Source organism: Desmodus rotundus, chromosome 1, assembly GCF_022682495.2.
Source record: "Desmodus rotundus isolate HL8 chromosome 1, HLdesRot8A.1, whole genome shotgun sequence".
NCBI lineage: Eukaryota > Metazoa > Chordata > Mammalia > Chiroptera > Phyllostomidae > Desmodus > Desmodus rotundus.
The window spans coordinates 82,887,988-83,176,345 of NC_071387.1; the positions used below are offsets into that span (position 1 = coordinate 82,887,988).

The 288,358-nt window shown below is 40.8% G+C and overlaps 1 protein-coding gene and 1 pseudogene across 2 annotated transcripts; both read right to left on the minus strand.

The window, feature by feature from the left end:
- Positions 1-3,122: 3,122 nt before the first annotated feature.
- Positions 3,123-230,440, minus strand: SHC3 (SHC adaptor protein 3). 2 transcript variants are annotated; one of them, XM_024563359.3, is made up of 12 exons: positions 230,218-230,440; positions 189,323-189,393; positions 127,322-127,385; positions 116,665-116,784; positions 113,425-113,478; positions 108,156-108,207; positions 100,704-100,830; positions 77,707-77,857; positions 76,661-76,748; positions 55,833-55,991; positions 53,286-53,581; positions 3,123-3,519 (listed from the first exon to the last, which is right to left on the minus strand). In XM_024563359.3, exons 1-12 carry the CDS (start codon positions 230,293-230,295, stop codon positions 3,391-3,393), a joined length of 1,389 nt encoding a protein of 462 aa, XP_024419127.1. In that variant the 5' UTR covers positions 230,296-230,440; the 3' UTR covers positions 3,123-3,390. The 2 variants fall into 2 exon arrangements, with proteins under 2 accessions (XP_024419127.1, XP_024419126.2); XM_024563358.3 differs by having other exon boundaries at positions 229,840-230,440.
- Positions 80,951-82,687, minus strand: LOC112307261 (elongation factor 1-alpha 1 pseudogene; annotated as a pseudogene).
- Positions 230,441-288,358: the final 57,918 nt, after the last annotated feature.

The window sequence follows — 288,358 nt, forward strand, 5'->3', positions numbered from 1 at the left end:
CAGGCCTGCCCTTCCTTTACATGCTTTTTCCTCCACACATGGCTTGTCACTTTTTGTCCTCATTGGAAATTACCGGTGGCGACTATCTCCACCAGGAAACCCTCAAGACACCATACGTTTCCCAATTGGGTCTTTGTCCATTTACCCCAACATCAAAATGGCCTTAAACCGAATTGTTGCTCAAATGAAACATGAGTCAAGACTCAGTGCAAACCAGTTGTTTGGCCTCTCAAGTAAAAAATGGCCAGAAGTGGTAGCTTAGGCACAGGATACAGACTGGCAGTCATCTTGATGCATTGTTTATCATCCTGCTCACTGAGCTGTTCAGGGTCTCCTTGGTAGTCAAGCATCAAAGTTGATATAAACCAGAGATGAGTGGCCTTATAGGAGGCCCCACAGGCTCTCGGTAGGACCAGAATGCAATTTGAAGCACAGGTAATTCATAAAGGATGGAACAGGTGGGAGGCGAGGTGGGTAGGGGGTTCCAGGGCCATTCCACAAGCTGGGACATTTTAGGACTGCTGGACCTGCCTTGTGCTCCCAGCAGACACAGAGGCCTGGGTTGAGTCTCAGGGGTCTCATGAGAGAGGTAGCAGGCTTGGAGCGTTCTGTGGGTCCAGGGTGGCTCTGCACAGCCACAACATACGTGCCCTAGGCGTCAGGAGTGCTGGAACACGTGCCCAGTGCTGCTCTGCCTGCCTTTGCCCAGGCAGGGACACAGTTGGAGAAACTGCTGGAGGAACGACCCATTCTGGACAGGGAGGAGGCCCCATCACATCTGCTTCCAAGCCCTGAGCTCCAAGCTCAGCAGAGCTGGAGAGATGAGGAATGAGCAGAATAGCTCTGCTATCCAACAACCGTGAGGCCTTTAACAAGTTGGAGCCTCAGTTTCCCTGTCTGTGAGTGAGGCTCACATTTATGTCCATCACATGTGCCTGAAGGAATAGATGAGCTGACTCATGAAAGCTCTAACAAGCTTTACAAATGGAGCAAGCAAAGATGGAAAAACCATGGCCATCTGCCACATCTCAAATCTGCTCCCCAGTGGCTCTGTTCATTGTAAGCAACCTTATAATCTGAGCTTTAAAATGTGTATTTTGAGTTCATATTAAAACAAACTTTGGTCCCCAAGTACTTTTAATTTTCTAAATTGATTCTCATGCAAAAAACTCGCCACATATATGTGTGTACACACACACACACATGCACACACATATTGCTGATCGGTGAGATAAACGCTGACTTCAGAGCAGAGAGCCACTTAAACTGCAGGCTTCCAAGAGGAAAAGCAAAACAGGTCAAGTGTTCAGGTCCTCATGGTTTGCAACTCCCCCTGTCTACTGGCTCTTGCACTGTCACTCTAGCACTGCAGCCTTGCAAGTGGGGCATGCAAGATTGTAGAAAAGAAAGCTATTTTGTCTGTTTTTACATGTGTGCATCCTACACACAGAGAAGGCTCATGCTTCCTCACAGAGGTCAGATGAGTATAAGCATCCATAGGCCTCTAGGAAGGGAGCACAAGGCCATTCTCGCCATCACCCCAAAGTCTGTGTTGTCACAGGGCAGGAGGCAGGGCCAGCTGCTGTTCCCATTCAGACCCCATGTTCTAGATAACTTGGAGCAGGGCATCTGCACTGCACCTGGAACCATTCCAGGAAGCAGCAGAATGGCCTAGATTAGTTCCAGTCCACTATGGAACACTCTAGAAGACTGTCACCTTGAATTCACTGGAGCCACTGTCACCTTGAATTCACTGGAACCTCAAAGAGCAAAATCTCCAAAGAAGGCTATATACTCAGCCTTGACCTTGCTCTGACCCATCCTTCCCATCAGCTATATCTCACCCTCCCATCCTGGCCACAAATCTCCAAAAATGGAAATGGGGTTCACACACAGGAATTTTACAGAATTAGTACTCTTCAGAATTGTTTAAATCTACCCTTAACTCCTAATTCCTGAAGCACCAAAGTTATTACTATTCAAGTCCAACTGTGTAGGGAGCATCTCTGTGCCACATTGATTGAGGAGGTGGGAGCGCTCTGGAATGTCGCTGGGACAGGGGCCAGCATGGCAGCACCAGTGAGAAGGTGCCAGCACACAAGTGAATCCTTCTATCTTTTAAAATACATTTGTTCAGTCACATGGTGGTCTCATCCCAGGTATATTTTAAAGGTCATAAACATTGTCAACTTCCCAACACCAAAAGATCCAGCAGGAAATCGCAGTGTTTTATCTCAAAGAAAGGAGCCAACACTCAGCACTGCATGGGGCACACACCTTTACATGGAACAACTGGGAAACCTGTTGTAGAGATAATCAGTCACCTTACCCACCAATCACTCCAGAAGAAGATTTTCAAATTCTCACAAGTGCCCAGCTTCAGGCAAGCATGGGCCCAGGAGAAACAACTGGCTGATGCTAGTGTCTCCAGGACAGAACTGTGAGCATGTGTGTGCCCTGTTTGGCACAGCTCGTACACATGCTCTTTTCTCTACTGAATATAAGAAGGTGAGGGGCAACTTTACCAATAGCTACTGAAGCAGCCTTGAATCAACTGGTCAACCAGAAAGACATACAAATCAATGCTTTGCCAAACCACCTCATTTTGAGGCTTATTTTCACTAATCTTCATTAGTGAGGCTTGTTTTATACCATATTTGTCAGTAAAATGCATTCCCAAGAAACCCTGGACAACCAAAGTCAAAGGGGACAGCATTCCTAGACTCAGCATGACTCAAAACAGCTGATGTGACACCTGCTCCTTAAAGTAGCTATAGGAGCCTTCTGGTACTGGATGCCCTCATACACTTAGGTGTGATGCAGACAGCCCAGGAGGCATTTTGGAGGAGGAGGGACAGCCATTAGAACCAGCACAACACTGCTTTGCATGCAGACCTAGACCTCTTTGGGTAGTATCTCGTCTGATTCTATTACAACCCTGTGTCAATTACCAACTCTCCTGCTTGCTTCTACTCCCTATTTTGTGCTTATTAGGTGAACTTCAGATAAAACCTTCTTAGTGGACTTTCCCAGTGGAATGGGTCAGTTGAATTAAGTTTTTGCCCAGACAACTACAGCCAAACATTTGTTCATTAAAAACATACAGCACAGAACATTAGTCTTACCTCTTTCTTAGTCTTAAAAAGTAGAAATATAGAGGGATCATTTGTACAGGATGTATAGGTATGTACACCTTTACTATGCACATCAGAAGAAATCAGAACAAGTTTACGAACCCTGCACTTTTCAGATACTTTCCTCCTAGGGCTTTGGAATAAGGCTCTGAGCCTATGAGCAGCTGCCTGAGTTCCTATTGCCTGATATACATCTACCAGAAAGAACTGAGTCCTCCTGACCATGGTGCAGTGTCAAGACAGGGCTTCTGGCTGGTCATGGGTTCTTCTCCACGGGCTGATGGAGGCATAGCTCACTCCCGGAGGAGACAATGGGCAGGTTGTTATCCAGATGGTGATTGATGAGGTGGCTGATGCTGTCAAAGATCTTGTCCTTTGTCCGGATCTGTGAAGGGTATGGAGGGAAAGTTAGTATCACCCACAGGCAGAAATAAAAGAACGCACCTTGCTTGGTGTCAGGCAGATCACCTGAACTGAAGCGTCATTTCTCAGGGGTCTCGGGGCACCCCACACTCTCAGAGATGGTGTCTGCAAAATCCTTAGTCACTGATGTTGGACAGTCTATTCAGTCTGTTCATCTGTCCACTCCTTTGGGACTGAGCCACAGCCTCCCCCACCTTCCACAACCAGGTGCCATGGTGAGCTCCCCTGATCCCTACCAGCCTTCTCTTCCCTGCTTTCCTCCTGATCTCATAGGGTCCATCGCAGAAACCCCGGTCTAGCTGTCCTGTACCGCTCACTGAGATCTGCAGGCTCCCATGCCTTCCCACCTTCAGGCTTTTACATGGCTGTCCCTGAGGGCCACCACCACACACACATACACACACACTGAGCTGGCATACCCCAGATACAGACCACACTTGAAGAAGGCAGTATGAAGCCTGGCCAAGAACAATCTCCCAGCAAACTCTGAACACAGACACCTGGGCCTACTTCTATGAGAGCGAGTTGGAGATGAGGCAAGGAGCATGTGCCTGGCTACACCCAGGCCTTTAGATGGCCCTCATAGTGGGTCTGGAATGCCTGGGTGCCCCAACCTCTCTCTCTACCTTATTGCTGGGAGCCCATCTCTCCATTGTAGCAACCAGCTGTCTCTCACCCCTCCCTCAGGGACTCAAGTGATAGGTTTATTCTTCTATTGACCTACTTGTCCTAATATTTTCCTTTCCCTAAACTCTTAATCTCTCCCTCCTTCCCTAAGGTAGCCACTCTTGTCTCTTCCCCTCATAATCTCACCAATGGGGCATTTCTCCCTGGGCCTTCAGCCCCAGATCTCACTTCTACCCCAAATCTATGCTTCAGGTATACATACCAGAAACCCCTGCCCAAGCCATCTGCTGTAGGCTCTACCAATTCGTGGCCAAAGGCAATAGCAAAAACTTTGAAATTAGGATGTCTTCCTCTCCTAGGATCCAATTCTGAGGCTGGCTCCCTCCCCACCCATCTCTATAAGCACCAGAGGGAAGAGACCTCCCAGGCCTGGCTCTTCGGCATTAAGCCTTGTTAAAGATGTAGTGTCACTGACACATTCAGAAAGGAACTTTTTTTGTAGGACTTTCTGGCATCTTTCCACTGAGGTTGTTTAATCTTCCTGGAGCTCCTTGGAATTTCCGGCCCAGAAACACCATCTTAGTGATGTAGGCAGGCAAGCCCTTCCTTGTAAGCTGGGAGCATCCAGCTCAACTTGAGACTACTATTGTCAGTGTGTTGACTTGACATCGACTCCTTATTTTCACTTCTTAACAATTAACACTAATGTAAGTCTGGGGTAGCAGGGGTAGATTAAGGAGGATTTATGACAGGAAAGTGTCTGGGACAGCAGTCTCAATGTAGGCTCATGTCTAAGGAGCTTTGGTAAACTCCACCCAGACCAACTCTATCAGGAACTTGAGGTGGGGCCCAGGCACCAACACGTTTTATGTTACATCTACGATTCCAACATGCTACCCAAGCTGAGAACCATTAGTCAGTGTTTTTGGAGCATTTGGACTAGCTAACAGAAACACACATGAAAACAGGCCCACAAAAGAGGTAAGTTATAAAATTACTGCCTAAAGAAATAGGTCAGTTCACTTTTTTCCCTATAAACACTCAGTGAAACCCGGGTCTGGCTCCTGCCCAGAGAACTTGCCACCCACAGAGCTCTCCGTGTATACTCACCTGCTATGTGCCAGAAATGCCAATGGCTGATTAAAATCACTCAGTAGCCCAGACAAACCTAGAGTAAACTTCTCCAGGTATCTGGAAGGATTTGCTGTGGCTATGATAGACAGAATGTTACCCCAAACAACTGTGTGAGGCTCTATATTGCAAAGAGAAAACTAACATAAAGATAAAACCCTTTGTTTTGTCAGGCTATAGGAGACTTGACTAAAATATGCATATATTGGAAAAGAAGAAAGGTTTGAAGGTAATCTAAGCTTCCACCCTAGGAAACTAGAAAAAGAAGAGAAAATCAAGTCCAACGTAAATAGAGGAAATAAATAATAAAAGTTAGAACAGAGCCTTCCCTGGTGTGGTTCAGTTGGTTGCAGCATCATCTCATGGACTGAGAGGTCATAGGTTCAATTCCTGGTTGGGACACATGCCTGGGTTGTGGGTTCAATCGCCAGTCAGGGTAGGTAGGAGAAAGCAACCAATTAATGTTTCTCTTGTACATGATTCTCTTTCTCTCTCTCTCTCTCTCTCTCTCTCTCTCTCTCTCTCCCCCCCACTCTCCCTCTGTCTCTCAAAGCAATGAAAAAATGTCCTCAGATGAGGATTAAAGACAAATTTTTTAAGTTAGAACAGAAATCAATAAAATTTAAATGAGAAATCAATAGAAAAAAAACAATGATACATAAAGCCAGTTTGTTGAAAAAATGAAATCAATAAGCCTTTAACCAGGCAAACTAAGAAAAAGAAACCAAGAACACAGATGGCTAATATCAGAAATTAAAAAATGACCATCACTACAGGTCTAGTGGACATTAAAAGGATTATAAAAATATAAATAAATCTGTGCCCTCAAATTTGGAAACTCTGATAAAATAGACCAATTCCTTGAAAGACACAATCTGCCAAACTCTTAGAACAGTAAATAGACAATCTCTATTTAAAAAACTGAATCAATATTAATAATCTTCTACAACAGAAACACCAGAGCCAGATGGGTTCACTGGTGGACTCTACCAAATATTTAAAGAAGAAATTGTACCAAGTCTCTAACAATTTCATTTAGAAGATAGAAGCAGAAGAAATACTCATTCTGTAGAGTTAATATTAACCTAAAATCAAAAACAGACATAAACAATACAAAAAAATATAAAACTACAAGGTAATATCTCTTATGAACATAGATGACTTCAACAATGTATACACGGCATAGCCAAATGAGATTTATTCTGAGTATGCAAGAGTGGTTCAACATCTGAAAATCAATTCAACTACTGTAATCCATCACATCAACAGGCTAAAGACAAAATAACATATGATCATATCAATAGATACCAAAAAAACACATTTGATAAAATTCATTAGTAATTCATGATAAAAAACTGTCAATAAACTAAGAATAGAGGGTAACTTCCTCCAGTTAATAAAGAATATCTACAAAAATTCTACCACTAACATCCTACTTGATGAGAAATGTGATGCTTTCCCACCAAGATCAGAAACAAGGTAAGGATACGCCATCTTACTACTTGTTTTCAACGTCACAGCAGAAGTCCTAGCTAATGCAGTGAAACAAGAAAAAGAAGTAAGAGCTATGCTGACTGGGAAGAAAGAAAGAAAACTGTCTTTGTTCACAGATGATAGGATTGTCTACAAACAAAATAAAAAAGAATTGACAAAAAAACCCTCCTAGAACTAATAAGCAATTGTGGTCAAGTGCAGGATACAAGATTAATATACAAAAGTCAATTGTTTTCTTATATCCAATGAACAAGTAGAATTTGACATTGAAAACATAATGCTATTTATATGAGCACTGTAAAAATGAAATACTTAGGTATAAATCTAACAAAATATATGCACAATTATATGAGGAAAACAAAATTCTGATGAAAAAATAAAAGAATAAGCAGGGAGGTAGTTCACGTTCAAGGATAGGAAGACTCAATATTGTCAAGATGTCAGTTCTTCTAAATTTGACCTGTAGATTCAATGCAATCTCAATCAAAATCCTAGCAACTTTTTTTTGTGTATATTGACAACATGATTCTAAATTTTATATGGAGAGGTAAACCCAAAATAGCCAATTCAATATTAAAGAAGAACAAAATTGGATGACTGACACTACTTGCCTTTAAGACTTAATACAGCTGATAAAGCATACTAAAGTTGATTACTTTATTAAGTTACTTTATTGGCAAAAGAATAAAAAAACAGATGAATAGAACAAAATTGACAGCCCAGAAATAGGCCACCATAAATATTGTCAACTGATCTTTGATAAAGGAGCAAAGACAATACAATGAAGCCAAGATTATCTTTTCTTGGTGCTAGAACAACTGTACATAACATATAAAAAATGAATCTAGACACTGACCTTACACCTTCCAGGAAAATTAATTCAAAATGGATGATAGACCTAAATGTAAAATGCAGAACTATAAAAGTCTTAAAAGATAATTATAGAAAAAAACCTAGATGACTATGGATTTAGTCATGACTTTTGGTGATGACTTTTTAGATATGACATCAAGGACATAATTCATAAAAGAAATAATAGGCTGAACTTCATAAAATTAAAAACCACTGCTCTGCAAATGACACTGTCAACAGAATGAAAAGAAGAGCTATAGACTGGGAGAAAATATTTGCAAAAGACATATCTGATAAAGAACTGTTTTCCAAAATATACAAAGACTCTTAAAACCAACAATAAGAAAACAACCAGTTTGACAAATGGGCCCAAAATCTTAACAGACAACTCAGCAAAGAAGATATGAGGATGACAAATAAACACATGAAAAGATGCTCCACATAATGTCATCAGGGAAATGTAAACTAAAACAATGAGAAACCACTACATACTAATTAGAATAGCCAAACTCCAGAACACCAACAAATGCTGATCTGGACTTGGAGCAACAGAATCTCTCATTCATTGCTAGTGAAAAGCAAAATGGTTCAGCCACTTTAGAAGATATAGTTTGATGTTTTTTTTACAAAACTGAACTTATAATCTTATCATATGCTATAGCAATTGCACTCCTTGGTATTTACCCAAAGGAACTGAAAACTTATCCACATAAAAACCTGCATGTGAATGTTTATATCAACTGTAGTCATAATTGCCAAAATTTGGAAGCAATTAAGGCTTCCTTCACTAGATGAATGGTAGATAAACTGGTAAATACATCCAGACAATAAAATACTATTAACGCTAAAAAGCAATGAGCTATGAAGCTACGAAAAGGATGGAGGAACCTTAAATGGATATTACTAATTCAAAGAAGGCAATCTGAAAAGTCTATGTACTATATGATTCTAACTATATACCTGGAAAAGGTAAAACTATGGAGACAGTAAAAGATCAGTGGTTTCAAGGGTGAGGGGAATCACTAGGCAGAGCATAAAGGATGATTTTTAGGGCAGTAAAACTATTTTGTACAATACAATAACAGTGGCTACATGCCATTATGCATTTTTCCAAACCCACAGAATGTTCAACACCAAGAGCAAACCCTAATGTAAACCATGGACTCTGGGTGATGATGTGTCAGCGTAGGTTCATCAGTTTTAACAGATGGATCACTCTGGTGGGATGTTGATAATGAGGGAAACTGTGCAGGAGTGGAGGCAGGTGGTATGTGGGAAATCTCTGTGCCTTCTCTCTCAGTTTTGCTGTGAATGTAAAACTTCTCTAAAAAATAAAGTCTATTTTTTTAAAGAGGAGACTAAGTATTCAAGTTGATAGTGTGGGGTGGGATAAGCCTTTCTGGGAAGCAGCGGGGGAGACAAAGTTTCACAAAGGAGAGAGGGCAAGACTTTAAACAAGGCCACTTTAGGATTCCCGGAATTGTTTATGGTAAAAAAACTTCCATTTTGGTTTGATTTCTAGAAACTATTATTCCTAAAATTGTGTTACCTTTTCAAGGCAGGGATCCCCAAGGTCCTACTGCAGCTTAATGAAAGTATACTTCTCCCCCAGTCAGGGACAGAAATGTATGCTCAGCTCCTCCATAAGTTGAATGGTCAGAGGCATCATCCTACCCATCCCACAGAGTGTCCACAATGGGAGATGCAGGGATAGGGGCAGGAGGCAGTGGGTCTACCTCAGGACCTCAGTTTTTGAAGTAGAATGTCCAGATTTGAGGTATGGGAACACAACAGAGACCAAGTGAAGTCTCTGAGTTCCTCACACCACCACCATATTTATTCTGCACATTTCCTCCATCAAGGTTGAATAATTAGAGCATGGACATTTGTCAGAAGGGGTGCTGGGAGCCTGGTGTCCAGTCTGTACTTTCTACTCTGGTAAGCATTGGGAGTGCACAGCAGTGGAAGAAGGAAGTGGTGCACATGAGCATTTCAATGACGTCTGAGGTTTGGGGTAGTGCAAGGAGCTGCTTATTATCCAGGGGGTCAGAGGAGAGGACAGCCGAGTGGCAGGCATGGTCAGCCAACACACAAATCATGTCACATGTGAGCCTCAATTCCCTCCCAGATATGGGGCAGTTGGGCCAGTCCATTGGAACTCCAGCAGGGATGGGTTTGTAACCTTTTGTTCAGTTGGGAAATGTAACAAACACAACAAATCCACCTCCAAGATGACTTTTAGGAGCTCTGTACCTGGATAGAACAGAACATAGTGTCTCCAAGTGTAGTATTCTCAGCCCAGGAAACCCACTCTGGGACCTGCTAGTTGACCACCACAGGCTCAGGCTCACATCTATGAAGTCTCCAGGATAAGTCACTGCTCTGAAAACTGAAGAAAGTCCTAATTCACCTGCTAAAGGAGGAGGCTGGGACCAATGCACTCAATACATCCCCAAAGCTGTCTGCCATTAGTGACCTCCATGACTAGCAGCCAGCCCAGGGAGCACACATTCATCCAGCAAAGCTAACTTGATACCTTTGTAAAAATCCATCAGCACAGAGAAAACCAAGAAGAGAAGCAAAGAGTGCTGTGAGCAGTGGCTCTCCCTCAGGCCTGGCTGGGCCTCTAGGCCCAGTGGAGGCTGGATTCTTGCCTGTCTTGAGCTCTTACAGGTGAGATGCCGCCATCCCCTGGCTAGGGTGAACGTGTATGCCTCTAGCACCCTTTGTGGCCAGGAGAACATGGCAGTGGTGGCAGGAAATTTAAAATAAGAGCTGGAAGGTTCCTTCAGGATTATCTGGTGTTGCCCTCCCCAAACTTCTTAGCCATGGAACAACCTTGTCACTAAAGCACCAAAATGTACATCCCAGGAATGAGGCAGAAAGAGGCAGTCCCCAAGCACACCACAGTCCCCACCTTGCTCAAGCGGCTATGAGAAGCTGGGCTGAGAGACTATCCTCACTTGATGGCAAGGTGACATGTGGCCCTTTCCAAAGGGTCACACTGGAATGCACCACACCATCAGACAGAAATGTTTCCTGATTAAAACTCTGGCTCTGCTGGAACAGGTTGCATGCACAGAGCTGCTGTCCTTAGTCTACTGTGCCAGCATTGGCGGGATCCATAAGGAGACTTCCATCCCCAAAGGCTCATGCCTCAGTACAGCCTAATATAAGTGGGATGCAGCCCACTGTAGTCATATTGCCTGGCCTCTTCCAGATTTGAAATTAAGGCAAGATCAAGGTCCTTCCTTGGCACAAATGCCACAGTTCTAGGCCCATGTCAGCCCCCAGAATGCAATGCCAAGAGTCAGTCTTAGGATCTTGTGCCCCAATTGTTTACATTCTTCTAATTAATGCCTTACTGCATATGAGCATTTATTTTCCATCCAAATAGTTAAACTGAACTTGAATCCCTATACAGCTAGGGTCCTGGATGGACTCTTCTCTTCTTGTTAGCCTATGTTTTCTGACTAGTCACATCCAGAGTGAGGAGGACACTAATGTGGCTCCCTGGCTCCTATTCCATCTGGGTACTCAAGGCCAGAGGTGACCATGGCTGAACTGGTGGCATAATCTCTATTGAACTGTATATTGTACTGACACATTGCCAATGATGGAGACCAGGGGGTCATCTAGCAGTGTGGGCAGAACTTGGTCTCCTTCTCCTCAGCTGGGACCTCTGCCCCCACCCCAAGTCCCACAGAATCTTCATTCCTAGCTGAAGCTAGCCAAGAACCTCAAGCACCTGGAACCTGCTAGAAATGCAGTTCCCAGGCCCCACTCCAGATGTGCTGAGTCAGAACCTTGGGGTAGAGAAGGGGTGTGCTTGTGCTTCTACAAATCACCAGGATGGTCTGAGGTCACTCAAGTTGAGAACTAAGGTCCAGTGAACTCATCCTTCTAAAAATGAGAGTGGATAAGTTAGGTAACTAGTCAAGTTAACATAGCAACTAGCATTAGAGACTAGCACTAGATTCGAACCCAAGACCCATGAATTTTTGGCCAGTGGTGTTTCTCATCCACAGCAGAATCTTCTGAATCTGTCCTGCTTTGCACAGCCACTTAAACACTAAAGTGAATCATAGAAGAGCCTGGATGAATACATTTTGAAACATTAATTTTCATCTGAATTTCTGAAAATTGGATAAGAATAGACAGCAAAAGGAAAACTAAACAAGAAGGATTTTGACCTCCCACATGTCACTTGGGATTTCTGGAAGTTGTGGCAGAGAGCAGACAAAGTGAGATTGTTCAGCCTCATTGGTACAACTGAAAAACTCAGAATACACTTTGCATTTATTACTTATTTTGATTTCCCATCACTTTTGAGATGTTTCTCAGGCTCCCTAGTATTCTTGACTCCTAATAAGACCAGCCACTTTGGATGCCTGGAGCAATATTTCTTCCCACTGAGCTTGTAACCTACAAAAGATCAAGAATCAGACCAGTCATACTACAACCAACTGTATTATGAAACAAAAGTGACTTCAAAATATGTTTTTTGGATAGCTAGAGATGAAATATTTCATGCTCCTGAACCTGTTCTGAGGAAGGCACTTGAGGAACCATTCTAATGAAAACTAAGTAAAAACCAAGAAAGAACATGATACATTATATATAACAGGCTGAAACTTATCTGGAGTGCAACTGAAATATGTTTCTGGAGTGATGTGTTTGTTCTAGAAATCTATTAGACATTATGACTGTCTATAGGTGTGTTCCAAAAATAGATGGAAGAGCTAGATAATAGTAACAATATGGTGAGGAGAGCATAGGTGTCTTCTCTCAAGAAGAAGGCAATTGGAAACTTTGAGATTAACATTAAAACAATGTATAAAATAGTATGTATATAATGTAATGTTGGGACTGAATAGAAATGTAATATATGTATAACAAATTTGCTTATAACAGCACCAAGGAGGTGGGAAAGAGCCAAGCTGCACTGGACTGAGGAAATAATTTCAAAGGGCAAAGTAATCATTATAACAGTGTATGGTTGGATTTATAACATTAATATATGTAGTATATATAACAACAATGCCATACAAAGGGAGGGAGGAGAAATAGAGTTATATAGGTATAACATTTCTACATATTATAGGAAGTAAGATAGTACAAATCTACAGTTGATTCTAGTAAATTCAGATGTAAATGTCAAACCTTAGGGCAACAACTAAAAATAATGTCAACAAATATAGTGAAAAAGTTATTCAAGAAACTAAAATATCTATTTAATGCAGAAGAAAGCAGTAAAGAAGGAATAGAGGAACAAAAAGCACACAAGTCACACAGAAAACAAATAGAAAATGGCAAATGTAAGTCCAACTATATCAGTATAACATCAAATGTAAATAAATTAAATAATTCAATCAAAAGACAGAGATTGTTAGAGTAGATAAATCATGATCTACCTGTATGTTGTCTATAGAAGATACACTTTAGATTCAAAGATACAGGTAAATTGAAAGTAAAGAATGGCAAAAGATATATCATAGAAACAGCAACAAGAAAGCTATACAAATACCAGGAAATAGACTTCAAAACTAAAAAAAAAGTTACGAGATAAAGAGGGACATTTCATATAGATAAAAAGAAGTTAATTCATTAATATTAATGACATAATAATTATAAACACAAAATATGACAAGAGAGCACCAAAATACACTAAGCAAAACTGACAAATATCAAGGGAGAAATAGACAAATTCAACACAACAATAACAGTTACAGAATTAGATATCCCACTTTTAATAGTAGATAGAGCAACTAGACAGAAGATCAGTAAGGAAATAGAAGACTTGATCAACACCACAAAACTAACAAACGTTTATAAAACACGGCACTCAATAACATCAGGATATACATTCTTCTCAAGTGCACATTGATCATTCACCAAGATAGAGCATATGCTACTCATAAAACAAATAAAATAAATTTAAAATGATAGAACTAATACAAATTATTTTCTCTAACCAAAATGGAATGAAATTGAGAATCAACAGTAGGAAAAACATTTCACAAATACATGGAAATTAAACAAAAAACTACATAACCATTGGGTCAAAAAAGAATTTAGCAGAAAACTTAGAAAAACTTTAAAAGGAATGAAAATTAAGACAAAACAGACCAAACTTATAGGATGCAGCTAAAGCCGAGAAATTTATAGCTGTAAATGCTTATATTAAGAAAAAAAGAGGGAGAAAAGCCTTATAACCAAGGACAAACAGAAGAAGCCACATCACCACATCATGATGAGTAGAGAGTGCATCGATGTCATGAGAGGGCTGGCTGGGCTCCCACTGGTGGCAGCTGAGGTGCTGGATGAATATATCAGCAAATGGAGGGTACCCCTTGAGAAGCATGGGAGAAGCTGCCCAGCCTACAGGACCAGACCAGGAAAGGAACACAGATAACAAACAGCTGTGAGATGCAGCAGGGTTTCTGACCAACAGGGAGAGACAGCTGGAGATGCAGAGAGCCTCTTAAAGGACCAAGGTACAAAATTCTGTCTGCAGCCACTTACCCTGGGCTCTGGTAGAGAGAGAGCAGAGTGGACTAGAAGATGCATGAGGAGAGTCTAAGGTTGGTGGCTCTGGGAAGAGAATTAAAGGAACAGCCACCAGGATCTCATGCTGAGTCATTCCTCATACTGCAGAAGCCATCTTCCTCAGGCAGAGTACTTGCCTCCAAGTGGCATCAGCATGAGGGTAAGCAGTAGACCTGCCTACAAGCATCACTCTGCCCCACCCTGTAGAACTTAAACCAGGCTGCTGAGTACAGCTTGAGGCTTTATCAGTGATTAGTGTAACAAATAAGCCAGAGCTCTGGAAGCTCTGGGAGTTCTGGGAGTTCTGAGACTTTAGCTGACCCTCCCCCAGGCCTGGCACTGACCAAAGCTGGCCTTCATGTGCAGCCTGGTTTTTTCTACACACAAACAGGCCCTGCATAGGGAGCCACATGCTGTGGATCACTGATAGCTCCAAACAGGTTGCTCAAGGCGAGTCACAAGCAGCATCTGACAAAGGTCTACACCAGAGTCTTTGGAGCACTACCTAATACCTAGAAACAAATGCAAAGAAACAGCCAAAGTGGGAAGACAAAGAAACAGACTCCAAAGAAAGAACAAGAGAATTTTCAATAAAAACAACTAGATGAAATGGAGGCAAGCAATTTATCAGATAGAGTTTAGAGTAATGATTATAGGGATACTCAACAAAATGAAAAAGAAATATAGAAACCATAAAAAAGAACCAGTCAGAAATAAAGAATGCAATATGCAAAATAAATGATACACTGGAAGGAATAAACAGTAGGTTAGATGAAGCAGGGCATTGAATCAGTGACTTGAAAGACAAGGTAGAAAAAACACACAAGCAGAATAGCAGAAAAGAAAAACTAATTAAAAATAAATAAGGAGAGCTTAACATTTTGGACAACATGAAGCATAACAACATCCACATCAAGGGAATACCAGAAGAAGAGAGTGAGCGAGGGATCAAGAACCTATTTGAAGAAATAATGACTGAAAACTTCCCTAATGAGGTGAAGAAAAAAGACACACAAGTCCAAGCAGTTGAAAGTCCCAAACAAGTTGGATCCAAAGAGGCCTACACCAAGACACATAATTAAAATGGGGTGGCTTAAAGAAAAGGAAATAATCCTAAAAGACACAAGAGAAAAGCACATAGTTACATACAAAGGAGCACCAATTACACTGTCATCTGATTACTCAACAGAAATATTTCAGGCCACAAGGGAGTGGCACAAAATATTCAAGGTGATGAAAAGCAAGGACCAACAACCAATGCTACTTTATCCAGCAAGGCTATCATTTAATATTGAAGGAGAAATAAGGAGATTCCCAGACAAAAACAAACAAACAAACAAACAAACAACAGCTAAAGGAGTTTGTTAACACCAAACCAGTACTGCAGTGAATGTTAAAGAGCTTGCTTTAAGAAGAGGAAGAGAAAGAGAAAGAAAAAAAAAACAGGAAAATAGTCTAACAATAAAATGGCATTAAATACGTATCTATAAATAATCACCTTAAATGTAAATTAGTTTAAATGCTCCAACCAAAAGACATAGGGTAGCTGAATGGATAAGAAAACAAAACCCATATATAGGATGCCTTCAAAAGACCCACCTGAGATTTAAAGATACACACAGACTCAAAGTAAAGGGATAGAAAAGATAATTCATTCAAAAGGAAAGGAAAAAAAAGCTGGAGCAGCAATACTTATAGCCAACAAAATAGACCTTAAAACAAAGGTGATAGTAAGAGACAAAGAAGGACACTACATAATGATAAAGGGGACAATCCAACAAAAGGATATAACTCCAGTAAACATTTTTGGACCCAACATAGGAGCACCTAAATATGTGAAGCAAATCTTGATGGACAAAAAGGGGGAAATCAACAGAAATACAGTCACAGTCAGGAACTTTAACACCTCATTAACTTCAATGGATAGATCTTCCAGACCAAAAAAACAAACAACAAAAACAACAACAAAAACCCCAAGAAGGAGACAAACACTTTAAATGACACATAGATCAAATGGATATGATTAATATCAAAAAGGGCATTTCACCCCAAAGCAGCAAAACATACATACATTTCAAATGCATATGAAATGTGTTCTAGAATAGACCACATATTAGGAGACAAAACAAGTCTCAATAAATTTAAGAAGACTGAAATCATATCAAGCATATCCTCTGACCACAATGCTATGAAACTAGAAATCAATCACAAGAAGAAAATTGAAAAACACACAAAGACATGGAAGCTAAATGACATGTTATTAAACTATGAATAGATTAACAATGAGATCAAGGAAGAAATCAAAAGATACCTTGAAACAAATGAAAATAAGGACACAACAATCCAAAATCTGTGGAATACTGGGACACAAAATAATCCTAAGAAGGAAATACATAGCATTACAGGCCTATCTCAAAGAACAAGAACAAGCTCAAATAAACAATCTAACTTTACACGTAAAGAAACTTGAAAAAGAACAATATACAAAGCCCAAAGTGAGGGGGAGAAATGAAATAATAAAGTTCAAAGCGGAAAAAAACAAAAAAAGAGTCTAAAAAATGATATGAAAGATTAATGAATCCAAGAGCTGGTTCTTGGAAAAGATAAAAAAGACAACAAATCTTTAACCAGATTCATCAAGAAAAAAAGAAAGAGGACCCAAATAAATAAAATCAGAAATGAAAGAGGAGAAATAACAACCAACATCAAAGAAACACAAAGGATGATAAAATATTATGCCAACTATATGCCAACAAACTGGACTAGCTGGACAAAATGGATAAATTCCTAGAAACATACAATTTTCCAAAACTAAATCAAAAAGAATCAGAGAATCTGAATAAACAGTTTACACCTAGTGAGACTGAAGCAGTAATTTTTAAAAAATGCCCCCAAAACAAAGCCCTGGATGGAATGGCTTCACAGGTGAATTTTACAAACTTTCTGAGAAGAACTAAACCTTATCCTTCAAAAACTAATTCAGAAAATTCAGGAGTACAGAAGTCTCTCAAACTCATTTTATGAGGCTAGCATTATCCTAATTCTAAAACTAGATAAAGACACTACAAAAAAAATTATAAGCCAATATCCCTGATAAACATAGATGCTAAAATCCTTGACAAAATATTAGCAAACAAAGTACAACAATGCTTCAAAATGATAATACACCATAATCAATTCAGATACATTCCAGAAATGCACAGTTGGTATAACATTTGCAAATAAATAAATATGCTTCATCACATAAAAAAATGAATAAAAAAACCCACATGATCATATCAATAGATGCTGAAAAAGCATTTGATAAAATCCAGCATTAATTTATGATAAAAACTCTCAGCACAGTGGGATTGGAGGGAACATACCTAACCATAACAAAGGCCATATATGACACTCCCTGCCATCACCATAATAAATGGGCAAAAAACTACAACCATCATCCTTAAAATCAAGAACAAAACAAGGTTGTCCACTTTCACCTCTCTTATTCAACACAGTACTGGAAGTTCTAGCCACAGCAATCAGACAAGAAGAAATAAGGCATCCAAATTGGAAAGGAAGAAGTAAAACTGTCTTTATATGCAGATGACATGATACTGTACATAGAGAACTGTAAAGATTCCACCAAGAAAATACTAGAATTGATAAATGAATTCAGCAGAGTAGCAGGATACAAAATTAATATCCAGAGCGATTTTGTATGCCAATACTGAACTAACAGAAGAGAAAATTCAGAAAATAATTCCATTCCCATTTGCTTCCAATAAAACACCTAGTAATAAACCTAATCAAGGATGTAAAAGATCTATACTCAGAAAAGGATGACACCAAAGAAAGAATTTAAGAAGATACAAATACATATAAGCGCATTCCATTGTTCATATACAGAAAGGATTAACATCATTAAAATGTCCACACTGGATCAAAAAACTATGGTACATTTACATGATGGAATACTACACAGTAGAAAGAAAGAAGGAGCTCCTACCCTTTGCAACAGCATGGATGGATCTGGAGAGCATTATGCTAAGTGAAATAAGTCAAGTGGTGAAAGACAAATACCATATGATCTCACCTGTAAGTGGAACCTAATCAACAAAACAAGCAAGCAAGCAAGCAAAATACAAGCAGAAACATGGAAATAAAGAACAAACTGACAGTGACCAGAGGTTAGGTGGGAGGGGATAATGGGGGAAAAGAGGGAAAGGTTTTCAGGAACTTGTATAAAGGACACATGGACAAAACCAAAAGGAGTAGGATCAAGGGTAGGAAGTGGGGATGGCTGGGGCATGCGGGAGTGGTGGAGGATAAACAGAGACAACTGTACTTGAACAACAATTTTAAAAATGTGAAAAAAAGAAAAAAATGTTCACACTACCCAAGGCAATCTATATATTCAACCCAATTCCTATCAAGATTCCAATGACATATTTCACAGAATTAGAACAAATATTTCAAAAATTTATATGGAACTGCACACAGCGCTGCATAGCAACAGCCGTCCTAAAGAAAGAAGAACAAAGATGGAAGAATCATGCTATCTAATATCAAACTACACTACAAGGCCATAGTAATCAAAATATCATGGTACTGGCATAAAAACAGATACATAGATCAATGGAACAGAATAGAGAGACCAGAAATAAACCCAAAATTTTATAGACAATTAATATGCAACAGAGGAAACAAGCACATACAATGGGCTAGAGATAGTTTATTCAATAAATGGTGATGGGAAAATTAGACAGGTACATGCAGAAAAATGAAATTAGACCACATTCTTACACCACACACAAGATTAAATTCAAAATGAATTAAAGACTTAAATGTTAGATCCAAAACTATAAAAATCCTAGAAGAAAACATAGGCAGAAAAACCTCGGACATTGCTTGTAGCAACATTTTATCGAATATATCTCTCCAGGCAGGGGAAACAAAAGAAAAAATAAACAAATAGGGCTACATCAAACTAAACCATTTTTGCACTGCAAAGGAAATCATCAAGAAAATAAAGAGACAACCCACATATTGGGAGAACATATTCACTGATATATCAGATAGGGGGTTGATAATCAAACTTTATAAAGAACTTGCAAAATTCAACACCAAAAAACATACAACCCAATTAAAAAATGGGCAAAGGACCTGAATAGACATTTCACCAAAGAGGACAACAGATGTTTAACAGACATATGAAAGGATGTTTAGCATCAGAAATCATCAGATAAATGCAAATTAAAACTACAATGGGATATCATCTCATACCTGTTGGAATGGCTATCCTCAATAAATCAACAAACAAGTGCTGGCAAGGATGTGGAGAAAGGATAACTCTTTCACACTGTTGGTAAGAATGCAGATTGGTGCAGCCACTGCAGAAAGTAGTAAGGAGAGACCTCAAAAAATTAAAAATGTATCTGCCTTTTAACCCAGTGATCCCACTTATGGGAATATATCCAAAGGAACACAAAACACTAATTCAAAAGAACATAAGCACCCTTATGCTCAGTGCAGCATTATATACAATTGCCAATATATGGAAGCAGCCCACATGTCCATCAGTAGATGAGTGGCTAAAACAACTACGGTACATTTACACAATGGAATTCTACACAGCAGAAAGAAAGAAGGAGTTCCTACCCTTCGTGACAGCATGGATGAAACTGGAGAGCATTATTCTAAGTGAAATAAGCCAGGCAGTGAAAGACAAATACCACATGATCTCACCTAGAAGTGTAACCTAATCAACAAAACAAATAAGCAAGCAAAAATATAACCAGAAACAATGAAACAAAGAACAAACTGACCGTAACCAGAGGGAAGGGGGAAGAGATAATGGGGGAAAATATGAGGTCCATCAAGGAACTTGTATAAAGGACACATGGACAAAGACAGAGGGAGTAAGTTCGAGGGTGGGAGGTGGGGATGGTTGGGGCTGAGGACTGTGGTGGGGTGAAAATGGAGACAACTGTACTTGAACAACAATAAAAATAAAAAAAATAATAATAAAATAAAATAATAATGATAACAAAAAAGAAAAAACAAAGATTCTAAATCAATAACTTAAACTCCCACATTAAGACACTGAAAAAAGAAGAGCAAAATAAATCTAAAATAAGCAGCAGAAAAAAAAATCACAAAGATTAGGTCAGAGATAAAACAGAGAATGGAAAAACAATAGGAAAAAAACAATGAAACCAGAGGCTGATTCTTTGAAAAGATCAACGAAATTGACAAACCTTTAACTGTACTGAGCAAAACCACAGTCGAAAGAGGGGAATGGTAACTATCCATAAAGAAAAGTCCAGGGCCAAATGACTTTACTGCTGAATTTTACCAAATATTTACAAAATTACACAAAGTGTTCAGAAACTTCCAGAAAGACAGAAGATGAGGGAATGCTTCCAAATTTTTTGATGCTTTCCATGAGGCCAGTATTACCCTAATACCAAAGCCAGACAAAGAAACCACAAAAAAAGAAAACTAATTAATAATAAAATTAATTAATAAAGGAAAACTAGATTAATATCTCATGAATGTGATGAAAAAATTCTCAACCAAAAATACTAGCAAAATAAATCTATCAACACAGAAAAAGAATTATACATCATGAGCAAGCAGAAATTTTCCCAGGAATGCAAGGTAGGTACAATATCTGAAAAATTAAGTAATGTAAACAACGTGTCAATAGAATTAAAAAATTATCTCACTAGGTGCATAAAAAGCATTTGACAAAATCCAATGTGTTTTCATGTTAAAAAATGTATGCAGAAAATTAGGAGTAGAAGAAAATTTTCTTAACCTTATAAAGGATGTCCATGAAAACCCACAGTTAATGTCATACTTAATAATGAGAAACTGGATTCTTTCCATTAGAATCAGTAAGAAGATAAAGATGTCAGCTCTTGCCACTTCTATTCCACAGTGTACTAGGTGTTCTAGGCGGGCAATTAGTTAATAGAAAGAAATAAAAGACAACCAAATTTGAAAGGAAATGTAAAAATTAGTCTATTCACAGATAACATAATTGATATATAGAAAACCCTAAGGAACCCACTAAAAATATTATAACTAATAAATTAGTTCAGCAAATTTGTAAGATACAAGAACAATATTCAAAACTTTATTGTATTTATCTACACTTGCAATGAACGCCGTGAGAATAAAATGGAGAAAATAATTTCATTCACAAGAACATCCAAAAAATAAAATATTTAGAAATAAATTTAACAAGAGAAGTATAAAATCTATACTCTAAAAACTATAAAACATTGTTGAAATAAATTAAAGAAGAAGGTCTAAATAAGTAGTAAAGCAACACATGTTTATGAATCAGTGGGCATAAAGGACCCTGTCTTACAAATATTGGGGATTTGTGTTCTAATCACTGATTGCTACTCCTGATCACAGAGCTGAAAAGATGCAGTGGCTATTATTGCACTTTCCCCAATTGTTCCATGACCAACAAGTGACTTCAAAGAGATTGAAGAAGTTGTCTTTCCTTTTCCTCCATTTAATTAATTTCTACTTCCTCCTTTGTTGGACAGACAGTAAAGACTAGGACATCCAAAGTAACTGCATATATGGGGAAAATTACAAAATCACTGTGCAGCCCTAGGGAAATATGCAGACTCATAAAATCCTTGAAAAACCTTAAAATTATACCCCAGGCTAATCTACAGCACCGACCTAGCCTATAGCAATCAAGAAAAATGAAACAAAAAGAAAACACAGAGAAATGAGGGAGAATCTGATTTCCCAAAGTCATATTAGATATTAGATTCAAATATTCAGTTTTCAACAACAACAAAAAAATCACAAAGCATACAAAGAAACAGAAAGCATACAAAGAAACAGAAAAGTATGTCTTAATCAAAGGAAAAAATAAACCAGCAGAAACAGTCTCTGAAAAGGACCTAGTAGCATATCTAATACACAAAGATCTTAAAACAACTGTCTTACAGATACTCAAAGAACTGTAAATGTGAAATCAAGAAAATGATGTATGAACAAAATGGAAACATCAATAAAACCTACTAAATAAAAACCAAAAAGAAATCCTGGATTTAAAAATATAAAAACTGAAATGAAAAAATTCAATAGAGCAATTCAAAGGCATGAATAAGTAGACTGGATAAATAACCAGGGAGCTTGAAGATGGGACAATTGAAATTATTGAGCCTGAGGAATAGAAAGAAAAATGATTGAAGAAGAGTGAAAGAGCCTAAAGGATCTGTGGGATGCTATTAAATAGAACAACATATACATTGTGAGAGTCCTAGAGGGAGAAAAGAATGAGAAAGAGGAAGAGAGAATATGTGAAAAAATAATTAGAGAAATTTTCCAAATTTTATGAAGGACCCGAATATAAATATCCAAGAAGCTCAATGAACTTCAAGAAGGATGAACACAAAGATACCTGCACCAAGACACATTATAATCAAACTGTTAAAAAATAAAGACAGAGAATCTTGAAAGCAGCAAAAAAAAAAAAAAAAAAAAGAAGTAACTTATCACATACAAGAGATCCAAAATAAGATTATCAGCAGATTTCTTGTGAGAAACTTTGGAGTCTAGATGGCAGTGGTTTGATTAAAAAGGTAAGAGGAAACAGACTTCTGGCCAAGATGGAGGCATAGGTAGACACACTGTGCCTCCTCCCACAACCAAAAGAAGCACAACAAATTTAAAAACAAAAAACAACCAGAACTGCCAGAAAATCGAACTTTATGGAAGTCCAACAACCAAGGAGTTAAAGAAACATTCATCCAGAACATTAGGAGGGGTGGAGACAGGCAGCTGGCTGGAGAGGACATGTAGCAAGGTGACACTGGAGGACCTGTGCAGGAGAAGCTGCAGCTGGCAGACCAGGTGGTCCCACATTCATGTACAAATAATCCAAGAAGGAAAACTGGGGAGTGAGGCAGACTGTGCAACCCAGTGTTCCAACATGGGGAAATAAAATCTCAAAACCTCTGATGAAAAAACCTGAGGGGGGTGTGGTGGTGGGAGAAACCCCCAGCCTCACAGGAGAGTTCACTGGAGAGACCCAGAGATTCCTACACATACACAAATACACCTACCTGGGAATCAGCACCAAAAGGTCCCAACTTGCTTGTGGGTAGCAGAGGAAGTGACTGATAGCTGGTTGAGAGGCAAGCAAGTGGCATTGTTCCCTCTTGGATCCCTCCCCCACTTGTAGTTCCACAAAGCAGATACATGGATTGCCCAACCTTGGCAAATACCTAAGGCTCTGTCCCTTACTATGTAACAGGCACACCAAGACAAAAAAAAAAGGCCAAAATGAAAGAACAGATCAAAACTACAGAAAAATACAACTAAGTGATAAAGAGATATACAACCTATCCCACGCAAAGTTCAAAACACTGGTAATCGGGTTGCTCACAGAAATGGTTGAGTATGGTCACAAAATAGAGGAAGATGTGAAGGCTGTGAAAAGTGAAATAAAGGAAAATGTACAGGGAACCAACAGTGAAGGGAAGGAAACTGGGACTCAAATCAATGGTTTGGAACAGAAGGAAGAAATAAACATTCAACCAGAACAGAATGAAGAAACAAGAATTCAAAAAAAATGAGAAGAGGCTTAGGAACCTCCAGGACAACTTTAAACGTTTCAACATCTGATTCATAGGGCTGTCAGGAGAACAAGGGCAAGAAATTGAAAACTTATTTGAAACAACAGTGAAGAAGAACTTCCCCAATCTGGCAAAGGAAATAGACTTCCAGGAAGTCCAAGAAGCTCAGAGAGTGCCAAAGAAGTTGGACCCAAGGAAGCACACACCAAGGCACATCTTAATTACATTACCCAAGATTGAAGATAAGGAGAGAATCTTAAAAGTAGCAAGAGAAAAGGAGACAGTTACCTACAAAGGAGTTGCCATAAGACTATCAGCTGATTTCTCAAAAGAAACCTTATAGGCAAGAAGGGGCTGGAAAGCAGTATTTGAAGTCATGAAAAGCAAGGACCTACATCCAAGATTACTGTATCCAGCAAAGCTATCATTCAAAATGGAAGGGCAGATAAAGTGCTTCTCAGATAAGGTCAAGTTAAAGGAGTTCATCACCACCAAACCCTTATTATAGGAAATGTTAAAGGGACTTATCTAAGAAATCAAAAAAGACCAAAATCTCAGAAAAATGAAATGACAACAAATTCACAACTACCAACAACTGAACCTAAAAAAAGAACAAAAACAAAAGCTAAGCAAACAACTAGAACAGAAACAGAATCACAGAAATGTAGATCACATGGTAGGTTATCAGTGGGGAGGGGGAGGGAAAGGGGGAATGTGGGTTGGGGAGGTACAGGGAATAAGAAGCCTAATTGGTAGGCATAAAGTAGATAGAGGGAAGTTAAGAATAGTATAGGAAATAGAGAAGCCAAAGAACTTATATGTACAACCCATGGGCAAGAACTAAAGTAGGGAAATGCTGGGGGGGGGGGCATCCAGGGCTGAGGGGGGATAAAGGGGAGAAAAAATTGGGACAGCTGTAATAATGTAATCAATAAAATGTACTTAAAAAATCCCAATTATTGCTCTGGCTAGTGTGGCTCAGTGGATTGAGCGCTGGCCTGTTAACCAAAAGTTACTGGTTTGATTCCTGTTCATGCCTGGGATGTGGGCCAGGTCCCCATTTGGGAGCGAGTGACAGACAACCTATTGATGTATCTCTCAAACATCTATATTTCTCTCACTCTCTCCATCCCTTCCTCTCTCTGTAAAAATAAATAAATAAAATATGTTTTAATCCCATGATTTTTTTGCAGAAATTTTAAAAATCCATCCTAAATGTCATATGGAATCACAAGGACCTGAATAGCCAAAGCAATCTTGAAAAGAAAAAGTTGGAGGACTCACACTTCCTGATTTTATAACTCACTAAAAAACAACAGTAATCAAAACACTGTACCAGTGATCTAAAGATAGGCATATAGGCCAGTGGAATACAGAGTCCTGAAATAAACCCTTGTATAATTAGTGAAATTATTTTTGTGTAGGGTGCCAAGATCATTTAGTAGGAAAAGGACAGTCCTTTCAACAAGTGGTGTTAAGGAAATTTGATATTCACATGCAGAAAAATGAATTTGCACCCTTAACTAATGCCATATACAAAAACTGATTCAAGATGGACCAAAGACACAAACACAAAACCTAAAACAATTAGAAGAAAACACAAAGCAAAAGCTTCAAGATGCTGAATTTGCAATGATTTTATGGCTATGACACCAAATGCATTCACAACAAAAGAAAAAATAAACAAATTGGACTGTAAATTTGTAAAATTGTAAAATTTTGTGCATCAAAAGACACTATCAACAGAGAAAAAAGGCAAACCACAGAATGGGAGAAAATATTTGTACATCATGTATTTAAAGAGGGATTGACATCCAGAACATAAAGAGTACTCCTTAAACTCAACAATAAAAAACATACAATCTAATCCAAAATGGGCAAAGAACTTGAACTGATATTTCTCCATGGAAGATATACAAATTACCAATAAGTGTATAAAAAGATGCTTAATGTGCTGTAGCTGGTGTAGCTCAGTTGATTGAGTGCCGGCCTGTGAGCCAAAGTATCACTGGTTCGATTCCCAGTTAGGGCACATACCTGGGTTTTGGGCCAGGTCCCCAGTAGGGGATACACGAGAGGCAACCACACATTGATGTTTCTTTCGCTCTCTTTTTCCCTCCTTTTCCCTCTGTCTAAAAATAAATAAATAAAATCTTTATTTAAAAAAGATGCTTTATGTCACTGTCATTAGGGAAATGCAAATGAAAACTACAATAAGATACTACCTCAAACCCATTAGGATAGCTATTACTAAAAAAAAGAAAGAAAGAAAATAACAAGTGTTGAGGATATGGTAGAAATTGGAAACTTTCTGTGCTGTTAATGAGAATGTAAAATAGTACAGCCACTGTGGAAAATAGTGTGATGGTTTCTCAAAAAGATTAAAAATGAATTATGGTCCAGCAATTTCACTTCTAAATTTATACCTGAAAAATTGAAAACAGCTCTCAAAGAGTTATTTGTACACTCATGTTTATGGCAGCATTTTTTTACAATAGCTAAAATATGGAAGCAATGCATGGCCATCACCTGATGAATAAATAAATAAAATGTGGTACATATATATAATGGAATATTATTCAGCTTTAAAAGGAAAGAAATTCTAACACATGCTACAACATGGATTAAACTTGAGGACATTATGCTAAATGAAATAAGCCAGTCACAAATACTGTATGATTCCACGTTTATGAAGTATTCAGGGTGGTCAAATTTGTAGAGACAAAGTAAAATGTCAATGCTTGGGCCTGGGAATAGGAGGGTGGGAGTTGTTGTTTGATGAGGACAGAATTTCAGTTTTTCAAGACAAAAAGAATTCTGGAGATAGATGTTTGCAAACTATATGAACATACTCAATATCACTGAACTGTACACTTAAAACTGGTTAAGATGGTAAATCTTGTTAGATGTATTTTACTGAAATAAAAGCAAATTGAAAAGAAAGAAGAAAAAAGAAAAGAAAGGAAAAACTAGGGAAAAAAGGATCTGAATAGACATTTCTCCGCAGAAGTTACATAAATAGCCAATAAACCTATGAAAAGATGCTTGAAATCATTAATCACCAGGGGAGTGTAAATCGAAATCACAATGGTATACCACTTTATACCCACAAGGATGGCTGGAATCAAAACATCAGATAATAACAAGGATGGTGAAGATGTAGAGAAATTGGAGCCCTCATCTACTGCTGGCTGAAATATATAATGATACAACTGCTTTGAAAACTATCTGACAGTTCCTGAAATGCTAAATTACAGAGTTACCCTATGATTCAACAATTCTACTCCTAAGTATATATCCAAGAGAAATGAAAGCATGTGTCCACACAGAAATTTTACATGATGTTTACAGCAGCATTGTCTATAGCAACCAAATATCCATCAACAGACTAATCATAAATAAAAGGTGGTCTGTCCATAATTGGAATAGTATTCAGTCATAAAAAGGAGTGAAGTACTGATACAAGCTACAACAGGATTGAAATATAAGCTACAACAGGATGAACCTTGAAAACCTTATGCTAGGTGAAAGAAGCTAGTCAAAAAAGTCTGTATGTATCCGCTTATATTCATAACAAAGTCCAAAAAGGAAAAACCTACAGAGACAGAAAATAGGTAAGTGATTCCTAACGAGTTGGGGATGAGAGGATAAGAAGTTGATAGCTAAATGTGGCAGAATTTCTTTTCTAGGTGACAAAAATGTTTCCAAAGTGACTGTGGTGATGGATGCACATATCTGTGAATACACAAAAACCCACTGAATTGTACCCTTCAGTGGGTATGTATGTACATTATATCCCAATAAAGCTGTTTTTTAACATCTCTATGTCTACCAGTTTATAGAAAATATATAGGGCAGGGAACAAGTTAAACAATGCCACAAGAAAGCAACAACCCAAATCATAATATGGGATATTCTACAGAAATTAATGATGTAGGGGGCTGAGGGAAAGCTGAAATGGATGTCTTAATTAAGAGACATAACAAACAGCACCGTGTGGGCAGTGTTTGAATTCTGATCCCAACAAATGTACTATAAAGAAAACATCTTTGAGATAATTAGAAATATTTGAATGTTAAGTAATTGTTTTTAGTGTTGTTGGATGTAACAATGATGTTGTATTGTTTTTTAAATAATATCTTTGTTGGTAGAGATGCATGCTAAAGCATCCACAGGAGCAATGACAGGAGGCCTGGAATATGCTACAATAAGTCCTCAATGTTGTCGAAAGTTCTGCAACTTTAAGCAAAACAATGTGTAACAAAACCAATTTGACTACAAGTTAATTGATATAAGCAAGCGTTAAGTCCCTGTGGCATCTCATCAACATTAAAAAGGAACAAGAGTGAACGAACAGTGTTACTGGAGGAACTGTTGCACTTTGAACAGCTCCCCCTCCCCTCCTTTCCTGAATGAACAATCAGTGCAAAAGTCAAGAAAGACCAGTGTCTGTGCAGTGTGGGGTCAGGCAGCCCAAATAGGACCCTGGAGTGCAGGCAGAGGGAGGAGAATGCCTGCAAAGAAAAGGCTGGGCAGCCAGCACGATGTCAGAGCTGAGGAGGGGAGAGCACATATGGGAGAGGGTAGGGTGGCACAGCTGTCACAATGAACAGGGAGAGGAGGACCCATATGGGGAATGGTTGGAGCCCAGGCTGGGTGAGGATGGTTTCCATGGAGGGGAAGGACAGCAGCCATGATGGGTGATGCATTATATACCAGGCATTATCAAATAGGTAAAAATATCAAGGATGATCAAAGTAGAGTTCCTCATTGTTAGAGAAGAGAAATATATATGTGGAAAAGAAAACCTTAAAAAGAACCCTGTGATATCAGAGTAGAACTGGAAGAATTGCCATGAACTCATGGTGTTTAATACAGACAGATAGATACAGAAATGGATGTGGAAATAAGTGTCTGTGTGCATATGTGTGCGTGTGGGTACAGACTTGTATTTGTGTGTACTACTTGTATCTGGTGGCAGTGAGCACACATGGTGCCCAGATCTTGCTCTCCCCATGAAGATACCCTGGCCAGGGCTCCTTTGGAGAAGTGGCTGATTGTATGAGCAGACCAGAGGCCATAAGGCTGTTGTGTTGTTTTGTCTCAGAAGGAAGAAAATGTTGAAAGAACAATGATGACAGGTCAAAAGGACACAAAAGCATCTTGAAGAAATCTAAAATAAATATAGTAACTGATTATAACCCATTGAATAAAGCAGGAAACCACGAATCACTGATAACAATGAAAAAGTGGATAGCTCAAAAGTTGAATTGGGAAAAGGGAAATTATGTAGTTTCAAAGTACCTCCCTCAGCAAATATTTATTAATCACCAGGGAAAGGAGAAAGTCTGCAGTGGAGAAGACTGCCCCACACCACTTACGCAAGCGGCCAAGTGAACACTCCGGGACAGCAGGCCGTGCTGACACATGCGGCAGTATTTCTGCAACGCGTAGCCACCGCGCAGGACTGGAACCCAGTAATGAGCAAACATCGGACACAACTAAACTGAGAACTGTTCCATGCCGAAGACTAAAAAGACATAAAAACTAAATGCACAGTGTGATTCTGAACTGGACTCTTTTGCAATAAAGAACATTCTTACACCAACTGGTGAAACATGAGAAAGCTCTTGAGGATGAGGAGGTGGTGATTCTGATGGATGTCCTGGGGTCCTGCAGAAGAATGTCCCTGTTTGCAGGAAATTCACTCAAGTATCCAGGGGTGATGGGGCATCTGAGCAAGTTACTCTCCAATGATTCCAAAGGAGAAAGTTCTTTGAACTATACATTCAAAGAATGTACCAGAACATTGACGGGGTGGAATGCAAGTGAATCAAGATTGAAACTGTACCAGTAATTTTTGCAGCCAATAGGTACATGAGAGTTCATTACATTTTTGTCTCAAGTTTTTTGCATTTCAAAAAAGAATAAAAGTGTTGCTGACAGAAGAGAATGGAGGAAGAAGGGAGAGACACTAGACGACTGGGGGCTGCCCACCCCACAGGGCAGGGGCAAAAGCTGAGCAGGGTTCTGACACCCCTGTAGCAAGAGAGGTTTGATGTATTGAAAGACACAAAACAATCACTAGAAAAACTTTTAAAAATTGTCAAAAGTTGAGAGAAGTTGAGCTAAATCTTTATTTTCAGAAGGAACATCAAGAAAGGATATGAAATCACTGATGAGCAGTTCAAGCACTTTAGACAGAACTTGGAAAAGAAACTGTTGGCCATGCTTTTCTCAGAACTGGGAATGTGGTGAGAAGTAGAGGGGGGGTGTACTGTTTTTCATTAAAAGCCTTTCTGTAGTACCTTATTTGTTTATATTGAGAGGGTGTTACATTGATAAGTTAAAAGACATGTTGCTGAGATAGCCTTACCCATCAGGCATGCACATGCTCTCTTCTGTCTCAGGCCATTCTTGCCAGCCATTGAGAGCCAGCCAGCATGCTTTCTCCGGCCCCCTCTTCTTTCCCTGGGGCCCCCTTGTTGACAAGGCAGGCCCAGGTATGGACACCGCCTGGCACCTGAGTCAGCCAAAGACCACAGGGGCCTGACACACACGGTCTTGGGTGAGTGGTGACTGAAGCTCTGCTGGGTTAAATCAGGAGAGTTCCCACTTTCAGAGCCTAGACTGAATGATACAAAGGGAATTGCAAAATAACACCAGGGGCTTTGTTTAAGTGGAGGGATCAAGTAACTTTTTGTTTTCTTAATTACTCTCAGAGTAAAATAAAACCTGGTGACAATCGTGGGTGCCTGATGGTTGCTGCTGTTTTGTGATGTCATGAATGCACAGTCCCAGTGTGTGCTCTCAGCTGTGCCTGAGGCCACATTTCTGAAGCCCATGTAACACCAACTAACTGGCATGGCCACAGCTTATTCACATGCAAGCACATGCCCACCTCACTTTCTTGGCCCTTCAAGGCCAAAGGAATAAATCAATGATCAGTGACTCAGGGAATAATTTTAGACACAAGAGGGCCGACTAAATGATCCTAAGCTATTGAAAAGAAAAAATAAAGCACTCCAGCCTCCATCTCTGAGACTGTTTCTACACACCTGGTCCCTAGCTTCTTTTCAACTGCTACCTCAGGGTCAGTAGCTTCAGCACCTTGCAGAGCTCAGAAGTCTGCCACAATCACCCTTGTTGCCTACAACTCAAGCAGCCCCAGACACCCGCATCTTGAAAAATCAGTGCACGGTGAGAAGGCACATAGGTTCATCGCTGGAATAAATTTAGATGCAGAGCTGTTTTGCATCCTTCTCTGAGTAATCCGCTCTGCCAAGTTTACCTCTTTATAGTCAGAGACCAACAAATTACCATGAAAATCAGATGAATAAATATTGAAGAGAATGTGTTCATCGTCTATTTTGGTGTCCTCACAGCAAGGAAGCAACATTATATTTTTAATTAAGTTTTCCATTTCAATTTTTTTTTAGCTAAAGCTATCCACCAGAAAACCAATTAAACTAGATCACCAGAGCCAGCAAAAAGCCCCCAAAAAGAACACTTATTAGTAGATGTGGCTTACAAATCTTCTCAACCATGATACAAATTTCTCTTCCAAAATTAAAGTTATAATGATGGAACAGCATGGGGTTTGGTTGGCTTGGACATTTGGTTTAAACACATCATCACAATTCATTTATTTTTTATCTTCTACATTATCTTGATACTGCTTTGTGAGTGTATAATATATTAGTAGTAGTAGATACCTTTTTATAGCATACTTTTCCCTCTAATGACTGAGTGAACAAAAAATTAATAACTTTTGGTCTATAAAATGGTATAATTTAGCTAAATTTTAACTTTTCATTTTTAAAAAATACCTAAAATTTTCAACTGAAGTATTTCTATTCTCATTGAATTGGTTAAGTATTTTCTCTCCTGTTTTCTTTGGATAAAAACAACTGAATTAACAGACAGCCTGTGCAAATGGAAAGAGTTCTGGACTCATTCTGTTCAGAAAAAAACTGATTTGTGATTCTATATCTGCCAACAGCACATGACCCTTAGCATCCCATGTTACCTTCTTGGGCTCTCAATTCCTAAAAAAGCCTGAGGTTAATGTATGCATTCACTTATCTAATGCTAGTTGAACACCTACTATGTGCCAGGCTCTGTTCTAGGTGCTACAGGATGCCACAGTGAGCAAGACTTCTACCCTCATGAAGATTATAGTCAGAGTTGGGAGCTCGTGGTAAATAATAAACAAATTAGCAGATAAATGGGTGCTTGGGTGTGATAAGTGCTTTACAGTAAAAATAAATCAGGGTAAAGAAATAGGAAATATCCAGGGGATCCTATTTGAGATAAAATGGTGAGGGAAGGGTTCTCTTATTTGGAGTAAATCTAGCTCATTGTAGAAGATGAATATAACCCTGACACCCAAACATCAGAAACATCAGAATAGTCTATTAATCTGTGTAATGCCCCAAATTAATAGACTTAAGAAAAAAAACAGTACTATCTCAAATGATGCTGATGAAGCATTTGATAAAGTTCAATGCCTGCATATAATAAAAGTAATTAGGTAATCAATATGCATCAATTCCACAAGAGCAGAGATTGTTCTCTTAATTGGTTCACAAACCTATCCCAGGTGACAAAAGCAATCCCTGGCTTTAGTAGTCATTTGGTACATATTGGTGAATGAATGAACAAAGGAAGCAATGAAGGAAGGAAAGAAGAAAGGAAGAAAGGGAGGGTGAGAGGGTGGGAGGGAAGTTCTTTAGGCTGACAAGAGCAGTCTACCCAAGGCATATATCATCCTTAATGGAACAAAACCTCAAACCTTCCCTTTCAGGCTGGGAACAAGAAAGGGGCGCCCTCTCCTGGCCAATGCTCAAAGGTGATCAGCACAGCAAGGTCACGGTAAACACTCCAGGAGGGAGATTGGAAGGCAGGGAACAAAACTTCCAGTGTTTGCAATAGCCTGACCCCTGTTACAGTAAAACTCCTGCAACCAAATACTCTCCATGCAGCAATAACTGTTGAGAAAAAGTAACCAAAAATAACACTACTTACAACAGGAACTAAAACTAGATACTCTAGGAAGTAGCCTAACACAAGAAACAGAACAACTTTCAGGAGAGAATTTTAAAATTCTAACAAAATACATTTTTTTAAATTTTTATTGTTATTCAGTTACAGTTGTATGCCTTTTCTCCTCATCCTTCCACCCCACCCCAGCTGAACCCACCTCCCTCCCCCACCTCCCCCTCCCCCTTGATTTTGTCCATGTGTCCTTTATAGTAGTTCCTGTAATCCCCTCTTCCCACTGTCCCCACCCCACTCCTCCCTGGCTATTGTTAGATTGTTCTTAACTTCAATGTCTCTGGTTATAACAAAATACATTTTAAAAATAAAATAAGTGAAGATTTATGTCAGGTTCATGGATGTAATGACTTAATATTACAAAATGTTAGCTCTCCCCAAGTTAATCTTTTTTTTAATTTTAAGTTATATTTTATGGTTTATGTTACTACAGTTTTCCAAAATTTTCCACCTTTGCCCTCCTCCACCCAGGTCACTTCACCCCCTCAGGCAATCCCCATAACTTGTCCATGTCCATGGTTCATGCATATATGCTTTTTGACTAACCCCTTCACCTTATTTTAGCCAGTATCCACCTCCCCTCTCCTCTCTTACAGCTGTCAGTCTGTTCCGTATTCCTATGCCTGTGACTATATTTTGCTCAGTAGTTAATTTTGTTAATTAGATTCCCCCATATAAGTGAGATTATATGGTATTTGTCTTTCACTGAGTGGCTTATTTCATTTAGCATAATAATCTCCAAATCCATCCATGCTGTCTCAAAAGGTAAGAGTTCCTTTTTACTGCGGTGTAGTATTCCATTGGGTAAATGTACCACAGCTTTCTTATCCAATCATCTACTCATTGGTACTGAGGCTCTATCCAGCAAATGGCTATTGTAAATAACACTGCTGTGAACATTGAGGTGCATATATTCTTTTGAATTTATGTTTCAGGATTCTTAAGATATATCCCCAGAAGTGGAATTGCTAGGTCAAAGACAGTTCCATTTTTAAAGTTTTGAGGAAATTACATACTGTTTTCCACAGTGGCTGCACCAATCTGCATTCCCACCAACAGTGCACTAGGATTCCCTTTTCTCCACATTCTCTCCAACACTTGTTTGGTGATTTATTGATGATAGCCATTTTGGTAGGTGTGAGGTTTATCTCATTTTGGTTTTAACTTGCCTCTCTCTGATGATTAGTGATGCTGAGCATTTTTTCATATGTCTATGGGTCATCTGTATGTCCTCCTTGGAGAAGTGTCTATTCAGCTTCTTTGCCCAGTTTTTAATTGGATTGTTTGTCTTCCTGGTGTTGAGTCAAATGAGTTTTTTAAATATATTTTGGACATTAAATCCTTATCGGATATAACATGGCAAATACGTTCTCCCATACAGTGGGTCCCCTTTTCACTTTGATGTTGGTTTCTTTAGCTGTGCAGAAGTTTTTTAGTTTGATGTAGTCCCATGTGTTTATATTTTCCTTTATTTTCCTTGCCCTTGGAAATATATCAGCAAAAATAGTATTACACATGATATTGTAAATTTTACTGCCTATGTTTTCCTCTAGGACTTTTATGGTATCACTAATTGCATTTACGTTTTTCATCCATTATGAGTTTATTATTGTGTATGGTGTAAGTTAGTGGTCTAGTTTCTTTCTCTCTCTCTCTTTTTTTTTTTTTTTGCATGTACCAGTCCAGTTTGCCCAGCACCATTTATTGAAGAGGCTGTCTTACTATATTGTATGTATATGCTCTTGACTCCTTTCTCAAACATTAATTGACCACTAATGTATGGGTTTATTTCTGGACGCTCTGCTCTATTCCATTGATCTATGTATTTGTTCTTATGCCAGTAACAGGCTGTTTTGATTACAGTGGACTTATAGTACAGTTTGATATCAAGTATTGTGACTTATAGTACAGTTTGATATCAAGTATTGTGATATTTTGCCCTTCTTTTTCAAGATTTCTGAGACTATTCAGGGTCCTTTTTGGCTCCATATAAATTTTTGGAATTTTTGTTCTATATCTGTGAAATATGCCATTGGTATTTTAATAAGAATTTCATTGAATCTATAATTGTTTTGGGTAATATGGACATTTTAATTATGTTAGTTCTTCCAATCCATGAACACAGTATATATTTCTGCTTAATTGTATCTTCCTCAATTTCTTTCTTCAGTGTCCTATATTTTCCAAGTAGAGATTTTTTGCCTAATTGGTTAAATGTTTTCTACGTACCTTATTTTTGTTGTTGTTGCAACAGTAAGTGGGATTGTTTTCTTAGTTTCTCTTTCTGACAGTTCATTATTGGTGTATAAAATGCCATCAAATTCTGAGCATGGATTTTGTATCCTGCTACTTTGTGGAGTTCATTTATTAGGTCTAGTAGTTTTTTGGTGGAGTCTATAGGGTTTTCTATGTACAATATCATGTTGTCTGTGAACAATGAAATTTCTCCTTCCTCCTTCCCAGTTTGGATGCCTTTTATTTCTTCTTCTTGTCTGAGCACTGTGGCTAGAACTTTCAGTACTATGTTGAATAAGAATAGTGAAAGCGGATCTCTGTCTTGTTCCTGATCTTAAGGGAAATACCTAGTATTTGTTCATTGAGTATGATTTTGGCTGTATGTTTTTCACATATACCCTTTGCTATGTTGAGGTATCATCCTTCTATTCCCACTTTGCTGAGAGCTTTTATCATAAATGAGTGCTGAATCTTATAAAATGCCTTTTCTGCATCTATTGATATGATCATGTGATTTTTATCTTTGACTCTGTTTATCAGATGTATCACACTTATTTTTTTAGTGACATGTAAGTATGTATTTATAAGATGCAGTTTATCTTACGTACCTGTATATAAATAAATTTATCATTGAGAATCATTTATATAACCTTCTATGAAAATTGAGTCCATGTTGAAATATCAAAGTCATACATATAAAATAGAAATAACTATCTATATGAAGCTCTTTCTGCATGTAGATATTTCATAGAGAGAACACCCACATATTGATACTCTAACATTTAAAACAATTTGATATCCTCTAATGAAATGCTCGAATCCAATATTCTGAAAAAACTCTGAGATTACATACGAATACGAAGAGGAGAAGCTCATGCAATAGAGGAGGGGACAGACGGGAGGACAACATGACTGACAGCAGAGGCTCAGTCAGATGACATGAGTCGTTGCAATCCAATTACTAAGTGCTAAGTGCTGGCGGAACTGAAGCTGGGAACCAGTTCCCAGGGACTCCAGGATTCTGCAATCCTCGCCTGGAGTCAACCTAGGAAGCGAGTTTTGGTGGCACCTTTTCGGTACCAGATAGAGGAGCAATATCACCATTGTGTTCTAAGGGAAGACAGAGAGGAAACTGCTCTGAGGAACTTAGAAACAGAGTTGCCTTTGCTTTCAAACCTGTTTTTTGGGTTTTGGCTTTTTTTCAGTTTTCTTTTTTTTTATCTCTTTTAAAATCATTTTTATTGTTATTCTATTATAGTTGTTCCAATTTTCCCCACTTTGTGCTCCTCTGCCCATCTCACCTCCCACTCCCACAGTCAATTCGCACACTATTGTCCATGTCCATGGGTCATTCATACATGTTCTTTATTCCCTTCCCATTCTTTCTGCCATTATCCCCTTTCCCTTGCCATCTGTTTACTTTCAGTCTGTTCCATGTTTCCATGTCTGCTGTTCTATTCTGTTTGTTAGTTTATTGTCCATTAGATTCCTCTTATAGGTGAGATCATATGGTATTTGTCTTTCACTGCCTGGCTTATTTCACTTAGATAGTATTCTTCAGTTCCATCCATGCTGTCACAAAAAGTAAGAGATCCTTTTTTCTTTCTGCTGCATAGTATTCCATTATGTAAATGTACCATAGTTTTTTGTTCCCCTCATTTACTGATGGGCACTTAAGATATTTCTAGCACTTGGCTATTGTAAATAATGCTACTATGAACATTGGGGTGCATAGGTTGTTTTGAATTGATAACTCAGGATTCTTTTTTTTTCCAGCTGTAGATGTTGCTGTTTTATTTTTATTTTTATTTTTATTTTTCAATTGCAGTTGGGATTCAATATTATATTAGTTTCAGGTGTACAGCATAGTGGACATTTATATAACTTACGAAGTGATTCACTTGATAAGTCTAGTACCCACCTGACACCATGTAGAGTTATCACAATATTATTGATTATGTTTCCTATGCTATACTTTCTTTTTTTAAATTTATTTATTTATTTTTATTCAGTTACAATTTTCTGCATTTTCTCCCCATCCCTCCACCCCACCCCAGCCAGTCCCACCTCTGGCTACGACATCTGTCACCCCATTGATCGCCAGGGTTGATTCAGGTGATCTGGCTGGCTAGGCGGGTGTCCCCTTCCTCCCTCACCAATCCATGTGCATCCCTCCCAAAGCTGCACACTCGGTCGAAGAGGACGACCTTCCCAACTAGTGGAGAGGACTGGCCTTTGGTCAAGGGTATACGAGTAGCTGCGCTCCCCTGCTAGAACCTCCAAACCAGCTCTCAAGGTCCATTTGTATCACACTTATTGATTTACCAATATTGTATCTCACATCCCCAGAATAAATCACACTTGATCATAGAATATGACTTTTTTATCGTATTCCTGGATCCAGTTTGGTAATATTTTGTTAAGGACTTTAGCATCTGGGTTCATCACAGATATTGGCCAGTGACTTTCTTTTTTTTTAGTGTCTTTGTCTGGTTTTGGAATTAGGATGATGCTGGCCTTATAAAAAATGGTTGGAAGTATTCCCTCTTCTAGAATTTTTGGTACAACTTTAGAAAGATAGGACTTACTTCCTTTTTGGTTGATTAGTAAAATTCACTTGTGAAGCCATCTGCTCCAGGACATTGCTGGGAATTTTTTCATTGCTGCTTCAATTTCATTAGTAGTTACTGGTCAATTCAGGTTTTCTGCTTCTTCCTTACTCAGTTTTAGAAGATCTTATGATTCTATAAGTTTATCTATTTCACCTATGTTGTCCAATTTATTGGCATATACTTGTTCACAGTCATTTCATAAAATGCTTTGTATTTCTATGACATCAGTTGATACTTCTCCTCTTTCATTTCTCATTTTGCTGACTTGGGTTCTCTTTATTCTTGATCAGTGTGATAAATGTTTTCATTTTTGTTTATTTTTTCAAAGAAACAGCTCCTGGATTTATTGATTTTTTCAATTGTGTTTTAGTCTCTATGTCATTTATTTCCACTCTGATCCTATTTTCATCTCTCTACTCACTGTGGGCTTTGTTTGTTGTTTTTCTAGTTCTTTTAAGTATAAGGTTAGATTTTATTTGATACTTTTCTTATTTCTTGAGGTAACCCTGTAATTATTTTTGAAAATATATTTTATTGATTATGCTATAAAGGTTGTCCCATTTACCTCCCCTTTATTCCCCTCTGACATGCCCAAAATCCATACCCCCTTAGTTCATGTCCATGGGTCATACATGTAAGTTCTTTGGCTTCTACATTTCTTATACTATTCTTAACCTCCCCCTGTCTATTTTGTACCTACCATTTATGCTTCTTATTCCCTATACCTTTTCCCCCATTTACCCCTCCCCACTGATTACCCTGCATGTGATCTCCATTTCTGTGATTCTATTCCTGTTCTAGTTGTTTGCTTAGTTTGTTTTTGTTTATATTTTTTTAGATTCAGTTGTTGATAGTTGTGAGTTTGTTGTCATTTTACTGTTTGGATTTTTGATCTACTTCTTTTTTCTTAGATAAGTCCCATTAACATTTCATATAATACGGGCTTGGTGATGATGAACTCCTTTAACTTGACCTTATCTGGGAAGCACTTCATCTGCCCTTCCATTCTAAATGATAGCTTTGCTGGATAGAGTAATCTTGGATATAGGTCCTTGCCTTTCATGACTTGGAATATTTCTTTCCAGCCCCTTGTTGGCTGGAAAGGTTTCTTTTGAGAAATCAGCTGATAGTCTTATAGGAACTCCTTTGTAGGTAACTGTGTCCTTTTCTCTTGCTGCTTTTAAGATTATCTCCTTATCTTAATCTTGGCTAATATAATTATGATGTGCCTTGGTGTGTTCTTCCTTGGGTCCAACATCTTTGGGACTCTCTGAGCTTCCTGGACTTCCTGGAAGTCTATTTCTTTTGCCAGATTGGGGAAGTTCTCCATTATTTGTTCAAATAAGTTTTCAATTTCTTGCTCTTGTTCTTCTCCTTCTGGCACCCCTATGATTTGGATGTTGGAATGTTTAAAGCTTTCCCAGAGGCTCCTAAGCTTCTCCTCATTTTTTAAAAAATTCCTGTCTCTTCATTCTGTTCTGGTTGAATGCTTTTTTTCTTCTTTCTGGTCCAAATCATTGGTTAGAGTCCTGGTTTTCTTCCCTTCACTGTTGGTTCCCTTTATTTCACTTTCCATAGCCTTCAGTTCTTTCTCTATTTTGCAACCATACTCAACCATTTCTGTGAGCATCCTGATTACCAGTGTTTTGAACTCTGAATGTGATAGGTTGGCTATCTCTTCATCACTCAGTTGTATTATTTCTGGAGCTTTGATCTGCTCTTTCATTTGGGCCATTTTTTTTGTCTTGGTGTGCCTGTTACCTAGTAAGGGACAGAGCCTTAGGTATTCACCAAGGTGGGGCAGCCCATGTAAATGTGGGGGAGGGATCCCAGAGGGAACAATGCCACTTGCTTGGCTCTGGACCGGCTTTCAGTCACTTCCTCTGCTACCCACAAGCAAATTGGGACCTTTGGTGCTGATTCCCAGGTGGATGGGTTTGTGTACATTCTAGGACCCTGTGGGTCTCTCCAGTGAATACTCCTATGAGGCAGGGAGTTTCTCCCGCTGCTGCAACCCCCACAGGTTTTTTCAGTCAGAGGTTTTGAAGCTTTATTTCCCCACACGGGACCCCTGGGTTGCATGGTCTGTCTCGGTCCCCATTTGTTCTTCCTGGTTTATCTGCATGCAATTGTGGGATCTCCTGGTCTGCCAGCCACCACCTGGCCTGGTCCACCAGCCATAGCCTCACCTGCAGAGGTCCTCCAGCTGCTGCCTTGCTATTTGCCCTCTCCACCTCAGCTGCCCATCTGCACCCTTCCTAGCAGTCTGGATGAATGTTTCTTTAAATCCTTGGTTGCTGGCCTTCCATACAGCTTGATTTTCTGGCAGTTCTGGTTGTTGTTTTTTTTTTTAATATATTTTTTTGTCCTTCTTTTGGTTATGCCTCCATCTTGGCCAGAAGTCCCATAAGCCTATAATTCTATTAACTTCCTTCTTGGGGTTGCTTTTGCTCTGATACAAGAATTTTTTGTGGCTGACAAAAGAAAACAAAACAAAACATGCAAAACAACAACAACAGAAAAAAATGACAAAAGGGAAAAGAGTTAGAAAACAGAAAAGAGTAGTAAAATAAAACAAAGCAGGGGGGCCCAAGATAGTGGAGAAGTCAGTAGAAGATGTACAAACCTCCACCAGTACCAATATGGAATCACAATTAAATTGTAGAGAAATCATCCTGAATAATCAACTAACTGGAGAGAAGCCTTATAACCAAATACAGACAGGAGAAACCCCTTCCCCACAATGAAACTGTTAGGGAGTGCAGAGTAGGCACAGAAGGGCAGGCTGGCTCCCACAGGCTATAGCTGAAGTCCTGGAGTGATATTTCAGAAGCCAGGGGCTTTCCCCTGAGAAATGTGGGGTCTAAGCCACAAGGTGGGCTTCCTAGCCTATAGCACCAGAGCCAAGAAAGGAACCTAGATAACATACAGATGTGAAAAGCAGTGGTGTTTGTTTCTGTCTAACAGAGAGGGAGGGCTGGAGATGCATGGGGGGGCAGTGCTCTTAAAGGGTCAATGCACAAAATTCCACTTACAGCTACTTTCCCTGGGCTCAGGTAGAGGGAGGGCAGAGTGGCCTAGAGATGCATGAGGAGAGTCTGGGGTTGGTGGCTCTGGGGAGAGAACTGAAGGAATGGCCACCAGGATCCCTGTGCTGAGTCATTCCCCATACTGTGGAAGCCATATTTCTCAAGCAAAGCACACTCCTCCAAGTGGCATCAACCAGAGGAGTAGCAATGGTCTCATCCACAGGAATCATTCTGCCAGACCCTTTGGAGCTTAAGCCAGGCTGATGAATACAGCTTGAGGTTATATCAGTGACAAAGTTTATCAATTAAGGCAGATCTCTGGGAGCTCTGAGATGTTACGTGACACTCTCCTGGGCCTTTGCTGATGAGAGCTAACCTTGGTATGCATCCTGGTTCTTTCTGCACACACTCAGAGCCAGCACAAAGAGACACAAGCTTTGGGTCACTAATAGCTTAAAACAGCTGCCAGGGCCAGTCATAGGCATTGTTTGACATAGGTGTGCACCAGATTAGGAGTCTTTGCAGATCTACCTAATACATAGAAAGAAACACAAAGAAGCAGCCAAAATGGGCAAAGAAACAGACTCCAAATGAAAGAACAAGGGAATTTTCCAGAAGAACTAGATGAAATGGAGGCAAGCAATTTATCAGATAGAGTTTAGAGTAATGATTATAATGATACTCAACAGCATGAAAAAAGACATAGAAAGCATAAAAAAGGACCAATCACAAATAAAGATTGAAATATCTGAAATAAATAATACAATGAGTGGAAAAAAACAGGAGGTTAGATGAAGCAGAATATTGAATCAGTGATTTGGAAGACACAGTACAGAAAAATACCCAAGTAGAGCAGCAAAAAGAAAAGAGAATTTAAAAAATGAAGACAGCCTAAGAAACATTTGGAACAACATGAAGCATAACATCATCCACATCATGGAAATACCAGGAGAACAGAGCAACACAGATTGAGAACCTATTTGAAGAAATAATGAATGAAAACTTCCCTAATCAGGTGAAGGAAAAAATACACATATCCAGGATGCTCAGAGAGTCCCAAACAAGTTGTACCCAGAGAGGCCTACACCAAGACACATCATAATTGAAATGGCAAGTTTTAAAGACAAAAAGATAATCCTAAAAGCCACAAGGGAAAAGTAGGTAGTTACATACAAGGGTATATCAATTACACTGTCATCTGATTTCTCAACAGAGACATTTCAGACCATAGGGAGTGGCATGAAATATTCAAGGTGATGAAAAGTGAGGATTTACAACCAATGTTATGTTACCCAGCAAGGATATCATTTAAAGCTGGAGGAAAAATAAGTTGCTTCCCAGAGGAGAAATAAATTGCTTCCTAGAAATAAGAAAAATCTAAATGAGTTTGTTAACACCAAATCAGTACTGCAACAAATGTTAAAGGATTTGATTTTAACAAATGTTAAAAGACAGAAGAAGGAAAAAGGAGAAGAAGAAAGGGGGGGAGGAGAAGGAGGAGGAGGAGGAGGAAGAGGAGTAGGAGAAGGAGGAGGAGGAGGAGAAGAAGGAGGAGGAGGAGGAGAAGAAGAAGAAGAAGAAGAAGAAGAAGAAGAAGAAGAAGAAGAAGAAGAAGAAGAAGAAGAAGAAGAAGAAGAAGAAGAAGAAGAAGAAGAAGAAGAAGAAGAAGAAGGAGGAGGAGGAGGAGGAGGAGGAGGAGGAGGAGGAGTGGGAGGAGGAGGAGGGGGAGGAGGAGGGGGAGGAGGAGGAGGAGAGGGAGAGTGAGAGGAAGAAGAAGAAGGAGGAGGAGGTGGAAAAGGAGGAGGAGGAGGAGGAGGAAAAACAACAGAGGACAATAGTCTAACAATAAAATGGCACTAAATATATATATCTATCATTATTCATCTTAACTGTAAATGGCTTAAATGCTCTAACCAAAAGACATAGGGTAGTTGAATGGATAAGAAAACAAAACCCATATATATGCTGTCTCCAAGAAACCCACCTCAGATCAAAAGATATACACAAAGTAAAGGGATGGTAAAAGGTATTCCATACAAATGGAAAGAAAAAGAAAACTGGGGTGGTGATATTTATATCTGACAAAATAGATTTTAAAATCAAGGTGATAATAAGAGACAAAGAAGGACAATACATAATGATATAGGGAACAATCTTACAAGAGGGTATAACCCTAGAAAATATTTACACACCCAACACAGGAGCACCTGAATATGTGAGGCAAATTTTGATGGGCATAAAGGGAGAAATTGACAGGAATACAGTCATAGTCGGGGAATTGAACATGCCATTGACTTCAATTTATAGATCTTCCAGCCAGAAAATCAGCAAGGAGACAGGGTCTTAAATGACACACTAGCTCAAATGGATTTAATTTATACCTTCAGAGCATTTCACCCTGAAGTGACAGAATATACATACTTTTCAGTGCACATGGAACATTTTCTAGGGTGGACTACATGTTAGGACACAAAGCAAGACTCAATAAATTTAGGAAGATTGAAATAATATCAAGCATCTTCTCTGACCACAATGCTATGAAACTAGAAATCAACCACAAGAAAAACACTGAAAAACACAAAGACATGAAAGTAAAATAACATGTTATTAAACAGTGAATGAGTCAACAAGAAGATCAAGGAATAAATCAAAAGACACCTTTAAAAATGAAAAAGAGAACACAATACAAAATCTGTGGGACTCGGAAAGCAATCATAAGAGGGAAAGTCATAGCATTAAATAGAGACCTATCACACACACACACAAAAACAAGAAGATGAAAAAGCTCAAATAAACAATCTAACTTTACATTTAAAGGAACTTAAAAAAACAACAACAAACAAAGCCAAAAGTGAGTAAAAGGAAGGAAATAAAAAAGGTCAGAGCAGAAATAAATGAAATAGCATCTACAAAAAATGATACAAACAATCAGTGAATCCAAGTGCTGGTTCTTGGAAAAGACAAACAAGAATGACAAACCTCTAACCAGACTCATCAAGAAGAAAAGAGAAAGGAGACAATAAATAAAATCAGAAATGAAAAGAACAAATAACAACAGACTCCAAAGAATTACAAAGGATTGTAAGACATTATTATGAACACATATATGTCAACAAACTGGACAACCTGGAAGAAATGGATAAATTTCTAGAAACATACAATCTTCCAAAACTAAATCAGAAATAATGAGAGAATCTGAATAGACAGATTATACCTAGTGTAATTGAAGCAGTAATCAAAAAACGCCCAATAAACAAAAGCCCTGGACAGAATGGCTTCACAGGTGAATGTTATCGAGAATTACAAGGAGAACTAACACCTCTCCTTCTCAAAGTATTTCAAAGAATTCAAGAGGAAGGAAGGCTTCCAAGCTCATTTTACAAGGCCAGCATTATCCTAATTCCAAAACCAGATAAAGATACTACAAAAAAATAAAATTATAGGCTAATATCCCTGCTAAAATCCTCAACAAAATATTAGTAAACAGAATACAGCAATGCATCAATAAGATCATACAACATTATCAAGTGGGATTTAGTCCAAAATGTAAGGTTGGTGCAACATTGACAAATCAATAAATGTGATTCACCACATAAACAAAATGGAGGGTAAAAACTATGTGTTCATACTAATACATACTGAAAAAGCATTTGATAAAATCCAGCACTCATTTATGATAAAAACCCTCAGCAAAGTGGGATTAGAGAATATACTTAAACATAAAAAAGGCTATATATGACAAAACCACTGCCAGCATCTTACTCAATGGGCAAAAACTTCATTACCCTTAAGATTGGGCACAAGACAGGAATGTCTGCTTTCAACTTTCTTATTCAACATAGTACTGGAATTCTTAGCTACAGCAATCAGACAAGAAGAAATAAAAGACATCCAAATTGGGAAGGCAGAAGTAAAACTGTCTTTATTTGCAGATGGCATGATATTGTACATAGAGAACCTCAAAGACTCCACCAAGAAAGTAGTAGAACTGGTAAATGAATTCAGCAAAGTAGCAGGATACAAAATTTATACCAGAAGCCAGTAGTATTTTTATATGCCAATAATGAACAAAAAGAAAATTAAGAAAACAATCCCATTTCCAATTGCTTCAAAAGGAATAAAATGCTTAGGAATAAACCTAGCCAAGGATGTAAAATACCGGTACTTGGAAAATTATAAGACACTGAAGAATGCAATTGAAGAAGATATGAATAAATGGAAGAACATACCATGTTCATGAATAGGAAGGATTAACATCATTAAAATGTCCATAACACCCAAAGGAATCTTTAAATTCAATGCAATTCCTATCAAGATTCCAATGACGTATTTCACAGAACTAGAACAAATATTTAAAAAATTTATATGGAACCACAAAAGGCCCTGCACTACAACAGTGATCCTGGGAAACAAAACAAAGTTGGAGGAATCATGATACCTAATATGAAACTGTAGCATAAAGCAAGAGGAATCACAACAGCATGAAAATATCATGAAAACAGACACATAGATCAATGGAACAGAATAGAGAGCCCAGAAATAAACCCAAAACTTCACAGACAATTAATATTCAACAGAGGAAGCAAGCACATACAATGGGCCAAAGATAGTTTATTCAATAAATGGTGCTGGGAAAATAGGACAGATACCTGTGGAAAAATGAAACTAGACCACCTTTTTACACCACACACAAGATTAAATTCAAAATGGATTAAAGACTTAAATATTAGATCCAAAACCATAAAAATCCTAGAAGAAAATATAGGCAGCAAAATCTCGGACACTGCTCATAGCAATATTTTATTGAATATATCTCCCCAGGCAAAGGAAACAAATGAAAAAATAAAGATAAGGAGAGAATCTTAAAAGCAGCAAAAGAAAAGGACACAGTTACCTACAAAGGAGTTCCTATAAGACTATCAGCTGATTTCTCAAAAGAAACCTTGCAGGCAACAAGGGGCTGGAAAGAAATATTCCAAGTCATGAAAGGCAAGGACCTACATCCAAGATTACTCTATCCAACAAAGCTATCATTTAGAATGGAAGGGCAGACGAAGTGCTTCCCAGATAAGGTCAAGTTAAAGAAGTTCATTACCACAAAGCCCTTATTCTAAGAAATGTTAAAGGGACTTATCTAAGAAAAAGAAGAAAATAAAAAAATCCAAACAGTAAAATGACAGCAAACTCCCACTATCAACAACCGAACCTAAAAAAAAAACCAAAAACCAACTAAGCAAATTACTAGAACAGGAACAGATTCACAGAAATAAAGATCACATGGAGGGTTATCAGTGGGAAGGGGGAAAGGTGAGAATGAGGGAAAAGGTACAGGGAATAAGAAGCATAAATGGTAGGTACAAAATAGGAGAGGTTAAGAATCGAAGCCGAAGAACTTATATTTATGACCCATGGACATAAACTAAAGTAGGGGAATGATAGTGGAGGTGGTACATGGCAGAGGGGAATAAAGGGGAGAAAAAAATGGGACAACTGTAATAGTATAATCAATAAAATATTTTTTAAAGGAAAAAATTTAAAAAATGGAACTACATCAAACTAAAAAGTTTTTGCACAGCAAAGGAAAACATCAACAAAATAAAAAGACAACCCTCAGAATGGGAGAATATATTCATTGATACATCTGATAAAAGGTTAATATCCAAAAATTTTAAAGAACTTACAAAACTGAACACCAAAAATACATAAACCCAATTACAAAGTGGGCAAATGACTTTAATAGACACTTCTCCAAAGAGGGCATACAGATGTCCAATAGACATATGAAAAGTTGCTCAACATCTTAACCATTAGAAAGATGCAAATTAAAACCACGATGAAATATCATCTCACATATGTCAGAATGGTTATCCTCAATAAATCAACAAACAACAAGTGCTGGCAAGGATGTTGAGGAAAGAGAATCCTTTTGCAATGTTGATGAGAATACCGATTGGTGCAGCCACCGTGGAAAGTAATATGGAGTTTCCTCAACAAATTAAAAATGGATCTGCTTTTTGAACCAGTGATCCCTCTTCTGGGAATATACCCAAAGGAACCTAAAACAACAATTTGAAAGAATACAAGCACCCCTGTGTTCATTGCAGCATTATTTATAATGGCCAAGACATGGAAACAGTCCAAATGTTCATCAGTAGATGAGTGGATAAAACAACTATGAGACATATACACAATGGAATACTACTTGGCCATAAAAAAGAAGGAATGTCACCCTTTGTGACAGTATGGATCAAACTGGAGAACATTATGTTAAGTGAAATAAGCCAGTCACAAAAATTGCATGTGATTTCACTCATATGTGGAATCTAATGAACAAAGTGAACTAACAAGCAAAATAGAGACAAACTCATAGATAGCAGCAGGATGACAGCTAAGGATGTGGAGGTTAGAGTGTGGAAGGATTAGGCAAAAAGGAGAAAGAACTCATGGACATGGTCAACAGTGTGGTGATTACAGGGGGGGTGTGGGGTATAAGGGGACTAAATGGTAATGGAAAAAATACAATAAAAATAAAATGCTAAAAAAAGAAAGAAAGAAAAAAGATTAGGAGAGGAAAGAAGGGAAATAATGATAAGAATACTCAATAGAAAGAGAATCCCCCCCAAAAAAGAACAAAGAAATGGGAAGAATAAAAAATAAGAAAAAATAGAGAACCAAGATGGCGGCGTAGGTAGACACACTGCGCCTCCTCGCACAACCAGAACTGACAGAAAATCGAACGGCAAGGAAGCCTGACACCAAGGAAATAAAAAATAAACATTCATCCAGACCGGTAGGAGGGGCGGAGAAGGGCACCAGGGTGGAGAGGACTCTCCTAGCTGTGGCGGACCGAGACTGGCGGAGTGTGGGATGACCGGGGCAGGCAGTCTGAGCACTAGCAGACCCTGCAGCCACACATTCCTGCAGATAAACTGAGAGGGCTCAACTGGGAGTGGCGGAGAGCAGGGCAGGCAGAGTGCGGGTAGCACACTGCAGCCCCACATTCGAACATAGATAAACCGGACGAACGGCGGGGGAGCGAAGCAGACCGCAAAACCCAGGGCTACAGCTCGGGAAAATAAAGCCTCAAACCTGGGATTGAAAACGCCCGTGGGGGTTAGGGCAGCAGCAGGAGAGACTCCCAGCCTCATGGGAGAGGTCCTTGGAGAGACCCACAGGGGCCTAGAGTGTGCACAAGCCCACCCACTCGGGAACCAGCACCAGAGGGGCCCAGTTTGATTGTGGGTATTGGAGTGAAAGATTGAAATCCGGAGGAGAGTGAAGCGGGCGCCATTGCTCCCTCTGGGCCCCTCCCCCATGTACAGCATCACAGCACAGCAACCAGCGTTACCCCGCCCTGGTGAACACCTAAGGCTCCGCCCCTTAAAGTAACAGACGCGCCAAGACAAAAAAAAGAAAAAAAAAATGGCCCAAATGACAGAACACTTCAAAGCTCCAGAAAATATACAACTAAGTGAGGAAGAGATAGCCAACCTATCAGATGCACAGTTCAAAACACTGCTTATCAAGATGCTCACAGAATTGGCTGAATCTATTCGAAAACCAGATGAAAAAATGAAGCTTATGCTAAGAGAAACAAAGGAAAATGTACAGGGAACCAATAGTGATGCGAAGGAAACTGGGACTCAAATCAACGGTGTGGACCAGAAGGAAGAAAGCAACATCCAACCAGAAAAGAATGAAGAAACAAGAATTCAGAAAAATGAGGAGAGGCTTAGGAACCTCCAGGACACCTTGAAACGTTCCAACATCCAAATTATAGGGGTGCCAGGAGAAGAGGAAGAACAAAAAGTTGAAAACTTATTTGAACAAATAATGAAGGAGAACTTCCCTAATCTGGCAAAGGAAACAGACTTCCAGGAAGTCCAGGAAGCTCAGAGAGTCCCAAAGAAGCTGGACCCAAGGAGGAACACACCAAGGCACATCATAATTACATTACCCAAGATTAAACGCAAGGACCTACATCCAAGATTACTGTATCCAGCAAAGCTATCATTTAGAATGGAAGGGAAGATCAAGTGCTTCTCAGATAAGGTCAAGTTAAAGACGTTCATCATCACCAAGACCTTATTATATGAAATGTTAAAGGGATTTACCTAAGAAAAAGAAGATCAAAAATAGGAACAGTAAAAATGACAGCAAACTCACAGTTATTAACGACCACACCTAAAACCAAAACAAAAGAAAACTAAGCAAACAACTAGAACAGAAACAGAACCACAGAAATGGAAATCACATGGAGGGTTGTCAATAGGGGAGTGGGAGGGGGAGAGGGGGGAAAGGTACAGAGAATAAGTAGCATAAATGGTAGGTAGAAAATAGACAGGGGGAGGGTAAGAATAGTATAGGAAATGTAGAAGCCAAAGAACTTATATGTATGACCCATGGACATGAACTATAGGGGGGGAATGTGGGAGGGCAGGATGGAGTGGAGTGGGGGGGGGGAAATGGGACAACTGTAATAGCATAATCAATAAATATATTTTTAAAAAATAAGAAAAAATAGAGTGTGAAAAGGAAAGAGTAAAATATGAGATGTGAAAGAAAAAGTAGAGAGAAAATTTTGAAGAAAAGAAAAAATAATGAAAAAGAACAAAATGGAATTCATCTCAGTAGAGTTTAGTGCCTGCCTGCTGGGATCTCCCTTTGGATATCCTCTGATATTGTCTGAAGCTGGTGTAAGACAATGTCAGATGCTGTCCACATCTGATCCCCAGAAGCCTGGGCAAAGCTGCAAGTGATCCACAGCTTGTGGGTGTCTCCACCAGGCTTGGCTGTACATGAAAGGGGCCAAGCTATATCCCAAGGCACAAGGCCCAGAGGTGGGTCAGCAAACATCCTAAGGTACCACAAGATCTGCTTCTACCTGCCTCTACCTGTTGACTGACTGTCAGATTTAGTCACTGAAAGAGTTGTTTCCTGAAAGGGCTTCTGGCAAAATTGGGACCCCTGAATCCTCCATAAGGGGACAGGGTGCTGTTTAGACTTCAAGGAAGATGGTGGGCATGTTCTGCTGTCCCAGAGTCTCACATCTCAGTATATCCTGGATTATTTCCCTGAATTTGACAGGGTAGAGCCCTTAGTAGGCAGACAAATAGGGTCTCTGGAGTCCAGAGGTTGGGTCTGCTAGAAATCAGGGGTATGTTTCTATCAGGTATTTTTATCCACTCTCCTGTGAGGGGGAAGCACCAGTCCAGTTCTCAGGAAAGTGTAGGAAATAGTGTAGGAAAGTGTAGGAAAGTCATGCCCCAAATCCAGTCCCTGATACCCCCAGAGTCTGCCTATGTTGCTGTCTCCTCAGCAAGGATTAAGATTCAGGGTGGTGGAAAACAGATGCAGGGTGGGGAGAGAAAGATTCCACAGGATGTGATGAGTGAAATTATAAAGGTTGGGGTAATTGTTTTTCCCCAGGTTTATTCCCCTGGGAGGGGCTTGCTCTTCTCAAGAAAAATGGCTACTGCAATACAGGGGCATTACCCCACACAGGGATTCCGGCAGCTGCTCCCCCACATTTCTCACTAATGCCTCCTACTCCAGACTCTCAGACTGCTCCAATCCACAACGCCCTCCTTTCCCCAGAGCCCAGGGTGAGTGGCTGCTAATGAGAAATTTGTGCTTTGGACCCTTTAAAAAAATGCAGCTTTGTCTCCACAGGGCTCCATCTTTCCCCAGCGGATAGATAGCCTGCCGCCCTTCACTGCTGAATTCTACACTGGTGGATGATCCCGGCTCTGGTGCTCTGTGCTGAGGAGCCTAGTCTGGGATCCAGGCTTCAGTCTTTTCAGGGAAAGCTCTCATAGCTGCACTATCCCTTTGTACCCTTGGCCTGCTGACTGTTGGATTGGGGCCATCCCCACCCTTCCTGCCTGTTGTGAGGTGGTTTCTGCCCCTCCTCTTCAGTAGTTTTCAGTTTGTAACTCTGGGTGACTGTTCCTCTATTTAGTTTTATTTCCAATTTTGTTCTGGGAGGAGGTGAGAGAAAGATCCTCCTACAACATTTCCACCTTGCAACCTCCTCCCAAATTAATCTACAAATTCAATGCAAATCCTATCAAAACCCCAACCTGTTCTCTCTCTCTCTCTTTTACTTACTTGATAAAGTAAATCTAAAATGAGAACAAAAAAGAATAAGGGTCAGAAAATAGGTAACACAACTTACAACAAGAAGAATCAAGATGAAGGATTCATATTACCAGAGATTAAGATAGTTTCAAAGCCATAATGACTAACACAGTATGGTATTTGTACAAGGAATAATAAACCATGAGATTAATGGAACAGAATTATCAGTGCAGAAACAGACCCATGACACAGGGAAAGGGAACTTAGTATGTAATAGAAGGAGCAACAGTACTACAGAAAAAGATGAATTACTTGGTAAATAATGATAAAAAATTGGATCACTACATGGAGACTTTTTTTTAATGTTGGACCCATATCTTAAATTATCTTCAAAAGTAACTGCAGTTGCAAATGTGAAAGATAAAACTATAAAGCTCATAGGAGAAAATGTAGAAGAATATAGTATATCTGTGATTTGCAGGTGAGAAAATCTTTTAAAATTCAAAACATAAATTGTAATGGAAAAAATTGATGGATTTGGCTACATTCCAAAGAAATACTTCTATTTGATGAAAACCAAAGCAGGGTAGGATCAAGGGTGGGAAGTGGTGATGGCTGGGGTCGGGGGAGAGGTGGAAGGAAAATAGAGACAACTGTACTTGAACAATTAAAAAGTGTGGAAAAAAAATAAATCAATCTTCACAAACTGGAGAGAAAAAAGAGTGTTTCAGACAAAATTATCCAATAGGTGGAAAACTGAAAGGGTACATATAGAAATTCTATGACTGAGAAACTTAACAAAAAAAGGCCCATAAGAATATTAAAACAGAAATATGGAGAAAAGATGGGAACATAAGTGTACAGGAGAAACCTATGGATGAAGTGTATTCAAAGAACTGCATGGCATACAAGGAGACACCACTTCAATCCCTAGTCCCACTAGATGAGCAACACCGAAGGGGTGACTTCAAGGAAGAGGAGGATGTGATGCTCCACTGATGTTCATGTAGGTAGTCCAGCCTTTCTGGAAGCAAATTTAACCCATGGTGAAATTAAATGCATTTATATCCTGTGACCACAAACTCTCCATTCCAAGAATGTGCCCCAGGGACACTGTCCTGGGTACAGGGGAATGGGCACAAGGGCTTGTGGTGTCTCCAGTGCCTCAGGTCTTCACAGAGAGTTTAGGAAGTTATGTGTGGACCATGTACAAGGAGCCCAGGCCACCTACCCAAGGTATTTTTCATTGTATAGAAGTCATGACCGACAGACCTCAGAAACATGTGCCCAGGGGAAAAAGAAAGAGATGAAATGGGATTTGTGGAACAATATCATTTTGGCAAATTTTTTAAATGTACAAACACAAAATATATACTTTCCCCACTGTGCACATATTTTTAAAAAATCCACACAATGAAAGAGGGTAAATTGGAAAGCTCTACATTTACATTCACAGGGGTAGTTGCCAGGTGGTGGGGGAAGAGGAGGTGTGAGGTGATGTCTAGAGAGCTAAGGTGTGTGAGCAACTTAATCTAGACTCCTGAGGTAACAAATCATCTCAGGCAATACCACCCCTCCCCAGAAACACACAGGTAAATTACGTTCACCACATGCAGTTGAAAACTAAGTCTTCATCTCTACCTATCAATCAAAAAATGCAATGCTCTTAATCACTATTTAAATAACTCCAATGGCTTCTTTGTTTTCACCGGATAAAAGATTTAAAACAACAATCCTGGAATTTACTCAATGGTTAGGTTAAGTAATTATTATTAAACTTATCTATCTTAGATTGTGCCATATGCCAAGGAGAAGTCAGATATATTTATTGACTAAACGATGGGATATTTAGTTAAAGTAAGAGAATCATTGAGACACAGCTGTGCTGTTGAGCTTGCTGTCATGAGGCATCACTTCTGTGGGTGGGCACAACACTAATGAGCAGGGATTACATACTGCTTCATTCCATTTACAACCTGCAAGGAAAAGCCTGGGATTCAACTTTCTAAAATATTTGAAAGAAGTATTAAAAGCTCAGGAGCCTTGTGTACCTCCTTGTCCACTATGAATGTATTTGGGAGGAAAACTTGATCAGTTTCTGTTTATTTTAAAGAAGAATTTGAGTCAAGGAACATGTATAAAAGACCCATGGACAAGGACAAGGGGTGGAGGGAGGATTGAACATGGGAGGGGAGGTGAGTGGGACAGGGGAGAGTAATGGGGGATAAAGAGGGATGACTATAATTGAACGACAATTAAAAAAGAAGAACTAAGGCTCTCAGCCTGTGCCCTGGTGATTTTCCAAGTTTTATAAATTGCAGGGGCCATGACTGTGAGCTCTGGGAGCCCAGCTCTGGTCTGAAAGCATTAATCCACTGTGCCTGGGGCTCACAGTTCTGAATGATTGACTATCAGGACATCACAGGCACCTGAGGGAAGAGGATAGAAAGCAGTCACCATGCTCACCGTGCCTTCCGGGTCCACGAGCAGAAGATGCTTGGCCTGGCCATCGTGCATTCCAGTGAGAACAAAGGAGCCAGGGTTGGTGGTACTCTTCCTGACCAGGAAGTCTCCATCTCGCTTCAGCAGCCCCTCTGCCTCCTTCCTGCTCATCTCACCTTGGTACCAAGGCTCAGCCTTCAGCTCTTCAAGCATTGCAGCATCCAGGGCTCTGGGTGAGACAGGGCTGATGCACTCCACAGAGGCAGCTTTGCTCAGCACTGGTCCCATGGACTGGTTCTTAAGAGCATCCTCAAAAGGTTCTGCCATCAGCATTTGCCAGCAACAGGTAGACCCAGGAAGAACAAATGATAAACAATACAATGTGAGTGATGGAAATGCAAAGGCAACTCTACCAGAAGAAGGAACTAGAGACAAATGACAGACTGACAATATAATGAGACTCATCATAACAAGCATTTGAAAGCACAGCCCAAATCTTGTCATGAGTCCTTCTGATAAATCTGCTTTCCCAAGGCAGCTGAGTGCTGTGCCTTTGCCAAAGATTTGAGCACACCCTTTGTCTAGCTGGTTAGAATGACTTCAGTTTTGTATGCCTCCAGGGGCCATGCATATTACACAACATCAACTTTCTTTGGAACATTGGCTAGCTTCTTTAACAAATACACTCTCTTCTGAATAAAAACCTGCCAAACTAAAGGATATACACAAAGGAAAAGACAAGTTGCAAGATTTTGATTTTGTGCAAAAGCTAAACACAACCCATCAAATATTTACTTCAAAATCTTTGTATCGGGTGGATTTTTAAAAGAAAATAAAATTGATGTTTATTGATTCCCCCTGTGTGACTTGCCCCAGACAGGGAGCCTTACCTCCCCCTGACCTTCACTTGTTTCCCTGTGGAAAAAGTTCTTGTGTGCATGGGTGAGTTTGAGCTGACTTCAGGCTCTCCAGAACATGCCTTTCTCTACAGGGTACGGTCAATGGTAGGACTTCTGCTCCAACATCAACAAATGTCAGAGGCAAATAAGTCAACAGGCACATCTAATAAACCTCAGTGTTTGATTTTCAAATAAGTAATTGTACAAAAGCACTTTGAAAAGATACGGAGTGCTATACAAATATGTGGTATTATAATGATTATTTCGGGCCACACTACCAACCCAGTACAATGCAAGGACCACAAGAACAAGAATAGCATTCTCTTGGGCACAATTATATCCCTGAAGTCCTACATTATTCCTGGGAAAGAGTTGCTACTCTATAAATATTCATCAAGTGCTATAAAATAAGAGCTATTTTTAGTAGAGGATGGGCAGAAGCAAGGTGAATAAAATCAAAACCATGTCGTTTTGACTGTTTTTAAATCATTTATATAGTTGAAGTGAAAAAGAAGTTAAAACTATTGATTACAATTTTATTTCATTTGTTTATCCTATCTTTTTCCTAATTACCTGGAGTAGTTGGCAATTTTTATTATACTCTTTCTGCACCATCATCATCATCCCCACCATCATCACCATCATACCATCATCACCACCATCATTATTTGGCTCTAATGGTTCAAAATAAACAAACAAAGTGCTGCCTTTATTTTTTCATACTTTTCCATAGATACTAGCTTCCTAGGGCCCTTTTGTCCTTTTATCTCCTCTTCTTTAATTTGAGGAGTAGGAGTAGAAATCGATGGACGAAAAGATGTTGGCTCCAGTTCTCAATTTCCCTATCTCAAACCCCAGGCCAATCTAACTCTCCTGAGGCTTTGGGGCCAGGACTCACTGATAAATTGAATAAATTAAACAGGAAAACTGTTTGACCACTAAACTGCAGTTGTGAGACATCATTAAAACTGGAGCAGAGGCTCAGAGAGCCACCACTGATTACTACCTGATAACACATAGTGGTTATTTCAGCTCCGTGACAATAGGGACTTTGCTTTGTTTCCCTGTATATCCCCAGTGAGTAGAATGGTATTTGACACATGTTAGGTGTTCAATGGAATAGGGGAAGATATCTGTAGTTGTAGAGAAAGAGAAACAATAAGAGAACAATAAGAGGGAATGCAAGAATGTGTGTGCATACAAGAGGGGTGTGCTGCCATTTCTTGGTTCTATGTTGGTCTTGCTCAATAGACTGAGAGCTCTGTGAGGACAGTGGCCATACCATTTCACCTTGGTATCCTTAGCAACTGAGAGAGAACTTGGTACACAACAGCCAATTAATATATTTAAGTGAATAAATAAATGAGTGTATTTATTTATGTATATTGTTTGTATCAATACATGTGAAGATCTTTAAGAGGTAAGTCAATGCCAAAAAAGGGGGAAATTGCTTTGTCTCTAGACAACAGAGAGGGATGTAATCTCAAAGCAGAGGTTGACCAAAGTTCAAAGCCTTAAAAAGTCCAAAACAACCCATAAAAGTGCTGCTAGTCATCATTGTTAATCAAAACCCAGCTAATAGAAAATTCAGTAATTGCACAGATTTCCAATAAAAAGCAGTGTAGAAAGCAACCTCAAAAGAAAAGAAAACTAAAGGTGAATGGAAACCCACTCATGTCAAAGAGGTCCTTCCTGGGGCTGCTCTCTGCGCTGCTTCCTACAGCCGGTCCAGCCTGCAGAGGGAAATGCTGGGTATTCACGTAGGCAGGGGCTTCTCCCATAGGGGCCACGTGTGCTTTCCCTTCTGGCATGCTGTAGGTGTCCATGGACCCTGCAACAAAAAAATGAGCCCTCTTTCTTTTGCTAATGGTAATGCTGTTGATGCATTTATAGTTAAGCCACTGAGTTTCACAGAGAAGGTCCTTCAAGCTAACTATAAGAAAATTCTTCTTGTAGCTCTTCATAGCTTAAATCTCCTCTTCTGAGCCCCTCACATGCACTGTTGTGATCTGGCTAGGACATTTTCTACACTTCATGTGAAAATGGGAGCTGTTAGCCCATGACAGTGGATACCCATGATGGTTAGTGCTTTACTGAGACTCTGCCTCATGCTGGCCAGGTGAGGGGAGCAGGCCATACCTTGGTCTGCCCATCCTTTTTACAAAGGCACCAAATCAAACAACTGAACAGAAGAGTGACAAGTCTGATTTTAATTGTCCTTTTTTTCTTTTTACATGTAAGTGAATGCTTTGTAAATTAATTTCATTCTAGTATTACAGTGCAGGTGCTGTGACCCCAATTTAGAATGTTAGTACCTAATGAACTGAGACACCTTTCATACAAAACAGAGCCAGATTTGCAGCCCCACCTCTAGGCAGGGGGTCCAGCATGGGCATGACTGAGCCCTCCCTGCAAGGCAGGACCACTGTGGTACTTCCTACCTGGACCAAGACTGTGTCCAAGCTAGGCCAGCAGTCCCTGCTGTTGTTGCCAGAGGAGAATGAATGGTATTGCCTGAGCACACCTGCTTGGGTCACTATCTAATTCTTTCTACAGGATCCCTGTATCTAACACATACATATTCTCAAGATGGCTTTTTGGTATTCCCAACTCCGGAGAAGGTCACTTTTTACACCCTATGGGTAGTGAGTGTTGAAGCCGACTCAATTCAGCTGGCAAGAGTCAGCTCAGAGCTTTTTAAGAAGCTTTCTGCAGAGCCTGTGTTGGACTTTTGGTGGCACATCACTGTCTGCTTATACACGTGAGAATGCAAGTGTTCAGTTAAAATTCCTCCAGGGTGAGCATCTCCAGCAAAGTCGTGAACTGTCTCTATTCCTATTCCTACATGTGACTTCCATGTTCCACAGGCTGTTCCTGGGTTACATATCCTGGGTTAAGCAGTGGCTAGCTGCAGTTCACACATGTGTATGTATTGCAAACAAATCAGTATGTGAAAAGAATTTTACAAACTAATTTTTTTAAAGAGGAAATGAAAAGCCCAATGAATAACTTTCCTGATGACTTTCCCATTCACACGATGGCAGATGAGGAGCTGGGACAGGTGGACACACACACCATGGTGGCCTTGAGAGTTCATTTTACTTAGGGGGAATATCTGCCAGCAAATTGACATGGAATATTCTTATTTGTTAAATGGAAAAAGATATTTATTGCTTTCAAAAGAGAACTTGAAATGTATTAGGAGTAATGAGTCTCTCTCTCTGTTTGGTGGGGCTCAGTGGATTGAATGCCAGCCTGCAAACTGAAAGGTCACCAGTTCGATTCCCACTCAAGGCACATGCTTGTGTTGTGGGCCAGGTCCCCAGTTGAGGGGGCGCAAGAAACAACCAATCAATGTATCTCCCTCACATCAATGTTTCTCTCTCCCTCTTTCTCCCTTCCTTACCCTCACTTTAAAGGTAAATTAATAAAATCTTTTTTAAAAAAGAGTAATGAGTCTCAATAACTTATGTAAAGCTTATTTTTGCCCTGATGAATCTCTCATGTTATCTGTCCTCAATCTGGCCAAAGTAACTAATATACAAGAAGACACCTCATTTTTAAACAAGCCTAACTTATTTTTCAATAAAGTAAATATGTCTCCTTATATGTCTAAGTACAGATATGTTATATAAACACATTTTAAATGTCTATGGAACAAAGATAAAAACATAGTATAAAATTATGACAAAATTATGGCTTTGATTTGCTATTTCAATCCCATTCTGATGTAGAGCCATGTGGTAGCTTCTGCTAGATGTTATGTTTAATTGACCAGGTCATCATGAGTGGGTTATCTTTCAGTTGGGGAAGGAACCATGTAAAATACTCTCACAAGGAGGGAATTTTAAAAATTCATTGCATAGTGATAATGGGATCAATTTAACAAGAGTACATAATCCTTGTAAACATTTATGCACCCAACACAAAAGCACCTAAATACATACAGCAAATCTTGATGGACATAGAGGAAGAGATCAACCATAATACAGTCCTAGTAAGGGATTTTAACCCCACTGACATCAATAGATTTTCCAGACATAAAGTCAATAAGGAAAAGCAGCCTGAAATGACACATTAAAGCAAATGAATTTAAATAGTTTTAGAGGATTTCATCCCATTTTTCTCAAGTTCAAGTAAAACATTTCCAAGGATAGATCACATGTTAGGCCACAAACCAGTTCTCAGTAAATTTAAGAAGATTGAAATCCTATCAAAAATCTTCTCTGACCATGATGGTATGAAATCAGAAACCAAGTACAAAAAAAAAAAAAAAGAAAAGCACACAAACACACAAAAACTAAATAACATGTTACTAAACAATGAATGTGTTAACAATGACAACAGGAGAAAATCAAAAGTTACCTGAAGACAAATAAAAATGAAAATACAATGACCCAAAATCTATGGGATGCAGCAAAAGCCATCCTAAGAGGGAAATTCATACCAATACAGGCCAAAATCAAAAAACAAAACAAAAAAATCTCAAATAAACAATCTAATCTTGCACCTAAAGGACTAGAAGAACAACAACAAAGCTCAAAGTGAGTTAAGAAGAAGTGAAATAATTAAGATCAGATTGGAAATAAACAAAATAGGGTCTAAAAAATAATACAAAAATTCTTTGAAACCAAGAGCTGGTTCTTTGGAAAAATAAACAAGATTGATGAAGCTATAACCAGACTCATAAATGGAAAGAGAGGACCCAAATAAATAAAATCATAAATGAAAAAGGAGAAGTGACAATGGATGACACAGAAATATAAAGGATTATAAGAAGATTATAAGCCAATAAATTTGACAATCTGAAAGAAATGGATCAATTCCTAAGAAACATACAATTTTCCAAGACAAAATCAAGAAGAAACAGAAAATATGAACAAACTGATTACTACCAACAAAATGAAAGCAGTAATCAAAAAACTCCTAACAAACAAAAGTCCTGCACCAACGATTGACAGGTGAATTTTACCAAATATTTAAAGATGAATTAACACCTAATCTTACAAACTATTCCAAAAAATTCAAGAGGAAGAAAAGATCCCAAGTTCATTTTATGAAACCATCATTATCCTGATTCTAAAACCAGACAAAGACATTACAAAAGAAGAAATTATAGGCCACATCCTTAATGAACGCAGATGCAAATCCTCAACAAAATATTAGTAAACTGAATTCAGCAATACAAAAAATAAGAACAAGTGGGCTTTATTCCTGGGATGCAATGTTTGGTTCAATATCTGCAAGTCAATTAAAGTAATACACCACATAAGCAAAATGAGGAATGAAAATCATATGATCATATCAATACATGCAGAAAAAGCATTTGACAAAATCCATCATCCATTTATGACAAAAACACTCAGCAAAGTGGTAATAGAGGTAACATACCTCAGTATAATAAAGGCCATATATGACAAGCCCACAACTAACATCATACTCAACAAGGAAAAACTAAACATGCTTTCCTTAAGATCAGGAACAAGGCAGGTGTATCTACTTTCACCACTTTTATTCAACATAGTATTATAAGTCCTAGCCACAGCAATCAGGCAAGAAGAAGAAATGAAAGGCATCCAAATTGGAAAGGAGGAAGTAAAACTCTCATTATTTTCAGATGACATGTTACTACATATAGAGAACCCTAAAGATTCCACCAAAAAACTATTAGAACTGATAACTAAATCCAGTAATGTAGCAGGATACAAAATCAATATTCAGAAATAAGTTGCATTTTTGCATACCAATAATTAGCTATCAGAAAGAGAAACTAAGAAAACAATCATACTTATAATTGCATCAAAAAATAAAATGTCTAAGGCCCTGGCTAGTGTGGCTCAGTGGATTGAGTATGGGCCTGAGAAGCAAAAGGTTGCCAGTTCAATTCCTGGTCAGGGCACATGCCTGGGCTGTGGACTTGATCCCCGGTGGGGGGATGCATGAGAGGCAACCACACATGTTTCTCTCCCTCTCTTTCTCCCTCCCTTCTCCTCTCTCTAAAAATAAATAAATAAAAATCTTTAAAAAAATAAAATGCCTAGGTATAACTTTAACCAAAAAAGTAAAAAACCTGTAGTTGAAAACTGTAAGACACTGGAGAAAAAATTTGAACAACATACAAATAAATGGAAGCATGTGCCATGCTCATGGATGGAATGAATGAACATTTTAACAATGTCCATAGTGCCCAAAGCAATCTATAGATTCAATGAAATCCCTGTCAAAATAACAATGGCAAAAAAATACCAATGGCATTTTTCACAGAAGTAGAATCAAAAATCCTAGAATGTATATGGAACCACAAAAGACCCCAAATACCCACAGCAATCTTAAGAAAGAAAAACAAAGTTAGGGGTATCATGCTAATATCAAACTATACTAGAAGGCAATAGTAATCAAAACAGTGTGATAACTTGCATAAAAATAGGCATATAGATAAGTGAAACAAAGTAGAAAGCCCAAAAATAAACCCACAACTAATGAACTAAAATATATATGACAAAGAAGGAAAGAAGATACAATGGGTTAAAGACACTCTATTCAATAAATGGTCTTGGGAAAAGTGGATAGATACATGCAAAAAAAAATGAAACTAAACCACTAGATCACTTTCCAACACCATATATAATAACAAACTCAAAATGAATTAAATATAAAAATGTAAGGCTCAAACCATAGAGCTCCTAAAAGAAAACATAGGCAGTAAACTCTCTGGCATTGCTCTTAGTAGTATATTTAATAATATATGTCTTCAGGCATGGGAAACAAAAGAAAAAACAAAACCAATGGGACAAGTTTTTGCACAGCAAAGGAATCCATGAACAAAATGAAAAGATAGCCTATTGAATGAGAGAAGATATTTGCCGGATACGTCTGAAAAGGAGTTAATATCCAATATTTATAAAGAACTCATGCAACTCAACATGAAAAACACAAACAGTCCAATTAAAACTGGGCAGAGGACACTGGCCAGGTAGCTCAGTTGGTTAGAGCATTGTACAGATATCCCAAACTTGTGGATTTGATCCCTCATCACACTACATACAAGCATCAACCAATGAATGCAAGGAGAGGTGGAACAACAAATTTATCTCTCTCTCTCTCTCTCTCTCTCTCTTTCTTTCTCCCTTCCTCTCTCTCTCAAATCAATAATTTTAAAAAAATGTAATCACCCTTAAAACAATGGGTGTAGGACCTAAGTAGATGCTTCTCCAAAGAGGACATACAGATGGCCAATAGATGTATGAAAAAATGCTAAACATCACTAATAATCAGAAATTTAAACCACAATAAGGACTTCTGGCCAAGATGGAGGTACAGGTAGATACACTTTGCCTCCTTGCACAGCCAAAAGGACAACAAATTTAAAAATAAAAAATAACCAGGACTGCCACAATTTGAACAGTATAGAAGTCCAACAACCAAGGAGTTAAAGAAGAAACATTCATTCAGACTGGTAGGAGAGGTGTGACAGGCAGCCAGGGTGGAGAGGAAAAGCAGCAAGGCAGCGGCTGGAGGACTGAGTGGAAGAAGCGGTGGCTGGCCAACTGGGCAGCCCCATATTTGCATGTAAATAAATTGGGAGGAAAAACTGGGGAATGAGACCGAGCAACCCAGGGTTCCAGCATGGGGGAAAAAAAAGCCTCAAAACCCCTGGCTATGAAAACCTGTGAGGGTTGCAGCAACAGGAGAAACTTCCAGTATCACAGGAGAGTTTCTTGGAGAGAATGACAGGGTCCTAGAATGTACACAAATACACTCATCTGGAAATGAGCACCAGAAGGGCCCAATTTGCTTGTGGATTTCGGGGGAAGTGACTGAAAGCAGCATTGCCTTCTCTCTGACCCCTCCCCCACATGCAGCATCACAATGTAGCAACATGCTTTGCCCTGCTCCAGCAAATACCTAACTCCCTGCCCCTTATAACATAACAGCAGCGCCAAGATAAAGAAACATGGCCCAAATGAAAGAACAGATCAAAACTCCAAAAATAGAACTAAGCAATGAAGAGATAACCAACCTATCAGATGCAGAGTTCAAAACACTAGTAATCAGAATGCTCATAGAAATGGTTGTGTACAGTCACAAAAAAAGAGGAAAAAGTGAAGGCTATGCAAAGTGAAATAAAGAAAAATAGAGAGAGAGCCAACAGCAAAGGGAAGGAAATCAGGACTCAAATCACTGATTTGGAGTGGAAGGAAGAAATAAACATTCAACTGGAACAGAATGAAGAAACAAGAATTTTCTTTTTCAAACAAAAAAGAAAATGAGGAGAGACTTAGGAACCTACAAGATGACTTTAAATTTTCCAATATCCAAATCATAGAGGGACCAGGAGAAGAACAAGAGCAAGAAATTGAAAATTTACTTGAACAAATAATGAAGGAGAACTTTCCTAATCTGGCAAAGGAAATAGACTTTCAGGAAGTCCAGGAAGCTCAGAGAGTCACAAAAAATTTGCACCCAAGGAAGCACACACCAAGGCACATCATAATTACATTATCCAAGATTAAAGTTGAGGAGAGAATCTTAAAAGCAGCAAGAGAAAAGGAGACAGTTATCTACAAAGGAGTTCCCATTAGACTATCTGCTGATTTTCTGAAAGGAAATCCAGGCAAGAAGGGACTGGAAGGAAATATTCAAAGTCATGAAAGGCAAGGACCTACATCCAAGATTGCTCTATCCAGCAAAGCTTTCATTTAGAATGGAAAGGCAGATAAAGTGCTCCCAGATAGGGTCAAGTTAAAGGAGCTCATCATCACCAAGCCCTTATTCTAAGAAATGTTAAAGAGAGTTATCTAAGAAAAAGAAGATCAAAACTATGAACAGTAAAATGACAACAATCTCACAACTATCAACAACTGAACCTAAAAAACAAAACAAACTAAGCAAACAACTAGAACAGGAACAGAATCACAGAATTGGAGATACATGGAGAGTTATCAGCAGGGAGGGGGATTGGGGAAAATGGGGGGAAAGTTACAGGGAATGAGAAGCATAACTGGTAGGTACAAAATAGACAGGGGGAGGATAAGAATAGTATGGGAAATGGAGAAGCCAAATAACTTATATGTAGGAACCATGGATATGAACTAGGGGTGTGTGCGGGGGGGCGGGGGTGGAATGCTGGTGGAAGGGAGGGTATAGGACAGAGAGGAATAAAGGGGAGAAAAAACTGCACAACTGTAATAGCATAATCAATAAAATATACTCTAAAAACAAAATCACAATAAAATATCTCCTCATACCTGTCAGAACAACTATCATCAATAAATCAAGAAACAAGTGTTGGTGAGGATATGGAGAAAAGGGAACCTTCATGCACTATTGGTGGGATTGCAAATTGGTTCAGCCACTACAGAAAACAGTATGGAGGTTCTTCAAAAATCAAAAACAAAACTACCCTATGACCCACCAATTCTATTTCTGGGTATTTATCAAAAGAAATCTGAAACACTAATTCAAAAATACACATGCACCCCTATGTTCGTTGCAGTGTCATTTATAATAGCCAAGATATGAAAGCAACTCAAGTGCCCATCAATAGACCAGTGGATAAAAAAGTTTGTTTGCCAGAGAGGATGGGAGTTGGGAAGCTTGGGTGAAAGACACAAAGAGATTAAGAAGAACAAATTGGTACAAAAATAGTCAAAAGGATGTTAACGTACACCACAAAAAGTATAGTGAATAATATTGTATTAACTTTGTATCAAAGTCATGAAAGGCAAGGACCTACATCCAAGATTACTCTACCCAGCAAAGCTATCATTTAGAATGGAAGGGCAGATAAAGTGCTTGTATCAAAGGGATCACTTTGTAAATTATATAACTGTCCAACCACTATTTAGTATGCCTGAAACTAATATAAAATAATACTGAATGTCAGCTATAACTAAAAATATAACTAAAAAAAATTATTGTCATTTACTCCTAGCCCAGATGGCTACAATAAGGGAAAAGCTTTAACATTACATCAATAAATAGTTAAATTTACATACATAGAATCATAAATTGGATCTGAATTCATGTGTTATTCCCTCTCCTTCAGACCCTATAGAGTTAGTAGCCAGAGCCCTAGAGCTATTGAAGGAATTATGGAAGTGTTTGAGGAGGGAAAATGTTAAACTCTTGAAAAACCTTGAGTATACACAAAATACACACATATGTGTGTTTAGAACTGCCTATAGATTCTTAGGATATAATCCCAACAGTGGTTTTGCTGGATCAAAAGGCAGTTTCATTTGTAGTATTTTGAGGAAATTCCATGCTGTTTTCCACAAACAGTCTGCATTCCTACAAACAGTCCACTAGGGTTCCCTTTTTTCTACAATCTCTAAAACACTTGTTTGTTGACTTGTTTATAATGGCCATCTGCACAGCTATGAAGTGGTATCTCATTGTGGTTTTAATTTGCATCTCTCTGAGGGCTAGTTATGCTGAGCATCCTTTCATATATCTTTGGGCCCTCTGCATGTCCTCCTTGGAAAAGTGTCTATTCAAGTCCCTTGCACATTTTTTTATTTTTATTTTTTTATTGTTGTTCAAGTACAGTTGTCTCCATTTTCTCCCACCATTCCCCACCCCCACCCCAGCCATACCCACCTCCCACCCTCGATCCTACCCACCTTTGGCTTTGTCCATGTGTCCTTTACACATGTTCCTTGACAACCCTTCCCTCTAATCCCCTGAATATCTCCTCCCACCTACCCTCTGGTTACTATCAGTTTGTTCTTAGTTTCAATGTCTCTGGTTATATTTTGCTTGCTTGTTTGTTTTGTTGATTAGGTTCCACTTATAGGTGAGATCATATGGATTTGTCTTGCCCATTTTTTATTTGGGTTATTTGTCTTGAGTGGAGTCGTGTGAGTTCTTCATATATTTTGGAGAATAAACCCTTGTCCAAGGTATCACTTGCAAATATGTTTCCCCATAGAGTTGGTTCTTTTCATTTCAATGCTGTTATCTTTAGGCATGCAGAAGCTTTATATTTTAGTGATATCCCATTTGGTTATTCTTTCCTTTATATCCCTTGCTCTCGGGGACATATTGGTGAAATAACTGCTGAGTGGGGTATCTGAGATTTTCCTGCCTATGTTCTCCTCTAGGACTTTTATGGTGCCACAACTTATGTTTAACTCAAAAGAACCTATGCACCCCAATATTCATAGCAGCACAATTTACAATAGCCAAGTGCTGGAAGCAACCTAAGTGCCCATCAGTAAATGAGTGGATCAAAAAACAGGTATATTTACACAATGGGATACAACACAGCAGAAAGAAAGAAGGAATTCCTACCCTTTGCAACAGCATGGATGGGATTGGAAAGCATTATGCTAAGTGAAATAAGCCAGGCAGTGAAAGAGAAATACCATATGATCTTACCTGTAAGTGGAACCTAATCAACAAAGCAAACAAACAAGCAAAATACAACCAGAGACATTGAAATGGAGAACAGACTGACAGTATCCAGAGAGGAGAGGGGAGAGGGACAACAGGGGATAATAGAGGAAAGGCCATCAAAGAACATGTGTGAAGGACACACAGACAAAGCCAAAGGGGGTAGATTCGAGGCTGAGAGGTGGGGATGGGTGGGGTGAAGTGGCATGGTGAAGTGAAAATGGAGACAACTGTACTTGAACAATACAAAAACAATAAAAAAATAAAACACATCATACCAAAAAAAAACTGTCTATAGAATCAAGACATATATTAGCAGTTAGTTATTAGTCATGTCTGAATGATTATTAATGTGGTTGTAGTTGCATGCTCATTGACTTGATAAGATGTGGACATGTCCTCTAAATGTACCTAGAGTCCATGAAGGGTGTATCCCTGATGCCATCTCTGTTTACGTTAGGTGTCACTCTGCTCCTCTTGATGTTGACACTGGAGAGGGGGTTATGGGGGGGACACCAGGAAAGGAAAGCTACAACTAGGACTTATGAGGAACCAATGGGGCTAAGCTCTGCTAGAGAGCTTAGGGACAGCCTGAAACATACTTCATAGTCTTCCAACCAACTCCCAGTTGAAATGGTAGACGTGCCATTGGAGAGGTCAGGTCCTCAGGCCTCCTGCCATGAAGAAAGTCTCCAGAGCACTTAAGAACAGTAAGTACTGAAGGACATGAATTTGACCTGGTGCCAGGGGAGGCATCCACTGATATATGGCATCCTCACAGCCTTTACTTTATATATTTCTTTTTTTCTTTCTCTGGTTTTATTGAGACATTATCTACATACATATACACATGTTGACTTACATATAACATGTAAGTTTAAGATGTACAATGTGATGATGTCATGCTTGTATATATTGTTTTTGCATAAAATTTATTATTTATTTTAATATATTTTATTGATTACTGGTATTACAGTTGTCCTATTTTTTCTCCCCTTTATTCCCTTCCACCTAGTACCACTCCTACCACCAGCATTCCCCCACCTTAGTTCATGTCCATGTGTCATACATATGAGTTCTTTGGTTTCTGCATTTCCCATACTATTCTTAACCTCCCCTGTCTATTTTGTACCTACCACTTATGCTTCTTATTCCCTATACATTTCCCTCCAACTCTCCCCTACCACTCCCCACTAATAACCTCCATGCAACCTCTATTTCTGTAAATCTGTTCCTGTACTAGTTCTTTCCTTAGTTCATTTTTGTTTTTGATTTTGTTTTTATGGGTTTGGTTGTTGATAGTTTTGAATTTGTTGTCATTTTACTGTTCATAATTTTGATCTTCTTTTTCTTAGATATCCCTTTAATATTTCATATAATAAGAGCTTGGTGATAATGAACTCCTTTAACTTGACCTTATCTGGGAAGTACTTTATCTGCCCTTCCATTCTAAATGAGAGCTTTACTGGATAGAATAATATTGGATGTAGGTCCTTGCCTTTCATGACTTTGAATACTTCTTTCCAGCCCCTTCTTGCATGCAAAGTTTCTTTTCAGAAAATCAGCAGATAGTCTAATGGGAAATCCTTTGTAGGTAACTGTCTCCTTTTCTCTTGCTGCTTTTAAGATTCCTCCTCTTTACATCATAACCTCACCTCCCACAAGCTCACAGCTTTCTAGATCCAACTCACAATCCTCCCCCCTTCCTCCCCCACAACAACAGACTTATTTTCTTTCCACCCTGTCTAAAAAATGGCTATGTGAGTGAATTATCATAGTTAACACTATACATATCCAAAGGATCGCCTATCTCTTCTCTAAGGGCTAGTGCTTAAAATATCATAGAATACACTCCTGCTCTCTTAAACCATTTCACTTTCCCCCTTCAACCTATTGCAAAAAAAAGAATAGGTAGAAGCTATGAACACCAGGATACTGCAGGGAAGAGGAAACCCACCAACAAAGGAACCACCAACAGATAAGAATGGAAGAAGGTGAAGGAGGGAGTGGAAGCCACACTAACTCAACCCAGGACCTATCTGGTAAACAACTAAACAGTGGAAAAATTACTCAGAACTAACAACTGAACAAGAGCAAGACAAAAGCCTCAAAACTTTGTAACACAGAAGAACCAACTCCAAGACAACCTGCCCACACCTGCACAACAGAAAACAAGAGGTGGTGGACTGAGTGACCCTCAGATAACCAGCTGGTGAGAAGGACTCATCAAAGAAAGACACAACAACAACCAAAAACCAAAGACATACACAGAGCCAACATAAATCACAGCCCAAGATCAGTGACCTTGGGAGATCAAAGAGACTATACCACTGAATGTCACAGGTATTCTACAACAGGAGTATATAACATAAATCCAAGGGGTCAAAACAGATAAACTTAAGAAGCAGAGGCTAACAAGAAGAGTCTCACAAACAATGCGAAGACAGTGAAACAATCCCCAAATGAAAGTAAAGGAGGAAGTCTCAGAAACAATGTCAAATGAAAAAGAGGCAAGTCAACTATCACATATGGAGTTCAAAGCATTGGTTATAAGAAAGCTTAATGAGCTCACAGAGAATTACCCAAAAAACTACAGGGAAACTACAATGAACTCACTGCAAACTACATCAAAATGAAAAAGGAAATAGAAACTATCTACAAGGGCCAAGAGGAAATGAAGAATACAAGTTATGAACTGAAGAACACAGTAGAAGGAATCAAAAGCAGGCTCAATGAAGCAGAGGAGATCATCAAACAGGAGGACAGGGTAGAAAACAAGACCCAGAATGAGCAAAAAAGGAAAAGAGACTTGGAAAGAATGAAAAGGATTTAAGGAAATGCAGGACAACGTGAAATGTAATACTATCCGTATAATAGGGATACCAGAAGGAGAAGAAGAGCAAGGGATAGAAAGCCTGTTTGAAAAAGTAATGATGGAAAATTTCCCTAATCTGATGAGAGATAAAGTCATATAAATCCAGGAAACACAGAGAGTACCAAGCAAGAGGAACCCAAAGAGGCCCACTGCAAGACACATCCTATATTAAAATGGCAAAATTCCAAGACAAAGAGAGGATCTTAAAGGCAGCAAGGGAGAAACAGGAAGTAACATACAAGGGAGCTCTCATAAGGTTAGCAGCTGACTTCTCAATGGAAATGCCCCAAGCAAGAAGAGAATGGCAAAAAATATTCCAAGTAGTGAGAACCAGAGATCTGCAACCAAGGCTACATTACCCAGCAAGGCTCTCAATCAACATAGAAAGCCAAATAAGGAGCTCCCCAGACAAAAGAAATCTAAAAGGATACACCTCCATCAAACCAGCTCTGCAAGAGATGCTACAGGGACTGTTTTAAGGAAACGAAGGAAAAGAGAGAGAGAAAGGAACACGGGTACAAAAAATTCACAATGAATAAGTACCTATCATATAAATGAAAAATGGATTAAATGCTCCAATCAAAAGACATAGAATAGCTGAATGGATAAAAAAGCATGACCCAAACATATGTTACCTACAAGAGACGCACCTCAGGACAAAAGACCTACACAGAGCAGGGGTAGTTGGAGAACCAAGATGGCGGCATAGGTAGACACACTGCACCTCCTGGCACAACCAGAACTGACAGAAAATCGAACAGCAAGGGGGTCCGACACCAAGGAAATACAAAATAAACATTCATCCAGACCAGTAGGAGGGGCGGAGACGGGCACCAGGCTGGAGAGGACTCTCGTGGCTGTGGCGGGACTGAGACTGACACAGTGTAGGATGAACTGCGCAGGCAGTCTGACCACTAGCAGACCCTGTGGCTGCACATTCATGCACTGATAAACCCAGAGGGCCGGACTCAGACTGGCGGAGATCGGGGCAGGCTGAGTGCGGGTAGCACCCCGTGGCCTCACATTCATGCATAGATAAACTGGGCGAACAGCGGGAAGCGAAGCAGACCACACAACCCAGGGCTCCAGCTCGGGGAAATAAAAACTCAAACCTCTGATTGAAAACGCCCGTGGGGGTTGGGGCAGCAGCAGGAGAGACTCCCAGCCTCACGGGAGAGGTCTTCGGGGAGACCCACAGGGCCTAGAGCGTGCACAGGCCCAACCACTCAGGAACCAGCACCAGAGTGGCCCAGTTTGATGGTGGGTATCTGAGTGAAATATTGAAATCCGGAGGAGAGTGAAGCGGGCGCCATTGCTCCCTCTTGGCCCCTCCCCCACATACAGCTTCACAGCCCAGCACCCAGTGTTACCCTGCCCTGGTGAACACCTAAGTCTCCCCCTCTTAACGTAACAGACTTGCCAAGACAAAAAAAAAAAAAAATGGCCCAAGTGACAGAACACTTCAAAGCTCCAGAAAATATACAACTAAGCGAGGAAGAGATAACCAACCTATCAGATGCACAGTTCAAAACACTGCTTATCAAGATGCTCACAGAATTGGTTGAATCTATTCAAAAACCAGATGAAAAAATGAAGCCTATGCTAAGAGAAACAAAGGAAAATGTACAGGGAACCAATAGTGATGAGAAGGAAACTGGGACTCAAATCAATGGTGTGGACCAGAGGAAAAAAGTAACATCCAACCAGAAAAGAATGAAGAAACAAGAACTTGGAAAAATGAGGAGAGGCTTAGGAACCTCCAGGACATCTCGCAACATTCCAACATCCAAATTAGAGGGGTGGCAGAAGGAGAAGAGGAAGAACAAAAAATTGAAAACTTATTTGAACAAGTAATGAAGGAGAACTTCCCTAATCTGGCAGAGGAAATAGACTTCCAGGAAGTCCAGGAAGCTCAGAGAGTCCCAAAGAAGCTGGACCCAAGGAGGAACATGCCAAAGCACATCATCATTACATTACCCAAGATTAAACGCAAGGACCTACATCCAAGATTACTGTATCCAGCAAAGCTATCATTTAGAATGGAAGGGAAGATAAAGTGCTTCTCAGATAAGATCAAGTTAAAGAAGTTCATCATCACCAAGCCCTTATTATATGAAATGTTAAAGGGAGTTACCTAAGAAAAAGAAGATCAAAAATAGGAACAGTAAAAATGACAGCAAACTCACAGTTATTAACGACCACACCTAAAACAAAAACAAGAGCAAACTAGGCAAACAACTAAAACAGGAACAGAACCATAGAGATGGAGATCACATGGAGGGTTGTCAATAGGGGAGTGGGAGGGGGAGAGAGGGGGAAAGGTACAGAGAATAAGTAGCATAGATGATAGGTGGAAAATAGACAGGGGGAGGGTAAAAATAGTGTAGGAAATGTAGAAGCCAAAGAACTTGTAAGTATGACCCATGGACATGAACTATAGGAGGGAATGTGGGAGGGAGGGGGTGGGCAGGATGGAGTGGAGTGGGGGGGGGAATGGGACAACTGTAATAGCATAATCAATAAATATATTTTAAAAATAAAAATAAATAAATAAATAAAAACAAAAAACAAAACAAAACAAAACAAAAGCAGGGGTACAATACTCATATCAGACAAAACAGTATTCAAAAAAAGGGCCATAAAGAGAGACCCAGAAGGTCACTTCATAATACTCAAAAGGAGAATCCACCAAGAAGACATAAACATTGTAAATATATATGCACCCAACATAGGAGCACCCAAATACATAAAGAAAATCTTAGAGGAATTCAAGAAAGATATTGACAACAACACAATTATAATACGGGATTTTAACACCCCACAGTCAAAGATGGACAGATATTCCAAACAAAATATCAACAAAGATATTGTGGCATTGAAGAATGCCCTAGATGAAATGAGCTTAACAGGTATACATAGAACCTTTCACCCCAAAGAAGCAAAATACAAATTGTTTTCAAATTCACTTGGATCATTTTCAAAGATAGACCATATGATGGGACACAAAACAAGCCTCAACAATTTCAAGAAAATGAACTCATATTAAGCATTTTCTGTGACCACAGGGGACTGAAACTAGAAACAAACCTCAAAGAAAAAAAAACCCAAAACAATAAAAAACATGGAGATTGAATAGCATGCTATTAAACAATGAATGGGTGAAGAATGAGACTAGGGAAGAAATCAAAAATTTCTGAAAACAAACTAAAATGAAATCGAACAACTCAAAACCGATGGGACACAGCAAAGGCAGTCCTGAGAGGGAAGTTCATAGTGATACAGGCCTACCTAAAAAGAATAGAAACATTCCAAATAAACAACCTAACCTGCAACTACAAGAACTCGAGGGACAACAACAAAGACAACCCAGAGCAAGCAGAAGGAAGGAAATAACCAAGATCAGAACAGAATTAAATGACATAGAGACTAAAAGCACAATTCTAAGGAACAATGAATCCAGGAGCTACTTCTCTGAAAAGATAAATAAAATCAACAAGCCTTTAAGCAGGCTCATCAAGAAAAAAAGAGAGAGGATCCAAATAAACAGAATTAGAAATGAAAGAGGAGAGATTACAACTGATACCACAGAAATACAGAAGATTGTCAGAAATTACTACAAAGAACTATATGCCAAGAAATGTGAAAACTTAGATGAAATGGACAAATTCCTAGAAAAATACAACCTTCCAAAACTCGATGAAGAAGAAGGAGAAAGCCTAAACACACCAATAACACCTGATGAAATTGAAATAGTAGTCAAAAAGCTTCAGACACACAAAAGCCCTAGACCAGATAGTTTCATGGAAGAATTTTAGAGAGCATTTAAGGGGGAGCTAACCCCTATACTCCACAGATTATTTCAAAAAACTCAAGAAGATGGAAGACTGCAAAATTCTTTTTATGGAGTCAACATCATCCTAATGCCAAATCAGATAAAGACATAACAAAGAAAGAAAACTTCAGGCCAATATTGCTGATGAACATAGATGCTAAAATCCTCAACAAAACATTGGCAAACCGCATCGAGTAATACATCAAAAAGAACATACACCATGACCGAGTGGGATTCATCCCAGGGATGCAAGGATGGTACAATATTCGCAAATCAATAAACATAATCCATCACAAAGTATAGCAAAGACAAAAATCACATGATCATATCAATACATGTGGGGAAAGCCTTTGATAAGGTACAGCACCCATTTCTGATAAAAACACTCAGCAAAGTGGGAATTGAGGGAGCCTTCCTGATCATAATAAAGGCCATGTATGAGAGACCTACAGCAAACATCATACTCAATGGACAAAAACTTAGAGCTTTCCCACTAAGATCAGGAACAAGACAAGGATGCCCTCTCTCACCACTCCTATTCAACATAGTATTGGAAGTCCTAGCCACAGCAATCAGACAAAAAAAAAAAAAGAAATAAAAGGCATCCAAATGGGAAAAGAGGACACAAAACTATCATTGTTTACATGCTAGTAAACATTCTAGTGTACATGGAAAATCCTATAGACTCCACCAAAAAACTACTCGACCTAATAAATGAATTTTGCAAAACAGCCGGATACAAAGTCAATACTCAGAAATCAAAGGCATTCTTGTAGACCAACAATGAAACTGCAGAAACAGAAGTCAGGAAAAAAATCCCATTTGATATAGCAACAAGAAAAATAAAGTACCTAGGAATAAACCTAACCACGGAGGTAAAAGACCTGTACTCAGAAAACTACACAACACTGAGGAAAGAAATTAAGGAAGACACAAACAAATGGAAGCATGTACCATGCTCATGGATTGGAAGAATTCACATCATCAAAATGGCCATACTACCCAAAGCAATTTATAGATTCAGTGCAATCCCTGTTAGAGTACCCATGACATATTTCACAGATATAGAACAAACATTTCAGAAATTTATATGGAACCATAAACGATCCCGAATAGCTGCGGCAATTTTGAGAAAGAAGAACAAAGCAGGAGGGATCACAATACCTGATATCAAACCGCACTACAAGGCCACTATAATCATAACAGCCTGGTACTGGCACAAAAACAGGCACATAGACCAATGGAACAGCACAGAGAGCCCAGAAATAAACCCAAGTCTCTATGGTCAATTAATATTTGAAAATGAGGCAGGAGCATAAAATGGACCAAAATAGCCTCTTCAACAGATGGTCTTGGGAGATCTGGAAAGGTACCTGCAAAAAAGTGGAACTTGATCACCAACTTACACCATACACAAAAATAAATTCAAGGTGGACAAAAGACTTAAATATAAATTGTAACACCATAAACATCTTAGAGGAAAACATTGGCAGGAAAATCTCAGACATTCCATGCAGCAACATCCTCACAGACACGTCCCCTAAAGCAAAGGGCATAAAGGAAAGAATAAACAAATGGGACCTCATCAAAATAAAAAGCTTCTGCATGGCTAAAGAAAACAGCGTTAAAATGAAAAGAGAACCAACAGTATGGCAAAATATATTTGCCAATGATACCTCAGACAAGGGATCTGATCTTCAAAATATATAGTGCACTCACATGACTCCACTCCAGGAAGACAAACAACCCAATTAAAAAATGGGCAAAGGACTTGAATAGACACTTCTCCAAGGAAGATATACAGAGGGCCCAGAGACATATGAAAAGATGCTCAGCATCACTAGCCATCAGAGAGATGCAAGTTATAACCACAATGAGGTACAATCTCACACCAGTCAGAGTGGCCAACATAAACAAATCAACAAAAAAATGTTGGAGAGAACACAGAGAAAAGGGAACCCTAGTACACTGTTGGTGGGAATGCAGACTGGTGTGGCCACTGTGGAAAACAGTATGGAATTTCCTCAGAAAACTAAAATTGGAACTGCCTTTTGTCCCAGCAATTCCACTGCTGGGATCATACCCTAAGAGCCCTGAAACACCAATCCAAAAAAACCTATGCACCCCAATGTTCATAGCAGCACAATTTACAATAGCCAAGTAGTGGAAGCAACCTACATGAACATCAGCAAATGAGTGGGTCAAAAAACTATGGTATATTTACACAATGGAATTCTACGCAGCAGAGGGAAAGAAGGAGCTTATACCCTTTGTGACAGAATGGATGGAACTGGAGAGCATATGCTAAGTGAAATAATACAGACGGTGAGGGACAAATACCATATGATCTCACCTTTAACTGGAACATAATCAATAGAAGAAAAAAGCAAACAAAATATAACCAGAGACATTGAAGTTAAGAACAATCTAATAAAAGCCAGAGGGGATGGGGGAAGGGACTGTGGGGAGAAGGGTTTTTAAGAATCACTATGAAGGACAGATAGACATAACACAGGGGGAGGGTGGAAGAAGGGGAGGGTGGAAGAAGGGGAGGGAGGTGCGTTTGGCTGGGGTGGGGTAGAGGGGTGGGGAGAAAATGCAGGCAACTGTAACTGAACAACAATAAAATAATTTTTTAAAAATTCCCTCCTTATCTTCAACCTTGGGTGATGTAATTATGATGTGCCTTGGTGTGCGCTTCCTTGGATCCAACTTCTTTGGGACTCTCTGAGCTTCCTGGACTTCCTGGAAGTCTATTTCCTTTATCAGATTGGGGAAAATCTCCTTCATTATTTGCTCAAATAAGTTTTCCATTTCTTGTTTTTCCTCTTCTCCTTCTGGCACCCCTAAGATTCAGATTTTGGAATGTTTCAAGTTTTCCTGGAGGTTACTAAGCCTCTCCTCATGTTTTTGAACTCTTTTTCTTCATTCTTTTCTGATTGAATGTTTATTTCTTTTTTCTGCTCCAAGTTGTTGATTTTAGTCCCAGTTTCCTTCCCTTCACTGTTGGTTCCCTGTATATTTTTCTTCATTTCACTTTTCATAGTCTTCACTTTTTCCTCTATTTTATGACCATACTCAAGCATTTCTGTGAGCATCCTGATTACCAGTGTTTTGAGCTCTGCACCTGATATGTTGGCTATCTCTTAATCCCTTAGTTGTATTTTTTCTGGAGTTTTGATCTGTTCTTTCGTTTTGGCCATATTTTTTTTGTCTTGGCAGGCCTGTTACTTAGTAAGGGGCAGAGCTTTAAGTATTCACCATGGTGGGCAACCCACTTTGCTGCGTTGTGGCACTGTATATAGGAGAGAGGTCTGAGAGGGGATAATGCCACTTGCTCAGTTCTCAACTGTCTTTCCGTCACTTCCTCCACTACCCACAAGCAAATTAGGCCCTTTTGGTTCTGATTTCTGGTGGGAGATTTGTGTATGTTCTAGGACCCTGTGTGTCTCTCCAATGAACTCTCCTGTGAGGTTAGGATTTTCTCCTGTCACCCCAGTCCCCACTGTTGTTTTCAGTCAGAGGATTTGAGGCTTTATTTCCCCCAGCTGGAACCCTGGGTTACATGGTCTGTCTTGCTCCCCAGTTGTTTCTCCCAGTTTGTGGGCACACAAATGTGGGACTGCCCACTCTGCTAGCTACCTCCTTGCCCAGTCCTCCAGCTGCTGCCTTGCCTCAAGTCCTCTCCACCCTGACTGCCCATGTCCTCCCCTCCTACTGGTCTGGAGAAATGTTTCTTCTTTAACTCTTTGGTTGTCAGACTTCCATACAGTTCAATTTTCTGGCAGTTATGGGTTTTTTTTTTTTTAATTTGTTGTTGTCCTTTTGGTTGTGCAAGGATGCAAAGTGTATCTACCTACACCTCCATCTTGGCCAGAAGTCTCCCTTATTTTATATAGTTCTATGAGCTGGTCAAGAATCTGTAGTCCCATCCTCATTAGATTTTTCCAGTGGGTTTTTCTGCCAATTTCTCAGTATGTGAACTACACTGAGAAGACATTACTTTTGTTTGGGTATTTTTTTAACATGAATGTTCAAACCAATTCATCTGTAATGCCCACAAATTAGAAATAAATATCAATCAACATGTAAACATGGTGTAGGATACACATACAATGAAATACTAGTCATCAATAAAAAGAAAAAAAACTATTGATACATACAGCAATGAAGTGAATCTAAAAATAATTTTGCTAAGTGAAAAGAAGTCAAATAAAAAAGAATGCATCATGAATAATTATATGTATATAAAACTCTAGAAAATGCAAACTAATCTATATAAGGATATAAAGCAAATCATTGATCTCTAAAGGATGGAGAAGGGGCAAGGAGGACCAGAAAACAGCACATGACTTTTGTATTTTTTGTTTCTCACCCTTGTTACCTTGCCTCTCACCTTGCCTGACAGGTGCTTGCTGCCACTCTTCACCAAATGGGTCTCCTAAGTGTCTTCCCTGGTAATAAGTTTGCTCTTTTCCTGAAAACTATGAATACAAAGAGAAAAAGTTATTCTCTTCTTGTTTCCTCATTTCCAAAAGCTATAATATAGTAGAAGGGACATCAGTCAGTGGTTAAGTGATTACATCCCTGATTACATGCAGTTTTCCCTCCATGCCTCACAGTTGGCATTGAGATTTAAGAAATAAGTTTGTATGAGCATAAGAAAGAGACTACATCTCAACAAAACTGTTCATCCCCACCCTTATTTTCATTCTTCCAACACCCCCCCAAGTGTGAGCATGAATTGAGCTCTTCTGTCCACAGCTGCATCACTCAACTTGCCCTAAAATAAGTTTCAGTTAGTGTCTACGTGTCAGAACACACTGCTGAACCAACACACCTGGGCAAGTTCACCCAGTCTATTCCCTCTCAGTGTCAAAGCTACTGACAATTCATTTCAATGTTATTTTGACACTATAATTAGTGTTATTATTACTCATATAAGGTGACATTAAACTCTCTATTACAAAGTAGAGAAGCCATAACTCTAGAAAACAATTGCCTTACTAGAATTGCCCTACTAGAATTTTGAGTTGGAGGGAAAATGGCTAACATAAAAAAAATCATAAAATTCTGATCATTTTAAAGGTCTATGTCAACTATCTTTTCAGAGAAACCAAAATACCTGGGCTTTTTTAAAAGTCTTGAACTCTGTCTTCTCCTCGTTAAGATTGTAGTATAATGAAACTTGTCCTGGGATGGAGAACTAACACTAGACTACTATCTCAAGAATCACAATATACTTTGAAGGTATTTGACTAACACCTGGTGATGTTAAAACAAAAGCCTCCCTTATTTGTCTGCTTTGTGAAACCCATGCAGGAAAAGTTTATGAGTTATTCTGTCAAGTGGACAGAACACCAACCTGAAAATAAAGTTGAGAAAAATGAACGTAATAAAGTTCAGTTATCAAGCTTCCAAAGGAAAAGGTATAAAAATTACCTGCGCTGTGTCAGGGGCATGGGGTCTGGCTTTCAGTCGAGAATCAACAAACCCCCCTGAAGGAGGAGTCTTCTTTGGAATGCTGTTGTAGTATGGGTGATCTGAGCCATCACCCTCCTCCTCAGTCCATGGCTCATCCAGACTCTGCATTCTGTTAAAAGAGAATTTTCAAAAGCTTAAGCTGAAACTTGAGCTTGTGGTTAAAATCAATTAATCTAATGTTAATACCTGTCACCCCAGAAAAGTAAGTTTACCCATTGCCCCCTCAATCATGTAGGCCTCAGTCATACATGAAAAGCACATGAGTGGTTTAGACAAATATCTCTGCCTTATTTATAGTTCTACACTTTGGAAAATACCAGTCATATTTGAAAGAGAAAAAAATCCTTTTTAAAAGTACATTTTATTTAAGAAAGAAAATTTCATGTATAAAGATAACCAGATACTGAAGGCACAGACACACATTTTAATAAATTATGAAATTTACCCAAAGCAAAAATCAACTAAAAATATGAAGATTTCATGACATCAGGGAAAATGGCAGAGTAAGGACCTCTGAAATTTTTTTCATTTGTAAAAGAAGAATAAAAGTGGTAAAAAAAAAAAAAATCAGGATCAACTACTTAAAACCCTGGAAAATAGCCGGAGGCTTTCAACAACCTAGGGAGTGTATTTTTTCTTTCTTTCTTTCTTTTTTTAAATATATTTATTGATTATGCTATTACAGTTGTCCCATTTCCCCCCCCCACTCCACTCCATCCTGCCCACCCCCCTCCCTCCCACATTCCCCCCCTATAGTTCATGTCCATGGGTCATACTTATAAGTTCTTTGGCTTCTACATTTCCTACACTATTTTTACCCTCCCCCTGTCTATTTTCCACCTATCATCTATGCTACTTATTCTCTGTACCTTCCCCCCCTCCCCCTCCCACTCCCTTAATGACAACCCTCATGTTCTAGTTGTTTGCCTAGTTTGCTCTCGTTTTTGTTTTATGTGTGGCCGTTAATAACTGTGAGTTTGCTGTCATTTTTACTGTTCCTATTTTTTATCTTCTTTTTCTTAGATAAATCCCTTTAACATTTCCTATAATTTTGGCTTGGTGATGATGAACTTCTTTAACTTGACCTTATCTGAGAAGCACTTTATCTTCCCTTCCATTCTAAGTGATAGCTTTGCTGGATACAGTAATCTTGGATGTAGGTCCTTGCGTTTAATCTTGGGTAATGAAATTATGATGTGCCTTGGTGTGTTCCTCCTTGGGTCCAGCTTCTTTGGGACTCTCTGAGCTTCCTGGACTTCCTGGAAGTCTATTTCCTTTGCCAGATTAGGGAAGTTCTCCTTCATTATTTGTTCAAATAAGTTTTCAATTTTTTGTTCTTCCTCTTCTCCTTCTGCCACCCCTATAATTCGGATGTTGGAACGTTTCAAGAAGTCCTGGAGGTTCCTAAGCCTCTCCTCATTTTTCCAAGTTCTTGTTTCTTCATTCTTTTCTGGTTGGATGTTTGTTTCTTCCTTCTGGTCCATACCATTGATTTGAGTCCCAGTTTCCTTCTCATCACTATTGGTTCCCTGTACATTTTCCTTTGTTTCTCTTAGCATATGCTTTATTTTTTCATCTGTTTTTCGAATAGATTCAACCAAGTCTGTGAGCATATTGATAATCAGTGCTTTGAACTGTGCATCCGATAGGTTGGCTATCTCTTCCTCGCTTAGTTGTATTTTTTCTGGAGCTTTGAAGTGTTCTGTCATTTGGGCCTTTTTTTTTTTTTTTTGTCTTTGTCTGTTACTTTAAGGGGCGGAGTCGTAGGTGTTCACCAGGGCGGGGTAATGCTGGTTGCTGTGCTGTGATGCTGTATGTGGGGGAGGGGTCCAATAGGGAGTAATGGCACTTGCTCCACTCTCTGTGGGTTTTCAGTCACTCCCTCCTCTACCCACAATCAAATTGGGCCTTTCTGGTGCTGCTTCCCAAGTGGGTGGGTTTGTGTACATTCTAGGCCCCTGTGGGTCTCTCCAACAACCTCTCCTGTGAGGCTGGGAGTCTCTCCTGCTGCCGCCCCAACCCCCAGGGGCGTTTTCAATCAGAGGTTTGAGGCTTTATTTCCCTGAGCTGGAGCCCTGGGTTACGTGGTCTGCTTTGCTGCCCGCCGTTTGTCCGGTTTATCTGTGGGCGAATGTGGTGCCGCAGGGTACTACCCGCCACTCTGCCTGCCCCACTCTCCGCCACTCTGAGTCCGGCCCTCTGGGTTTATCTGTGCAAATGTGGGACCGCAGGGTCTGCTAGTGGTCAGACTGCCTGCGCAGTTCGTCCTACACTCTGCCAGTCTCAGTCCCGCCACAGCCACGCGAGTCCTCTCCACCCCGGTGCCCCTCTCCGCCCCTCCTACCAGTCTGGATGAATGTTTATTTTCTATTTCCTTGGTGTTGGTCCCCCTTGCTGTTCGATTCTCTGTCAGTTCTGGTTGTGCGAGGAGGTGCAGTGTGTCTACCTACGCCGCCATCTTGGTTCTCTGGGAGTGTATTTTTTAAAGCAAACAAAAAACAGCTTTATGAACAGTGGCTTTGTGGCATTTTAACTTTCCCTATTCCTATGTCCATCATAGTTTTGAAAACAAACAGCCCACAGTCACAGTAAAAACCAGTAGCCTGATAGCCATGGGAGAGGGAAAAAGAGCTCTGAGTCTCCTTCACAGCCTCATTTCCAGAGAACAGTCATTATATTAACTGCCCAGTCATTCCTTAGAAGTGGTAACTCCTAAGACTGTCTTTATTTGACCTGATTCAGGGGAAAATGTCTCCTCCCCTGGGTCATTTGTCAAAAACAATTAGAGGCAATTGTTTAACAACATGGTTTCTTGGGGCAGTAGATAACATTGCGGGCAAAGAGTAGGCTAATCAAAAGCTTAAAAGGAAAAGCTAGAAAATGGGATGTTCATAGGGATTTTGATAAACCTCAGCATATTTCCAGGAATCTAGAAGGCTATGTGTTCATAGCCTTCTCATAGGGCTCTGTTCATGGTCAAGGATGAATCCCTGCTCAGAAAAGATGTAAAAAGTCCCTAGTTTCAAACACTGGCTAGCCTGAAGCTATGCACAAGTAGGAAGTGAAAGCTAAGGCAGAATTACCAAGTGCCTGGCTGAGTGTTAAAGGGTTTCCCCACACACAAACAGAGCCCCTCAGCAAAGGCTAGTTCCAAGAATTTAAGGAAATATCTTTCTAATAATTAGCTTTCTTTTTATTTTTCTCATTAAACTTTGTTTTAATGGGTCTCAAAATTGTGTGACAGATTTTGGTCAAGTTGTTTCCATAAAAAAGTACTGATTTTAAAAACTAATAACTTAAAAACTGCCACACACAAAAAAACCCCAAATGGTCCACAAAACATTCTCCTTTCCTTCTGAAGGTTTTACGATGCATTGTAATCATTAACCAGTCCTTTACTATTAAACTTATGTGCCCAATTGAGACAAACAGTTCTGAGACCGTTCTTCCACCACTGATTAAGACTGGGGTGGCAGGTGTTGGGGATAATATTCGCTTAGCCTTCTGAGCTTTCTGGGCAGACTTGGTGACTTTGCCAGCTCCAGCTGCCTTCTTGTCCACTGCTTTGATGACACCAACAGCAACTGTCTGTCTCATGTCACGAACAGCAGAGCGACCCAGAGGAGGATAGTCAGAGAAGCTCTCAACACGCATGGGCTTGCCAGGAACCATATCAACAATGGCAGCATCACCAGATTTCAAAAACTTTGGGCCATCTTCCAGCTTTCTCCCAGAGCGACAATCAATCTTCTTCAGCTCAGCAAATTTGCAAGCAATATGAGCTGTGTGACAATTCAGAATATGTGCATACCCAGCACTGATTTGGCCTGGATGGTTGAGGATAATCACCTGAGCTGTGAAGCCAGCAGCTTCTATTGGTGGGTCATTTTTGCTGTCACCAGCCACATTGCCACGATGAACATCTTTGACAGACACGTTCTTGACATTGAAGCCCACATTGTCCCCAGGAAGAGCTTCACTCAGAGCTTCATGGTGCATTTCAACAGACTTTACTTCAGTTGTAACATTGACTGGAGCAAAGGTGACCACCATGCCAGGTGTGAGAACACCAGTTTCCACTCGGCCCACAGGGACAGTACCAATGCCACCAATTTTGTAGACATCCTAGAGAGGCAGACTCAGGGGCTTGTCAGTTGGCCGAGTTGGTGGCAGGATGCAATCCAGAGCTTCCGGCAGCGTGATTCCACTGGCATTGCCATCTTTACAGGTGATTTTCCATCCCTTGAACCAGGGCATGTTAGCACATGGCTCCAGCATGTTGTCACCATTCCAACCAGAAATTGGCACAAATGCTACTGTGTCAGGGTTGTAGCCAATTTTCTTAATGTAGGTGCTGACTTTTTTAACAATTTCCTCGTATCTCTTCTGGCTGTAGGGCGGCTCAGTGGAATCCATTTTGTTAACACCAACAATCAGCTGTTTCACACCCAGTGTATAAGCCAGAAGGGCATGCTCATGGGTCTGCCCATTCTTGGAGATACCTGCTTCTAACTCACCAACACCAGCAGCAACAATCAGACAGCACAGTCAGCCTGAGATGTCCCTGTAATCATGTTCTAGATAAAGTCTCTGTGTCCTGGGGCATCAATGATGGTCACATAATACTTGCTGGTTTTGAATTTCCACAGGGAGATATAAATGGTGATACCTCTCTCACATTCAGCTTTCAGTTTATCCAAGACCCAGGCATACTTGAAGGAGCCCTTCCCCATCTCAGCAGCCTCCTTCTCAAATTTTTCGATGGTTCTTTTGTCGATCCCACCACATTTGTAGATCAGATGGCCAGTAGTGGTAGACTTGCCAGAATCTACGTGTCCAATAACCACAATGTTGATGTGAGTCTTTTCCTTTCCCATTTTGGCTTTGATGTAGTGGTGGTTTTCTTGACACCTGTGTTCTGGCAGCAAACCCATTGTGAAAAAGCTAATAATTAGCTTTCTAATAATTAAACTGAGCAGAGTTAGTGGCCATATTTGACAAAGGATACAGACTTTATGGATTTAGTTTAGAAAAGTTATTAAAACAAACAACCACAAAAAATAGCAACAACAGTAAATCCTGAAGAAGGGAGAAATCTGATTTCCAGAGTTGCCATATTGTATTATTTAAAATCTCCAGTTTCTACAAAAAGAAAATAAAATTATGAGACATGCAAAAAAAAAGAAAGAAAAGAAAAAAGCAATCAATAGAAACTGTCCCTGAGGAAACTCAGATTTTAAACAAAGGATCCTCAATAATATTAACAGCTGACTTCTTATCACAAACAATGAAGGACAGAAAGTAGTGGTATGACATATTCAGGTACTGAAAGAAGATGGTATAATAAGCACTCTATATCCAGTAAAACTATCCTTCCAAAATGAGACATAAGACATAAGACATTTCCAGATAAATGAAAACTGAAAAAAAATCATCACTAGCAAATCTTTCCTGCAATTAATATTAAAGAAAGTGCTTTACCCTAAAATGAAAGAACACTACATGGTAATATATATCAACATGAAGAAATAGAGAACAAAGGTGCAAAATTAAATTTCCAGAAATGTCTTCAAACTTTATTATATAGAAACATATACAGGACTTCATGCCTTAAGTATATTCACAGAGAGTCTTGGTGATTCAGTTAACTCCAGCCACCCACTTTTGTACATATTATTTTAATAACATTTATTTGACTTTATATAAAATTTCAAAAGTACAAGAAATCATAATAATTAATATAAAAGATATCTATGCATCTACCACTGAGATTAAATGGTGTGAACATTTTCTATATTTGCTTCCTTTCAAAAAAGAAGTAAAATTTGCCAAACTTCGGATGGATAGATATGTGAAATTAACAGTAAAATGTTAATGGTAGAATCTAGGTGATGAGTATAAAGGTTTTTACTGTTAAAGTTATTTTGTATGTTGGAATCTTTTCATTATAAAATGTTAGGGAGGAAATAGTACTTGACAAATACAGTTAAAGCCCACTCTATTCCCACCTCATCCTTGGATATCCTAGGGTTGGTATGTAATATTCCTGCACGTTTTTATATGCATGCATTTATCTATCAATTGTGTATACAATTGTTTGTGTGTTTTAAAATTCACAAAAATAGTTCATATTCTTTTTCACTCTATTTAAAATTTTTGAGATTTTTTTGTAGTAATGTACATATACTGATATATTCTTTGTAATGACTATATCTCATTTTATATACAATTTAAAAATTTGTTCACTCATTTTCCTGCAAGGGCCATCTGGGTCTCTGCCACTTTCTAACTAACTCTTCTTGCACGTAGCTCACTGAGTTTGTGGTAGCTTCTGTCAATGAGGAAAAAGTAGGGCCTTCAAAGGAACCAACAAAATGAAAGCCTTAAAAGAACTTAACCAGCAGAAGAGGGAAAAAAATTAAAGTCTCTTTCAAGAAAGGTGAAGACTTCAGAGAGGTGACAAAAATCTTCACAATAATGAAGACAAAGGCAGAACTAACTCCATGACTAAGACACAAAAGGTAGCTGTAGAAGTTGGAAGACAAACATGCAAAGTAAATTTACAAGAAATATAATAAAGCTTGATTAACAGTGAACATAGCAGGGTAGTGGGTTTCTATTATGAAGGTTCAGTCAAGGACAGAGTATTGAAAGATCACTATGCCCCATATTACTTTTTTTAATGTTTTTTGTAATACAAGACATGGTAGGCAGAGTGACCCTCAGTCACCCAGCTGGAGGGAATGACCCACCAAATAACAACCCAACAACAATTAAAACCCAATTACACCCACAGAGCCAACATAAACTGCATAAAGGGCATTCCAAGAGCATCAAGTTCAGGAGATCAAGGAGACTGAACCACTGAATCTCACAGGTCTCCTATCATAGAAGTTCATACCACAAACTCAGGGAGTCAAAACAGATCAATTTAAGAAGCAGAGGCAAATAAGAAGAGTCTCACAAATAATGGGAAGACAAAGAACCAATGCCTGAACGAAAAGAAAGGAGGAATCCTCAGAAAGAATGCTAACTGAAATAGAGGCAAGTCAACTATCAGATATTGAGTTCAAAACAATGGTTATAAGGAAGCTCAATGAGCTCAGTGAGAATTACCAAAAACTACAAGAAGCGACAAGGAACTTACTGTGAATTAAACCAGCATGAAAAAAGACATAGAAACCATCAACAAGAGCCAAGAATAGGGTTCCAGCCAAGATGGAGAAATAGGTAGACACCCTTCACTTCCTTGCACAACCAAAAAGAGGATAACACCAATCTAAAATCAATAAAAAACAAAAAGTACCAGAAAATCAAACTGCTTGGAACTCTGAAACCAAAAAACAGTCAACCAGACCAACCATACCAGTAAGGCAGGCAAGTCTACAGACCCCACAGGCAGAGAAGGCTGACAGAAACCATGGCAAGGCACCTGACCACATGGGTAGGGCTGGCTGAATGGGAAACTGAGACTCAGAGCTGACTGTGGACTACGGCAATGGTTGCCATGGTGGGAGGAACTCCCAACCTCACATGAGGGTTCATTGGAAAGTGGGCTAGAGCCAAGAAAGCAAGCTTCACTGTTCCCTTTCTGGCCCCTCCCCACAGACAGTGCCACAGCACAGCAAGGAGGGTTGCCGTGCCCTGGTGAATAAATAAGGCCCCACCCCCTTACAACTTAGCAGGTACACTCAGACAAAGAAATATGGCCCAAAGGAAAGAACAGAGCAAAATTCCAGAAAGAGAGCTAAGTATTGAGGAGATAGACGACCTATCTGACGGAGAGCTCAAAGTCCTGGTAATCAAAATGCTCACACAACTGATTGAACTTGGTTGCAAAATGAAAGAGCTAATGAAAGATATACAAAGTGAAATACAGCAAAATATTTAGGGAACCAACAGAGACAGGAAGGAAACCAGGACTCAAATCAACAATTTGGACCAAAAGGAAGAAATAATCATCCAACCAGAAGAGAATGAAGAAACAAGAATTCAAAAAAATGAAGAGAAGCTTAGGAACCTCTGGGACAACTTTAAACATTCCAATATCCAAATTATAGGACTGCCAGAAGGAGAAGGACAAGAGCAAGAAATTGAAAACTTATTTAAACAAAAAATGAAGGGAAACTTCCCCAATCTAGCAAAGGAAATAGACTTCCAGGAAGTCCAAGTAGCTCAGAGAGTCCCAAAGAAGTTGGACCCAAAGAAGAACACACCAAGGCACATCATCATTGAGTTACCCAATATTACAGATAAAGAGAGAATCTTAAAAGCAGCAAGAGAAAAGGAGACAGTTACCTACAAAGGAGTGCCCATAAGACTGTCCGCTGATTTCTCAAAAAAAACCTTGCAGGCAAGAAGGGGCTAGCAAGAAGTATTCAAAGTCATGAAAAGCAAGGACCTACATCCAATATTACTCTATCCAGTAAAGCTGTCATTTAGAATGGAAAGGCAGATAAAGTGCTTCCCAGATAAGGTCAAGTTAAAGGAGTTCATCATCACCAAGCCCTTATTACATGAAATGTTAAAGGAATTTGTTCAAGAAAAAGAAAATCAAAACTATGAACAATAAAATGACAAACTCACAACTATCAACAACCAAAACTAAAAAACAAAACAAACTAAGCCAACAACTAGAACAGGAACAGAATCAGAGAAATGGACATCACATGGAGGGTTTTCAGTGGGGAGGGGAGGAGAGGGATGGAAGGAGAAGGTACAGGGAATAAGAAGCATAATTAGTATGCATAAAATAGATGGGGGAGGTCAAAAATGGTATAGGAAACAGAGAATTCAAAGAACTTATATGTACAACCCATGACCATGAACTAAAGGGGGGGTGGAATTCTGGACAGTTGGGGGATGCAAGGTGGAGGGGAGAGAAAGGGAGGAAATTAGGAAAACTGTAATAGCATAATCAATAAAATATACTTAAAAGAAAAGCTAAGAGTAAATGAAGAATACAATTTACGAACTGAAGAACACAGTAGAAGGAATCAAAAGCAGGCTAGATGAAGCAGGGGATTGGATCAGTGTGCTAGAGGTCAAGGTAGAAAAAAATTCCCATAAAAAGCAAAAAAGGAAAAAAGACTCAAAAAGATCAAAGAGGGGTTAAGGGAAATGCAGAACAACATAAATATAATAATATCCATATAATAGGGATACCAGAAGGAGAAGAAGAGGAGCAAGAGGTAGAAAACTTGTTTGAAAAAGTAATGATGGAAAACTTCCCTAATTTGATGAGAGAAAAAGTCACACAAATTCAGGAAGCAGACAGGGTCCCAATCAAGAGAAACCCAAAGGCGCCCAGTCCAACACACATCATAATTAAAATGGCAAAATTCAAAGACAAAGAGAGAAACTTAAAGGCAGCAAGGGAGAAACAGGAAGTAACATACAAGAGAGCTCCAGTAAGGCTAGAACCTGACATCTCAATGGAAATACTACAAGACAGAAGGGAATGGCAAGTAATATTCTAAGTAATGAAAAGCAAAGGCCTGCAACCAAGAATATTCTGTCCACCAAGGCTCTCAATTAAAATGGAAGGCAAAATAAGGAGTTTCTCAGACAAAACAAGGCTGAAAGAATGCACCTTCACCAAACCTGCACTGCAAGATATGCTAAAGAGACTGCTTAAAGAAAAGGAAGAAAAAGAGTGAGAAAGAGGAATAGAGGTACAAAGGGAATAAAATGGCAATGAATAAGTACTTATCAATAATAACTTTAAATGGAAATGGACTAAATGCTCCAATCAAAAGACATAGAGTAGCTGAAGAGGTAAGAAAACACTACTGTACAGGTGCTGCTTACAAGAGACTTACCCCAGAACAAAAGACATATACAGACTGAAACTGAAGGGTTGGAAAAAAAATATTCCAAGCAAATGGATAGGAATAAAAGCCAGGGTAGCAGTACTTATATCACACAAAATAGACTTCAAAACAAAAGCCATAAAAAGAGACACTTTGTAATATTCAACTGAAAAAAATCAAAAAGACATAAACATATACATATATGCACCGAACATAGGAGCACGTAAATATATAAGGAAAGTCTTGGAGGATTTCAAGGAAGATATAGACAACAACAAACTTATACTAGGGGATTTCAATATGCCAGAGTCAAAAAAATGGATATATTTTCCAAACTAAATATCAATAATGTACTGCGGCATTGAACAATGGTCTACATCAAATAGACTTAACAGATATATATAGAACCTTTCATCCAAAAGAAACAACATACACATTCTTTTCAAATACATGTGAAATATTTTCAAAGATAGATGACATGATCATACACAAAACAAGCTCAATAAATTCAAGAAAATTGAAATCATATCAAGCATTTTCTCTGACTACAAGAGACTGAAACTAGAAATCAACCTTAAGGAAAAAAACTCAAACACACTCAAATTCATGGAGATTAAATAGCATGCTATTAAACAATGAATGACTTAAGAATGAAATCAAGGAAGAAATCAAAAACTTTCTGGAAACATGAAAACAGTCAAAACTGTGTCCCATAAGTTTTGGAAACAGTCCAAAACTTATGGGACACAGTGAAGGCAGTACTGAGAGGGAAGTTCATAGCAATACAGGCCTACCTAAACAAGATAGAAATATTTCAAAAAAATAATAATAACTTAACTCTGCATCTACAAGAACTGAAGGAACAACTACAAGTAAAGCCCAGTGGCTAGAAGGAAGGATATAACCAAGGTCAGAGCAGAATTAAATAACATAGAGACTAACAGCACAATTCCAAGGATCAATATATCCAGGAGATGGTTCTTTGAAAAGATAAACAAAATCGACAAGCCTTTAAGCAGACTTATCAAGAAAAAAAGAGGGGATCAGGGAAGATGGCGGCAACATACGTGGGAGCGGAGTCCACTTCCCCTCAACGCCAGGGAAATACCTAGCTGATCTGAGGAGCAGAGCGAACAGCCAACAGTATTCCAGCATATATGAAGATCAGAGACCAGAGATAGAGGACATTGAAAGATCTGATGGTAAGAAGAGTGCTTAAGGACAATAAGGTTAGCAGAAGCGCCAGCCCAGGCGCAGGGGCTGCTGCAGGAGTCTTGGGAGAGGGCAAGGCTGAGCTGTGAGCAGCCAGGTGCTTGATTGGACCAGGGGGGGCTTGAATAGGAGGAATTTCTCAAAAAGAAAAAGAAAATAGAGACACTCAGGGGCTAGTTAGAGAACTCTTGGCAGCAGCCTGGGCCCCTGGCGCCCCTCCCCCCTCCGCCCCTGGACTGCAAGCTCAGGATAAGCAGCCCGGGAGCCCCGGCGCTCACCTGAGGCCCGGTTGCACGCACGCAGATTAGCAAACTGGGGGCACACACATGAAACCCTGGAGGGGCGCCCACAACTGAAACCTCCCAGAGCATCTGGAGCAGAGGCTAGCTGCTCCACCCACAGGCCCAAAACCTCCGACCAAGTGCCGCGCGTGATTCAGTCCCAGGGCGGCCCCGCCCGCCCGAGAGACTCAAGCCCAGGGTGGCTGGATCGGCCCCCCAAGCACAAAGTGGCTGGATCGGCTGGCTGCGCGCTCTCCAAGCACAAAGCCACTTGCGAGCTTTCCAAGCCCAAGCTGCTGCATCCCCTGCTTGCGCCTCCCAAGAACAAAGCTGCTGGATTGGCTGATCAATGGCCTGATTGACTGCCAGGGACCACACCTACAACGCCTACCTAACACCTGCGCACAGAGCCCTGCAGGGCCTACTAGCTCTCTAGGACAAAGGCAGAACACCCAGCAGAGGGGAGCTGCAGGGCTAGGGGAGTCTGCAGGCTGAACAACAGCTAGGAGTGTGGCCCAGGAAGGGAGAAAAGTAAAACCAATCCTTCCAACCACCCCCTCCCGTTGCACAGACAGGACGACCAGCAGAACTAACCTGACCGGTTTAAAGCCAGCAGAAGATTTTTTTTTTTCCTTTCCTCCTTTCCCCCTGAATTCCTTCTTCCTCTCTCTCTTTTTTTTTTCATTCCTTCTTCCTCCCAAGCTTTACCATTTTTATGTCTTCTTCCTGCCTTCTTTTATCTATTTCTATGTTTTAATTTTTGTTAAAATTCCTTCTTATCTTGCCTCCGATCTTTCTTTATTCCTTCTTCCCTCCTTCCTTCCTTTCCTCCTTTTGTATTTCCTTTTTCCCTCCTTCCCTTCTTTTTTTTTTCTTTCTTCCCCCCTTTCTCTTTTTCCCACAGGTGAGACAACAAAACCTGGAGTGCTGAAAAGACTAGAGTTAGACCGCGTTAAACCCATAAACGTCAACTCAAGACCAGTGAGCACAAGAGATTAAGTAGACAGCACCACCAAATCCCATTGGCATTCTACCATACAAGTTCATACCATAAACCCAGGGAGTCAGAATAGAGCAATTTAAGAAGCAGAGGCCAACAAGAAGAGTCTCACAAACAATGGGAAGACAAAGAAAATATTCCCAAATGAAAGGAAAGGAGGAAGTCTCAGAAAGAATGCTAACTGAAAAAGAGGCAAGTCAACTATCAGATACTGAGTTCAAAGCAATGGTCATCAGGAAGCTCACTGAGCTCTCTGAGCTCAAAGAGAACTACCAGAAACTACAAGGAAACTACAATGAACTCACTGCAAACTATATCAACATGAAAAAGGAAATAGAAACTATCAACAAGAGCCAAGAGGAAATAAAGAATACAATTTCTGAATTGAAAAACGCAGTAGAAGGAATAAAAAGCAGACTTGATGAAGCAGAGGATCGGATCAGCAAGCTGGAGGACAAAGTAGAAAAAAACACCCAGAAAGAGCAAGAAAAGGAAAAGAGGCTCAGAAAGAATGAAGAGGCAGTAAGGGAAATGCAGGACAACATGAAACGTAACAATATCTGTATAATAGGAATACCAAGAGGAAAGAAGAAGAGCAAGGGATAGAAAACCTGTTTGAAAAAGTAATGATGGAAAATTTCCCTAATCTGATGAGAGAAAAAGTCACCCAAATCCAGGAATCACAGAGAGTCCCAAGCAAGAGGAACCCAAAGAGACCCACTGCAAGACACATCATAATTACAATGGCAAATTTCCAAGACAAAGAGAGGATCTTAAAGGCAGCAAGGGAGAAAAAGGAAGTAACATACAAGGGAGCCCCAATAAGGTTAGCAACTAACTTCTCAATGGAAACGCTCCAAGCCAGAAGAGAATGGCAAAAAATATTCCAAGTAATGAGAACCAGAGGCCTGCAACCAAGACTACTTTACCCAGCAAGGCTCTCAATCAAGATAGAAGGCCAAATAAAGAGATTCCCAGACAAAAGAAGTCTACAAGAATACACCTCCACCAAACCAGCTCTGCAAGAGATGCTAAAGGGACTGCCTTAAGGAAAGGAAGGAAAAGAGAAAGTCAGAGGAACACAGGTAGGAAAAAATGGCAATGAATAACTACCTATCGATAATAACCTTAAACATAAATGGATTAAATGCTCCAATCACAAGACATAGAATAGCTGAATGGATAAGAAAACATGACCCACACATATGCTGCCTACAAGAGACCCATCTCAGGACAAAAGACTTACACAGACTGAAAGTGAAGGGCTAGAAACAAATTTTCCAAGCAAACGGACAAGCAAAAAAAGCAGGGGTAGCAATACTCATATCAGACAAAATAGACTTCCAAAGAAGGGCCATAAAGAGAGACCCAGAAAGTCACTTCATAATACTCAAAGGAAGAATCCACCAAGAAGACATAAACATTGTAAATATATATGCACCCAACATAGGAGCACCCAAATACATAAAGAAAATCTTGGAGGATTTCAAGAAAGATATTGACAGCAACACAATTATAGTAGGAAACTTTAACACCCCACTATCAAAAATGGACAGGTCTTCCAAACAAAATATCAACAAAGATATTGTGTCACTTAACAATACCCTAGAGGAAATGGACTTAACTGATATAGAGATTTTCATCCCAAAGAAGCAAAATACACATTCTTTTCAAGTGTCCATGGAACTTTTTCAAAGATAGACCACATGATAGGACACAAAGCAAGCCTCAACAAATTCAAGAAAATTGAAATCATATCAAGCATTTTCTCTGACCACAAGGGTCTGAAACTAGAAACCAACCCCAAAGGAAAAAACCCAAAACACTCAAAATCATGGAGACTAAATAGCATGCTATTAAACAATGAATGGGTCAAGAACGAGATTAGGGAAGAAATCAAAAACTTCCTGGAAACAAATGAAAACGAACTCACAACAACCCAAAACCTATGGGACACAGCAAAGGCAGTCCTGAGAGGGAAGTTCATAGCAATACAGGCCTACCTTAAGAAGATAGAAACAGTTCAAACAAACAACCTAACCCTACGCCTACAAGAACTCAAGGAACAACAACAAAGACAGCCCAGAGCAAGCAGAAGGAAGGAAATAACCAAGATCAGAGCAGAACTAAATGACATAGAGACTAAAAGCACAATTCTAAGGATCAATGAAACCAGGAGCTGGTTCTTTGAAAAGATAAACAAAATCGACAAGCCTTTAAGTAGGCTCATCAAGAAGAAAAGAGAGAGGATCCAAATTACAACTGATACCACAGAAATACAAAGGATTTTAAGAAATTACTATGAAGAACTGTATGCTAAGAAATTTGAAAACCTAGATGAAATGGACACATTTCTAGAAAAATATAATCTTCCAAAAGTGAATGAAGAAGAAGCAGAAAACCTGAACAGACCAATAACAGCAGACGAAATTGAAGCAGTCATCAAAAAACTCCCATCACACAAAAGCCCTGGACCAGATGGTTTCACAGGAGAGTTCTACAAAGCATTTAAGGAAGAGCTAACCCCTATCCTTCACAGACTATTCGAAAAAATCCAAACGGATGGAAGACTCCCAAACTCTTTTTATGAAGCCAACATCATCCTAATCCCAAAACCCGATAAAGACACAACGAAGAAAGAAAACTTCAGGCCAATATCACTGATGAACATAGACGCTAAAATTCTCAACAAGATATTAGCAAAACGCATTCAGCAATACATTAAAGAGATCATCCACCATAACCAAGTGGGATTCATCCAAGGGATGCAAGGATGGTACAATATTCTCAAATCAATAAACATAATACATCACATCAGTAACTGCAAAGACAAAAATCACATGATCATATCAATAGATGCGGAAAAAGTATTTGATAAGATACAGCACCCATCTCGGATAAAAACACTCAGCAAAGTGGGAATAAAGGGACCATTCCTCAACATAATAAAGGCCATATATGAGAGACCTACAGCCAACATCACACTCAATGGACAAAAAATTAGAGCTTTCCCACTAAGATCAGGAACAAGACAAGGATGCCCTCTCTCACCACTCCTATTCAACATAGTATTGGAAGTCCTAGCCACAGCAATCAGACAAGAAAAAGCAATAAAAGGCATCCAAATTGGAAAGGAGGAAATGAAACTGTCACTGTTTGCAGACGACATGATAGTGTACATGGAAAACCCTATAGACTCCACCAAAAAACTACTCGACCTAATAAATGAATTTGGCAAAACAGCTGTATACAGAGTCAATACCCAGAAATCAAAGGCATTCCTGTACACCAACAACGAAACTGCAGAAACAGAAATCAGGAAAAAAATCCCATTCGATATAGCAACAAGAAAAATAAAGTACCTAGGAATAAACCTAACCAAGGAGGTAAAAGACCTATACTCAGAAAACTACACAACACTGAAGAAAGAAATTAAGGAAGACACAAACAAATGGAAGCATGTACCATGCTCATGAGTTGGAAGAATTAACATCATCAAAATGGCCATACTACCCAAAGCAATTTATAGACTCAATGCAATCCCTATTAGAGTACCCATGACATATTTCACAGATATAGAACAAACATTTCAGAAATTCATATGGAACCATAAACGACCCCGAATAGCTGCAGCAATTTTGAGAAAGAAGAACAAAGCAGGAGGGATCACAATACCTGATATCAAACTGTATTACAAGGCCACTGTCATCAAAACAGCCTGGTACTGACATAAAAACAGTCACAAAGACCAATGGAACAGAACAGAGAGCCCAGAAATAAACCCAAGTCTTTATGGTCAATTAATATTTGACAAATGAGGCAGGAGCATAAAATGGAGCAAAAACAGTCTCTTCAACAGATGGTGTTGGGAGATCTGGACAGCTACGTGCAAAAAAATGAAACTCGATCACCAACTTACGCCATACACAAAAATAAACTCAAGATGAATAAAAGACTTAAATATAAGTCATAATACCATAAAAGTCCTTGAGGAAAACATTGGCAGAAAAATCTCAGACATTCCATGCAGCAACATCCTCACAGACACATCCCCTAAAGCAAGGGACATAAAGGAAAGAATAAACAAATGGGACCTCATCAAAATAAAAAGCTTCTGCATGGCTAAAGAAAACAGCACCAAATTACAAAGAGAACCAACAGTATGGGAAAACATATTTGCCAATGATACCTCAGACAAGGGCCTGATCTCCAAAATATATAAAGAACTCACATGACTCCACTCCAGGAAGACAAACAACCCAATTAAAAAATGGGCAAAGGACTTGAATAGACACTTCTCCAAGGAAGACATACAGAGGGCCCAGAGACATATGAAAAGATGCTCAGCATCACTAGCCATCAGAGAGATGCGAATTAAAACCACTATGAGGTATCATCTCACACCAGTCAGAATGGCCAACATAAAGAAATCCACAAACAAATGTTGGAGAGGATGCGGAGAAAAGGGAACCCTAGTGCACTGTTGATGGGAATGCAGACTGGTGAGGCCACTGTGGAAAACAGTATGGAATTTCCTCAGAAAACTAAAAATGGAACTGCCCTTTGACCCAACAATTCCGCTGCTGGGATTATACCCTAAGAACACTGAAACACCAATCCAAAAGAACCTGTGCACCCCAATGTTCATAGCAGCACAATTTACAATAGCCAAGTATTGGAAGCAACCTAAGTGCCCATCAGCAAACGAGTGGATCCAAAAACTATGGTATATTTACACAATGGAATTCTACGCAGCAGAGAGAAAGAAGGAGCTTATACCCTTTGCAACAGCATGGATGAAACTGGAGAGCATTATGTTAAGTGAAATAAGCCAGGCGGTGAGGGACAAATACCATATGATCTCACCTTTAACTGGAACATAATCAAGAGAAGAAAAAAGCAAACAAAATATAACCAGAGACATTGAAGTTAAGAACAATCTAACAATCGCCAGGGGTGAGTGGGGTGGGGACAGTGGGAAGAGGGGATTACAGGAACTACTATAAAGGACACATGGACAAAACCAAGGGGGAGGGTGGAGGTGGGGGAGGGAGGTGGGTTCACCTGGGGTGGGGTGGAGGGATGGGGAGAGAAGGCATACAACTGTAATTGAATAACAATAAAAATTAAAAAAAGAAAAAAGAGAGAGGACCCAAATGAACACAATCAGAAATGAAAGAGGAGAGATTACAACTGATAGCACAGAAATACAAAGGATTGTAAGAAATTACTACAAACAAGTATACGCCAAGAAATTTGAAAACCTGGGTGAAATGGACAAATTTCTAGAAAAATATAATCTTCCAAAACTGAATGAAGAAGAAGCAAGCAGAAAGCCTGAACAGACTGATAAAAGCTGGTGATATCAGGCAATAATCAAAACACTCCTGGCAAATAGAAGTCCTGGAATGGAAGGTTTCACAGGAGAATCTTACAAAACATTAAAAGAAGACCTAACACCTTTCCTTCACAGAATATTTTTAAAAACCCAAGAAGAGGGAAGACTCCAAATCTCTTTCTATGAAGCCAGCATCATCCTAATCCCAAAACCAGATATAGATAAAACAAAGAAAGAAAAGCACAAGCCAATATCCCTGATGAAAATCAACAAATGTAATACATCACATAAACAAAAGCAAAGAAAAAATCACATGTACATAACAATAGATATGGAAAAAGACTTTGATAAGGTATAGCACCCATTTATGATAAAAACACTCAACAAAGTGGGATTAGAGGGAGCATACCTCAACATAAAAAAGATCATATATCAGAAACCTACAGCCAACATCATACTCAATGGGCAAAAACTAAAAGTTTCCCACTAAGATCAGGAAGAGAGAAGGATGTCTGCTTTCACCACTTCTATTCAACATAGTATTGGAAGTCCTAGCCACAGCAATCAGATAAGAAAAATATACAAAAGGCATCAAAATTGGAAAGGAGGAAGCAAAACAGTCATTGTTTGCAGATGACATGATAGTGTACAGAGTAAATCCTATAGACTTCACCAAAAAATACCCAACCTAATAAATGAATTTGGCAAAACAGCTGGATACAAAGTCAATATTCAGAAATTGAATGCATTTTTGTACACCAACAATGAAATATCAGAAACAGAAATCAGGAAAAAATCCCATTTCATATAGCAACAAGAAAAATAAAGTATCTAGGAATAAACATAACCAAGGAGGTAAAAGATCTGTAATCAGAAAATTACACACACTGAAGAAAGAAATTAAGGAAGCACAAATAACTAGAAGCATATACCATGTTCATGGATTGGAAGAATTAACATCATCAAAAAATCCATACTACCCAAAGCAATTTATGGGTTCAACACAATCCTTATTAAAACACCAATGACATATTTCACAGATATGGAACAAACATTTGAAAAATTTACATGGAACTGTAAACAATGCTGAATAGCCACAGCAATTTTGAGAAAGATGAACAAGGTAGGAGGGACCCCAATACCTGATATCAAACTGTATTACAAGGCCAAAGTAATCAAAACATTCTGGTGCTAGCAAAAGAATAGACACATAGATCAATGGACCAGAATACAGAGCCCAGAAATAAACCCAAGTCTCTATGGTCAATTAATATTTGACAAAGGGAGCAGAAGTATAAAATGGAGTAAAAATAGCCTCTTTAAAAAATAGTGTTTGGATGTCTGGACAGCTACATGCAAAAAAATGAAACTCGACCACCAACTTACACCATACACAAAAATAAACTAAATATACATAAAAGACTTAAATATAAGTTGTGACATTATAAAAGTCCTAGAGTAGAACATAGGCAGGAAAAACTCAGATATTCCATGCAGCAATATTTTCACTAATATGTCCCCTACAGCAAGGCACATGAAGGAAAGAATAAACAATATGACCACATCAAAATGAAAAGCTTCTGCACAGTTTAAAAAAATCAGCAAAATGAAAAGGGAACCAATCATATGGGAAAATATATTTGCAAATGTTACCTCAAACCAGAGTTTGATCTCCAAAATACATAGAATTCACATGACTTCACTCCAGAAAGACAAACAATCCAATTAAAAAATAGGCAAAAGACCTGAACAGACACTTCCCCAAGGAGGACATACAGAGGACCCAGAGACATAAGAAAAGACACTCAGCATCACTAGTCATCAGAGAAATGCAAATTAAAACCACAATGAAATACCACTTCTCATCTGTCAGAATGGCCATCATAAACAAATCAACAAACAACAAATGCTGGCGAGGCTGTGGAGAAAATGGAACTCTAGTACATTGTTGGTGGGAATGCAGACGGGTGCAGCCACTGTGGAAAACAGTATGGAATTTCCTCAGAAAACTAAAAATGGAATTGCCTTTTGATCCAGTAATTGCACTGCTGGGATTATACCTTAGGAATCCTTAAACACCAATTCAAAAGAACCTATGCCTGCAATGTTCATAGCAGCAGAATTTATAATAGCCAAGTGCTGAAAGCAACCTAAGCACACATCAGTAAACGAGTGGATGAAAAAACTATGGTACAGAGGACTTCTGGCCAAGATGGAGGTATAGGTAGATGCACTTTGCCTCCTCACACAACCAAAAGTACGACAATATCATATTTAAAAGTAAAAAAAAAATAACCAGAACTGCCAGAAAATCAAACAATATGGAAATCTGACAACCAAGGAGTTAAAGAAGAAACATTCATCCAAACTGGTAGGAGGGGTGGAGACAAGCAACCAGAATGGAGTGGACTCATGGAAAGGTGGCACATGGCAGGCTGCGAAGTCCCACACATGTGTGTGGATAAACCAGGAGGAACTACTGCGGAGTCAGACAGACTGCAAAACCCAGGGTTCCAGCATGGGGAAATAAAGCCTCAAAACCTCTGACTAAAAGCACCCTGTGGGGGTTGAGGTGTAGGGAGAAACTTCCAGCCTCACAGGACAGTTAATTGAAGAGACCATAGGGTCATGAAATGTACACCAGCCCACCTTCCCAGGAATCAGCACCAGAAGGGCCCCATTTCCTTGCGGGTGGCAGAGAAAGTGACTGAAAGCCAGCTGAGAGCTAAGCAAGTGACATTGTTCCCTCTCAGACCCCTCTCCTACATACAGCACCACAATGCAATAATGTGGATAAGCCCACCCTGGTGAGAACCTAAGTCTCTGCCTCTTAGTATGTAACGGGTTCACCAAGACAGAAAAATTATGGAAAAAATTAAAGAGCAGATCAAAGCTCCAGAAAAAAACAATTAAGCAATGAAGAGATTGTCAACCTATCAGATGCACAGTTCAAAACACTGGTAATCAGGATACTCACAGAAATGGTTCAGTGTGGTCACAAAATAGTGGAAAATGTGAAGGCTATGAAAAGTGAAATAAAGGAAAACGTACAGGGAACCAACAATGATGGGAAGGAAATGGGGACTCAAATCAACGATTTGGATCAGAAGGAAAAAATAAACAGACAACCAGAACAGAATGAAGAAAAAGAATTCAAAAAAATGAGGAGAGACTTAGGAACCTCCAAGACATCTTGAAACATTCCAACATCTGAATCACAGGGGTGCCCGAAGGAGAAGAGGAACAACAAGAAATGGAAAACTTATTTGAACAAATAATGAAGGAGAATGTCCCCAATCTGATAAAGGAAATAGACTTCCAGGAAGTCCAGGAAGCTCAGAGAGTCCCAAAGGAGTTGGATCCAAGGAAGCACACACCAAGCCACATCATAATTACATCACCCAAGATTAAAGATAAGGAGAGAATCTTAAAAGCAGCAAGAGAAAAGGAGACAGTTATCTACAAAGGAGTTCTCATTAGACTATCTGCTGATTTTCTCAAAAGAAACCTTGCAGGCAACAAGGGGCTAGAAAGAAGTATTCCAAGTCATGAAAGGCAAGGACCTACATCCAATATTACTCTATCCAGCAAAGCTATCATTTAGAATGGAAGGGCAGACAAAGCGCTTCCCAGATAAGGTCAAGTTAAAGGAGTTCATCATCACCAAGCCCTTATTATATGAAATGTTAAAGGGACTTATCTAAGAAAAAAGAAGTAGATCAAAAATACAAACAGTAAAATGACAACAAACTCACAACCATCAACAACCAAACCCATAAAAACAAAAAACAAAAACAAAAATGAACTAAGGAAAGAAATAGAACAGGAACACATTCACAGAAATAGAGGTTGCATGGAGGTTATTAGTGGGGAGTGGCAGGGGAGAGTTGGAGGGAAATGTATAGGGAATAAGAAGCATAAGTGGTAGGTACAAAATAGACAGGGGAGGTTAAGAATAGTATGGGAAATGGAGAAGCCAAAGAACTCATATGTATGACCCATGGACATGAACTAAGGTGGGGGAATGCTGATGGTAGGAGGGGTACTGGGTGGAAGGGAATAAAGGGGAGAAAAAATGGGACAACTATAATAGTATAATCAATAAAATACATTAATAAAAATAAAGTAATTATTTAAAAAAATTATAGTACATTTACACAATGGAATACTATGTAGCAGAAAGGAAGAAGGAGCTCCTACCCTTTGCAACAGCATGGATGGATCTGGAGAGCATTGTGCCAAGGAAAATAAGCCAGGCAGTGGTAGATTAATACCTTATGATCTCACCTATATCTGGAAGCTAATCAACAAACCAAACATGCAAACAAAATATAACCAGAGACATTGAAATAAAAAACAAACTGACAGTAACCAGAGGGGAGGTAGGAGAGGATAATAGGCGGAAAAGGGAGAAGGGTCATGAAGGCACATGTATAAAGGACACATGGACAAAGCTAAAGCAGGTAGGATGGAGGGTGGGAGGTGGGGATGGCTGGGGTGTGAGGGGTTGGTGGTGGGGAGAAATGGAGACAACTCTACTTGAACAACAATAAAAAAAGAAAAAATGCTTTATGCTACATGAAATATAATATAATAATTAATAATAATATAATATATATAATACAATGTAATAATGTCCTAAGGAAATTTGATGGTAAATCCTGAACACTTTTTATACTAAATTACCTCAAAATTCCTGTTCACATTCACTATTTTATTTAACACTTAAAATAGCAGTACTGCCAAGGCACTATTATTCATATTTTGCAAAGAAAATTGCTAAGACTTAAATTGGTTAAAAATCTTGACCAGGGCCACATTGGCCATTGAGTCACCAAGCTACAAAGGCCACAAAAGCAGGACTGACATTCATCACTCCAAGCATGGGCTTCACAGAGAAGCCTCTGAGGCAGGGAGTTGGTCAACCACAATGACAAGGACAATGGGATGTGCGGAACCTGTGGTGATGCCTGCCAGTCTAAGGAGGCAACATATGGAAACATCACAGGGTTGCACAGGAAACAGAAAAAATAAACATATTTCAGTGCTTTTCTGTAACCTTGGCTACTGTCACTATAGTTTCAAGAAAAAATGTTTTTCTAAACATTCAGAGCATTGCCCATATGTCAGCTTCCATCTGCCAATTTCCTCAGCCACAGCCGAGCACCACCAGGTGTCTCTGAGCCCAGGAAGCCCGAACAGGACATGCCTCAGGGAGGCAGTTTAGTGGCTTTCTCCTTTTGAGTGTTTTTTTTTTAGGAGAAAAGGTGATAAAATGCAAAAAGGCCGCTGCAAACAGTAGCACTACTCACCGGTCATGAAGAGCGGGAATCTTGGAAGGACACTGCAAATACTGCTTAAATCGGAGCTCAAAAGCTTGTCCAATGGAGCCAATGACGTCCTGGGCCAGCCCATCACAGCATTCCAGAATGTGACAAGCTGTGGGAGCCAGAGACCCAGGCCCATTAGAGACAAACACTGGAGTTGCCCAGGCTCCTGAACAAAAGTCCTCCTGAGGGTGAAAACCCCCGGTGAGAAGAGGGGGACAAAGAAGTACGTGTGTCCTTCATAATATGTCCTGGAGGCCCTACCTGCAACTTAATCCCAGTGTCCCCACTGGATGTATTCCTTAATAGCTTATTGTCTAAAATTAAAAATGAATTCCATTGTAGCAGCTACCCACCATCCCTCAAGGACACACTCCCATGACCAAGCTGCAGCACAATCCATGCAAAACCTTCAGATAAAAGAGGGTCAAGTGGGGAAAGGCACAGAGAAGGCCCTGCTTCTGCTCCTCAAGATAGTGACTGTCCCTGGCACCCCCCCTCCCAGAGGAACCTCAGCCTCTCACCTGTCTCCATGACCAGCATGTCATGGTCTTGTTACTAATGGGACAGAAGCATTCTCCCTGGAGAAAAGAGCAGATGTGGGTGTCCCACTACACCTTTCTCTTTCCAACAGTTAAGATGTAATTGTATTCAGGGAGTGTTCCTCCAGGAGCATGGTGGACACCAGCAATTGAAGAAGGGTCATCTCTACAAAGGTAGTTGTTCCCAGGCACCAGAGACACTAAACTGTCCTCTGGCTGCAGGAAAACCCAGCACACATGAGACAGAGGACTCCTTAAGATGGAAAATTGCCCAGGAAGGGACAGAAGCATCACTGCTTTTGAAGTTTGGTGACTTTCAGCAAAATGCTGGCTTCTCTACACACAAAGCTCACAGGGACAGCAGGTGTCACCATGTCCTCAGCTTCTACACTGTCCCCCAGGCTGGAGGGGATTGCACCCCTGAGGACACTGCCAGGGAAAAAGTGGGACAGCACTGCACTGTGGACCACCATGCAGTCCTTGTCTATAGTAGGCATGTCCAAGGGATTGATCCCAAGATTTCCGAGCTGTATTCTTGTCTTTGACCATTCATATTAGTTTTTCAGTACCAACACAGGTAGGCACAAAGCAAGCCCATATGAAACAGGTATTAGAGTTGCTGGGTTATTGGTTAACTGATAGGAATGGACATGTCTTTCCAGCTGAAAGGGAAGGAGGAGTCAAGACTGGTGTGAGAAAAAGACATCTGGCTCCCCCACAGCCCGTATTTCCAGCCAAACACCTCCACGTCCAGCATTGGCAGCAGCCACAGGAGTTGGCTGGCCAGTACTTTAAAGATCCAGAATAAAGACTGGGAAGGGGTCAAGAAATGCACCTTATTTTTCTTCTGAGGGGAAAAGCAGTGCCCTAACCTATAAGATAATGTGTGAAGAATCAGGTTTCAGCAGAGGGGGCCACACAATGAATCCATGGGGCCCTGCATCTTCCACACACCAGACAGCATCAGGCCTGGAGAGTGTCTTCTTCAAGTCAGTTCCACAGAGGTTCACAAGCTGCAGAGCTCCAGGTAGGAAACCCACACTGGGTGAGGGCTGAGGTCTGCCAGTCTAAGATGCCCAAGTTGGCAGAACCACTCCAGGCTCTGCTACCTGGTTCATCCTCAATGGACTGAGAAAACAGCGTCTATAGGCTGGGTGTGAGGCTCCTTTTGTAAAATGCCTTCTATGTGTTCCAAAAACTCACTCCAAATCCAAAACTAACCCTGGGCTGCCAATCTTGCTGGGCCTGTTATTTTCTCTGAGTATTGCAATAGTCTTCAGCCAAAAGCCACCTCTTCTAACCTGGACTGCATGACTTGGTGTGTGCCAGAAATGAAGAAGCCCTAACCCAAGTGAACATCAGGGTTGCTTGTTTCATTCCCACAAGGAAAGAACAGAGCTAGAGTCATCATTCATGAGTGAGAAGACTAGATGAGAAACATGTACAGAGGCAAGACTCAAAATTACATTGTAAAACCTAAACATGGCCCAAAATAAACACAGGAACAACTGACCTTTTCATAGTAGTAGAAGGTGAGTTGGAGAAGAAGGCCCCGAGGCAGGTGCTGGCTTGATGTTCAAGGAAGAGCCAGCAGTCCATGGAGCCAGAGCAGGAGGAAATGGTGGGGGATGGGACAGATTAGAGCAGGATTGAGCTCACTGGGGTCCTATGGGTATGGTGATGAGACTAGCAGATGTTTTGTGGAGGAAGGAAAGACTAAGATCTGTGGCTTGTCAAGTGTGAGGGCTGTGAGACTTCTGAGTGCAGAGGTGCACCAGTCTGGCTCTCAGCCAGACACATGGGTGGAACAAGAACATTCAGAGTCTTTGGCACAGGATGTTTAAATCCCAGGGCCTGCTTGTAATGTACAACCACTGTTGACAGTAGCCAAGTGTGGAGCTACCTAAATGCCCACTCATAGCAAAACTAACTTCTCACCCAATGTTAGTGGCTGGAAATTAACCTACCAGTTAAGGAAGGAAGGAAGGGAGGGAAGAAGGGAGGGAGGGAGATAGTAAGGGAGGGAAAGGAAAAGAGGAAGGAAGGAAGGAAGGAAGGAAGGAAGGAAGGAAGGAAGGAAGGAAGGAGAAGAAAGAAAGGAAGAAAAAGAAAGAAAGAAAGAAAGAAAGAAAGAAGAAAGAAAGAAAGAAAGAAAGAAAGAAAGAAAGAAAGAAAGAAAGAAAGAAAGAAAGAAAGAGAAAAGAAAAAGAAACTATCACTTTCGCCCACTGTGCAGATGAGGGTTTTTTTACAGAGGAAAGAAAGAGGAGGTTCTGTGTTGTTTACCCTCACTGAATTCATACCATTTAAGGCCTTTTCTGGAGTCACCCACTGGGGCCTACAACTGTGCAAGGCCAGAGCAACCCTAAGTTTTTTTGTTGCAAAAACCCTGTGCTATTAGCAAAGCCTGGAGTAGGCAAGTATGACCACAAGATGCATCATTCCCACATGCAGGATTTCTGCTCAAGCCTGTTCACCAAGTTGCCCATTCCTGGGGAAATCTTGGAGGAAGAGCAGCAGAATGTGTTAGAAGCTATTCAGGCTGAACGCACAGGCTTCTTTCTCATTAGGTTAGCACCAACTATGTATAGGATATGACTTCCCACAGCCAGATCAGGTTGTTCCACAGGGTACCTGAAGAAGGATGTTATTGCAATTATAAATTATATAATGTTCATGCCTCTTGTGACGGCTATATGTCTAATTAGAGCATGATTTTTTTCTTAGCTGCTTTTGTGACTCAAACAGTGCAATCTGAGCTGTTCTTTTATATATATAAAATACAGGGAATGAAGGTCATTAGATAGTAAATGAAAGTTCCAGTGTAAAAAAAATGATGTGTTAGGATCCAGCAAAACCTAATTTGTTGAGAGTTTTATCTTTCATATATCAATAGTTTCCTGCCAGGTCTATTGGTCCTGCCCTTTCACTATAATGTGCCAACCTGATGAAAGTTCACTCAGTTGTGTCTCTTGTCTTCTCAAAATGTTGTTGGAAGTTTCCATACAACTTAATGACTTGGGTCAGAGATCCTTTGCCCTCCCACCAAGTTAACTATATACATCATGGGTTCCTACACCAAATAGATAAATATATATTGTTACTATAAATACTTATAAACAGGCAAAAACATATCGGCAGGAGTCATTATGGAAAAGACAAATGATAACAGTGAGGAAATTTCACCCAACTCTGTAGGATTTTGACAGAAGACTTTCTGGGACCCAGATGTGTCTTGACACCTGCCCATCATGAGAGCTGTGCCTGCAGCCAAGGAAACACCCCAGCACATCAACTTCATGAGATGTTAGATATTTAAGAGCCCAAAGAAGAACATTTATTCCCAGAGTTTCTTGCTAATCTGACTTCTGAATGGCAGAGGCCATTATTAATTAAACACACTTCCTGGGCCAGGGGAGAAAGAAGAACAGAAGCAGCTGGGGGAAGCAGTTCCACCAGCTCCTTACTAGAATGGAATAATTGTGGGGTGGACACAAATGAGGTGATGCAAACCATGCTCTGTGAGAAGGTTCATGGCTGGAACCGTGACTCCCCTCCCTACACACACAGCCTGTGTGGGGGGAACAGAGCTATGGTGCATTAGGAAAGTCTGAAAATTCCCATTGGAGACTGGGTCTGGTTCCCCTCCCTTGAATCTGAGCAGGCTGTCACTTCTTTGACAGTACACTATGGAAGAAGTGAACCTGTCCTTGGCCTTTCAGAGTGCTGGAAGCTGCCACTTTGGTATCATGGAGCCCAGAAGTACCATGTGAGAGGTCCTAATGCCCTGACAGAGGGGGCCCTCGGACTCCCAGGAAAGGGGGAAGGACCCTGATGGCTTGGCCTTCCAGTCACCCTTACCAAGGTATGAGGCATGACAGTGAAGTAAACTTGGACCCTCTAGACCAGGCCGACCAAAGGCCATCCAGTGACCCCCATTGGTGGTACTTGGAATCAAAAATTGGCCAGTTGAGCCCTGCCTGGATTCCTGACACTTAATCATATCAGAAACCACTAAACTTTGAGTAGTTTGCTGCAGGAGATGGATAATTGGAAGGCAGGAATGTACATCACCCAAAATATCTGAAAGGGCCCCTGTGCCGGTGGCACCCCCAGAGCACCAGCACCAGTGCAAATGTCAGCATTTGTCTTACAATAGCACCACATGCCAAAGGTAGAACACTGTGGCAATCACAGGGCATGTGCAGTGGATTCTGATTTCCATAAGTTTGAAAAGGCACTATGGGTGAAGGTACTCCTGGTCATGGCTCAAAGCAAGACAGCAGCCTGTACACTTCCATGGCTCTAAGTCAGACTGCACTGGACTGAGCTCTTTCAGGCTTAGATCCTTATTTCCCAGCTGTGGCTGTAAGTGGGGATCACCTGCAGAGCTTTTAAAAATTGTCCATACCTGGGCCATACTCTCTGAGGACTGAGCACTGAGATTTTTAAAAGCTTCCCTAACTGAAGTATAGTTCAGCAGTCCCTAACCTTTTTGGCACCAGGGACCAGTTTCATAGAAGACAATTTTTCCATGGACTGGGAGAGGCGGAGAGGAGGATGGTTTCAGGATATTAAGCACATTATGTCCAAGCTCACTGCCTGCTGTGCAGCCAGGTACCTATCAGGCCTGGACCAGTATTGGTCCTAAGCCCAAAGGTTGGGGACCCCTGGTGTAGTTCATGTTGAGAACCACTGACCTAGGAGCCATGAAAAATGTCAAAAAAGTATCTAGGATTGCTTGAAGTTAATTTGGAACAAACAAAAATAGAGGAAGAACTTCAACAACAACTGTTAACCCTGGGCTGAAACCGGGGGAATTCTGTGCCTGGAGAGGCACAGACTTCCACCTACACCCTCTCCTAACTTGATGGGATCTTAGGATGATTGAAGGAGTTGTCTTAAGGGGTTAAATTGTATCCCCAACAAAAGATATGTTGCAGCCTTACATCAGAATGTGACCATATTTGGAAATAGGGTCATAGACATAACTAGTAAAGGTGAAGTCAGGTTGAATCGGAGGATCTAATCCAATGTAACTGGTGTCTTTATAAAACATCTGAATGAAAATAGAGGTACACTCATGGCACAAAGCCATGTGAAGATTGAGGATTGCAGTGATGCACCCATAAGCCCAGGATGCACACAGTCAGAAGCTGCAAGAAGCAGGAAGGATTCTCCCTTATAGGCTTTAGAGTGAGTGTGGCCCTGTTGCCAACCTGACCTCAGATTTCTGGCCTCCAGAACAATGAGACAATGATTCCTGTTGTTTTAAGGCACCTAGTTTGTGGTGTTTGTACAATAGCCCCAGCAAACTGATAATACAGCCTCTAACTAGAAGAATGAGCTTGTGTTGAACTGTCATAGTCTGGCTTCTCAACCAAGACAAGTACTAGTTATCTGCAGATATTACATAAAAGTTGTTTCATGTTCAAGAAGTGGTTGACTACAGCGTGTTAGCAAGGGGTGTTAGGGACAGTCCTCAACTCATCAAGACCACCATGTCCCCTTCCCATCCACTCTAAAAACTTTGTGATTATCCCACCTCTGGTTTAGGAGTGATGATGTGACAATTACAGTATATTAACCACATTAGAACGTCTCATCTATGAGGTCCCCCACCCCCTAGACACCCCAATGACAGCTTAGAGGGGAGCTCCAGCACATCTGGAGGAGAATAACACTAACATTCTTTGTAAGATCTTATCTTCATCCCCAAGACAGAAAAGGCATCCCCACCAAAGCATGGCTTACAAACCACAGCTAGAAAAGGTCCCAGTGGAAAATCACCTTCACACACTTACATGGGAATGCAAATTTTTACATCCAGTCTGCACAGTAATTTGCAAGTTCCATTGATGCATCAATTGTCTAACACTGTTTCTCTGCAAATGCTTCTTTGGGGGTCACATAATATTGTGGGGGAGAACATAAGGGGCCAGATCTCAGTAAAGCCACATCATGAATAAGGTAACCTGATCTCTCTAGGCTGTCAAAAATTTCCAACATGGGGCTTAGGGGGGACAAAATAGGATGCTAAGATCTTGTTTGTATTGAAATTTAAAAAGAAGAAAACATATATGTAAGTATATAAATTTAAGAAGTTAAGCAAACTAGAAAAACTTAACAGTTGATACCTGGGGTGAAAGGTGGGAAAAGTAGAAGAACCAGTGGGTAGCAGATGGGAGTGTTGTTTTGTATTGTTTGAAACCCCACTGGCGATCTTAGTCAATGAGTTCCGAATTGCAGTTGTGTGGTATGCCAGTGACTGCCTGGTGTTCAAGGGCAGCACACCCTTAGTCACTCACCTAGGCTTGTTAGCATCTGGTGAGTGGGACTTTGGTTTTGTAAGTTATTTAAAAAATGAGGTGGTGGTATGCAGGGAGAGTCTAGGAGTAAAGGGTCCATGAGGATGGAAACTACTTGAATACCACAACCCCCCCGCCCAGTCTGCGTGGCTTTGAGGGGCATAAGGGGACAACACCTAAGCTTAGACACTGGCCTCCAGGGCTGTGCAGGGCAGGGTGAGGCTTCTCAGGGAGAGTTAGTTAGCAGTGCGCACAAAGGAGCTAGAGCCCATCAAGAGGCCAGATGATTTGTAGTTTTCTGTGTGTAACAGAGCCACTTTCAGAGTATGAGTGGGAGGTGCACTGAGCAGGGCAGGTGTTCCAAGCAGTAGCTGGCTGGATACAGGTATGCGTTTGGCACTCACAGACCCAGCCAGGTATGCTGTCACACTTAACTGCTGGCAAACCTCAGTGATGATGAACAATGAGATACAACATGGGCTCATTTTGGCGAAAGGAGCTGAGCTGAGAGAGACATCTGTATTAACATCCAGTGTCAAGTCTGACTGTATTCGAGTAAGAGATTACAAAGGTCAAGCATTGCTTACCTCTGCGATTAACAGGGTCCTTAGCTACATATGCAACATAGTCTGTTGTGTCCTGTCAAAAAAAAATGAGATGTTCACATCACTAATCACAAGTGAGAGACATTCAGTGCACAAAGTAGCTCAGGAATGAAATGCTGCCCAATAACAGGCCCATGAGGCAACATTTCTCAAACTGTACTGAGGGAAGAAATCCCTAGAGATCTTTTGAAATGCAGATTCTGACTGGGGTGGCACAGGTGGAGGTTTGCCAGGGCTGGGCCCTGAGCTCTTCGTCCACAGCCAGCTTGCACACAGCAGTGCTGCTGCTTCTCCAGCCCACACTTTGAGCAGCAAAAATGTGAAGGGCACCTGTTCTCAGCAAGTTGGATCACTGAGGAGCTTTAAAAACACTGAGTCCCACCTCCTAGGTTATCTGATTTAATTGGGTTGGATGTAAGACCTTGGACTCAGGGATGTTTGAAAGCTCCCAGATGATTCCAGCATGAACCAAGGCTGAGCAGCACTCCTGTCAGCTCTGGAACTGACAGTGGTCCTCAGACTTGAGCTGGCCTCAGAATCCCCTGCAGGGCTTAAAATACAAACTAAGTCCCAATTCCCATTCTATGGGTCTGAGGTGAGGCCATAAAATGTGAACTTTTGACAAGTTCCCAGGTGATGCTGCTGCTGATGGTCTTCAGGGCCATTTTGAGAACCATTGGTCTAGAAAAAACTGAGCAGTGGATGTTCAAAGATGGGTTGCACACACTCCCTCATGGGTGGATGAGATACAATGGTTCCTTTCTTCTTGTATATAAGTAGTGATTTTAACACTTTTAAGATGTTTCAAAAATATGGGCTCGATTTAGAAGTCTCATCCCTGCACATGAAATGTGAGCCTTCTTGCCTGCCTCCTCATCTAATCAGGGCATAAAGGACACCACAGCCTCAGAAGCAGGCCAAGGTAACCACATGGATTTGTTTCTAGACAGTTAAAGGAACTGAAAATTCTCTTGATTCGAGAAAGCAGAAAAGACGTCTCTGCAAAGTTGATATTTTCAACATTCAAAAAAGTCTCAAGGGGGTGGTGGGCAACTGGGAAAGGTCTGTCCCATTGTTGCAGATAGTTTCCAAATGTTATTGCTTCAAAGGGCTGCAAGGTTATTGATTAGCTCCTGTGTTTTCAGCACCAGAAATATTCTCTGTCAAGAGTTCTTCATTGTTAGGTCCTATGGGCAGATGACGCCTTCTCTCTCTATAGCGCTCCCAGAATACCCTCCAATGAGAGAGAGGTGAAGGGTGGGAGTATGTGGGTAGGTGTACAATGGTCACTGAGCACACACTGCTGGGTGATGGGGGGTGAAGGTACTTTCTGTACACCATTGCCCCTAGAGCTCCCAATGACACAGTCGGACTAAGCAGGAGAAGGAGGCTCCTCCAGCAATCTTCGCATAATGGCCTGCTATGCCAGGGTCACTCTCCAGTGTGCAGCCCAGCTAATCTGTTTGTTCTTCTCACTCAGCCACTGCCCATTAGTAGATTCAGAGAATGACCTGGGAGAGGGAGTAGGAGACAGTCAAGCCCATCCACCTTGGCTTCCAGTCATTTCCATCAAGGAAGATCTGGTAAGACTCTGAAGCTATTGGCAAAAGTAAGAACTGTAGCTCGTAATCAGAGACCCTCATCCGGGATTCAGGAGATGTTCATGTCAAAAGTTTACTTAGGTAGTGCTAGTGTTTCTCACTGAGATCCATGGAACCTAGGGTTGGGCAGGTGTATTCCCCAGCATTTGAAATGTCACCAGAATTTCCTTTTAATTTTGTATTTTCATTTCCATGATAATCTTAAAAATTAATACAAGAATATTCAGGATCATCTGAATGGCCACCATTTTATTGTGTTTTGTACACAGTTTCAGTGCCAAGATTTTTAGTTGGGTTTCCAACATTATGGGTACCAGGTTTTTAAAAAGTTAGACAGAAAATAACTGTCATCTAATCAGAAAAGACTACATGTCTTGGCCCCACCTGAAGCAAATTAATGTCACATTTATATGCAACGATGTACAACTGTTTGCTTGAATAGAAGAAATTAGTGCTAGAAATGAGTCATCTGGCACCCATGAAAGACATTGACCTCAAAAGATTCTGAATGCACCATGGTGGCCAGTTCTAGTGTCACACTGAGAGCTGAGATTTCATTTCAGCAAAACTATCCATCAGAATAAATTAACGTTACCTTCAACACTATTGGCTTTACTGTGTTTATCGATAAACTTCTAAGTTTGATTGGGGTTTACAGTTCAATAAAAAGTATAACATAGATGTCTACACTTTATTTTTGAACATAGTTGGGTAACAAAATTAATTTGAGTCAACACGTGCGATACAAAATAAAATTCTTCTTTTTAAATTTTTATTCCAATCTGAGAAACACTGCTCAAAAGATGTGATGTGTTCCTGTGACTGTGATGGTCAGTGGTCAAACCAGGACTTAGCTCTTCTGATGCCAATGTTAATTTTTTTTTGTCATACTGGGGGAGTGTATTGCTGTTCAAAAAAATTTGTTCTTGACATCACACAGCGAGCAAATGAAGTTCCAAAGATGGGGCTATGAAGCTCTCATTCTGTATTTACTCATTTCTGTTCTCACTCTCCAAGACTTACTGAGCCTATTATTCTGGCATTCTTTTGGTGGTCTTTTAACACTGAAAATATTAGTAGATTATAATTAATATGTGCCCTTTTTCTTGGAGAGATTAACATTGTTTTCTAATCCATCTTATTTGACATTTCAAAATACCACTTTCCTATGTGGTAAACTGAGGCACAGAGCACTTAGTAGATATACACTTGGCAGAAGAACAATGAATAGAACCTAGAATTGTTGGTTTTATTTAAAACACCCACCAGGTATAATAATTACAAACCAAGTCATTATGGGAAGTCATGGACAATATGATATGCACTTGGATTGCTTATAGTGGAAATGGAAAGTAACCAGGCTTCTAACAGTAACATTTTCTATGTCACAAAAAATCAGAATGAATATAAAATGTTTTCGATTACTTTAAGGGTCTCTGAATGCTTCTGCTTTTAAATGAGGAAGTGATAGGGAAAACTGAAATTGTTCACTGACCTGTGTGCATCCTGGAGAACCGAATAATTTTAACACAGGACAACGTATTTGGCTTCCCATTTGCTAGATCTCTGCATCTCCACTCATGATATCATCATGAAGATGAAGCTTGAGACAAGATCCTAAAAGGAGCTATCATTGCAGGTATGCAATGTTTCTGCTTTTTATTTTTCAAACTGGGTCACCTTCCAAATTTAGGAAACTATCGTTCCAAGCATCACATTGGGAAAACAAGTAGATAGCCGCTGCAAGTTAATTACAGGAGATACAGAAATAGGTAAAGGCGTAAGTACAGGAATGTGTATAGGTGCAGTGTGGGCACAGAATAGGAGTACATGCACGTCTAGATATAATCCTCAAGAATGCACCTATGATGGGTTTGATTATGGAAGACTTCCACTTTCCAAATATACAATTCAATGAGGTCTTTCATTTTACAGTGAAACATAAAAAAAAAAAAAAAAGGACTAGAAAAATGAAAGGAAGGGGAGGGGATGGGAGGGGAGGGAAGGGGAGGAGAAGGGAAGGGAAAAAGAAGAAGAAACTATCATAAGCGCTTTGACAACAAAACCCTAAGTATGAAAAAGAGCCAAAGTCCATTAAGTGAGATGGTTAAATGGTGGTCTGATCATCCTTTGACTATTAAGCAGAAGTTTAAAGGCAAAGAACCATCTGCAGGGTAGACAAATTCCTTCTCTTGACAGAACCCTTGGCTCAAGGGTCTCAGGTAGGGAGACACACGGCCTCTTCCTGCAGCCAAGCTCTCTGGGCAGCAGCAATGCAGGGATAATGTATGGCGTAATGTGTGTGCTGATGCCCCTCTGAGGACTATAGCAGCTGGGGGTGGGGAGGAGGGGGTGCTGGCTCTCCTGTAGCTAAAACACTCTGTGCTGTAATTGCACTGCCCTTTGGAAATGTAGAGATTGGAGCCAGCAGTGAAAATTGCTCCCTTGATTTGGCTTTCTATGTGCCAACAGCAGTTCTACAATCAGGTTACCCAGGCAGAAGGAGCCTGGGCGGAAAAGTCTATAAGATAGCCTGGGCGTGGGAAAACTTCCCCCTCCTCCCAGGCTAGAAATAGTCAAGGTCCCTGCCTTGAAATAAGGAGTAATATGTCCACTGATCACTTAGGTGACCTTTGACCAGTAAATTTTTATTTGCAATCTAAGCATTGCCTACTGATAATTTGGCAAAATAATACAAAACAATAATTATAACAAAAATACCACTATAAGCCACCATTCTTGCATTATAAAAAATATTTAACAACAAAAAGATATCTTCCCAGAATATAGAACAATTTTCTTAATTGAGTAAATTTAGCTCCAAGAAAAAGTCACTCTGTTGTCCTAATTTTTATATGTTTCCCTGGACTGGTAAGAACTTTACCCAGACCAGTGAAAAATAACATGATAACATTTTGGGGGGTGCTTTTCTCCCTTTCACTGCTGGGAGGAGCTGCATATGTTTTCTCCCCCGTGGCCTCTGCTCCTCCATCCTTGTGACTGATTTCCTGCCTGGGTTTCCTCAAAGGGCAGGACTGGCCACTGTGCACAGCAGTAAGTGTGCTCTCCTGACACTGAACATGAACGCTGACATCACAGCATCACATTCCTGACCAAATGTGGGGAGCCAATCCCCTTGTTATTGTACCTTCTTCAGAAAATAAGTGATGCAAAAACAGAACGTTCTCATTCTGTTCTATCTCTTTCTGTCTCTGCACCTCCTTCCCTGTCTACTAAACAAACCATTAAAGGACTACTGCGTTAAATTTGGAGAGAAGAATCCCAATTTCAAATATTTATGAATACACCAGACTAAGTAAATTCACAGCACTCGAGTAGATGTAAAATATAAAAACTGAAGACCTTAGTGGAGGTCCAACAGAAAAACGGAACAAAGCAGAGCAGACAGTCAGGAGACACTAGGAAACACCAGGAAGCTCATTACCTCTTAAGGAAGCCAATGCTTTAAGGATTGTTGGCAGCTCTTGGCTAATGAAATAATTTAAAAAGCTTATGAAATCAGGAGGGGGGAATAGTTGGCATTACAGTAAGCTTTCTTGATCATATCCTAAGAGACACACCTTGGAATCAGGGCCCCTTCTCATCAATTCCCAACAAGATCAAAAGAAAACTATGTCGAGGGCACTTACCGGGTCCCCCCCGGAGGCGAAGGAGATGGACTGCATGTGGTGATTCGCTATAATCTGCCAGGCCCAAAACAAGAAATGAGATGTGTCATTATTACCTTCCCATGTCTTGGTAAACCAACTGTTTGTTGACAGGCAATATGAATCAACAAGGTTCCTCAAAAATTGGTAAAATTGGTACCCAATAAAAATAACTATAAAAGTAATAACAACAGATAACCTTTAATGAATTTCACAGCATGTCAGCTGCTCATCTAGCAGCTTTGCCAGAATTATCTTATTTAAACTCCATAATAGCTCTGTGGTGTGGAAGCTGCTGTAATCCTATTTCTTAGACACAGAGCCTGAGGCCCAGGGGGACCAAGTGGCTTGCTCAAAGTTCTACAGCTACAATGGGCAGAGCTATGACTCAACACAGAGGGTCTTAACGACCATGCCTCTTTGAAAAGGAAAATATCTCACCCACACACCAAAACATTTTAACTGTGTAGTGTCTGTTTCCAAAGACATATGGGGACACCCCATACCTGGAGTGGATGGAAGTGAGGCCGTCCCCCACTTCGGGGCATTTGCATCATGTGCTCATATGTTGTAAAGCCTACATCCAAGACCGAAATCAGTGCCATCAGGCACTCTTGTAATTTATCTATTCAAAAACTAGTGAGAACACGCCAAGTTCATTTTTAAGTGGGAAATTTCCATTAGCATTATAAACTGCAGGACATAGTGGAATTTAGCAGATGCTGGAAATTAGAAGCTGACCTAAACTTAAAAAGCTACATAAGACTTCCAAGCCACTTTTATCTTTTGAAAGACAATGTAATAACACTGAAGTAAATTTCTGAGGGTGGGAACAGTACTCTTGTCTCTCTCCCAACATAACCAGGTTTATTTTTGTTCAACCCCCTCAGGCCCTCACTGATGGACAGTCAGAATTTACAGAGCTGTAATCCTACCATCCAAGGGATTTTTCTATCCGTGCTCCTGTAAAACCCAAAGCAAAACTATAATGAATTGTAAAATAAAATAAGATATTTTAAATGCCTACTTCAGTTTTGGGGGCATGTAAACCTACTCAGGATCCAGAAAAACCTGAGCATATAGTACTTATGTTTGGGGGAGTGTCAAAAATTATACACAGATTCTTGACTGCATAGGGACAGCACCTCCAGCCCTGGTGTTGTTCAAAGGTCAACTGTAAATGAATGAAAACAATGACAGCTCTGTAGCCTGTGCCCACATCCAGATGGATCAAACTAACAGTTGCCCTTTGCAGCTCTCTGGAGTCCTGCTACTAGGTTGGGGTGGAGGGCTCCTGGGGAAGCAATGAGGACACAGTAGTCCCCCAAAGAGGAAAAACTATGACTTCTGAAATTAAGTTTTACTTATTTATTTTTTTGCTTATTTTACTATTGGTTACAGAGCAGCTCTAAACCAGGGTTTGGAAATTGAGGTAGACACTAAGATTTAGGAGGAAAATGAAAAACACATTGGGTCAACATGATGCAGAACCATCACTGTGTATGTATGTGATCCCTCTGGCTAAGAGAGTTGAAAAGGAGAGCTAATTAACTGAAAGCACACATCTTTGCTCTGAGAATGTTTCCTCTTTTTCTTGAGACCTCTGCAGAGGGGATCAGGCACAGCCTTTCTGCTGTCTGCATTGGGAGGGGAATGTACACTTGGCTTGTTCTTCTTAGCTTGCCACAGCCAGGCCCTCAATTCAGCCAGACAGGAGAGCCTGAGGGCTGTGAGCTTTGGCTCCCTTCCTCAGGCTGTGTTCATGATGTCCAAGTTGGCACCCCCAGGACTCACTCCCACAACCTATTCCAAGAGCAGGACAATGAGAACTGGACACACCCAGCCAGCCTCATCCCAGGATGGAGAGGACCAACCAGGTGGCCTAATCCTTTCTGTTGTTTCTGAATTTGCTTCTCTTTATTTTGAGATGGGGAATTAGGTAAAAGGGAAATTAGGAGATAAGATGCCACAGAATTGAGGACCAGAGTTTTAGGATTCCTAGAAACAAAAGGTGCAATAGCCACATAGAATAAGAATAGGTGTGAGCAGATGCTGAATGGTGAGCAGAGCTGAGGGGACCCACCTCTGTTAGCCATCACAGGTGCTCAGCCTTGGGGAAGGTCCAGAGAGAGTCTGAGCCTGTTAAAGTTACTTAATCCACCACTTAAATTACAGGTTAACCCATCCCTTAGAAGTGCCAATGAGGAAAGACAAAGGATCATCCATTACTTGAGGGGGGACAAAGGAATGGAGTGAGAAGCAGTATTCAGTATGGTGACACATTGCCAGTCAGGGAGTGTTCATCCATAGGTCTGTGGATTGCCCACTCTTTACAGTGTGGATACATCTGATTTCTAGCTCACCCTGCCAGCAATGGAGGCCCAAGCTCAGCAGAACAGGTGAAGGCACTCATGGTTTAAGCATTTTCACCTGTTGGTCTACAAGGCAGCCATTCATATAAACACTTGAGCCATGGTATTAAACAATTGCCTCTAATTGTTTTTTGATAAATATCCCTGAAATGAGGCATTTTTCCCTTGGCAAGCTCTGAATCAGGTCAAAAAAGACAGCCTTGAGAGTAAGGTCTTCCAGGAAATTACCAAATAGGTCATATAATGACATATAACCATTTTTCTAGCTGAAGGAACTAACAGCCAGAGAAATGTAAGATAGATACTTCTTCAGAGAAACCCAACAAACAGAATTAGCCTTAATAAACATCACTGCTGTGCTGCCTATGTCAGCAATAAACTCCTTCGATGCTGGGAAGCCATGGACCTGCCACACCATATGAACCCTATGGAGCTATAAAACGTGAGAGGCTCCAAAATAGTGACCCACTAGGAAAAAAACACTGTCAATCACCACAACATGCCATTCATTTCAAAGGTAATAAAATGTGCTGTACTACTGATGGAATATGGTATGAAAGAAAACAAAATAGGGGCAAGGACATTAAGAGGATACTTTTGACATTGTAAGTAAATCGATGATTTCATACACTATCCTTACAAAAAGGTAATTTATAAAAGAATTAAAGACAGTCAATTCAATCTATCATCCTGTTGGTGACCCTCCAAAGTAGCCACTCAACTTTTGCAGGCTCATGAAGGTGTTACACAAGTGTATGACACACGGCCCTAGGAAAGATGAAGAGGGAAGCCTGTGAAACACCCACTGCAGGGCTTCTGAGTGGGGCAAGGTGCCTGAGAGCCTACAGACCTGTTTTGAGTCCGGCGTCCGCAGGTTCAGGCTGGCGGTGGATACAGTCAGGGAGATGTTCATCCCCGCAAACTGGAGGTTGCTCTTGCCCAAGATGCTTGACAGCATTTTGCTTGGAGGCTGTGAAATCAAGCAGCATTATTTTCACTTTTGAGTCACACTGTTGGGGCCTCTACGTTGTTCCTATCTGCTACACCCCCAAACCTCCACCTTCCCACTGTCATTGGGCACATGAAAATTGTGCTTCAAATAAGCTGGAAGGGGGGAATCTGATACTAACACAAACATTCTAGGATGTGCAGTATGGGAATTGTAAACCACCCACTATGCACACACTGAGATGAGGGAAAGGCAGAGCTGTCAGTGTCCCAGGAAGCTCATGCAGGGATACATCTCAGGGCATGACTCACTGGCATGGGGACAGGGCCACACAGGTCAGGGACTGCAGTTTTGCAGATTCAGAATGTAGTTTCATCCCACCAAGAGTCATACTAGTCAGAGCCAGACTAAATTGGTCTAGCTCAGGAGCTATGAGCAATACCATTTGAGTGTGAGAATGCTCATTGCTGAAGGAATGGAACACAAATGCTTTGGCTGGCACATTCTCTGGGTCAGAGTTCACATGGATAGTCCAATTAGAATACAGCAGCTCTGGAGCCAACACAGAATGGGTAGAGTGAGCTTGGCTCTAACTGGTACATCCATCAGCCCATACGAAATGTGCTTGGCACAGGGACCAACAGACTGCATTCTCCAGCCAACCACCTTCTCCCTGGGTCCCTGCATGGGTACTGCCAACCCTTGTCTCGGTCCACTGCTGACCCTCCAACCTTTCTGTTTGGATTAAAACATGCCCTCTTTGATATGCCAATCAACCGCAGTTCTTAATCAGACAGGCAGTTTGTGAGTCTCCTGCCAGAGCTATTCAAAGACAGAACTTCCTGGGCCCTGATCAAGTATACCTGGGGTGGAGCCTAGAAGTCAGCATCGTTTCCACATCCTGCACCCAGAGAACCAAGATGGTAACCCAAGACTTGCTGGTAGGGTACCACCTGGCTCTGAAAGAGGAGGATCTCTTTCTCTGTTCTCAGACACCCTCTAGTTCCCATATTCAAGATTCTGGAGGTCTCCTTGGTTCTCTATGTGCCCTGTGTGATGACAGGAACTCAGGCCGGCCCATCTGAGCCTTCACCCAATGTTCTCTGCCTGAAACTCAGTTGCCCTTTGGGTCACAAATGTCCCCAAGCTATGAAGAGAGAAATGACTCACAGCCCTGGGACAGTAGAGGCAAGCACACAGCCTGTTCCAAAACCTCAGCCTCAGGACAGATTCAAAGATACTCAAAGGGACACTCTCCATCATTCAGTCCAAGCACAGAAAAGTCCTGATGGTGGGTATTTAGTTACATATTTACTAGACACTTAAGGAAAGAGTTTTTATGAGCTTCCTCTTAATCCAATTTTTCCTTTTCTTTCTGTTCCAAACACCTCAAGATTAAATGGTTGAGTACAGAGATTTAACACATAGCCTCTGGTGCCAAGAGGTCTCGGCTGGAGCTTGCCTCCACCACCTCCTTGCAACCAGTGCTCTCCTCTCTGTGCCTGAGGGTATTTTTTTTTGTGTTTTTTTTCATTTTTATTGTAATTCAATTACACTTGTATGCCTTTTCTCCCCATCCCTCCACCCCACCCCAGGTGAACCCTCCTATCTCCCCCACTTCCCACCTCCCCCTTGATTTTGTCCATGTGTCCTTTATAGTAGTTCCTGTAATCCCCTCTCCTCACAGTCCCCTCCCCACTCCCCCATGACTATTGTCAGGTAGTTTTTGACTTCAATGTCTCTGGTTATATTTTGTTTGCTTTTTCTATTGTTGATTATGTTCCAGTTAAAGGTGAGATCATATGGTATTTGTCCCTCACCACCTGGCTTATTTCACTTAGCATAATGCTCTCCATTTCCATCCATGCTGTTGCAAAGGATATAAGCTCCTTTCCCTCTACTGCGTAGAATTCCCCTGTGTAAATATACCATAGTTTGGGGATCCACTCATTTGCTGATGGGCACTTAGGTTGCGTCCAGTACTTGGCCATTGTAAATTGTGCTGGTATGAACAGGGGGGTGGACAGGTTCTTTTGGATTGGTGTTTCAGGGTTCTTAGGGTATAATTCCAGCAGCGGAATTGCTGGGTCAAAGGGCACTTCCATTTTTAGTTTTCTGAGGAAATTCCATATTGTTTTCCACACTGGCCTCACCAGTCTGCATTCCCATCAACAGTGCACTAGGGTTCCCTTTTCTCTGCATCCTCTCCAACATTTGTTTGTGGATTGGTTTATGTTGGCCACTCTGACTGGTGTGAGATGATACCTCATTGTGGTTTTAATTTGCATCTCTCTGATGGCTAGTGATGCTGAGCATCTTTTCATATGTCTCTGGGCCCTCTGCATGTCCTCTTTGGAGAAGTGTCCAAGTCCTTTGTCCATTTTTTAATTGGGTTGTTTGTCTTCCTGGAGTGGAGTCATGTGAGTTCTTTATATATTTTGGAGATCAAGCCCTTGTCTGAGGTGTCATTGACAAATATGTTTTCCCATACTGTTGGTTCTCTTTGTATTTTAATGCTGTTTTCTTTAGCCATGCAGAAGCTTTTTATTTTGATGAGGTCCCATTTGTTTATTCTTTCCTTTATGTCCCTTGCATTAGGGGACGTGTCGGTGAGGATGTTGCTGCGTGGAATGTCTGAGATTTTTCTGCCAATGTTTTCCTCGAGGACTTTTATGGTGTTACAACTTATATTTAAGTCTTTTATCCATCTTGAGTTTATTTTTGTGTATGGCGTAAGTTGGTGATCAAGTTTCATTTTTTTGCACATAGCTGTCCAGAACTCCCAACACCATTTGTTGAAGAGGCTGTTTTTGCTCCATTTTATGCTCCTGCCTCCTTTGTCAAATATTACTTCACCATAAAGACTTGGTTTTATTTCTGGGCTCTCTGTTCTGTTCCATTGGTCTTTGTGCCTGTTTTTATGTCAGTACCAGGCTGTTTTGATGACAGTGGCCTTGTAATACAGTTTGATATCAGGTATTGTGATCCCTCCTGCTTTGTTCTTCTTTCTCAAAATTGCTGCAGCTATTCGGGGAGGTTTGTGGTTCCATATGAATTTCTGAAATGTTTGTTCTATATCTGTGAAATACATCATGGGTACGTTAATAGGGATTGCATTGAAACTATAAATTGCTTTGGGTAGTATGGCCATTTTGATGATGTTAATTCTTCCAATCCATGAACATGGTACATGCTTCCATTTGTTTGTATCTTCCTTAATTTCTTTCTTCAATGTTGTGTAGTTTTCTGAGTACAGGTCTTTTACCTCCTTGGTTAGGTTTATTCCTAGGTACTTTATTTTTCTTGTTGCTATATCAAATGGGATTATTTTCCTGATTTCTGTTTCTGCAGTTGTGTTGTTGGTATACAGGAATGCCTTTGATTTCTGAGTATTGACTTTGCATCCAGCTGTTTTGCCAAATTCATTTATTAGGTCGAGTAGTTTTTTGGTGGAGTCTATAGGATTTTCCATGTACACTAGCATGTCATCTGCAAACATTGACAGTTTCATTTCCTCTTTTCCAATTTGGATGCCTTTTATTGCTTTTTCTTGTCTGATTGCTGTGGCTAGGACTTCCAATACTATGTTGAATAGGAGTGGTGAGAGAGGGCATCCTTGTCTTGTTCCTGATCTTAGTGGGAGAGCTCTAAGTTTTTGTCCATTGAGTATGGTGTTTGCTGTAGGTCTCTCATACATGGCCTTTATTATGTTCAGGAATGCTCCCTCAATTCCCACTTTGCTAAGTGTTTTTATCAGAAATGGGTGCTATCTCTTATCAGATGCTTTTTCTCCATCTATTGATATGATCATGTGATTTTTGTCTTTGCTGTGGTTTATGTGATGTATTATGTTTATTGATTTATGAATATTGTACCATCCTTGCATCCCTGGGATGAATCCCACTTAGTCATGGTGTATGATTTTTTTAATATATTGCTCGATGCGGTTTGCCAATATTGTGCTGAGAATAGGAGAGCATTATGTTAAGTGAAACAAGTCAGACGGTGAGGGACAAATACCATATGATCTCACCTTTAACTGGAACATAATAAATAGAAAAAAAAAGGAAACAAAATATAACCACAGACATTGAGTTTAAGAACAATCTCACAATGGACAGGGGGGAGTGGGGAGGGGACAGTGAGAACAGGGGATTACAGGAACTACTATAAAGGACACAAGGACAAAATCAAGGGGGAGGGTGGACGTGGGGGAGGGAGGGGGATTTGGCTGGGGTGGGGTGCAGGGATGCGGAGAAAAAAAGGCACACAACTGTAATTGAATAACAATAAAAAATTAAAAAATAAAAAAAAAATTTAAAAGCATCTATGTTCATCAGTGATATTGGCCTTAAGTTTTCTTTCTTCCTTGTGTCTTTATCTGGTTTGGCGATTAGGATGATGCTGGCTTCATAAAAAGGGTTTGGGAGTCTTCCATCGGTTTGGATTTTTTCAAATGGTCTGTGAAGGATAGACGTTAGCTCTTCCTTAAATGCTTTGTAGAATTCTCCTGTGAAACCATCTGGTGCAGCGCTTTTGTGTGTTGGGAGTTTTTTGATGACTGCTTCAATTTCGTCTGCTGTTATTGGTCTGTTCAGGTTTTCTGCTTCTTCTTCATTCAGTTTTGGAAGATCATATTTTTCTAGAAATTTGTCTATTTCACATAGGTTTCAAATTTCTTGGCATACACTTCTTCATAGTAATTTCTTACAGTCCTTTGTATTTGTGTTATCAGTTGTAATCTCTCCTCTTTCATTTCTAATTCTGTTTATTTGGATCCTCTCTCTTTTTTTCTTGATGAGCCTACTTAAAGACTTGTCGATTTTGTTTATCTTTTCAAAGAACTAGCTCCTGGATTCATTGATCCTTTGAATTGTCCTTTTAGTCTCTATGTCATTTAATTCGGCTCTGATCTTCGTTATTTCCTTCCTTCTACTTGCTCTGGGCTGTCTTTGCTGTTCTTCCTTGAGTTCTTGTAGGCATAGTGTTAGGTCGTTTGTTTGAAATGTTTCTATCTTATTAAGGTCGGCCTCTATTGCTATGAACTTCCCTGTCAGGACTGCCTTTGCTGTGTCCCATAGGTTTTGAGTTGTTGTGAGTTCGTTTTCATTTGTTTCCAGAAAGTTTTTGATTTCTTCCCTAATCTCGTCCTTGACCCATTCATTGTTTAATAGCATCCTATTCAGTCTCTATGATTTTGAGTATTTTGGGTTTTTCCTTTGTGGTTGGTTTCTAGTTTCAGTCCCTTGTGTTCAGAGAAAATGCTTGATAAGATTTCAACTTTCTTGAATTTGTTGAGACTTGCTTTGTGTCCTATTATGTGGTCTATCTTTGAAAATGTTCCATGTGCACTTGAAAAGAATGTGTATTTTGCTTCTTTGGGATGAAAAGCTCTATATATATCAGTTAATTCCATTTCCTCCAGGGTATTGTAAAGTGACACAATATCCTTGTTGATATTTTGTTTGGAAAATCTGTCCATTTTTTATAGTGGTGTGTTAAAGTCCCCTACTAAAATTGAGTTGTTGTCAATATCTTTCTTGAAGTCCTCTAAGATTTTCTTTTTTTATTTCGGTTATCCTTTGTTGGGTACATATATATTTACAATGTTGATGTCTTCTTGGTGGATCCTCCCTTTGAGTATTATGAAGTGACCTTCTGGGTCTCTCTTTATGGCCCTTCTTTGGAAGTCTATTTTGTCTGATATGAGTATTGCTACCCCTGCTTTTCTTTCATGTCCATTTGCTTGGAAAATTTGTTCCCAGCCCTTCAGTTTCAGTCGGTGTAGGTCTTTTGTCCTGAGGTGGGTCTCTTGTAGGCAGCATACGTGTGGGTCATGTTTTCTTTTATTTTTGATATATTTATTGATTATGCTATTACAGTTGTCCCATTTGCACCCCTTCACTCAACTCCATCCTGCCCACCCCCTCCCTCCCAAATTCCCCCCCTATAGTTCATGTCCATGGGTCATACTTATAAGTTCTTTGGCTTCTGCATTTCCTACACTATTCTTACCCTCCCCCTGTATATATTCCACCTATCAATTGTGCTATTTAGTCTCTGTACCTTTCCCCCCTCTCTCCATCTCCCAGTTGCTTATTGATAACCCTCCATGTGATCTCCATTTCTGTGGTTCTGTTTCTGTTCTAATTGTTTGCTTAGTTTGCTTTTGTTTTTGTTTTAGGTGTGATTGTTAATGACTGTGAGTTTGCTGTCATTTTTACTGTTCATATTTTTTATCTTCTTTTTCTTAGATAAATCCCTTTAAAATTTCATATAACAATGGCTTGGTGATGATGAACTCCTTTAACTTGACCTTATCTGACAAGCACTTTATCTTCCCTTCCATTCTAAATGATAGCTTTGCTGGAGAGAGTAATCTTGGGTGTAGGTCCTTGCCTTTCATGCCTTGGAATACTTCTTGCCAGTCCCTTCTTGCCTGTAAGGTCTCTTTGGAGAAATCAGCTGACAGTCTTATGGGAACTCCTTTGTAGGTAACTGTCCTTTTGTCTTGCTGCTTCTAAGATTCTCTCCTTCTGCTTAATCTTAGTAATGTAATTATGATGTGCCTTGGTGTGTTCCTCCTTGGGTCCAGCTTCTTTGGGACTCTCTGAGCTTCCTGGACTTCCTGGAAGTCTATTTCCTTTGCCAGATTAGGGAAGTTCTCCTTCATTATTTGTTCAAATAAGTTTTCAGTTTTTTGTTCTTCCTCTTCTCCTTCTGCCACCCCTATAATTCGGATGTTGGAACGTTTCAAGGTGTCCTGGAGGTTCCTAAGCCTCTCCTCATTTTTCCGAATTCTTGTTTCTTCATTCTTTTCTGGTTGGATGTTGCTTTCTTCCTTCTGGTCCACACCATTGATTTGAGTCCCAGTTTCCTTCACATCACTATTGGTTCTCTGTACATTTTCCTTTGTTTCTCTTAGCATAGCCTTCGTTTTTTCATCTACTTTTCGAACAAATTCAACCAATTCTGTGAGCGTCTTGATAGCCAGTGTTTTGAACTGTGCATCTGATAGGTTGGCTATCTCTTCCTCACTTAGTTGTATTTTTCTGGAGCTTTGAAGTGTTCTTTCATTTAGGCCTTTTTTTTTTTTTTTTTTTTTTTTTTTGTCTTGGTGCATCTGTTACTTAAAGGGGCAGAGCGTTAGGTGTTCCCGGGGTGGGGTAACATTGGTCTCTGTGCTGTGACACTGTATGTGGGAGAGGGGCCAAGAGGGAGCAATGGCATCCGCTCCACTCTCCACCAGACTTCGTCACTCCCTCCACTACCCACAATCAAACTGGGCCCCCCTGATGTTGGCTCCCGAGGGGGTGGGCTTGTGCATGCTCTAGGCCCCTGTGGGTCTCTCCAATGACCTCTCCTGTGAAGCTTGAAGTTTTTCCTGCTGCCGCCTCAACCCTCAGGGGTGCTTTCAATCAGAGGTCTGAGGCTTTATTTCCCCCATGCTGGAGCCCTGGGTTACATGGTCTGCTTTGGTCCCCTCCGTTCATCCCGGTTTATCTGTGCGCGAGTGTGGGGCCGCAGGGTACTATCCACTTCTCTGCCTGCCCTGTTCTCTGCCACTCTGAGTCCGGCACTTCCAGTTTTTCTGTGCGTGAATGTGGGGCCGCAGAGTCTGCTAGTGGTCAGACTGCCTGCCCCGTTTGTCCCACACTCCACCAGTCAGTCCCGCGATGACCACGAGAGTCCTCTCTGCCCTGGCTGCCCATCTCCGCCCCTCCTACCGGTCTGGATGAATGTTTATTTTTTATTTCCTTGGTGTCAGACTTCCTTGCCATTCGATTTTCTGTCAGCTCTGGTTGTGCGAGGCAGGTGCACTGTGTCTACCTACACCGCCATCTTGGTTCTCCTCCTTGGGTCACGTTTTCTTATCCATTCAGCTATTCTATGTCTTTTGATTGGAGCATTTAATCCATTTACGTTTAAGGTTATTATGGATAGGTAGTTATTCATTGCCATTTTTTCATACCTGTGTTCCTCTCTCTTTCTCTTTTTCTTCCTTTCCTTAAAGCAGTCCCTTTAGCATCTCTTGCAGAGCTGGTTTGGTGGAGGTGTATTCTTGTAGACTTCTTTTGTCTGGGAAACTCTTTATTTGGCCTTCTATCTTGATTGAGAACCTTGTTGGGTAAAGTATCCTTGGTTGCAGGCCTCTGGTTCTCATTACTTGGAATATTTTTTGCTATTCTCTTCTGACTTGTATTGTTTCCATTGAGAAGTCAGTTGATAAACTTATTGGGGCTCCCTTGTATGGTACTTCCTGTTTCTCCCTTGCTGCCTTTAAGATCCTCTCTTTGTCTTGGAATTTTGCCATTTTAATTATGATGTGTCTTGCAGTGGGCCTCTTTGGGTTCCATTTGTTTGGGACTCTCTGTGTTTCCTGGATTTGGGTGACTTTTTCTCTCATCAGATTACAGAAATTTTCCATCATTACTTTTTCAAGCAGGTTTTCTATCCCTTGCTCTTCCTCTTCTCCTTCTGGTATCCCTATTATATGGATATTATTACATTTCATGTTGTCCTGCATTTCCCTTAATCCCTCTTCATTCTTTCTGAGCCTCTTTTCCTTTTCTTGCTCTTTCTTGGAGTTTTTTTCTACTTTTTCCTCCAGCTCGCTGATCTGATCCTCTGCTTCATGAAGTGTGCTTTTGATTCCTTCTACTGTGTTCTTCAGTTCATAACTTGTATTCTTCATTTCCTCTTGGCCCTTGTTGATAGTTCCTATTTCCCTTTTCATGTTGATGTAGTTTGTAGTGAGTTCATTGTAGTTTCCCTGTAGTTTCTGGTAGTTCTCCGTTAGCTCAGAGAGCTCAGTGAGCTTCCTGATAACCATTGCTTTGAACTCAGTATCTGATAGTTGACTTGCCTCTTTTTCAGTTAGCATTCTTTCTGAGGTTTCGTCCTTTCCTTTCATTTGGAGATTTTTTCTTTGTGTTCCCATTGTTTGTGAGACTCTTCTTGTTAGCCTCTGCTTCTTAAATTGATCAGTTCTGACTCCCTGGGTTTATGGTATGAACTTCTGTGGTAGAATGCCAGTGGGATTCAGTGGTGGCGTCTCCTTAACCTCCTGCACTGACTGGTCTTGAGCTGATGTTTATGGGTCTAACAGGGTCTAACTCTGGTCTTGTCAGAGTCCCAGGTTTTAATGTCTCACCTGTGGGAAAAGGAGAAAGAAGGAAAAAAAAATAGGAGAATGGAAGGAAGGAAAAAGGGAATAGAAAAGGAATGGAGGAAGAAAAGGAGGAAGGAAGGAAGGAAGGAAGGAAGGAAGGAAGGAAGGAAGGAAGGAAGGAATAAGAAAAGACTGGAGGAAAGATAAGAAGAAGGAATTTTAACAAAAATTAAAATATAAAAATAAATAAAAGAAGGAAGGAAGAAGGAATATAAAAAATAAAGAAGTACAGAAAGGAAGCATGAATTTAGGGGAAAAGGAGGGAAAAGGAAAGAGAGAAAAGAAAAAAAAGTCTTCTGCTGGCTTTAAACCAGTCTGGTTAATTCTGCTGGTCTTCCTGTTGTCTTATCTTTCATTGTCCTCTATCTTTGGTCTCTGATCTTCATATATGCTGGAGTACCTTTGGCTGTTCGCTGTGTTCCTCATATCAGCTAGGCGTTTCACTGGTGCTGAGGGGAAGTACATCTGGTCCCACCTATCTCGCTGCCATCTCCCCCCCCAAAAAAAGTGCCTGAGTTTTTATCTCTGTATAATGGGGATACCCAGTGGCATTCTAGAGCTTCTTGTACTAGCTAATAAGAGGCATTTATTAAATGTTTAGGAATTTTATGAGCTGGTCATTAAAAATAGCTGCTATTAAAAATTAATTTATGTAAACTTACAATTAAATGAACTATATATTTTTTAAATAATTACTCAAAACTCACCACTTCCTAACTTTTGCTACATTAACAATTACCTATGCAGTTCAGTTTATGTCCATTGTACCTGTGTTACATGTGTGATAGAGATACCATATAATGGTATGTGCACATCTCTTCCCAACTCCAATTTAGAGATGTCATGTTAGAACCTGAATTGTCCATGGTGGAAGTATGTACACATAGAAACTGGCAAACACTATGAATTTAGTGCTTCTCAGTCCTCCACCCCTGAAAAACCTTTGTGAAACTTTTACCACCACAGCACTGAGGGTGTGTGCCACAGGGAGTTGTTCTAATGAAGTAAATTAATGATTGCCAAGGCTTAGAAGACTGTCTGGCCCTGTTTTACCAGTTTGTTACATGGTCTTTACACATAGGCCCACAGTGAGTAACCAGGGTGTCTAATCTGGGTTGGTAGCAATAGCTAGCTGTCTTGGTCAACCACGTGGCAGAGAGAGGGAATCTAAGCTCTTTCTGTTTTTACAAGTGACAAGAGCCACTATCAGTTACCCCCTTTAAACTAAGGGATGGTTTTTGGTTCTCCCCAGATTAAAAAAAAAGTGACAAAAGACAGGCCATGAAAAGAGAGAACTGAAAAATTGCATGTAATTTAAGATGCGGAATGGTGACAGGATAGTGAAGAAGTAGAGAAGACACAGATGCAGAGCTTAGAGGACACTACCTTTCTCTTCCTGAAGGCTCCCTTGGTGCCAGGAACAGCTTCACAAACGCGGCTGATGGCTTCCCTTAAAAGGACAGGAAGAGAGATTCATTTTATCATGTCCATCAGGATTAAGTAACCCAAAGACCCTACAGGTGCATGTGCCCAGAGGAGTATGATTGCCTGTGTATTCCAGCATAGAAAATACACCTGCCAGCTAGGCAGTCACCCAATTTGCCCTCCAAGCGGAACACAAACAGGTCATCTTGAACATCAGACTGGCAGCACCCTAGTCCTTTCTGTGGTAGTTGCATACTCATGTGCTCTATGTGTGGATCAATGCCACACATTGCTGCAGCTTTTGTTTTGTTTTTATTTTGGTCAAGATTCCATTTTAGAGAATCAGTACCCTGAAATGTACTCTGCATGTTCTGTTCATGGTGATTCTCTACTCTTAATCAAGCCCTGCTATTGATCAAGAGCCTTCTGAATGGAGTCACAAAGTAATTTTTAAAAATGTGGTCCTTTGAGTGTTATTCCCAGTGACAAGAGAAAAATCCTGAGATGTGCTCAATTAAATTGCAGCAGGCTCTAGGGTGGGATAAAGAGGTAAGGGGTTAATTAGTTAACAGCCTGGAGCCAAACCCAACAAAAGACTGCTCACATTCCTGAATGTGTTTTGAAACTGTGTTCAACCTTGGTGACTATTTTAGCTCTTATCTAGAAAGTACAGCCAACCACCAGACTCCACCACATCCTCATTATGCTGGAACTTTCCAACTGTTGCCCACAACCAATTGAGAAGTTTTCTGCACCTGTCCCCGAACTGCCTCCACTTCACCTTTTTCCACCCCCTTTATCTGTTGTCAGTGTAAATTCTTTCAAAATGTCTTCCATCTTTCTCTGCACACTGATTGTGTAAAAGAGCCCATGAATCCCAGGATGACAGAAGTGCTCATCATTCACTCTGCTGCTGGTGGCTCAGACTGCATGCCCCAGGACCTGATCCTTTTTATGGCTAGAAAACAGATCAGTAAAACCCTTTATTTCAGGAAAATTTTTGTCCTCAAAGGTTTTTATTTAATGCCAGTTTCTATAGTTAGTAAATATCATAAAATCAAAATGGTTTTAAAAGAGAGGAACTCAGGAAATACACAAATGAGCCAGATGTGAGGTTCTATGTGGGTCAGCCCCATGGAGCAGGCATTTATTGAGCGGCTATGGCATGCCAATCACAGCCCTGAAGAAGGCAATGAATGTCCTAGGTATTGAGAGGCCTTGCAGGGGGACAGGCTGCAGAGGGTCTGACCCCAGTTCTGCACAGGACAGAAGAGCACAGGAATACAGAGGAAAGGCATACATGCTGAAGACTGGGGCCTACAGTGGGGAGGGTGTGGCCTGAGTAGTCACTTGAGAGCAAACAGAACTCAACTTTGTGACGCAGCCACAGTGACAAATGATGGGAGACCTACTGAAGGTGGCTCCAGAGTCAGCAGCCCAGAAAGAGGCCAAGTGAGCCTCTCAACTCTCACGTGGGGAAGGACAAAACAGGAAAAGAACACAGAAGAAAATGAGCAAACAGTAGTTTGGGGACACACTGAGTGATAAAGAAGATAATGGGTCCTCAGGAACATTCCACAGACTTTCTCAGCTGCACCCTTCTTGAAATTATTTTCTATCATCTAGAAAAATAATTACCATCCCAGTACATTGCTTTTAAGAGAAATATGACCTTGTCAAATAAGGTAAGAGACCATAAAGATAAGCTTCACATTTACCATTTAATTCATTGTAGGGAGCAGGGAAAGATATACTATTCTAAAAGTTCAGGTACCATGAAAACTGTAGACTATGAATCAGCATGACTCAGAATAAAAGTTTGTGCTTAGTCATTTATTTTATAATATTCTTACTATGGTTCTATCAAAATGATTGTCCAAAGTACTTCCTAAAAGTAAATTCCTTATTGAAGAAGGTCAAGTTGTCTCTCTTAAACAACTATATAAACTCCAGTATCTATATTTTATGTTTAATTTTTTAAAAGTTTGATGTATCTCTGTACTATACTTGGTATATGAAGTGACATATTTAGGTAAACAAAGCAGCTAATTCTCTGATGGTCTCAGTGGGCAAGAAAAACATTTTATGGTAGAAAGTCTACCATATTTTTTAAAGATTTTATTTATTTATTTTTAGAGAGAGGGGACAAGAGGGAGAGAGAGAAGGAGAGAAACATCAATCTTTAGTTGCCTCTCATGTTCCCTCTACTGGGGACCTGGCCTGCAAGCCAGGCATGTGCCCTGACTGGGATTGAACCGGCAACACTTTGATTCACAGGCAAGTACTCAATCCACTGAGCCACAAAAGCCAGAGCACATATGTCATTTCTTAAATATGCTTAATATGCATCAGATTTCCTTTTTCCATCCACAGCCATGGAAGATAAGAGTCTTTATAGGGAACTCTTCCATGCGTGGGAAATATGGCCCAACCCCAACTCAGAAAAGCCAGTGGGGAGTGAGGTTCGGCGGGCAGGACCCATGCCCACGGATAGGTTCTCCCGTGGGGAATCAGGCCTGCATAGTACCTAGACCTCTACGAGGCTTGCTCTCGCTAAAACTCCCTGACCCTGAATTGAGGCAGCAAATGTTTACTGAGTATCTTTAACTTCCTAAAATCTGAGCTAAACCTCCCAAGTATGGAGGTTAACCGGTTGGACCACTTTTCCCTTTACATTTGCAAATATCCTTCTTTGATGTATTTAGCAACATCCTCTCCTTTGTTTTCTGTAAAAGGTAACCACCCAAAACAAACATGTGCATAGTAAATGAGGACCATCCTTGATGTAATGTGCCTAGAAAAACAATAAAAGCCTGTGGGGGTGAAGTGGAGGTGAGGTCTAGGGCCCTCTCTCTGACTTACAGCAGCGTGCAGTCCCTTTTTCTCCACAGGATTTCTGTAGTCTGTGTGTATTTGTCTATTGCTGATACAACACAGGATCCTGCTGGCCAGGATCCACATCAAGTCTTGGATGACAGTTTTCCAGAAAGAAATGTTAAATGTCTAATATGTAATATAGGTTAGACGCCATCCAAAGTCTAATCTAGTCAGGCCACCACAGAACTTGGGCAGCAGGCTTGCTGCTAATGTGCATGGGACAGGGAGGTGGAAACAACAAATGAGCATTAAGAATGGCAGTGTAGCCCCGGCTGGTGTGGTTCAGTGGACTGAGAATCAGCCTGCAAACCAAAGGGTCACCAGTTTGATTCCCAGTCAGGGCACATGCCTGGTTCAGGTCCCAGGTTGTGGGCCAGGTCCCCAGTTGGGGGTGTGTGAGAGGCAACTACACAATGATGTTTCTCCCCTTCTCTTTCTCCCTCCCTTCCCCCTCTCTAAAAATAAATAAATGAAATCTTTTTTAAAAAAGACAATAGAAGTGTGGAGTAGACACTGCAAATAATAAACATGTTCTATCAAACAAATCCTCCCACAGAGAGGCATGAAAGCATGTTAGGGCAGAGTAAGAGACTCAATCTTTTGTCCTCAAAATGTGCAAACATAAGAAATTCAGAAAGTTCTCAGAGCCCATGGACTCAGGATAGTCCTAACAATCCCCTTGTGAGCCAGCCTTTAGAAGAGGTTTGCAAATCAAACTGCTTTTCAGAAAAATGCTCTCCCTTCTCACTGGCATAAATTTGTTCCTAATGCTCATATGATAGTATGTGTGTATAATTCTCTTTTTAATCAGGCAGACAGTATCTATTTTTGCTTGAAATAGAAATGTGATATGCCTGTTAACAAATGAATGAAGTTAGTAACTTTAGCTCCAAAGACTAATTTTAAATGTAACAATTCGGATTGTCCCTCCTTACTGTTCGGTACCCTGCATTTTGTTTTTTGTTTGTTTGGTTGGTTTGGTTTGGTTTTTTTAAATTTTTATTGTTATTCAATTACAGTTGTATGCCTTTTCTCCCCATCCCTCCACCCCACCCCACCTGAACCCACCTCCCTCCCCCACCTCCACCCTCCCCCTTGGTTTTGTCCATGTGTCCTTTATAGTAGTTCCTGTAATCCCCTCTTCCCACTGTCCCCGCCCCCCCCCCCCCCCCCCCCGGCTATTGTTAGATTGTTCTTAACTTCAATGTCTCTGGTTATATTTTCTTTGCTTTTTTCTTTTGTTGACTATGTTCCAGTTAAAGGTGAGATCATATGGTATTTGTCCCTCACCGCCTGGCTTATTTCACTTAGCATAATGCTCTCCAGTTTCATCCATGCTGTTGCAAAGGGTATAAGCTCCTTCTTTCTCTCTACTGCGTAGAATTCCATTGTGTAAATATACCATAGTTTTTGGATCCACTTGTTTGCTGATGGGCACTTAGTTTGCTTCCACTACTTGGCTATTGTAAATTGTGCTGCTATGAACATTGGGGTGCACACGTTCTTTTGGATTGGTGTTTCAGGGTTCTTAGAACACCCTGCATTTTGGTGAGCAGTACTGTTTCAATTAGTTCATTCAGCAATAATTATGTATCTTTGTGTAATTCTTTTTAATCGCAGTGAGTCTCAGGTAACAATTTTGCCCTGTTTTTAATAATAGAGATTGCTTTTTTTTTAATATATTTATTGATTATGCTATTACAGTTGTCCCATTTCCACCCCCCTCACTCCACTCCATCCTGCCCACCCCCTCCCTCCCAAATTCCCCCCCTATAGTTCATGTCCATGGGTCATACTTATAAGTTCTTTGGCTTCTACATTTCCTACACTATTCTTACCCTCCCCCTGTCTATTTTCCACCTATCATCTATGTTACTTATTCCCTGTACCTTTCCCCCCCTCTCCCCCTCCCACTCCCCTATTGACAACCCTCCATGTGATCTCCATCTCTATGGTTCTGTTCCTGTTCTAGTTGTATGCCTAGTTTGCTCTTGTTTTTGTTTTAGGTATGGTCGTTAATAACTGTGAGCTTGCTGTCATTTTTACTGTTCCTATTTTTGATCTTTTTCTTAGGTAAGTCCGTTTAACATTTCATATAATAAGGGCTTGGTGATGATGAACTTCTTTAACTTGACCTTATCTAAGAAGCACTTTATCTTCCCTTCCATTCTAAATGATAGCTTTGCTGCATACAGTAATCTTGGATGTAGGTCCTTGCGTTTAATCTTAGGTAATGTAATTATGATGTGCCTTGGTGTGTTCCTCATTGGGTCCAGCTTCTTTGGGACTCTCTGAGCTTCCTGGACTTCCTGGAAGTCTATTTCCTTTGCCAGATTAGGGAACTTCTCCTTCATTATTTGTTCAAATAAGTTTTCAATTTTTTGTTCTTCCTCTTCTCCTTCTGCCACCCCTATAATTCGGATGTTGGAACATTTCAAGATGTCCTGGAGGTTCCTAAGCCTCTCCTCATTTTTCCGAATTCTTGTTTCTTCATTCTTTTCTGGTTGGATGTTGCTTTCTTCCTTCTGGGTCCACACCGTTGATTTGAGTCCCAGTTTCCTTTGCATCACTATTGGTTCCCTGTACATTTTCCTTTGTTTCTCTTAGCATAGGCTTCATTTTTTCATCTGGTTTTCGAATAGATTCAACCAATTCTGTGAGCATCTTGGTAACCAGTGTTTTGAACTGTGCATCCGATAGGTTGGCTATCTCTTCCTTGCTTAGCTGTATTTTTTCTGGAGCTTTGAAGTGTCTGTCATTTGGGCCTTTTTTTTTTTTTTTTTTTGTCTTGGCGAGTCTGTTACTTTAAGGGGCGGAGCCTTAGGTGTTCCCAGGGTGGGGTAACATTGGTCTCTGTGCTGTGACACTGTATGTGGGAGAGGGGCCAAGAGGGAGCAATGGCATCCGCTCCACTATCCTCCAGATCTCAATCTTTCACTCCAATACCCACAATCAAACTGGGCCCCTCTGGTGCTAGTTCCCGAGTGGGTGGGCTTGTGCACACCCTAGGCCCCTGTGGGTCTCTCCAATGACCTCTCCTGTGAGGCTCTGAGTCTCTCCTGCTGCTGCCCCAACCCCCACGGGCTTTCTCAATCAGGTCTGAGGCTTTATTTCCCCGAGCTGGAGCCCTGGGTTGCGAGGTCTGACTCGCTCCCCGCCATTTGACCTGTTTATCTATGTTTGAATGTGGGGCTGCGGTGTGCTACCTGCGCTCTGCCTGCCCCATTCTCCTCCACTCTGAGTCCGGCCCTCTCGGTTAATCTGTGCACGAATGTGGGGTCGCAGGGTCTGCTAGTGGTCAGACTGCCTGCCCCGTTTGTCCCATACTCCGCCAGTCTCGGTCCCGCCACGGCCACGCGAGTCCTCTCCGCCCTGGTGCCCATCTCCGCCCCTCCTACCAGTCTGGATGAATGTTTATTTTTTATTTCCTTGGTGTCAGGCTTCCTTGCCGTTCGATTTTCTGTCAGTTCTGGTTGTGCAAGGAGGCGCAGTGTGTCTACCTACGCCGCCAACTTAGTTCTCCCGAGATTGCTTCTTAACATTCTGTCCAGTGCAACCCTGTTTCCATAAGCCAAACCATAACCTCAGAGCTCAGTTAACAGGAAAATGAAATATTTGGTGCCCTCACAGTTATCTGAAAGTTAGCGCAAATGCTGACCCCCATTTTTTCATGATTTCACCATCCTTCCCTATTCAGCTAAAACTGTCATCATTAAAGCCAGTACCATTCACCTTTCATAAGTTTTTTATTGAATATAGGATTTTTGAACTGGAACCTTTCAAATCATGTAGCAGAATCTTTCTCCCTACTTGTCCATCTCATTGTTGCTAACCCAATCTACACACATACACATCCTTTACAGAGTCAATTTAAAAAAAAAAAGGACATTTGGCTGATTCCTTCACTCAGGAGATTAGATTTAGTAGGGGAGGGGAAACAAACAAAAACACATACGACAGCAAATTGCAATCAACTTCATGAACAAACAAAAAGGAGAGACACATGTAGTGAAGAGGATAAGAACACGGCATCCCAAAATAGGCTTCTTTGGCATAAGGATTATTTTGAGTTAAAAGCAGCTGAGAAGAAGCAGATTCAAGAAAAGCTCTGTGTCCTCCCCTATTTGCCTAAAAGCAGGACATAAATTTGTAAAGCCCCCCCCCGCCTCTCTACCAGGAAGCTCTACCAGGGGTATCCAATCTGCAGCCTACAGGCTGCATGCAGCCCAACTCAGAACCATAAATTTACTTAAAACATTGAGATTTTTTTGTGATTACATGTTGCAATATTTTTAATGTGTGGCCCAAGACAATTCTTCTTCTTCCAGTGCAGCCCAGAGGCACCAAAGGGTTGGACAGCTCGACCCTGATCAGCCCAGCATCGCAGCAGAGGAACCTGCATGACAAACCTTGCTACTAGCCCACATCTTCCATCAGTTACCACATGCATGTACCTTTCCACAATCTGCTGTGCCAGACACTCAAAGTCCTTTCCTTTGCCCTGTCACTTCTGTACAGATTTACTGCTCTTTGGTTAAGATGGTATATAAGCCTCAATTCTAAACACATTTTTAGTTACTTATCACTGAGTTTCTATGCCTGTATGCACAGGCATTAATCAACTCTTTTTCTCTTGTTAATGTCTTTTGTCTGATTTGCAGGGTCTAAGCCAGAAAACATAGGAGGGCAAAGCAAAAATGCTTTTCCTCCCCTACAGCAATAAATGAGGTAACACATGTCAGGAGGGGGAAAGAGTTACCCAGTGAGGGGCATTGAAGTGACTGGGCAGTGATCCAAGGAAAATTAAGTAGCATTCCTATCTTGTGCCTTATATACAAATAAATGCTAGATAGATCACAAATTTAATTTATTTGTAATGGAACTTTAAAAGTAGTAAAAAACATAGGACTTTTTTAAAGTCTTTGAGTGAAAGGATGATACAAAATCCAGAAACCATGAAAGAAGATATTGACACATTCTGTAGCATAAAAGTAAAATTTTATACATAGGAAAAAATAGTATTTCGTGGAGATAATTGTTTTGATATAAGTCAATAAAAATATCAAAAACCCAGCTGAAAATAGGTGAATGATAATGAACAAAGAGTTCACAGAAAATACAAATAGTTCTTTAAAATATTTGTGTGATCAAAAGGTCTTCAACTTTACTCATGATAAATAAATACACAAATTAAACCCTACACTAAAATTACTATTTTTACAGCCAAATGTTAAAGCTTGTAAAGACTCCACACCAGCGAGGAGGTAATTCAGCACAGTTTCCTTAGGGGCAGATTGATCAAATTGATCAAATCCCAACAAAATGAAAATGCACAGCCCTTCTGGTCCAGCCGTTTTACTTCCTACACACACCTTCTAAATATGCTTGCAGACAAGCCTGAAGACTTCTGTGTACCCCCAATGACTGCAGTAATATTTCCAATAGACTAATGGGAAACAATCAGTGTCTATCATAGGGGCCAATTCAGGAAATCATGGCACCTCCATTAAATGGACCACCAACACAGTGAGGTTGATAGTGCTCTCTGTCTTCTCATTTCCCCTGTCCTCCTTAGCTGCCTCCACACCAGCTCTAGTTCACATTAGCTGCCCCGGCAAAATCACCAACAGCCTCCATTGCACCAAATTAATGGGTAATCTGCTGTCCTCTGCCCTCCTGGTGCTCTTGGCCAGTTTCACGCCTTCTTTGTGACTCAGCCTCTGAATTGTAGAGAGCCCCAGGGCTCCCTCTCACCCACCTCTTCTGTTCACTACCTGACCTGGATGAAACCAAGGGCATGTCTCTTATCTAGTTCATCCACTTTCAGACAGGGAAACATCCTCAATCACTTATAACTTTCACTTTCCTATTTTCAGTATAAAAATGCCCTATCCCAGCATAATTATGAAAGCCTCCTCCCTCCTTTGGAGTAGCGTGGGTTGGAAACCTGCAGGCGGCCAAAGAAGGAAGGTGCCTCCCAACCTCTAGCTGCAGCTTCTGACACCTTGCCTGGGGTGGGGTTGTGATGGTGCCTAGGGAGAAGTTGGGGCACACACAGTGACACCGCCAGCCCTGGGTCTGGGCTCTCTGTCCAGGACTGAGATTTGCAGCAACTTCTCTCCTGGGCACTCTCCTTGCTTCTTCAAAGACCCCTCCTCCTGGGAAGATTTGGGTGCTTGTGCCACACATCTTCCCCATCCCAGTGTCCTCACCTGTGGGGGAGCTCCAGCCTCTTGCTGCTGGCATGGCCTCAATCTTTAGCAGAAAGCCCTCTTGGGTGAGTCCAATGGGCTCATGGCCCACAGAAGGTTCCCGCTGCCCCTGGCATCTTTGCCTGGCAGTCAGCAGGAGTCAATTTCTCCCCAAACACACCCACTTGTGTTTCAGATTTCACTGGTGTGAGTCCACTGGTCCACTGGGTGCCCCATGCCCAGACTCTGGGTGACACATGCCAAAGTCTTTCTTTTCCCCTTTAAAATTCTGTTAGGTTAAACAAAGTCTTCCGCTCCCAATGTGACTGTCAGGATGGGCAAGGATATCCACCTGGCAGCCTGAGCCTGAGGGGAACCACCAATGATGGACTGCGGCTTCGTTAGAGGAGACCAATCCCTGGCCCCCAAGAGGAGGCAATCAGAATTTGGTGCATAAAACCCCGCTATATTCCCTGCTTGTGTGCGACTTCCTCAGCCTGCTCTGCAGACCAGAGAATCTCGCCCGGGTGTGCAAACCTCAATAAAGCTCTGTACTGCCTAATTTTGTGGCTGATTGGCATTTCTTCCTCAGAGGAGCCTAAGAAAACCTTTCAGTGACCACTTCACAACGCTGATAATCCAGTCAAAGGGAGAAATGCACACCTCGTAATTCCTCCTTTAGACAGAAGCAACTTTATAAAAGAGCCAAGCCCTCAAGCAATCAGGATGGGCTTACCTAGCCGCAGGGCACCACTCCCTGCTGAGGAGCTGAACAGGCCACCAGAGCAGCAAGGAGTCCACAGACTCTGGGAGACCCTGTACACCTTTCCTCACTGACAGATTTTAGGAGTCACTTATTTTTTTGAAGAGATGCATCTTCTGAGATCAAACACCACAAGCATTAAAGAACCGATAAGCCAGGCAGTGAGGGACAAATACCATATGAACTCACCTTTAATTGGAACATAATCAACAAAAGAAAAAAAAGCAAACAAAATATGACCAGAGACATTGAAGTTAAGAACAATCTAACAATAGCCAGAGGGGAGTGGGGAGGGAACAGTGAAGAGAGGGGTTTACAGGAACTACTATAAAGGACACATGGACAAAGTCAAGGGGGAGGGTGGAGATGGGGGAAGGAGGTGGGATTGTCTGGGGTGGGGTAGAGGTGTGGGGAGAAAATGCAGACAAATGTAATTGAACAACAATTAAAAAAATAAAAATAAAAAATAATAAAAACTTAAAAAAAAAAAAAGAACCTAATTCCACCAAAATCTGCTTCCTTATAGCAAAGCAGGAATACAGGAGAAATAAGCAAACCTGACCCCCAAAACAAAAGGGGACCCCATAGGGCTGACAACATGCCAGGGCCTCTTCTGTGTACTCTCAAGTTATGGCCTTATTTAATCCTCACCCACCCTGGAAAGTTGGACCACTTATGCTGGTTTTATAGTTGAGCACATGAAGGTACAGAGGAGTTAAGCAACATGCCTGAGATCACACAGCCAGTAAGAGCCTGAGCCTTCTGAGCCCAGGCCGTGGGACACTGATACCATTTATCCACAGCTCTAAAGCAGGCCTGGAGGGAGGTCCACAGAGATGGTGCTTTGTCTGAACTCCAGCCCAGGGACCTCTGGGGAGCCCATTCATAGGTTCCTCACCAAGGCCACCCATAACGAGATTTATACTCTTGGAGTCTTTACAGTCATAGAACAATATGAGCCTTTGAAATTCCCAAAGCCAATGCTAATCAACCAGGAGCTTGAGGAGTGTGCAAGATGGTGGCCATAGGGACCTACAATCTACCTTGAATGAATAAAGAAACCATGGTAACCAGTGGTCAGCACTGAAAAACAGTGGGCTATGGACACACACAACATGAGAAAATCTTTTTTAAATTTTATTGTTGTTCAGTTAAGGTTGTCCCCATTTTTCCCTCATTACTCTCCCCTGCCCTGCCAATCCCACCTCTCCCACATTCAATCCTCCTCCCTATTGTCTTTGTCCATGGATCCTTTATATTTGGTTCTTGACCTTTCCCCTACTTTCCCCTACCCCCTCCCCTCTGGGCACTGTCAGTTTCTTCTTTACTTGCAAGTCTCTGGGGTTTTTTTGCTGGCTTGTTTGGTTTATTGATTAGGTTCCACTTACAGGTGAGATCATATGGTATTTGTCCCTCACTGCCTGGCTTATTTCACTTAGCATAATGCTCTCCAGTCCATCCATGCTATAGTGAAGGGTAGGAACTCCTTCTTTCTTTCTGCTGTGTTGTATTCCATTGTGTAAATGTACCACAGTTTTTTGATCCACTCATTTACTGATGGGCACTTAGGTTGCTTCTAGCACTTGGCTACTGTAAATTGAGCTGCTATGAACATTGGGGTGCATAGGTTCTGTTGGATTGGTGTTTTGGGATTCTTAGGGTATGATCTCAGCAGTGGAATTGCTAGGTCAAAAGGCAGTTCCATTTTTAGTTTTCTGGGGAAATTCCATACTGTTTTCCACAGTGGCTGCACTGTCTGCATTCCCACTGACAGTGTGAGCAAATCTTAATCATGCTGCCTGAGAGTAGTCAGACAAAAGAAAGTATGTGCTACTTGATTCTATTTATGTATAAACTTTAGGAAATGCAAACTGATCTACAGTGACTGAGTGGGTAGACCAGGAGTCAGGAGGCTGGGAGGGCAATTTCAATGCTCCCCAGGGAGAAGCCTGCACCCTGGGAAACTCAAGACAGACCTCAGTGACAAAGTTTCTCTTTTGTGCTAGTCTTGGCAGAATCACATACACCTGGACCAAACACCTGGTCTCCCAACAGTTCACTTTTCTTTTGTTCACTTTTTGTAAAATGGCAGCTAAACCACTGTGGGTGCCCTGTTAGCTAGGCCGCTTGGATGCCTAAGCCCTGCCTGCTCCTTTCCTTTACTGGCTAATGCCCTGGAGAGACAGAGTGTGCATTTCCTAGTGACATCTTTCCCTTTAGGATTCTAGGGGTAGATAGGTGCAAGACTCAGAGGCTGCAGCTAAAAATAGGGTCAGACAACAGGATTTTGAATGCAGCCCTGTTTAACAGTCCTGTGCCACCCAGACACATCTGCTGTAATTATTTTCTGTATTATTGTGATGTTTTGAGGTCTTGGAAAACCTTTCTAGCTGGGGAGAGACTACTCCTCTGGGGTTAGTACATTCTTAGAGATTCAAATGGCCCAGAACATGCCTCTGACATGCAAACCAACCAACCCAGCGCCATGTCTCCTCTCTCTGACCTATGGTCCCAGGAGGCAACACTCCTCTGCCTTAATGATCCCAGGACCAGGTGCCAGGCAACTAGGGGCCACTCTTATAGTTCAGAGCTCAAAGGAATTATTCAACATAGCCAGTTCTAAACTGCTCACCCTGACCTACCCTGCCCTACCTTGACCTGGCCTCTCTTGTGTTTCCTCTTTTGGTCACACCAGACTGACCATCTTAAAAGAATACAAAGCACAAGGTCGAACAGGTTTTCATTAAGTTTTAGGAAAAGAAAGAAAAAAAAGAATGTAATCTTTCCATGATTAACTGTGTGTTGGGGAACCTTCCTGAAATATTTTATTTTAAAATCCTTAGGCAAAAATAAAAGTAAATTACTCCATCTCTGCTGTCCTTAGGCTTGAGGCTCCAGGTTTGCTCAATCAGAGGAGAAAAGGGCCAGAGTGAAGGTAAACAGCTTATCCACAATAAACAGGAAGAGAATCATTAGCTAATCCATGAACCAATGGAAAGGAAACACTCCTGTGAGCTGGGACAAAGGGGAATGTAAATGTTTCATTTCTCCTTGTTGGCTTTTGCTCTCAACATAGTCCACTGTAGGGTCTTCATTATCTGACCAGGAAAAATAGGCAGGACTCAGGGGGAGGGGAGTGAAGGGAGGGGGTCACTTCATAGGCTCCACCCTCTTTCCACCCAAATCACTCATGTCTAGATTTCTAAATAGACAAGATAAAAAAAGGTAAACCACCGACAATGTCACCAATGTGGGGATAAAGAAGACATGGCTTACCTCTTCACAAAATCACATTAAAATTACAACAAAAATATAGAACAACTATCTCCCAGGCCATCAAAAATCAAGGAGAATGGAAATCTGACAACTATGGAATTAAAGAAACCACATCTATCAAGACTGATAGGAGGTGCACAGATGCAGAATGGGCTCATTCCTCACCCATGTGTGTTGGATAAAAATTAGGGAACCATATCTCAGGACCAAGGAGTCCCAGCCCTACACCAGGCCCCTCAGTCAGTGTTCCAGTGCCAGGAATATAAGTCCCAACACCTGACTGCAAACCCACTGGGGATTGAAAGAGTGGAAGAAATCACTGGAGCCCCAGACAGTTCCTCTTAAAGAACCCACACATTGACTCACCTACTCAGACTCATTCCTTCTGAGCTCCAGCTTGAAGGGCACCAGTGGTATACAGGGAGAAACTGAAGTGTCTGGCATCAAGGCGAGCAGAGCCATTGTCCCTTTGCTAAACTTTCCCCCACAGACCCAGTAAGCTGTTGCCATATATGTGACTCCATCAACCTGGCTAACGCTGTTTGACACACCTTGGAGATCCACAGAGGTTCTGCCCCACCCAACTTATGGGTTCACAAAAGTGCTTTGCCATAAGAATGGCTGGTCTTGGCTCCTAAATCCTATCAAACAAGCAACAGCTGGCTTCAGTGAGCCCTACTGGCAGCCAGATTAGATTCACAGCTTGGCTTGGCCTGGGAATCTCCAAGCCCAGCACAAGTAGCAGCCATCTCAGACTGCTTTACAGCTCAGGCAGGGTACCTTGGGCAAAACACAGGTGGGGACTGACCTTGGCCTGCACCACCCAGGAAACACCATGACCAGCACACCCAGTGGAGAGCTACAGACCACATCAGAGCACCACTGCCCTGCCTCTGCACAGTTGATCCTCCATGAATGGCAGAGGTTGGTGGTCAGTGGTCACAGCCAATTCTTGCAGCTAACTGGCCTGGGTAAACCCCTCCCACTGGCCTGCCAACAGCAATCAAGGCTCAACTACAAGAGGAGGGTATACTCAGCCCACACAAAGGGTGTACCTTGAGCACCCAGCAAGGGTGATAGGGGAGGCTGTGCCACTGGACCCTATAGGACACCTACTACATTAGGCCATGCTACCAAGACACGGAGTCAAAGCAGCTGTACCTCATACATAGAAACAAATACAGGAGGCTGCCAAAATGAGGACACAAAGAAACATGGCCCAAATGAAGGACCATCAAAACTCAGAACAAGAGGTAAAGAAAATGGAGATAAGCAATCTATCACATGCAGAGTTCAAAACACTGGTTATAAGGATGTTCAAGGAACTTAGCAATGACCTCAGTAGCATAAAGAAGACCTAGTCAGAAATGAAGGATACACTAATTGAAATAAAGAATAATTTACAGGAAAACAACAGTAGAGTGGATGAAGCTTAGAATCAAATCAATGATTTGGAACATAAGGAAACAAAAAACAACCATGCAGAACAATAAGAAGGGAAAAGAATCCCAAAAAAATGAGGATAGTATAAACAGCCTCTGGGACAACTTTAAGAGGTTCAACACTTGCATCATAGGGGCACCAGAAGGAGAAGGGAAAGAGCAAGAAATTGGAAATCTATCTGAAAAAATAGTGAAAGAAAACTTCCCTAATTTGGGGAAGGAAATAGACATGCAAGTCCAGGAGGCACAGAGAATCCCAACTAAGATGGATGCAAAGAAGCCCACTCCAAGACACATCATAATTAAAAGGCGAAAGGTTAAAGATAAAAAGAGACTCTTAAAAGCATCAAGAGAAAAGAAGTTAGTTACCAGATGGTTGCCAGATGGGATGGGTGAGGGAGAGAATGGGTAAAGAGGTGAGGGAATTAAAAAATACAAATAAGTATTTATAGAAAGCCATGGGGATGTAAGTATAGTATAGGAAATGGAGTAGCCAAAGAACTCATATGCATGACCCATAGACATGAACAATGTTGGGGGGATTGCCTGAGGGAGTAGGGGGCACTGGTTGGAGGGGCTCAAAGGGGAAAATATCAGGACAACTATAATAGCACAATAAATAACATAATTTTGAAAAAAATTTTTAAAGAGTTTATTTATTTATTTTTAGAGAGAGGAAGGGAGGAAGAAAAATAAGGGGGAAAACATTGATGTGTGAGAGATACATCGATCAGTTGCCTCTCACATGCCCCCAACTGGCCTGCAACCCAAGCGTGTGACTTGATTGGGATTTGAACTGGAGACCTTTGGGATGACAAGCCAGCATTCAATCCACTGAGCCACACCAGCCAGGGCAATAAAACATAATTTAAAAAATAAAATGAAATGGTCATTTTCTGTTTCTTTGCAGAACTCAGTTTAAATTCTTGTATAGTCAGATTAAATTGTGCCCCAGTCCTTAGGCTTGCTCTTCACAAATCCAAGCTAAAAATATAAACCTAAATTTTAGGCTATTTGCCTTTTAAGTGACTATGTTTGGATATCAAACATTCAGCATTGTGAACCTTGAGAAAGAAGATACCTAGTAAAAAAGGCTCCTGGTAACTAACTTGGCTCAAATTGAAACAAAAACAAAAATAGGGTCTAGCAGCCATTTCTACCCAGGGGCCTCTGATGCAAACTGCACTTCAGGGAGAAACCTGCACTGAAATGCTTGCTTCTGCACCGTACAATGTTCTTGACAGCTGAGATAGCCCTTATAAAGAAGTTCCTAGGATCTTATTTCAACCAATAGGACTGAGGCTTTTCCCCTCCAATCAGAGCTGTGCAACTCCAACCAACCAGAGCACCTCTATTCTGACCAATCAGGACAGTGCCTTTTGGACCAATCAAATGGCAATGATTTGGAGTCCTCATTTACATAAGGGCAGACTAATCAGGGACCAGGGACAGGAACTTCTGTCCATAAGCCAGCTCCACTCTGGCTCTGAGAATGCACTTTCCCTTTCCACTGAAGACTGAAGATTGTGTTTCCCCAGCTGAGTTGAAACACTGAAGATGTCTCACAGGAGCAGAACAGAGGAGACCAGTGCAAACCAGTACAGATTGGCACAGAAGAGACCAGAGCACAGCAGAGCAGAGTTGTCTGGCCAGAGAGGGACCTGGCCCCAGGGCTGCCTCACAGCCATGATGTATCATAATTGAGTAGTTTGCACTGAATAGTTTCCTTCTTCACTGCACCCCAAATTAGGTGTCCCTGTTGGTGTTGAAATGGCGCCAATGGCCATTCAGAAATCCACTCAGGAATTTGGCACCAGTTTAGGACTGGGAGGTTTGGTAAGTCCTAGAAAATTACTTCATTATGGACTCCTTATTTTGGTCAATATTTTCTTCCTAAATCTGAAATTGAACAGTTCTTGATCACCACTGCACCAAAAACCTATCAACTTCCAACTTTCATTAAGAGAAGATTTAAAGGAACATGATGTGAAACTCAGTTGTCAGCCAAATGCTCAGTAAATCCCAAGTCACAATAGGCCATGACTAGGGTGGCAAGTGGATGGAGTGACCAGTGGACAGTCAAGGCAGGACTTTGGTCTCTTTAAATCAGCTTTGCACAAGGCTTTCTCGGGAACACAAACCCACAGAAGTTACCACTGAACCCATCTCCCAAAGACACACATTGACTTTCCAAATCAAGGACATGGGGCTCAATCAGCCCTCATGACGTTAGAGGTATAGAAATGCTTCCAAATCCCTCCACCCAAAGCCTTGGCAAGAAACAGACATGCCTTCCTTCCCCAATGAAACCCTCTGGTTCCTTGTGCCCGCAGGGATGCCCACAGGGATTCTCACTGTGGTAGGGAGGTCACATGTGTGAGTTCTGCCCTCACCATCTGAGCTCAGCCTGTGTGAGGTTAACAATCATACCTATATCACAGAATCTCTGTGAGGATGAAATGAGATCATCTATGAATCTACAAAGCCTCCTAACATTAATAGTGCCTGGCATGGAGCAAACACAAAATAATCACCAATGTTTTCATCCTCAAAATTCAAATCAAAGAGACAAATACATGTCTTCCTTCAGAACTGAAAAAAGAGCCTTAATTGATGGAGGCATATGAACTTGATAGATTATATGTAATTATAACCTATGTATATGAGAGGCTCTCTCTATATATATGCACATTATACAGAGAGAGAGTGAACTGTGAAGTCTTGATAGCTAATTCTCACTCCAGATATGATATTGTATATGTTCACATTGACCAAATTGCATTCATTTACAGACATATGGTCCCAAAAAACATATGGTCTGTAGGAAAATAAATAGATTCATGTATGAACATAAGCTAATGAAAAGTCCACTTTTGAATTCATATTAACAGTTTTAATTGTATTCTTATGTGCAAGAGACTGTGTTAAGAGGTTGCCAGGATGATCTTGGGGTTCTGGTGTGTGCACACACCCCCATTCATGCACACAGACACATGCACACACATCATGTGATTCCAGACATGCCCAGCTGCTTTACACAAACCCTCAAGAAGTCAGCAGTGAAAGCAGAATTAAAACTAACTTTCCAATGAAGGAGAATTCCACAAAGGCAAACACATGATAGCGAAATGGTTGTCAGTTAACACAGCAGAAGCCAGAGGCCTTTTCCCCAAAGTCCTATTTCCCTGATTCCTAAGGTAGAATACCACCACCACTCAGCAGGATTTCCTCTGTCCTTGGCCCTGGCATTGGGAGGGACTTAGTGCAAAAATTCTGAGCTGAATCATAATAAATACATTTGGACATCAAGTTGCACTGGGGGGGAACTGAAGTGGAGCTCAGGCTCTTGGGAGGTCACCTCAGTGAGCTCCCCATCTCAGGCAACTGCTGAGGGTCACTGAGGGTACATAGGAGGATTCCCAGGCACCCAGCAGCCAGAGGAGGGAAAGGAGAGCCAGGGGTCCACTCGACTGATCAAAGATGTTGTCCCTGTCACCATTTTATTAATAATAAGACTGCTATAGATTATTATATAAACTAGCCCTAGAAGACAGTGACATGAAACATAAGACACCAAAGTACAAACTCCTAGAAATAAATATGGCATGGACATAATAGGTTGTTTATTCAGAAATATGTTTAATGTAAGGCAAAGAGCTACAACACCATCAGTCAAAAGAACAGTGTATAGGCCTTTTGGAATAGACATATGTTACCCTGAGATGTTGGGGGATGCAGGAGGAGCTACAGGAGGGAGCAAGCAGAGGTCACCAGTGAGGTGTGGGGCCAGGCTGAGAGCTGGACAGTCCAGATGGCAGAGACAGCAGCCGGTGCTGCGTAAAGGGCCCTTCGGTGCACACATCTGCAAGGCAAGACAGAAAATGCAGTGATTCTTTCTGATTTATCAGTGCTGTTTGGAGCCCTTTCTTGGGGGCCCATTCTGATGATGTTTATTTAGACAGGATACAGTTCCCTCTTCTGTTCATAAAGGGCTACTCTATTTGCAGCATTGGCAATTAGGCCCTTCTCAGTCCTCATGCCTGACTTGCTGCCCATATTTATCTATTTCTGTGTTATATGAAAGCAGAGTCCCTCTAACTGAGTTTTGGGGAGAGAAAGGGCAAGAGGGAATGTGTGAAACTTTAGAAGCCACTAAATCTCTCTGGGTTGTTGCTGTGTGTAAAGATAACCTTTGAGTTAAGGGGAAGCACCAGAGGGAACAGGGGTTTGGGAGAAGGGTCTCCAGGCTCCCTGAGAACAGACTCTAACCTGTAGGAGTGGAGCCCTCTCTCTTTCTCTCACACACACACAGTCTGTCACACACTCTTAGATACACACACACTCATTTTCACTCACACTCTCACATGCACATTCAAATGCATACACACCGTGGAGACCCAGCCCCTGAGAGTAAGGCACAGCTGACCCTTGCTGTGCTTCTTCATGACCCTCACTTCCCTAAGCTTCCATCCCTGAGATGTAGGTGCCATTCTTTCCCATTTGGGAAAAATAAACTAGACAAAAGAAATTAAGCTCAGAGAAGATACTTAACTCAACCCGGAATCACACCACATTAGTGGAGTCGAGTCAGAATTAGACTCTCACACTCCAAAGCCAGGCCTTTCCTATCTAGTGCACATGGTAAGTAGGGAGCACCACTGCCATCAGCTCCCCATGAGTAAGGGAAAAGTCACACAGGAATGAGGGGCACCCAGCCATGGGTGTGAGACCTTGCCCCATCACCAAAGCCCACAATGGTTGGGGCAGCATGGCTGGGCACAGTCTCAGAGCTGCATGCCTTCACCTTTCATGAGAATGATCAACACCCCTGCCCTGACTTCAAAAGCCATCCCAGCCCATCAGATACAATCCTGCGAAGACACATAATGGGTGGGCACCCAGCAGCCACTGGACATAGCATGTCAGTTAGATGGCATGAGGCAGGTGAGCACATGTCATGTCCCTGTCCGTGCACCCTCCACAGGAGGCACAGAGAGGCCCAGCTGGTTGTCAAGACCACAAAGCTAGCACTGCCTCTGCGACCAGCCTGGATCAGCCCTTCCCTCTTGGGGGTTGAGTGTGTGCACAGAACCCTAGACCCTATGGGCTGGGGAGAGACAAGGAGAAGAACCAGCTCCGCCAGTGGGCTCAGTACCATCCAGGGCACATGAGCAGGTGAGACCAGCTGTATGGAATGATGAGGAGGGCCAAGCCATACATTGATATGGCAAAGGCCTCAGAGGAAGGCAGGATCTTGAACCTCCAAGGTGCAAGTTCAGAAGGAGAAATCATTGCACCTGAGCACAGCTGAACCCTGGTAGTCTTGGCAGCTCCAATCAGGTTCTCTCCTGAGTAGGCCAGGAGGTAATGGGTGAAGGGCAGCTATCGAGGACAGAAGGGTGGCCCAGAGCAGGACACATAACAGAAAACCAAAGAAACAGGGAAGAACCAACCCCACATGGGTGGGGCCATGAACGCTGGGAGAGATTATGTTGTTGAGGTGACATAAGGAAATAAAACGACTGGGCACTAACATGAGGGTTTGGTGATAGAGAAACCAGAAAGAGTCTTTCCCTCTAGCAGCTGTGAGCACATAGAATGAAAATGGTGGGGTTGAGATGGGAGACCCATGCACATCAAGGCCAAAATGGGGCAACATGTGGGCGAGTGGGACGGATCAGACGGCATGCATGAGGTAAGAGTGAAATGATAATGAAGGACTTAAGTAAGATTTAAATGAATGGAAACCCTGCCATGTGCTACATATAAGACATTAACACTATTAAATGAAAATTCTCCCCAAAGTAATAAATTAATGAGATCTTTATTTGCACTAAGCTATTGCTAGAAAGCAAAGAAGTTAAAAAATTGTGAAGAAAATTTTTTTAAACAAGAAAGAACAGAAAGGAGTGATGCCTCCTACCAGATCAGAAACATGACTACAACACCGCTACAATCAGAACCATAGTTAATGGCACAGGGAAGACAGACTTATCAGTGGATGGCAATATGCCCATAAACAGAGCCGGTGTAAAACGGAATTGAATAGTTGTTAAGGTGGATATCATATTATATGTGAAAAAACCCAAAAGTAAATAAAAATATTAGAAAACCATTAGTATAATCTCACAGTGATGGAGATATTCAAGACAAGTCATAAAGGAACCATTGATAGATATACTCTAATAAGAAATGTAATTGTATTATAAAATACTTCAGCATATATCAAATATGTTAAAAGCTTCCACAGATTGATAAAATATAAAGAAAGCCCAATAGAAAAATGGGCAAGTGATGTAAAAGGTAACTCATTAAAAGAAATGACACCAGCTACAAATACATATCACAAGGTGCTACCCTCCCTGGTACACAGAACTCCTCAGGAAAACAAATAAAAATGGAAATAGCTTACTAAATTATCACATAGCCACAGCAATTTGCAGCTATAAAAATTAAGAAATTAGACCCAAATCTACTGATCTGTTCACAAAGAAGTCAAATTGTGAGGTAATGGATGTAGTAGCATCCCTATTTTTAACAAAAAGAAGTTGTGTATGGGGTGTGTGTGTTTGTGTGTAGTATGTATATCTGGTGTATATGTATGGTGTGTGGTGTCTGTGGTATATGATGTACGTGTGTATATGTGTGTGCATATATGGAGTGTACATATGTGGTGTGTGTGTGTGTGGTCTATGTGGTGTGCGGTATATGGTGTACCAGGTATATGTGGTGTGCATGTGTAATGTGTGTATGGTGTGTAGTGTGTGGTGTGTGATGTGTTTTTGTACATGGGGTGGGTGTATCATGTAATATGTGGTATGTATGTTCACAAATGCAAAAAAAGACATGGTTACTTGTCACCTCACTTCAAGTAGGTGTGATTGAAATAGGGAGAAACTTTATCTTTTCTTTCTACATTTCTACTTTTGACTTTTCACAATAAGCATCTGTTGTTTGAATTATATTTTAAAAAGAAAAAATAAAACAAAAAATTTGTCCTGGCTGGTGTGTCTCAGTGGATTGAGGGCCGGCCTGTGAACCAAAGGGCCGCTGGTTCGATTCCTGGTCAGGGCACACGCCTGGGTTGCAGGCCAGGTGCCCAGGAGGGGTTGCTCGAGAGGAACAACCCCTCTCTCCTCTCTCTCCCGCCATTCCCATCTCTCTAAAAATAAATAAATATTAAAAAAATAAATTAGTCCATGTTGTTGCATACATTAGTAATTCATTCTTGTTTTATTGTTGTGTAGTATTTACAGCATATACACACCAGAACCTGTTTCTCTACTCACTGCTTGGTGGATGATTGGGTTGTTTCTTGAGTCTATTATATAATGCTGCTATTAACTTTGACATACTGTGGCCATGTTTTTATTGCTGGGTGGGATGGTAAATTTATATTTAATTTTATTTTTAAAAGCTGCCCAGCTGTTTTCCAAAGTTTGGCACCACTTTGCATCCTTACTAGCAATGACAAACAATATGGTGACCCTCAAAGTATGAGCTAAGTGAAAGAAGCCAGACACAAAAGGCTTCATTCAGTATGATTCCATTTGTGTGAAATTCTAGAAAAGGCACAATTATAGTGCCAGAAAGTACTTTGTTTGCTTGGGCAGATCTGAGGACTGCTGTTGACTGAAAAAGTCTCAGTCAAGCCTACTGGCTCTCTAGGACTAAGGCAGAACACCCAGCAGAGGGGAGCTGCAGGTCTAGGGAAGAATGCATTCCCCGGAAAGACTCAACCCAGTAGGGGGCTGAACTACCCCATAGCAGCACCTAGAGACCCTAGCATCAAAGACAGCGAAGAGCAAGAAGCGGGAGTGTGAGTTGCCCCTAATTGGTGCAACTCAATGACAGCACAACTGGTGAACTAAAGGCCTAGTGGGGAGCAGAAGAACCCTGAGGAACTGGACTGGAAACTGAACAACAGAGAAGAGTGTGGCTCAGGAAGGGAGAAAAGTGAAACCAATCCTTCCAACCACCCCAACCCATTCCACAGACAGGAAGACCAGCAGAACTAACCTGACCGGTTTAAAGCCAGCAGAAGACTTTTCTTTTTTTCCTTTCCTCTTTTCCCCCTGAATTCCTTCTTCCTTTCTGTCCTTCTTTTTTTATCCTTCTTCCTTCCATCCTTTATCTTTTTTATTCCTTCTTCCTGCCTTCTTTTATTTATTCTTTTGTTTTAATTTTTATTAAAATTCCTTCTGATCTTGCCTCCGATCTTTCTTTATTCCTTCTTCCTTCCTTCCTTTCATTTTCTATTCCCTTTTTCCCTCCTTCCCTTCTTTTTTTTTATTGTTTTTCCCCCCCTTTGTCTTTTTCCCAAAGGTGAGACAATAAAAACCAGAGTGCTGAAAAGACGAGAGAAGACCATGTTACACCCATAAACATCAGCTCAAGACCAGTGAGCACAGGAGATTAAGGAGACAGCACCACTAAATCCCATTGGCATTCTACCATAGAAGTTCATACCATAAACCCAGGGAGTCAGAATAGATCAATTTAAGAAGCAGAGGCTAACAACAAGAGTCTCACAAACAATGGGAACACAAAGAAACAGTCCCCAAATGAAAGGAAAGGACGAAGCCTCAGAAAGAATGCTAACTGAAAAAGAGGCAAGTCAACTATCAGATAGTGAGTTCAAAGCAATGGTTATCAGGAAGCTCACTGAGCTCACAGACAAATACCAGAAACTACAGGGAAACTACAATGAACTCACTGCAAACTATATCAACATGAAAAAAGGAAATAGAAACTATCAACAAGAGCCAAGAGGAAATGAAGAATACAATTTCTGAATTGAAGAACACAGTACAAGGAATGAAAAGCAGACTTGATGAAGCAGAGGATCGGATCAGCGAGCTGGAGGACAAAGTAGAAGATACTACACAGAAAGAGCAAGAAAAGGAAAAGAGGCTCAGAAAGAATGAAGAGGCAATAAGGGAAATGCAGGACAACATGAAACATAACAATATCTGTATAATAGGAATATCAGAAGGAGAAGAAGAAGACCAAGGTATAGAAAACCTGCTTGAAAAAGTAATGATGGAAAATTTCCCTAATCTGATGAGAGAAAAAGTCACACAAATCCAGGAAACACGGAGAGTCCCAAGCAAGAGGAACCCAAAGAGGCCAACTGCAAGACACATCATAATTAAAATGGCAAAATTCCAAGACAAAGAGAAGATCTTAAAGGCAGCAAGGGAGAAAAGGAAGTAACATACAAGGGAGCCCCAATAAGGTTAGCAACTAACTTCTCAATGGAAATGCTCCAAGCCAGAAGAGAATGGCAAAAAATATTCCAAGTAATGAGAACCAGAGGCCTGCAACCAAGACTACTTTACCCAGCAAGGCTCTCAATCAAGATAGAAGGCCAAATAAAGAGTTTCCCAGACAAAAGAAGTCTAAAAGAATACAGCTCCACCAAACCAGTTCTGCAAGAGATGCTAAAGGGACTGCTTTAAGGAAAGGAAGAAAAAGAGAAAGAGAGAGGAACACAGGTAGGAAAAAATGGCAATGAATAACTACCTATCGATAATAACCTTAAACATAAATGGATTAAATGCTCCAATCAAAAGACATAGAATAGCTGAATGGATAAGAAAACATGATCCACACATATACTGCCTACAAGAGACCCATCTCAGGACAAAAGACCTACACAGACTGAAAGTGAAGGGCTGGAAACAAATTTTCCAAGCGAACGGACAGGAAAAAAATGCAGGGGTAGCAATACTCATATCAGACAAAATAGACTTCCAAAGAAGGGCCATAGAGAGAGACCCAGAAGGTCACTTCATAATACTCAAAGGAAGAATCCACCAAGAAGACATCAACATTGTAAATATATATACACCCAACATAGGGGCACCCAAATACATAAAGAAAATCTTGGAGGACATCAAGAAAGATATTGACAACAACACAATTACAGTAGGGGACTTTAACACCCAACTATCAAAAATGGACAGGTCTTCCAAACAAAATATCAACAAGGATACTGTGTCACTTAACAGTACCATACATGAAATGGACTTAACTGATATATAGAGAGCTTTTCATCCCAAAGAAGCAAAATACACATTCTTTTCAAGTGCACATGGAACATTTTCAAAGATAGACCACATAATAGGACACAAAGCAAGTCTCAACAAATTCAAGAAAAATGAAATCATATCAAACATTTTCACTGACCACAAGGGACTGAAACTAGAAACCAACCACAAAGGAAAAAACCTAAAACACTCTCATGGAGACTGAATAGCATGCTATTAAACAATGAATGGGTCAAGAACGAGATTAAGGAAGAAATCAAAAACTTTCACGAAACAAATGAAGATGAACTCACAACAACCGAAAACCTATGGGACACAGGAAAGGCAGTCCTGAGAGGGAAGTGCATAGCAATACATGCCTACCTTAAAAACACAGAAACATTTCAAACAACCTAACCCTACGCCTACAAGAACTCCAGGAACAACAACAAAGACATCCCAGAGCAAGCAGAAGGAAGGAAATAACCAAGATCAGAGCAGAGTTAAATGACATAGAGACTGAAAGCACAATTCTCAGGATCAATGAAACCAGGAGCTGGTTCTTTGAAAAGATAAACAAAATCGACAAGCCTTTAAGTAGGCTCATCAAGAAAAAAAGAGAGAGGATCCAAATAAACAGAATTAGAAATGAAAGTGGAGAGATTACAACTGATACCACAGAAATACAAAGGATCATAAGAAATTACTATGAAGACCTGTATGCTAAGAAATTTGAAAACCTAGATGAAATGGACACATTTCTAGAAAAATATAATCTTCCAAAAGTGAATGAAGAAGAAGCAGAAAACCTGAACAGACCAATATCAGCAAAGGAAATTGAAGCAGTCATCAAGAAACTCCCATCACACAAAAACCCTGGACAAGATGGTTTCACAGGAGAATTCTACAAAGCACTTAAGGAAAAACTAACCCCTATCCTTCACAGACTATTCGAAAATATCCAAACTGATGGAAGACTCCCAAATTCTTTTTATGAAGCCAGCATCATCCTAATCCCAAAACCAGATAAAGACACAACGAAGAAAGAAAATTTCAGGCCAATATCACTGATGAACATAGATGCTAAAATTCTCAACAAAATATTGGCAAACTGCATCCAGCAATACATTAAAAAGATCATATACCATGACCAAGTGGGATTCATCCGAGGGATGCAAGGATGGTGCAATATTCGCAAATCAATAAACATAATACATCATATCAACAACACCAAAGACAAAAATCACTTGAGCATATCAATAGATGTAGAAAAAGCATTTGATAAGATACAGCACCCATTTCTGATAAAAACACTCAGCAAAGTGGGAATAGAGGGAGCATTCCTCAACATAATAAAGGCCATATATGAGAGACCCACAGCCACCATCATACTCAATGGACAAAAGTTGCAGCTTTCCCACTAAGATCAGGAATAAGACAAGGATGCCCTCTCTCACCACTCCTATTCAACATAGTATTGCAAGTCCTAGCCACAGCAATCATACAAGAAAAAGAAATAAAAGGCATCCAAGTTGGAAAGGAGAAAATGAAACAGTAACTGTTTGCAGAGGACATGATAGTGTACATGGAAAATCCTGAAGACTCCACCAAAAAACTACTTGATCTAATAAATGAATTTCGCAAAACAGCTGGATACAAAGTCAACACTCATAAATCAAAGGCATTCCTGTATACCAACAATGAAACTGCAGAAACAGAAATCAGGAAAAAAATCCCATTTGATATAGCAACAAGAAAAATAAAGTACCTAGGAATAAACCTAACCAAGGAGGTAAAAGACCTGTACTCAGAAAACGACACTACACTGAAGAAAGAAATTAAGGAAGACACAAACAAATGGAAGCATGTACCATGCTCATGGATTGGAAGAATTCACATCATCAAAATGGCCATACTACCCACAGCAATTTATAGATTCAATGCAATCCCTATTAAAGTATCCATGACATATTTCACAGATATAGAACAAACATTTCAGAAATTCATATGGAACCATAAACGATCCCGAATAGCTGCGGCAATTTTGAGAAAGAAGAACAAAGCAGGAGGGATCACAATACCTGATATCAAACTGTATTACAAGGTCACTGTCATCAAAACAGCCTGGTACTGGCATAAAATCAGGCACATAGACCAATGGAACAGAACAGAGCCCAGAAATAATCTCAAGTCTTTATGGTCAATTAATATTTGACAAAGGAGGCAGGAGTAGAAAATGGAACAAAAACAGCCTCTTCAACAGATGGTGTTGGGAGATCTGGACAGCTACGTGCAAAAACAAGAAACTCGATCACCAACTTATGCCATACACAAAAATAAACTCAAGTTGGATAAAAGACTTAAATATAAGTTGTAACACCATAAAAGTCCTCGAGGAAAACATTGGCAGGAAAATCTCAGACATTCCACGCAGCAACCTCCTCAAAGACATGTCCCCTAAAGCAAGGGACATAAAGGAAAGAATAAACAAATGGGACCTCATCAAAATAAAAAGCTTCTGCATGGCGAAAGAAAACAGCACCAAATTACAAAGAGAACCAACAGTATGGGAAAACATATTTGCCAATGATACCTCAGACAAGGGCCTGGTCTCCAAAATATATAAAGAACTCACACAACTCCACTCCAGGAAGACAAACAACCCAATTAAAAAATGGGCAAAGAACTTCAACAGACAATTCTCCAAGGAAGACATACAGAGGGCTCAGAGACATATGAAAAGATGCCCAGCATCACTAGCCATCAGAGAGATGCAAATTAAAACCACAATGAGGTATCATCTCACACCAGTCAGAGTGGCCAGCATAAACAAATCCACAAACAAATGGTGGAGAGGATGCGGAGAAAAGGGAACCCTAGTGCACTGTTGGTGAGAATGCAGACTGGTGAGGCCAGTGTGGAAAACAATATGGAATTTCCTCAGAAAACTAAAAATGGAACTGCCCTTTGACCCAGTAATTCCACTGCTGGGATTATACCCTAAGAACACTGAAACACCAATCCAAAAGAACCTGTGCACCCCAATGTTCATAGCAGCACAATTTACAATAGCCAAGTACTGGAAGCAACCTAAATGCCCATGAGGAAATGAGTGGATCCAACAGTATGGTATATTTACACAATGGAATTCTATGCATCAGAGAGAAAGAAGGAGTTTATACCCTTTGCAACAGCATGGGTGGAACTGGAGAGCATTATGCTAAGTGAAATAAGCCAAGGGGTGAGGGACAAATACCATATGATCTCACCTTTAACTGGAGCATAATAAATAGAAGAAAAAAGGAAACAAAATATAACCAGAGACATTGAAGTTAAGAACAATCTAACAATGGTCAGGGGGGAGTGGGGAGAGGACAGTGAGGAGAAGGGATTACAGGAACTACTATAAAGGACACTTGGACAAAATCATGGGGGAGGTTGGATGTGGTGGAGGGAGGGGGTTCAGGTGGGGTGGGGTGGAGGGATGGGGAGAAAAGTCACACAACTGTAATTGAATAACAATACAAAATTAAAATTTAAAAAAAAGAAAAGAAAAAAAGATGTTAAGAAAATGGAGATAAGCAATCTATCACATGCAGAGTTCAAAACACTGGTTATCAGGATGCTCAAGGAACTTAGTCAGTACCTCAATAGCATAAAAAGCATCTATTCAGAAATGAAAAGTATGCTACTTGAAATAAACAACAATTTACAGGGATAAAAAGAGTAGAGTGGATGAAACTTATAATCAAATCAATGATTTGGAATATAAGGAAGCAACAAACAACCATGCAGAACAATAAGAAAAAAAAAAGAATCCAAAAAAATGAGGATAGTATAAACATCCTCTGGGACAATTTCAATAGGTCCACATTTGCATCATAGGGGCACCAGAAGGAGGAGAGAAAGAGCAAGAAATAGGAACTCTTTGCAACAGCATGGATGGAAATGGAGAGCATTATGTTAAGTGAAATAAGCCAGACGGTGAGGGACAAATACGATCTCACCTTTAACTGGAACATAATAAATAGGAAAAAAAAAAGGAAACAAAATATAACCAGAACATTGAAGTTAAGAACAATCTAACAATGGACAGGGGGGAGTGGGGAGGGGACAGTGAGGAGAGGGGATTACAGGAACTACTATAAAGGACACATGGACAAAATCAAGAGGGAGGGTGGAGGTGGGGGAGGGAGGGGGTTTTCAAAAGTAATGAAAGAAAACATCCCTAATTTAGGGAAAGAAATGCAACTCCAGGAGGCACAGAGAGTCCCAACTAAGACGGATGCAAAGAATCCCACTCCAACGCACATCATATTTAAAATACCACAGGTTAAAGGTAAAGAGAGAATCTTAAAAGTATCAAAAGAAAAGCAGTTGGTTACCTACAGGGGAGTTCTCATAAGACTATAAGCTAATTTCTCAAAAGAAACTTCAGGCTAGAAGCAATTGGCAAGAAATATTCAAAGTCATGAAAAGCAGGGACCTACAGCCAATCTTACTCTAACCAGCAAAGATATCATTTTTTAAAAATATATTTATTGATTATGCTATTACAGTTGTCCCATTCCCCCCCTACTCCACTCCATCCTGCCCACCCCCCTCCCTCCCACATTCCCCCCATAGTTCATGTCCATGGGTCATACTTATAAGTTCTTTGGCTTCTACATTTCCTACACTATTTTTACCCTTCCCCTGTCTATTTTCCACCTATCATCTATGCTACTTATTCTCTGTACCTTTAACCCCCTCTCCCACTCCCACTCCCTTATTGACAACCCTCATGTTCTAGTTGTTTGCCTAGTTTGCTCTCATTTTTGTTTTATGTGTGGTCGTTAATAACTATGAGTTTGCTGTCATTTTTACTGTTCCTATTTTTGATCTTCTTTTTCTTAGGTAACTCCCTTTAACATTTCATATAATAAGGGCTTGGTGATGATGAGCTTCTTTAACTTGACCTTATCTGAGAAGCACTTTATCTTTCCTTCCATTCTAAATGATAGCTTTGCTGGATACAGTAATCTTGGATGTAGGTCCTTGCCTTTAATCTTGGGTAATGTAATTATGATGTGCCTTGGTGTGTTCCTCCTTGGGTCCAGCTTCTTTGGGACTCTCTGAGCTTCCTGGACTTCCTGCAAGTCTATTTCCTTTGCCGGATTGGGGAAGTTCTCCATTATTTGTTCAAATAAGTTTTCAATTTTTTGTTCTTCCTCTTCTCCTTCTGCCACCCCTATAATTCGGATGTTGGAACGTTTCAAGAAGTCCTGGAGGTTCCTAAGCCTCTCCTCATTTTTCCAAGTTCTTGTTTCTTCATTCTTTTCTGGTTGGATGTTTGTTTCTTCCTTCTGGTCCATACCATTGATTTGAGTCCCAGTTTCCTTCTCATCACTATTGGTTCCCTGTACATTTTCCTTTGTTTCTCTTAGCATAGGCTTCATTTTTTCATCTGTTTTTCGAATAGATTCAACCAAGTCTGTGAGCATATTGATAACCAGTGCTTTGAACTGTGCATCCGATAGGTTCGCTATCTCTTCGTCGCTTAGTTGTATTTTTTCTGGAGCTTTGAAGTGTTCTGTCATTTGGGCCATTTTTCTTGTTTGTTTGTTTGTCTTGGCGAGTCTGTTACTTTAAGGGGCGGAGCCTTAGGTGTTCACCGGGGCGGGGTAATGCTGGTTGCTGCGCTGTGATGCTGTACGTGGGGGAGGGGCTGAGTGGGAGCAATGGCGCCCGCCTCACTCTCCTCCGGATTTCAATCTTTCTCTCTGATGCCCACAATCAAACTGGGCCACTCTGGTGCTGGTTCCCGAGTAAGTGGGCCTGTGCACACTTTAGGCCCCTGTGGGTCTCTCCAACAACCTCTCCCGTGAGGCTGGGAGTCTCTCCTGCTGCCGCCCCAACCCCCAGGGTCGCTTTCAATCAGAGGTTTGAGGCTTTATTTCCCCGAGCTGGAGCCCTGGGTTGCGCAGTCTGCTTCGCTGCCCGCCGTTCATCCGGTTTATGTGTGGGCGAATGTGGTGCCACAGGGTGCTACCCGCCCCTCTGCCTGCCCCACTCTCCGCCACTCTGAGTCCGGCCCTCTGGGTTTATCTGTGCAAATGTGGGGCCGCAGGGTCTGCTAGTGCTCGGACTGCCTGCACCATTTGTCCCACACTCCGCCAGTCTCAGTCCCTCACAGCCACAGGAGTCCTCTCCACCCTGGTGCCCGTCTCCGCCCCTCCTACCAGTCTGGATGAATGTTTATTTTCTATTTCCTTGGTGTTGGTCCCCCTTGCTGTTCGATTCTCTGTCAGTTCTGGTTGTGCGAGGAGGCGCAGTGTGTCTACCTACACCGCCATCTTGGTTCCAGCAAAGATATTTAAATTGAAGTGCAAATAAAGAGCTTCCCAGACAAGAAAAAACTAAAGGAGTTCATCATCACCAAACCATTATTATATGAAATGCTAAAGGGACTTATTTAAGAAACATATCAAAACTATTAACAATAAAATGGCAAAAAATATATATCTATCAAAATTGAATCTAGAAAACAAACTAAGCAAACAAGAAGAACACAGAGAACACAGACAGAATCATGGATACAGAGAACGTTTTGATGGTAGTCAGATGGGAATGGGGTATGGGGGAATGGGTTAAGAGGTAAGTGGATTAAGAAATATAAATAGGTAGTTACAGAATAGCCATGGGGCTATAAAGTTCAGTGTAGGAAATGGAAGAGACAAATAACTTATATGCATGACTCATGGACAGGAACAATGGTGGTATTGCCTGAGGTAGTGGGGGTGCTAGGTGGAGGAGGGTGATAGGGGAAAAATCAGGACAACTGTAATAGCACAAGAGTAAAATATAATTTAAAAAAGAGCCAGCCAAGATGGAGGCATAGGTAGAAACATCTTGACTCCTCACACAACCAAAAGAAGGACAACAACAAATTTAAAAACAAAGAACAACCAGAACTGACAGAAAATCGAACTGTATGGAAGTCTGACACCCAAGGACTTTAAAAAAAAACATTCAACCAGACCAGTAGGAGGGGTACAGACAGGCAGCGGGGCAGAAAGGATGCCATGCAAGGTGACAAGGCAGCAGCTGGCTAACCAGGAAGTCCCACATTTGCCTGTGGATAAACTAAGAGGAACGACTGGGGAGTGAGATAGAGCATGCAACCCAGGGTTCCAGCATGGGGAAATAAAGCCTGAAAACCTTTGACTGAGGGAGAACCAAGATGGTGGCTTAGGTAGACACACTGCGCCTCCTCGCACAACCAGAACTGACAGACAATTGAATGGCAAGGAAATCCAACACCAAGTAGATAAAAAGGAAACATACATCCAGACTGGTAGGAAGGGCGGAGATGGGCACCGGGGTGGAGAGGACTCGCGTGGTCGTGGCAGGACCCAGACTGGCAGAATGTGGGACGAACGGGGCAGGCAGTCTGACCACTAGCAGACCTTGCGGCCCGCATTCACACACAAATGAACCCAGAGGGCGGAACTCGGTGTGGCAGAGAACGGGGCAGGCAGAGCAGCGGGTAGCACCCCAGGGCCCCACATTCATCCACAGATAAATGGGGAAAACCGGTGGGGAGCAAAGCAGACCGCATAACCCAGGGCTCCAGCGCGGGGAAATAAAGCCTCAAACTTCTAATTGAAAACGCCTGTGGGGGTTGGGGTGGCAGCAGGAGAAACTCCCAGCCTCACAGGAGAGGTCGTTGGAGAGACCCACAGGGGCCTAGAGTGTGCACAAGCCCACCCACTTGGGAACCAGCACCAGAGGGGCCCAATTTGATTGTGGGTAGCCAAGGGAGTGGCTGAAATCCAGTGGAGAGTGGAGCGGGTGCCATTGTTCCCTCTCGGCCACTCCCCCACGTATAGCGTCACAGCGCAGCAACCAGCGTTACCCAGCCCCGGGGAACACCTAAGCCTCCTCCCCTTTAAGTAACAGATGAGCCAAAACGAAAAAAAAAAATGGCCGAAATGAAAGAACACTTCCAAGCTCCAGAAAAAATACACCTAAGCGAGGAAGAGATAGTCAAGCTATCAGACGCACAGTTCAAAACACTGGTAATCAGGAAGCTCACAGAATTGGTTCAATTTGTTCAAAAACTAGATGAAAAAATGAAGGCTATGCTAAGAGAAATAAAGGAAAATGTACAGGGAACCAATAGTGGTGGGAAGGAAACTGGGACTCAAATCAATGGTGTGGACCAGAAGGAAGAAAGAAACATCCAACCAGAAAAGAATGAAGAAACAAGAATTCAGAAAAATGAGGAGAAGCTTAGGAACCTCCATGACATCTTGAAACGTTCCAACATCCGAATTATAGGGGTGGCAGAAGGAGAAGAGGAAGAACAAAAAATTGAAAACTTATTTGAACAAATAATGAAGGAGAACTTCCCTCATCTGGCAAAGGAAATAGACTTGCAGGAAGTCCAGGAAGCTCAGAGAGTCCCAAAGAAGCTGGACCCAAGGAGGAACACACCAAAGCACATCATAATTACATTACCCAAGATTAAGCAGAAGGAGAGAATCTTAGAAGCAGCAAGAGAAAAGGACACAGTTACCTACAAAGGGTAACTATAAGACTGTCTACCCATAAGACTGTCACCTGATTTCTCAAAAGAGACCTTACAGGCAAGAAGGGGCTGGCAAGAAGTATTCCAAGTCATGAAAGGCAAGGGCCTACATCCAAGATTACTGTATGCAGCAAAGCTATCATTTAGAATGGAAGGGACGATAAAGTGCTTCTCAGATAAGGTCAAGTTAAAGGAGTTCATCATCACCAACTCCTTATTATATGAAATGTTAAAGGGATTTATCTAAGAAAAAGAAGATAAAAAATATGAACAGTAAAAATGACAGCAAACTCACAGTTATAAACAACCACACCTAAAACCAAAACAAAAGAAAACTAAGCAAACAACTAGAACAGAAACAGAACCACAGAAATGGAGATCACATGGAGGGTTATCAATAAGCAACTGGGAGAGGGAGAGAGGGGGGAAAGGTACAGAGAATAAATAGCATAAATGATAGGTAGAAAATAGACGGGGGGGTAAGAACAGTGTAAGAAATGTAGAAGCCAAAGAACTTATAAGTATGACCCATGGACATGAACTATAGGGGGGGAATGTGGGAGGGAGTGGGTGTGCAGGATGGAGTTGAGTGAAGGGGCGGAAATGGGATAACTGTATAGCATAATCAATAAATATGTCAAAAAAAACCCTCTGACTGAACAAATCTGGGGGGGGTTGGGGCAGGGGGAGAAACTCCCAGCCTCACAGGAGAGTTTTTGGACACCCACAGGGTCCTAGAATGTACACAAAACCACCCACTTGGGAATCAGCACTAGAAGGGCCCAATTTGCTTTTTTGTAGTGGAGGAAGTAACTGAAAGCCAGCAGAGAGCTGAGCAAGCAGCATTGTTCCCTCTTGGACTCCTCCCTCATATATAGCGCCACAATGCAGTGATGTGGGTTGACTCGCCCTGGCAAATACCTAAGGCTCTGCCCCTTACTACATAACAGGCACACCAAGACAGAAAAAAAATATGGCCAAAATGAAATAACAGCTCAAAGCTCCAGAAAAAATACAACTTGCAATGAAGAGATAGCCACCCTATCAGATGCAGAGTTTAAAACACTGGTAATTTCTGCTCACAGAAATGGTTGAGTGTGGTTACAAATTAGAGGGAAAAGTGAAGGCTATGAAAAGCAAAATAAAGGAAAATGCACAGGGAACCAACAATGATGGGAAAGAAAGTGGTACTCAAATCAATGGTTTGGACTCGAAGGAAGAAATAAACAGACAACCAGAACAGAATGAAGAAAGAACAATTCAAAAAAATGAGGAGAGGCTTAGGAACCTCCAGGACAACTTTAAATATTCCAACATCTGAATCATAGGGGTGCCAGAAGAAGAAGAGGAATAGCAAGAAATTGAAAACTTACTTCAAAACATAATGAGGGAGAATTTCCCAATCTGGCAAAGGAAATAGACTTCCAGGAAGTCCAGGAAGCTCAGAGAGTCCCAGAGAAGTTTGACCCAAGGAAGCACACACCAAGACACATCAGAATTACATTACCCAAGATTAAAGATAAGGAGATAATCTTAAAAGCAGCAAAAGAAAAGGAGACAGTTACCTACAAAGGAGTTCCCATTAGACCATCAGCTGATTTCTCAAAAGAAACCTTGCAGGCAACAAGGGGATGGAAAGAATTATTCAAAGTCATGCAAGGCAAGGACCTACATCCAATATTATTCTATCCAGCTCTCATTTAGAATATAAGGGCAGAAAAAGTGCTTCTCAGATAAGGACAAGTTAAAGGAGTTCATCATCACCAAGCCCTTATTATGTGAAATGTTAAGGGGACTTACCTAAGGAAAAGAAGATCAAAACTATGAACAGCAAAATGACAACAAACTCAGAACCATCGACAACCGAACCTAAAACACAAAAACAAACTAAGCAAACAACTAGAACAGGAACAGAATCACATTAATGGAGGTTACATGGAGGGTTATCAGTGGGGAAGGGGAGGGGGGAATGAGGGAAAAGGTACAGGGAATAAGTAGCATAAGAGGTAGGTACAAAATAGACAGGGGAAGGTTAAGAGTAGTATATATAGGAAATGGAGAAGCCAAAGAACTTCTATGTATGACCCATGGATATGAACTAAGGGAAGAGAATGCGGGTGGGAGAAAGGTACGGGGCAGGGAGGTAAAAGGGGGGGGAAATGGGAAAATTGTAATAGCATAATCAGTAAAATATATTTAAAAAAATTAAGTGATAAAAAAGAAAAAATCACAAAAAATGAGAAAAAGAAGATCAAAACTATGAACATTAAAATGGCAATAAATTCACAACAATCAACAATTTTATCTAAAAAACAAACTGAACAAACAAGCAGAAGGGAAACGGAATCATAGATATGGAGATCATTTAGATGGTTTCCAGTTGGGAGGGAGTAGGGGCAGAATGGGGAGAAAGGTGCAGGGATTAAAAAGTACAAATTGGTAGGTACAGAATAGCCATGGGGATGTTAAGAACAGTATAGGAAATGGAGTAGCCAAAGAGCTTTTATACATGACACATGGATAGGAACTAAGGGTGGGGGTAGGGCTGCTGGAGGAAATGGAAGGTACTGGGTGAAGGGAGGCTAGGAGGGGAAATTGGGACAACTGTAATAGCCTACTCAATAAAATATACTTTAAAAATGCAAAAAATAAACTACTCTTTTAGACTATTAATGCACAGATTTTTATTATATATCATTCTTGTGCATACATAAAATAAATAAGTGAGTGAAATAAATAGGTTAAAATATTCCTCCCACTTGTTTGCATTTGGTTTCAACACTTTTTCTGAAAATTTTTTTAATGAGTTGTTGTGTCCAAGCACTTATATGCAATATCACTCTCTGAGCCACCGAGAATGTAGGTGACACAGTAGTTTTTCACAAAAACACTCCATGATTATTTCAGTATTTTCTTCTAAGCCATTGAAGCCCATTCTGCAGGATTTAATGCCTGGCCTTCCTAGAAGGTGCTGGGGTAAGAATTTGGCCTGCAATGAGATCTCAGGTTCACTTAAACAGTTGGTAGACTGATCATTGAAGATCAAAGTCATCTACTCGATCTGACATGAACCAGCTGGTCATGTGTTCAACCATGACAGCAAACTCACAACTGCTGGATGCCTGCTAGGAGGAGATTAACACATGACTGAATACAAGAAGCATCCAGATTTCAGGGACATTCAAATGTGAAAAAGGTGCATCTGAGAGTTGAAATGTGGGAGTTTAAAATATTTAACAGTGTTGGGTTTGTGGGTGGGAGGTTATACTGCTTCTGTACATTCTGATTTTTTACCAACAAGCACACATTAATTACTTAGCATTACTTTTACAATCAGAAAAAAAGAATGCATCTTGATCTACAGAATATAGTTATTTTATGCTTGATTTTTATCTATAGATTCCCTGTGTTTTCCTAGGCACAAAATTCTCCACCTGTTAGTTGAGGTCCAAGAATCTTCTCTGGTGTAAAAAGCACTAACTGATCCAATAAATAGTAATCAAAGTCTGTGAGATACAAAGAAAAACTAGTGTCAGGTGATGCCATCAAGGGTCTCATAGCATTAGGGGGTTCTCTTCCTTAGTGAAGAGAAGGGACTACACTGAATCTCTGACCAACCACTGTTGGTCAGGCAGCAGTCATGATGTAGTTGCCATTCCCTGCATATATGCAATACAACTGGCAGACTGAGTATCATTATTTTGAAAGAAAACTCCAGAGTCAATAGTGGAGCACACTTTTAAAAGACAGATTTATTGAGATATAACTTATATAATTCACTCTTTTTAGCCCTGGCCAGGTGGCTTAGTTTGTTGGAACAATGTACTGACCCAGTCAGGCCACATACAGAAGGCAAGTAATCGATGTTTCTCTCTCACATTCTTTCTCTCTCTTTCTCTTTCTCTCTCTCTCTCCTATCCCTCTCTCTCTCAAATCAAAAAATATATCCTCAGGTGAGGATCTTAAAAAATTTTGTGCTTTTGAGATTTATCCATATTATCACATGTATCAAGATTTTGTTGAACAAATCAAGTAGTAGTAAAGGGGATTCAATTAGTCATCAAAAACCTCCCAACACAGAAAACTCCAGGACCAAATAGCCTCACTGGTGAACTCTACCAAACATTTAAAGAATAATTAGTACCAATCCTTCTCAAACTCTTTCAAAAAACAAAAAAAGAGAGAAGAGGGGGCAACATTTCCAAAACTCATTCTAAGAAGCCAACGTTACCCTGATAGTAAAACAAGACAAGGACACTACAAGAAAAGAAAATTACAGGCCAATATCTATAATGAATATAGATGCAAAAATCCTCAATAAATATTAGCAAACTAAATTCAACAATACATTAAAAGGATCACACACCACGATCAAATGAGATTTATTTAAGGGATGCAAGGATGTTTCAACATCTGCAAATTAATCAATGCGATATGCCACTTTTAACAAAATGAAGAATAAAAATCATATGATAATCTCAATAGATGCAGAAAAAGCATTTGACAAAATTCAACATCCATTCATGATAGAAACTCTCAATAAACTGGGTATAGAGGGAATGCACTACAATATAATAAAGGATGTAAGCGATAAGCCCACAGCAAATAAACAAATTCAGTAGAGTTGCAGGATACAAAATCAATATACAAAATTCAGTTTTGTGTCTTTACATTAAGAATGAATTATTAGAAAGGAAAATTAACAAAAAATCCTATTTCTGATTTCATTTAAAAAGGAACAAAATACCTAGGCATAACTTTAACCAAGAGGTGAAAGATGTGTATACTAAAAACTATAAGACATCAATGAAAAAAATTCAAGAGGACACAAATAATTGGAAAATATTCCATGCTCATGCATTGGAAGAATTAATATTGTTAAAATGTTTATACTACCCCAAACAACCCACAGAGGCAATGCAATCTCTCCCAAAATTCAAATGGCATTTTGCACAGAAATAGAAAATTCACAGAAATAGGAATTGTATTTCTGGGTATATTTCCAAAATAATGAAATCACTATGTCAGAAAGATATCTGCACCCCCATGTTCACTGCAGCATTGTAAAAAAGGAAGAAAAATTCTACCATTTCCTACAACATGGAAAGACCTTGGGGGCATTGTGCTAAGTGAGGTAAGTCAGACAGAGAAAGACAAATACTGCATGATATCACTTATATTGTGCAAACTAAAAAAAAAAAAAAAACTCATACAAACACAGAATCAATTGGTGGTTGCCAGAGGCACAGGGTGAGAAGGTGGGGGAAACAGGTAAAGGTGGTCAAAAGGTACAAAATTCCCATTACAAGTAAGTTCTGGGGAATGTAATGTGTAGCATGATGACTATATAAATGTTTTTAAAGAGTTTGTTCCTCTTTAATGCTGAGTGGTGTTCTATTATTCTCACATACAATAATTGTTCTGTCCATTCTCCAGTAGATGAGTATTTGGATTGATTCCAATATGAGGCAATTATGAATAAAGTTACTATAAACATTTATATGCAGGGGTTTTGTATGTTGTGTGTATATGTTTTCATTTCTCCTTTTTTTGTAAGTGGGATTGTTGGGTCCTATGGTAAGTGGATAACTTTATATAAGAAAATGTCAAACTTTTGTACAGTGACTGTACTAATTTGCATGCCCAACAGCTATGTCTGAGAGTTTCAGCTGCTCCTGCACATAATGGCCAGCCCTGGGTATAGTCAGGGTGTTTTGTTTTATTTTGTCATTCTGTAGGTATGCAGTGGTATCTCAACATGCTTTTAATTTTCATTTCCCTAATGATTGATGATGTTGAGCTTGTTTTTCATTCATATCTCTTCTTTGATGAAGTGTTGTTCAAATCATTTTTTCATTTTCTTAATTGGTTTGTTGCAAAGACCCTTTTTGTTAAATTGGTTTTGTTGCATTGATTTCTTTCTATGTTCTGGATAGGTGTTTTGTAAATATTTTTGTCTAGTCAGAAGTTTGTCTTTCAAAGAGAAAATTTTTAAGATTATTTTTATTTATTTGATGAAGGCAATTTGTCCTTTTTTTCTTTTATGATTTGTGTTTTCTTGTGTGTCTTAAGAAAGCTCTGCCTAACCCAAGATTACAAAGACCATCTCATATGTTTTATTCCAGAAATTATGTAGTTTTAGCATTTGGATTTAGGTCTATGAGCCACGTCAAGTTAGAAGCTTGTTGTTGTTGGTTTTTGTATGTAGATATTTGTCTCAGAAGCAATTGTTGAAAAGACTATCCCTTTTTCCATTGAGTCATCTTGGCACCTTTGTCAAAAATAAATTGGCTGTTATATGTGGGTGTTTCTGGATTCTACACATCTGCCCTTAAGTCCTTATGCTGATACCATCCTATATTGATTAATGTAATTTTATAGTGTGAATTTTCTTTCTATTGCTTTTTTCAAGATTGTTTTAGCTATTCTTGGCCTTCGGTTATTCTGTATACATTAAAGAATCACCGTGTCAATTTCCACAGAAAGCCTACTGGGGCTTTGATTGGAATTGTATTAAAACTATAGATCAATTTGGAAAGATTTGACATTTTAACAATATTGACTCTTTTAATCCACAAGGAGTACATTTTTCCATTTGCTTAGATCTTTATAATTTATCTTATTAATATTTAGTAGTTTTTTGCATATAAGTCTCAAACATATTAAGTTCAACACCAAGTATTTCATGTTTTTGTGCTATTGTAAATGATCCTTTTAAAATATTATTTTTCAATTGACCTTTCCTAGAATATAAAAATTCAATTGATATTTGTATTGATTGTATTCTGCAACCTTGCTAAACTCACTTGTTAGTTCTGGTAGCTTTTAGGTAGATTCTTCAAGATTTGCTATGTAGATGATTATGTTATCAGCAAATAGACAGTTTTGTTTCTGCCTGTCCAATTTACATGGCTTTTACATTTTTTCCCTTCTCTTACCACACTAAGATGTCTAGTACAATGTTAAATAAGAGTTGTAAAAGTGGACTTCCTTGCCTGGTTCCTAATATACAAATATATTAGAGAGAAAGTATTCAGTTTTTCACCATTAACTATAGCATTGGCTTTAGGGTTTTTTGTAGATGTCCTATTATCAAATTAAGGATGTTTCCTTTTATTCCCAGTGTGCTGAGAATTTCTATTATGAACATATGTCAAATTTTGCCAAAGGTGTTTCTGCATCTATTGAAATGTTTATGTAACTCTTTATCTGGTTTTGGTATCAGGATAATGTTGGCCTCATAAAATGAACTAGGAAGTGTTCCCTTCTATTTCCTGGACAAGATAATGGATAATTATAGTATTTCATCTTTAAATGTTTCATAGAATTCACCAGTACAGCCATGTGGCCCTAGAGTTTTCTATGTGTGAAGATTTTGTTTTTGTTTTGTACTTTTTACTATGAATTTAATTTATTTAATAGATATAGACCTATTCATGTTATATTGTCACTTTGTAATTATATCTTTCAAAGAATTTGTACATTTCATCCAAGTTGCCCAATGTATTGCATAAAATTTTTCAAGATACTCCCTTATTATCCTTTCAGTGTCTGTAGTATCTATAGTAATGTACCCTTCTTCCTTCTTATAATTGGTACTTTAAATTTTATCTCTCTTCTTGATTAGTCTAACTAGCTGTTTATCAATTTTAGTGATTTTTTTTAAAAAATAGCTTTTGGTTTCAAATATTTTCTCTGTTCTTATTTTGATTCCAATTTCATTAATATCCAAAGCTCTTGAATGGCCTAAAGGATAATAAAACTTAGGGAAAAAGCCATAGAAAGCAATGCCAATTTTGAGGCAAGAAATGATTCACTATATTCAACTCTCAATTAGGAAATAAATTTAGGAATACCTTTTTCATATTGCTTATATTTTCCTTTTAACAGATGTACAGTGTTATAATGATATAAATCTGTCTGCAGAGATCCAAAATAGCTTTTTCAGTATATAAAAACTGATTCTAAGAGATAAGAAACCAATAGGCAACTTTTTTTTTTAGTGGTTATAAAATTATGAAATACTCTGGCTGGTGTGGCTTAGTGGATTGAGTGCTGGCCTTTAAACCAAAGGGTCGCTGGTTCAATTTCCAGTCAAGCTACATGCCTGGGCTGCTGGCCAGGTCCCCAGTACAGGGCATGTGAGAGGCAACCATACATTGATGTTTCTCTCCCTTTCTCCCACTCTTCCCCTCTCTCTAAAAATAAATAAATAAAATCTCTTTTACATTTTTAAAAATAAAATAATAAAGTATTTTTTAACAGTAGATCATATTTTAGAGAAGAGAAATATGGTCTGTGTCTTTAAAAGTCCAATACGATGTGTGATGTGGTATAAGCCTAGAGAGCAATTCAAACAATGTGGTCTCACAGTTCATGGCAAAAACAAATACCTCTGTGGCTGAAGAGTTGGCCTTGAGATATGGACAGTGGCCCAGGAAATGGAGCAGTACGTAGGCCAGTGTGCTTGTACAAAGGAAGCACAGCGGAGAATTATGAAGAATATATTTGCAAAGGTATGCTGAGGCAGGTTAAGTAGATCATTGAATAATAAATTTTCTCATTGCATTATCTGCAGGTGATGGACAAACAATGAAGCTTAGTGGACAGTAATATGTTTCAGGCACATTAACTGATTAGCAGATAGACAGGGAATTAAAGGAGAAGAGAGACTGAAAGAAAGGAAGGAAACTACATAAGAGGTTTCCAAAAGAAAATCAACAAGCATTGGTAACTGAACAAGGAAGAAAAAAGAGATAAGACTGACTCCATGTTTTCTAGTTTGGGAGATGTGTGCATTGTAATTATGACAAACATACAAGGAGATGTGAGTTGGACCTGACTATAGGAATGGAGGTGACTGACTGAGCATCTGCAAGAAAACACACCATAGTCAGCAACTGAGAACACAGGGATGGCTTCCGGCAAGGATGGAGGCATAGGTAGACACACTGTGCCTCCTCGCACAACCAACAGAAGGACAACAACAATTTTAAAACAAAAAAACAACCAGAACTGACAGAAAATCTAACTGTATGGAAGTCCGATAACCAAGGAGATAAAGAAGACACATTCATCCAGACCGGTAGGAGGGGCAAAGACGGGCAGCCGGGGCAGAGAGGACTTGCAGCGAGGTGGTGGCTGGCAGATGCAGGGAGGTGGTGGGTTGTGGAATAGGGCAGGCCAGGCTGCAGCTAGCAGACCCCACAAGGTGGTGGCTGGCAGTCCCTGCAGCCCCACATTCGAGCATAGATAAACCAGGAGGAATGGTGGGGGAGCAAAACAGACCATGCAATCCAGGGCTCCAGCATGGGGAAATAAAGCCTCAAACCTCTGATTGAAAACACACGTAGGGGTTGAGGTGGCAGCAGGAGAAACTCCCAGCCTCACAGGAGAGTTCCTTGGAGAGACCCACAGGGGCCTAGAGCGTGCACAAGCACACCCACTCGGGAATCAGCACCAGAGGGGCCCAATTTGATTGTGGGTAGCAGAGGGAGTGACTGAAATCAGGCAGGGAGTGGAGCAGGCACCATGGGTCCTTCTCGGCCCCTCTCCCAAGTACAGTGTCACAGGGCAGCAACCAGCATTACCCTGCCTTGGTGTACACCTAAGGCTCCGCCCCTTTACATAACAGGGGCGCCAAGACAAAAAAAAAAAAAATGGCCCAAATGAAAGAACAGATCAAAGCTCCAGAAAAAATACAACTAAGCAATGAAGAGATAGCCAACCTATCAGATGCACAGTTCAAAACACTGGTAATCAGGAAGCTCACAGAATTTGTTCAATTTGGTTGCAAATTAGATGAAAAAATGATAGCTATGCTAAGTGAAATGAAGGAAAATGTACAGGGAACCAATAGTGATGTGAGGGAAACTGGGACTCAAATCAATGGTGTGGACCAGAAGGAAGAAAGAAACATCCAACCAGAAAAGAATGAAGCAACAAGAATTCAGAAAAATGAGGAGAGGCTTAGGAACCTCCAAGACATCTTGAAACATTCCAACGTCCGAATTCTAGGGGTGCCAGAAGGAGAAGAGGAAGAACAAAAAATTGAAAACTTATTTGAACAAATAATGAAGGAGAAGTTCCCTAATCTGGCAAAGGAAATAGACTTCCAGGAAGTCCAGGAAGCTCAGAGATTCCCAAAAAAGGTAGACCCAAGGAGGAACACACCAAGGCACATCATAATTACATTAGCCAAGATAAAACAGAAGAAAACAATCTTAGAAGCAGCAAGAGAAAAGGACACAGTTACCTACAAAGGAGTTCCCATAAGACTGTCAGCTGATTTCTCCAAAGAGACCTTACAGGCAAGAAGGGGCTGGCAAGAAGTATTCCAAGTCATGAAAGGCAAGGACCTACATCCAAGATTACTGTATGCAGCAAAGCTATCATTTAGAATGGAAGGGCAGATAAAGTGCTTCTCAGATAAGGTCAAGTTAAAGGAGTTCAAGCCCTTATTATATGAAATGTTAAAGGGATTTATCTAAGAAAAAGAAGATAAAAAATATGAACAGTAAAAATGACAGCAAACTCACAGTTATTAACAACCACACCTAAAACAAAAACAAAAGAAAACTAAGCAAACCACTAGAACAGGAACAGAACCACAGAATTGGAGATCACATGGAGAGTTATTAACAGGGGAGTGGGAGGAGGAGAGAGGGGGTACAGAGAATAAGTAGCATAAATGGTAGGTAGAAAAATGGTAGAAAATAGACAGGGGGAGGGTAAGAATAGTATAGGAAATGTAGAAGCCAAAAAACTTATATGTATGACCCATGGACATGAACTATAGGGGGGGAATGTGGGAGGGAGGGGGTAGGCAGGATGGAGTGGAGTGAAGGGGGGGAAATGGGACAACTATAATAGCATAATCAATAAATATATTTTTTAAAAAAAGAACACAGGGTTGGACTTGAGAGAAGATACAAAGGTTCAGATACAGATTTGTGAATTATACACCTGAAAGTGTTATTTAAAGCAATGAGATTATCAACATGGAGAAGATATAATAAAAATGAAAATAACAATATTAGCCACTATGTCTTGAGCCCTCCCATGTAGTGGTCAGCATGTTAAGTGCTTTTCAGATACTAACTCAATTTCTTCTCAACCTTGTGAAGGAGGTAAGGAAGTACTGTTATGATTCCCATTTTAGAGATGGGAAAACTGAAACACTGAGAACTTAAGTTACTTACACTAGTCACACAGCTAGAAAGTTGTTCAGCCTAGCAGAAGTTCAGATAATCTAGCTCCAGAACCTGCAACACTGCAAGGGTGAAGAAATACTTATGAAATGATATACTGGGGAGGGATGTAAGTGAACTCAGAAAAGGAGCAATCAGAGAGGTACGTCCTTACACAAATGTGCTTCTGGCAGGGGGATTATAAATACACACCATGCCATATGGTCCTTAAGGAAAGTATGGGGTGAATACCACATATTCATCTTATGGATTCTATTTAAACCATTTTAGGCTACCAAGTCATCTATGCTCTCCATTTTTTAAATTTTTGAATGAGTAGGATTACTTGAAAAAAATTAATGGACTCATTTTGAAAGCTGTTTTATAGATGGTAGCTGCAAATGGTTCAGAAGTTAAAAATAAAACTCTGGAACACTGTTTCTCAAAGTGTAGTACATGGCAGCATCAGCATCCCCTGAAAACTCATCAGAAAGGCAAATTCTCACCCTCGCCCCAGATCCACTGAATCAGAAACTCTGGGCGTGGGGTTCAGACATCTGTTGTGACAAGCTCTCCAGGTGATTCCAATGTATGTCCAAGTTGAAGAACAACTGCTCTAGAAAAGATGATGTGTGTGTATTAAATCTTTGGGAATCCTGTCCCAAGTCAGAGTGCTGATAGAACCTCCCTGAAGCCCCTTTTGCCCAGCCTGCTGGGTTCTTAAAGGAATTCAAATTAGAGTGGAGCTTAGGTTAGGTGAGAAGTCCTTTCCTTCTGCTCTGGTATGGTGGAGAAAAGAAAAAACTTTCTGTTCCTGTTGCCACTATCTAAAGATGTTAGTAGAGTCACCTTGGGAATGGCCCAGGCTTTGCCCAACCCACTTTGGCAGAATCTCCATGGGACAACATCATGGTAATTAGCATGTTTCTTGCTACTGCAGCCTTCAAAGAGTGATATCTATTTACCGACTAGAAAGTTCCATCAGGAGACAGAGCCAGCTTAACAGGTTGCCAACGAAGCAAATAACCAAATAAATAAGCAAACAACTCTGAGGCTTTACATGTAAGATTCCGCGAAGTCCTTGACTTCCTCTGCTAAAACTTAGACACTGTGTCTAACCCCTTTCTCTGCATTTCAGTGACATCTGAACTTATCCTACCCACTTGCCCTTCCTTGCCACACATCCTGCCAGCTTTTAGCTCACCTGTGCAGCCAACTGGCTCCGTAGCCCATCCCCAGGCCTGGGGCTGCTGTTTAGCTATACATGCCCAGTTGACCCTGACAGTCCTGCCAAGGAGAGTGTCACTTGGATGATCTCCTCACCTGGGTTCCCAAGCTGAATAGTCAGAAGTTTTCATGCCCTTGGGCAATAAATGTCCTCCCTGGTAGAGACAGGTACTTAACTTACACCTGATCTCCATAACCAGCTGGTTAGAGAATTATGAAGATGGGGCCATCTTGACATAATTTTAACCAGTGCTTGAAATAAAAGGGGGAAACTAAATAGAATGATGTCTGTATTTACCAGATGGGGAAAAATGGAGAATCAGGCTGGTTTATTCAGACATTAAAAGTGAGAAAAGGAAGACAGATCTGTTCCAGACCTCTTGGAGAAAAGGTCAGCATCTCATCCTTTCAACCCAGCCCACCCCATTTCACCCCACTCCCACTAGGCCCATCCTTCCTTATCTCATCTTCCTCTCGACTCTCAATCGAACCCCACCTCTCCCCATTCTATCCCACCCTTCTCACTTCTATCTAATTGAGATGATAAGGACCTCATCGTTTAACTATTCATATAAAAATTTTTTATTAAGAACACTTTTATTACATTTCTTTTTTGTTTGGTGAAAGTCCATGATGAGCTGCTGAGGTGCAGATGAGCATTCCCAGGATGAACAGCGTAGCAGATGGGAGCAGCACAGTCTGCAAACCCTTTTTGGATGAGTGGACCTGCCCCACCGATGGCAAGTGCCTCAACAGACCCTGCATTTGCTTTCATTCCCTCTGTAACCTACTCAAGGGCAATGTTCCACTGTGGTCAGAAAGGGCACTCAGTAATTAAGAAGGGATTCCCACATCCCAGTGTCTGTCGGTGTTTTTCTGAAAGATGCAATCCTTCAAACAGCACTATTTATGATTTCGGACTCTGATCCCGACTGTCTGCTTCAGTCTCAGCTCTGCAACTTCCTAGCTGTGTGGTCTCAGGCAGTTGGCATAAACATCCTGATCCTGTTTCCTCATCTCCAAAATGTATACAGCCTGCCTCCCAGGGTTCCTGAGAACAGGCCCTAGATGCTCTCATCACTGCCTGAAATTACTATGCACTTGCCAACAGTTGATCATTTTTAACCACAAAAATGACAAGTGCATGTGGATCACCTTAACACCCTTCTTTCATATATGTTTGTGTTCATTTTCTCTCTCTCCCCCCAAATAGAAGACAAGCTCTTCTTCAGTACCTTACTCCTAAGATCTAAACAGTGACTGGAAAGGACACATGGACAAACCCAAGGGGAGGGTGGAAGCAAGGGAGGGAGGTGGGCTTGGCTGGGGTGGGCGGGGAGGGGTGGGGGAAAAGTGCAGACAACTGTAGCTGAACAGGAATAAAATAATTTTAAAAAATAATAATAATAAAATAAAAATAAACAGTGATGACATGGTATGCTATCAATAAATATTTATTGAGTGAATGACATGCTTAATGAATGCCTGAGACATAGTAAGCATTTAATATCAATATTACTATTATTATATTAGCAATTGGCAAAGCAGGAACATAGAATGAAATACTAGACAATATTGGCTCAAGTGAAAATTAATGCCATGTTACCAAATATTTTATCCTCTTCAGTAACTCTAGTTTGTTGCATCAAACCAATCTTTCTCTTTTTTTTAATTGGTGCTAATTCATTTTATTTCATTTCAATTACAGATTACTTTCAACATTATTTTGTATTAATTTCAGGTGTACAGCATAGTGGTTAGACAATAATATACTCCATAAAGTATTCCTCTTGATATTTCCAGTACCCAATTGGTACCATTCATAGTTATTATAATATTATTGACTCTATTTCCTACACTGTACTTTACATCCCCACAACTCTTTTGTGACTACCAATCTCTACATCCCTATACCTTCACTTTATTCACCCAGTCCCCAAGCTCCCCTCCCCTCTGTCAACCATCAGTTTGTTCTCCATATCTCTGAGTCTGTTCCTGTTTTTTTGTTCATTTATACAGTTCCATAGATTCCATGTATAAATGAAATTATATGGTATTTGTCTTGCTCTCACTGACTTATTTCACTTACATAATACCCTCTAGGTCCATCCATACTATTACAAATGTTAAGATTTTGTTCTTTTTTACTGCCAAGTAATATTGCATTGTATATATGTAACAAAACCAATCTTGCTTTTCAGCTAGAAAAAAAATACCCTGGATCAAATTGGTTGATACTGATAATTTGTAATAATATCAGTCAGTAATTACCATTATCCTGTACAAAAGTTTGAAAAGAATGAACAGCAAAATTAAATTCATGATAATAACCCTATCCAGATGTGTTGAACACCTACTACATGCCAAGCGCAGCACTAGCACTTGGCAGGTATCATTCCCAAAATTCTCAACAGGCTTCAAGTAAGGGTTCCATTTCTATTCTGTGGGTGAGGAGCCCCACCCCAGAGAAGGAATGAACAAATGGGATGTGCTTCTCTAGAAAGAGGCGGTGCTGGGTTGGCACAAAAGGATCCCTTTGCTCACCTGTTATGTTAGGAGCTCTACCCTGTGTATTGTACATATGGCTCTGCTATGAGGGGTAAGGACTCTGCTGTCCAAAGACTGGACTGAGGCAGCTATTCAGAGGGGCCCATTCAGTTACTTGGGCCCAGGAGCCAACAGCTTTAGAGCTACATCCCTTCAGCCAGCTGTCATCTATCAGCCCAAGCCTACTCTGAGCTTCATGGCTGGTGCCCCTAAATGCAGTTATGCTGCCTCCAGGGCCCAAGTTTGGCCTCCACTGCTGTGATGGAGGCTTCTCCAACATCCTCAGCCTGCTCAGGGTGTCGAAAGTGTGGAGTTCTGTCCCTGCCCAGGACAATCCTTAATTTAATTTAACTTAATAGGAGGCAGTCAGTGGGCAGACATGCCAGCATCCCCACCACTCCATGGGATAACTCTGAGGCACATCCTGTAAGGACTAAGCCAGCACAAAATTGGGGAATCCTGCTCCTGAATGAGTCCTCTGTGGGTGATCCCCCTCCCTGCTACCTGTCCTGCACAGTGCTACAGATGCAGTCTGAGCACAAAGTGAGGTCTGTGGGGAAGCATACTGCACACTCCAAGCCCCTTCAGGTGTCCTGAAGGCAACCGCCAGGGCCAGACTTTGAATGGGTGCAGACTGTGCCTGTGTTCCTTCCTGTGCCAATTCAGGTTCTGGCTACCACCCTCAACGTGCATTAGAATTCCCACACAGTAGGAAAGGCAGAACCTGTGTGGGAACAGCTAAGGGATTTCCAGACGTCCCTGAGTAGCCCAAGAAAAAGTAATTGCCTCAGTCTTATGTTTCCTTTGGTCTGGGGGAGAAATCCACCCTAAGCTTAAATACTCCCTCCCCCAGTAAGTCCTCCCAGGCTCACCTAGACCCTAGGAACCCTCTTCCATGTTTGCATGATACTTTTCACCTGCACTGAACGCTTGTCCTACTGCCTTGCGACTCTAGGCCTCTCTCCAGGGTGGTGGCCCCCTAGGCACCTATAATCCATGCATTCCTGTGTCTAGCACATTCATGCATACAAACACCAATGAAGGAGATACAAAATTATTCTGATTGGTATTAAAACCCAACAATGTAAAAATGAAGCTGAAGGGCTCAGACTGCTTTATCCAAAGTGTGGATGCATATACACATAGGCAAGCTGGTGTTTTGAAAAAGAATTCTAAACTGAGAAAACTGAACTCTCTCCCTGCCAGGCCTCGCCCCGGGGGCTGCAGGGCTGTGACAGGCTCAGCCTGTGAAATGTGTTCAGAACAAGTAAATTTAGAAGGAGCCAGTAAGGCTAAAATCACAAGGTACCATTCTGCGCTGCCCGAAAACACAGAGGCAGGTGGGCAGACTGCTCACACCTCTGCTCTCTGTTCTAATTCTGAGAGTCATCCAACCTCAAGGGAGATTTTTACAGTTTTTCTTTTTCCTGGCACACTGAACATGCATCAACATTAGAGGTGTGTATTTTGTGTTGAAAGAAGAACTCTGGAGCATCAGAATGGAGTAATCAGATCCTAGCTGTGGAGCAGCAAGGCACCAAGCCAGGCGGCCTGTGTCCTACCCCATGCCAGGGGTGAGGCCCACATCTTACCACCAATATGATGATTTTCAAATGTGTCCTTCCACATGACTTCCTCTGAGCTTACAACGTAAAAAATGTGACAGAACCACAGTCCTGACCATGGGGGCACAGCATATCGAGTTTATGTTCTCCAAGAAGAAACAATGACCCTACACCTGAACAGAGTAAGTCCAGACTCCCACCTCCTGGGTGTTTCCATCATTCCACCAGGCAGGGTGGTATCCCCTGGACCATTCACGCTTCTCCCCGAGGAGCCCAGCACCTTACCTGCCCTTCTTCCACATATCCATCTTCCTCCACTGCAGCTCCTCACCGCCTGAGTAGTGCCCTGAAGATGGGAAAGCCTCTATAAACAACACAAATACTTTGTTAGTAAATGTGGCCTTTCCCACACCATACCATGTGCACTGTTCCAATCCCCCATGAACTTGTGATGACATGGCATGTGACACAGATACATTGGTGGCAGATGGTAAAGGGGTCTGGGTGGCTATAGCCTGCCACATGGAAGAGGTCAGGGAGCTGGCACACAGCCTGCTTGGCCCCTCTCTTGCAGGAAGTCCAACCAGGGCTCGCTGTCTCGGGGAGGCTTTCCTGCACATGAGAGGATATGCACCAGAGCTGGAGAGATGCACATGGATGACAGTGCCCAGGATGCGATGGAGCTGAAGGATTTTGCAGTGAAAGATTTTACCTTGGACTTTTTTTGAGAGCATTTATAGAATGATGGAAGCCAGGAGAGACTGGAGAAGTTATCAAGCCTTCCAGGTAGACTTGGAGAGCAGAGGGTGGGCAGCATGAGGAGCCATGCTGAGGTCATCTGGCAGGCCCTACTTAGGGCTGAAGAGGGATGTCTCAATGCACAGGTCAACTGGAGGCAACACTTGCAAGCCAGACACTATGCTCACTGTATTGTCAGCACCCATGATTCAGATTGCCAGGTCTTCAGCCTCTGATCATTTTCCTCAACGTTACCAAGGGCACATTTACTATTTTGTTCAAAGTCAAGGCCTTGTAGCTATCAACAGCTCAGTACTGCCAGCCCAATACCACAAGGTCACACATCTACCTTCTAAGTGAAGTTCTCCTGTGTGAAACATCAGACAGGGGAGATTCCAGTGTGAGTGCACTTGGTCCCATTCAGTGGCTACTGACAGATCCTGTGTTTGCTAACACTCTGCCATGTACTACAGTCATGTGAGAGACATGGCCAGCCATCTCTGAATGTCAACACACAAGCAAAATCAGAAATAAGCCTCCAGACACCCCATCATATGCTGAATAATAAGAAAAGGGAATAATGGTGGCAAGTTCCAGTCAAGATAGCAGCACAGGTAAGCACAGCGCACCTCTCACACTACCACATCAAAATTACAACTAAAACATAAAAAAGCCATCACCCAGAACTGTCAGATTGAGTTGAATGGAAGTCTGACAACTAAGGAATAAAAGAAACCACACCACCCAGACTAGTATGAAGGGTGGAGACACAGAACAGGCTAGTCCCACACCTATGTGTGGTTGATAAAAATTCAAGCAAGATATCTCAAGAATGGGAGTCCCAGGCCCACACCAGGCCCCTCAGCTCAGGGTTCCACTGCCAGGAAGATAAGTGCCCACAACTCCTGGCTGCAAAAACCAGTGAGGATTGAGTTGGTGGAAAAAACTGCTGGAATCCCAAGCATTTCCTCCTAAAGAACCCACACACAAACTTACTCAGACTCACTCCCTCTGGGCTCCAGTACCAAGGTAACAGCCTGAAAGGCACTAGTGGCATATGAGAAGGAACTGAGGTATCTTGCATCAAGATTTGAGCTGGGGGACAGGTTCATCCCAAACAGAAAGGGGTGCAGAGGTCATTGACCCTTTTCTGAGCCCTCCCCCACACAGAGCCACAGAACTGGCATACAGGTGCCATATCTGAGAACCCATCCATGTAGCTAACACTGTTTGGCCCAACCTGAAGATCCCCTGAGACTTCAGCCCTACTACCTTACAGGCCCACCCAAACTTTAATTGTCACTTTTCCACATGAATGGCTTGTGTTGGCTTAGGCTTTGAAACTTCCAAAATCTTATAAAACAAGCAATAGCCAGCCTCAGTGAGCCACAAGACCCCCATACTTCTTGCTAAGCAGATCCAGGCCTAGCACTAGCAGCAGCCAGCTTAGATTCACAGCATAGCCTCCCTATGGGACATCAAAGCTCTGCACAAGTAGCAGCCATCTCAGACTTCTTTATAGATCATGCAGGGTGGCCCTGGGAGAACACAGGTGGGGGATGACTTTGGCCTGTACCACCCAGGAAACCCCATAGTCTATGCAATGAGAGGACAGCTATAGACCACATCGGAGCACTACCACCTTGCTCCTACACAGTTGGTTCTCCACGTAGGTGGTCAGTAGTCACAGCCAATCCTTGCAGCTGACTAGCCTGGGTAAATCCCTCCCATTGATCTGCCAACAGCAACCAAGGCTCACCTATAAGAGGAGTGTGTACTCAGCCCACACAAAGGACACACCTTGAGTACCCATCTTGGGTGATAAGGGAGACTGTGCCACTGGAACCTAAAGGATACCTACTACTAATTAGTTCACACTACCAAGACAGCGAGACATAGCAGCTCTACCTAACACATAGAAACAAACACAGGGAGGCTTCCAAAATGAGAATACAAAGAATAATAACCCAAATGAAAGGACATATCAAAATCCCAGAAAAGAACTAAACAAAATGGATCTAAGCAATATATTAGATGCAGAGTTTGAAACACTGGTTATAAGGATGCTCAGGAAACTTAATGAGCACCTCAACAGCATAAAACAGATCCAGTCAGAAACAAAGGATACACTAATTGAAATAAAGAACAATTTAAAGGAAAACAACAGTAGAGTGGATGAAGCCAAGAATCAAATCAATGATTTGGAACATAAGGAAGCAGAAAAACAACCATGCAGAACAATAAGGAGAAAAAAGAATCCAAAAAAACCAGGATAATGTAAACAGTCTCTGGGACAACTTCAAGCATTCCAACATTCGCATCACAGGGGTGCCAGAAGGAGAAGAGAAATAGTAAGAAATTGGAAATCTATTTGAAAAAGTAATGAAAGAAAACTTCCCTAATTTGGGGAAGGAAATACACATGCAAGTCCAGGAAGCACAGAGAGTTCCAAACAAGCTGAGCCCAAAGAGGCCCACTCTAAGACATGTCATAATTAACATGTCAAGGTTAAAGATAAAGAAAGAATCCTAAAAGCAGCAAAAGAAGAGCAGTTAGTTGCCTACAGGGGCATTCCCATGAGACTGTCAGCTTATTTCTCAAAAGAACTTTGCAGGCTAGAAGGAATTGGCAAAAAATATTCAAAGTCATGAAAAGCAAGGACCTACAGCCAAGCTTGCTCTAACCAGCAAAGATATCATTTTGAATCGAAGGGCAAATAAAGACTTCCCAAACAAGAAAAAAACTAAAGGAGTTCATCATCATCAAACCATTATTATAAGAAGTGTTAAAGGGATTTAAGAAAAAAAAGATCAAAACTATTAACAATAAAATAGCAAAAAATATATATCTATCAAAAACTGAATCTAAAAAACAAAGTATGCAAACAAGAAGAACAAAATCATGGATATGGAGAATGTTTTTATGGGTGCCAGATGGTAGGGGGATTTGGGGAAATAAGTGAAGAGGTGAGGTGATTAAGAAGTACAAGTAGAGTGACTTCTGGCCAAGATAGAGGCATAGGTAGAAACATTTTGCTTCCTCACACAACCAAAAGAAGGACAACAAATTAAAAAAAAAAAAAAAAAACCCAGAACTGACAGAAAATCGAACTGTATGGAAGTTTGACAACCAAGGAGTTAAAGACAAAACATTCATTCAGACTGGTAGGAGGGGTGGAGACAGGCAGCTGGGGCTGAGAGGATGTGTGGTAAGGTGGCGGCTGGAGGACAAGGTGGTCCCACATTTGCGTGCAGATAAACCAGGAGGAATAACAGAGCAGCAATACTGACCATGCAACCCAGGGTTCCAGCATTGGGAAATAAAGCTTCAAAACCTCTGGCTGTGAAATTCTGCGGGGGTTGTGATAGTGGGAGAAACTCACAGCCTCACAGGAGAGTTCACTGGGGAGACCCACAGAGTCCTAGAATGTACACAAGCCCACCCACCCAGAAATCAGCACCTGAAGGGCCCAATTAGCTGGTGGATAGCCAGAGAAGTGACTGAAAGCTGACCTAGAGCAAAGCAAGAGACATAGTTCCCTCTCTGACCCCAACCCAACCTACAAGGAAGTGATGTGGGTTGCCCTTCCCTGATGAAAACCTAAGGCTCCACCCCTACAACATAGCAGGTGCACCAAGACAAAAAAACATGGCTCAAATGAGAGAACAGATCAAAGCTCCAAAGATAGAACTAAGCAATGAAGAGATAGCCAACCTATCAGATGCACAGTTCAAAACACTGGTAATCAGGTTGCTCACAGAAATGGCTGAGTTTGGTCACAAAATAGAGGAACAAATGAAGGCTATGCAAAGAGAAATAAAGAAAAATGTACAGGGGGCAACAGTGAAGGGAAGTAAACTGGGACTCAGATCAACACTTTGGAGCAGAAGAAAGAAAGAAACATTCAACCAGAACAGAATGAAGAAACAAGAATTCAAAAAAATGTGCAGAGGCTTAGGAACCTCTGGGACAACTTTAAATGTTCCAACATCCAAATCATAGGGGGGCCAGTGGGAGGAGAGGACGAGTAAGAAATTGAAATCTTATTTGAAAACATAGTGAAGGAGAACTTCCCCAATCTGGCAAAGGAAATAGACTTCCAGGAAGTCCAAGAAGCTCAGAGAGTCACAAAGAAGTTGGACCCAAGTAAGCACACACCAAGGCACATCTTAATTACATCAGCCTAGATTAAAGATAAGGAGAGAATCTTAAAAGCAGCAAGAGAAAAGGAGACAGTTACCTACAAAGGAGTTCCCATAAAACTATCAGCTGATTTCTCAAAAGAAACTTTGCAGGAAAGAAGGGGCTGGCAAGAAGTATTCCAAGTCATGAAAGGCAAGGGCTGACACCCAAGATTACTCTCTCCAGCAAAGCTCTCATTTAGAATGGAAGGGCAGATAAAGTGTTTCCCAGATGAGGACAAGTTAAAGGAGTTCATCATCACCAAACCCTTATTATATGAAATGTTAAAGGGACTTATCTAAGGAAAAGAAGATGATCAAAACTATGAAGAGTAAAATGACAACAAACTCACAACTATCAACAATTGAATCTAAAAAACAAAATCAAAAACTAAGCAAACTAGAACAGGAACAGAATTACAGAATTGGAGATCACATAGAGGGTTATCAGTGGGGAGGAGGAGGGAGGGAATGGGGGAAAAGGTACAGAGAATAAGAAGCATAAATGGCAGATAGAAAATAGACAGAGGGAGGTTAAGAATAGTATAGGAAATGTAGAAGCCAAAGAACTTATATGTACAACCCATGGACATTAACTAAGGGGGGGTACTGCTGTTGGTAGGAGGGGTACAGGGCAGAAGGGAATAAAGGGCAGAAAAAAAAGGGCCAACTATAATAGCATAATCAATAAATATATTTTTAATATATTTATTGATTATGCTATTACAGTTCTCCAGTTTCCCCCCTTCACTCCACTCCATCCTGCCCACCCCCTCCATCCCACATTCCCCTACTTTAGTTCATGTCCATGGGTCATACATATAAGTTCTTTGGCTTCTACATTTCCTATACTATTCTTACCCTCCCCCTGTCTATTTTCTACCTACCATTTATGCTACTTATTTTTTGTACCTTCCCTCTCCTCTCTCCCCCTCCCAATCCCCTATTGATAACCCTCCATGTGATCTCCATTTCTGTGGTTCTGTTTCTGTTCTAGTTCTTTGCTTAGTTTTCTTTTGTTTTGGTTTAGGTGTGGTTGTTTATAACTGTGAGTTTGCTGTCATTTTTACTGTTCATATTTTTTATCTTCTTTTTCTTAGATAACTCCCTTTAACATTTCATATAATAAGGGCTTGGTGATGATGAACTCCTTTAATTTGACCGTATCTGAGAAGCATTTTCTCTGCCCTTCCATTCTAAATGATAGCTTTGCTGCATACAGTAATCTTGGATGTAGGCCCTTGCCTTTCATGACTTGGAATACTTCTTGCCAGCCCCTTCTTGCCTGTAAGGTCTCTTTGGAGAAATCAGCTGACAGTCTTATGGGAACTCCTTGGTAGGTAACTGTGTCCTTTTCTCTTGCTGCTTCTAAGATTCTCTCCTGCTTAATCTTGGCTAATGTAATTATGATGTGCCTTGGTGTGTGCTTCCTTGGGTCCACCTTCTTTGGGACCCTCTGAGCTTCCTGGACTTCCTGGAAGTCTATTTCCTTTGCCAGATTAGGGAAGTTCTCCTTCATTATTTGTCCAAATAAGTTTTCAATTTTTTGTTCTTCCTCTTCTCCTTCTGGCACCCCTAGAATTCAGATGTTGGAATGTTTCAAGATGTCTTGGAGGTTCCTAAGCCTCTCCTCATTTTTCTGAATTCTTGTTGCTTCATTCTTTTCTGGTTGGATGTTTCTTTCTTCCTTCTGGTCCACACCGTTGATTTGAGTCCCAGTTTCCTTCGCATCACTATTGGTTCCCTGTACATTTTCCTTCATTTCACTTAGCATAGCCATCATTTTTTCATCTAATTTGCGACCAAATTCAACCAATTCTGTGAGCATCCTAATACCAGTGCTTTGAACTGTGCATCTGATAGGTTGGCTATCTCTTCGCTGCTTAGTTGAATTATTTCTGGAGCTTTGATCTGTTCTTTCATTTGGGCCATTTTTTTTTTTTTGTCTTGGTGCCCCTGTTATGTAAAGGGGCAGAGCCTTAGGTGTTCACCAGGGCAGGGTAATGCTGGTCACTGCGCTTGGCATTGTACGTGGGGGAGGGGCCAAGAGGGAGCAATGGCGCTTGCTCCACTCTCTGCCAGATTTCAGTCACTCCCTCCTCTACCCACAATCAAACTGGGCCCCTCTGGTGCTGGTTCCCAAGTGGGTGGGCTTGTGCATGGTCTAGGCCCCTGTGGGTCTCTCCAACAACCTTTCCTGTGAGGCTGGGAGTTTCTCCTGCTACCTTTCTCAACCCCCACTGTGTTTTTGATCAAAAATTTGAGGCTTTATTTCCCTGAGCTGAAGCTCTGTGTTGCATGGTCTGTTTCACTCCCCCGCCATTCCTCCTGGTTTATCTATGCATAAATGTGGGGCCACTGGGTCTGCTAGCAGTCACACTGCCTGCCCCGTTCGCTCCACAATCCGCCAAGTCTCTGGGTTAGGCCGCAAGTCCTGTCCACCCTGGCTGCCCATCTCTGCCCCTCCTACCGTTCTGGATGAATGGTTCTTCTTTATCTCCTTGGTTGTCAGACTTCCGTGCAGTTCGATTTTCTGTCAGTTCTGGTTGTTTTTTGTTTTTCAAATGTTGTTGTCCTTCTTTTGGTTGTGCGAGGAGGTGCAGTGTGTCTACCTACAGCTCCATCTTGGTTATCAGATGATTCATTTTTGTGTCCTCAGTGTCCAGTATTTAATTGGGAATGTAGTAAGGGTTCCACTCCCATTCCCAATGGCCCATCTTCCCATTATAAATAAAATATATTCTTAAAAAAGAAGTACAAGTAGATAATTACAGAATAGCCATGGGGATGTAAAGTACAGTATAGAAAATTGAGTAGCCCAAGAACTTATATGCATGACCCATGGACAGGAACAATGATGTGGGGATTTCCTGAGGGATGGGGGGGGAGAGCTGGGTGGAGGGGAGTAAAGGGGAGAAATTGGGACAACTGTAATAGCATAATCAATAAAATATAATTTTATTTAAAAAGAAGGAAATGGAAATATATTCTTAAAAGAAAGATGTTTTCCTTTTACAGGTTTTGGACTTAGTTTTCAAACTAAAAGGATTTTATGTACATTCGTGGAGAATTTTCAAAGCATCTTGAGTCTACAGCAGAATCCTTGGATGTTTTAGGCCAAGTGTCATGCTGGGAGTGGACCAGTCCACAGGGGTGGTGCTGCTAAATGTCTAGGTCAAACCAGGGTATTCAGGGACCATTGAAACTATGACAACTTTTAAAATAATAAAATGAAAACATCTAAACTAGATTCAGTTGTTCACTCTCTACAGTTTGGAAAAAGCGAGTTTATGTTAGGCCCTGGGCAACATATTATACATCTAGCTGAGCTCACCACGAAAGTGTAGCAAGCCCACACATGGCTAAGTCCACCTGTCTATACAACCCTGAGTGGAAAGCAAACTTGGCCTTTATCTGTCTAAACCAAGGAGTGCAGGAAGCCAGCTGGAGTCATCTAGAACCAAAAATACATGTCAGATGTTTACATTTACTGTTGGAGAAAGACCACCTTGCTGAATGCTCTGGGATTAATTATGTATGTATATGAATAGCCTTCCATGTCCTAAAAATGGCTTAAGATAGGTGGGGTGGAGAGATGGGGAGAAAAGGCACACAACTGTAATTGAGTAACAATACAAAATTAAAATTAAAAAAAATGGCTTAAGATGATTTCCAATAATATGCAAAAGTAACATAATAAATAAAATTAAAATGAGCAGATAAGGAAAACAAAGGAAAGGAGAAAGAAGGTAAGGCTATTCATGTGACCAAAGGCACATTGGGGGCTTTTTATCACTGTGCAGGGTGGCCCAACATGCTGCTTTCCAGGTGTCAATTCAGATAGCACAGTCTCCCCTGAATTCTCTTACCGGAAACACTGTTCAACCCATCCTCCAACTTGAGTTGAGAGTAGTCACATGACAGTATGTCTCAGGGAGATGCATGGTGTAATTGTCTGACGGTCAGGCCAGACACTGGAGCCGTGGTTTTCCAACGTTGTTGGCCACATAACATCTTGTGGAAATCCCCATGTACTAATGCCCTGGCTAGTATGGCTCAGTGGATTTGGTGCCGGCCTATGAACCAAAGGGTCGCTGGTTCAATTCCCAGTCAGGGCACATGTCTGGGCTGTGGACCAGGTCCCCAGTAGAGGGCGTGTGAGAGGCAACCACACATTGATGTTTCTCTCCCTCTCTTTCTCCCTCCATTCCCCTCTCTCTAAAAAACCCCCACCCACCCATGGCAACACCACCCACCCACGGCAACACCAACCGTAGACCATCCCTCCCACTCCTCAGGTGCTGCACAGCATGGTGTGAAACACATGCAGGAGAATGGTGGTTTCTAATGATTTTTTCACAGACTATGAAGTGGTGCTGATGGTGAGGAGCAAGTTTGGGAAACACTACAATAGCCAAATATCATGGTTCTCTGCAGTGGGATTTCTGATAGCCTGCAATAGTGCAATGATGTCATTGCGAACCTACAGGGTATGGGGAGGTACTTTATGCCACATTCCAAAACTTTACTGGATAAAGGACATGTTAGGGGGTAAAACCATACTGGGTTTGGCAAACAAGGGCACGCTGAGAAGGTATTTTCTTCTTCAGAAGTTATTTCTTCTTCTAGAGTGCATCTGTCCCCTGGGCAGACTCACAAATAATACATCTCTCAACTCTTCTCTGTACCCACTGACTGCCTAAGAACATCATCTATAAGGCCTCAAGTGCTCTTATGCTCATGAACACTCCCTTCGTTGAACACTGAGGTCTTGCTGCAACTGTGCTGAATACAAGCTCAGGCAATGAGATGGAGCAAACACTTAAACATGGCTGCCCCTTTGCCAGGCCCTGTCCTGTGTGCATCAGATGTAGAAACTGTCCTGATTCTCACAACAGCCATTGAGGTAGAAATTGGCAGAGCTGGCCTCCACATATAGGCCAACTCCTCCATACAACTGGCACCATTAGTGGGAACAAGTTACCAAGCTCCTTTGTCCAAAGAGTTAGTGTACAAGATATTTAACACTCTGGCCAAAACTAAGCATACAACAATGGCAGCTCCTGGGCAGTTTTTTAAATTATCTAATAGTAAGAGATCAGCAATCCAAGAGTGGCACTATTGTGAGCCCCACAGTCAAATCTGAACTCTGACACAGGAACAGCATAAAACTAAACTGACCCAATAAAAGGACACTTGGTTCAGCTGTCAGAACCTTCAAAAGACACTTGTATCCAAAACTTGAAATAGTGGAACAGGTGAGTTAACATTGGTTATTTGTTTATGGAAATATATTTTTTTATAAAAGGCATGGTTAAGGGATTTTGGGAACAGGTTTTCCTAGAGCCTGTAAAATATTACTTAATTACAATGTTATATTTTCCTACAAGTTTTCAAGAATGCCTTTAGTATATAAAGTAAACCACAGTGGTGGAGTTTAATCTAAGACATGTTTAACACTCTGTTACATGGAGGCGTGAAAGCTCCACCATGTGCTACATCTAAAGAACATTGCTGGGTATTCCTCTCCTGGGTGAAAGACTTCTTTCTGACATTGATTTGTCATATTGTTGCCTATGAGTGGTCTTCATCTATCAACTGAAATAAGAAACATGTCATGCAAAAAAAATGAGGCAAGAGACAGATAGCATTGTGGAGACAAGCAAACACATTTTCAAAACGTCTGATAAATTCAAGGCAATTCTGGTACAACCAGAATTCCACACCAACCTTCCTGTATCCAAGAATGGTGCTCTACCCAGCTCATTACATAGTGGCACCTCTGCTAATATCTAAACAGAATGGAACTGGAGGGCTGTTCCATGTCTTTTTTCAATGTTATTGTCACATGTACCCATCTGGGTTCTACCCAAAAGACTGCTAAGACCTTCATCCAAAAGAGCACTGGGACTGTTTGCTTACCCCCTGCCCACCACCCTCCCACAAGCAGGATGTGGCTGTGCCCCTCAGACGCCCCTCAGACATTTGCATATGCATCCTTCTCTCCCAAACCTGGAAGGCACAGTAAGGCAGCACGCTGCACATGACAGTCAGCATGAGTTATCTCAGAAGTTCTAGTACCTATAAAGGGAATTCAGTAGAACTAGTCAACAATTCTCTTTAAAAACAACAGCCACCACACAGGAGAAGGTGAACAGTGTCATAGGTTCCAGTATTGCCCCAGGGATGTGACAGAGTGTTCTGCCCACAGACATTGCACTGTACACGCCTTGTCGTGGGCAGGATGATGGACTAAGTAAATGTTCGAACTTTTCTTTTAAATGCTCTCACTTCAAAATGCCATTCTTTGGCCTTAGCAATTGTCATAAACTATTTTCCACCAATATATGGACATGGATTCTTCCCTTAGTGTAGATTTTGAATGTTGGTATGTTCCCACCATGTGCATGTGTCCTGAGTGGTTTAGACAAAAACACAAACATCAACTCTTTTGAACATTAATTTCTTCATGGAAGAAGATGAGGTATCTTGTGGTGCTTAAAACATAGAATTGAGGTGTGTCCATCATTTAGCAGCTAATTACTACAAATAATTGCTTTCTAAAGCTCAATCTTTGCACTTTGGCATGCTAACCCAAAGATATATAAAAGTAATTTAAGTGAAATAAATATGAGGCATTTTCTAAGGTCACAATTTAGATTGAACAATTTCACAACTTCCAAAGCAACATAAGATTATCACCCACAGAAACAGCTTTGTAACAGATCCACTCCTACCTTTCCAGTTCTGTTCAAGATCACTTGAATTGGCATTTTTCTACATGTATAAAGTGCATTAGGCTATGAATTTTATAAAAACAAGGCTTAAATACAGAACTGGCCCTCAAGAAGTTTAGAATCTAGTTGATGATGGAGAATATATAAACCTGCCTGAAGTCACTGACCCCTTAAAAGAACTGCTCTGCTCTTTAAATTACTACTCCCATTAATACCTTTACTTTCTATTCTGTGTAACTTATTTTCTGTCTATACTGTTGGAAATCACTCCTGGTACCTTGATTTTCTTTTTAAAAAGAACATATTTTAGCAAATTTTAAAATATCAATTTGGTATTAGAGTTCCATTTATTAAAGAAACAAACATAATCACTCCATTTGTCTGCAGCTTAATTATAAAAAGCACTTGGAAGTGGGAAGTGTCCTTTAGAGTGCTAGGTCAAGAGACACGTGTCACAAATATGCATAAACGTAGAAGTCTTGAAACATAGTGGGTCCTGACTCCCTGCACCAATCATCAGCATTCAAGGGGCAGCCTTTTTCTGTGGAAATTTCTAGGATGTTAACTTCTAAAATCATTCCTTTCCTAAGTAAAATCATGGAATTCCATTTTCAACAAGGGCTTACCTGGTAATTTGTGTCCTTGTACTGAAGTCAAGAGACCTCATTGAGCGTAGAACTTCGATGCACCCCAAGTACTACAAAGGGAAAAAACGTAAATCATGAGCCCTGGCAGTTGACATGAAGAGATACTTCCTTACAACACCAAGGGTGTTTCTGGAAGCCATACACATGTCTTAAATCATATTTAACTTGCTATTCATGGTGATGTTTTTCCTTGTTTCTATAAAAGCAATGTCTCATACGAAAATATATTGAGTGCTTAGATTGGCAGTACCTTTCTGAAACCCATCAAAATTTCATTTTATTTAGAAATACATTTTTAAAAACCTTGTTGAGGTGTAACTTATATGCCACAATATACAGAAATCTTAAATTGATAATTCAATGATTGTTTAAACACATTTTTACCCGGTAATCACCACCCAGATGCCAACATCACAACATCATATTTCTAGTACTTTATAAGGCTTCTAGAGCTTTATAATTTTTAAAGAAAGAATGAAAGAAAACACTACAAAATCAACATTTTTGCCAATATTAAATTTCGTTATTTTAATCAGTATGTTTTGGATTCTACAAATAAACTATACATTACCTTCAAAGATGCTTTATTTTGGTTTACCAGACAACCTTTTTCTACATTATTTAACATAAATTTTCAGAAGTTCAATTTAGACATCTGCATTTGTAGTTAAATTTTTTCTCATTTTTCACATGAAAATGTGTGTATGTATGTATGAATATATGGAGACAACTAAGGTGCTAGATAAACAACTAGAATTGTAAAGATACAACATTTATGTTCTAAAGCCAACAGGGAGTTTGAAGGTACATTTTTGTACTAAGGCCTTTAAATTTAGACCTAGCAGGAAGAGACTTCATGGTGTAATACAGAAAAGGCTGCATTTGAATTATTCAAAAAACCTGAATTTGGGCCTGGCTCTGTAATATCTCATTATGTAACTTGAAGTAAAACTTGTCTAAGCCTAAGTCTCTCTACCTATACAATGAGGCTTTTGCCCTCACCATTGCACAGCCACTTGAAAGTACCACCATCACATCAGAATTATTTACATACCACCACCACCATCATGGCTATGTGGATACCATGACCAACGTGTCAGAAATATATGAGTTAAAATAACCATCAACACTGCAGTCATGTGATTACAGTGACCAACATCACAGACCGTGAACTCCAGGACCACTGTCACTGGGCTATGTGACTACTGCCACCACCAACGTCACCTATTTATATAAATACCACATCCACCATTGCAGAGTTACATGAATACCATGATCAGCATGGCAGAGTTATATAAATAGCATGGTGTTATCACAAGTCATATGAAAACTATGAACAATAGTGTAGGGTATGTGAATACCACAGGCCCCGTTACAGAGGTGTGTGAATGCCACCACCACTATAGGAGGTTATGTGAATAGCACTACCACTGTCACTAAGAGATACAAAGACATTGACCCACTTTGCAATTATGAGATGGCCATACCCAACACTGTGCTTCAGTGCTTCAAGACCAGAAGCACTGATGAGCTACCCTATTGTTGACCAATCAATAGAAACTACAATCCTAACTCTCTTAGTAGCCATGATTATGATTTTTCTTCTATATATCCCATCCTCTGGAAGACATTGGGGAGCAGGGCTTTGAGCATTAGCTCACCTGTCTCTGGCTGTGGGCCACTTCCTGAAAATAAACACTTTCTTTGCAGCAAGCTCCTGTTTGTGTCTTTTGGGGCTTTGATGCATGCAGCCTAACAAACCCCATTAGTGTGGCCACAGTTCTTCCATCTAATAGTTGTAACTTTAATTTTCAACATTTTTTTAACTTAAATTTCCCAGAGCCTTGCTTTCCTTAAATGGGATGACAATATGTATTTCCTGGATTTGCTGTGATAATAAGACAGTAAAGTATCTCACACAGCTCCTGGAATACATGTGCCTTGAGATACTAGTAACATTCTTACTTGTACACTTTACTCCAGGTTCCTAGGGACACATTCATACACATGAAAAAGGGCTCAGCTACAGTTCATATTTAGAAAAATGGCATACATTTCAGTCCACTGTATTTCTTCAAACTCTAGTTTACCTTGAGGGTCCCAGAATAAAGTGGCTTTTGGCTCCTCGTGTTTCCCATAATAACCCCTGGACACACAGCTCACAGGTAAGGCATCAATAGGCCCCAAATTTTAGGAAACTGATGGCATAACATTGGTAGATGGACTTTGTGAAACCCAAGTTCAAGATATTAAAAAAAATTGTTCCCATCCACTTTCTGAAGGTTTTCTTTGGGAAACCCAGGAATGTGGGCAAACAGCACTTTTCATATAAGTGATAACTCAAGAACACAGAGTAAAATTAGCTTTCTGAATAATAAATGTTAAAAGCAAAACATCTAAGAGTGGAGATAGAGTTTCTATAACAGAAGTGAGAATGTCACTGATACAATAAACTGAGCTAGCTTGTTCTAGAATTCAAAGAAATAATGGGACTGTGTAGGCAAGAAATCAAAGCTATCAAAAAAAGAGCTGCAGCTTACAAAGACCCTGAAAGAAAACTCACCCCAGAGCTTGAATAAAGGAGAAATGTTGCTCTTTCAATGCATAAAAGAAAGACCCGGTACTAAGACAAAAGTCATTATTCTGAAAAGAAAGTCTTGATAAAGACTTGCTCTGTGACTGTGGGTTTGAGCCAGCTGCAAATAAGAAGGGCAGGAAGCCAAAAAAACAGAGAGGGAAGATTAGTCACAGGTGTGTCACCATCCACAGACTCTGATGCTCTCACCTCACTCTGGAGAGCCTAGAGATGTCATCTCAGAGGCTGAGGAGACCAGGAGACATGGGGGAGCCATGGCTGAGAGTGCCTTGAGAGTCACACCACAACTGTCCTTTTATGACTCTGGAAGTGGGTCTGTCCTTCCACCAGGAGTCTCAGAAGGAGTAGTGGGGTGGAGAAGGGAGATGTCTTCTTGGAGCCAGAATTGCAGAACATCCACATGGGATCCCACAGGTTAGGGATGGAGAAGCCCAGATCCAAGAACAACAGAAAATTGTCTGGTGGTCAGGATAAGTACACAGGAGAGCCATGAAGCCAGAGAAGGCTTGAGCACCCACTGAAACCTGAACTGACCCCCAGGCCTCAAAATGAACCCATTCTTGGCCTGACCAGGTAGTTCAGTTGGTTAGAGCATCATCCTGATATGCCAATGTTGCGGGTTTAATCTTTGGTCAGGGTACATACAAGAAGCAAAAAATGAAGGCATAAAAAAGAGGAACAAATCTCTCTCAATGTCTCTCTCTCTCTCTTTCTCTCTCCTTCTCTCTTGCTTTCTCTCTCTCCTCCCCCATCCTTTTTCTCTGTCTCTAAAAATCATTAAAAAAAAATGCCACTCTCTCAAGCTGCTTAGACTTCCAGGACTAAGGGCAGAAACTTTACAGGGTTATTTAGTGTCAGTGTACTTTGTAAACTGCAAAGCAATACTCAAAATACATTCTTCATTCATTATTAAAGGAAAGAGAGGCACCACTGTGCCCTCAGGCCACTGGCAATGCTGGGACTGTCTGAGTGGCGACATGCCTTTCTGGGGCCTCGGGGGACACTGGGGTGTGCGGAGCCCTAGCATTTGTTCTGCAGGACCATGGACAGATATGAGTTTTCTCAATGAGATCCATCCTAAAGGGTCTTATTTAAAGAAAGACAGTCTGTGAAGGATAGGAGTTAGCTCATCCTTAAATGCTCTGTAAAATTCTCCTGTGAAACCATCCAGTCCAGAGCTTTAGTGTATCAGGGGTTTTTTGATTATAGCTTTAATTTCATCAGCTGTTACTGGTCTGTTCAGGCTTTCTGCTTCTTCTTCATTCAGTTTTGGAAGATTATATTTTTCTAGAAATGTATCCATTTCACCTAGGTTTTCAAATTTCTTGGCATACAATTCTTCATAGTAATTTCTTACAATCCTTTGTATTTCTGTGGTATTAGCACAATTTACAATAGCCAAATCCTGGAAGCAACTTAAGTGCCCATCAGTAAATGAATGGATCAAAAAGCTATGGTACATTTACACAGTGGAATACTATGCAGCAGAAAGAAAGGAGCTCCTACCCTCTGCAACAGCATGGATGGAACTGGAGAGCATTATGCTAAGTGAAATAAGCCAGGCGGTAAGGGACAAATACCATATGATCTCACCTTTAACTGGAACCTAATCAACAAAACAATCAAGCAAGCAAAATATAACCAGAGACATTGAAATTAAGAACAATCTGACAGTAATCAGAGGGAGGTGGAAGGAGATAATGGGTGGAAAGGGAAAAGGGTTTTCAGGAACAACTATAAAAGGCACATGGACAAAACCAAGGGGTGGTGGAAGTAAGGGAGGGAGGTGGGGATGGTTGGGGTTGGGTGGGGTGGGGGGGCTAAATGCAGACAACTGTAATTGAAAAACAATAAAATAATTTTTTTTAAAGTTAAAAAAAAATAAAGACAGACAGGGTATAGCTTGAAATTCCATGAACCTGAGAAATAGTAAGGTAAATCATAATGAAATATGTGCGCAAATGCTAAAAAGAACAGGCAGGGCATTATTAGCTTTCATTTAAAATGTTAATTATCTGAACAAATTCCTTCTTTTTCCTTGTTTTCTCTGACTACCCCAACATACATTCATACTTGTGTGTGATTAGATAAAGGACTAAATATGCACCCAGAGTGCCACAGGGAGTATGCTGAGGGACAGAGGTAGCCTTATGCTTTTATTTCAAACTTTTTAGGACTGTTGAAATTCTTTTTTGTAATAAGTGCAATAAGAGTAAGTGCATTACTCTTATAATAAAGTATTATTTTTTAAATGTGCATAACTATACAGAAAATAACTTAGCTATACCTAGAAAGAGTTTCAAAAACAGTTCTTTGGCTCCAGAAACTTCACTTCTAAAATTATAACCTAGCTGTGGATCCTAATTATCGCTACTAAAAAGTTTCATGAACAAAGATGCTCTGTCAACTGTTATTTATAACAAATAACAAAGAAATATCCCTCAGGGGGTTAGTGCTCAGTGTGGTCAAGTCACCAAACAAACTGTGTCATCATTATATATTTATGAAGACTATATAATTACTAGCAAAAAGAATGTAAGATTGTTGATAAAAAATTAAACTATAGTCCTGGCCAGGTGGCTCAGTTAACTGGAGCATTATAGGAGACCATTCTGCATGGCATGGGAAATGTAGCCCAGCTCCCACTCAGAGAGGCCAGTGGAAGGCGAGGTCCAGCACACAGGGCCCACACCCACAGATAGGTTCTCCCATGGAGAATCAGGCCTGCATTGTATCTTGGCTGCTTTGAGACTTGCTTTTTGCTAAAACTCCCTCACCCTGAATTGAGGCAGCAAACGTTTACTGCATATCTTTAAAGTAACTTTCTAAAATCTATGCTAAACCTCCCAAGGACGAGTGTAACCAGTTCAACCACTTTTCCCTTTACATTTGCAAATATCCTTCTTTTTTAATGTAATTAACAACATCCTCTCCTTTGTTTTCTGTAAAAGGTAACCACCTAAAGTGAACCTGTATATAGTAAATGAGGACCATCCTCAATGTAATGTGCCCAGAAAAAAAGCAATAAAAGCCTGTCCAGGCAAGGGATGGGGCTGGCCCTCTCTTTCACTGAGAGAGCAGTCGTGTCATCCCTTTTCCTCCACAGGATTTCTGTAGTCCATGTGAATTTGTCTCATCTCATCCATAATACCGCAGACACTGTGGGCCAGTGTCCGCATCAGAGCATCATCTCATACACCAAAATGTTTCAGGGTAGATTCCTGGTCAGGGCACATACCTAGGTTGCAGGTTCTATCCCCAGCTGGGGAGCATATGGGAGGCAACCAAGCAATGTTTCTCACTCACATCGATGTATCTCTCTCTCTTTCTCTCCACCCTCTTCCTCTAAAATCAATAAACAAATCCTCAGGTGAGGATTTTAAAAAATTAAGCTATATATACAGTATGATTATAACCAAGTCTTTCAAAAATGGAAAGAACTATGCCAAAATGTTAATTGTAAGAGCAAATACTTGTTCAGCACTCCCTATGTGCCCCACACCAGACTGACCACACTCGGTGGGAGTTCTTGGACTAGCCCCATGTGACAGTTCTGTGACTAGCTTAATTCTACAGTGTGGAAAATGAGGCAGAGTATGAGAAGGGGCTTACCAGAAGACATCCAAGTGTCCACCAAATGTGAAAATGTGCTCAACTTCATTAGCATTCAAAGTTATACAATTAAAACCCACAATAAGAACCCCAGCTGGTTTGGCTCAGTGGATTGAGTGCTGCCTGCGAACCAAAGGGTCACTGGTTCGATTCCCAGTCGGGGCAGCTGCATGGGTTGTGGGTCATGTCCCCAGTAGGGGGAGCATGAGAGGAAACCACACATTGATGTTTCTCTCCCTCTCTCTCTCCCTTCTCCTCTCTAAAAATAAATAAATAGAATCGTACAACAACACAATAAGAAATTGAGAATTGGGAGAAACAGAAAAGTTTAATGACATCAGTGTTGGTGGGAGTGAGATGAAACAGTACTTTCTAATTTCTATTGGTGGAACCATATTGATAAAACCATTTAAAAGAATGGCTCTAAATTGAGATGTGCACTGTTCTCTTCTGACCCAAAAAGTCCTCTTGTGGGAAATTACTCAAGGGATACTCTCACATAGTTATGAAAGGACACATGCAAAGATTTTCACTATGTGGTTGTTTGTATTAGAAAGAAGTTAAACAAATCATGGTTGATCCAAGCAACAATTAAAAAGAAAAGTATGGAGGAGAGCATAGGTAGAAACACTGTGCCTCCTCGCACAACCAGAACAGACAGAAAATCAAACAGCAAGGAAGTCCGACACCAAGGAAATAAAAAATAAACATTCATCCAGACCCATAGGAGGGGCAGAAATGGGCAGCCGGGGCAGAGAGAACTCACGTTGCTGTGTCACAACCGAGACTGGCGGAGTGTGGGACAAAAGGGGCAGGCAGTCTGACCACTAGCAGACCCTGCGGCCCCACATTCACACACAGATAAACCTAGAGGGCCGGACTCAGAGTGGTGGAGAACTGGGCAGGCAGTGTGGCGGGTAGCACCCCATGAACCCACATTCACGCATAGATAAACTGGGACAAACGGCAGGGAGCGAAGCAGACCACCCAACCCAGGGCTCCAGCGCGGGGAAACAAAACCTCAAATCTCTGATTGAAAATGCCCGTGGGGGGTTGGGGCGGCAGTAGGAGAAACTCCCAGCCTCACAGAAGAGGTTGTTGGAGAGACCCAGGGGCCTAGAGTGTGCACAAGCCCACGCACTCAGGAACCAGCACCAGAGGGGCCCAATTTGATTGTGGGTAGCAGAGGGAGTGACTAAAATCCGGTGGAGAGAGGAGCAGGCGCCATTGCTCCCTCTTGGCCCCTCCCCCACGTAGAGTGTCACAGCGCAGAGACCAGCATTACCCTGCCCAGGTGAACACCTAAAGCTCCGCCCCTTTAAGTAACAGACTCACCAAGACCAAAAAAAAAAAAAGGCCCAAGTGATAGAACACTTCAAAGCTCCAGTAATAATTCAACTAAGCAGTGAACAGATAGCCAACCTATCAGATGCACAGTTCAAAATGCTGATAATAAGGACGCTCACAGAATTGGTTGAATTTGTTCGAAAACTAGATGAAAAAATGAAGGCTATGCTAAGAGAAACAAAGGAAAATGTACAGGGAACTAATAGTGATACGAAGGAAACTGGGACTCAAATCAATAGTGTGGACCAGAAGGAAGAAAGAAACATCCAACCAGAAAAGAATGAAGAAATAAGAATTTGGAAAAATGAGGAGAGGCTTAGGAACCTCCAGGACATCTTGAAACGTTCCAACATCCGAATTATAGGGGTGGCAGAAGGAGAAGAGGAAGAACAAAAAATTGAAAACTTATTTGAACAAATAATGAAGGAGAACTTCCCTAATCTGGCAAAGGAAATAGACTTCCAGGAAGTCCAGGAAGCCCAGAGAGTCCCAAAGAAGCTGGACCCAAGGAGGAACACACCAAGGCACATCATAATTACATTAGCCAAGATTAATCAGAAGGAGAGAATCTTAGAAGCAGCAAGAGAAAAGGACACAGTTACCTACAAAGGAGTTCCCATAAGACTGTCAGCTGATTTCTCCAAAGAGAACTTACAGGCAAGAAGGGGCTGGCAAGAAGTATTCCAAGTCATGAAAGGCAAGGGCCTACATCCAAGATTATTGTATGCAGCAAAGCTATCATTTAGAATGGAAGGGCAGAGAAAATGCTTCTCAGATAAGGTCAAATTAAAGGAGTTCATCATCACCAAGCCCTTATTATATGAAATGTTAAAGGGATTTATCTAAGAAAAAGAAGATAAAAAATATGAACAGTAAAAATGACAGCAAACTCACACTCATTAACAACCACACCTAAAACAAAAACAAAAGCAAACTAGGCAAACAACTAGAACAGGAACACAACCATAGAGGTGGAGATCACATGGAGGGTTGTCAATAGGGGAACGGGAGGGGGAGAGTGGGGGGAAAGGTACAGAGAATAAGTAGCATAAATGATAGGTGGAAAATAGACAGGGGGAGGGTAAAAATAGTGTAGGAAATGTAGAAGCCAAAGAACTTATAAGTATGACCCATGGACATGAACTATAGGGGGGAAGGTGGGATGGAGGGGGTGGGCAGGATGGAGTTGAGTGAAGGGGAGAATGAGACAACTGTAATAGCATAATCAATAAATATATTTTAAAAATAAAAATAAATAAATAAATAAAAAGGAAAAAAGAAAAGTATGAATCTCTTTTTAGAAATACCTCCAAGGCAAGTAAAATATTAATAGCAATAGTAGCAGTAACAACACTAACTTCAAGAAAATATGCATACTATGATATCATTTACATTAAAACCAAAAAAGGGAAACCCACAAAACTACATATTTCTTGATGGTACATATGTCTATGTACATGCATATATATACACAGAAGAAAAGGTCTGTAAGAACAGATGCCAAACTGGTAACTACATTGAGCACTGGGAAAGAATCTGATACTTATATACATATGTCTTATGGTGTTAATTTTTTACAATAGGAATGTATACATGTATTTATTACTCATGTAATTACAAATAATTATACACCTGAAGGACAAATAAAACAAACCTTGCTTAAAACAACAGTTCTCAGACTAGAAATACCTGGAGAGCTTGTTAAACTCCCACACCCCAACCCCTGATCCAGAGTTTCTGATTTGGTAGGTCTGGGTGGACTCTGATGCTGACATCTGGTCAGAGGCCACACCTGGAGTACCAGCACTTTGGAGACATGGAATGCCAAGCTTACAGCATCACAGGAGGAACCAGGATTTGAATACAGACCAACACAGATCAGACCCTAACTCTTGACCTTGATCAACTGTTTCCCAGGGCTATCTTTGTGTGGTGAAATTAAAGGGAATTTGTTTGTTACCATTGTTTGAAACTATACTTATTGGATTTTTAAATATAAGAACTCATCCTGAAAAGCCTAAAACTATACTTTGTGTGTTTTCCAAAGTTTATAAGTATTCCCTGCTTTGGTAATGGTTTTAAGATTACATAGCAATCCCCTCTGCCTCAATGAACTGTCTGCCCAAGACAAGGACTTCCTGATGTGAATCTGAGCTGAGCTCTGGCCATCACCCAGGGTAGGGGTGCTCTCACTCCATTTATTGGACACACAGGCTGGTCAGGGTACATCCTTTCCCTAACAGTGAAATCCACTCAAAATGCAAGTAGGGTTAACTAAGCCAAGCAAAGTAAGAAAGAAATACATTTATATTATGATCATTAAAAAATTTTTTGCCTAAAACTAGTAGTTTCTGCCTGCATGCACACAGCAGCCTCCCCCTTCCACTGAAGTACCTTGTAGTGGCAGAAGAATGAATCCCTATTTACAATGGGAAACAAAAATGTGGCATGTCGGCCACGTTAAGAATCCCTGAGAGAGCAAAACCATTCAGAATACGACTGAAGAAGAAAGCACATACACAGCAGAGGGTGGACATGGGAGCACAAGAAGCACAGAGAGCACCAAGAGAATGTTGAGACATGGAAACCTTGCTCTGGCTTCATCCAGGTTCCTGAACCAATCCCTTACAAGAGAAAGTGATTACAATGATTGGCTTAGAGTAATCCAGATCACTCCTTGAGAGGGCACACTCCCTGAAGTATGCATGGAAGGAGCAAATGGACCCTGGAAAACTGACCACACCAAACACCAGCAACACAAAAGTACAAAGAGTTGGCAAGAGTAAAAGAAAATGTAAAAGACATGGAAGATGGATCCAGATATTTCAACATCTATTGAATACAATGCAGATATAAGAATACAGCAAAGAGGTAATAGAGAAATTTTCCCAATACTGAAGACCCAAGTCCTCCTTTGATATGTCCCACAAAGTGCTAAACAAGATCAGAAGAACAATGAACAGAAAAACCACCATGTCTTGGGGTAATGTCACAACAGCAGTAATAAAGAAAAAATTCTAGAAGCTTTGGAGTTAGAAAAGGAGTATTTGGTTACTTAAGAAACAGACACAACAATGTAAATGCAGTTAATGCCACTGAACTGTACGTTTAAAAATGGTTAAATGGAACGTTTTAGGTTATGTACATTTTACCATGATTTAAAATACATACATAAGGGGAGGGAGGTGGGTTTGGCTGGGGTGGGGTAGAGGGGTAGAGAAAACACAGTAGAGAAAATACAGACAACTGTAACTGAACAACAATAAAATTAAAAAATAAAATAAAATACATACTACTTAGGAAAGGAATGCTCTACTTTCAGATAGGGAGAAACCTGTACAGGAAAGTGCCCCTCAACCCCCTGAGTAACTACACTCCATGTCTTATGAAAGCACTTTCTGTGTTCTGTCCCCATGGACCTCTACCTATTTGCACGATGCCTTTTTCATTGAATTATCACATCACAATGCTTGATACAGAGAATGTAAGAAAGCCATGTTGATAAAATTCAAAATAGAAGAAATTAGGACTCTGTCAATGTCACTCCTTCCTCCCTGTCAACTCCCTAACACCTCAGCTCACCTACAGAATGTTGTCAGTGCCCTATACCATCAACCAATCCCAGCAAAGCCTCCAGCACCATTCTCCACATGTGGTCACTTAGGATCTGCAGAATCATGTCTTTATTCCTGTTCACATTCCTAATGCCTCCCATGTAATGGGTACAAAATAAACGTTTGTAGAATGTATTTACCAAGGGCTAAATACGTTACAGAGGCTTTCGACATCCCTCCAGCATCAGAGCTAGAAATTTGGTGCCACTTTCCTTGATAATGGCGGAACCTCATGAGTCATAATTTTTCATTAACTTTTTATTTCACTTATTAGCACCAATTTGTACTGGTTTGTGATGTGTAATGTGTTTGAACATTACCTGATGGTTCCTCTGAAACTATTCTGGAACTTAGATATTTTGGGGTTAAATAGGCCTTCCCCTTAGTTATATTAATCCAAGTGAGTTAAAATGCTCTATAGAGCATTTATAGTTAAAAGACAGGGGTGAGGGAGGGGAGGTGGCAGGAAGGCTGATCCCAGCAAAGGAAGAGAGGTAAAAAGAGCAAATAGGTCTGAAATTGTTTTGAAATAAAAAAGTTTTTAAAGTTCAGAAAAGAGAAAAGTAGACTATAAATTTCAACATTTCTCTCAGTTTATCTAGGTGCCAATTTTCCCTCATCTAAAATAATAACCCAAAAGTGGATACACTACACAACACTGAAGAAATTAAGGAAGACACAAACAAATGGAAGCATGTACCATGCTCATGAGTTGGAAGAATTAACATCATCAAAATGTCCGTACTACCCAATGCAATTTATAGGTTCAATGCAATCCCTATTAAAGTATCCATGACATATTTCACAGATATAGAACAAACATTTCAGAAATTTATATGGAACCACAAACCTCCCCGAATAGCTGCAGCAATTTTGAGAAAGAAGAAAAAAGCAGGATGGATCACAATACCTGATATCAAACTGTATTACAAGGCCACTGTCATCAAAACAGCCTGGTACTGGCATAAAAACAGGCACATAGACCAATGGAACAGAACAGAGAGCCCAGAAATAATCTCAAGTCTTTATGGTCAATTAATATTGGACAAAGGAGGCAGGATCATAAAATGGAGCAAAAATAGCCTCTTCAACAGATGGTGTTGGGAGATCTGGACAGCTACGTGCAAAAAAATGAAACTTGATCACCAACTTACACCATACACAAAAATAAACTCAAGACGGATAAAAGACTTAAATATAAGTTGTAACACCATAAAAGTCCTAGAGGAAAACATTGACAAGAAAATCTCAGATGTTCCATGCAGCAACATCCTCACAGACATGTCCACTAAAGCAAGGGACATAAAGGAAACAATAAACAAATGGGACCTCATCAAAATAAAAAGCTTCTGCATGGCTAAAGAAAGAGCATTAAAATAAAAAGAGAATGAATTTGCCAATGATACCTCAGACAAGGGCCTGATCTCCAAAATATATAAAGAACTCACATGACTTCCACTCCAGGAAGACAAACAACCCAATTAAAAAATGGACAAAGGACTTGAACAGACAATTCTCCAAGGAAGACATACAGAGGTCTAAGAGACCTACGAAAAGATGCTCAGCATCACTAGCCATCAGAGAGATGCAAATTAAAACCACAATGAGGTACCATCTCACACCAGTCAGAGTGGCCAACATAAACAAATCCACAAACAAATGTTGGAGAGGATGCGGAGAAAAGGGAACCCTAGTGCACTGTTGGTGAGAATGCAGACTGGTGAGGCCACTGTGGAAAACAGTATGGAATTTCCTCAGAAAACTAAAAATGGAACTGCCCTTTGACCCAGCAATTCCTCTGCTGGGATTATACCCTAAGAACCCTGAAACACCAATCCAAAAGAACCTGTACACCCCAATGTTCATAGCAACACAATTTACAATAGCCAAGTACTGGAAGCAACCTAAGTGCCCATCAGTAAATGAGTGGATCCAAAAACTATGGTATATTTACACAGTGGAATTCTACGCAGCAGAGAGAAAGAAGGAGCTTATACCCTTTGCCACAGCATGGATGGAACTGGAGAGCATTATGTTAAGTGAAATAAGCCAGACGGTGAGGGACAAATACCATATGATCTCACCTTTAACTGGAGCATAATAAATAGAAGAAAAAAGGAAACAAAATATAACCAGAGACATTGATGTTAAGAACAATCTAACAATGGTCAGGGGGGAGTGGGGAGGGGACAGTGAGGAGAGGGGATTACAGGAACTACTATAAAGGACACATGGACAAAATCAAGGGGGGGAGGGGGGAGGGGGGGAGGGAGGTGGTTCAGCTGGGCTGGGGTGGAGGGATGGGGAGAAAAGCCACACAACTGTAATTGAATAACAATAAAAATTTAAAATTAAAAAAAATGGATACAGGTAACTTTCAATTGGTGTTACAGGTGCAAAAGATCAATAGGTTGACATTCTCCAAATTGAATCACATGCTTTGAGTTTCCCAGTAATGAATTACAATCTTTTTAAAGATTTTATTTATTTATTTTTTCAGAGAAAGGAGGAGAAAGAGAGAAACATCAATGTGCAAAGAGAAACACTGATCTGTTGCCCTTACATGGCCCCAACCAGGAACCTAGCCCACAACACAGACATGTACCCTGACTGGGAATCGAACTGGCAACCTTTTGGTTAGCAGGCTGGTGCTCAGTCCACCAAGCCACAAACCAGGGATAATTAATCACCAGGGACAATTAATTATAATTTTAATATCAATATATATTCTATAAGTGAAGTACCTAAACTCTAATTCTAAACATTAACTGGCATGTGCACTGTTAAGCAAAGCAGACGATAATTGCACAATTCAACATTTATTTAGTTATTCTATGTGCCAAGCACTCGCATATAAATATGAACAAGAAAAACCACTGACTTCAAATTTAACTCCTCTGTCTCCTGTTATTTTAAAATCATAAAAGACACATGTCAATTTCCCTGGTTGGCAAATGGCAAAAAACCTGCAAAATTTGCATATGTCTCTGCATACTGCTTGATAGCTGGACAAGAGCAGGCTCTGCCCTCACACAGCCCTAGATTACAGATCCACATTGCAGCTGACCTCTGTGTGAATGCCCGCCAGTACTGGACCTTTCTGAGTCTCTATTTCCCCCATCTGTAGAGTGGAATTAATGTGAAAAAATACAGGAGATGGCATGAATTTTAAACAAATGGTATCACACTGTGCATAATTAATGCAAGTATACATACACTATTCATCCACAACACATTTCTGGGCAAAGTACCATATTTCCAATTGGCTTTTCATAAAACTTGTACCAAATTACACACCTGTGAGAGTACCATCCCCTCCCTCCTGTGCAGGATATGATTTACTTTTTTTTGTTGTAAGAAAATGTGTAGTTCTTCACAGCCCTCCCTAGACCTTTCATGCTGTGTCCTGGTACCTAAAATACTCCCCTGTTCAACTGGACAAGTTTTGCTCACATTCCAAATCAGATCCTTGATGAAATCATGCCCCCACTTACCTCTAGTTCATTTTACTTAACATGGCTACATTTTTTAAAATTATTTTTATTGAGATGTAGTTTACATGCCATAAAACTTTATCCTTTTAAAGTGTATAATTCAGTTATTTTTAATATATTCACAATATTATACAACCATCACCACAATTTAATTCTAGAACATTTGTATTATCTCCCCCCAAAAACCGGGTAAGAATCAATTAGCAGTCACTCCCAATTTTCTCCCCACCCCCAGCTCCTGGCAACCACTAATCTACTATGTCTCTACAGAGTTGCCAATTCTGGGCATTCTATATAAATGGAATCATGCAATATGTGCTTTTTTGTGTCTGGCTTCTTTCACTCAGCAAATGTTTTCCAAGGTTCATCCATGTTGTAGCATGTGTCGGTATTTCACTCCTTTTCATAGGTGAATACTCTTCCATTGTGTAGATATGCCACTTCTGTTTATCCATTCAGCAGTTGATGGACATTTGAGTTGTTTCTGTCTTGGGGTTATTATGAAGACTGCTGCCACTAACATTCACGTACAAGTATTTGTGTAGACATATGTTTCTGTGGGTATACACCTAGGAGCGGAAATGCTGGGTCATGTGGTAACTCCATGTTTAATATTTGCAGGAACTTCCAAAGAGTTTTCCAAAGCACTTGCAGCATTTTACATTCCCACCTGCAATGTATGAGATCCAATTCCTCTACATCTTCACCAACAACACCTGTTATTGTGTCTTTTTTTATTTTGTTTATCCTAGTGGGTATGAGGTGATATATCCTTGTGGTTTTGGTTTGAATTTCCCTCATGACCAAAGATGTGAGCATCTTTTCATGGTATTACTGGTAATCTATGTCTTTTTTGGAGAAATGTCCATCCAAACTATTTGCTCATTTTTAATCAAGTTATTTTTTCTCTTTATTGTTGGGTTGTAATAGTTCTTTATATATTATAGATGCCAGTACCTTATCAGACATGTGATTTGCACATATTTTCTCCCATTGTGTGGTTGTCTTCTCACTTTCTTGATAGTATCCTTTGAAGCACAAAGTTTTTCATTTTCATGAAGTTCAATTTATCTACTTTTCTTCTGTGACTTGTGGTTTCATATCTAAGAAACCATTGCCTAATCCAAGGAAACAAAGATTTATCCCTATGTGATTCTATGAGTTTTATGTTTTAGTTCTTACATTTAGGTCTCTAATCCATTCTGACTTAATTTTGATGTATTATGTGAGCTAGAGTCAAACTTCATTCTTTTGCATGTGGATATTCAGTTGTCTCAGTACCATCTGTTGAAAAGACAATTCTCTACCAATGGTCTTGGGACTCTTGTCAAAAAATCAACCAACCCTGACCAGGTGCTCAATTGATTGGAGCATCATCCCGAACACCAAAGGCTTGTGGGTTTGATTCCTGGTCGGGGTGTATACAGAAGGCAACTGATCGATGTTTCTCTCTCACATCAATGTCTGTCTGTCTCTGTCTCTGTCTCTCTCCCCCTTTCACCTTTTCCCTTTTCTCTCTGTCTCCCTTCCTCTCACTCTAAAATCAATAAACATATCTTTATTTGAAAAATAAACTATTTAAAAATCAATTAAACATAAATGTACGGATTTATTTCTAGTCTCTCCATTCTATTGCATTGATCTATACTGTCAAAGGAAGAAATTTCAAACCTAAAAAAGTTTAAAGAGTTTATTTGAGCCAAGGATTGAGGGTCAGACCCAGAAGCAAAATCTGAAAAGATTGAGAAAATGCCCTCGAGAGTGGCAGTTTTGCAGCTCATTTTATACATAAGATGTAAGAAGCATTACATGAAATCTATACATGGTAGATTAACAAGGTGGGAAAAAGTAAAGTGGGGAAATCTTTAGGATTGAATAAAAAGCAAAATGGAGAAATATATACTTTTTTTTTACATCGGTGGGTGCAGGATAGTTAACATTTAATATACATAATTTACAGAGGTATATAGATAAAGGATAACATAAAGAACATTAGGGTCATTTCGTCCCAGTACCAGGGTGTTTATCTCTGGAGGTCTGGAGAAGAGATCATTCTGCCATTTTCAACATGTTATGCTAGATGCACAAAACCAGTGAACAGGGTTTCTTAAGATTAATCTAACATGTAGAGCTAGGATGTGACATCCCATTATGACCTGCTCAGTTAGGAATTTTTATTATCAGAATATCTTATGTGGTTACTTCCACTTATTGAGCTAGTCAAGTCTGCCAAGTAGCCCCCTTTGGTTCACAATATATCTATACTTAGGCCAGTTTCATACTGTCTTGAAGTTGGAAAAAATATATAATAAAGATTAAATCAGAAAATAAAAATTAAAAAAGAAACTGGAAACTGTGAGTACTCTAACTTTGTTCTTCTTTGTCAAGATTATTTTGGCTATTCTGGGCATGGTTGCATTTTCTTAGTTATTTGACTAGTTTGTTTGATTATTCAGTAGTTTCTGACTCCCTCACACAAATGGAAGATCCAGGAAGGCAGAGACCACGTCTGTTCTTTAATCCCCAATTGTATCCTCAGCACCTGTACAGTACCTGATGCATAGTATAAATTCAGTGCAATTTATTGAATAAATGAATGAATAACTGAATACTCAATTTTTATAATGATAAATATTGGAAATAACTTAAATAATCAAAGGATACAATTATATATTAATGGGACAGAATATTATGTAACCACTAAAAACCATGTCATTGAGCCTGATCTCAATTTCTCATAAACAAAAATAAGGAGTAAAAAATATCATGGAAGCCCTGGCTGGTGTGGGTCAGTTGGTTAGGTGTCTGCTCACAAAGCAAAAGGTCATCAGTTTGATTATAGGTCAGAGCACATGCCTGGGTTTCGAGTTCAGTTGCTGAGAGCACATGCTTTCTCCCGTCGACATTTCCCTCTCTTTCTTACTCCCTCCCCCTCTCTCTATAAATAAATTAAATTGCTGTTTAATGTATCATGGAAATTTTAGTTAAAGTTATCATGGGAGATTGTAATTACAAGTGATTTTAATTATCTTCTTTATGTTTTTCTCTATATTCTACATTTTCTGCAGTTAGTATACATTGCTTTCATAAAAGAAAATTAAACATAATGAACTGAAAGTATCCTATTGAAGTTGTGCACAGACTTCTGGATTGGCGATAATAGTTGATGATTTTATTTTTAGGATTTTATTAGTAGAGACAACCCTTAACGACATGAATAGCTTCAGATTCTACCATGGAGATGGTCACATGTAATGAATTGTTCTTGGGGAAATCAGGGTTCAAGATGTAGGATGTGAACTACACTATAAACAAGCTCCTGCCTGAATCTCATCTCTGACTTGGTGAATCATCATTCAACAACCTATGAGATCCCAAGGCTAAGGGTGGGCTCTGAACTTCACCACTTTCACCCAAATCCCCAATAGTGACCAGTGTACCTGAGCACTTGTAAGTAATTCTACCCAGCTATCAAAGAGAGTTAAAATGTCATCAACTTATAGAATGCATGGCAACTATAAATTCAAGCAAAATTTTCCCCCTTAAATTTTAGGTTTGAAAAATCCTTTAGCTTTGCTAAAGTCAGCTGTGGCCAAACAATCTTAGCAAGTCCACCACAAAGGTTTGTGTTCAAGAGTACTTTCTTACAGTTTTCAAGCAACTACATCCATTCTCTAGCAAATATAACATGATATGTGTAATTCTATCTGATATTGCTATTAAATAATTTGAGGTTCTAAAAGAACTTGATTTAATGATGCTAAAGTTAACATTATTTTTATGAGTATTTATATATATTTGAGAAAAAAGAAACTCTAGATTTCATCCATTGATTTGTCTAATCTACTGAAATAGGATTTTGTGTCATTAAAGTTATAGATTTATAAAATTTCCTCTAAAAGTAGCCTTGAATTTATTAAAAGTTACTATCTACACTAAAGGAATACGCCCTACATAATAGCAATGATTTGGCCAGTGCTGTATATTTTCATTATAAAGGCCATGGATATAAGTAATCAATGGTTGCAGAGGTCAGAATGGTGGATACATTTGGGAGGGTGTTGCCTGATTGGAGCATGAGGGGCCTAAGAATGTGCTTTAATCTTGGTCAAGTGCTTGCTTGGTATGATATGTGTATATATGCTCAATGAGCTGAACACTTAAATTTGCATGGTCTATTACATACTCAATACAAGGAATAAAAGATCATTGCTTTTATTTTTAATGCTCATCTTTTTCTAATAAATAATGTGTGCTCATTGTACAAAAGTTAAGACAATAAAAACATCAAAAAATTAAAATCGTTTATAATCAACCCACCAGAATAACCTGGTATTGTGATAAATATTTGATGTCCTATGACATCTCAGCTTCCCTTCACTGGCTTACAAGGAATTTCCAGCAAACTCTTTATCAATACTCATGAACTTTGACACTGACACTGGAAGCTGTGGCCACATAGACACCATGCGCCCCCAACAAGGTCTGTTTCCAATATCCATGCTTCTCCCTCCCAAAAAGCTTCAAATCTAGTTGCTGATAATTACCTTGCCATTCACCCTCCGTGACAGGCCCATGCTGTTCCTGCTACAGCCCCAAAACTCATTTCTACCTCAGTGGTTCCAAGAATGACACTACACCATCGTGTCTCCTGGAATGGACTCACACAAGTTATGACACAGAGTTGGAGTCACAATCTTGTTATATGACAGTACTCATTCTCAAAAAAAGCAACCTCTTTGACTGAAGACAGAGGTCAGCCTTGACTCATGGAACATTGGAGAGATAAACTCTGGATTCAACAATAGAGCCGCAGATGATGCAAACATGACAGCTTCATTAAGGGTCTGCCAACTGTCAGCCACTGTGCCAATTGCCCTACAAATGTTCATTCACTTCACTCCTCTTAATGACTATAAAGACTCGTCAATAGCTGGCTGGTGTGGTTCAGTGGACTGAGTGCCAGCCTGCGAACCAGAGTCACGTTTGATTCTCAGTCAGGGCACATGCCTGAGTTGCAGGCTAGGTCCCCAGTAGGGGGCACACGAGAGGCAACCACACATTGATGTTTCTTACCCTCTCTTTCTCTTTCCCTTCTCCTCTCTCTAAAAATAAATAAATAAATAATTCTTTTTTTTAAAAAAAGACTCTATGAAGCCATAGTAACTCCCATTTTAGACAGAGGACTTGACATTCAGGTGCATCTTCACAAGTTGTCCACGTGGCCAGAGAACCTGGGATACCTGTTATGAAGAGTGAAGCCAGAAATGGGTTTCCAGTGCAGTGGGCACAAAGGGATGGAAGGAGGATGTGCTACAGCTCCTGTGGGAATAAATGGATCACATAGTGAAAGAGATGACTACCCACTTTCAATTTCCTGTTTCCTTTGTCAATTTTTTTTTCAGCTCTCATACAGGGAAGAAATTAGCCATTTTGTTACATTTGAACCCTATGTATAAGTTTCCTCAGCTAGTCGCAATCCTCTCTTAACCTTTCATCTCACAGAGATGAAATTGTATTAATACAAATGCCATATAGGCTTTCATGAAAAGAGTTAGGATGCCTTTGTAAATGTTCACCAGTGGCATGTGTCATCTGCCTCATTCACAACAAAGAAGCTGAGTCAGAGAGAGGAAGTATGAATGGAGTTTGTTAAAAGTAAACCACTATGCTTTGTTTCATCCAAAGAATCACAGCAATGCAATAGGCCACATCTGCTATTCAAAGTCAAAGGAAAAGAGTGAAGAAATATTCTAAAAATGCATATCGGTATTATTACAGCTGAAGCCATGTTCTAGCTTACATGTGAATAAGGCCAAGCTGACCTGCCCTTATTATTCTAATGAGTCACCATCTACACTCTCACCCTCATTCTGACACACAAGATTAGTCTTAGGAAATCCATTATCTCCTTTTGAGCACTGGTTTTCTTCATCCCCCCCAAAATATTAATAAACAAATTATTAGACAAAATGTAGATAAACTGACTCCTATGCAGAAGAAACCCTCATAGGCTTAGTGGCAATAGCCAAGTCCCCAGACCAGCCACCTTTTCTCCTGCGGACCCAGTGGTTTTGGGGCCCAAGTCTCAAGGCCAGTCCTCCATTGGTTGGTCCAGACTGTATCTGGATTCCTGGCTTTGCATCCCAGTAAGTGCTACAGTTCTTTTGTCCAGAGCATGCCTCCCTCTCCTTGCTCTTAAGCAGCAGCCATCAGCCATGGTCTAGACTGGAATGACTGAGAACAGGGTCAGGCTGTCTCGGAAGCATTGTCACGGCTACAGAATCTGGTGAGATTACCGCTGTTTCATTCTGGCTATTGGTGATTTGTATCTTCACTCTTTTTTTTTCCTTTCTTTAAAAATATATTTATTGATTACCTATTACAGTTGTCCCATTTCCCCCCCCTCACTCCACTCCATCCTACACACCCCCTCCCTCCCACCTTCCCCCATATTGTTCATGTCCATGGGTCATACATACAAGTTCTTTGGCTTCCACATTTCCTATACTATTCTTACCCTCCCCCTGTCTATTTTCCACCTATCATCTATGCTACTTATTCTCTGTACCTTTCCCCCCACTCTCCCCTTCCACTCCCCTGTTGATAACCCTCCATGTGGTCTCAATTTCTGTGGTTCTGTTCCTGTTCTAGTTGTTTGCTTAGTTTGCTTTTGTTTTTGTTTTAGTTGTGGTTGTTAATAACTGTGAGTTTGCTGTTATTTTTACTGTTCATATTTTTTATCTTCTTTTACTTAGATAAATCCCTTTAAAATTTCATTTAATAAGGGCTTGGTGATGATGAACTCCTTTAACTTGACCTTATCTGGCAAGTACTTTATCTTCCCTTCCATTCTAAATGATAGCTTTGCTGGATAGAGCAATCTTGGATGTAGGTCCTTGCTTTTCATGACTTGGAATACTTCTTGCCAGCCCCTTCTTGCCTGTAAGTTCTCTTTGGAGAAATCAGCTGACAGTCTTATGGGACCTCCTTTGTAGGTAACTGTGTCATTTTCTCTTGCTGCTTCTAAGATTCTCTCCTTCTGCTTAATCTTGGGTAATGTAATTATGATGTGCTTTGGTGTGTTCCTCCTTGGGTCCAGCTTCTTTGGGACTCTCTGAGCTTCCTGGACTTCCTGGAAGTCTATTTCCTTTGCCAGATTAGGGAAGTTCTCCTTCATTATTTGTTCAAATAAGTTTTCAATTTTTTGTTCTTCCTCTTCTCCTTCTGGCACCCCTATAATTCGGATGTTGGAACGTTTCAAGATGTCCTGGAGGTTCTTAAGCCTCTCCTCATTTTTCTGAATTCTTGTTTCTTCATTCTCTTCTGGTTGGATGTTTCTTTCTTCCTTCTGGTCCACACCGTTGATTTGAGTCCCAGTTTCCTTCACCTCACTATTGGTTCCCCGTACATTTTCCTTTGTCTCTCTTAGCATAGTCTTCATTTTTTCATCTAGTTTTCGAACAAATTCAACCAATTCTGTGAGCTTAATTACCAGTGTTTTGAACTGTGCCTCTGATAGGTTGGCTATCTGTTCACTGCTTAGTTGAATTATTTCTGGAGCTTTGAAGTGTTCTGTCATTTGGGCCTTTTTTTTTTTTTTTTGTCTTGGTGCTTCTGTTACTTAAAGGGGCAGAGCTTTAGGTGTTCCCTGGGGCAGGGTAATGCTGGTCGCTGGTCTCTGCGCTGTGATGCTGTACGTGGGGGTGGGGGCCAAGAGGGAGTAATGGCGCCCACTACACTCTCTGCCAGATTTGAGTCACTCCCTCTGCTACCCACAATCAAATTGGGCCCCTCTGGTGCTGATTCCCGAGTGGGTGGGCTTGTGGACACCCTAGGTCCCTGTGGGTCTCTCCAACGACCTCTCCTGTGAGGCTGGGAGTTTCTCCTGCTGCTGCCCCAACCCTCACGGGTGTTTTCACTCAGAGGTTTGGGGCTTTATTTCGTAGCGCTGGAGCCCTGGGTTGCATGGTCTGCTTTGCTCCCCCGCTGTTCCTCCCGGTTTATCTACGCACGAATGTGGGGCCATGGGGTCTGCTACCCGCCGCTCTGCCTGCCCCGTTCTCCACCACTCTGAGCCCAGCCCTCTCGGTTTATCTGTGTGTGAATGTGGGGCCACAGGGTCTGCTAGTGGTCAGACTTCCTGACCCGTTCGTCCCACACTCCGCCAGTCTCGGTCCCGCCACGGCAACTTGAGTCCTCTCTGCCCCAGCTGCCCATCTCCGCCCCTCCTACCAATCTGGATGAATGTTTATTTTTTATCTCCTTGGTGTCAGACTTCCCTGCTGTTTGATTTTCTGTCAATTCTGGTTGTGCGAGGAGGTGCAGTGTGTCTACCTACGCCGCCATCTTGGTTCTCCATCTTCTTCAGTTTTTTTATCTTTGTCAATCTTTCTGTATCTCTCCATGTTGATGACTTTTTCAAAGAATCTGATTTCTGTTTCATTGATTTTTTTTTCCTATTGATTTTCTGTATTTCACATCATTGATTTCTGTTTTATCTTTGTTATTTCTCTCCTGCTGCTTGCTTTGGGTTTATTTTATTCTTTTCTAGTCTCTTGAGATAAGCAAGTAGATTACTGGTTGGGGAACTCTTCTTTCCCAGTATAAGCATTTTGGGCTATAAATTTCCCTCTCACCATGGTTCTAGCTGAGTCCCATATAAAGGATGAAAAGTAGGTTTAAAGTTGTTCATATGAAAAATACTACAATAATTAATAAATAACAATACAAGAATAAAGTTGTGTTTCATGTACTCACAACTGTAAACCTACTTTTGCTGAACCCCATATTATGATACGTTGTAGTTACATTTTCATTTCATTGTATCACATGGGTGGAACTGGAGAGCATTATGTTAAGTGAAATAAGCCAGACGGTGAGGGACAAATACCATATGATCTCACTTTTAACTGGAACATAATCAACAAAAGAAAAAAGCAAACAAAATATAACCAGAGACATTGAAATTAAGAACAATCTAACAATAGCCAGGGGGGAGTGGGGAGGGGACAGTGGGGAGAGGGGTTTACAGGAACTACTATAAAGGACATATGGACAAAATCAAGGGGGACAGTGGAGGTGGGGGAGGGAGGTGGGTTCAGCTGGGGTGGGGTGGAGGGATGGAGAGAAAATGCAGACAACTGTAATTGAATAACAATAAAAATTTTTTTTAAAGAATCAGTTCTAATTGTTCTTAAATCTGTCTATTCCATTGTACTCAATTTCATAATTACATAATTTAACTAAACTTTACGTAAATTTTTTAAAAAATGTCTCCTCTATCCCATGGAATATTTATAGGCATGTTGCTTCATTTCCAAGTGCTTGGAGATTTACCTGTTGTATTTCTTTATTGATTTCTAATTTGAATACATTGTGGCCCAAGAACACACTGTGTATAATTTTAGCTACAGCTGATCCTCAAACAACACAGGGATTAGGGACACCAACCCTCCAGGCATCTGAAAATCTGCATATAACTTTTGGCTAAAGAAAAGATTAATAGCCTACAATTGACCAGAAAGCCTTACCAATTACATAAGCAGTCAATTACATGTATTTTGTATGTTATATCTATTACATACTCTATTCTTACAACAAAGTAAGCTAGAGAAAATATTATTAAGAAAATCATAAGGAAGGAAGAAAGAATACGTTTACAGTATTTATTGAAAAAATCCACATATAAATGAATCCATGCAATTCAAACCTCTGTTGTTCAAAAATCAACTGTATATTTTTATAATTTTTAAAGTATATTCTATTAATTATACTATTAAAGTTATCCCATTTTTTCTCCCTTTTATTGCCCTCCTCCCTGCACCCACCCTCCCACCAGCATTCCCACCCCATTAGTTCATGTGCATGGGTCATACATGTAAGTTCTTTGGCTTCTACGTTTCCTATACTATTATTAACTTCCCCCTTTCTATTTTGTACCTATCATTTATGCTTATTATTCCCTATACCTTTTCCCCCTTCCTCCCCCAACCTCGTCCCTTCCCTCCTGATAACCCTCCATGTGATCTCCATTTCTGTGATTCTGTGCCCGTTCTAATTGTTTACTTAGTTTCTGTTTTGTTTTGTTTTTTTAGGTTCAGTTGTTGATAGTTGTGTGTTTGTTGTCATTTTACTGTCCATATTTTTGATCATCTTCTTTTTCTTAGGTAAGTCCCTTTAACATCTCATATAATAAGGGCTTGGTGATGATGAACTCCTTTAAATTTACCTTATCTGGGAAGCACTTTATCTGCCCTTCCATTCTAAATGAGAGCTTTACTGGATAGACTAATATTGGATGTAGGTCCTTGACTTTCATGACTTCGAATACTTTCAGCCCCTTCTTGCCTGCAAGGTTTCTTTTGAGAAATCAGCTGATATTCTTGTGGAAACTCTTTTGTAGGTAACTGTCTCCTTTTCTCTTGCTGCTTTTAAGATTGTCTCCTTATCTTTAATCTTGACTAATATAATTATGATGGGCCTTGGTATGTGCTTCCTTGGGTCCAACTCGTTTGGGACTCTCTGAGCTTCCTGGACTTCCTGGAAGTCTATTTCCTTTGCCAGACTGGGGAAGTTCTCCTTAATTATGTTCTCAAATAAGTTTTTAATTTCTTGCTCTTCCTATTTTCCTTCTGGCACCCCTATGATTCGGATGTTGGAACATTTAAAGTTGTCCTGGTGTTTCCTAAGTCTCTCCTCATATTTTTGAATTCTAGTTTCTTCATTCTGTTCTGGCTGAATGTTTATGTCTGCCTTCTGCTGCACATAATTGATTTGAATCCCGGTTTCCTTCCCTTCACTGTTGATTCCCTGTATATTTTTCTTTATTTCCTTACATAGCCTTCACTTTTTCATCCATTTTGTGACCATACTCAAGCATTACTGTGAGTATCCTGATTACCAGTGGTTTGAACTCTGCATCTGATAGGTTGGCTATCTCTTCATCGCTTAGTTCTATTTCTGGAACTTTGATCTGTTCTTTCATTTGGGCCATGTTTCTGTGTCTCAGTACAGATGTTACATTGTAAGGAGCAGAGCTTTAGGTATTCACCAGGGTGGGACAACCCAGGTGGTTGTGGTGCCATATATTGTGGTGCTATATTGTGGTAGAGGAAGGGTCAGAGAGGGAACATTGCCACTTGCGCTGCCCTCAGCCAGCTTTCAGACACTTCCCCCACTACCCACAAGCAAATTGGACCCTTCTGGTGCTGATTCACAGGTGGGTGGTTTTGTGTACATTCTAGCACCCTGTGGGTCTTTCCAGTGAACTCTCATGTGAGGCTGGGAGTTTCTCCCACTGCCGCAACACCCACAGGTTTTTACCACCAGAGGTTTTGAGTCTTTCTTTTCCCACGGTGAAACCTAGTGTTTCGCTGTCTCATTCCCCAGTTGTTCTTCTCAGTTTATCCACATGCAAATGTGGGACTACCCAGTCCACCTGCTGCCACCTCGCCCACCCAGTCCTGCAGCTGCCACCTTGCCGCACATCCCTTCCACCCCGGCTGCCTGTCTCCACCCCTCCTAGTAGGCTGGATGACTGTTTCTTTCTTTAACTCCTTAGTTGTCAGGATTCCATACAGTTCAATTTTCTGATAGTTCTGGTTGTTTTTTGTTTTAAATTTGTTGTCCTTTCGGTTGTGCAAGATGGCAAAGTATATCTACCTATGCCTCCACCTTGGCCATAAAAAATCAATTGTATTTTAAATTTGGTTATATTTGTTTTATGGCTCAAGATATGGTCTACCTTGGTGAAGTTCCATGGGCATTTGCTAAGAATGTTAATTCTTCTGTGGTTTCATGGAGAACTCTAAGTATGTCTGCTATATCCTAGTGGTTGATTATGTTCTCAGTTTTGTATATCCTTACTGATTTTCTGCATGATATCCTATCAGTTGCCCAGAGTGGACTGTTGATGTCTCCAACTATAATTGTGGCTATATATAAGCCTTTCTGTACTTGTTTCGGTTATAAGAATGGGTTCATATTCTTCTTCATGTTGCTTCATGCTCTTCTCAATCAACAATGCCTTATGAAAATCTATTCCAGTCAACTGTAATAAGATTCTACTTCACTGTTTTAAATGGCTGTGTATTGGTGCATGGTGTGATTTTACCAGAACTCATTTCACAATTCTACTGTGGGACTTTCACTGTGTTTGATAGGTAGCATTATTCCCAGTGATAATTCCACTGGCCTTCTCAATTGAAATTCTGAGTTTTGATGACAGAGACTGATGGTTGGAAACTCACAGTAGTTGAGTAGCCTAGAGTAGGCCATGAGGGCATGGGTGATGGAGGCAAGTCTACACTGAGCCTTTTGATAAAAAGAAGTGTGGTTCTAAAAATCATCAATAATGCTGCTTTGTAGGTCATAACAAACAAGCCATAAAGAAAGCCCTATCATCCTTTCTTGGAAAAAAGAGCAGCTGTATTTTAGACAAAGATGAATTTATCTCTCAGTAGTGTAGGCATACGAACTAAGGCCCAAGTTATTCTTAGGATGAGACAAAACTCTATAAATGGAATATACACCAACCCAAGCAAGGACTTTAATTCCACCACATTCCTTACATGGGCAGTCTCTTCACTGCAATTTACAAACTAGGATGCAAACAGATAGGAGAATTCAGGAGATAGTGAGAGCAAGACTGTTGACAGTGAGAAGTGCTTAGCTTAGAGGGGAGGAGACCAAAAGAAACACACCTCTGCTCCCTCATGGGCTGTCACTGAAGGAGATCTGTCCTGCAAATGTCAGCCAGATGGAGCCAGGTTATCAAATACAATACAACAAAGTCCAACACTGGACTGGTTCCCCCATTAAATAGGAGCATTTCTACTCTAAAAGGCTAGAGTTTGTGTTACTGAGCAAGGGCAACTGATGGCACTTTCCTCTGACTGTGGCTGGTCTGTGGCACAATGTCTTTCCCATCCCCTGGGCTAATGCAGGGCCCACCTTCAAAGCCATTCTCACTCTGATTCTTCTGCCTTGAACATTCTCTCTCCACCTACTCATATATGGACAGTTTTCAGGACCCAGAAAACATCCCATCCCTCTGTGAAGCCATTTCTGGTAATTCTAGCTCACCATGGACCTCTCACTGGGTCATTAACACCTTATTGAACACAATTTTCATTTTCTTTTTAAGAGAAGCAACTTTCCCTTCTCAACTTGATTGCAAGTTCCTTTTGGAAAACTGCCCTGCACCTCTTTCACAACCTACAAAACCTTCCACAAGACAAGGCACATAATTGAGCCCTCAAAAAATAATTGCTGATACATTCATTTCCCCATGCTTTTTCATAAGTCCATGTGCTTTAATTAGAGATGGGGCATAGGGAAGTGTTCAGGAGTTTAGCTTTCTGTTTGGAAATATCCTGGTGAAGTTTGGCTATAAAATATTTTAACTTAATAATGTTCACTTGTGGCTCTCATTGAAGTTGATTGATTCTCTTACTGAAATCCTCCTGTAATTAGTTTTAAAGAGGAAGGGCAGAAAAAACAGAATTCATGGGTCTTTTAATGATGCTCTATGGAACAACCTGTAAAGACTTTGAGTGGTATGTGTCATGCATGCCAGTCACAGAAACAACAATTATCAAGGAGCTCTTACACAAAAGAGTTCAAATGGGTCTCTTTGGAGCTAGGTTCTTAGTCACCAAAACTACATAAATGGGCTCAAAAGACACCCTGCCCAGTGTCCCACAGCCACCTCTATCCCTCCAGCTTTTCATCTTAACCGTTTGTCACAGGCTCTTTCACCAGGGAAGTCTTGTGAAGGATAGCTGACCACATTTGCCACAGTTCCTGGCCTTATATCACCCACACGTAATCCCCTCTAAAGAATTATTGAAAAGAGGGATTGCTGAATTCATCTTGGTTTCTCAGGGGCCCCAGTGGTGGGCATCTTGTAGGTTCCCACTTAATGGAAATTGAAGTGATGAAAGAAAGGCAAATCCAAAGAGCCATGGAGACCCTGAGGAGTGACCACTAACTCTGCCCTCATGACAGAAACAGAAGGGAACAGCTCCTAGTATTGAGAGCTGACAGATTTTTATTCTGGGTGAAGGTGGGGTAGAGAGAGGGGCTCAGAGGGGGAGATTTGAGCTGAAGCCAGAGGGGCAACTGGTTTGTGGGGAAACAAGTTGTTTCATGCAATGGAATGTTGGGACTGAGGGGCAAGGAATGAAGATAAAACCATGACAGTCTGTGTCTTATAATGAGGAGTTTAGACTGAAATCACAAAGCGAAGCAAGCAACAGAGAGTTTTAATTAGAAAGATGAGGCATATATTTTACAAAGACAAATGATTCACCACATTAACAGAAAAAGGGTAAAAAATATATATTCATCACACTAGATGCTGAAAAAACCTTAGAAAAATTCATCAACCATTCCAGATTTTTTTTTAATTTAGAAAACTAGGGTTGTAGGAAATTTTTAATTTGTCAAAGTCTACATCATACTAAATGTCCTCCTCAATGATTGAGTTAAAAGAGCCTCACTCTACAGCCAGAAGTGAGAAAGTGACCTTCACCAACAGAATTATCATTGTAGTCTAGGTAACCGCCAAAGCCATTAAAAAAGGCAAAAATATTTGCCCAAGTGGAAAGATCCATGCTCATTATTTAAGAATGAAGAATGTATAAAGAATGTTCATTATTTTATTAACTGTGAGAAATTAGAAACTATCTACATGTCTAACAATAAGGAACTGTATGAGTAACTATTAGCACATCCATAATTTGAATATTAAGCAAATGCCAACAGCAATGTAGCAGAATTACAGGTACTAATTTGAAAGACTTCCAAGCCACACTAAGTGAAAAGAGCAAGTCACAGAGCAATATACCGTATGTACAATGTTTTGCTTTGTATAACAGAAAGGAAAAAAGATAAAAGAAAGGAAGAAAAAGTATCTGTGTGCCTCTGATAGCATAAATAGCAAACAGTTGAGGATGATTATCTCTGAGAGGAAGGAAATTAGACATACTGGGAGGGGAGTTGAGGGAAAACTTTGTTTGAGACATTTTAGTAAAACTATATATTTTCTATCAAATTTTAAAAGAAGAGTCTCTCCCAAAGCAATCATCTGAATACCAGTTAGTTTATTATAATAATTACAGCAAGAAATGATGAAAGCATGAATCAGGGCAAAACAAAAGGAGAAGAAGGAAGATTTGAAACTCTGTTGATTAAAAATGAGAGTTTAGTGATTGAACAGATGTAATGGGTTTAGAAAAAGGAGAAACTTTCAAGTACGGCTCTACAGTCTCTAATTTCAGAAGTGGATGAACAGTGACGTAAACTAAGGAAGAGAATGCAGATGGGGAAGGTCTTGAATTCACTTTGAGACATGCTTCATTTAAGGGGCCAACAGTGAGTGATATGTTGTATGGGAAGACATAAAGATATAGGTTCAATGTCAGCCACTGGCCTTTGGCTCATGACACTGGTCCAAGCCACCATCACCTCTCCTAATTGTCTCCCAATTGCCTTTACTTTCATTCCTGCCTTTCCAATCTGTTCTCCACATAGAAAATAGAAGAACCTTTCAGAAATTATCCAGTGCTTCCCACTCCATTCACCTGGCACTAGTCTCCCTCTTAGGACCTCACCCCCATCAACCTCCCCCTAACTCAGTACACTCCAGCCACACTGGATATTCTCATTTTCAATCTCCTCCTCCTAGAATGGGCCCCAAACACACAAGCTCATGAACTGAAACATTTGTACACTTATTCCAACTATCTTCATAGATAATTTCCACTCATCATTTGGGATTCCATTTCTGCATCTCACTGGAGAAGCCATCCCTGACTTCCGCTTCCCACCACCAATGTGTTCCCGTTTTTTCTCTCCTCTGTCTCCCCCACTGACACCAAAAGAGCAGGAAGCATGCCTGTTTAATTCACCTTTGTCCCCATCTCCTGGCACAGGCCTATACAATAAACTCAATAAACACTAATTGAAATAATTGATGAGCATATTAACAGAGAAATAAATTGATGAGTAGAGGAATACAGAGGTAATACTGTTCACAAACAATCTAGAATCAGAAGTGAGAGGAAAACAAAGCAGCACAAAAACAAAAGGGAAAGACTCCATGGTAGGTGCCAGGTGTGGGAGAAGTACTGAGGGCCAATAGCACCAGGCACTGAGGGGAGGGGCAGAGTGGCAAAAGAAGTGAAATGGGGTTTTAGATATTATAACTGGGGAAATCACAGAGAAAACTCTTCCAGACACTGTTCATGGATCAGGAGAAGAAGCCAATTCCTGTTTGTTGGCATGAATAAGGAAAGGAAGTGAGTGAGGAAGATAGGGTATGAGAGGGAAGAATGGGTGCATGGAGGGAGGCTGTTCAAAGTGCAAGAGACCTAAGGAGAAGGTCTCCTAAGGAGAAGGAGACCTATAAAAATAACTTATGTGTTTTAAAAAGGTAATAAATACTCAAAAATCAACACTTCCTAATCACTCTATGACAAACTCAATACTTCCTAACCACTGTTTGACATTTTACCATTGTCTGCACTTTCATTATTAAGACTCTGCAAAGCTGAGTTACTGCACATCTTTCCCCTCCAGGAAGCAATGAGTAGTAGTTATTTATACCATAAAAACTGACAAAAACTACAAATCAAGATGTTTTTGTCCAGAGAGCCAGGTGTTAACTGTTTGCCAGCACACCCCAGCCCTGCAGGTCTTGACCAAGTTGGTAGACAGCGGTGAGAGCAGGGACAACGGGACAGGAGCCCATGGACAGCACTGGAACGTCAAAACCCTCCCTCCAAGCTATCATTTGATTAGTCTTATTTTCTCATTGCATGTGAATTAATAACATACTCTGCCAACAAGGTTATTATCTATCCCAGGAGTTGCTACTTCCGGTGGAAAAATCACACAGCTCAGTTCTTTAGATTGTGCAGCCACAACGGCCTCACAAATAACAATCCTTTAAAAAGCAGTGTTTCAAACCAGAAGGGTGGTCTGGACGTGTCCTGAAGGGGTGAGGTAAGTGGAAGGAGAAGAGGAAACCAAAGTTGACGGTAACATGTGAGGACCAACATTCCTGGACAGCGCCTCAGCTTCCAGCAGTTACATGGACATGGACAAAAGCATGTAAGCTCAGGACAAACTCAAGTGTTCAACAGCACCTCCTCTTGCCCAGGGCCCAGACCCACTTGCCCACCTGATCACAGATCTTCCACTCAAAGCCTGACTTCCTGAAAGGGGCCCAGCTCTGGTTACTTCCATTTTCTGGTAATACTTACTTGCTCTTTTTCTCTAATTTGCTCAAGGTTGACAAACAGAGGCACACTTTGAAGCATTTTTCAAAACAAATCCATGAGAGCAATCTTAAACTGAGAAAACTGCACCTATAAATTATTATTATTATTTACAAATTAGAACAAAAGTTTTATGGCTGTTCCCTTTTAGTGGTGACACACCCTAATCTAGAAATATCTGTTTTCCCTCCTGGATCCTCTGTCCCTGGTTAAGATTTTGTATCATAAACACATACAATGGCTAAATTTCCCACCAGTGACCTCACTCCTACCTCAGTAAAAATGTTAGGTCTGACACCTACCTAGAGGCACAGGAGTCTCCACTCAGCAACTGTGCTCTGCAGCCACAAGCCCTTGCTACCAGTCCCATAAAGACCTGTTTCTCAGCTCTCCTTGTGAGCAAGGGTCATAGTTCATCTGTCTCATACCCTAGACCCCTAGTTTAAAGTCTACCCAAAGTAAACCCTAAACAAATGTTTGAGGAATTTTTAACTGTGTCTCCATTTGGCACCTACAGGTATGAAAATGCAGTCTTCCTCTCGCATGCCCCCACTGGGGAACTGGTCCACAACCCAGGCATGTGCCCTGACTGGGAATCAAACTGGTGACCCTTTTGTTTGCAGGCTGGCACTCAATCCACTGAGCCACACCAGCCAGAGAAAACCAGTTATTTCTTAACTTCTTAACTTTCATCTCCATTATTCCAGGGATTCTGTGTTTCCATAAGTGTTTGGAGTCAAATAGTGATCACTCTAGATAAGACTTCAAAAATGTATGTATATACTGTGATGGTTCATTTTATGTATCAACTTGGCTGGGCCACAAAGTACCCAGATTTTTGACAAACATGATTTGGTGGGGATTTTTTTAAATATTTTATGTATTTATTTTTAGAGAGAAGGGAAGGGAGGGAGAGAGAGAGGGAGAGAGAAGCATCAATGTGTGATTGCTTCTCACATGCTCCGCACTGAGGACCTGGCCCTCAATCCAGGCATGTGCTCCGACTGGGAATCAAACAAGTGACCCTTTGGTTCACAAGCTGGCACTCAGTCCACTGAGCCACATCAACCAGGGCTCTATGAGAATGTTTTGGATGAACTAAATCAATAGACTGAGTAAAACGGATTGCCCTCGCCAATGTAGGTGAACCTCACCCGATCAGTTGAAGACCTTAATAAAACAAAAACACTAACCTTCCCCCAAGTAAGAAAATTCTTCCTGCCTGATGGTGGGATAATGGCTTTTCCCTGCCTTCAGACTCAATATTGGCTCTTCCTGGGTCTCTAGCCTGCAGACCCACTCTGCAGACCCTGGAGCTTATCAGCCTCCAATAATCATGGGAGCCAATCCCTTACAACAAATCTCTTTCTATATAGATGTACATTCTCTTGGTTCTATTTATCTGGAGAACCTGGACTAATAGACTAATGTTAAAATACGATTTGGGAGAACACCCACTTCTAAAAGAATCATCTTGTTGTTAGAGGAGGCCCCACCTATGCCAGGAGGTAGGGTGGTTTCATGGAGACTGAGCAGGGGAGGCTCCCATCCCTATCAGAGTTGTCTCCTGGAGCCCAGTTTCATCATCTCTGAAGGAGAAATCACAGATGTTGCCCCGCCTCCTCACAGCACTGCTGGGGACCACCAAGATGAATGCAGGGGTGTTTGAGCACAAATGACACTGCACATGCTCTGCCATATTTTTAACCACTGTGAAGCCAAACCTGCAACCTATTCATCAAAAACTTGAGTTCTGTCTGAGCACTGAGGCAGGAGGCCTCACCAAGCCCTGCACAATTTGGGGAAGGTAGGGGTGCAAAAGAGGGTGTTAAAATCTCCATAACGAATGTTTACATTTTATAAGGGAAGGTTTACTAAAGAACCAGGTGAGTGACATTGCAAGAATGCAGGACTGCAAAGCAAGGGAAGTTAGACATTCAGTGTCTAGGGTTAGAGTTGGGAAAGTGGTTCCCATCTGATGTGGGTTCCAGCATCCCGAGGCTGTTCCTCTCACCGTTCCCACCTTATAGCAATAATCTTGTGTTGGGGACAAATGCCTGTTCACCAACACACCCTACCCCCAGGACACCTGGGGCAGGCTCCTCTCCAGCTGAGCAAGTTGTGGGGAGTGATAGACTGAGCAGCAGCTCTCTGTGGGGAAGCTCAGGGGGTCCAAATTGAGACCAGAGGAAAAGGAAATTGGGGGGTACATGTCAAGCTCTAGGAGGTAAAAGCTCTTCAGGATTCAACATGGCATGGCCCACAGTCCCAAAGTGTGCATGCACTGTGTCCATCTCCAGGAGGTGTGATCTGTCACTGAGGGGGGCCAGCTCTTACACACACACACACACACACACACACACACACATTAAAAAGTCATGCTTTCATTGCTTTAACCCAAGAGGTGAAAATATCTGTTACCCCCTCTTTGCGGGGAAACATCAGGGGCCTGGGTTATGTGGTGTCTCTGCTGAACACCAGGTTAAGGACCAGTTCTTTCTCAACAGAATGAGAACTGTGTTGTGATTTTCACTTTTTTTTTAACAGAAAATCTCTTTTGGGGCAAGTGGCATTAGCAACGTTTAGTATTTGCAAAGCAATAGTATTAAACACATCATCTGTAATCTAGACTGCCAAACAATTAGATTGAATGGAATTTTATAAGATAAGAGATTGAATGAAATCTTTGTTTCCTTTTCTACCTATTCAATATACAGAAGTAAAAAAAGGCTCCTTTGAGGACCTTTCACTTTAAGAAACAGACATTTAGATGACACTCCAGGATGGCTCCAAATCTAAAATGGGCAGTATGATAACAATGAGCTCTGAACATTTTTCTCAGAAGCCTTGGCCTGTGGGTTTCACATATTCCAATACTGCCAAGGGCATCAGGGACCCAATGACAAGGTGAGGCTTTGCTGTACCCCTAAGCTCTCCCTTCTCCTTTCAGCTTCTAGGTGTCCTAGAGTTTCCTGCAAAAGCCTGGAATCATGGCTTGAAACTCTGGACACCGCTGAAGGGTGGTGAAACTTGCCAGATGGACGAGCTGTGCAGCAGCAGCAAGTCCAAGCTGAGCCCAGAATCCTAGGGCCAAAGACACCTGACTCACTAAGCAGCCGCCTGCCACACTGGACAAGAGCAGAAGCTGATGTAAGCCAAAGGCCTGTGAGATATGAAAAAATGACAGCAGGGGAGGCTCACACCCCCATCACCTGGGGCTGCCATCAGAGGTGTTCCTTAGAGCCCAGTGTTGTCATCTCTGAAGGAGAAATCACAGAGGTTGCCCCACCTCCTCACAGCACTGCTGAGTACCGAGTTGAATGCAGGGGCATTCAAACTCACAAGAACAGCAGCCACTGGTTCTCTCCTTTTGGGAACCTGCTACCCAGGTTTTCCATTACCAGGGATTTGCTTAAATTATATCTATCATAACTTCCTCAAAAACATAACATGTGCTAGCCCTGGCTGGTGTGGCTCAGTGGATTGAGTTCTGGCCTGCGAATCAAAAGGTTGCCAGTTCCATTACTGGTGCCAGGTTAGTTGGGAGCGTGCGAGAGGCAACCAATGTTTCTTTCCCTCTCTTTCTCCCTCTCTTCCCCTCTCTCAAAAAATAAATAAATAAATGAAATCTTAAAAAAAAGAAAAGATGAGACCATCCTTCCTGACTTTAAAAAATATATATATATATGACATGTGCTTAAAGACATAGAGGGAGAAGAGCAAGAAGTTATTCTTTATAGGATTAACATTTCATCAGTAGTTTATCTTTCAGAATTATTTTCTCTTAAATATGAATATTAAATAAATAAATAATATAATCAGGTATTTCTGGTACTATGGCATTTAGTATTTTCTAACAAGAAAAAAAATAGCCACTGTCCCATCATCACAAATTGTCTACTTGTGTGTGTGGTGTGTATGTGTGGTGTGTGAGGGGTAGTATAGGGTTGTCAGGAGTGCGGTGTGTATGTGTAGTGTGTTATGGTGTGCATATGTATGTGGTGTGTAGTGTGTATTGGTATGTGAACATGTGTGTATGTTTGTATGGAGTGAGTTTTCGTGCTGTGTATTGTGTGTGGTGTGTGTATGTGTGTACATATGTGTGGTGTGGGTATGTGCTATGTGTATATGTTGTGTACATGGTATGTGTGATGTGTATATATAGTGTGATGTGGTATGGTGTATGTGTGGTGTGTGTGATCTTTCCAGATCAAATTAATAATTCTGTCTATTAATCTCAAAATAATGTCTTATTTCAAATCACTGTTTTTCAAATCATTTGGGTAATATTTACATGTCAGCCATCCATATTATGAGAGTTTTCAATAATTTTAAGAAAAAAATCAACTCAAAGTTCTACCTCAAGGAATAATTTTTTAGTAGAGAATTAAAACAAAATGTAATCACTGCCACCATAATAACTTTGAAATAACTTTGTTGTTGACCTTTGTTTAGTGTGACCTCTGCTTGAAGTTACCAAAGGAATGTATGCCAAGAAAAAGATTTAAGACATTTTATAGACACTGAAGCAAGTGCCTATAAAAATACCAATTAAGAATAAATTTTAGAGTAAGTGCAGTTTGTAATGACCATTTATAAAGAACAATACAACATTTATAAATAAATGAAAAATTTATACCACCCTAAATATCAGATTCACAAATGAAAAAAATAATAAATAAATAAATTTTAAAGGGTTTCTATAAAAACAAGGCCTTTGTTCCAAAATAAAAACAATCCAGCACACCAGGAAATAATTCAGCAGTTCTTTGATCGTGAATCTGAGGTGCCATCACCAGTTTTTCTGACAGGCACAACTGATGGTCTCATCACATGTTGACGGTGCACAGTAAGCACCAGAAGGCGCTGTTTTCACTTGGGCTTCTGGATTCCTGCCATAGGCAGTCGGGTCAGACTTAAGTGTGGCCACTTCTTATCTTGTATTGAGTCTGTGATGTGATGTGATGTGATGTAAGGAGGAGCCCTTCTCTTGGGGATCCCCAGAACTAATGGTTTACCCACATGCAGCCCATACTGTTCCATCAGGCAGTGTCAAGGCTGAACCTCAAGTCATGCCAGTCTTTAGACAGCTTTTTGCCTCTGCCTGTGGCCACCTTTAACAACTTACCCCCTCCCTAACTGTTCACATCTCTCTCTCCTCCCTAAACTGTTTGCTCTGTGGACCAGTGGATGTGTCTGTGTGGTCTGTATGTGGCGTGTGTGGTGTGTGTGGGTTGGGGGGAAGGGTGATGAAAATGCACCTGAATATTGCCTTTGAAACCTGCCAAAGATCACACACACAAAAAATTGTATAATTTTGTTAACCAGTGTCACCCCAATAAATTCAATAAAAAGGAAAAAAGAAAAGAAAGAAACCTGCCAAAGGCCAGAACAGCCCCCACAGGCCCTTGGGGTCCTAGCCAGCTTGGATTCTCAGGCAATAGAATTTGAAGGTGGGCAGCAGCATGATCAATACTTTGCATTTCTATCAGGCTTTCAGTTCCAAATTTAAAATAGTTCCAATATGGAATTGTAATTAAAATATTCACTGTTCTTTGTTGCTGGATTTTCCTTCTATGTCTGTCAAGAACATATTTTCTTGTCCTTTCCCTTCCATGTCACTAAAAGAAAAAGCCAAATGTCAGGTGTGGCGAGGGGGTACAAAGGTATTACAATGAGGCCCTCAAACATCAATGCAAACCTGGAGGCTGTGTGTGTCCAACCTTCTTCACATGCATAATCCAACACTGTTGTCAGCCATAGACTCAAGTGATGGCATGAAAGACAGCAAACATGTTACGAGCTTTGAATTCTACTGCTGCTAAGGAATTGCGTCCATTTTTAAGTTGTATATTCCTCATTAATTTAAATTATAACTTGTTGTTAAAATAGCTTGATGTTGCTAAAAGATCAAAACCCCCCAGACTTCCATATTATAGTTTCCATTTTCATGTAATTGAATTGAGTTGAAATGTTTTTGAATAATAAATCTGTTTAACATCTTAATACTGTCTGTAGGCAGGTATTTCTATGAGGAGTGGAATCTATACTTACATAACACATGCATTTTCCAGGAGACTGAAAACCATTTGGGGGTTTCCTTAATTTAAAAATAAATTTAAATCAAAGAGAATAATAATAATAAGTTCTTTCCCTAACCCTAAGCATATAGATTTTACAACTGATGTACAGTGATATTAAAAGATGGCCCCTTACCAAAAACTATTTACAAATCAGCAAAAGGACCAAATTAAGACTTTTTTTTCAGTTTTGTGATTATTTAGGAAAATGTGTTCATGGTTTGAAACTCAACATGGGCAATGTAGAAATGTACACCAACAGAGGGCCACATGATCATGTAAATCAAACACGTGCATGAGAAATTGTCCTTTAGCATCTGGTCTTTGCTGTGTAATTTCAAACTTCTCCAGGACAGCCTGAGCTTATGTTCACATGACTCCACTGTTCACCACCGAGGGACCAGGCAACAGCACAGGGCACTATCTAGCCATGCTACGCACCCCAGGTCACTGCAATACTTTGAGTCACAACAAAGTGACCCTAAGCTCCAGAAGGCTCTATACAGACCCAGCTTTTCGACTATTTAAGTAGCTGCTGCTGGCACGTAACAACCTTACACCAACAGAACGGACCAGCAGGGCAGATTTGTTTTAGTGGTTCATCATTACTCAGCCACAACTGACCTTTAGAACTGGATGTCTGCCTTCAGTCTTCATAAAGCAACAGCAAACCACTTCAGCCAAGTTGAATGATTTTTTTTTTAAATGAAAACTTTACAGGCAAAAGTTTAAGAATTTTCCCTCCATTTGAAACTATCCTCTTCGTTCATCATTGCAGGTATTGAAAGCTTCACCAAGGTCGATTTATCTATTTTAAATGTAATCTGTTTTGTTGGTTTTTTTTTTTGAGATAGCAATTACACTAACACAGTAGAAGTGATATATTCTGGTACCACTCCTTAACCTCAAAGTTGTCAGGGTTTTTTGTTTGGCTTTGTTTTTTTTGTTCGTTTGTTTGTTTTGTTTTTGGCTCTTGGTTATATATTTTAAAGAAGAAATATAAGAAGGATATTCATTTCATTTTATAACAAATTTAACCAGATGTGCCTATTTTATGCTAATCTACATCCCTTTTGTAAACTATATTAATCAAGTTTCATGATAAGACAAAATAAATTAAATTACTAAAAAGACATAAAGCAGGCTTTGAGCCCCATTTTTAACCCTGATGATCACATTCTTTTGTCTGTACTTTTTAGATAGTTAAAGATAATCCACAAAAACTGTTTCTTTCATTATTTTGGTTTCAAAATTACCAAGGTAAAACATTTTACCTGTGGATGCAATCTGCTGTATTTTAAAACTGGATCTATGGCTATTATGTACAGACCAGGTGTCCTGCAGTTTTCTCAATCAACAGTAGATTTGTGTCTCATTTCTTTTTAAATAAAAATCATGCCTTGGAGTGACCAGACTGAAATAATGCATCTCTAACCCATCCCCCTGGCCTGGAGGAGATCTGCCCTGCCTGCACTGTAATAGCCTCCCGGTTCCTAAAGGCAGGACAGAAGAGTAGGGCAGGGCACTTAGTGGTTCTCAGTATTTGTTACTCAAATATCACAAAATATTTGCATAAGGGAGGAATTTTATAGGCCACGTCGGGCATGATTTTATAATTCTTTGTGTTGGAAGAAAAATCTCCTTTCCAGACTGTGACTCCAGATGCCACCAGCTCAACCCTCTTCATTTGTTTAACTGGGAGACTGGGGGTGGAGGGCCTGTCCCAAATTCTCCTCCTGCTGCTGTAAACCAAAACCTTTAGGTATGGAATGAAAGTCAGACACCAAAGAAGGTTTTTCAGGAACATGTATAAAGGAAATGTACAAAACCAAAGGGGGGTAGGATCAAGGGTGGGAAGTGGGGATGGCTGGGGTGAGGGTGAATAGGTGGGGGGAAGATGGGGACAACTGTACTTGAACAATAATTTTTAAAATGTGAGAAAAAAAAAGAAAGCCTTGCTTCCCAAGAAAGTACAATCTGTCTTACATAAAACAAGATAACATGTGGCCTGTGTCCACCAGGAGCTGGAAATTCTTTCTGTGGGAAACGAAACCATCCACCGTGCTGTCTGGGGCAAACACAGCAGAAGTAGTGGTACCACCTGCATTTTGCATCACAGGGGCTGTCCACTTCTTCCAAGTGTGTTCACTGTGTTCTAGGTAGGCCTGATGCACAGTTGCCAGGTAAGGGGCCCACGTCAGAGAGGCACTGGCCAAACACATGGCAAAGTGAGGCGGTGAAGACATGCCAAAGAAATGGGGCCAAAGGAAACCAGGACAGAGTGAGGTCACCGTTTTTAAACCTTCTCCCAACGGATTCGCAAAGGTCGTGTTTGTGGTGCCCTGTCCCCACTGCCAGGCAAGGTGGCTGCGAAGGGGAGCGCACCTCCTGGCCTGCAAGGCAACCCACCCATAGCTGCCGAGCCTGCACCCAAGCTTCCCAACCCCGCGGCCCGTGCCCGCACCCACCTTGACAACGTAGGTGACTCCGGCCCCCAGCACCTGGTCGCTGGTGGGGCCTATGTGGGGTGGCAGCTCCTCACCCTGCCGGCCCTTCCTGGAGGCGCGCATGGCCGGGGTGCGAGGGCCGGGGGGCGCTCTGCTGTCCCGGGCGGCCAAGCTAGGCGCGCTGCAGCTGCCCGAGAGCCGCGCGCCCGCCCGCTCCCTGGCCGCAGACAGGCCTCGGAGACCCGAGCTGGAGAGTTTTAGGTGGGACACCTTGTGGAGCAGGTGACCCAGGCTGCCCGAGCCATCGTCAGGAGCCCTGTGCAGCGAGTCTCCGGACGCCAGGTAGGGGGCCGCCGCTGGGGCTGCGCGCGCTGCCGAGACCTTGCCGCTGCTGTTCACCGACAGGTTGTGCAGAAGGTCATCGACAGATGTCACGGAGTCATTCCTGAAGCGGTTGTACTTGGTGCGTGGAAGCATGCCCCTCCGTGGGCTTGCCACATCCGCCCGGGCGCTGCAGGTGCGGGCGCGGGCGCAGGATGCCACGCATAGCAGGCAAGCTGCGATCCTCGGGACAGATTCAGCGGCCCGGACGGTGACCGGGTTGGGGGAGCAGGCGGGGGCGCCAGTCTCCCACCTCTAACACCCCCAGCCGCCGCAGCAGCTCAGTCCTGGCCCTGGACGCGGCTGCCGAGGACAGCACGCTTGCTTAGCAAAAGTCATAGTTTCCTCTGATGAGCGCCCAGCTGCTGTTAGGGCTGCTCACAGCAAAAGCATGACTCACTCCGAGAGGAGACCCTTCTCAACAAAGGCTCGGTGAGCGCTGCAAATCACTTCCTGTAGCAAAAAAAAAAGGGGGGGGGTACAAAACCACATACACCATACACCCACTAACAGCACACTAGAGCCAATCAATTCTCAAATTTCTACCTTCCCGGATATTTCCTCCCAACCTTTGATTTTTCACCTCCTGCACCAGAGGTAAATCCAATTTCTTCAGATGATCAGAGGAACTTTCTGAAACCCATTATTCTATGATAGGGTTTTCTCTTCCTAGTCAGCCCATCTGTGTGACCCTGTAAATATCTGACAACGATGCATTAAAATGTGACGAAGGCTTTTTAAGAATAAGCTCTCCAGTGGATCGTCATGAATTCTGATTTGGAAAGCAAGCAGGGATTGTTAAATAGCAAAAAAAAAAAAAAAAAAAAAGAAGAAGAAGAAGAAGAGGATATTCACTCCCAGGTGGACATAAAATACCAGTTTCCTAGGTTTTTCTTTTTTTTTTTCCTTTTCAAATCAACAAAGCAGCCATGACAAGTGTCTTTGTGGCAATGCAGTTTCTCAAAAAAAAAAAAAAATCCCTACATATGGACTTCTGCACAGAGCCAGTTAGGGTTTCCCCCTGGTAATTTACAGCAGTCTTTCTTAGCCAGGGGTAAGTTGAAAACCTACTTCCAAAAAAGAAAGAAGAATGGCAACAGGAACCAGAAATCCATTCCAAGACAGGGGCTGTGCTTGAAGCTTTATTCCAACTGAACGTGTTCAAGCTCTGAAAAAATGCCTAAGAAATGTTATAAATACATGTCAATGTCCTTTCAGTTACTGCTTGCAGACCTACAGTGAAGCGGGTGGGGGAAATGCAGCTGCTCTCATTACACACCAAATCCGCAGGAAAAAAACGCTTTCTTTTCAGGAGTCAAATGGTCTGCAAGAGACCTGCACAGGTCTCCTTCCTCTCAGAACAGGGCACTGGCGGCCCTCAGGTCTGCAAGGCCCAGACCCACGACCTTTGTCACCATGGGCTATCTACCGTCTTAGTCACGCACTGAGATAGCCGGCCTAATAATACAAGGACTCGCTCTCTGTCCAAGTTTCCAGCTACCTCTGTGCAAGCAAATGACTTTACCTCTAACTCATTATTAGGTCACACTGAGTCTTCTGACACCCACGACTAGACATGTGACACATGAGGCACCAAGCCTTGAAGATGTGTATGGAGCAACTGTAATCAGTGTCACTCAGAGAGGGCCAGCTGGTAGACGCAGAATCGCAGTGGAGCAGCAGTTACCAGCCCAAGGCGCAGGCCTAGGAGGGCAGCCTCCCGGCTCTCATCTTTTCCCTTCCCCTTGCTTGCATAGCAACAGCAAATGCACACTCTGTAGATGATTGGGGTGGTTTCAAAGCCCCCTCAAATCTAAAGCGAAAATGCCCTATCATTCCCAAACTGGGATCTTCAGACAAAAACAGCAAAATGTGAATGAAATGCTGTTTGTGTGAATGAAAGGGCTAGCGAAGGAGCCAGCGTTTCTGTGAATGAAACAGGGCTTTGCAGCCGGCGCCAGGCAATCCCCTAGTTCCAGGGGCCGCAGCCAATGAGCAGCCACCGCGATGACTCATTCAACAAAGGCTCGCTCAGTAGTGGAAGATTCCATTTCAATCAAAGGCGGGATCTTTCATCCATCGGCAGTGGGGTGGGGTGGGGAGGGTGAAGAAGAAGAAAAAGAAGAAAGCCAGCCTAATTACAAAGATGCAGAGAGGAAGGGACCGTGATTCGAACAGAGGAAAAACTAGCTTGTCAAGGAAAATAAAAAAAAAACACGGGTTAGACACAGGTGTGAACAGGACTGCCCTCCTGGAGGTGAGTTGTGCCCCCAAACTTTCATTCAACCATTCATTTCCATCAGGGAGCAACCATGAATGTACCATTCTGTTCAGCATTCATTATGAATGTACAGTGAAGGCACATTCAAAACCTAGGCACCTTGCCCTGGATTCTTTTTTGTGAAAGGAGTATAGAACATGCCTGCACGTTTGAGTCTCCAAGAAGAAAAAAATCCAAAGCTACACCATTAACCCTTTAGCCAACAGAAGATTTATTTTATTGTGATGAGGCAAATGGAAATAATTGGCCATTTTAAAAAATAAATAGCAATACAAATTTGCTATGTAAGAAGATATATAATCAAATAAGACAATTAATAGTACAATATAGTACAGTGAAACCTCACTTATCAAGAAGATGATATCAGCGATTTGGAACACTGAAGAAAAGCAGAAAGAAACCTCAAAGGCAGCTAGCTCAGCACCAAAATACTAGCTGACAACCCAGCCGAGAGGCCCACACCCCTCCCTCCCAGGACAGCCCTGGTTATTTTAGACATTATCTCCAAAGCCCGAGTATCTGGTTTATCAGCCTGTGACAATGAAGAGATGGATGATAGGTGACATTTTCATAGTCTGGCAACACAAAGAAAACAGAAAAAAGGAAACTGTCATAAAGTCAGCTTGAGATCAAGAAAACCAGGGAGGCTAGGCCATTTACAGCCTAGGCTTTCCAGACTACTGCAGTTTTTCTTTTTAAATCTATTAATTTAAAAGTGTATTGGTTTCCTATCACTATCTTAACCACAAAATCACTGTTTAAAATGACACAAATGTATTACCTCCCAGTGCTGTAGGTGAGAGGTCCAACATGGGTCGCAGGGGTAGGTGGGGCTACATACTTCTGGAGGCCCTGGGGAGAATCCCCCGCTCAGCCTTTTCCCCCTTCTAGAGGCCACAGAAGCATGCCTGAGGATGGGCCATGAGATGAGTCCTGGGGAAGGTGCTTTTCCTCCTAGAAGGTTTCATTCTAGCAAGACAAGCAGAAAATCTAAAACTAGCATTACAATGCTATCTGAATATTTTAATGTGTATGAGATACAAAAACTATCCAGAGGTGAGCATGCTGAGCCTAGCCTGAAGATGTCAGGGGTGACTTCAGCAGAGTTTTGAGGAATTGACAGAATCTTCCAGGCCAAGGAGGGGAAACATCAGGAGGAGATGTTATGTTGGGAACCACGCAAGGCTCAGTGTTTCCCAGAATCCCATGTAGATTGTTGGTTTAGAGGAAATGTTGGGAGGCCATGCCACTAAAAGACTCTGGCCAGGAAAAGTCCAAGAATAATGCCCAACTCTCTTGAGATGCACAGGGAGGCCTGCAGGGGCTTGAGAATGTGAAGCTGTCAGGTTTGCATTTCATGCTGGATATCTTGATGGTGATATGGGACAGCTCTCGGGAATTGAGGGGGTAGCGGATAACAGGACAAGTGAAAAATGATGAGGTCTTGAAGGAAGGCAAGAGCAGAGAGATGGAAAGGAGGGGATGGGTTCAAGATACAGTGAGATGGTAAAATAATCTGATGACAAGGATGGGTGAGGGAAAGTGGGAAGGCTGGTTTGTCTGGAGACAGAGCTGAGATAGAATTTAGGGTGCAAGTGTCCTTTATAGTAGCTCCTGTAAACCCCTCTCCCCACTATCCCCTCCCCACTCCCCTCTGGCTACTGTTACATTGTTCTTAATTTCAATATCTCTGGGATTGGCTGGGGTGGGGTGGAGGGATGGGGAGAAAATGCAGACAACTATAGTAGAATAACAATAAAATTTTTTTTTAATGTTAAAATGCATTTAATACATGTAACCTACTAAACATCATAGGTTAGCCCAGCCTACCTTAAACATGCTCGGAACTCTTACATTAGCCTACAGTTGGGCAAAACCATCTAACACCAAGCATATTTTATAATAAAGTATTGAAGAGCTCAAAAAAAGAATTTAGGGTGCAAGAAGTTTTTAAGAACCAATCTCCATGGAAGGCTGGAGGAGGCCACAGGGTGGGGCATAGGAAGAAATGGGGCTATATGGAGCTACACATGCCCCAGCCTGGTGGGGAATCCCCTGAAACCCCTGGGGTCTATAGACCCCCTTGCTCCCTCATTCCACTCCTCACTTGCTCAGCTGCCCCAGGATCAGGGCCTCCAGCCAAGTGGTCTCTGCCTGAGCTCCTACAGGAGTGGACAGTGGAAACTACCAGAACACTGTACCCCAGCAGTGGGACAGGTGGCCTGCTGTGGAGTCTGGGCAGGGCACTCTTCATCTCCTGGGAAATGAAGAGCAAAGGCCATGTTTCTGACTTGGAGAGTGAGGCTGAGTGAGTTTCATCCCTTAGGATGAAAAATGCAGACAGCCTGAGGGAGGGTGAGGAGTAGGTTTTGAATGACTGTGAATCCTGGGTGCTTTCATGGAGATGTCAGTGCTGAGGAGGAGTCAGGGCTACAGGTTGAAACTTGAAGGTTGTTGGCATGCAGATGAAGTTGAGCTCTTCAGTGACTAATGCAAACTTAAGAAGGAAGATCAACAAGAAGGAATTCGCAGAAACATCAAACTTTCCAGGTGGAAGCTGAGAAAAAAAAAATGGTCAGTATTGGGAGAATATATATGGAAACCTCATCTGATGGGTGACATGTTTCTATTCTGTTTGTGCTACCATAACAGAAACACCACAGAGTGAGGCAACTTTAAAAACACACATTTATTTCTCACAGTTCTGGAGGCTGGAAGATCATGATCAATGTTCCAGCAGATTGGGGTCTTATAGGAACCCACTTCCTGGTTCACAGACATTGTCTTCAACCTGTGTTCTCACATTGCAGAAGGGGCAAGGAAGTTCCCTGGAATCTCTTTTATAAGGCACTGATTCTACCTTCATGACCTTCTCAATTCTCAAAGGCCCATCTCCATATGAGGTGAAGTTTCAGCCTATGAATGTTGGACAGCCACATATATTGGTTTCAAGAGAAAATCGGTGATGGTTAACAAGAGGAGCAGTGGCAATTGCAACTACTGTCTTTGAGCATCCCTATGTGCCAACCAATGTCATATCCTTTAGATTTTAAGACCTATGAGATAGAGTTTACATCCTATTCTGCAAAGAAAGAAACTGAGGATCAAAAGGGTTATAAAACACTCCAGGGCCACCCTGTATTAGGAGCTGACCAGGCCATCTGACTTACAGCCTCACCTGATTCAGAGAGCTTGAGTCAGTGCATGGTGGGAATCACTGTTGGATGTGGTGATTACCCATCACTGGGCACAAAAGATTGAATGAAACAAAATGGAAGACAGAGGGCAAGAGCTGGAAGTACAATAGAGTATAGCACAGGTGATGGAAGAGTTAGGGCTGCGTTTAGAGTAAGGGCATAGAACAGAATGGGAGAAATGGAGATGCAGGAAGGAGGAAGTAAGGGTCAAGTATGGGTGGAGCTACTGCCCCAGAGTGATGGTGAGAAGAGAGGAGAATTAGGGAGCAGATCATTTGGGATTGAGTAGGAAACAGATGGTTCCAAGGAAGAGGACTTAATGAGATGGGTTTAAGGAAGTCCAAAGGATGGTGGCCCACCAAGCATTTCTAAGAACCATTAAATCCCACATTTAGGTCTGAAGGAAGAGAATGACAACTGAATTTCTGCAGCCAATGGAATTCCAGCTGGAATTTTGGAGGGGAAGCTACCAGAGGTAGCTGAGGTGGAAACAATGATGAGGAGGGAACGAGGAAAATATATCCCAGTCTCTCTCTCTCCCTACTCCCTGACATCCTATTGGTCTCTCCCATTGCCCAAACCTGTAGGAAGCCAGAGGTTTAGGAGCCTGGTGATGGAGAACAAGGGGACAGGTGGGGTGGGGTGAGGGAGGAGTTGGAGCACAGTGGGTACAGTGAGTGTGTCTGCAGATAAATCTGTTTGTGGCCATGGTAAGAAGCCAAAATATTTTTATGCCTGGTTTGAATATTAACCTAACTTTTTCTGTAAAATAAGAGGCAAGGCTGTACTTAAAGAGTGAGAGGGGTCTATTGAAGTAAGGAATTGGAGCTGAGGGTGTACATTTAGAATGACCACTAAGGGGAACAAAAGATACTGCCAACAAGTGAGGAAGAGTAAGTGCACCACTCCACAGCGTTATGAACCCATCATGACTTCTGGTTTCCCTGAGGGCAGAGGTGTGATTCTCTCTAAAAGTGTTAATCTGCCTACATACGATCTGGAAGAAAACAAATTGTTAGTTTCATTCAAGGCTGCAAGCAGGAGAGAGAGGGAGAAGAGAAGGCAGGCAAACAGGAGTGGGTAATGGGCTGTGGGTAGAAGGACAGAGATGGAAGTGGCCCCTGAAGGAGGATCAAAAGAGACACAGTGGTCTTAAGGTCCTAGGGAGGTGGTGTCCTGAATCCTTGGGGATGGAGATTTGAGGGAATCTGAGGGAGCAGAAGGTCCCTGATGGTATCACAGAAGCATAGATGGGGAAGAGGAGCAATCTCATCGGAGGGTTGGGGTGAGATTGGGGTCATCCTGGGAAGAGGTTGGAAGTGGAAGGGAGTTCATTTCATAGGACGATGTGTGAAGGGGTGGGATGGCTGGGCACTGGAAGAAGAGAGAATGAGAGCATAGAATGTTTGGAAGGGAAGAAATGTGAGCCATACAAAGAGCTGATCATGGAGGAAATGGAGGGCACCAGATCTGGGGAGGGTCCAGAGACTGAGGTGGCAGACATTCTCTCTGAAGAGACCCTAAGATATTTATCACACACCTCTTGGATGTAGAAATGTTTGTGGTGACTTCTGGCCAAGATGAAGGCGTAAGTAGACACACTGTGCCTCCTCACACCACGAAAAGAAGGACAACAACAATTTAAAAACAAAAAACAACCAGAACTGACAGAAAATTGAACTGTATGGAAGTCTGACAACCAAGGATTTAAAGAAGACACATTCAGCCAGACCAGTAGGAGGGGCAGATACAGGCAGCTGGGTGGAGAGGACTTGCGGCAAGGTGGTGGCTGGAGGACCAGGAAGGGCAAGGCTGCAGCTGGCAGACCCGGCAGTCCCACATTCGTGCGCAGATAAGCAGAGAGAAACAAAGGGGGAGCAAAACAGACCTGCAACCCCAGGCCTCCAACTCCAGGAAATAAAGCCTCAAAGCACTGACTGAAAATACCTGGGGGGGCTGAGGCAGCAGCAGGAAAAACTCCCAGCCTCACAAGAGAGTTTGTTGGAGAGACCTACAGGGTCCCAGAACATACACAAACCACCCAGCCAGAAATCAGCACCAGAAGGGCCAACTTCGCTTGTGGGTAGCAGGGGAAGTGACTGAAAGCCAAGAGCAGAGAAAACACCATTGTTCCCTCTCAGACCCCTCCCCCACAGCACAACTATGTGGGTTGCCCAGCCTTGGTGAATACCTAAGGCTCCATCCCTTTACATAACAGGCTCACCAAGACCAAAAAAAAAAAAAGGCCCAAATGAAAGAACAGATCGAAGCTCCAGAAAAAATACAACTAAGCAACGAAGAGATAGCTAACCTATCAGATGCACAGTTCAAAACACTGGTAATCAGGATGCTCACAGAATTGATTGAATGTGGTTGCAAATTAGATGAAAAAATGACAGCTATGCTAAGTGAAATGAAGGAAAATGTACAGGGAACCAATAGTGAAGGGAAGGAAACCGGGACTTAAATCAATGGTGTGGACCAAAAGGAAGAAAGAAACATCCAATCAAAAAAGAATGAAGAAACACGAATTTAAAAAAATAAGGAGAGGCTTAGGAACCACCAGGACATCTTTAAACATTCCAACATCCGAAATATAGGGGTACCATAAGGACAAAAGGAAGAGCAAGAAATCGAAATTTTATTTGAACAAATAATGAAAGAGAACTTCCCCAGTCTGGCAGAGGATATAGACTTCCAGGAAGTCCAGGAAGCTCAGAGAGTCCCAAAGAAGTTGGACCCCAGAAAGCACACACCAAGGCACATCATAATTACATTACATAAGATTAAAGATAAGGAGAAAATCTTAAAAGCACAAGAGAAAAGGATACAGTTACCTACAAAGGAGTTCCCATAAGACTCTCAGCTGATTTCTCAAAAGAAACCTTAAAGGCAAGAAGGGGCTGGAGAGAAGTATTCCAGGTCATGAAAATCAAGGACCTACATCCAAGATTACTCTATCCAATAAAGCTCTCATTTAGAATGGAAGGGCAGATAAAGTGCTTCTCAGATAAGGTCAAGTTAAAGGAGTTCATCATCACCAAACCCTTATTATATGAAATGTTAAAGGGATTTATCTAAGAAAAAGAAGATAAAAAATATGAACAGTAAAATGCCACCAAACTCACAGTTATTAACAACCACACCTAAAACAAAAACAAAAGCAAACTAAGCAAACAACTAGAACAGGAACAGAACCACAGAAATGGAGATCACATGGACGGTTATCAACAGGGGAGTGGGAGGGGGAGAGAGGGGGGAAAGGTACAGAGAATAAGTAGCATATATGGTAGGTAGAAAATAGGGGGAGGTTAAGAATAGTATAGGAAATATAGAAGCCAAAGAACTTATATATATGACCCATGGACATGAACTAAAGTGGGGGAATGTGGGCGGGAGGGGGTGTGCAGGGTGGAGAAGAGTGAAGGGGTGGAAATGGGACAACTGTAATAGCATAATCAATAAAATATATTTTTAAAACTTTTGTGGTATAAGAATACACTGTAACAGGACACCCAATGGTGGGAAACCTGGGGACTGAAAACTATGCATGGGCCCCGTAGTTCAGAACCAGGGACAGCTCCTGTTGGTTGTGAACTAGGATCCTACACTCAACAGGGAAACCTGGAGACCTGGCCAACTCCAAGGAAAGCTCACTGGTCCCCAGCACCTCTCCATGAGTGCTGTGTTTCTAAGACTCAGATATGGTCATTCCATTCAGGCAATTCAGCTCTGAATGCCCACATGAGGGATGGGGTGAGACCCACTCATCCTGTGTCTTCTGCAGGGCTCTCTGCTGAGCCCTTCATGTGGGTCAATGCAATCCTCAGGACCCTAACCTGCAGGTACTATTATTATGCCACTTTACAGATCAGCACATTGGGATGGCAGAGGTTTAGTGACTTTCCAAGGTGACCCAACTTCAGGTGGCAGAGCAAGAATTCACACTACAGCCAGTCTGACTCCAGCACTCCACAAAAACAATCACACAAAAAGGTGTCCTGATTCCTGCCCTGCCACTGATAACACAACTCCTACCACCACTTGACGCCATTGCCATGGCTACCAGAAGGCAGATTCGGCATGAACATCACTGACTGTACACATGTACGAATAAAGGAGATGAAGTGACCTCTGGTCCAGGAACTGGCTCTTTAGCCTCAGTGGGGAAGATGGAGAAAAGAGGAGAAGACTTCAATCCACTCTGACAATAGATACATGGGAAAGCAAATAGTACTTGGAAAACAGTTCTCCTGTCAATAAGAGAATTCCCAAAGGACAAACCTCAGAAAAATGGAGAGGACCACAAGGATTTGCACCTTAAGGAATTAATTAACTATTAATTGAAATAGCTGTTCAATTAAAATGTGTAAAATTGGATTTCCTGAAGAATTCATTCATTTAGAAAAATTTAGTGAATTCTGTATTCCTGTCAATTCCTTGACCATATGCATGTCTAGTTTTATGTAGAAACAATTTGTGTTCCCCTTTCTTCCTCTAAAGGATATATTTTCAGAGACATTTCATTTTATAATATAATATCTACAAATATGTTTTGTGAGTGAGTAATATTCCATGAAGTCAAGAAAATATAATTCCCTTAGGCAAATCTACTGAGATAGAAAACATATAGGTGGATACCTAGGGCTGAGGCTGGAGGAGGTGGTGGGGGAAGAGGATGAACTGTAAATGGGCTCAAGGAAAATTTTGGGGGTGATGGGAATATTTTGGAATTGGATGGTTGTACATCCTGCAAATTTACTAAAACTCATTGAATTGTAAAAGTTATATACTAAAAACTACTAAATTATTAAGTGGGTAGATTTTATGGTATGTAAATTATGCCAGAAAAAAATGTGTATTAAGAAAAATATTTGGAAATTGTCTTTTATAATAACTAGAAATTGAGGCATCATCTTGTGTGAAACTACTTCAATTCTGATTCTCCCAGTGATATTACAGGCTAGGCCTTCAAATCATTTGTTTCTCATACAAGATATTAAATGAAGTCAGCAAGACTGTTTAGGGTGAAATGAGGTGACTTGGGAAGGAGATATCTAGCAAAAGAGAGAATTATTGCCAGTTCAAAAAATGGGGTGTGTGCACTGAGTTTTCTCTAAAGGAGTTGTACCTAAAACATTAAATTCTGCAGGGGGGAAAAAAAAACTTCCCTTAGGGCACTTCTCAACAGTAAAGGTTAGTCAAGGTTGGTGTTACTGAGTCTCATCAAGAGAGCATATTGGCGTCTCCAAATGTTATGATATTCATTCACTGAGAGAAATAATTCCTTCAGCAATTAATGAAAACTGGTGTTCAATATTAATCTACTATGACCTACTCTAAAAAGTCATTTTTTTAATTAGTTAAAAAAGTTGAGTCATTTTTGCATGAACTGCTCAGAACTGCAGGCTTTACTGAGACCATTTGGCTTCCCTTGTAGGTTTCACCAAACAATTGAAGTATACCATATGTATATCAGTAGGATGGATTTAGGAGGTGTATGACTGCCTTTAGCTTAACCTAAGATCTCAAGGACAGAGAACAATGGAGGACTAATTGATAATAATCTGTAATGCTATCATAATCTATAATCCTATACTTGAATAATGAAACAGGAAAACATATAGTAATCTGTAATACTATACATGAGTGTTCCCCTACCCTGATCCCACAGTTTTCCATTTATTTCTATTTATTTGTGATTATAGGTTGGCTTCACCCTGTATTCCTCTCCCTGAATCACACACTTACTTAGAGGTGTGGCCTAGAGAAAATAGCTTTTCAAATCCAGGTTTTTCAAATGAGAGTTTAGGACAGCCATTATTTGATGCTACCTAGAATTCACACCTCCTATACTAAAACTGTTAACTGACAGGAACATAGAATATACAAAATTCAAAACACTATAAAGTTTGATTTATATATCTGAGTGATATCTACACTTTAATAAGAAGAGTTTGTATATTTTGGTTATCGGTCCAGTTATATCAGAAATCCAGGTAAATAACAGCAAAAATAAATGATATATTCAGTTCCTGGAAACTCATAAATATTGTCTGTGTTACTTTTCAGACCTGTGTGATTGCCACATTACTGTCAAATGGACCAAGTTATACCTCAGTAACAGAAGACCCAAAATCCTCGTGGCACACTTAATGTCGTCTCTGCACATCTATCCTGGCTCACCTGGGCCCTGCTCCTTGTTGTCTTATCTCAGCTACTCAGCTGGCAGAGTAGCCTCTGTGCATAAAATTGTGTGCAGAGGGAAGAGTGCTTGCAATGCTCTGACCTCAGGGTTCCATCAGGAAATGACATAGATCACTGATGCTCATATTTCACTGGCCAGAACACATCAGATGACCATGCCTGAGTTCACTGGGAGATTCTGTTTGATCTTCCTGAGAGAGGTAGGTCAGTGATTAGTGAATGATAGTGCAGTGTCCCACAGTGATGTGTGTCTCTTCTGAGGAGGCTGCAAAGTCCCTAGGGCACAGGCTGCCCTAAGCATCATGCACCTTTAGCACCTCAACTCCCCCTGGTACAAATTTCATGCTCATTCACAACTCAGGAAAGACAAATCCAATGAACAGCTGGATGAATGGATGAAGATTATCTAAATATTAAAGTCACACAGTATAAGACTTGAGTAGAGAAAGGCCCAGAGCCTTCACCATGAAGGAATGCCAGCTACCATGCTCACAAGTGACAGGGCCTACCCTCATGGTCCATGAGTGGTGAGAAGGCAAATGTAGAACAGGCAATCACAAGTGTGCTATGAAACATGAAGAACAGGGCTCCTGAAAACAATTAAATAAGCATCTAAAATACAGACATGCAAAAAGAAGAAAATTAAATCACTACTCACATACAGTCCACTCTTTCATTCTTATCTCTATTTTTCTACATGAAGAAAATCATGTTGCAAGGCTTCCAGCCAAGATGGAGGCATAGGTAGATACACTTTGCCTCCTCACACAACCAAAAGAAGGACAACAACAAATTTAAAAACAAAAGCAACCAGAACTGACAGAAAATTGAACTGTATGGAAGTCCAACAAGCAAGGAGTTAAAGAAGAAACATTCATCCAGACTGGAAGGAGGGGAGGAGATGTGCAGTCAGGGTGGAGAGGAGTCACAGCAAGGCAGCAGCTGGAGGACCAGGTGGTCCCATATTTGTGTGTGGATAAACTGGGAGGAAAAACTGGGAAGTGAGACAGACTGCACAAGCCAGGGTTCCAGGGTGGGGATATAAAGCCTCAAAACTTCTGGTGGTAAAAACCTGTGGGGATTGTGGCAGTGGGAGAAACTCTCAGACTCACAAGAGAGTTCATTGGGGACACCTGCAGGGTCTTAGAACATACACAAACCCACCTACCCAGGAATCAGCACCAGAAGGGCCCAATTTGCTTGTGGGTTGTGGGGGAAGTGTCTGAAAGCTGGCCAAGAGCAGAGCAAGTGGGCATTATTCTCTCTCTGACCCTTGCCCCCACATACAGCACCACAACACAGTGACCTGAGCTGCCCCACCATGGCGAACACCTAAGGCTCTGCCTCTTACTATATAACAGGTGCGCCAAGACAAAAAAAACATGGGCCAAATGAGAGAACAGATCAAAACTCCAAAAATAGAACTAAGCAATGAAGAGATAGCCAACCTATCAGATGCACAGTTCAAAAAACTGGTAATCAGGTTGCTCACAGAAATGGCTGAGTATGGTCACAAAATAGAGGAAGAAGTGAAGGCTATGCAAAGTGAAATAAAGAAAAATGTTCAGGGAACCAATAGGGACAGGAAGGAACCAGGATTCCAATCAATGATTTGGACCAGAAGGAAGAAATAAGCATTCAAAAACAGAACAGAATGAAGAAACAAGAATTGAAAAAACAATGAGGAGAAGCCTAGGAACCTCCAGGACAACTTCAAAAGTTCCAACATCTGAATCATAGGGGTGCCAGAAGGAGAAAAGGAAGAGCAAGAAATTGAAAACTTATTTGAAAACATAATGAAGGAGAACTTCCCCAATCTGGCAAACAAAATAGACTTCCAGGAAGTCCAGGAAGCTCAGAGAGTCCCAAAGAAGTTGGACCCAAGGAAGCACACACCAAGGCACATCATAATCACATTACCCAAGATTAAAGAGAAGGAGAGAATCTTTTTTTTTCAACATTTTAAAAAATCATTTTATTTCTTATTGCATGTATTGGGGTGACATGAGAAGGAGAGAATCTTAAAAGCAGCAAAAGAAAAGGATACAGTTACCTACAAAGGAGTTCCCATAAGACTATCACCTGATTTCTCAAAAGAAACCTTGCAGGCAAGAAGGGGCTGGCAAGAAGTATTCCAGGACATGAAAATCAAGGACCTACGTCCAAGATTACTCTATCCAATAAAGCTCTCATTTAGAATGGAAGGGCAGATAAAGTGCTTCCCAGATAAGGTCAAGTTAAAGAAGTTCATCATCACCAAGCCCTTATTATATGAAATGTTAAAGAGACTTATCTAAGAAAAAGAAGATAAAAACTAGTAACAGTAAAATGACAACAAACTCACAAGTATCAACAACCACACCTAAAACAAAAAACAAACTAAGCAAACAACTAGAACAGGAACAGAATCACAGAAATGGAGATCACATGGAGGGTTATCAGCAGGAAGGGGAATAGGGGAGGATGGGGGGAAAGGTACAGGAAATAAGAAGCATAATTGGTAGATACAAAATAGACAGGGGGAGGTTAATGGAGAAGCCATAGAACTTATGACCCATGGACATGAACTAAGTAAGGTAGGGGAGTGCTGGTGAGAGAGGAGTTACAGGGCAGAGAGGAATAAAGGGGAGAAAAATGGGACAACTGTAGTAGCATAATCAATAAAATGTATTTAAAAAATAAAAGCGACAGGGAAAAGGGTTATTTAAAAAAATGGAAATCATATTGCTTTATCGCCTCTTTCTTTCACTTAATAATATTGTGAACATCTGTCCAGTGTGTATTCTCCTATGTAAGCAGAGTTCCTAACCTGAGGATCATGAAACTCCAAAGGTAAAAAAATGGATCTTGAACCAGAATTTGGCACTGCAGTAAAACATAGATGTAGGTGACAAACATAGTAATTGATCACAGTACAGTTTTAAAGTATCATTTGTATTCCTCACTACCTTAAATTTGCAGTAGTAATAATTACCATCACTGTATCCCACTATATTACAGTGAGATATTACCCTACTATATTATCCCAGTATATTACAGTAGGATTTCTTGTGTATTAATAAAGAAGCACCTATATTAGCATATGTCAAGTGTATTTTTAACACATTGATGATTGCATTTAAGTATAATTAGTTTTCTTTATAATTCTTTGGCTTTTATTTTGTCCATCTAAAAACAGTTTTCTTCAATATATGTTGTCTTCAAGAGACTTACTTTACATTTAAGGGCAAGCATAGGGTGAAAGTGAATAGATGGAAGAAGATATTCTGTGCAAATTGTAACCAAAAGAAAAGAATTATGGCTATGCTAATATCAGACAAAATAAACTTTAGATCAAAAACTTACAAGAGACAATGAAGGACATTGTTCTCGGTTAAAGTGTCAATTCAGTCATGACATAATAATTATAAATATATTTGCACCATACATAAAAGCACCTAAATTAATGAAGCACACTTTGACAGATTAGAGGGAGAAGTAGACAGTTTTACAGTAACAGCAGGAAACTTTAATATTCAACTTACACTAATGGATTAATGACAAGATAAAAGATCAGTAAGAAAATAGAGGACTTAACATTATAGACCATTAGGAATTCACAAACATAAACAGACTTCACAGACATATACAGACTTCACAGACATATACAGATACTTCACCCAACAGCAGAATACATAATTTTCTCAAGTAAGCATGAATCATTACCCAGGATGTACCATATATTAGGCGTCAAAACAAGACAATAAATTTTTTAAAAATTTCAGTCCTACAAGGTATCTTTTCTGATCACAACGGAATGAAACCAGTAATCAATAGCAGAATGAAAGCTGGAAAATCAACATATACAAGTATGTGGAAATTAAACAACACACTCAAACAACCAGTGGGTCAAAGAAGAAATCACAAGAAAAATTAGAAAATACCTTGAGATAAATTAAAATGAAATCACAACAGTCCAAAATTTGTGGGATGTAACAAAAACAGTATTAAGAGAAGAGTTTATAGCTATAAATAATCAATGAAAAAGAAGAAAGAACTCAAGTCAACAATCTTAACTTTACATCTTATGGAACTAGAAAAAGAAAAAAAACTAAACCCAAAACTAACAGAAGGACGGTAATAATGAATAGAGCAGAGATAAACAAATTAGAGATAGAGAAAATCAACAAAACCGAGATTTGGTTCTTCAAAATGACCAACGAAGTGGAAAAATTGTTCAGCTAATTGACTAAGAAAAAAAGAGAGAAGACAAATCATAAATAAAAGAGGGTCATTGCATCTGCTTTTACAGAAATACAAACTATTACAAGAGGCCACTATGAACAAATTTATCCAACAAATTGGATAACCTAGATGAAATGGATAACATCCTAGAAATACACAGCCTATCTGAATCATGATGAAATAGAAAATCTGAACAGATTTATAGCTAGTAAGGATGTTGAATCAATAATCTAAACTACTTGGCTTCACTGGTAAATTCTATCAAACGTTTTTTTTTAAAAAATAGTACCAATTCTCCTCAAACTCTATAAAAAATTGAAAAGGAGAGAACAGTTCCAAACCCATATATGAGGTCAGCATTACCAAAACCAGACAAAGACATTACAAGAAAAGGAAACTGAGATACATACTCCTGAGAAATATTGAGGCAAAAATCTTCCACAAATCCTAGCAAACAAAATTCAACAGCACATTAAAGGACCAAGTGAGATTTGTTCCTGGAATGCATAGATAGTGCAACATATGAAAATCAATCAACATAATACAACGTATTAACAAAGTGAAGGGAAAATAAAACATCTGAGCACCTTTGTTTGATGCCAAAAAAAAAATCATTTGACAAAATTCAACACCCTTTCATAATAAAAAACACTCAACACACTAGTAATAAAAGGAAACTATCTCAACATAATAAAGATCATATATGAGAAGACCACATCTAATATCATAATCAATGGTGAAAGACTGAAAAGCTCTTCCTCTAATATCTGGAACAAGATAAGGACGCTTGCCTTCACCATTTCTATTCGGTACAATACTAGAAGTCCTTGCCAGAAAAATTAGACAAGAAAAAGAAATAAAAAGCATACCATGGAGCATTATTCAGCCTTAAAGAGGAAGGAAATTCTGAAACATGCTACATCATAGATGAATCTTGAGGATGTAATGCTAAGTAAAATAAGCCAGTCACAAAAGAACTAATACTATGTGATTCCACTCATACGAGGTCCCTAAAGACAGAAAATATAAAATATGGTTGCCAGAGGCCTGGGGAAATGGGGGAATGGGGGAATGGAGAATTTCTGTTTAAGGGATACGGAGTTTCAGTTTTGTGAAATGAAATAAGTTCTGCATTGGTTGCACAACAGTGTGAATGTACTTAACACCACTGAATGTACACTTACACATGGTTAAGATGATAAATCTTACCTATATTTTTACCAAGTTTAAAATTTTAATTGAAATAAATATTTTAATAGGTAAGCCCATAAAGACAGAAGAAAAATTAGTAGTTGCTTGGGGCTGGGGTGATGGGAAGTTGGATAGTGTCTGCTAATGGGCATGATATTTCTTTTTTGGGGTGGTGAAAATATTCTGGAAATGGACAGTGGTGTTAGTTGCTCAAAATGGTGAATGTCCTCAGTGTCACTGAACTGTACACTTTAAAATGGGTAAAATGGGGAATTTAGGTATATTTTGCCACAATAAAAACAATCAAATATTATTCTGAGAATAATGTGCCACAGGGGCCCACGTCACATAAAAAAGATAACAACATCCATCTTCTGTATCATCGTTTCAACAGCTGCAAGTAATTTTACAGTCTACATGTACATTACTTCCCTAAGCCAATTCCCTGCTTGGGTTATTGAGATAAACTCACTTTTGTCGAAAACACCAGTGCTTGGAAGATCCTTGTGTCATCATCTTTGTGCACATTCATGATGATTTCCTTAAATTAAATCCTTACAGGTGAAAATGTTGGACCAAAGTGCATTAAAAAATATGAAGCTTTTGCCCTGGCTGGTGTGGCTCAATGGATTGTGCACTAGCCTGTGAACCCAAGGGTCACTGGTTCAATTCCCAGCCAGGCCACATGCCTGGGTTGCAGTCCAGATCTTTGGTGGGGGGGTGTGCAGGAGGTAATCAATTGATGTTTCTCTCCTTTTCTCCCCTTCTCTCTATAAATAAATAAATAAATAAATAAATAAATAAATCTTTAAAAATATATATGAAGCTTTGATCCATGCTGCCAGACTCTGAGTTCTCTTCCAAGAAGCTGTATATGAGACAGAAAGCAGGATGGTGGGTACCAGGGGCTGGAAAAAGGAATGGACAGTTAGAATTTAATGGGTACAGAGTTTTAGTTTTGCAAATAAGACTTCCAGAGATGGATGGCTGTGATGGATGCATAAGAATGTGAATGTACCGTATTTTTTGGACTATAAGATGCACTTCCCCACCCCAATTTGGGAGGGAAATGGGGGTGTGTCTTATAGTCCCAACATAGCTTACCTGGCTCACTGGGGTGAGGGCGGGGTGGTGGAGCGGGGCTTTTATTCCTGTTTTCCTCCTCTAAAACCTAGGTGTGTCTTATGGTCTGGTGCGTCTTATAGTTCGAAAAATATGGTACTCAATGCCACTGAACTGTACACTTAAAAATGGTTAAAATACTACATTTTATGTAATTTTTAACAAGTGATTTTTTTTAAAAAAAACAGCTATGTATCCGTTAGAACAAGGAACTTTTGTAGAACAGAAACAGGGGTCTGGTGTAGAGTTGCCATGTTCAAGAAGAAAAAAGATAACAGGGCACCCAGTTAGATTTGAATCTCAAATAAGCAATGAATAATTTTTTAGTTTAAGTGTATCCCATGAAATATTTGGGTCGTAATTATACAAAAAATATCATTCACTGAACTTTAAATTTACCTGGGTACCCTGTACTTTATCTGGCAGCCCTAGTTAGGTAAATCTTGAAAGGGGAGCTCTGACTGGGAACCTGAGCTCTTTCCCTGGAGATGTTTTTAGAGCTGATGCCACAGGTCTGACCCTAATGCCTGGCTCACCAAGGACTTGGACAAAGTGCTGCTTTCCTGCCGGAAGGGGACTGCTGGCCAGGGAACCCAATCGCAGTCCTGCCCACATCCTTTCCTGCAGTCTGGGTCTGCCACTGTGCTGTGCAGCAAACCACACAGCCAACCTCCACACAGGGAGCCTGAGGCCCAGATGGGAGGATGGGTTAGGGCAATGCAGGGTGCTGGGTGCATGCATAAAGGTTTCCTAGAGCACAGGGGACCCAGAGGGGAAGGAGGGAGTAGTTCCATGCTGGTGGAGTGAGGCTGGCCCAGTAGCAGCCTTAAGAGGATGACAAGAATGGCAGGGGATTTAGGGTTCACCAAGCCTTGTGAGCTAGACTCTGAATAGGAGTGGTTGGTGTGCCTGCATGGGGTCAGGGATGGAGAGGCCTTGGGGCTGGGGGTGGTGAAGGGTTGGCAATAGCTCTTTGGTTAACAAACAGGAACCTATAGAAGTATGTTAAACCATCTTGTCACAGAACTGGGTTCTCAGGTTCAAGTAAGATGGAGAACAGACTGGGAGCAGAATGATCCCCAGAATGAGGGATGGTGACAAGATAGAGAGTACAGTTGTGTTTCATCCTGGTCTGCAGACTCAGTGCATTCTAGGAGAGTGCCCTGGATGGCCTCTTTGAGAAGTAGTGGCCCCGCCTCATGGGACCTCACTTCATCAGAAGCCTCTCTCTTCCTGTAACAGTCTCCATCTCCTTTCCCAAAAGTCTCTATTTGGAAATTTTTCAAACCAGCAGAAGAGTTGGAAGAATACGTTCATGAACAACCATGTGCCTTCACCTAGATCCTCAATTGTTTAATTTCTGCAGTATTTGATTGCTCCCTTTCTCTCTGAACATATTTCTGAACCATGTGGAAGTTTGCTGCAGACATCACATCCTTTATCCCTACCTCGCTCAACATGACCAGCTGTTCTCATGACATCTGATCATGTCCTTTAATCCATCATCTCTAAGTTAGGTTTGAGCACTAGGTTAAAGATGTGCCCATCAGATTTCTCCATTGTAAAGGTGTCTTTCTCCTTTATTTTTATTTTTTTTAATTCGGTTTGAAACCATGTGTAATGCTGATTTCATATGTTAAGTTTGCCTGAAGTGAATGAGACTACAGCACTATAACATCTTAACATTTGGCTTGCTTAAAGGGCAGAAGGCACCAAATTTGCACATTTTATCCACTGTGATACCAGGAGGCTTTTCTTCCAACAGCTTCAATTATTCATGGAACAAACATTCTTAGTGTCCTATCATGTGCCATGCTGCGTGCTAGTGGATGACACATGGTGATGAGAGTGGTCCTCCCTATAATCTCGGGGGAAAAACCCAGGTAGCCTGCTGGCTCAACACACTGCAGCATGTAAATGCTAAGAAACAAGAAACAGTAGAGCACAAAAGAAATAAGGGCTTTTCTGCCTCAGAGAAGCGTTGACAGGTTAGTTTGGGACTTTGCAGAATTGTCTGGGGCTGGGGAGCAGAAGAGGGAGGAATTTGAAAAACTCCTAGGCCTTCCAGTCCCCCAGTTGGGATCCACTAACCTAGGTGGAAGGAGTGTGTTCTGTTCTCTGTGGGGTCAAGTCCCATTCAGGAACCCAGGGCCACTGTGCGTGATCAGTCCTCTGTCCATCCAAGGCCCACAGCCCCTGTGAGATGGGCAGGGAGAGGTATGCTGGGGGCCTTGCTCTCAGAGATGAAGACCAGGCCCCAGAAATGTGTCAGGTTCCCTTCACATCCATGACAGACTTGCCGACTATAACTGAACCTACAGATTTTAAATAGTCCCAGAAACCAGATGCATTCAGTATGCTCCCTGTGATAAACACTTTCCTCACTTTACTTTCAGGCTTTCATCTCTCAAGTGTGAAGTATTTTCTCCAGTCCTAGAAGCAGCAGCAGCTGCCCATGGTTCTTCACCCACTCACCAGTTTCAAGGTGCAATATCCTTTCCCTCCTGCCTTGGTCTTTCTAGACTGAAGACATCCTTTCAAATGCCTGCCAGCGGTCCATCCTCTCCTCCTTCTGATTGCTTCGCCTGTGCATCTGTGACTTTCCCTGTTCTGTGTGATGTTCCTAAAGTGCCACTACCAGAACAGCACTTGATATTCCAGGTGTGAGACAGAGGGGGCCACTCTCACAAGTGTACATATGATTGAGGATGCTGGCAGAGTGAAAAAAGACAATGGAATCAGCTGGCAAAACTGTGATCTAAGTTTATTTCTCAACTGTACTTTGTGTTACTTTGATAATTTAAAAAGATAGGCAAAAAATTCCATCAACTCCCTGAAAAACAGTAAATCTATTCATAGTTATATGATTAACTTAATCATTATTCAAGAATTTTATTCACTCTCCATCCAATTCTGATATGTCATTCCTACATTGAAATGGAAAAAATGGGAACATTCTAAAGTGGGCTTTTTAAATCCTGAATAATATCCAGAAACACTAATGATGTGACTGTGACATCACATTTTCTACTTGTGGAATACTATTTAGCATAATCTTACAAAGCTTGTTCAGCAAAAGGGGGTTCAATCAACCACCAACTAAAAAGAGAGAGGGAAGTGTGAATCATGACTTAGGATCAAAACGAACCACTCAGGCAAGTAGAGAGGTTCAGACCCAGGCCACCCTAGTGGAGCCCAGTGAAAGCCCTGCTCCCTGAGTGTTCTGTTCTCGAAGACAGGCTCAGCTACAACAGGCATCACTCACCTTGTTAGGGCAAACTTTCCTCATCCTCCACCAAAACTCACTGTGGTGACCCTGATTGGAACAAACCAAAATGACACCTTTCAGACAATTGAGGAAATCTGAATATAGACAAGCTATTAAGGGATTTTTACTAATTTTGCTAGGTATGGTAATGGTCTGGGCGGTTACGTTTTAAACAAACATTTGTGTAAGGCAGAGATTCACTTTGAGGCATTTATGAGTAAACTGACACCACATATGAGATTTACTTTAAAATATCCCCCCAAAAAGCTGGGGGGATACAAGACACAAGATTGGGAGGATGATGGTAAGGGGAAAGGCTCAGTGAGAGTAAGGGAGGCACTGCAGGAGGAGTGACATTTTGGCTGAGCCCTGAAGATGGCAGAGGAGCTGGATGGCTTCCTCCAAGCAGAGGGTAGGCTTGCACAGCTGCTGGGAGGTGAGGGGAGCCCTGTCTGCAGAAGTGGTCAAGATTGTGGCTGTGGCACAGGAGTGAGAGGGAGGCAGGCCAGTCTGTAGGGCAGCGATCAGAGCTGTAGCACATGCCTGGGGTTTGTGCTCCAGCCCACTGTCACTATGTCAAAATTATTCACTTAATCTTTGACCTCGTGTTTTGTAAGTGAAGTGGGACAGTGGAGGATGCTCCAGGAGGTGGCACCACCTCATATAGTCCCACCACCTGCTCTCTGCCCAGGACGTGTTCTCCACTGCTTGCCTTCCCCCTCCCCTGTGCCAGAGTCTTACCCAGCCTCCCTGTCCCCACACCGTGACCTCTGCCACCAGTAGAGGCATAGGTGCAGGTGAGCATGTCTGCAGCATTCAGGTAGGGCAAGGCATGCTATCAGCTCCCCCACCTCTGACTGGCTGTACCACTGCAGACCAGGTAGGCTGCTGGCAGGAGGTCGCACCTCAGATGGGTGAGTGTCTCATCACCTACTGATCCAGAAAGACCCCTTGATAGGTCACCCATTCACTGTCAGTTGGCACAATGTTCCCAGGAGAATGGTAGAGGCTCACTCCCCAAGTCTGTCCCATGATTGGAGCACAGGATATTTATCCCAAAGCTGGTGAGGGGGAACTCAGTAGTCCTGTGGCTGAGCCAGGGCAGGGATGCCCCAAGTCGCAAGTGGGCAGTCCCCAACTGGGAGCTCTCCCTGAGCCAGCTATGTGCCTGAGGTCCTTTCCTCCTCCTCCCTTGCCTGAGTCTTCATGTCCCTTTCTGTCAGCCAGCTCAAGGCACCCTCCAGGGATCAGCCAGGAAACACAACTGTCCTTTCAGTGATTCTACATACAAGTCAAATGTTCTGAAGTTTGCATCTAAAACTGACACTGAATAGTATAAGATGAACAATGAAACTTATGACAATTTAATTTATCGCTTAGAATATTAAATAAAAAATGCAAACACTATTAGAAATAGAGAGATAATGCTCAGGAGAAAGAAAAGCTTTCCAAGTGCCTTTAAGGCACACTCTGCCTGCCACATTTTCACTTTGCTCTGGGCTTGCATGTTTTGCAGCCAGGTCTGGGTGGAAGGCATTCATGATGAAGCCACTGAGTGAGGAATGAACTGGTCCATAAAGACCTCGCAGATTGTGTGAAGAAACATCAAATCATCTCAAGGGCAACAGGAGCAGCTGGGATGTCTCCAGTGAGCAGCCCAGGACGCCATCACCCAACCTGGCAAAGCTGACTGGACCAGAGGGAATGCATTCACTGCTACGCCATGCCCCATGGCCAGATGTTCCCTCTCAAAAACCTAAAGCAAGGAGAGTGTGGCTGAGAGAGTTGGGAAATGAGCAAGTTGATGAAAAGCATAAAGTAAAATTTGGCAGCCATGCCAAAGGTCTGTGCCCTGAGGGCTAGCTGCTCAGCTTGTCCTCGGGTCCCTAACTGGGGCCCACTGTTATGAACACTTAGAGAGCAAAAGCATGCCTCCCTCCTCCCATGCCATCAGGGACTCTAGACAGACTGCTCAGCATGCCATGTGACCTGATTCTGCCCTGTGACCCAGGTTAAGGGTGAGGACTGAGTATGAGGATTCTATACTTACAGCGTGTACACTAGTCAACTGCCCCTAGTGATTTGGTCAGAGGTTAGACAAGCATTTGTGGAATGCTTACCACAGGACAACAGGACAAGGACCAGGAGATGCATTTTATTTGGAGCAGTTCATGAATTTCCACAACAAAAACCTATGAGATTGAAAGTATTTTCTGCACTTTTGCAGATGAGAAAATGAAAAGAGACATTAGGCACCTTGGAAGCAACAATAAGAGCTCAGGACCTTGAGACCATTGTGTTCCCACAGCATTGTGTCCCCACAGCATTGTGTCTCTGTAATTTAGCCTGTTTTGTGGTGTCAGAGAGAAGGACTGACACCAAAAGGAAACAATGCAGATGTACAACCTATAGTCAGGAAGCCAAACACTGTGTTCAAGGTAACTGGAAGTATAAATATGTAGGAATTAACAATCTATATGTTTTTGGTACAGTGGCAGAGGTGGGATTGAGAATGACTTTGCATAGCAAAATGTTGGGAACAGCCCTGCCTGGTTTCAGAAGCTGTAACCCACCATGGTTAAGGCTAAGTAAGGTCTTTGGAACCATAAGCCACTAAGGAAACAAAGCTTATCTCCCTGGCAGGGGTGCCACCTCTGCCCCCTTTACTTTACCCTGCTTGGCCCCGAGCCTGACCAGTTAGCCAATGATGGGTAAGATTCCTCAAGGGAGGGATGACCTAAGACAGGCACGGTCATGAGGGGGCCATCAGGGAAGGACTTGGGGGGCTATAGAAAAAGGGGGTGATGGACCCTCACCCCTCAGCTTTGTCATAGCCTGAGTCCTCATTCTGTCTGCAAGAAGTCTCCTAATCTCTTGGCTGCCTTACTTCCCCTGCCTGACTTAAGCCTGAAACAATGCCAGAGGTGGATGTGGCCCTGGTCTGGAATCAACAGTTCCCTGGGGTGATCAGGCCTAAGAAAGAATACATAAAATCATGTGAAACCTGCTTTGCTAAGAATGCCCTCAATTTTCTGATAAGGGTCCAAGCATGAAATGATTTTGTTTCCCAAAGTTTTATAGCCCTTTAGCTAACTGACCCTGACTCAGAATAAGCCCTCAGAGTTCTTTGTATGTTATCTATTGTTTGATCCTTACTGCCTGACAATGATTGATGAGCTTCACCTGTATTCCTGTGCAAATTGAACCCAATAAAAGCCCATTGAGGAAAACACTTCTGGCCCTTCTCTTTTGAGAGATCGGCCACCTTTCCTCCCCAAGCAGATCATGTCTTGGTAGACTTATTCTCATCCTTGGCGGACAGGGGGCCCTGTGGGCAGAGCCCCCCCCCCCTCCCCGCACAGAAAAATAGATGTTGGAGGATCAAAACCTGACGAAGTGACATACTACATATCCCAGGGAGAGGACTGGACCTTTTCTGGTAGAGCACTCAGTGCAGCCTTATCTTGTCGTGCAGCAGGGTTGCCACAATCATGGTGGTCATTGCATGTTGGCTCACCCTGCATGTTGGCTAGTACCTCCCATTGCAGTTTCATGTGGCAGGAAGCCTCACAGTCACAAGACAGGCAGCCAGCTCCAGCTCACGATTCTGCAGAAGGACTCCCACTGCCTCCCTTCAAGTCAGCCCTGTCTCCCTGGCAACATACTCCCCACGCAGTCCATGAACCCCAAACACTAAGGGACAGACAGCAGCTCAATAAAGACAGAAAATCTGCATGATGACCTCATGAAAAACCACTCTCCTTCACCCCCCAAGACTGCAAAAATTTGAGAAATACAACTGGGCTGACAGAAATCAACAGTTCCAGCAAAAGCCAGTAGACATGGCAAACTGTTATGGGCAGCCCTCAAGGAAGGGACAAAACGATCAAAGAAATGAACCAATTCTGACCATAGAATGTAAGTGGAAATTAGTATCCAAAGGCTCAGGCAGTATTCCATGTGGTATTGTATTTAATGTACCATTTCCCACTTACTACAAGCACTGTCCCATTGTTTCATCAGATGCAAATTATTACCCCTAAATTTCCCCTGGCAGTGAGGAAGCATTCAGACAAAAAGAAAGATGGGCATGGATGCAGGTTCTTTCCCCAGCAGTGGTATCAGACAGGAGAAGCTAGTACCAGCTCCCAAGAGCCAAGTTTTAAATTGTCAGGGACTTTGTGAGCGTTATGTGATCTCATAACTAGCTTCAAATTGGCCATGGTGGAGAATTATCACCACAGAAATCACAAACACTGTTGATCAGGATTATTTTGTTTGTTTTCCAAGAAGCTGATTGTAGGGCCCAACCACCATCTCCCAGGTGAGCTTGCCACAGTCTCTTCACCATTCTAAATTTTATTTTTCTATATTCATAAAATAGGAATTGTAATTTCTATTCCACAAAAACATTTTTCTAAATGAGAACAATGAATATGAAAGAGACTTGGAAATTACAAAACAATGGACAAATACCTGCATTTATTTTCTCCCTCACACCCTAGTCCTTAAAATATGCAAGAATGTCCCTGCTTTTCTGTGTCTCACGGATACCAGAAACTTCATTCGAACCTTTCTTTCTTGTCAAATGTTCATAGCCCTAGTTTTAAATTTAAACTGAGAATTTTTGAATTTCTGCTCTTTTCTTCATGAAGAGTATAAGGGTAAGGAGAGTAATATTAAAAATTGCAGAGCAGACTAAAGGCCTTCTTCCATTTCCTGGGTTCTTTGCAAACAGGAACTGAATGGCCTCTGGAAGTCACTGAGTGGAACTAGAGGAGGTCTTCCATCCAGGGCCTTCAGGCAAGAGCGGCAGGGCAAGCATGAATCTACTCTGGGAAAGGGGACCAGTCTTCCCCATTCGACCACTCCATCTTACTCTGGGAAGGTTTTACCACAATTTTTTCACAAGTCCAATGTTACTTCCATGATTTCCACCACAGAGAGTAGTCCCTCAAATATATTTAACTCTTGCTCTCCTTTCTGAAATGTGGACCACCTTTCACTTTCCAGAACACAGATACTGTGTACCTAGAGGATATGTTGAGGCCAATGGCCCCACCCCATCCATGGCCATCTCTACAAATGCTGGCAGCTATAGAATCACTCCTCCTTGCCCACAGCGATGTTATGCGAATCCCACAGGCTTTGTGAAAGTAATTTTATCTCATAGTCTTTATGGTCTTGAACAATTCCCTGAATTTCTCCTGAATTGGCATAGGGCTGAGACAGATACTCATGCTGGAGCTCTCAAGTCCCACAAGGCTTCCCCAGGCACCCATGGTCCCCTCTTGCTAAGGACTGCAGCATGTATGCATATATATAATTCAGTCTTTAAAAAGGAGGAAATCCTGCCATTTATGACAACATGGATGAACCAGGAAGACATTACATTAAGTGAAATAAGCCAAGCACAGAAAGACAAATGCATCATGATCCCACTTACATGTGGAATCTAAAATAGAAACAGAGTAGAATGGTGGCGGCCAGAGGGCGGGGGATGAGTGAAATAAGAGGTGTTGGCTAAGGGGTACAAGTTTCAGTTATGCAGGATGAATAATTACTGGAAATCTAATCTACAACAATATGACCATAACAATTCTGTATTGTATTGTTGAAATTTGCTAAGAGGATAGATTTTAAGAGTTCTCACCACAAAAACACTAACAGTTAAAAAGTAAGTAAATTAAAAAAAATAAGAACACATACACACAAAAATATGACTGGTAAATTCTTTGGAATCACATAGCAAGAAGGATTCTAGAATCACCTAGAGCACACTGTTTCCAGGTTGTTATTATTTAAATTATTCAGAAGAAGCTATACTCTTCAAAGATTTGCAAGGATTAAGATTTCCAAAGATTCTGCAATTTCTTTTATGAATGACTTAAGATTCTATTCTAAAATCATCTATGGTCAAGAAATTTAGCCTATAAAATTTTTATTGCCAATTTAATTTTATAACAATAGAAATTCACTTAAAGAAACTACAGTACATTCATATAAAATAATATACAATATTTAAAAATCATAATATCCATTATGTTAATGTAATTTTATTAAATAAAAAAGCATGTGACAAAATATTACCTACTCTGATGTCAAACGTTATTTTCTTTTAAAATTTTTTTAAATCTTTCAATAACAGTTGACATTTGATACTATATTAGTTTTGCTGTGTAGCATAGTGGTTACACATCTTTATAACTTTTTAAAATTTAATCTTCCTTTTATATTTTATTGATTATGTTATTACAGTTGTCCTAATTTTTCCCCCTCTGTCTCCTCCACCCGGTGGTCCCTACTCACTCAGGCAATCCCCCACCATTGTTCATGTCCATGGGTCATGTGTATAAGTTCTTTGGCTGCTCCATTTCCTATACTGTACTTTACTTCCCCATGGCTATTCTACCTATGTACTTCTTGATCCCTTCAACTCTTCACCTATTCTCCCCCTCCCACCTCCCATCTGACAACCATCTGGTAACTAATTTCTTTTTCTTGCTGCTTTTAAGAGTCTCTCTTTATCTTTAACCTTTGGCCTTTTAATTATGATGTGTCTTGGAGTGGGCCTCTTTGCATCCATCTTAGTTGGGACTCTCTGTGCTTCCTGGACTTGCATGTCTATTTCCTTCCCCAAATTAGGGAAGTTTTCTTTCACTATTTTTTCAGATAGCTTTCCAATTTCTTGCTCTTTCTTGTCTCCTTCTGGTACCCCTATGATGCAAATGTTTGACCTCTTAAAGTTGTCCCAGAGGCTGTTTATACTATCCTTATTGTTTTTTAATTCTTTTTTCTTCTTACTATTCTTCATGGTTGTTTTTTGTTTCCTTATTTTCCAAATGATAGATTTGATTCTCAGCTTCATCCATTCCACTATTGTTTCCCTGTAAATTGTCCTTTATTTCAATTAGTGTATACTTTGTTTCTGGCTGGGTCTTTTTTATGCTGCTGAGGTCCTCACTAAGTTCTTTGAGCATTCTTATAGCCAGTGTTTTGAACTCTGCATCTGATAGATTTCTCATCTCCATTTCATTTACCTCTTTTTCTGGAGTTTTGATCAGTTCTTTCATTTGGGCCATGTTTATTTGTCTCCTCATTTTGGCAACCTCCCTGTGTTTGTTTCTATGTATTAGGTAGAACTGCTTTGACTCCATGTGTTGGTATCATGACCTAATGTAGTAGATTCCTATGTCCTATAGGAATGTCCTATAGGGTCCAGTGGCACAGGCTTCCCTTCCACTCATGCTGAGTAATTGAGGTGTACCCTTCATGTGGGCTGAGTACAACCTCCTCTTGTAGTTGAGCCTTGCTTGCTGTTGGAAGATCAATGAGAGGGATTTACTCAGGCCAGTCAGAAGCAAGGACTGGTTATGACCACTGACCACCAACCTCCACCATCTGTGGAAGATCAGCTTTGCAGGGGCAAAGTGGTGGTGCTCTGACATGGTCTGTAGCTGTCCACTGGGTGCACTGACCCTGGGGTTCCTGGGTGGTACAGGCTAAGGTCAGCCTTCACCTGTGTTTTTCCCAGAGCACCCTGCTTGAACTGTAAAGCAATCTGAGATGGCTGCTACATATGCTGGGTTTGGAGATTCCCAGGTGAAGCCAAGCTGTGAATCTAATCTGGTTGCCACTAGGGCTCACTGAAGCCAGCCATTGCTTGTTTGATAGGATTTAGGAGCCAAGACCAGCTATTCTTATGGAAAAGCAGCTTGGGTAGACCCATAAATTGGGTGGGGCAGAGCCTCTGGGGATCTCCAAGACAGGTCAAACAGTGTTAGCCAGGTTGATGGAGTCTCAGATATAGCACCAGCTTACCATCTCTGTTGGGGGAAGGGCTTAGCAAAGGGGCAATGGCCTCTGCTCTCCTTGATACCAGAGACTTCAGTTTCTCTCTATACCAATGGTGACTTTCAAGCTGCTACCTCAGTTCTGGAGCTTGGAAGGAGTGAATCTGAGTAGGTGAGTCCTTGTGTGGGTTCTTTAAGAGGAACTGCTTGGGGCTCCAGAAGTTTCTTCCACTGCCTCAATCCTTGTTGGGTTTTGCAGTCAGAAGTTGTGGGGACTTATAACACTGGGCTGGGGTGCCTGGAGTGGGTCTGGAACTCCTCACCCCTGAGATATCCCTCCTGGATTTTTATCCACTTGGGTGTGGCGTCAGCCCATTCCATGCCTGTGCCTCTCCTACCAGTCTGGATGGATATGGTTTCTTTAATTCCATAGTTGTCCCAGTAAACTTGACTTTATAGTTGTCAGACTTACATTCAGCTTGATTTCTGATGGTTGTTCTCTATTTTAGTTGTAATTTTTATGTAATTGTACAAAGAGGCAAGCCATGTGTATCTATGCCTCCATCTTGACCAGCAGTCACTGATCTCAAACATTTATAACAAGATATATACATAGACATGAACATGTAATGGATATTATAAGTAAGTGAAGTTTAGAAAAAAGTTAACATATTTCTGCTACATAAAAATGATGTTACAAAGCATGATAAACTGTTCCTGAAATATAAAAGTTGTGGCATCTATGTAACAAGAGAAATGGTTTTCTCGGACTCCTATGTATCTTTTCAGGTATACCCAGAATTCAAGGTCTGAACCTCTTTTTGCCCAGGCCATCTCTCAGCAACAACATTGAGGGATGAGGTAATGCCCCCATGGCACAAAGAGCAGGCTTGTTATAAAAGCAGTGGTTTTCCCAAGCAACTCACTACCTATGCAGTGCACTTGTCCCTCTGTGTCACAAATAGATTGATGCTGTGCTGTGACTAACAATGTTCTTTGTCCCTAACCCAAGAGTCTCATGTCTTTTGTCAAAATCCATGAAGAAAAAAATTACAAAGGTCCATATATGTCAATATGTATCTCATATTAGTATATACATACAAACAAATATGGCCATCTCCAAATGATAGTGTTACAAGTGATAGTTTCCTTTGTGTTAAGCTCATTTTTTGTACTTCTATAATTAAAATGCATTATCTGCAAACAGAAAAAAGGCAATAAATTCACTTTTAAAACTATAAGTAGAGTGATTTCAACTATATAAACTTTATTAAACATACCTTGCCATTTTCTGCATTTACTCCTCATTCTCCATGCAACCAGCATCATCTCTAGTGGCTGAGGATATTGTGGTAGGTAAGTTGATGTGAGTCTATGTCATGGAACTCCCCAGGAACATCCTAAAGTCTATGTTGAAGGGAAGGGAAACTGACACTTAAACAAACAGGGGATGAAACAAGAAATTTGGAAGAGAATATTTGCAAACAACATATCCCACAAAGGGCTAATATCCACAATATATGAGGTCTGTCTGAAGAAAGTCCAGCCATTGTTAATATAACAAGAATGGTTTGCAGGACATCAATGTAACCTGGCGGCCAAAGAGAGTGGACTGGAATGCACATGTGTGAACAATGATGACTTCTCTGTATTAGTCCGTGGGGGCAGTAGACACCCTTGAGTGAGCATGTGTACTGTGTGGCTACCGCATTCAAAATGACTGAGCAAGTAGAGTAACGAATCTGTATTAAATTTTGCATTAAGCTTGAGCATTCCTCCATGGAAACTATTTGGATGATTCAGAAAGCCACAGCTATGGGCAACCGGTGATTGGCAGCTTCATCAGACGATGTGCCCATTCATGCATCACATCTCGTGCAGAGTTTTTTGGTGAAACATAAATCACCCAGGTGACTCAGCCCCCCTACAGCCCAGATTTGGCACCTTGTGACTTCTGGCTTTTCCCAAAACTAAAATCACTTCTGAAAGGGAAGAGATTTCAGACTGTCGAGGAGATTCAGGAAAATATGATGGGGCAGCTGAGGGCGATTGGGAGAACTGTGTGAGGTACCAAGATGCCTAATTTGAATGGGACTGAGGCATCGTTGTCCTATGTACAATGTGTTTTGTATCCTGTGTCTTCAATAAATGTTTCTGGTTTTCATAGTACATGGCTGGATACCTTCTGGACAGGCCTCCTATAAAGAAATTACAAGGTTCAACAGTAAAAAAGCAAACAATTTGATTGGAAAATAGACAAAAATCAGAGACATTTCACCAAATATATACAGATGGTAAATAAGCACATGAAAAGATGTTCGGCATTATTAGTCATTAGAAACATGCAAATTAGAACTACAATGAGGAAGTGGGTCACTCATATATTGCTGGTGAGAATGTAAAATGGTACAGCCACTCTAGTAAAGAGTGAGTTAGTTACTTAAAATACTACGTATATGACTATATGAACCAGCAATTGCACCCCTGAGCATTTATTTTAGAGAAATGAAAACTTTTGTGTAACCAAAAACCTACACATGAATGTTTAAAGCAGCTTTATTTTTGTAATGGCCAAAACCAGAAACAACCCAGATGTTCTTCAATAGGTGAATGTTTAAACAAACTTGGTTCATCCATATCAGAGAACACGACTTGACAGTAAAAAATAAACTATTGATCTATACAACAACTTAGGTGAATTTCTAGATAACTATACTGAGTGAAAAAAGCCAATCTCAAAAGGTTGTATACTATATGATTCAATTTAGATAACATTCTTAAAATAACAAAATAATAGAAATGGAGGGCAGATTAGCACTTGCCAGGAGATAAGGATGGGCTTGGGGGGAGTGGTAGTGCCCACGAAAGGACAACAGTGAGGGATCCTTGTGACAACAATGCTCCGTATCAATGTCAATATGGGTGGAGGCATTTCTTCAGCTTTGCAAATATTATCCTGGAGGGAAACTGAGTGAAGGATACATGGGATTTCTTATGACTTTATGTGAATCTACAATTATCACAAAGCTAAAAGCTTAATCAAAAATTTAAAAATTAAACATGGACAAAAATACAAATTAATTATTCAAAAATGCAAGGTATAGAAGAGTATACCTACCATGCAACCATTTTGTTAACCAAAGGGAGAAAATAATAACTTAAGAGTAGTTATGTGATTACCAATTATGACAAGGCTCTAAAGAACAATGAGAGGATAGAGAGTGGTCTGAGAGAGTACAACAAACAACGGTGAACTTACATTGGGGTGTCCAAAGTCTTTTCTGATGACATGACACTGTATCTGTGACTGGAGTCCATGAGCACTATTGGGTCCACATGGAAGAAAAGGCATTTCAGTGAAGCAGTGAACAAAAGACCCCACACCCAGGGTCCCCAGATGTGGGATGATTTAGATTTAATTGCATTTTCTGCACAGTGTGAAAATGATGCTATTATTTCAGAGTTACATCTTTAGATGTTTTACATATTACCATGTTAACATAATGTATTGATTCTAAGTTCCTGTGCCTTAGAAGGATCTGGACATTTTTATATCAAAATAGATGACAATGATGACAGTAAACTAGAATACCATTGTATGGGTCTCTTCATTTAGTGCTGACCCCAGCACAGTGCAGCAGGGAACCCTGTCCTAGACAACACAGCTACTCCTGCCACCACCTTCCCAGGGCAGGGTCCTTAGAAAATTGCCTTCAGTAGTTAACTTAATAGCCAGCATTGATTTTAAAATGGTGTTTTCATAGTTAGCACTTTAGTTGGTTTCCCTTGCAGTACCATCTTTCTTTTTATTTTATTTTATCTTATCTTATTTTTTATTTTATTTTTTTTAATATATTTATTGATTATGCTATTACAGTTGTCCCATTTCCCCCCCCTTCACTCCACTCCATCCTGCCCACCCCCTCCCTCCCACATTCCCCCCCCCCTATAGTTCATGTCCATGGGTCATACTTATAAGTTCTTTGGCTTCTACATTTCCTACACTATTCTTACCCTCCCCCTGTCTATTTTCCACCTATCATTTATGCTATTTATTCTCTGTACCTTCCCCCCCTCTCTCCCCCTCCCAATCCCCTATTGATAACCCTCCATGTGATCTCCATTTCTGTGGTTCTGTTTCTGTTCTAGTTGTTTGCTTAGTTTTCTTTTGTTTTGGTTTTAAGTGTGGATGTTAATAACTGTGAGTTTGCTGTCATTTTTACTGTTCATATTTTTTATCTTCTTTTTCTTAGGTAACTCCTTTTAACATTTCATATAATAAGGGCTTTGTGATGATGAACTTCTTTAACTTGACCTTATCTGAGAAGCACTTTATCTTCCCTTCCATTCTAAATGATAGTTTTGCTGGATACCATCTTTCTTGAGTTAAGAATTAAAAGCCCTGTATGTCAAATAACCTGGATGGTTTATGCTATGGTCCTTCTTCTTAGCTCAAGAACCTAGCCTCTTTTGCTTTGTATGTTGAATGCATGTCTCCAATGCATGTCTCCAAATACTGTCCTGACCATAATCACTAAAATGCGAAATAAAGCATACAGCTAAAAATGAAGACTTCAAGGAAGGGTGCCAAAACTTGCTGATGAGTATCTCTCTAAGGGAGAGTTGTGGGGAATCTTTATGCTTTTATATATTTCTAAAAGTTGTACAAGGAACATATATACTATAATAAAAGACTACTTTTTTATAAAAATCAGATCCTCACTACAAAGAATTTTTAGGAGCAATTAACTAAATGTCATTTTATTATTCTCTTAGTTCTGATTCAGAGAAGCACCTAATGTTTCATAAAGAGAAACAATGCTTCTCACAGTTGCCCTAGAATTTCCCAAATGACCAGATATTCAGAAGTCTCAGTACTAGTAATAGTACTGATATAATCCTTAAAAAGTGATAATTCATCATTAATAATATTGAACAAAAGCACGAATGGCACATAATCATTCAATTAACACAAAATCATATCAAATCTTTAATGCACCTATTATAAAAACAAGATTCACACATATCCTTTCTGCCTCTCACATACATAACCAGGCCCCTTCTTAGGACTTTCATATCTGGATGAACATTTAAATGCATATTACACTTTAGATTCTAGAAAAAATAATTGATTATCAAATGTTTCCCAAACATGGGTCTTTAAAAGTACAATAGTATTTAGATTTAAAATAGTAAGCATTTGAGCTAAACTCTTTGGATACAAGACTGTCATAAACATGCTGTGAATAAGAAAATTAAGAAAAATAGTCATGGTACATTCATTTCTTAAACATACTGAGAACTACTGTTATTTCAATGAGAAATTCCTGCAAACTCCTGCTCTTGCTTGCTTCCTCTCAGCGAGTTACAATGTGTTCCCATGGTAACCCTGTTGCTAAGGGGACCTGTGAACATCAGCGTGTTATCTGCACTTTGAAATGCTGTTAGCCTGAGCAGCTGGGCTCTCTGGGATATTGAGGTTTAATTTAGGGCCATTTTCCTCTGTATCTTAACAGTGAATTCAGCAGAAACTGTCATAGGTTGTCCCGGTGGGCGGAACAAGTGTGGACAATTCCTGGGGTGGCCTCTGAGATTTTATGCCATTCAGATTACAGTAGTCTTCCTTTTAGGACATCCTCACCATCCTCCTGTAGCTTAAATGCTAGAATTATAAGAAAAAAACAATCACAGCAATTACCAACACTACTAAATGGCATATGGCACAGGTTTTATTAAATGTTTATAAATGGCAAATACAACCAAACATAAGTTGTTAGAAATAAACATCACTTTGAATCAATAATCTGAAAGATTTCAAACATTAAATATTTAGAAAACCCCAAATGAAGCAAATCAAAATATTTTTAAGGTTTCCCTTTGAATGTCTCCAAAATCATATTCTGGCAAACAGATTGTAACATTTCATCAGAATCCTGATTGGAATCTAGAGTCTTCCATCAAGCCAATTGTTATTGAATGTTTTATTTGTTGGAAATAAGTTTTATTATTGTTAAGTGACAATTCCTTCAAGTAGCCCAAGTTCCTTGATTCCATTTTTTTCAGCTCCTGACAAAAGGGAGAAAATAATAACTTAAGAGTAGTTATGAAGGAACTCCACCTCCTGTGGGTCTGCTCCTCCCCAACTCCTTCCCAGGCCTTGTTTCAGTCAGCTCAAACACCAGCTTGCTTAGACTGCAGACACTCATTTCTCATGTTTCTGGAGGCCAGCATGGTGGGGATCTGGTGAGGGCTCTCCCAGGCTTTCAGAGGGCCATGTCCTCACATGAAGAAGAGAGAGGAATTGTTCCAGCACACTAACCCAATGGAGGGAGCACCCTCATGAACTCATCTAACCCTAATAACTTCCCCACCAAATACCACCTCGTTTGGGGGGGACTACTTCAGTATGAGCATTTGGAGGGCACACATTCAGTCCATAGCAGGACCCACACCTGCACCCACAACACTTGTCAGGATAAGGTTTGCCTCAGGGTAACCAATCCACCTAGTCTGCCTGAAACCATTCCTCCAGGAAGCACTTCTGATTTTCAGGCTGATGAACATGTTCCTGGGGGAGCTGACAACATTATCATTGGCCAACCTCCTTCTCAGCTCAGTCTCTGCTATCCTATGCAGTCACTCCTCAATTCCACTCAAGGACACCACCTCAGGATGCAGATCCAACTGGATACACACGTATTTTACAAAAGAAAAATGAGCACAGGTCGGAGTGATAATGAATTATCTCTGTGTTTCTCTTTTAATTCACTGTCTCTTTCATATATGAAAATAAAACATTTGCAAGTTATTGTTGAGGGAACCGTATTACACAGACAAGCCTCTGGAAGATGAAAAGTAAAGACACTGTTATTGGTAGAAGCAGGCACTCCCCATCCCAGCCATTACAGCTTCCTACAAACCAGATGAAGCCCACACATTGTCAGCCTGTCACCGCTGCATGTGGTCATTTGTTAGGACAATTGAAAATCACCCACTTAACCTTGTCTGGAGGTTTGAAAGCTGAGTAGTCAAAGGCCAGGAGACAGAGTTTAACAGGGACAAAAGAGAGAGCGTGAGCCACATCCTGGTGGGAAGAAAGGGAGCCCTCTCAGTCTCTATGTTGCCAACCTTGAAAAGAAAACTAAAATTAGCCCCCACTTGCCACGCCTACTTTATGGAATTCTCACAGGCCCAAAGGGACACCCTTACCCTAAGATCCCAAGCAAACTTGGTTAATGAAGCCAAGGAACCATGTGAATGTGAAGCAGCTGGGGAGTGGAGTCAAGTTGTGAAGTCAGGCCCCTCTGCCTCTAACTTATGATCCTAGAGAGACCCTTGGCCCCAGGGACAACTCCTAGAACTCTACCTCAAAATAAAGGCATTAGTTCTTAAGGGGCCGAGAGCTCCAGATGTCTTGCTCATACTGAACAGGTGTCATGATATCTGATGTCATCTCCATCCCATTGTGTGTGGATTATGCAGAAACAGTATGAATGAACACACTGCATCCTCCCCAAGTATTCCATGTTCAAATGACTCATCCACCCTCCCAACCGGTGATGGTTCAAAATAACAGCACTTCCTGTATCCAGAGACCACGTCCCAAGGCCATTTACATGGCTGTGTATCACACACACACATATACACAGCAAATACACATACCACAAACACCACCTATACGCACACCACACACCTCACACTCCACATACTACACATATGCACACGCCATGCCACATATACGCACCACATATACCACACAACACTCCCCATATGTATACACACACCACACATGCACCACACACAGAAACATATGTACCACACACAGGCTACATGGTGTGGAAGCAAGATGCCCCCCACTTTGGTTCCTGACTAATTGGGTACTTTCCATTATATTCCTCCAGAAATAGTGAGGGGCTATTCCAGCTAGATTCTCAGAGAAGATGATGATTTGTCTGGTATGAGTGATGGCCAGACCCCAAGCCAATCACTGTGGCCAAAGGGCAGACACTCTGATTAGCCAGGGCGGGGCCGGTGCCACACAAAATACATAGTTGCAGCAGGATGATTATAGAATGACTAAGGGGGACTTCCTCCCAAAAAGTGACACTGAACATTTCATTCTTTCCATATTTTCACATTAATTGTGTAATCTTAATAGGTTTCCAGGAACTTACTTCTGTAAGTTCATCGATTCATATTTTCAGCAAAGAAAAATGACCTTCTTTTTTTATTTACCAAAAAAAAGACCATATCATGGAAGAAAATGTTTCAGGCATAATGGGTTCATCTACTCTGTCCTTTCTGTTTGAGGATGCAAGTCTTTCTAAAATATTTTAAAGATTTAACTCTCCTCTGTAACAGCACAGAGAGTAGTTGTCTGATATCACAGTCGTTTATAGTGCATATACATAACATCATTACAATGTTCCCTTTACCTTTCACTAGTAGGGGTCTTCCTCCAGCTGCTCCTCTCTTCCTCACTTTTAAAAAAAAAAAATTATTGTTATTCAATTACAGTTGTATGCCTTTTCTCCCCATCCCTCCACCCCACCCCCACCCCAGCTGAACCCATCTCCCTCCCCCACTTCCACCCTCCCCCTTGATTTTGTCCATGTGTCCTTTATAGTAGTTCCTGTAATCCCCTCTCCTCACTGTCCCCACCCCACTCCCCCCTGACTATTATTAGATTGTTCTTAACTTCAATGTCTCTGGTTATATTTTGTTTGCTTTTTTCTTCTGTTGATTATGTTCCAGTTAAAGGTGAGATCATATGGTATTTGTCCCTCACCATCTGGCTTATTTCACTTAGCATAATGCTCTCCAGTTCCAGTCCTTCCTCACTTTTAATTCATGCAGCCTGACATTCCCTAATCTGCCCAGCCAGGACTTCTCTGCATATTGAATCTACATGCTCAGAAGGAAGACCAAAGGGTCTCCCCTACAGAACAGAACAGAGCAGAACACAGTAGTATTATTTCTCTCTTCCCTAGATCACCACTGTCCAGACAGCAGGTAGACACAGGGGTCCAGAGGAGCCCTCCTCTTGTGGCTGGCTGGGTGGCTGAGCAGTTCTGTGTAGGTGACCTGCCCCAGATGATTCCAAGTCAGTAAACAGTTGTCCCAGCCTCACTGGGTGGCTTTGTGATTCAAGGGAACATGAACACAAAGTGAATAAACCAAGTCCACAGTCCTGTCCCCTTGCTACAATCCTGCAGCATAAGACAAACAAGGCAAGGTGGCTTCTCTAACCCCTGGTGCATCACCTACACCAGAGGAGATGGCAGGTGTGTGCTCTGCAGGCCTCCAGTCTCCCTGCCTTGTCCTGTCTCCCCAAGTCTTCCTGTACCACCGCCTTCCTGAAATGCTGCTTCCTGGGGGCTCTGAGGGGCTCAGAACCAGGTGTGCTCTTCCTCTGCTTATAGTTTTTCAAATTTTATGAACTTTAGCATGAGAGAGGGGCTTGTTGCCAGGGAAAACTAGCAGGTGCCTGCTCAGCTCAGCCCACCACCCATTCTGGCTCTCATTACTCCTGTGGTCCTGAAAAATTAACCTTTCATCCTCCTCACCTGCCACCTTCCTAAGCTTCTCTCCAAAGCCTGCTGACCTTTGGCCTTTTCTGGATCTGCTGATGACCCTTTCTGAGTTAACTTTCCCTCCATCAACACAGCGCATCCCCTTCAGATATATACTGTCTGAATAAAACTGGCACAGAACTTCTCACAAGTATGAGATCGATTAATTTACTTCCCTGCCTTTTTAATTAGAGAAGGTTACTGAAATCTGACTTCTCAATAATAGGCTGGCCAGAAGTTGAACACTGCTAATAATAACCAAAAAAAAGTTGAGAAATAAAACAGCTATGAATGAGGAGCATGTGTGTATATACTTGCTGCCTATTTTTCTTGAAGAGTCAGAAAACAAGGGAACAGTAGCTTCCAGAACCAGAGCCATGCATCTCACCTGCAAGGACTTCCTGGGGACTCCAGGCATCACGCCTACCTGGCCCTGTGGCCTACCTTGAGCCTCGAAGTCAGCTCTGGTAGCCATTCTGAGAAATCTATTTTTAAAAACCCCAATTCATTAAATGGAAAAATATGGGACACATATCATTAAAATTATTAATCAAGGTTTGTAAAACATCACTTGCAGACTTCTAGTTTTGGGACAAGAAGAACTAGACTCACTTTCCCCACCTCTTCTCTTCTAAACACAACTGAAAACTCTGGAAATAATTTAACAGATAATAATAAAAGGGCTCTGAAAGAAGAAATAAAGAAAGCCACTGAGTCCTGACCAGGTGGCTCAGTTGGTTGGGTATTGTCCTGCAAAGCAAAAGGTAAGCTGGTTTGATTCCTAGTCAGGGCACATGCTTGAGTTGTAGGCCCAGTCCCAGGCAACCGATCAACGTTTCTCTCATACACTGATAATTCTCTCCCTCTCTTTCTTCCTCCCTTCCCCTCTCTCTGAAAAATAAAAAAATAAATAAATCTTTAAAAAATAAAAAGAAAGCCACTGACTTTGGACTTCAGGATTTGAGGAATGACAATACAAGTTGTTCCATGGGTTTTCTTTTTTATCTCCCACATATGGTAGACTGGGCACTTGAGAAGCCTGAAGTCTGGATCAATAGTCCTAGAAGAAAACAGAAACAAGGAAAGTCTACTCTCCCTGGCCAAAGGAAAAGGAAAGGAGAAGCCCAACAGAGATCTAGAGGGCACCCCAACAGGGACTCCTGTGCCATCGGCTGACTGATCTGTACCAAGTGGCCAACTCAAAGTCACAGCAGAGTTAGCCCCTTATCTCAGAAAGGGGCCTGGCAACACCAGGAGCCCATGGGAGAATGTTCTTTCCCTGCAGGTGACAGCAGCACTGCAAGAATGAGGCAGACCAGAGTAACATTGTAAGGGCTCTGAAAATGAACTGCCATTGCAACAATAGCCACCAAGCAAGCAAGAACCTACTCTTCAAACCTAACCAGGGAAACTGCAACTAACATAGAAATCTGGGAAAGGATCAAGACTCTCCTAACATAACCAAAATGTTCCCATACAATCGAAAAAGCATTCATCGTAACAAGAACCAGGAATTACAATTACAAATTATCTTGACACAAAATTTTGAAATAGAAAATCTCAACAAAGGAATGCAAGTTATTTTTTTTAATCAAATGGAAATTATACAATTGAAAAATGCAATAACCAAAACATTTTTAAAATTCTCTGGCTGGACTCAATCAACATGAGGACAGATCAATAGAATTTACTCAATCCAAGCACAGAAATAAAATAGACTGAAAAAAATGAACAGAGCCTCTGGGGTTTGTGGGCAGCAACAAAAGGCCTAGCTTTTGTATATTAGAGTCTCAGAAGGAAAGGGGGAAAGTGTGAGGCTAAGAAAGTAGCCAAAGAAATAATAGCTGACAACTCCCCAAATTTGACAAAAGACATTCAAGAAGATGAGGAAAACTTAAATTGGATAAATCCAAATAAATCCACACCATGACATATCTCAATTAAACTTCTGAAAACTAAAAACAAAGAAAAATTTCTTCAGAATAGCCAGAGAAAGGCCTTGTTTTCCATAGAAAAGGACACTTTCAAATGAGAACACGTATCTCACATGAACCCATGGAAGCCTGAGGGAGGCAGATAGCATTCTCAAGTTTTCAAAGAAAAGACCTATCAACTATGAATTCAATATCTGGCAAAATTATCCTTTAGGAATATAGGGGTAATAGAGACATTCTCAGATGAAGGAAAACTAAGACAATTTGTTGTTTAAGTTATCCTTTAAAAATAGGTACAAAAACTCTCCAAACAGAAAGAAAATGGCAACAGAACGAAGTAGGCTGGGACCTTCAGAAATGAAAAATATGCAAAAAGGTAACAGAACAGCTAAAAATAGAGGCATGTATAATAGACCTTTGTGTGCCTCATGAATTTCTGTAATTATATCTTGTGGATGAAGCAAAACTTATCACACCATCTGATGTAGTGGTCAAAGTATGTGGAGGAAATAAATACTTAAGACAATTATATTTAGAAGTCGGGGAGGGTAAAAACTATGCCTGTCTGTGTCCCTGGTAACAACCCACCTACCTCAGTGCAGTCTGTGGACCCGTTACCCTTCAATACTCATCTTGAACATTTTTGCTGTGTCTTCCTTCCTATCTTTAGGTGATATGAGGACATGATGGAGTAAGGAGTGTATCGTGGATGGCCAGCTGTAGGCAGAGCTGTGAACAAAAGTCTCCTGAAGGGTCCAGGACCCTTCTAGGGATGCCACTGGGTTCTCTTCTCTATCCCAGTAGAACCCTGCTCTTCCACGTCTTAGTCAGCTCATTTTCACTTTTGCTAGTCTAGTTGATTCCTCACTCCATGTGACTTATGTTAAGGAGGGAGGCATTAGTACCTTGGGCTCAGGCAACTTCCAAAAACATGGCTGTCTGGGTGGCCAGGACACAAGGCATGGCCAGCAGGGCATGACTGAATGTCAGTCTCCATCTCTCCTTCAGCCAGATGCCCTTGTGCAGTGAACAAGTTAGCTGGACAGTGGCTCTGTCCTGAGAAAGACCCATGGTGTTTCTATGCACCTTGTCCAGAGAAATCCCAGCTAAAGATTGCAATCTGAGGCAAGGGCCACCTCTGTAACTTGCCTCCTCACCTTTCATTCTCCAGAAGACAGCCTCTGCAGGGCCTTGTGCATTGTTAATGCCTGCCTGCCAACCACATTCAATTTCTGAGTTTAGCAGTTCTTTTAAGTCCACTCAGTTACCATATCAGTGCCTGTTACTCTTTATGAAATTTGAAGGGTTAAAAACATGTCTTTGACCATGTGAGTCCCCAATATGGAATCTGCCTTTACTTCATCAAATCTATAACTAGATGTTTAATTATTTATTATGCTTTTAATATTACTAAGTTCTTGAAATTTATTTGTTTGCATCTATCATGTGAATATTCTAAATTGTTTTTTAATATTAGCCTTCTATATTGCTAAAGGCCACAGTGTATGTATATCCCTGCCTGAAAGAGGACAGGTAAGGCAAAGAGGAAGGTGAGGCCCCCAGGGACATGTAGACTAGATTCATACACTTCATTGCTTATATTGAGCATTTGTGGTCTTATTTTGTTAGTCATCCTTTTATTTCCCCTAACTGGCCTCACATATCACTTAAGAATTTGCTCTAAGATTTGTTCCACTCCCTGCAGGTAACAGGACACCTGAGCCAGTCACTGCTACAAGCCTAGAACAACCTGTACATTCCCATAACTTTCTAAAAGCAGTATGAATAAAAGTTAAACCAATCTGAGAAAGGCAAGTGTTAGATTTCAAGAATTCTCACATGCTTCCTAATAAATAATTTTTTAAATATCTGTGCTTTACTTCTATTTTTAAGAATGCCCTGATTATCTGTAAGAAAAGGTCTGTGCACACACCCAAGTGTGTTTGCAAAGAAGCAGGGCAATTTGGGCAAGGCTAGGCCAGAATAGTATTGACAAGTTAAAGTTAGCTAAAATTTAACACTTTTTCCCATAAAGACACTATCAATGTTTTCATGCACATTTTAGAAAATGACCTATTATTGTATTTGAAAGATTTTTGTGATATGAAGAATTTTAAAATCCTCTCACATTATGAATAAACAAAAAAGTTGCAAAAATTAAAAGACAAGAATGGAAATTTCCATTTAACAGATACTGATCCTAAATACAGATTAAGGGATCAGGCAAGGGGAGCCATGTGGTTTCCATATTCTACCTACACTGATTGAATTTTATGTGTACTATGGTTTTTATTAATATGTCACTTATGTCCTGGCTAGTGTGGCTCAGTGGACTGAATGCCGGCATGCAAACCAAAAGATTGTCAGTTTGATTCCCAGTCAAGTTGAGGCAGGAGATAATCAGAAAGGAGGAGACTCCAGAGGTGCCCCAGGACTAAGATAAAGGAAGTCAATATAGGACAGAGACCCTGTTCTAAGACCAGTTGTTCCCACTTTTTGGAAAAGCACTGAATCATGGTGACTCATGAATGCATATGTGCAGAAGATGCTACATGACCCGTGCTTCATTGTAATAGCATTATAATAAATTAACATTGTGTGACCCCCTTCTCTGGTGGTCAATCAAGGAAAATGATGGGAGACCACATGTGCAGTAACTTTAAGGTAATATAACTACATGCACAATAAAAGCCCGCCAAAACTAGTCAGGAAAGATCCGCCCTATAAGAATAGAATCCCTCCAGCCCCTGAGGTCAATCTCTGCTCATAGTTGGCCAGCTCCCATGCTCTGTGGAGTGTACTATCACTTAATAACGCTGCTCTCTTTCTGCTATAAACTGTGTTCTCAGTTCAATTCTTTGTCTGCAATTACCAAGAACCTTGTTCCCTGTGCCTACCTGTAACAAGGGCACATGCCTGGGTTACAAGCCAGGCCCCCAGTAGGGGGTTCATGAAAGGCAATCGCACATTAATGTTTTTTTTCCCTCTCTTTCTCCCTCCCTCCCCCTCCCTAAAAATAAATAAAATCTTTTAAAAAATAAATAAAATCTTAAAAAAATAAATAAATATATTCACATAACAATTTTATTACATTTTAAATCATTGTTAAATATAGTTTTACTAACCCTCTCAGGAAAAAAAAAATCTGAGACTGCAAAATAGTTAAATTACTTGTAAGAAATTTGACCTGTTTAGTCTGGCTCATAGCGGCATTAGTCCTCCTGTTATAAATGTACATTGATTTCAATGTACTAATTACCTTTTGGTACAAGGCAGGAATGGGGAGAAAAGCCAATTTCTGTGTCTGTACTATTTTGTCTAATCTTTGCTAATACATACCACCCATGACAGTCAGTTACGGAAAGCCATATTTCATTGGAGAGAGTTGACTTTTTTCCCCATTACTGTACCATTATCCTCTTGAAATGTCACTGCTCACGTCATAGTGTAAAAGTCTATGAACTGTTTCATCATTTATTTCCAACTCCATCATTAGTAGATGATCAAATCATTTTTTAAAAGATTTTATGTACTTATTTTTAGACAGAAGGGAAGGGAGGGAGAAAGAGAAGGAGAGATGTGTCTTTCACACATCGATTGGCCACCCTATGCACACCCCCAACCAGGATACTGGCCTGCAACCCAGGCATTTGCCTTGACTGGGAATCAAACTGGTGATCTTTTGGTTCACAGGCCAGTACTCAATCCACTGAGCCACATCAGCCAGGGCTCAAATAAGTTTTAATTTAGCAGAGAGAAGCTCATCCAATTTTTAAAGGATTCCGATTTGGCAGGTCTTTGCCACTTTAATGGCGAACGTGTGCCACTTGCATACACACGCACCTCTCCAGACATATGTTGATTCATGTTGTTAAGAAAACTGAGCCGCCCAGGTGGATTGACCTGCTGAGTGGGCAGACAACCTGCAAAATAGTCCCCAGGGTAGATCCAGTGCCCAGGACACTTAGAGGGTGGGTGCACATGGCTGCTGGGGCATGGGACCAGTTATGGTACCATGGATTGCTATCATTGTTCTCATAAGAATTCCTGGTACCTTAAATTTCATTAATTTTGAACATCTTAAGTAGTTGATATACGAACAGTCAATGCTTGGGGAAATGGTGATGCTGAGTTACAAAATTAAATAGGTGAATACTAAGAAAAATCATTATTTTCCCTTGGGATTTTTGAGCCTCAAAAGAGGGAAGTCTCAGTGGGAGAGGAACGGGGCCAGCCAGGATGCAGCCTGGAGGGAAGGCAGGGGAACAGCTGCATTGACACACAAAGGTCTCGGGCTGATGTTTTCCCCTTCTGCACAGAAATCCCTTGGATTTCTGGTCCCCACCACACCTTGTCCACATGTTACCTGTTAGCCTTCTTCACCTTCATTTCACAAGCCGGAGTTGAGCTTTTCTCTGAAGGAATGACTTAGAAGACAAGAAGCAGAGCAGGTGAGTTTGGAGAGAGCAGTTCTGAAAGTTTAGCTCAAGAAGGGCAGTTGGCTCTGCTGTAGCTTCCAGTGTTATTCCTTGAAGCCAGCCCTCGACCCACCTGGCCTAACTATATTACACACACATACACACACACACACACACACACACACACAGAAACAGTGTCTTAGGGTACAGGCCCCCAGGGAAGATGTCAGTTTTCTTGAAGCTCACCTGAGTTGCTTCTTCCTGTCTTCCTCAGAGGCCTCCTCTAGTTGCCTGTCCGTCACTGAAGACATTGTCCCCATTTCCCTCTGACAATCAATTGACATAGCCACACTCCCTTCCCCCTGATAATGGTAAATGGCTCCCTGCATCCCATCACAACAGAAGTGTGCTGTCATATGAAAATAAAAAACACTTTACATATAAAGGGTGGTCATAGAGAATCGTTGGAAGAAAATTATTTCCAACCAGTCACTGCTGGGCATCATTCAACCAGCCCCAGATGGACAGGCAAGTCCTGTCAATATTCTTGTGTATATGTTGCTCATGTTTATAAAATACACCTGACAGCCACAACAGGTTCAATATAACACAAGTGCAACTTTATTTTATGATGTAATACAAATGCAACTTTATTTTGTTTTCCTGTTGCCTCTGCTCAGCAGAGGTTTACTCATGTAGACCTGAAACTTGCCCACTTAAAAAAAGAAAGAAATCTTTTGTCATTTGAAGTGATGATCCTCATTTGGTAGCTCAATGGTCTCTAAGCTGGGCTGCAGGGAAAACCCACACAGCCTCCTCTTTCTTGCTCGTCCTCTACCCCCTCACTGACTAGTTTCTCCTTCTGGTCTCTGGACCCAGAGGCAGAAAGGAAATAAATGCACAGATTCCTCACCTGACAGAAACTTGCAGAATGCTTTGCTCTTTCTAGGACCTGCACTGACAAATGCCAGCTCTTCTCTCATAAGCACTTTCACAGTGGTTAAACAATGCTGCCCCCCAACCCCCACCCCCCACTAGTTTCCTTCTGCTGCTACTTCCCAAGTGAGGCAATGCACCTCCTTTCCCAGACTGATGGTGAGCCAAGCAAAGGCCTACAGCCCTGCCATATCAAGTGCTCTAGGCTCCCGCACTCTTGCCCACAGCAGCCTACTGCATTGGCCTGGACCCTTTACCTGGGCAAGCTATTCTGATTACTATTACTACAGAACAAAATAACCCAAAACTTAGCAGTATAAAATAACAGCTATTTTATTCTTATTAGGATTTTGTAGGTTAGAAACAAACATCCCAATATAAAATGAGAAAAATATTAGAACTGATAATTCACAAAAGAAAATATAAACGTGGCAAATAAGCACATAATAAGATGTTCAACATTATTTATCATTAAGGGGATGCAAATTAAAATTACAATGAGATGTCAGTACACTCTTATTTGCCTAAAATTAAAAAAAAAAAAAAAAATCTGCCCTGGCCGGTGTGGCTCAGGTGGTTGGAGCATCTTCCTGTAGAGCAAAAGTTCATAGGTTCAATTCCCAGTCAGGGCACATAACCAGGTTGAGGGTTCAATCCCTGGTTGGGGAGCATACAAGAAGGCAGCCAATGTTTCTCTCTCACATTGATATATTGATGTATTGATGTCTCTCTCTCCCTCCCTCCTGCCCCCTTTCTTTTTCTCTAAAAGCAATGAAAAAATGTATAGGGAACCTATCCATGTGGAATGGCAAATGTAGCCCAGCCTTATTGGAAAGCCATAGGCAGAGGTTGGCACACAAAACGCCAAACCCACGGATTGGCTGATTTCCCTGATTTCTGGGAAATCAGGCTTGCATTATACCCAGGCTACTTTAAGGCTTGCTCTTGCTAAAACTCCCTCACCCTGAATTGAAGCAGCAAATACTTACTGCACATATTTAAAGTAACTTCCTGAAGTTTCTGCTAATTCTGCCAAGGATTGAAGTGTAACCAGAGCAATTACTCTTATCATTCCTTTGCATTTGCAACATTTTTTCCTTGTTACTATGTAGGAAGTATTCAGTAACATCCTTTCCTTTGTTATCTGCAAAAAGTAATTATCTAAAGCAAACCTGAGCATAATGAATGAGAACCTTCTTTGATGTGTGCTATTAGAAAGCCAATAAAAGCCTGTCAAGGCAAGTCTGTCGAGGTGCTCTCCCCTTGAGAGAGTGGCCACACCATCCCTTCTTCTCCACAGGATTTCTGTACTCCATGTGAATTTGTTTCGTCTCATCCACAACACCACAGACACTGCTGGCCAGAGTCTGCATCAGAAATGTTCTTGGGTGAGGATTAAAAAAAAAACCAGTGACCATACAAACATGACTATACATGCTGGTGAGGATATGGAGAAACTGGAATGCTCATAAATTACTACTGGCAGGTTGTAAAATGGGGCAGCCACTCCTGAAAATAGTTTGGCATTTGATTAAGAAATTCAACATGCATATACCATAGGACCCAGAAATTCCACCTATAGGAATTCACATGAGAGAAATGAGATCAGATGTCTACACAAACTTATACAGGAGTGTTCACACTGGCCATATGCAACACAATGTCATGTCATGGTCAGGTTGTGTGGTGTCCCTTAGGCTAATCCTTTGGTGCTTTTCTAGTCTTTCCCTGTGGCCTGGCATGTGCTCAGTTTTCATAACTCTTCTACATGTGCTAAAAATGGCACAACTACAATGGAATTTTGTATAGGAGTTGGTGAACTATAGCCATAGACCAAGTACAGTCCCCTGCCTGTATTTTTGTAAATAAAGGTCTATTGGAACACAGCCCTGCCCTTCATTTATATATTGTCTATTTCATACTACAAGTACAGATTTGTGTAGTCATGACAGATATTTTATGGCCCATAGAACCCAAAACATTTATTATCTGGCCCTAGTTGGAGAGGCACAACTTTCTTCTACCCTCAAGTTTCTTCTGGCTAGTCTAATAATCAAATAGACATGAAAGATTAGCAAGAAAAAATAACCAAATTTAAGACATACATATGCAGGGAGCCCTGCATATATGAGAGAGTCAGAGACCTCTCATGCATGAGAGGTTCAGAGATAGAAAAGAAACATGGGTATATGAGGTAGCCTAAGCTCAGGATGAGGTAATACACTTTGGGGGCTTCAAAGGGTCATTGCAGGATGATAAGAAGAGCAGATTTTTAGGAAATAGAAGTTTGCCCTGCCCTATAGATGGATCAAAAGAAGTTATCTCTAATAATCTCTTAAAGGCAAGGCCTTTAATTCAAATTCTAGGTGTTAGGAGGCAAAAGTTTCTCTTGAGCCTGAAGCTAAATTTTCCTTAAACTCCAAACAATCAGCATACCACAGAGGCACATCTTGGGGTGACTCATTCTGGACCCCCATACTGTCTATAGTAGAAGTTTGCCAACCCTTTGGTCAAGGAGAGAAGAACTTGGGCTCTAACATCAGATGAGCACAGATCCAGCTCTGCCTCTTACTAGCTGAGTAATCCTGGGCCAAATATTCAATTCTTCTCTGGCTCAGTTTCCTCATGTTCTGAATTATCAGGAGTTAGTCACTTAGAATGCTACCTCTGACAGGGGAACTCAAGAGTTGGAAAAACTTTAGTTTTAGGTAATAGTTACTTAATAAGCTTAGTAGTTATCATATTTTACCATGTACAATGTGCTCCCATGCATAATGCTCACCCACATTTTTGGCCCAAACTTTCAGGAAAAAATCTTTCATTTTAATTTTTTTAATTCAACTTTTTATTTACTTATATTTAGAAACAAAACAGATTATCATATTCCAGGGTATTATTTTGCATATGGATATTGTTATTGCCTTCTAGAGTTACGCTTTTAATGCATAAGCATAAATTAAAGAATTAAAAACATTTATATAGATATGGAATTAGTACTACTCATGTAAAATGTGCATCCTTATTTTTCCTTCAAAAATTAGAGCAAAAATGTGCACACTATACACACAAAATATGGTAATGCAAGTAAAAAGCTAGGTATGGCCCACCCTAATTCCAGGACACCATAAGCAGTCCCACACTTGTGCCCCCAGAGGACTGCAAGCAGTCAAGATGGTATCTGAGTCACTGTGTTCCAGGGAGAGATACCCAACCACCCAGGACACAGATAAATCTTAATCTTTAAATTTTTTTCTTCAGAGTCTAATTTATCAGAAATAGAGCACTGCCTAATGTGACTCAGTGGAATGAGCCACAGCCTGCAAACTAAAATATTGCTAGTTCGATTCCCAGTCAGGGCACATACATGGGTTGTGGCTGGGTTCCCAGATGGGAGCATGTGAGAGGCAACCAATCCATGTTTCTCTCACTCATTGATCTTTCTCTCTTTTTCCCTCCCTTCCCTCTCTCTGAAAATAAATAAATAAAATATTCTTTTTTAAAGAAATACATACTGTTCCTCTGGTTGGTATGGCTTAGTTGGTTAGAGAATTGTTCAGTAAATAGAAAGATCCTGGGTTCAATTCCTGGTCAGGGCACATACCTTGGTTGTGGGTTCAGTCCCCATTCAGGGTGCATTCAAAAGGCAACCAGTCAATGTTTCTCTCACTCTTTTTCTCCCTATCTTCCTCCTCTCTTTAAAATCAATAAGCATGTCCTTGGGTGAGAATATATATATACTGCTATACCACCTTTATTGTGGTTACTCTTAGCAAAAGTTGTGTATCATATCATGTCAACATTTCTTAATTATTTTGTTGTAAGCATCTCTTTTATAAATCTTAAAACTTGATTGCTTTTCTTGTTCTAAATGAAAATTTCTGTCTTTTATTAGATGTATTTAATCTTTTCCCATTTATTGTGATTACATATCTATTTGGTTATTTATTTCATCTGATTTAGTTGTCTATGAACCCTATTTCCTGTTAAATTGACATTTACTTCATATTCTTTTTTCCTCTGTGTTAATTTAGAGGTTATATTCTCATTTTGCTGAGACAGAGATAGAAGAATTTTTTAAAAAATAAGTAACACACCATAAGGAATAAAAAATTCAATCGTGAATCATGTGCCTCATCCCACAGCTTCCTTCCCCAGAGGCACTAACTTTTACCTGTTCCCGGCTGCTTCTCAGGGGACATTCTGTGCTTATCCACAGAATGAGTTGAATTATTACCTGTGTTAATTTTCAAATCTACCCTCTTCTGTTTCTCCCCCATATTATATTCCTCTTTATCCGTTATTCCTTCCATTCTTCTACCAGTCTTAGCAAGAAGAAACACACAGAGAGAAAGAGCAGAGAACAGAATTTGGAAGGAGAATTTGTGAAGGAAGGAGAAAAGTTATCAGAGAAACTTAAAGCTCAGAAAGAAACATTAAAATGACTAATCCAATCACAGTTCCTGTGCTATAATAAAAATATATATTTCATCTTTGTCCCTGTTTCCAGGCAGAGCTCTTAAACCCCTTTGAATTTCCTGGGGGATAGGAGTGTACTTAGTTAGTTATTCATGAGGATCCCCTTTGAACATTCCTAAGTTTATGTTAATAAGGTGAATTAAGGTGGGGTCCCAAGACAACTTCAGAATGGGGCTGGTGACCAAACATAGGATTAAAGGGTGGGAACTTCCCCAGACCTCCTGCAATGAGGAGAGGACCCTGGATATTGGGTTATAAAAACTCTTGAACTAGATAGATCTGGAGAGCTTCTGGTGTAGTGAACACATAAGTCTTCTGGGAGAGGGGTGCACCAGAAGAGAGCACGGATGTTCCACACACCCCACCTTGTACCTGGCCCTGTGCATCTCTTCCACTTGGCAGTTCTGAGTTATATGTAAATAAAGTGTTTTCCTGAGGTCTACAAGTCATTCTACTGAATTATCAAACCTGAGGAGAGGGACATGAGAGTCTTTGATTATAGCTGGTTGGTCAGAGCACAGGTGACAACCTGGGACATGGGACTGGTGTCTCAAGTGGGGACAGTCTTGTGGGGTCTGTGCTACCTGGAAGAGTCAGTGTCAAAATTGAATTCAATTGTAGGACACCCATCTGGTGTCAGAATCAAAAAACTGGTTGGTGTCAGAAAATACTTCATATTTGGTGTCAGAATGAAGACATCACATTTCCAGAAGAAAAAAATGGGAGTGACAGGCAAGAGGAATATAAAGTGCTTGTACTGCTTCACCACACGCCATCTACAGTTGCAGGAGTGCAAGAGCAAAAAAGCTTCCAGATGACAGAGCCGCCTGGGCCCACCCTGATGCTGGGCCCACCTTGATGGCAGCAGCAGAGAGTGCACAGGGTACTTTGGGGCAGATCAGCAGGCCATCAGATGTATGATCAAATGCTGTCCACTTCATCACAAGCATCCTATTTTACATGAACCTCTGCATAGAACAGGCATTGGTGATATGCAAGGGTCTCTCTTACTTGCTGATGAGGTTTTCCTTCTGAGAGAGCTCTTTTACTAGGATTTTTAAATCTGATCATCTAAAGTTTGATTGACTTAGTTGTAAGAAGACTGTCAAAAGGAATATCTTTAAATCATGTAAATTTATTTGTTAAATAATATAGGTTTTCCATTAATAAAGACAGAAAAATATAGCCTACATATATTCATAAACATGTATGCATTCTTAAGCTACTCACAATGGAAAACTTCTTACAATCAAAGAGAGTCTGTTTTTCTGTTGCAAGTGACAAAAAAGAAATGAAAACAAGCTTAAAAGTCAAAGACCTCAATAAATGGAGACATGCCATGTTCATAGGTTGGAAGACTCTGTGGGGGAAAAAAACTTTACCCTCAGGTTCTTTCAGCTGGTCTAATAATCAAATAGACATGAGACAGATTGGCAACAGAAATTAGTTAAATTTCACACATACATATGTATGGAAATCCTGCATGCATGATAGAATCAGAGACCCCACATGCATGAAAGGTTCAGAGTCAGAAAGGTAAAATGTGTATATATGACATCCTGAGCTAGGGGTGAGGTAATGCAACCTGGGCTTCAGAAGGTCATTGCAGGAAGAGCATATATTCAGTAACTAGTAGTTTGGTCTACCATACAGGTAGGTCAAGAAAGGTTATCTCTGATAAATTCTTATTATGAGCAAGGTACCTAATTCAAGTGCTTCTAGGTAGTTAAGGGAGGGACAGAAATTTCTGGAACCCTCAGCTAAAGTTGCCATTAGCTGAAAACAATCCACATACCACAAAGGCACATCTTAGGGTGACTGCTTCTGAATACCCACAGTTCAATGTAGTAAAGGTGTCAATTCTTCCTAAATTGATCTATGGATTTGATGCAATCCTATCAAAATCCTAGCAAGGTTTTATTGTGTATACATACAAGCTTATTATAAAATTTATATGGGAAAAGAAAAACCCTACAATAACCAAATAATTTTTATAAGGAATAAAATGGCTGGACCACTCTTTCTGATTTCTATGGGTTGAGTTATGTCCTTCAAAATTCATATGTTAGAGTCCTAAACCCCAGCACCTTAGAATGTGACCTTTTTGGAGAAAGGGTCTTCAAGGAGGTAAGTAAGTTATAAGAGGCCAAATGGATCATAAACTTAAATGTAAACCATAAACCTATAAAAATTTTAGAAAAAAAGAGAAAAACCTTTGGGATCCAGAACTAAGCAAAGACTTCTTAGAAGACTTGATAGCAAATATATAATCCATAAAAGGATACATTGATAAATTGAACCTAATATAAATTAATTTTCTTTTTTGTTCTATGAAAGGCCTGTTAAAAAGATAGATAAGCTACAAATTAGGAGAAAATATTTGCAAAACACATATCCAACCAAGGACTAGTATCTGAATATATAATTCAATTCATACTTCAACAATATAAAAAATTTCTTATTAGAAAATGGTTGGAAGACATGAACAGACACTTCACAGAAGAGGACATACAGAGAGAAGATAAGTACATGAAAAAATGTTTATTTTCATTTATCATCACAGAAATGCAAATTAAAGCCCCAGCGAAATATTACCACACACCTCTCAAAATAAAAATTAGTGACTACTCCAAATGCTGTCAAAGATAGAGAAACTAGATCACTTACACATTGCTGGTAGGAATGTAAAATGGTACCACAACCCTGAGAAACAGTTTAGTGGTTTCTTGTAAAACTAAATTTGCAATCACCATAAAACCGTTAACTTATACTCTCGGGCATTTATCCCAGAGAAATTAAAACTTGAGTCATATCAAAACCTGCAAACCAATATTTATCACAGCTTTACTAGTAATAGCCAAAATCTGGAAATAGCCCAGGTGTTCTTATACTGTGGCACTTGTGGTATATCACAAAATTGTTTTTAATGAACTATTTTTTAAATGAACAACTGAGGCAAGCAACAACTTGGATGAATCTTCAGAGAATTATGATAAATAAAAAGCCAATCCTAAAGAATATATACTGTATGATTCCATTTTTATAACATTCTGGAACTAACAAAATTATAGAAATGAAGGATATATTAGTAGTTCCCAGTCATTAAGGACAGTGGGGGGAAGAAGAAAAGGAAAGGGAAGCAGGCTGACATGACAACACGAGAGATCCTAGTGGTGATGAAACTGTTCCATATCTTGACTGTGGTGGTGGACACACAAACCTATGTATGTGATAACATTGCATAGAACTAACCACACACACACACACACACACAAATGAGTACGTGTAAAACAGAAAATCTGAATAAAATCTATAGATTATATTAGTGTTAATATCCTGGCTATGGTATTGTACTATATAATTTTGCAAGATGTTACCACTGGGAGAAGGGTGCATTATTCATAATAGCTAAAAAGTGGAAGTAACACAAGTGTCCATCAACAAATGAATAAACAAAATGCAGTATATACATACAATGATGTATTATTATTCAGCCTTAAGAAGAAAATTCTGACATATGCTAAGATGTAGATGAAGTTTGAGGACAGTCACAAAAGGACAAATACTGTATGATCCCACTTACATATGTGAGGCCCTTAGAATGGTCAAACTTATAGAGACAGAAAATAGGGAGGTGGTTTCCAGGGGCTGGGGGAGAGAAAACATGGGGAGTTCTTTAATGGGCAAGGGCTTTCAGTTTGGGATGATAAAAAAGGTCTGGAGATGAATGACAGTGATGGTTGCACAAAAACATGAATGTACTTTATATCACAAAATTGTACAATTAATGATTGAGAGGGTAAATTTATGTTATGTGCATATTCCACAAATAAAAATTTTAAAAGTTTATCTAAAAAAAATGACAACTAGATGAAGGAAAGGCAAATTGGAAGTGATTCATTGGCTCACATAGCTGAGGACTCAAGGCACAAGTCTGGGTCCAGGAGTGGCTGGCCTCAGGGATTTAAATGGAGGCAGCAGGACCTACCATTGGGTCTGCCATCCATCTCAGGCCAGCTCTCTCCATTTGAGAGCAAAGTTGGCCAGTGGCAAGTCTAGGCTGATATTGTTTACAATTAACAACAGCCAGAGACAATAGCAGAACCCTATCTTTCCCAAGTAGCCATACCAATTGCTGAAAAGAACTCAATTTGACAAGCCCAGGCCTCACATCACTTCAGGCAGGTGAGCACATGATTGACACCCCTGCCCAGGATTACCTGGAACAGATTGAGGATCCTTTTCCAGAAGGAAAGTCTGTAGACCTGCCCACCACATTGAGATCACAAAATTCATAACCTTGACATTGTACTTCAATATGATGGCATCTTAGTCTCAAGTAACTTTTCCCAGAATAAATAAATCCTGGAACATCTAGACAAAAACTGGCAAAACTGTCCAAATTTGTATAAACTCTTCTCTGATGATAACTAAATCACTAGAATATATAGTATTAAGATTTTATATTATGAAGAAAATAATAATTTATAATCAGTGAAGATAAAAGTGGCTTCAAATTAGGAACAAGTTTTTCATGCTTTAATAGTACATGTATGGCTGTATTTGGCAGGAAGCTTCATTTCTATTAAGATTCTTTTAGGTTTTCTAGAAGGCCTGCTTGAAACCATCTTCAGGAATTCCTCAGCTGGGACCCACAATGTGACACTATTTTTAATCTACTTTCCAAGTATAATTTACAGTACCTCTTTTGCAAAGAAAGGGCTCCTGATGGGCTGGCATTCAGTGCTTCTCTGTTGAGTGTAGAGATTAAAAACAGAGTCGGGGTCAAGAGCTGTAGCCTTGGCTGACTCTAAAGACAGTTAGATGGAGCTCACAAGGCTCATGCAGGGGCCACTCCCTAACAGCCTTCCCACCCTTTTGCATTATGCCTTCCCATCCAGAGTGTGGATATGAACAAGGTGAAGGGCACTTGTCCAGGGGTGTCAGACTGGGCAGTTCAGGATCTGCTCCTTGGCCTTGGAGGGTGGTTCTCCCTCCAGAACTCTGCTGACGGCCTGAACCTGCACTAGCTGGATGGCTTCCTTGTCTTCCCAGTGCCTGGTGGAGAAAGGCAGCACAGGAGAGCAGCCCCAGGGGCAAAACATTAGTTACATTCCCTTTAGGTATGCAGACTGAGATATCTACATGGAAAATGACAAGTTTTCTGGGATCTCCTTTAAAATACTCCAGGGGGGTGGAAAAGGAGGGAATTATAAAACAGTACAATATGCTAGTGAAGGATCTATGAGCACTTACTATACTAGCTTCCCCTTAGTTCCTCCAAGAATATTTTTTTTAAGACTTTGGAAAGGAGGGAGAAAGAGGAAGAGAAACATCAATGCATGGTTGCCTCTCACACATCTCCCACTGGAGACCTGGCCTGCCATCCAGACATGTGCCCTGACTGGGAATCAAACCTGCAACCATTTGGTTCACAGGCCAGCACTCAATCCACTGGAGTCACACCAGCCAGGAGTCACACCAGCCAGGGCCCTCTAGGAATTTCCTTAAATCAACTAACACTTCTCTTGCCTAAGAATGAATGTTTTTGCTTAAACCCACTCATGTGAATTCTGCCCACAATGAATAAGAGTAAATGCTGAAATGGCCAGATTTCTGAAGAACTGGAGAGAGAGAAGATAATAGGTAGAAAGCTACACTGGAATGAGAGACCCCTAGCTTGGCTCCTGAAAGCACACCATCTTGGAGGGCCTGTAACCTGCCCCTAACCTGTGACCCCATTCCCATCACTCTGGGACCCATGCCTTAGAATTGGTCCTTCCTTCACAGCTGCTTGACTTGCTGCGGGACTGTCTTATTTCTGCCCACTTCCTTTTTATCCTGGGCTTCACTGTGGGACTTAAGTTTATTCCCAGGAAAGAAGGGAGGAAAGAAAAAAAAATTAGTTGATTATGAAAATGTTTTTACAAATCACAAATATTATTAAAATAAAATGTAGTTGTCCTAATGTTTACTTTGAAACTCAATACCATTGATTTCATGTAAGTTTTGACATAATCACTAAAAATAGATCTCATTAAGTTATAAATACAACTCCATAGAAAGCAGGACTAGAGACTCAAATCCACCAAGGATCACATGAAAGAGCATTAGATAAAGTCCAAATTGCCCATGAGGCATTCAAGACCCTTCACTTGTTGGGCCCCTCACTGCTTTCTTAAGAAGCAAGACAAAGAATGCCCAAAAAGAGGCTGCAGGAAAGTTTGGTCCGCTCTTAAACACATACATTTTCATTTTTCTTCATTTTATCCTGTCAGGAAAATTTTTAAGAAATTAAAATTAAGAATACTAAAATGCCATGTATCAAATAATAAGAAACTAAATACTAAAATTATCTCCATAGATCAATAGCTTTACTGTTCTAACCCCTTAAAGGAACAGATAGATAATCTTGTACTGGAACCTCAGGTAGTTAATCATGAAACAGCCACAAAATAAATAACATTCTACCATAAGAAAGCAATTTCTTTAGCTTAAATGTCAGTCATAGGCTTTTAAGGTAAAGGATGTTAACTTCCATTATTTTATACTATTGTCAATGTTAGAATGTCCAAACCTGTAGAGAATTTTTATGAGAATTTGAGTTTATTTGAGCAAAATTGATGACATGCCAGAAAGCAGAATCTCAAATGCCACAGAAAATGACAGTTTTGTGGTTTCTTTTTATGTATTTGGAGTCAAGGAGGGAACATAAGAAAGATTACATGCAGGTGGAAGAAAGCAATATGCAGGATAATTACCAGGATTATGTGCTCCCTCTTTGAGGGTGGTTATGCCTCTGAGGGGTCTGGAGAAGAGGAGTATTTCTGGCATTTCAAAAGTGTGTTAACTGAAGATGGCGGCGAGATAGGTGGCAGCAGAGTCCACTTCCCCTCAGCACCAGTGAAACACCTAGCTGATCTGAGGAACAGAGTGAACAGCCAACCGTATTCCAGCATATATGAAGATTGGAGACCAAAGATAGAGGACATTGAAAGATCTGATGGTAAGAAGAGTGCTTGAGGACAATAAGATCCCTGGGACCTGCCCGGGGACCAGGGCAGCTGAAGCCCCAGCCTGGGCGCAGGGGCTGCTGCAGGATTCTTGGGAGAGAGCCAGGCTGGGCTGTGTGAGCAGCCAGGTGCTTGTTCGGACCAGGGGTGCTTGAATAGGAAGAATTTCTCAAAAAGAAAAAGAGAAAACAGAGGAACTCAGCGGCTAGTTAGAAAACTCTCCTCAGCAGCCGCCGCCTCTAGCACCCCTCAACCTCAGCCCCTAGACTGTGAACAGGGGATAAGCAGCCCCAGCTCTCACCTAAAGTCCAGTTGCCTGCACCCAGATTAGCAGACTGGGTACCCACACCTGAATCCCCAGCTGGGTGCCCACGCGTGAAACCTCGGGTGGGTACACACCAGGAGCAGAGGCTAGCTGCCCCACACACAGGCCCAAAGCAGCAGACCGGCTGGCCACGCAACCCAGGCCTAAAGCAGCTGACCCGCCAGCCATGCCACCCAGGCCCAAAGGGGCAGATCAGTTGATC

Excerpts from the sequence above, each read along its gene's own strand:
- SHC3 (XM_024563358.3), bottom strand. The coding sequence starts at position 230,295 with ATGCTTCCACGCACCAAGTACAACCGCTTCAGGAATGACTCCGTGACA. Across the intron at positions 127,386-189,322 it reads ACAAGGACACAAATTACCAG|GGAAGCCATCAGCCGCGTTT; the intron begins GTAAGCCCTTGT and ends TGTCCTTTTAAG. Across the intron at positions 55,992-76,660 it reads GCAAGCACCTGTCAGGCAAG|GGTCCATGGACACCTACAGC; the intron begins GTGAGAGGCAAG and ends TTTTTGTTGCAG.